General features: G+C 45.4%; 1 protein-coding gene across 1 annotated transcript; it reads left to right on the top strand.

Annotated features, from left to right (window-relative positions):
• Window positions 1–93,679: 93,679 nt before the first annotated feature.
• CAPN8 (calpain 8) lies at window positions 93,680–288,134 on the top strand. Its single transcript, XM_085612992.1, has 21 exons — window positions 93,680–94,030; window positions 128,740–128,809; window positions 155,691–155,809; window positions 160,116–160,249; window positions 162,513–162,681; window positions 166,408–166,491; window positions 190,761–190,946; window positions 198,986–199,071; window positions 201,755–201,829; window positions 205,832–205,992; window positions 206,684–206,859; window positions 214,024–214,235; window positions 219,809–219,845; window positions 224,842–224,907; window positions 231,488–231,545; window positions 242,905–242,969; window positions 249,696–249,764; window positions 257,326–257,404; window positions 260,487–260,603; window positions 277,141–277,199; window positions 287,531–288,134. The coding sequence occupies exons 1-21, from the start codon at window positions 93,794–93,796 to the stop codon at window positions 287,552–287,554; spliced, it is 2,283 nt and encodes a 760-aa protein (XP_085469118.1). The 5' UTR covers window positions 93,680–93,793; the 3' UTR covers window positions 287,555–288,134.
• The last annotated feature ends 224 nt before the right edge of the window (window positions 288,135–288,358 follow it).

Genomic DNA, 288,358 nt, shown 5'->3' with positions numbered 1-288,358 from the left:
ATCCATCCACTTATGCATCAATCTGGATACAAGCGCACACCTAGACTCAAGACACATTCATTCACACACCACAGGCATACACATATATCACATACACAAAGTGACCGTTAATCCACCCATACACACTGTAAGAAATTGAGTTATTAGCTGAGGGAGGTAAGTACCCTCCCCAAGTAATAATCACAATCCTTGTCAGGGTGAACCACTAAGGTCACTAAACAAACCTGAGCTCTACTCACTGGTAGCTACGGGACAGAGAAAACAGGTTTAACTTAGAGGCGATGTGTTAGGTATTTATGCAGTTCTAAAACAGTAATAAAGACAAAATGCAAAACAATACAAATCCCAAACTGAAATAGAAAAGTAGAGTGAAATTTAAGAAACAAAATGACACCAAAATAACAAACATCCAAAAGAGGGAACAGGAGATAAGCATTTTTATGTTTTAAGTAAAAATAGCACCAAAAAGCTGGAAGTGCCAATGGTAGTCAATGGGAGAGGTAGAACAAGACCTAAGCACAATTTGACTCTGACCGTGATGAAGCGTAGGTAGGATACACCAACCAGGTTCATGCTGGGCAAAATAATATACCTTCTAACTTGAATCATTTAAGTCCCAAGCAGTGCTTAATTTGTAAAATATTAAGTGCAGGTGCTCACATTTTTATTGGAAGCCACACCCACTTCCCCTGGCTCCACCTACTCAATCCACTGGCTCAACCTACTTCTCAATGTGCTCCGTCCACACCCACATCTGGCACTGCAATGCAATACCTGATCTGAATTTCAGCCAGCAAGCCTTCCCCAAGTAAGGTTTTGATAGGAGCCCCACTTCCTCGAGAACAGAGAGAGTCTTGAAATAAAGTTAAATCAAAAAGTGCATTTGAAGTACAATTTTGGCATACATTTTGTAATAGTAATGCACTGAAAGGGAATACATGAAATATTCCAGTACTCTATGTGCCGATTTGGGGAGATGAGAATACTGGGTTATATCCTGGTCCCTCTATCATAGCAGTCAGCCTGAACCTGTGCATTTCCCCGTTCTTGCACAACTAGATGACCACGGGTGGCGTGTTAGGCCTCCCTTAAATCTTTCAAATTGCTCATCTCCCGTTCTAATAATGTGAGTTTTGTCCTTTTGGTGTCAAATAGTGTATTACACGTTATTCTTTTTCTAAATTGGTGTGGAATATTTCTTGTGTTGTGTTTTCAAATATTAATATTTGTGTGCTGCATAAATGCTTAACACATTGCCTGTAATTTAAGCCTGCATGCTTTTGTGCCAAGCTATCAGAGGGCACAATTAAATTAGTACGTTTTAAGGTTAACCCTGACAGGGATTGTGACTGTTGTTTCTAAAGGGCTCCCAGCCTCACCCCTCAATCAACAACCCAATTTCGCACCACAGTCCTTTGACTTTCATCTTGTGCATACACTGCACCACGATTTGGGTGTGACTGTGGTCAGTCTCACCAGGGAAAGCAAAACACCCTCTTTTACAATGCAGAGAAAAACATCAGATCGAGGAGAATGGACAGGATAGAAGGAAGGTACTGGTGAGAAGAGAGGGGCAAATGAGAGGGAGGGGATAAAAGAAATCAATACTGAGAACAAAGCAGGCAGGGGGAGTGAGAAAGCAGGTGTCGCTGAGGAGAGTGGGGGCAAAAGTAGCAAAAGGGATGAGAGCAAAAGGTTTGTAGGCAAGAGGTTTGGGAGAAAGAGGGAGAGCAATGCCTGCTGAGCAAAGAATGTTCAGGCAGGAAGGGAATGGAGAGAGTGAGGTCAAGCTCTGCTGGGGAGAGACGGAGTAGAGTGTGGAAGGCTGAGAGAGCAGGCATTGCTGGGGAGGGATTGGAGATCAGTCAGGGCCTGACTCTCACACTGGGGCAGGCATTGCACCTTCCCTGCCCTCCCCCTTCTCATCCTGAGCTATCAAAAGAGGGAGTCACCAACGTATTGAATATTAAACAGGTTTTTCCTGGTTTCATTGTCTTTTCTGTGTCAAAATGTGTAATTGGCCACACCTTAAATTTACATCATGACAACATTTATTTGTGCTCCCAGCCATTTGAGAAAATAGTTTCCATTGGACTATAGCATCGCCTCTCTAATCAGCTACCCTGCCCTTCCTCGTCCACATGTTTCCTGCTGCCCTTTGTCTTCCTCGGCTCCTTCTGTCTCAGAAGTATTTGTGGAAGTGACTGTTTGTCTGTATTGGCGGACAGATTGGCACACAAATGCGAGTGTTACCCTTAGACACCATTTAACATCATCACACCAATTGCCTTTTCAGCAATCATCAGTCGGCGGGGAGCCTGCAGATCAAATCGCTGCAGGACAGCCGGTGAATGTTAAAGTTCACAAAGCAAAGCCCACTCACACCTTGTAGCTCGAGGTAAAGTGGGCTTTTTGTGTGCTGAATATGTTACACACGTCCTCTAGGCACAAGGTTGTATTCCATGCATATACGTAGTGTATGAACCTAGGTATCAAATAGCAGTGAGATGTGCATGTACTGCTTATCAGCAAACAGTTTTGAAGTCGTGTTTGTGCACCCCTCGTTTTATTTGCTTGCTTTTTGACATATAGGGACTTCGTAGCAAAGCCTCTGATGCACAACAAAATGATTTGAATATACACCAAATCATTCGTTTTCGCATTAAAGAGGCCTCTTGGCACAAAAAGAGCACGTTATTTTCTGGAGAGGAGAAAAGAAATGCAAGAAAATAAAATGGAAGTTAAAGGCATGTATGGAAATTTTTATTAATGATTATTTTGCTTGACACTGTTCTATTTTCTTCTGCATTTTATCTAATGTTTTGTATGTGCAAACATAAATTAAAATATTGCTATTGGGGAAGTGAGCAGCGAGGGCACGCTCGGAGAGAGGAGACAGGCAGTGAAAAAACTGGAATCTCTCAACCATACTAGAATAATCTTCAGATGACACTCACCTTAAACGCAATAGGAGAGGGGGACCCCAAGAGAGCAATAAAGAACCGGTATATGCGGGGTAAATAGCAAAAATACTCAGAAGAGAAACCAAGACCGGTTCAATAGGTATGTATTAGGGCCTAATAAATAGGTACCTGATAGAATACAAGGCTGAACTGGAAAGGAATGGACAAATAATAAAGAAAACACTCAAAAAAGATTATAGGTAGAAAGATAGACCTTTTGTATTTATTTACTTTTTTGTTGAAGAACTCATTTTCAATTTTATACAAATGTTTTTTATATCAAGAATGTACATATGTAAATTTTATACAAACAATCAAAACCCATCAATAAATATATATTAATCAAAAACATGGTTAATGCCCCACATAAAACTCAAAATCATCCAAACATACACTCAATCGAAACCACATTCATTGCATCAAATCAAATTGGGGGTGAGAGCAAATTATCCTTGGGTATTCAAATGGATGAATTGGTAGTATCTCATCAAGAAGAGGCCAGATGGTACTCGGAAAGAGAGAAGGTCATCAAATCAAGAGCCAACGCTCGTTTCGGTATAGGACCCACACGGGGGCCCCACCTGCATCAGGGCGTAGACCAGGGATAATAGGGGGCAAGAACAAGATCTAGAAAATCAAATAGACATATATAAAACAATACAATCAAGTAAATTAAGCAAACAATATAGTATGTTGACATAATTTCATATTCAAAGACAAAATTAATATCTTTAAGTCCAAAACGATTCCAGTTATTCACAGATAGCTTATGAATCAAAAACTCGATAAATATGGCCCAACGGGTCCAGCAGTAGCTATAAAGAGCAAATCACCCCTAGTGTGTAAGTGTAGCATGATAAGAAACGGTGAATCCAACCACCAAGGTCGAAGGAATAGAGTTAGGCAGAAAGGAAAAGGAAAGACTGATGTGTTATCAAAATTCATGTTACAACAAAGGTGGTTAAAAAAGAAAACACCGAACCCAATATTGTAGGTTCTCAAGTGCATGGAAAGTATATTACGCCCGTCAGATGAAAAAAGCAACAACCAATGGTAATACATACTAAAAGCTAAGTCCTTGGAAGGCCGAGGATATTCAACCGCCGAACCTATATGACAACGCAGTTCGGTGTTCCGTGGGAGCGTCCAGTCAAGCTCAACAATAAGGGAAATTCCTTTCTTTTAGTAGGAAGGTGGACGTGAGGTATATGCTCAAGTCATGAGCACCCGAAATCTAGGAAAGGCAATAAGTATCCTTAATATTATATGTGGTTAACAATCTGCCGGTGTCTCCTTGGACATAATATTCTGCCAGAACCTAACTAAGTATGGCAAAAAAACGACAAAAGTGATCTATATATACTTAATAAACAACCTACTTGGATCAATGATGGTTCCCTCTAGGCGCGAGCCAAGAATGCTTCAATAGAGATCTTGTGGGATTAGGCGCATAGAAATACAAGGTTTAGCACTGGCAAATGGGTAACCAGCTATCCGATATCAGGAAGGTTGCTGGCACGCATACACGGAGTTTCTATAAAGAAAAAAACAACAAAAAAAAAACAAGCAAGGATAAATTAGGTGCAGCTCATGGGACTAACTAGGGACGGCCTAGCACAATCCAATACCTTTACATGCAGTTCTAAGACCGGTATGGAGATTACACGGACACAAAATAATTACAAATCCCGGTCGGGACTGCCACGTATAGGGCGCCGTATTTAAACAGTCCGCCGCTGATAGAGACCGTAAGCGGGCACAACGGGAGTTATATTAGCACCAATCAGCTTAGGTAAGCAAGCGTACTCATTAAAAGCTGCCGTGGAGCAACTACTAGTTAATAAAGAGTGTGGAGACGGGCAAGAAGGATAGAGGCTACGTTTGTGTAAGAGGATGTTAACAAATTAACGTCTGCTAAATACAGAACTCACACAGAATACTTACTGCCTCATGCAAGGTCCAGATCCCACATAAGTCGATATCGCAGGGACGGCAAAGGAACGGCGTAGCAGTAACCTTCGCTAGAAGCTTAGGGAAACCCGCCCTCCTCTAATACCTGTCATCAATTGGCCACCGACCAATGAGGTCATGGGTGGGAGTGAAGAGACTAAACATAGAAAGAGGATTGGGGTGAGTAAAGCTCTACACGCTATTCAAAAACATGGCGCCATCTTAGAATCATAGATATGGAATGAAAGAATAATGATGCTACACAATCAGTGCTAAGCCAAATAGGTATAGCAGTCTTCCGTAATGGCTAATAGAAATAATAAAGGGGTGCTATCTCTGTCTAAGACCACGACAAGAAAAGAACTAGAGTTACAAAATGGGCATCAATACTCCCTCCTGATAACCATAGTATTGAAAACATCGTCCAAATTGTTCCGATTGCACCGAAAGCTAACCTAGGCTTAAGGGGCATGGGGATGGTTGCAAAATAGAAATGGGAACGGTGGATACTCAACGAACCCAAAGAGATGAAGATAAGTCCCAAGGGAATAATAAAGATAAGAATTAACGAAAGCCACCACAAAAAGGAATGGAGATTTTTAAAAAAAATAGTGCGACAGGTCCGGGGTCAGACCAAAAATATACTAAATTTGTAGATGAATCAATGAATGGACCAAGTTCATCCTCCATGAGAGAGAATAGGTTCATATATAATAATAAAAGGTGAAAGATTGGGTCACAAACAGAGCGATTATATAATGGCATCCTCCCATAAGATAATTTCATTTAGGCCATGCTGAACAGAGTCCAGATAAAAAATCCAGAATGTTTCCCTTTTCTTTCTGATAGAGGTGGGATTTCTTCTAGGGGTAGAATGTATCTTTTCCAAGATAGTCCATTTCAGGTCGGTGTCCTTGTGATTCATGCTCAGCCAGTGGTTAACTAGAGGGGCGGATGTTTTACCAATGCGAATGTTAGACCTATGTTCGCAAATTCGCAGTCTTATTTCCCGACTCGTTTCACCGATATAGGGAAGATCACAAGGACACATGATAATGTAAACCACATTGGAAGACCTGCAATTGGTCATTCCGTGAAGGGTAATCGTCCGGTTGTTGGCCAGAATACTATTGCCAACAAATGCATGAGAACATGCTTGGCAAGTGGCACAACGATGGTTACCCTCCACTGGTTTAAGTCCGACAATTGCAGTTTGGATAGGTTCTGCTTTCTCCATAATTTTACCTCTAATCAAGCAGTTTTTTAGGTTCTTGTTCCGCTTGAAAGCAAAAAGAGGTTTGGGGATACTGCTACCATCATTGCCGATATTTAGCAGGTACCAAAGGGAATTGATGGTCTGTCTGACCCTGTGGTTAATATTGGAATGCTTGGTGACATATACCAATTTATCCACAGGGTCGGGTTCCCTTCGCTCAAACATGGCTTCCCTGTTAAAGTATCGTGCTCTTTTGAAAGAGTCTTTGATGAGTTTATGTGGATAACCACGTTTCAGGAATTTGGATTTAAGGATGTCAGCTTGAACGAGGAAGTCTTTCAAATGTGAGCAATTTCTACGGAGCCGTAGAAATTGACTAAATGGGATGCTGTCCCTCTGACTCCTCGGATGATAACTGCCATACAGGAGAAGAGTGTTCCGGGCAGTGGGCTTGGTGTATAAGGACACACTAATTTTATTGTCATGATGTTCGACCCACACGTCTAGAAATTCAACCTTCAAATTGCTTTAATGGACCGTAAATTTGAGGTTGATGTCTGCGGCATTTAGCCAGGCTACAAATTCTCCCAGAGAGCTATGGTCACCGCTCCAGATGAAAAATATATCATCTATGAAGCGTGACCATGCTCGAACGTTCTCATAGAAAGGTGCCATGTTGTTATAGATGTTAAACTGTTCAAATTTGCCCATATAGAGGCACGCTATGCTGGGAGCACAGGACGCCCCCATGCTGACGCCCTGTATTTGATGGAAGAAGTCACCATTAAATTCAAAGTAGTTGTCATTTAAGACAATCTCAAGACACTGAATGATAAATGAAGAGTTAGTGATTCGGTTGTCATTGGTTAGGACTTCTTGAACAGCCGCTAATGCTCCCTCCTGCGGTATATTCGTGTATAAGGCTTCCATATCTAAAGTGACCAAAAGGTCCCTGTCTGGATCAAAGGGGATGTTTTCGATCTTGGAGATAAAGTGGCCCATATCTCTCACATACGACTCCAAATCACTCACCAAGGGTTTCAAAAAACAATCCACATATTTTGCTAGGGGTTCAAGGGCCGAGCCAATCGTAGAAACAATGGGCCGCAGAGGCGGGTCCAAGATGTTCTTGTGTGTCTTGGGTACCCCGTAAATAATAGGTATACGGGTATAGCTAGGTGTTAGATATTCTGCCTCTTTGGTACAAATAAATTCCCGATCTATGGCGTTTTTGACCAGGGACAAAATGCGAGTTTTGAGGTTAGTCTCTGGATTACCTCTAATCCGTTTATAATGTCTGGTAGAAGATAGCAACACATTCATTTTCTCAATGTAGTTGGCGGTATTGAACAAAACAATACCACCGCCCTTGTCGCATGGCTTGATTGTGAGAGATTTATTATTTTGAAGCGATGTGAGAGCCTTATATTCCGCAGGAGGTAAGTTGTTGATTGGTTTGGGCACATGTTTGATGATTTTCAAAATCTTGGAAGTAACTGCTTTCTCAAAAATCCCTACCTCTGGACCAACTAAATCAAGTCCAGGAGTGAAGTCTGAAGGGGGTTTTAATCCCGACAGGTTGTTTTCAACATCAGGGGATGGTCTATTCGAAAAGAATTTCTTCAATCTAATTTTCCTGAAAAAGGAGTGTAAATCCTTTAGGAACTCAAATTTATTGAAGGTAGTGGTAGGAACAAACGTGAGACCCCTGGATAGAAGGCTCAAGGATTCCTGGTCAACCTCAGATGCCGACAGATTAAACACAGGAATGTCTACTGTGTTTTCCAATACTGGTTGTGCCTGGTTTGTATATACATCTGAGGTTGACCCCGAGCTTGATGGTAGTTCCTCATCCGTGGTGCTCGGGTTCTGGGGCGGAAGTTCCCCCTGCGATTGCCTAAAAAATGATCAGGGGTCATTGGTCTATCAAATTGTTCTTGTCGGGGTTGATAATTGGGGTTGTAATTAGACTCGTAGTCACCAGATCCTTCCCCTTCCGAGTCAGTAGTATCCGAAAATGTTACCACTTTTTTATTGTTCCCCCATCTCATGTTGCTGGCACCAGGGCCACTACCTTCCACCATGTTATAGAAGTTTGACGTAAGATAGGGGTAAGTGCGTTCCTGCGAGAATAGCCTTATATCTTTCTTTAGTTTATCTGTTTTCCTTTTAAGGAGGTAGGTAGAGAAAGAGTCTAGCTCTTGGGCAATTTCATCTATTTTTTTAGTCGCTATTTCAATTGAATTGTCTTTCTTGAGTCTATCCTCAAGGGCCTCTATTTCTTTGGACATGATGGCTAGTACCTCTCTCGCTGTCTCGATGATTAACATCATCAGTCGCGAGAGCATCTGTTAGAAATAAGTGCCCATTTCTCTAAAAATAATCTTATTTCCACAAAAAGACCGGGAACATTGCGAACACGTAACCCGAAGGGTATGGTTCCAGCCTTAAGGTACTCAAGCATGAAATTGGCGTGAGCTTCAGTACGTTTAGATTTTTTCTTAAGGTTAAGTAATTTCGTCCATTCCCCTTCAAGGCCCTTTGACAGCAAGAACTGACCCTCACTGCCAGCTGCAAGACCGATCATACGGGCAAAGTCATCGTCAGAAAACCCGAAGGTTTTAATGCTTTCCATGGTATAAATAGGAAAGTAAGGCTACTAGGCGCCACGTATGGCCCAATAAGCGAACAACAAACAATCAATAATCCCGTAGTCTGCCAGACAAAAGAAAGTATGTAACCAAAGATAAAGCAATTCAGCACCAGTGACAAAGAAAAATCATAAAACACATACAAAAGGGGGGTGAAGAGGATAAGCTACTGCACTCCAAAAAACGCAACCCCCACAGCAGCAAGGCTGTGACGAGAAAACCAATAGGAGAGGGGGACCCCAAGAGAGCAATAAAGAACCGGTATATGCGGGGTAAATAGCAAAAATACTCAGAAGAGAAACCAAGACCGGTTCAATAGGTATGTATTAGGGCCTAATAAATAGGTACCTGAACTCAACACATGCCTGTTTCTCGCTATGACCTTTCAGAATTCCCAACGCCCAGGACGGAACAAACTGTGTGCATCGTTTAAACCCTTATCTCTGCACACTGTGGTTTCACAGTGACTGCAGCTCGTGTATGCTACGCACTTTTGTTTCTCTCAACCACGTCCACGTCCTGAACTTTCTCTGCCTGCCTCCCCCACGCCAGCTCAGCCATGAGCCCGCCCTCAATCACCTATATCCAATGGAGTTTGAAAATGAGGATGTGCCTTGGGGAAAGGCAGACGTGCACTGCTGACATCACTAATGTGATGCAGTCATTGTGCCTGGACCCGGGTGGTTCAGCCCATGCAGACATACACAGACAGGCATCGGGACCGAAGAACAAGAACAGCAGGTAAATTTAATTTAAATTTTTAGTCGACACAACGCCCAGAGAGGGAAAATTCAATAGACCCGGCCCTGCCAAATAAGTTCCGGTGCTGAGCACCGGCAAGCACCGGCACAAATTAAGCACTGGTCCCAAGCCATCCAATAGAATACACTTCTAAAGCCTTCCCAGGACATGAGGAGAGGCACTTAAAGACTCACAGAGTGTGAGGCAAAGTCCAGTCCAAGTCCAGTTGCCACTGATCAACTCGGCAGTTGCAGGAAAGGCCTCTTTAGCTTGTTGTATCCCTGTAATTTGAACAGCAGGCCAGTATTATGAATCTTGGGGTCCATTTGGTACAAGAGGGAGAGAATGGTCCAGTCCTTTAGGCACTACTCAGGTCTCAAACAAGAGTGTTTGTTCTGAAGTGGGCATCTGAAGATGCCATGTTTATACCTGGTACAAGCTAGTAGGTGGGCATGGCCCCTAGGCAAGATCTAACAAACATGGTTAAGGTTCCCTGAGCCAGCCCTATCACTTTGGACATTTTCAAGCTTGTGAATATCTTCAGGTACACTAAACCTGCGCTCTCAGTGCTGGGGGAGTGGAGGGGACAGAGAGTTGACTAGGTAGTCCTAGTGTCTTCCCACATCTAACACTGACATCCAGTTTAAAGCAGGTCTGGTACCCACAAAAACTCAGAGACAGAGGTCTTATAGCACAAAGCTGAGTTTTCTAGCAATCAGCTAGTGCTTCACAAGAAGTATTTTGGATTCCTGTCCTTGTCCTAAGAAGTGCACCCTGTGTAACATATATATATATATATATATATATATATATTATCTACTGGCGGTCGCCAGTAGATAGTTATAGTTAGGACCCTGTTTCCATAGGAAATCCGCAACATTCTATTTGGAATAACTTTGGCGCCGGTCGATGAATCCTCGCGAAATTTTCAAAATAGGTGGGGCGCTACGCTCCGCTCCTACCCTGAAAGTCTCGGGGGGATTCGTCAAGCGGGGGCTGAGAAAAAAGGGGGGTCCCAAAACGCGTTTTTCCCATGCATTTTTCCATAGGACCTTTAGACACAGCTACAGCCCGAACGGCTGAACAGAGTTACTTGAAATTTGGCAGAGAGGTAGTCCTCAGGTCAAGGAAGTGCCTTTTGTAGGTCTGGTGTAAATCTGTTCAGTAGTTCCTGAGAAAATAGCATTTAAATCAATATATATATGTGGGCGGAGCCTAACCACACATCTCATCCTGAGATCTGATTGGCTGTCAGCACTTCATCCAAGAAGTGTTGGCAGCCATCTTGGGACCAATATACATGATAGCACCTCATTAAAAAGCATTGCAGTTAATAGAAGATTTTAAGACTTTAGTTACATTATAAATCATTTGTTGATGGTACCATACTCATTTTAGGAATTGTGGTATGTTCTAAGGTGATTTCACCATGTGAAAAAGCCTTCTGCTGGGATATCATGATTGAGAGAAAAATATTTTCTCATGCTTTTACCACAGAGGTTTGGAAGGTGATCTATAAGCTAAACTGAGAGCTTATTTTCTGTAAATTCACATTATCTTTCTCAGTCATGTGAGAATGAAGTCTGACATTCTCAGTAAAACATGTACATCCAACAAGGGCAGAGACTGTCAGTTGATTCCTTTGTGTTCTACTGCAGCTTTCCAGAGTGTTCCAAAGAACTACTAGAGCGCTAACCGTCCTACTTATGATAAATGTATGGCACACCTGAAGCCATCTTGCTTGGATTAAAGTGGTAACTCTTAAAACATTTAATTTAAAAAGGAACAAAATGAGGTGGTTCATTTTTCCATAAAAAGTATGATTAGTGCTGCATAAAGAAAAATTAGGGCACATTTTGAGTGACTTCTCAAATCCTGGCATGCAGACTGAAACATGCACTTTCAATACCAGCAGCAGTTTTCCCTGGTGAGCAGTAGCTTTACTACAGTGATCTAATGAGCAAAAAGAGTGCTAACATTCTGATTTTATGGCAAATGTGTGACACATTTGAATGCCTTCTTGATGGAATCAAAGTAAAAAACTGAAAGTATTTCCTACTGAGGAGACTGCAGTAAATGAGGAAATTAGGAAACTTCATAACAAATAAGTCTCCCAAGATGGCCACCAGAGACAAAAGAGCCCAAATGTAGCCCAAATATCACCCAGATGTAGCCCAAGTATAGCCCAATGACAGAATGTCCAAGAATGTTCTTAAAAACAACTAGAGCACTTACTGTCTTCATTATGACAAAAGTATGGCACACCTGAAGCCATCTTGATTGGAATAAACTGGTAACACTTAAAACATTTAATTTAAAAAGGAACACAATGAGGGGGTTCATTTTGCCATAGAAATTATGATTAATGCTGAAGAAAGAAAATGAGGGCACATTTTGAGTGACTTCTCAAATCCTCTTCTATTTCATTAAAAAATTCAGACATGCAGACTGAAACATGCACTTTTAATACCAGGAGCAGACTTCCATGGTGAGCAGTAGTTTTACTACAGTGATCTAATGAGCAACTAGAGTGCTAACATTCAGAATTCATGGCAAATGTGTGACATATCTGAATACCTTCATGATGGAATCAAAGTAAAAAACTGAAAGCATTTCCGACTGAGGAGACTGCAGTACATGAGGAAATTAGGAAACTTCATAACAAATAAATCTCCCAAGATGGCCACCTGAGACAAAAGAGCCCAAATGTAGCCCAAAATCACCCAGATATAGCCCAAATATAGCCCAATGACAGAAGTGTGCAAAACACTTATTATTTTGTGTTTTTGCAGTGTTATATAGTGCAGACTTGTCAGGTATTGGAGTGCTTTACATGAGCATTGGTTACATCACACAAGAACAAATTCATTTTGGTTGTAGACATGGGGAGACTAAGTGATTTGACCAGAATCACAGAATGTCGAGCTGAAGCAGAAACTTCAACCTGGTTCCCCAGTTGCAAAGTCTGCAGTTCTGGAAGTAACACCACATCCTCTCCCCTAAGTGCAACCTTTAATCAAGTTGTCAACTAGATAAAAAAACATAAAGATAACAAATAATTTAAAAGTGCTTTGTCGCTATTTGAAAACTCAGAAAATATGTCCTTATTTTAGTCTTTTAGAGCACTAACCATAATTTTGATGCCAATAAGACCCTCTCATATATTTAATTTCTAAAGGATTGCTCTAGGTATTACAGTTTTGATTACATCAAGATGATGTCAGGCGCTCCACACTTTTGTAATAAATATAGAATGTTAGCAATCTAGTTGTTCATTAGGATACTGTTGAGAGGCAGAGGCCAGGGGCACGGACTCTGAAAATTGAAGGCAGGTAGGAGGGTGCAAAGGCAACAATTTAACCACACTGAGCAGGCAGGAAGGGCCGTGGAAGCACAACAGACTATGGAGGGCAGTGGAAAGGGGGGCAGGGGCAACAAACCAACAATACAGGACTTGCAAGAGAGGCTGTTGGAGGGAAGATCTATTACGGGTCAAGGAAGCTAGGGGCGGTCCCCAGAGCCCCGGGAGCCACCACAGAACTGAGCAGGAGAGTGAGTCAGGGACAAAAGGGGCACCTTAATTTGAGCCGGGGTGCCTAGGAACGCTTGCTCCAAAAATGAAGAAAACAGACATATGAGACATGGAATTGGAGGCAGAATACAATGGCAGTTTAATGAGAAGATGCAACTTCAAAGAAACCGCAGAATAGAGACCTAAAGTACAAAATACAGAATCCAGATAATCATACAGCTGTCATGATATTCTCTGTATCTCAATTAATGGACTGACAGAGAGAGAGAGAAAACACATCTATAAATGCATCATGAGAAACAAGTTACACCAAGGAAAATGTTACCTAGGGACACTCACATTTACTCTTAGAGCAAGCATTCCTGCAATTACAATACAACATCTTTTAAATGCAAAAGTAAAGAGAACAATGGTTAAACATAACATGACATTTCATATAGGTAAAATAGAATAAGATACTTCAAGCAAAGCCGAGCAAGACATTTTAAGCAAAGGAAGACAAGAGCTCCCAGTTCTTGGGGAAAACCTGCACAGCCTGTTAACCTACATACAGACGGCGAGGTTGTCCGTCGATATCTGTGGGTGCTCCCTTTTTATATCATTTTGTGGGCTCCTTTGCACGCTACATCTACCTACGTATGCTACCCAAAAGCTTCGTCTGCAGATTTTACCAGACATTTCGTCATTTACCCACTTAATGCTGACAATGGACTGGGTGAAAAGGTCAGTCTCTCAGGCCAATCGCTTATCGTAAGTTCCATAGAGCAAGCAGAAAATAATGGGTATTGTACAGGAATTCAATATATTCATGTATAAAATCTCCTCAGTTCTCCTAACTTGACGCTCTGCGGTTGCCACTTCCTTAAAAGCGGGAAACCTGCCCAGGAAGCAAGTACCAGTCCAGGATGCAGCCTACTGTATGTCGACAGCTTCAGGGGGATGTTGAACTTTGATACCGAGCACGGAGCACTCGGGTAGGGTGGGGGCTACTAGTTTGGAGCAGAAGGCCTCGCAGACCTGCCTTCAGACTGCTATACACTAAAATTGCAGAGCTATGGTCAATTTAACAAAGAGGCCTACATATTGAACAGAAGGGCCTACACAGGGGTTTTATGCTGGCTGAGTGGTAAGGATGTCTCAGGATAATTATATAGCAACACAGGACCCGCTGGTCAATTTAATACGGCCTACAAATGCGGCTGGCAGGGCAAGGACAAGGGTCTCATACTTCAGGTGTGGACAGAACGGGCCAGGGGCCCCCTGTGATACAAAATCTACCCTCCTTCAAGGCTGTGGCAATGTAATAGACCATTGTGGGCAGAAGGAAGAGGCAATGGTAGTACAACCATACATGCCAACAGACCCGATTCAGCCAGGAAACGTCCAATGTTTTTAAGCTCAAATGGGCTTTATTTGATCTGTCTCCTGTCTACAATATCCTCTTTTTCAATGTAACTCAAAGGGGAAAATCAATACCCCAGTTTTTTTTCAAAATCTCCCTCTTACCAAGTTCAAAATGTTCGCAAGTATGGTACATTGGATCATGGAAGGAAATGGGATAGGGACATGGACTTGGATAACAGAGGACAGGAGGGACATGGAGAGGTGCACCAAACTGACCCTGCAGGGCAGGCATCAGGGTTTGCAGCAGCACAATACACCACACAGGGCATGCAGGACGGGAGTGCAGCACAACAATCCATAGAAAGCAAGAGGGAGGGGACAGGACCATGCACATGGACAACAGAGAACGGAGGGGCAAGAGGCAATGGTAGCTAGCTGACCATAATGGACAGACAGGAGAGAAGGCTGCAGCATAACAGACCATAAAGGGCAGGAGGGACGGATCAGGGGCATTACAATGGAACAGACAAGCCAGGAGGGAGGGAGTAGGGGTCTGCACATGTAAACAGAGGGCTGGGGGCAAGGGGGCAGGGCAGGAGCAGCAAGATGGCCATGGAGGTCAGGCAGGATGGGCACTAGAAGCAAGACACAACATGAAGAGCAACAGTGAGACTGTGATGGCATACACACAGACCATGGAGGGAAGGTGGGAGGGGGTCAGGGGCAGCTAACTGACCACACAGGGAAGGTGGGAGGGGCCATGGCAGCACAGAAGACCATGCATGGCAAGTGGGAGGGTTAGTGGCAGCACAATGGCTATGATGGGCAAGAAGGAGGGTGCAGGGGCATGCACAAAGGACGATGGAGGATAGAAGGGAGGGTCAGGACCTGTGCACAGACAAGAAAGTTCAGGGGAAGGGGCCTCACAACAGACCACACGGGGCAGGCAGGAGGAGCAGTTGCAGCACAACAGACCAGGGAGGGCAGAAGGGTGTGGCAGTACAATGGACCATGTAGGACAGGAGGAAGAGGATAGAGGCATGGCATGTGGACAGGCAGGGTGGAGGTGGCAGGGACAGGTTACAGTCATCTGACAATGCTAGGCAGGTGGGAGGGGAGTGGCAGCTCAACAGAACACTCAGAGTAGATAGGAGTGGCAGGTCCATGGGACATGGTGGGCAAAAAGGATGGAGCAGGGGCATGCACAAAGACATCGGAGGGCAGGGGGAAGGAGAATAGGGGCAGCAAGCTAAGCACAGAGTTTAAGCAGGAGGTCAATGATGGGGCATAGAATTGGGCAATGGAGGGCAGGAGGAGTGGACTGGTACATCATACTAAATTGAGGGCAGTGGCAGCACATCAGACCATGCATGGCAGGAGGGAGGAGGCTAGTCCATGGATTCACACAACAGAGGATAGGGAGGAGGGGGATGGGGCAGCAAGCTAACTGTTCAGAGAAGGCGGGTATTAGAAACTTTATTGTTTTTAAAACATTTTGTCTGTGCAAACTACTTAAAATTGAACAAGTATGCAGCATAATCTCACTTTTATTCAGGAAGAAGAAGACGTTAGTGACTGTGACTCCGGGCTCACTTGGCAAAAACACCCCCTGACCCTCCACCCCCTATCGCAAAATGTAATGCCCGTGAAAAGGGTAGGTGAACACAGTGTTATATAGAACATAGTCCTGAGAGCACGATTGAAAATGAAAACTAGATATAGTGTATGGTATAAACTATGCACCAAAAAGTGTGATATAAGATGAACCAGGCGTGAAATATAATATGCAATACATTGTGCGCAATGACAGATTCATTGGAGAGCGCGAGATAGCACAGGCACTAGCGTGTGCTATGCGATATGCACAGGGCAGTGTTGTGTAACCTAACTAGTCTCTAAAGTTGTAATATAAAATATGTGCTGGGGAGTGTAACGTTGCATATGCACTGTGACAAAGATATGGATCCCAAATTGTAATATGTATGGCATAGCACTGTGCGTTATAACATAGGCATCGAGGAAGGCACGTTAGATGGGGCAATATAACCCGTGCGAAGACAAGTGTGGCATGACATTTTCACGGGGTGGTGTTACAGTGCACATGGGCTAGAGAGTGTCATAGCATATGCACTAGCTAGTGGAATACAATACAGAGGTGTGTGGCACTCGGCAGGCAATGGTGGGTGTAACACAGCATTGGGCTCTGTCAGGAGCGCGCTGTGACTCGCAAGTGATGTTCGTCCCCTTTCCAGAGAGTAAAATAAAAAGTATTACACATCCGGCAGTGGATGTGTGTTTTATTAACTGTGAGGGGGGTTTCTTGCATAGTTTTGGTCGATTTTTTGTCGAATCCCCTTTGAATGGCTTGGTGTGCATGTGTATTAAATGTGCCCGTCAATAGCTACCCATGTTTGTATAAATAAACGACAAGGGTGTCTACCGGGATTAGGCACGGTAGAGCATCAGACATGTCAGAGCTTCACTAGTGGTGTAAATACATTCCACGTGGATTAATTGCATGCATAGTCGCCTTTTAATGAATATCACGCAAATCGTCATGGTGATAGGTACGTATGGTTTGTCCAGCATGTCCTAGGTGTGTCTATAAATATATATTTTTTAAAAATAATAAAAAACAGTGGCCGGCCCTGGGGATTGGGGTCAAAAAAATATAATTAGGAGACAGGCCCTGGGGGATGGGGTCATCAGGGCCAATAAATTAGAATAAGAAGGGGAACCACACAGCCCCCCTTCTTAAAAAAATAAAATAAATAAAAGACTGGCATCGTGCCGGAGGCCATGCCCCCTCCATGCAGCACTCTGCAAACGCGCCCCCAACAGGCATCTCCAGTATGCGCCAGGGAGCTGCGCTGCAGACAGGTGTTCTGAGGCCAAGCCCCTTTTTACACCTCTCTGCAACGCAGCTCTGTGGCGCTTACTGGAGGTTGATATCTGGGATACATATTTTTCTCATTTTCTACATTTTTAACATTTTAATTTCAATGGAATACAAACCCGATTAGGGGATATGCAACTTTTTCTCCTGTTTCTGTTTACAGGATTCCTCCTGACGAAGGGTTTTTACCCGAAATGCATAGAGGATATCCATCAGTACCTTTGTTGACTCAACATGCCATAATTTGTCATATGGAATAATGAATTTCAACTTTTCAACCATGAATAAATGAACTTTGGTTTAACTAAAACGAATTTTGGTAACTTCGTTACCCCACAATGCTGTGCGCATAGAGGGACACCACCCTAGCAGGGATAGTGCAACTCTCGTTATTTCTTCGACCTTGGTTCAGGGGTCGCTCCTCTAGCAGCACGCCGCTACTCGAGTAAACTCAATACACATCAGAGATTAAAAGGGAGTGCGCGATATTTCAACACTTGGCTTACTGGAGGTACCTAGTGGTCTAGTGTGACCCTAGGGACCCTTAGGATTCAAGGGGACTTAATCTCTCAACTTAGAACAGCCACAGGGCGCGTTTACACAGTGGTGAAGGGAGGGGACGGGGCCTGAGGTGACGTGTGCAAACACGCACCATGGCACGTTTTAAATTGGGGATATAATTTCCCTTCAATACTGAGGGCCCCTGGGGGCTAACTAGCCCACCAAGTGCTTCCAGTAAGCGCCACTGAGCTGCATTGCAGAGAGGTGGTCCAGGCCGTGCCACTTTTTACACCTCTCTGCAACGCAGCTCTGTGGCACTTACTGGAGGTACCTAGTGGGCTAGTTGGACCCTAGGGACCCTCAGGACTCAAATGAACTTAATCTCCCAACTAAAAACGGACACAGGGCGTGTTTACACAATGGTGAAAGGAGGGGACGGGGCCTGAGTTAACGTGTGCAAAAACGCCCTGTGGCCTGTTTTAAGAGGTAGTTTTAATCCCCATGCCCTATTATATACTAGGGGCTTATAGAGGAGGTAAGGCTAATCACAGGGGGACCCCAACGCATAATGTTCCCTAGTGTATGTAGGTGTTTTCACTGTATTCTAAGTGTCTTTTAACATAGCACTGGCTCTAGGACTGGTTAGTCAGACTCAGTTACCACCAGTATCCGTCTGAAAAAGTTGAGGGTACAGGATGATTTTGCAACAAGGCTTCTTTCTGCTCTTCTTTTTGTTCTTTCTGCACGTTATCCTTCTTCCTGCACTTATCTTCGTATTTGAGGACTTCTGTTGCTTCTTTCTGCACTTCTTTTGTTTCTTTCTGTGCATTTTTTCTTCTTTCTTCACATGTCCTATCTCTGTAGGCATAGTTAGAAATTAGCATTTAAAAAACCTTTGAAATTAACAGAAAAAACCATAGGTTTCAGGCACGTTATAGTTAGGAATTAGCATTTAAAAAACCTCAGAAATTCACTGAAAAAACCATAGGTTTCAGGGGTGTTATAGTTAGCTGGACTTTTCACTTGTACAAAACCATTGAAATTCCCCCGTTATAGTTAGTTCAGCTAACTATAACTCGCGCGCCCGCAATGCACTGCTGATGACGTCACATATTACATCACTCATGACATGGTCAGTGACATCACTCATGACATCACTGATGACATCTCAAATGACATCACTGATGACATCACTGATGACATCATCCTTGTGATAGAGTGGCAGACCTCCTCTCACCCTAATATAACCTTTGATACACACATTCAAAAATAGAGACTAAAATTTTCAAAACAATGGACATACCAATACCAGTTACAACAACCTCTTCAGTCATTCTAAGATCCACATACACATCCACTCATTCACCAACAGTCCTATACAGTCACTCATACATGTACTCACTCATCATATGTACTCATACACCTATACATCCTGTTACACAATGCCACTCATCCATAGAGTTACTCACACACATAGTCACTCATGCTAATAAAGAATCAAACATACATTTACTTGCATATACAGTTATACACACACCACCACACTTACTTCTACGGAAACTTACACATACTTAGTCTTTTAAACAATCACTTATAGAAACACATACTTATTCATACAGGAACTCTTTCAATCTCTCACTCTCACATATACTCACATATATACACCAATAGTCACATATACTAGTTTAAAACATATGTAGTTACTCATAAAGACACTATGGAGACATTCATTCACTCACTAACACACCCATACACACACTCATCCACCCATACAGTCCTGCACACATGCTGTGTTCAACACATACAAACAGGGAGTCACTCATTCATGCACCTATGCACTACGTAATACCCCCCACCGAACCATGCAGACACTCAGACTGATACTCAAAAAACCAACTAATAACCTATATAGACACCCATGTAGCTACTCACCAACCCATGCAGCCACTTATACACAAAGTGAGAGACTGATACAGATATTTACATATTTAAACATTACTCACTAAGCCATGTATTCACTATGATACACTTAATCAGTCAGTTACACAATCAATTTTTCAAAAACAAATCATCCATTTAGACACTTATATACCCATTTATTCTTCCATCGACCTTGAGATATACATATATAAAACATATTTAATTTTCAGAATAACACACATTCACTGGATGATGTCATCAGTGATGTCATCAGTGATGTCATTTGAGATGTCATCAGTGATGTCATGAGTGATGTCACTGACCATGTCATGAGTGATGTAATATGTGACGTCATCAGCAGTGCATTGCGGGCGCGCGAGTTATAGTTAGCTGAACTAACTATAACGGGGGAATTTCAATGGTTTTGTACAAGTGAAAAGTCCAGCTAACTATAACACCCCTGAAACCTATGGTTTTTTCAGTGAATATATATATATAACTGCTTCAAAGGAAAAGTTCCATAAAACGGGCACTATTTTAAACAGGAATGTCCCGCTACCACCAGATTAATTTCACAGTTTATCACTTGCCTTTTAAGTTGATAGCCTCATAGCATGACGTGCGCAGGAAAAATCCCTCTTGTAGACCCTGGCTGCTGCAAAGTTCACTCTCTCAGTTTGAGGCGGGCCTCAATCCGTGGCCCTTCCGTCACAACTCCGGTCGTGTCCAATATTGCAGCCGGTGGGCACTCCTTTCATCCAAAATCCAAACGCCAGTCTGACAAACAGGAGCGCCTCAACCTCATGGGTCGGGGCCTGTCTGAGGTGTGTCAGACACCTTTAATATTCCAAAAGAAACCACGTACTTCTTCAGCGACGTAGAAACAGGCCACTCCATTCAAGCTTTTGAAGTTTCTTTATTTTCGGCAAACAGATAGGCATTACGCGTTTCGACCCACCAGTATACAGTGGCATATGATTAAGACTCTTGAGAGTCGAAACGCGTAATGCCTATCTGTTTGCCGAAAATAAAGAAACTTCAAAAGCTTGAATGGAGTGGCCTGTTTCTACGTCGCTGAAGAAGTACGTGGTTTCTTTTGGAATATTAAAGGTGTCTGACACACCTCAGACAGGCCCCGACCCGTGAGGTTGAGGCGCTCCTGTTTGTCAGAATGGCGTTTGGAATATATATATATATATATATATATATATATATATATTATCTACTGGCGGTCGCCAGTAGATAGTTATAGTTAGGACCGTGTTTCCATAGGAAATCTGAAAATTCTATTTTGAATAACTTTGGCGCCGGTTGACGGATCCTCGCGAAATTTTCAAAACTAATGGGGCGCTCCGCTCAGCTCCTACCCTGGAAGTCTCGGGGTGATTAATCAAGCGGGGGCTGAGAAAAAAGGGGAGTCCCAAAACGCGTTTTCCCCATGCATTTTCCCATAGGACCTTTAGTCGAAGGTACAGCCCGAACGGCTGAACAGAATTACTTGAAATTTGGCAAAGAAGTAGTCCTCAGGTCAGGGATGTGCCTTTTGCATATATGGTGTCAATCTGTTCAGTAGTTCCTGAGAAAATCGCAGTTAAAAGCACATAAATATCTATAGCCGCGCACCGTGCCGCGCGCGAGCGTAATTCTGATTGGTGGATTCATGTCAGTCAACATTCGAATCGGTAGAAATCAGGAAGTGTTGGCCGCCATTTTGTGTGTGACAGTAAAAAAGAAAGGTGGAGAACGTGAAAAGGGGGCAGGTTACAGAGTTCCTGACCCCCTAGCTTTTGTCAGGGGGTCCCTGAAGGACCATGAAGGGTGAAAAAATGTTTTTATTTTTTTTTAAATCGCGGGGTGCGCGCACGGCGGGAAAAAAATCATTAAAAAAATAGAATTAAAAATCAAATTGTTTAGATGTTAGGTGGCTCTAAAAAGAGCCGTTGCGTTAAATGAGGAACAGAGGAACAAAAAAATGACAACAATTATAGGGTGCCGCACGTGTGCTGCTGTATCTTGCTCTCTATTAGGGGAATGCTGGTGTCCCCATAAGAGAGAAGAGCATTGCACGCATTGCACCGTATATGCACCCTCTTAAACAGAGGGTGTATATCCAGAGGAACAGAAGCAGGTGAAGCTGCCGCTGCAGATGAAGTGCTCGGCTGAGCTGCCGATGATGTGCTCGGCTGAGCTGCAGCGAATGTGCTCGGCTGTGCTGCTGGAGGGTTTTCTCTAACAGCTTGAGCATAAGCCACGGGATGCACATCTCTAACATGCCTGATCATAGTGAAGATACTAAAAGAGTATTCCTTTTTAGGATCTCCTCTTGATAAGACACCATTACAAATAGTGCAGGTGACTTTTGGAGCATTCACCTTCTTCTGCCCCTCTGGAAAAGTGAAAAATTGCCATATAAAAGAGTTTTTCTGTTTCCTCTGTCTCTGTGGCACAAGGGTTTCCTGCTCACTCCCAGAAGATGACTGCTGCTCTGCCATTCTCAAATACTGGAGTACTGGAAAAGCTGCTCAGCTCCTTCTCCCAGGGAATCAGAAGTAATAATGAGGCGAGTGGGTGTGGTGTTGGAAGTTTCTGGAACTGAAACTACTATAAACCAATGAAAAGTGTTGTTTCTAAATCACATGACCTGAAACTACTATAAACCAATGAAAAGTGTTGTTTCTAAATCACATGACTTGCCATGCGCGCACCGTGCGTGCACGGTGCGCGCACGGAGCACGCACGCATGCGCGTACGGAACACGCGTGCATGCGCGTACGCGCACGGAGCACGCACAACGTATGCATGCGCACATGGAGCACGTACGCATGCGCACACGGAGCATGTACGCATGCGTGCACCGTGCACGCACCATGCGCGCACAGTCAAAAACACTTAATAAAAAAATTAAAAAAACATTAAAAGTGTTTATAAGTTTATAGAAGATATTAACTATGCTGTTCAACTCTATCCAAATTAAAAAAAACAAAAAACTGAGCCATTCCATATTACAGGATAAAGTTAATCTATAACTATATATATAGGTAGCTTATTGTAAAATAAATATTTGAAAAATATAATAATACATTCATAAATTAGCATTTAAAAAACCTTGCAAATTCACTTAAAAAACCATAGGTTTCACACACGTTATAGTTAGCAATTAGCATTTAAAAAACCTTGCAAATTCACTAAAAAAACCATAGGTTTCACACACGTTATAGTTAGGAATTAGCATTTAAAAAACCTTGCAAATTCACTGAAAAAACCATAGGTTTCACACACGTTATAGTTAGGAATTAGCATTTAAAAAACCTTGCAAATTCACTGAAAAAACCCATAGGTTTCACACGTTATAGTTAGCTGGACATTTCACTCGTAAAAAACCAATGAAATTCCCCTGTTATAGTTAGTTCAGCTAACTATAACTCGCGCGACCGCAATCCACTTCTGATGACGTCACATATTACATCACTCATGACATGGTCAGTGACATCAATCATGACATCACTGATGACATCTCAAATGACATCACTGATGACATCACTGATGACATCATCCTTGTGTAAGAGTGGCAGACCTCCTCTTATCCTAATATAAACTTTGATACACACATTGAAAAATACAAACTAAAGTTTTGAAAACTATAGAGATACCAATACCACTTAGAACAACCTATTCAGTAATTCCAAAATCTACATACGCATCCACTCATTCATCAACACTTCTATATAGTCACTCATACATGTACTCAGTCATCATATGTACTCATGCACCTATACATTCTGTTACACACTTACACTCATACATAGAGTTACTCACACACATACTCACACATGCAAATAAACATCCATTTACTTGCATATACAGCTATACAAACACCACTACACTTACTTCTACAGAAACGTACACATACTTACTCTCTTAAACAATCACTTATAGAAACACATGCTTATTTATACAGGAACTCTTCCAATCTCTCACTCTCATATATCCTCACTTAAATACATCAATACTCACATATACTAGTTTAAAACATATGGACTTACTCATAAGACACCATTGAGACAGTCATTCACTCTCTTACTCACCCATACACACACTCATCCACCCATACTGTCCTGCTCACATACTGTCTTCAAAACATATACAAACAGTGAGTCACTCATTCATGCATCTATACGCTAAGTAACATCCCTAACTGAACCATACAGACACTCATACTGATACTCTAAAAACGAACTAATAACCCATATACACACTCATGTAGCTACTCACCAACCCATGCAGCCACTTATACACAAAGTGAGACACTGATACAGATATTTAAATATTTAAACATTACTCACTAATACTTGTATTCACTAAGATACTTTTAATAAGTCAGTTATACAATTAATTTTACAAAAAACCCCATCCATTTAGACACTTATTTACCCATTTATTCTTCCATTAACCTTTAGATATACATATTTAAAAATATTTATTTTTCAAAATGACACATATTCACTGGATGATGTCATCAGTGATGTCATTTGAGATGTCATGAGTGATGTCACTGACCATGTCATGAGTGATGTAATATGTGACGTCATCAGCAGTGGATTGCGGTCGCGCGAGTTATAGTTAGCTGAACTAACTATAACGGGGGAATTTCATTGTTTTTTTACGAGTGAAATGTCCAGCTAACTATAACATGTGTGAAACCTATGGTTTTTTCAGTGAATTTGCAAGGGTTTTTAAATGCTAATTCCTAACTATAACGTGTGTGAAACCTATGGTTTTTTCAGTGAATATATATATATATATATATATATATATATATATATATATATATATATATATATATATATATATTCACAGAAAAAACCATAGGTTTCAGGCACGTCATAGTTAGGAATTAGCATTTAAAAAACCTCAGAAATTCACTGAAAAAACCATAGGTTTCAGGGGTGTTATAGTTAGCTGGACTTTTCACTTGTACAAAACCATTGAAATTCCCCCGTTATAGTTAGTTCAGCTAACTATAACTCGCGCGCCCGCAATGCACTGCTGATGACGTCACATATTACATCACTCATGACATGGTCAGTGACATCACTCATGACATCACTGATGACATCTCAAATGACATCACTGATGACATCACTGATGACATCATCCAGTGAATGTGTGTTTTTCTGAAAATTAAATATGTTTTATATATGTATATCTCAAGGTCGATGGAAGAATAAATGGGTATATAAGTGTCTAAATGGATGATTTGTTTTTGAAAAATGGATTGTGTAACTGACTGATTAAGTGTATCATAGTGAATACATGGCTTAGTGAGTAATGTTTAAATATGTAAATATCTGTATCAGTCTCTCACTTTGTGTATAAGTGGCTGCATGGGTTGGTGAGTAGCTACATGGGTGTCTATATAGGTTATTAGTTGGTTTTTTGAGTATCAGTCTGAGTGTCTGCATGGTTCGGTGGGGGGTATTACGTAGTGCATAGGTGCATGAATGAGTGACTCCCTGTTTGTATGTGTTGAACACAGCATGTGTGCAGGACTGTATGGGTGGATGAGTGTGTGTATGGGTGTGTTAGTGAGTGAATGAATGTCTCAATAGTGTCTTTATGAGTAACTACATATGTTTTAAACTAGTATATGTGACTATTGGTGTATATATGTGAGTATATGTGAGAGTGAGAGATTGAAAGAGTTCCTGTATGAATAAGTATGTGTTTCTATAAGTGATTGTTTAAAAGACTAAGTATGTGTAAGTTTCCGTAGAAGTAAGTGTGGTGGTGTGTGTATAACTGTATATGCAAGTAAATGTATGTTTGATTCTTTATTAGCATGAGTGACTATGTGTGTGAGTAACTCTATGGATGAGTGGCATTGTGTAACAGGATGTATAGGTGTATGAGTACATATGATGAGTGAGTACATGTATGAGTGACTGTATAGGACTGTTGGTGAATGAGTGGATGTGTATGTGGATCTTAGAATGACTGAAGAGGTTGTTGTAACTGGTATTGGTATGTCCATTGTTTTGAAAATTTTAGTCTCTATTTCTGAATGTGTGTATCAAAGGTTATATTAGGGTGAGAGGAGGTCTGCCACTCTATCACAAGGATGATGTCATCAGTGATGTCATCAGTGATGTCATTTGAGATGTCATCAGTGATGTCATGAGTGATGTCACTGACCATGTCATGAGTGATGTAATATGTGACGTCATCAGCAGTGCATTGCGGGCGCGCGAGTTATAGTTAGCTGAACTAACTATAACGGGGGAATTTCAATGGTTTTGTACAAGTGTGGAAATATGGATTTTTCTGGTCAGTTATGTCCCCTATCTTGGACCCCAACGGTTCTATGTGCATATTACAAGTACATGTATGTTTCCTCCAGTTCCAGTTATGAAGACGCAAACACATGTGCGTCCACCGTCAACATGTCCACTGTCAGATCCGCCATGAATAGGCCGGATATTCCATTCCTAAGTATGAAAAGCCACCGGCTTCATATGGTTCACCTATGCCATTTTACAGTCCAGGCAAGTAGGCCCTGATTCTGTCGTCAAACTCTTCTTGCCTTCTGCCTCTGAAAACTCCAGTCTGAGCCTGCAACCGTGACCATGAACTTTGCCTCATTCTCTGCGCGGCTCACGAAGCCTGACATCAGCTTGCTGCCTGCCAAGAACTGTATTTCACCTTCGAAATTATCTGCTCCGTTCCCTGCCCGATGCATTCCTGTCTAGTAGTTTAAGTAAACATTCTTCCAGCTACCGAGCAAAGGCTCGGCTTCTCTGTCCTCATGCAAGTAATTCATAGCCCTGTTACCATGGAAGGTTTCTGCCCCTTGCATCTCATATAGACACTTAGACACTTAGACGCTTGTGCACGCACACACAGTCAGTATAGAATAGATTTTGTCCAAGAGACTTCCCTTTGTGGATAACATAGTTCTTTAAACATGGGATGTTAGATATGATTTGGGATTAGGTTGACTTGACCCTCCAGACTTCTTGTCTCCACATGTAGAGCTAAATGTCAAGTCCCCTTCACCCCCTAGTTGCACGTCAATCACACGTCATGCTGCTGCGCGCGCATCTATGCCAAGTATTATCTTATAGATCCACCTATATATGACATCATAACCAATTATGTTCCTTTTTACTCCTTATTACACCCATTTTCGGTTACGCATATGAATCGTCATTTTCCTTATCAATTGTTACGCCTACTGCATTCGCTTCATTGTAATGTATGTACTATAAAAGTCATTTCTTGTCAATAAAGTATGTACTTCACTTCCTGAACCTCCGTGGTGATGGAACTTGGAGCAACCGATTATAATCGTTCATTGGAATAAAGCCCATTCCGAACCTCTAATACCACGGATTCTGCCTCTCATTTTACTGAGCTATTTTATTATGTTTCCGTATCAAATTAAGTCCCGGTAATGAATTTTATTTACCACATGAATGGCGCCCGAACAGGGACACTTTCTCATCTCACGCGCCGGCGGTGAGTTGCAGGCCCGGTCTCCTGCCACAGCTGGACGGACAATAACGCGTACCAGCAGGATTTCCTGTATCTCCCTCCGGTCAAGCGGGGGCGACTGAGGCTGCGATCAACACCCAGACGAGGCGGTGAGAAGTGCGAAGTATCCCGACCAGAGCCTAGCTGAGAGAGCAAGATCCGAGGTATACAGAGGCCCACCAGTTTCCGAAGTCCCAAGTCGAGTCCAGTCTCCGCAGTGTTCGAGTCGAGTCCAGTCCGGTTCAAGTTCAGTCCAGTTTCCGAGGCCTTCCGTTTCCGAGCTACCCGGTGAGTACCATTACTGGGGAGGCTTTCTGACGTGCACATAGTTTGTGCCGGTCAAGACGGGTTTGGGTACACAAATCCGGTCTGCACTGTTTTAGCAGTGTATATGTACTGTTTAGCAGTATATCAAGTATTCCGAAGTATCTAGTTATTGTCAAAGAATTATGCTTGGTGATTAGTTATGCAGACGATCATCATTGTTGGTTATTTTAAAGGTTAAAAAAAATGTTTAATGTTTAATGTTTAATGTGTTAAACGTCCTGCATATTGTGGTATGAATGGTTGTTCATTATTGTGCTTTTGTACTAAGTGTGTTCAAGATTAAGTATCAGATCAGTTCTCAATATGCCGCTCTTTTCGAAACTAAGACAGATCACTACAAGAAAAGGGGTACTCGAAGAAGCCGTTCCTATTCCTCCTAGGGACACTCCAGGGTACTTCATGTATCATAAACATGGCTTAGACGCTATATTATTTCTTGATTTATGGGTAGACTACACCAAGGAATTACCAGAAAGTCAGAGGTGGCCCACAGCGGGAACCTGGGATGCAGAGTGCATCATGAAAGTAGAAGAAGAGTTATGGAAAAGGAAAGTCAGACAGTCACAGAAAGATGCCGTTGAGTTATGGCGTAAAGAATCTCATAGACGTACAGAAAAAGCACGTAGACAGGAGGAGAAGAGTAAAGAGAATTCCAATAAAGTTCGAGAAAATCTATTAATTGAGGAAGGTATCCGAGTGAAATCAGAACAAGTAGACAGACAAAGAAATGCCCTTATGAATGGTATGTATCCCCTTCTGGCCGAAGGATTACCTAAAGCTACTCCAGAAACACCGAAAGACTTGCCGCCCCCATTATTCCCAATAAAGGTACATCCTAAGGGGCATCCTAGAACCGCAGAAGATGTTTTTCTTTCCTCATATTTAGATGACGCAGCTCCCGAGTATGCTAATTCCGCCCTACATAGACCGCCTATCAGGGAGGTTCAACGCCAAGACCCAGTACCCGTATCCCTACAGCAACAGATCGTGTCACAAGTTCCGACAAGCACATCTGTTTCTACATCTGTTCCTACAGCTGCTTCTATAGCTGTGTCCACACCTATAGTTGCTGTGTCACGTTCAACGAATCCTTTCACACCCGACACCCCAGATGGGGCTACGGGAGGTGCTAGTAACATTTTTTCTACGCCACCCAGAATAAATAAACTTACTTTTCAAGAGTCAGCACATTCACGTACACCCAAACTCATAAATGCCCGCACGCTTAAGGAACTTCTTGTAGATTGTAGATATGACCCTGTGCCCGGCAAAGAGGACGAAATGACCCTGGCATCATTACGTATCAGACGAGCCGCGGTGTATCTAGGGAAGTTACCAGGAATGACTGCGCATCTAGATAATATATATCATTTTGTTCAAACAGGGCGAGATTCTGAATGTATTAACAGAGCTATGGAATATCAGAAAGTGGAGATACAGGGGGAACTGTTACGTTTCCTCATAAATTGTGTGATCAGAAATGAAGACCGACCGGGGGTAGACCCGGAAGCAATGCAAATTCTTACCAGATGGAGCCAGAATATATCAGAAGGTAGACATGATAAACAAAATTGTATAATAGCCATGTGCCGAAAGATCCGTAAAGAAATAGAACGCCTACACGAAGAAAGATTAGAGGTAGACGAGTTCGAACAAAACGAGGAGGAAGGGTCAGGACTGCCCGCAGGACAGTCAGACACCATAGCCTATGTAGGTAAAGGAAGATCTTGTAATAGTAATAGATGTCCTATTGACCCGATACGTCCGATATGTCCAGATAATAACAGGAATTTCCAAATACCTATAATTAACATCAGGTCTAACGAGCATTCGTTCCAAGCCGCCGACAAACTACTCCGAGAACGAAGGGGTTATCATTTCCTCGATTCTATGGATGAACAAGATTTAGCTAGGGCAGCTGTCCATTGGGTGGACAGTCCCGGAAAATATAGTGATGATACAGTAGCACGCGCATTTTTGAATCTCACCCCAGATGAACAGCGGTTAGCTGGGATTTATATGATTCAACAACTCATTATACTATATCAGAGTCAGCATTCGGACCCTGGTCCCTTACCTGACATATTGACTGAATTGCTTATGAATAGATGGAGAGGTTCAGGTACTAAATTAATTAAAGAAATTCTAGAATCAAGAAAGCAGTATATTCTTTTTGTATGTTCAGACCGTGTCTCATTGCCCATCAAGGAAAGAACCACGTATTACATGGATAGACAGAATCCCTTACGAGAAGTGCACCCAATAAAGGGCGAGGACAACGAGTTTAAGCGCGTATTTGTATATACGCCCATATCAAAAATAGAATTGTTAGAAATGAAGAAAGTGGTACCCAGTCATGACAAAGATCCAGCGGGTTTTCACCGAGAAATTAAAGACATGTTACTCATGGGAGAGTATACCTATCCCGACATTATGACAATATTAAAGGTATTAATGCCTGCTGGCATTTATGAGAAACTCAGGGAAAAAGAGTGGGAGGTAGGAGACCAAAAGATAGAATGGTCAGTATTAGAAGCAGAAGAAAAGGCCCGAACTGCAGGAGCAGGACTTGGGGATAAAACTAAAGCACTACCAGGTTTATTAGTACAGGTACTGCCACGTTTATTAACTACGAAAAAGGAAGATTGGGGTACAATTTCAGCCTGTAAACAGAAGCAAGATGAAGACACTAGTGATTACTATGCCCGATTTGAAAAATGTTTTGGTATAAATAGTGGCATAAAAGCAAGTAGCGAATCATACCCACATCTGTTTGTAACAAAATTAGTAGAAAATGCCCTGCCCCAAGTAAAGAATAGAGTATTAAAATTCGAGAGTACCTGGCAAGGTAACACTCCATCACAAATGTTACAAATGTTACAGTACCATCACAATAGAATTAGAGAGGAACAAGAACATGAACACAGACGCATGAAAGACACGAAAATGAAAATGTTAGTTTCTCAGACAGTCCCAGCTGAAGGACATAAAAAGGGTATGACACATTCCGGTGATTCAGCCGGACCTGTAAAAGGGACATGCAATTATTGTAAAAAGCCAGGTCATTACGTACACGATTGTCCAGTTTTGAAACATAATATCGCCATAGGTAAAACACAAGAAAGATCACGGCCACCTAGACAGGACCAGAATGAACAAGGAGCTCCGCAGCATGCACAGTCCATGCCAGCTTCACAACAGTCTATACAGTTTGTGCCAGCTGCACCAGCGCTGCCCGTTGCTGCCACACAAACCACGACACGACAACTGTACCAGACCGCACAGTATGACTATCCTGATTACCAACGATACGCATGAACCAGCCTAGAGAGGGAAGTTGACTTACCCCTTATCGAGATCCCTGTAGATCAAGAAGGACCTTATGTACATAGTGAATTGTTAGGCCAAGACAGAAAATTTTTACTCGATACAGGGGCAAGTCGAACGACCATAAAACGTAGTGAAGTTCCAGGGGCACCCCTCTCAGGCTCTCAGAATATCTCCCTTGGTTTTTCAGGAAAACCTATTGTTAATGAAGTGTCACAACCTCTCCCACTTACGATAGGACCTTTGACCCGAACTACAGATTTATTGCTTACTAAATCATGTCCAGAAAATCTGTTAGGAATAAAAACACTGAAAGCTCTAGGAGCCATAATATGTTGTTCTCCGGAAGGAGTAAGATTGTTTTTACGTGATTTTAAAGGTCACTATGTATCTAGAGACATGGATCCCCGACTGCAGACTTTACCTACACATCTATGGGCACAAGGCCCTACTGATGTTGGTTGCATGAATATTACACCATATCGAGTCACATTAAAGGCAGGAGTGGTACTACCACGAATGCGACAATACAAGTTACCACCAGATGCTGTAGTGGCTTTGCTGCAAATCATTGACGAGCTCATTGCCCAAGGAGTGGTTGTGGAAACAGACTCCAATGTATGTAATTCACCAATAATTCCGATTCTTAAACGAACAGATCCAAAGGCCCTGCCAGTATATCGATTGGTTATTGATCTGCGCGAATTAAACAAGTGCGTTGTGCCACAATTCCCTGTGGTCCCTGATATCTCGTCATTATTGACAGCCATTGATTCCGAAGCAACATTCTTTACTGTAATTGATCTTAAAAACGCTTTTTTCAGCGTCCCAATAGATCCGGAAAGCCAATATTTGTTCGGATTTAGTTTAAATGGACGTAGCTTTAAATTCTCACGCGCACCTCAAGGATTTACAGAAAGCCCCAGCATCTATAGCCAAGCACTGAAACGAGAACTTGACAGTATCCACATGCCAGTTAACACTGCCTTGCTTCAATATGTCGATGATCTGTTGATCACCGCTAGAAGCGAACCCGAATGTGAGAAAGCATCACTGACAGTTTTACAATTTCTAGCTGAAAAGGGACACAAGGTGTCCCCTTCTAAGCTGCAATTCTGTGTCCAGCGAGTTATTTATCTTGGACACTCGCTGTCCAAGGAGGGAAGGCAGCTTACACCCGACCGCATTCAGTTAATAGCTAACATGCAAATACCCAAGACACAAAAGGAGGTGCGGGCTTTCATAGGCCTCACTTCATACTGTAGACAGTGGATCCCTCAATATGCATTTCTAGCAAAATCGCTCATTCAGTTGACAACACAGGAGGCAGCCACATCGACTGTTCTCCCTTGGACTCAGGAACATACACAAGCTTTTGAAAGCCTAAAGAAAGCTTTATGTCAAGCACCTGTTTTAGCAATGCCATGTTACAGAAAACAGTTTACACTCTTTGTTACAGAGCGCGAAGGTACTGCCTTGTCAGTACTCACACAGGAACAAGCAGGAGCACACAAACCATGTGCTTATTTTTCTAGTACATTAGATCCAGTAGCTCAGGCTCTTCCTGCGTGCCTGAAATCAGTGGCAGCGACAGCTTTAGCAATACGACAAAGCGATGCCATAGTGTTAGGACATCCATTGACAGTTCAAGTACCACATGCGGTAGAGGTTCTTGTAAATAGAACGCAAACACAACACTTGACTATAGCGCGACTTACAGGGTACGAACTTACATTGTTCCAGCCACATATAGAAATCAGACGCTGTAACACATTGAATCCTGCCACACTTTTGCCAGTAATCGGAACAGACCCACTAGCCCATGACTGTATTGAAGTTATTACTATAACGACGAAACCCAGACAAGACTTAACCGATGTCCCATTGTCAGATCCAGACCTGACATTGTATGTAGATGGTTCATGTATGAGAACAAATACAGGAGAGTTAGTGGCTGCTTACGCAGTCACAACAGATACTGAAGTCATTGAAACAAATCATATAAATACTTTGTCAGCTCAAGCCGCAGAGCTCATCGCTCTGACACAAGCCTGTATTCAAGCCACAAGTAAAAAAGTCAACATATACACTGATTCACGTTATGCATTCGGAGTTGTACATGACTTCGGTGTGCTGTGGCGAGAGAGAGGTTATTTAACTTCCCACGGTGCCCACATTCAGCACGGACCCCTCATTCATGCCTTATTAGACGCAATACATCTACCGACTGCAATATCAATTATGAAATGTAAAGCTCATACGAAAGTCACTGATATCATTTCTCAAGGCAATGATCTAGCCGACAGAACAGCTAAACAGACTGCTCAAACACAAACATCCGACATGACAAAGATAATAGTCCCAACGCCGACACATTGTATGACAGTTAAAGATCCTACTTTTGACGTAATTGACATACAGACACATGCTACACCAGATGAAATAAAGAAATGGACCGAATTAGGAGGGATCCAAACGAATCAAGGATGGATTATGAAGGAAAAGTCTGTGTGGTTCCTTCCTGATTCAATGGTCCAAGTTATAATTAACACTATACATAGTCCAGCACATCTAGGAGAAAAAGCTATGCTAGATAGCATTCAACACATTTGGTTCAATAAACATTTACGAGCAGCAGCCAAACAAAAGGTCCGTACCTGTATGATCTGTTGCCAGTTCAACCCAGGAAAAAGCGTTCCCGTAGAACAGGGTGGATTTCATCCTCCTGATCACCCTTTTGAAGTCCTCCAGATGGATTATATCCAGATGGAACGATGTCGAGGATTCAAATATGTTCTCGTAGTTGTGTGTGCTCTTTCCCGTTGGACGGAGGCATACCCGGTTTCAGATTACACTGCCCCGACTACTGCCAAACAGTTGGTTCGAGAATTCTTCCCACGATACGGTTTACCACGTGTTGTTCACTCAGATAACGGCCAGCCGTTCTCATCCGAATTAATGAAACATGTTTCACTTTTGTTAGGTTATCAGTGGAAATTCCACTGTGTCCGACACCCTGAGGCAGCAGGTCTCGTAGAAAGACATAATCAGACCCTGAAAATTAGATTGTCCAAAATATGCAGAGAGAAAGGTGTCGACTGGGTAGTAGCACTACCAGTTGCACTCTTTTTCACAAGAATGGTAGCACACTCTCGAACAGGGCTATCCCCGTATGAAGTGATCTTCGGCAGACCACCAAATATGTGGGGGACGCCTATGCCACGAAAAATAACTGATATTGACTGTAATATGCTGACAGATTACTTGGCTTCCTTGATGTCTGCACTACAATCTTGTCGTTCACAGGTAGCTGCAGCCTTTCCCGACAACACTGAGGTGAAACCCCATGACGTAGTTCCGGGGGACCTTGTGCTTGTGAGAAATTTCGACCGAAAGACTCAGCTGGAGCCCAGGTGGAAGACACCCCAGCTGGTCCTGCTGACCACAAGGACAGCCGTGAAGATCGAGGGCAGGAAAGGATGGGTGCATTCAAGTCATATCAAGAAATTTCATGGACTTCCTTCAGATGTGAATAGCCCACCTCGTGTGTCTTCACCCATTGACTCAAAACTACCTTTGGCTGAGACCAACAGCAAGGAACTCTATAAACTAAAACTAAGGCCTAGACCGTCGGACGATTTGATTGTTTAAGTCCTCTCCTAGGTGAAGCGGTTGAATCTGTCTCCGACATGTATCGCCTAGACCTGAATCATGGACAGTCGCGAAAAATGATGAAACGACAGGCGTATTGTAAATCACTGCGTAGCCATTGCATAGTGACATTATTAATCTTGTTTTTCTTAAGTCTTTTAATAATTACTGCAAGTATATTGTTGCACATATATTACCCTATTGCCAGAAATGTTTACAATGTTACTGCTGAACATTCTTTTAGTGACTTACCCCCGCATGAATTGTCTTATAGACTTGCGCTGCGCAATAACACTTTCATTAGTATGTTACATCATTCCCACCAGACTAGTAATGCTACTAATTGTTGGGTGTGTGGCCGGCTCCCTCCCTATCAGAATTATGAAGGAGTCCTGCCTTTCTTTCCACATCCGTTTACACATAATGGCTCCTGTGGAGCATGGTTCAGCTTAATCAATTCCATAGACTCAGATACAGCCGTTTACCAAGACCAGTGGGTATGGGGAAATCTGAACCTAGTTTTATTCAAAGTCTGTTACCCTGACAAGGAGGGTCGCCCCAAAGGAACAGGAACTGATCTAGAAAATGAAGTATATGGATTAGGTAACTTTACTCCTAATCTCATGGTTCTAAATGTCGAATCCGAAGTTGAACTAGTTTTACCAACCATGTCAGTATTCCCAGCGAAAGGTGAATTGTGTGTAAGAAAAGTTGGTTCCATACATATGGGCCATAGTAAATGCACTACTACAGTAGAATTCAGTGATCAAGGCAAATCTTCATTTAGAGCTTATCGCCACTCCTACTTTATATGTGGTCAGACTGCATATATGCGTCTACCTCTAGATTGGGATGGTACCTGCTACATTGCATTTCTTTTGCCACCTGTTTTCCTAGCTCCTCCTGATTATTATAGAAATATTCATTTAGTACACAACAGAGAGCGGAGAGATCTCCCAATTGTCGATTACACTGAAACAGCATGGGAAAAATACACAGATTTCAATAAAGGCATCTTTCCCTATATAGGTACTGTTACTAATAGTAAGCTGATACGTAGATTAACTAGAACCCTTGAAGTGGTAGTGAATGAAACTATTTCCGCCTTAGGCAATTTAACAGAAGAGCAGTCTGCTATGCGGATTGTTGTGCTTCAAAATCGTCTTGTCCTTGACGTCATCCTGGCTGATAGGGGCGGAGCTTGTAGGGTCATCGGATCAAGCTGCTGCGTATTCATACCAGAAAATTCGCCATCTGTATATAAAGCTATAACTCGCCTTCATAAGATTGTAAGCCAGATACACCAGAACCCAGGCACTTGGACTTGGTCCGGTTGGTTTTGGACTGTGATATCAGCCTGGGGATGGAGAGTTCTATCTTTCCTAGGTATTGGCCTTCTCATACTATTCAGTTGCTGTCTATGTCTACAATGTGGACCAGCGATCTGTGGTCTGTGTGCCACATCATGTATTCCACCACCAAGAATTCATTCGTCACGAAAGAAGAAAGAAGAACAAATGATGTTATATGAACAGATCAATGGATTGATGAAGATTGATATCTCTTGACGGGCAAGTAGGGGACAAGGAGGGAATGTGGAAATATGGATTTTTCTGGTCAGTTATGTCCCCTATCTTGGACCCCAACGGTTCTATGTGCATATTACAAGTACATGTATGTTTCCTCCAGTTCCAGTTATGAAGACGCAAACACATGTGCGTCCACCGTCAACATGTCCTCTGTCAGATCCGCCATGAATAGGCCGGATATTCCATTCCTAAGTATGAAAAGCCACCGGCTTCATATGGTTCACCTATGCCATTTTACAGTCCAGGCAAGTAGGCCCTGATTCTGTCGTCAAACTCTTCTTGCCTTCTGCCTCTGAAAACTCCAGTCTGAGCCTGCAACCGTGACCATGAACTTTGCCTCATTCTCTGCGCGGCTCACGAAGCCTGACATCAGCTTGCTGCCTGCCAAGAACTGTATTTCACCTTCGAAATTATCTGCTCCGTTCCCTGCCCGATGCATTCCTGTCTAGTAGTTTAAGTAAACATTCTTCCAGCTACCGAGCAAAGGCTCGGCTTCTCTGTCCTCATGCAAGTAATTCATAGCCCTGTTACCATGGAAGGTTTCTGCCCCTTGCATCTCATATAGACACTTAGACACTTAGACGCTTGTGCACGCACACACAGTCAGTATAGAATAGATTTTGTCCAAGAGACTTCCCTTTGTGGATAACATAGTTCTTTAAACATGGGATGTTAGATATGATTTGGGATTAGGTTGACTTGACCCTCCAGACTTCTTGTCTCCACATGTAGAGCTAAATGTCAAGTCCCCTTCACCCCCTAGTTGCACGTCAATCACACGTCATGCTGCTGCGCGCGCATCTATGCCAAGTATTATCTTATAGATCCACCTATATATGACATCATAACCAATTATGTTCCTTTTTACTCCTTATTACACCCATTTTCGGTTACGCATATGAATCGTCATTTTCCTTATCAATTGTTACGCCTACTGCATTCGCTTCATTGTAATGTATGTACTATAAAAGTCATTTCTTGTCAATAAAGTATGTACTTCACTTCCTGAACCTCCGTGGTGATGGAACTTGGAGCAACCGATTATAATCGTTCATTGGAATAAAGCCCATTCCGAACCTCTAATACCACGGATTCTGCCTCTCATTTTACTGAGCTATTTTATTATGTTTCCGTATCAAATTAAGTCCCGGTAATGAATTTTATTTACCACACAAGTGAAAAGTCCAGCTAACTATAACACCCCTGAAACCTATGGTTTTTTCAGTGAATTTCTGAGGTTTTTTAAATGCTAATTCCTAACTATGACGTGCCTGAAACCTATGGTTTTTTCTGTGAATTTCAAAGGTTTTTTAAATGCTAATTTCTAACTATGCCTACAGAGATAGGACATGTGAAGAAAGAAGAAAAAATGCACAGAAAGAAACAAAAGAAGTGCAGAAAGAAGCAACAGAAGTCCTCAAATACGAAGATAAGTGCAGGAAGAAGGATAACGTGCAGAAAGAACAAAAAGAAGAGCAGAAAGAAGCCTTGTTGCAAAATCATCCTGTACCCTCAACTTTTTCAGACGGATACTGGTGGTAACTGAGTCTGACTAACCAGTCCTAGAGCCAGTGCTATGTTAAAAGACACTTAGAATACAGTGAAAACACCTACATACACTAGGGAACATTATGCGTTGGGGTCCCCCTGTGATTAGCATGACCTCCTCTGTAAGCCCCTAGTATATAATAGGGCATGGGGATTAAAACTACCTCTTAAAACAGGCCACAGGGCGTTTTTGTACACGTTAACTCAGGCCCCGTCCCCTCCCTTCACCACTGTGTAAACACGCCCTGTGTCCAATTTTAGTTGGGAGATTAAGTTCATTTGAATCCTGAGGGTCCCTAGGGTCCAACTAGCCAACTAGGTACCTCCAGTAAGTGCCACAGAGCTGCGTTGCAGAGAGGTGTAAAAAGTGGCACGGCCTGGACCACCTCTCTGCAATGCAGCTCAGTGGCGCTTACTGGAAGCACTTGGTGGGCTAGTTAGCCCCCAGGGGCCCTCAGTATTGAAGGGAAATTATATCCCCAATTTAAAACGTGCCATAGTGCGTGTTTGCACACGTCACCTCAGGCCCCGTCCCGTCCCTTCACCACTGTGTAAACGTGCCCTGTGGCTGTTCTAAGTTGAGAGATTAAGTCCCCTTGAATCCTAAGGGTCCCTAGGGTCAAACTAGACCACTAGGTACCTCCAGTAAGCGCCACAGAGCTGCGTTGCAGAGTGGTGTAAATAGGGGCTTGGCCTCAGAACACCTGTCTGCAGCGCAGCTCCCTGGCGCATACTGGAGATGCCTATTGGGGGCGCGTTTGCAGAGTGCTGCACGGAGGGGGTATGGCCTCCGGCACAACGCCAGTCTTTTATTTATTTTAATTTTTTAAGAAGGGGGCTGTGTGGTTCCCCTTCTTATTCTAATTTATAGGCCCTGATGACCCCATCCCCCAGGGCCTGTCTCCTAATTATATTTTTTTGACCCCAATCCCCAGGGCCGGCCACTGTTTTTTATTATTTTTAAAAAATATATATTTATAGACACACCTAGGACATGATGGACAAACCGTACGTACCTATCACCATGACGATTTGTGTGATATTCATTAAAAGGCGACTATGCATGCAATGAATCCCCGTGGAATGTATTTACACCACTAGTAAAGCTCTGACATGTCTGATGCCCTACCGTGCCTAATGCCGGTAGACACCCTTGTCGTTTATTTATACAAACATGGGTAGCTATTGATGGGCACATTTAATACACATGCACACCAAGCCATTCAAAGAGGATTCGACAAAAATTCGACCAAAACTATGTAAGAAACCCCCCTCACGGTTAATAAAACACACATCCACTGCCGGATGTGTAATACTTTTTATTTTACTCTCTGGAAAGGGGATGAACATCACTTGAGAGTCACAGCGCGCTCCTGACAGAGCCCAATGCTGTGTTACACCCACCATTGCCTGCCGAGTGCCACACACCTCTGTGTTGTATTCCACTAGCTAGTGCATATGCTATGACACTCTCTAGCCCATGTGCACTGTAACACCACCCCGTGAATATGTCATGCCACACTTGTCTTCGCACGGGTTATATTGCCCCATCTAACGTGCCTTCCTCGATGCCTATGTTATAACGCACAGTGCTATGTCATACATATTATAATCTGGGATCCATATCTTTGTCACAGTGCATATGCAACGTTACACTCCCCAGCACATATTTTATATTACAACTTTAGAGACTAGTTAGGTTACACAACACTGCCCTGTGCATATTACGCTCCAAGGCGCATATCGCATAGCACGCGCTAGTGCCTGTGCTATCTCGCGCTCTCCAATGAATCTGTCATTGCGCACAATGTATTGCATATTATATTTCACGCCCGGTTCATCTTATATCACACTTTTTGGTGCATAGTTTATACCATACACTATATCTAGTTTTCATTTTCAATCGTGCTCTCAGGACTATGTTCTATATAACACTGTGTTCACCTACCCTTTTCACGGGCATTACATTTTGCGATAGGGGGTGGAGGGTCAGGGGGTGTTTCTGCCAAGTGAGCCCGGAGTCACAGTCACAAACGTCCTCTTCTTCCTGAATAAAAGTGAGATTATGCTGCATACTTGTTCATATTTTAAGTAGTTCGCACAGACACAATGTTTTAAAACCAATAAAGTTCCTAATACCCGCCTTCTCTGAACAGTTAGCTTGCTGCCCCATCCCCCTCCTCCCTATCCTCTGTTGTGTGAATCCATGAACTAGCCTCCTCCCTCCTGCCATGCATGGTCTGATGTGCTGCCACTGCCCTCAATTTAGTATGATGTACCAGTCCACTCCTCCTGCCCTCCATTGCCCAATTCTATGCCCCATCATTGACCTCCTGCTTAAACTCTGTGCTTAGCTTGCTGCCCCTATTCTCCTTCCCCCTGCCCTCCGATGTCTTTGTGCATGCCCCTGCTCCATCCTTTTTGCCCACCATGTTCCATGGACCTGCCACTCCTATCTACTCTGAGTGTTCTGTTGAGCTGCCACTCCCCTCCCACCTGCCTAGCATTGTCAGATGACTGTAACCTGTCCCTGCCACCTCCACCCTGCCTGTCCACATGCCATGCCCCTATCCTCTTCCTCCTGTCCTACATGGTCCATTGCACTGCCACACCCTTCTGCCCTCCCTGGTCTGTTGTGCTGCAACTGCTCCTCCTGCCTGCCCCGTGTGGTCTGTTGTGAGGTCCCTTCCCCTGAACTTTCTTGTCTGTGCACAGGTCCTGACCCTCCCTTCTATCCTCCATCGTCTTTTGTGCATGCCCCTGCACCCTCCTTCTTGCCCATCATAGCCATTGTGCTGCCACTAACCCTCCCACTTGCCATGCATGGTCTTCTGTGCTGCCATGGCCCCTCCCACCTTCCCTGGGTGGTCAGTTAGCTGCCCCTGACCCCCTCCCACCTTCCCTCCATGGTCTGTGTGAATGCCATCACAGTCTCACTGTTGCTCTTCATGGTGTGTCTTGCTTCTAGTGCCCATCCTGCCTGACCTCCATGGCTATCTTGCTGCTCCTGCCCTGCCCCCTTGCCCCCAGCCCTCTGTTTACATGTGCAGACCCCTACTCCCTCCCTCCTGGCTTGTCTGTTCCATTGTAATGCCCCTGATCCGTCCCTCCTGCCCTTTATGTTCTGTTATGCTGCAGCTTTCTCTCCTGTCTGTCCATTATGGTCAGCTAGCTACCATTGCCTCTTGCCCCTCTGTTCTCTGTTCTCTGTTGTCCATGTGCACGGTCCTGTCCCCTCCCTCTTGCTTTCTATGGATTGTTGTGCTGCACTCCCGTCCTGCATGCCCTGTGTGGTGTATTGTGCTGCTGCAAACCCTGATGCCTGCCCTGCAGGATCAGTTTGGTGCACCTCTCCATGTCCCTCCTGTCCTCTGTTATCCAAGTCCATGTCCCTATCCCATTTCCTTCCATGATCCAATGTACCATACTTGCAAACATTTTGAACTTGGTAAGAGGGAGATTTTGAAAAAAATCTGGGGTATTGATTTTCCCCTTTGAGTTACATTGAAAAAGAGGATATTGTAGACAGGAGACAGTCAAATAAAGCCCATTTGAGCTTAAAAACATTGGACGTTTCCTGGCTGAATCGGGTCTGTTGGCATGTATGGTTGTACTACCATTGCCTCTTCCTTCTGCCCACAATGGTCTATTACATTGCCACAGCCTTGAAGGAGGGTAGATTTTGTATCACAGGGGGCCCCTGGCCCGTTCTGTCCACACCTGAAGTATGAGACCCTTGTCCTTGCCCTGCCAGCCGCATTTGTAGGCCGTATTAAATTGACCAGCGGGTCCTGTGTTGCTATATAATTATCCTGAGACATCCTTACCACTCAGCCAGCATAAAACCCCTGTGTAGGCCCTTCTGTTCAATATGTAGGCCTCTTTGTTAAATTGACCATAGCTCTGCAATTTTAGTGTATAGCAGTCTGAAGGCAGGTCAGCGAGGCCTTCTGCTCCAAACTAGTAGCCCCCACCCTAACCGAGTGCTCCGTGCTCGGTATCAAAGTTCAACATCCCCCTGAAGCTGTCGATATACAGTAGGCTGCATCCTGGACTGGTACTTGCTTCCTAGGCAGGTTTCCCGCTTTTAAGGAAGTGGCAACCGCAGAGCGTCAAGTTAGGAGAACTGAGAAGATTTTATACATGAATATATTGAATTCCCGTACAATACCCATTATTTTCTGCTTGCTCTATGGAACTTACGATAAGCGATTGGCCTGAGGGACTGACCTTTTCACCCAGTCCATTGTCAGCATTAAGTGGGTAAATGACGAAATGTCTGGTAAAATCTGCAGACGAAGCTTTTGGGTAGCATACGTAGGTAGATGTAGCGTGCAAAGGAGCCCACAAAATGATATAAAAAGGGAGCACCCACAGATATCGAGGGACTACCTCGCCGTCTGTATGTAGGTTAACAGGCTGTGCAGGTTTTCCCCAAGAGCTGGGAGCTCTTGTCTTCCTCTGCTTAAAATGTCTTGCTCTGCTTTGCTTGAAGTATCTTATTCTATTTTACCTATATGAAATGTCATGTTATGTTTAACCATTGTTCTCTTTACTTTTGCATTTAAAAGATTTTGTATTGTAATTGCAGGAATGCTTGCTCTAAGAGTAAACGTGAGTGTTCCTAGGTAACATTTTCCTTGGTGTAACTTGTTTCTCATGATGCATTTATAGATGTGTTTTCTCTCTCTCTCTGTCAGTACATTAATTGAGATACAGAGAATATCATGACAGCTGTATGATTATCTGGATTCTGTATTTTGTACTTTATGTCTCTATTCTGCGGTTTCTTTGAAGTTGCATCTTCTCATTAAACTGCCATTGTATTCTGCCTCCAATTCCATGTCTCATATGTCTGTTTTCTTCATTTTTGGAACAAGCGTTCCTAGGCACCCCGGCTCAAATTAAGGTGCCCCTTTTGTCCCTGACTCACTCTCCTGCTCAGTTCTGTGGTGGCTCCCGGGGCTCTGGGGACCGCCCCTAGCTTCCTTGACCCGTAATAGATCTTCCCTCCAACAGCCTCTCTTGCAAGTCCTGTATTGTTGGTTTGTTGCCCCTGCCCCCCTTTCCACTGCCCTCCATAGTCTGTTGTGCTTCCACGGCCCTTCCTGCCTGCTCAGTGTGGTTAAATTGTTGCCTTTGCACCCTCCTACCTGCCTTCAATTTTCAGAGTCCGTGCCCCTGGCCTCTGCCTCTCAACAGTATCCTAATGAACAACTGGATTGCTAACATTCTATATTTATTACAAAAGTGTGGAACGCCTGACATCATCTTGATGTAATCAAAACTGTAATACCTAGAGCATTTCATTTAGAAATTACATATATGAGAAGGTCTTATTGGCATCAAAATTATGGTTAGTGCTCTAAAAGACTAAAATAAGGACATATTTTCTGAGTTTTCAAATAGCGACAAAGCACTTTTAAATTATTTGTTATCTTTATGTTTTTTTATCCAGTTGACCACTTGATTAAATGTTGCACTTAGGGGAGAGGATGTGGTGTTACTTCCAGAACTGCAGACTTTGCAACTGGGGAACCAGGTTGATGTTTCTGCTTCAGCTCGACATTCTGTGATTCTGGTCAAATCACTTAGTTTCCCCATGTCTACAACCAAAATGAATTTGTTCTTGTGTGATGTAACCAATGCTCATGTAAAGCACTCCAATACCTGACAAGTCTGCACTATATAACACTGCAAAAACACAAAATAATAAGTGTTTTGCACACTTCTGTCATTGGGCTATATTTGGGCTACATCTGGGTGATTTTGGGCTACATTTTGGCTCTTTTGTCTCCGGTGGCCATCTTGGGAGATTTATTTGTTATGAAGTTTCCTAATTTCCTCATGTACTGCAGTCTCCTCAGTAGGAAATGCTTTCAGTTTTTTACTTTGATTCCATCATGAAGGTATTCAGATATGTCACACATTTGCCATACATTCTGAATGTTAGCACTCTAGTTGCTCATTAGATCACTGTAGTAAAACTACTGTTCACCATGGAAGACTGCTCCTGGTATTAAATGTGCATGTTTCAGTCTGCATGTCAGAATTTTTTAATGAAATAGAAGAGGATTTGAGAAGTCACTCAAAATGTGCCCTCATTTTCTTTCTTCAGCATTAATCATAATTTCTATGGCAAAATGAACCCCCTCATTGTGTTCCTTTTTAAATTAAATGTTTTAAGTGTTACCAGTTTATTCCAATCAAGATGGCTTCAGGTGTGCCATACTTTTGTCATAATGAAGACAGTAAGAGCTCTAGTTGTTTTTAAGAACATTCTGGGACATTCTGTCATTGGGCTATACTTGGGCTACATCTGGGTGATATTTGGGCTACATTTGGGCTCTTTTGTCTCTGGTGGCCATCTTGGGAGACTTCTTTGTTATGAAGTTTCCTAATTTCCTCATTTACTGCAGTCTCCTCAGTAGGAAATACTTTCAGTTTTTTACTTTGATTCCATCAAGAAGGCATTCAGATGTGTCACACATTTGCCATAAATTCAGAATGTTAGCACTCTTTTTGCTCATTAGATCACTGTAGTAAAGCTACTGCTCACCAGGGAAAACTGCTGCTGGTATTGAAAATGCATGTTTCAGTCTGCATGTCAGAATTTTTTAATGAAATAGAAGAGGATTTGAGAAGTCACTCAAAATGTGCCCTAATTTTTCTTTCTGCAGCACTAATCATACTTTTTATGGAAAAATGAACCCCCTCATTTTGTTCCTTTTTAAATTAAATGTTTTAAGAGTTACCACTTTAATCCAAGCAAGATGGCTTCAGGTGTGCCATACGTTTATCATAAGTAGGGCTGTTAGCGCTCTAGTAGTTCTTTGGAACACTCTGGGAAGCTGCAGTAGAACACAAAGGAATCAACTGACAGTCTCTGCCCTTGTTGGATGTACATGTTTTACTGAGAATGTCAGACTTCATTCTCACATGACTGAGAAAGATAATGTGAATTTACAGAAAATAAGCTCTCAGTTTAGCTTATAGATCACCTTCCAAACCTCTGTGGTAAAAGCATGAGTAAATATTTTTCTCTCAATCATGATATCCCAGCAGAAGGCTTTTTCACATGGTGAAATCACCTTAGAACATACCACAATTCCTAAAATGAGTATGGTACCATCAACAAATGATTTATAATGTAACTAAAGTCTTAAAACCTTCTATTAACTGCAATGCTTTTTAATGAGGTGCTATCATGTATATTGGTCCCAAGATGGCTGCCAACACTTCTTGGATGAAGTGCTGACAGCCAATCAGATCTCAGGACGAGATGTGTGGTTAGGCTCCGCCCACATATATATATGCTTTTAAATGCTATTTTCTCAGGGAATACTGAACAGATTTACACCAGACCTGCAAAAGGCACTTCCTTGACCTTATGGCTACCTCTTTGCCAAATTTCAAGGAATTCTGTTCAGCCGTTCGGGCTGTAGCTGTGTCTAAAGGTCCTATGGAAAAATGCATGGGAAAAACGCGTTTTGGGACCCCCCTTTTATCTCAGCCCCCGCTTGACTAATCACCCCGAGACTTTCAGGGTAGGAGCGGAGCGCAGCGCCCCACCTATTTTGAAAATTTTGCGAGGATTCGTCGACCGGCGCCAAAGTTATTCAAAATAGAATGTTGCGGTTTTCCTATGGAAACAGGGTCCTAACTATAACTACCTACTGGCGACCGCCAGTAGGTAATATATATATATATATATATATATATATATATATATATATATATATATATATATATATATATATATATATATATAAAAATCTTAGCTGTTTTGAAACTCCAGCAGGATTTTACACTGTAATGTCAAAAAGAGACTCACTGTGATTGTATCCTACCTGGCTTGGGGTCAAAGGAAAGGACACTGTAGGCTTCTTTGAAGTTAATCAATTTCCTGGGTCTAGCCCACATACCATCCTGCAAAACTTCTACTCACACCCAAGCCTTTTGTCCCTCTCTCCTGGGAGCTACTTCATGCCTAATTAAAGCAGCTTTCAGGCCTCCAGAGGCTTTAGGTAGGGAAAAGGTAATTTTCTGAAAATACATTTTCTTTAATGGTTATATAAAAAAATCGTTTTAACATTACCTTGGATTTGAAACAAATATTAAAAATAGTATTTGAAATATGTTCCTAGTGGCTTACAATCCAAAGTTAGTACTATGAAATGTAATAATGTAACCCAGTGTTTTCGTATGGAATAGCCAGCCTTGCACTTTTGGGGCTTAGGCACTCTAACAACATGTTTAACATGTCCTACTTTTAAATGTGATACACCCTGCCTTATGGACAAAAAGGACTACTGAAGGGTGACTTATAAATATTAAAAAGGACGTTTTTGATGTCTCGAAAGGGGTTATTTAGACAGGTTACAATCGAAGTTTTAAAACTGCAACTGGTAGGACTGCAGTTCTGTTTGCATTGTCACTGGGGTGGTTGGCACAGTGGGTGCTGTAGTCCATAGGTGGCATTTAATTTACAGGTTATATATATCAAGAAGGAGAGACTAGGAGTGCATAAAGGTCCAGCATACACACTCTGATTAGCTAATCATTACCACAGGGATATGCAGTTCCTAGTAAATCCAAATGTGTCTGTTTAGGTCGGTTAAGTTTCCACCGAGTCTGCAGGGAGCATTACACCCGAGGAACAAATGCCCCCACACAGCTAGATAGGTGTCATATGCATCATTGGGCTTTTGCTCCACTTAGGGCAATGGCTGCAATGCCCGACCGGCACCCTCAATGGGGCTCTTTACCAGAGATCTTTTTACAAGCCGTATGGTGAAGTGTGGGTGTGTGGGTAAAATAGTAGATTGGTGTATTTGGCATAAATATGTGAACGAGTGGGGAAAATAGGACAGGGTGTACTCTACAGATATATTTAATGATTGAGTTCTCCTGTCTATGTTAAAATATGTGGTGCTACCTACTCGAAATGATTATCTAAGGTAGCTGAAGGTCGACATGTTTCAAGCCTAATTTAGTCATCTGAATGATCAGTGGATTTTCTTCAGAACCATAAAAACCTAATCTTCACAGTGATTGGGGTTTCGATATAGGAGTTTTTTTGTGTTACTCCCAGCCACCTATACTTCTCTATGTATCAATGTAAGTAAACCAATTTTTGAGAAGACCTGTAGTACAGACAAAATTATGACATCATCAATTTCACTATTATCAAAAAATGAACAGTTTGAAACACCAAAGCATGCTGACACGTTCATGCTAACTCTCTCATGTGTCGCTTGAGTTAAAAAGTGCAATTCATCAGCACCACATGGAGCATAAAACATATATCATGAAATTCCAACACACTCTGTTGATCAGTGAGGAAACTTACCCACTGAGGGTATTAATCAGGACCCCTCGAGTATTTTGCCTGGTGACATGCTAATTAGCGTGTTGTAAAATATCAAAATACATGATCAGTTGACCCATGTTAATGATTTAGCAAGCAGTTAAATTACACCGACGCTCTCTTTTGGAACAATTGGGCGGCTATGCCGTACTTACGAACTTCTGTATGTCAGCACACTGGAAAACCTACTCACGCCGGCAGCCTCAAGAGTGCCATATGTGGTGGAACTCCAATATTTAAACTGTCTTCCATCAGCGTTAATTGGAAGTAGGTGTGTCTCATTCAGTTGATGCCCATTTGCAACCACTAGAGCGGAACACTTGGGTTGGGCATTCGGTTTGTTTTCGATTTCTAATGGGAGAGGAATATTCTCTCCCATATATGTGTAAACGTGGCGGCCGTTTTAACAGGGGGGCATGAATCTGTGAAGTCAATGTGGACTGACATCGTCAGTCAAGTCAATATTGGTTTTAATAGTTGCACTGACATAAAAACACTCCTATTTTAATGACATGGTGTGTTTTTTTCAGTAGATATTCAAAGAATATTTTTCCTTTGAACAATTGTTTTTTCTGTGAATGAGAATGGTAATGTAGACATACATGTGTCGCTCACTAACTGTGATCTAAGTTATATTTTGTGCCAAAGAATGTAATCATTGAGACTGATAATGTTTGATGAAAGCCGAAATATTAATTGTTGTTCCCTTCTAAAAAGGGCATGCTGGTTCATGTTTGGGTATGATTCTAGTACAGCCCATCGTATATCCACTGCAGTGTGTCCCTCAGTGAGGAAATGTGTGCTCATTTTTTTTATTGGATTTCTTGTAGCGTATAGTGCTGCAATGTTCGTTTATTCTCAATTTTATAGGGCTAGTGGTCATCCCTATGCATTGTTTATCACAGGGACAAGTGATCAAGTAGACACAGTTCTTTGTGTTGCAATTGGTGTGTGATGTTTGTTTCCACATCCAATTAGTCTTTCAAGGCATCTCCTAGAGCTTTCTGTGAAAGTACAAGCGACACATGATCCACTTGGGAATGTCCTTTTACTGGGGGTAGATCCCATAATAATCTCTGGTCTGACCCCTTATGGTCTCGTGGGTGTGTGTGTATTAGCATTTCCTTCAGATTGGCAGTTCGTTGAAATGCAAACCTAGGTGGTGGGAAGGATAGTTGGCCAGTTTGTAAGATTTTCAATTGTTTCTTGATTATTTAGCGTATCTTATTTGTCTGGGGTGTGTAAGTGGTGACACATGTTAGAGTCTTGTCTTGTTGTCTAGTGTGTGGCTCTAGGAATGTCTCTCTGTTACAGTTCCTAGCCTGTTTAAGTGCAGTTTTTACACATTGAATCCGGTATTGCTTTGATTCCAAGTCTACGGCCAGCTTTTGTGCCTGTAGATCAAAATCCTTTAATCTGTTGCAATTGCGTTGCAGGCGCAGAAACTGTCCGTTTGGCATGATGTCACGCAGGGATTTTGGGTGGTGGCAATTATAAAGAAGAAGGCTATTCTTGTCTGTCGGTTTTTTGGGCCCCTGTGGTCATAATTTGACTAACAGGCCCTGGGAACACTTTGTATTGTGTACTTATGTACTAAGGACTTATAGGTACGTCAAATATACCAGTTATTGGTATACCAATTTCATCTTGTTGAAAGGGGGAGCACAGGCACTTTACAATGTTTAGCAATGGTAAAGTGCCCAGAGTCCTACAGCCAGCAAAAACAGTCTCACCAAAATTCTAGGGGTGCACCACAGAAATTATGGTAGTTTCCAACACACACAAACGCATCACCCATCCTTGCACAATTATCCATCAATCCACAGACATTTTCCTTTTGCAAGCATTCTCCATTCACATTCTACAGTAATGTACTCATTCATTTCATCACATAAATTCAACATTTGTCAAAACATAAATTCATGAGCCATCTAGCTTGTCCACTATCTCACACCACCATGCACTTCTCCACACAATTAGTATTGTATGGAAATAGCTATTCACCCCTTTACACATAGGATAACATGACATAATACATGTATTTGTAATTGCATGTTTATCCTATGGGGCATTCATGCACTCAAATAACAGATGTTTATATGGAACCATCCATACCAAACCATTTTACTTGCTCAGCCATCCATTCACTTACGGTCCACACTACTACACTGAAACATTCGCGCCAAATTGCTAGGGTGTTTGAAATGCTTCAACAGACTGAGCTGTACCTGTTATGTGAGAGAATAAGCTTCACTGACACTTCTTGAGGTTACCTGTTCTGTGACGGTACAGAGCTTGTACTGCTACTGTAGTGTTAGGGAGAGAAGCTTCTACTGCTCTTGCTGTGCTGTGGCAGGAGGGAAGCTTGCACTTCTGCCCATGCTTTACAAGTTCCATGAGGCATGGAAGCCTGCACTGCTGATGCTTATTGTGTGAGGAATGTTGTAATGTACTGTGATGATGAAAATGTTGTTTACTGATGCACATGGCACAAGGGGAAACTTGAACTTTAATGCCTGGCTGTGACTGTTTTGTGGTTGATGCTTGCACTGCTGATAGTGTGCTGCACCTTTTCTGTGGGGGCGGGAAGCTTGAAAGGAAGCTTCCCATTGCATATTTCAGAAGCATTAATCATATCCACTTTGTGTCTGTGTCTTGCTGCCATGGTGGTGCATGTGGCTGTGGTCTCTAATCGGGATTGTGAGCATCCAGTGGGTGGCTTGTCTTCTTTGAAGATGTACAGGAAGGGATGCCAACTTTCAGTCTGACTAAACCCCAGTGTGTTCTTTTTATTTAACATAGCAATCCTGCCTCTATTTGCATCAAATTATTTAGTAATAGTCTAGACAGGTATAAAATATGTTTCAAGTATTTTTTAAGGTATGGAAATCCTCCTTTTCTGTGCAGTCATCCCAAATTATTTGCCTTTTGCTGCACCCTATATGTTTGCTGGTTTTAGAACTTTGTGCTCTTTACACCTGCTAACCACTAGTACATTTACTGTAGTCACCCTTTAACCATGAAATTATTTGCCTTTTGCTGCACCCTATATGTTTGCTGGTTTTAGAACTTTGTGCTCTTTACACCTGCTAACCACTAGTAAAATTACCATGGTTAAATTGTCTTATTCCTGATTGGAACCAGGCTATGTTAAGGAGACCAACGCTGCACTGGAGAAAACAGAGTTTTCTTATACAACCCTCACCCACCAAGGTTATCCCTGGGTGGCATGCTTCACCATCGGGTCCATCCTGTTACGCTATGGAGCGGGGTATGGTGCGACCTACGGACTACGCCGGAGCACTTTAGAAGACTATAAAATGATTAAGGAGATGATGTTAAAAAGTGTGGGGGGGTTCTATACTGGAGTATATCTTAAAAATTCCTAGCTAGTAGATGTATCCTATTTTATTCTGGCCACTAGTCAGTATGATTAAAAACAAGGGGGATAGGTGAGGAGGATTTTATGTGCCTGCTTTCCTTAAAGATAACATGTTTCAGGCCATACCCCTATTGGCTTTTCATAAGGACCTAGGGAAACTAAGTCCCTGGAACCACTCCTGCATTATTACACTGAACGCACACTCATTTGCATGCCAAAGAAAATTGTGCATATGCATTTATCTGAAGGGGACTCTGCTATTGACCTCTGCCTAACAACCTGTGAGTCTCAAAGTCCGTCTCCTGGTGCCCTGGGGAGCTTTTGAACTGTGCTCTTGTAGTTGATTGGGACTTAAAAGACTAAATCAGAAGGTAAAATATTTAATTTGGATGAACATAGTTGAAGTATCTGGATCGCAGATAGCCTCCAATTGCGCCTTGGTCTATTGTGGCCATAGGCTACCATTTGTGCATTGTCCTTCTTGGCATTATATCTACTTAAAACTTTAAAAATTCATATCTCCAGTTTCACTTATTGGATTTTTGTCATTTTGGTGTAATTGTGATAATTAAATTGTACTAAATCTTTCTAATTCAATATGGGCTTTTTAGTGTTTTGCATTTTGACTTTATTACTGTTTTGGTATTACATAAACATTTTACACATTGCCCAAAGCTACGTCTGTCTGTTCTGTGTCATAGCTACCAGTGGGTTGAGCTATTGTTAATTTAGTGACTTTGAGGGTTCATCATGACAAGGAATGAGATTATTCCTTGAGGTGGGTAGACACCCACCTCAAATAATAATCCAAATTCTTACCATTTTCTTCTTTTAGTTGCTCCTTTATGCTGATATTTAAAGGGAAAAAATAATGGATTTTGATTATTTTCGTGATATTTTAAAATCTGACTTGGCATGAAAATTCTGGCCATATCCATTGCTTAATTTGAGCCGGTGGTTACCGGCACTCGTTTTTGGGGACTAACACTTATTTTACCACACCAGACATTGAGCGAGACCAAGAGCGGGAAAACCAAATACTGGGGAAAGGAGGGAGAAGAGAAAAACGGAAAAACCATAACAAAAGGAGAATGCAGGAGTGAGATAAAGGGCAGGGAATGTCTGATAGTGGATTAAAGAAGCATGAGGTGGATTCAAGACAACCCAGCCTTGGTATTCGGTGCACCGATGTTTAATATGTCGGGCTTCGGGCTTCTGAGCAGAGTTTTGGGAGCCAGCCCTTATTCTTTCACAAATTAGGCACTAGCCAGACCACTGGTCATTGATTTAATCCTTTTGAAATGGCTTGGATGGTTAATATTGTACATTGCATGCAACATTAGCGCTCACATTTGTAGACTAAGTAAGATAGCCTAGTGGGTTAATGCTTTTGCTACAGATATCTCCTTGTATCCTTTCTCTCCCACTTACTCCCTTCCTTGTGCATCCACATAAAGGGTCCTCATCGTCTTATAGTGGTGCGGGGTGTTGACATGGGCTTGTTTTCTCCCATCCTCTACCTGTCTCTGCCTGGTTCGATCTACCCGTTCTATTGTTATCTCCCTTCAGGTTGTTGCATCATGGTGTCCTGTTAATTCCGGTCAGTCTGTAGGCCACCAACCAGCCACAAGCTATCCGAATGATTCAGTGCTTCCATGATTAGTAGCGCATCCAGTGCAAGCCACATTTACACATCACCCCGCAACAAGAGTACACATTAGACGCAATTCCAGCCACCATCGCATTCACAATACAGATCAAAGCCATACTGTTGTCTAAGTGTTTGTTTCTTCAGCAATATCCTTTCAAGCTATAGTGATAAATGATATCCTGTCATCAATCTACATATCTTTTGTGAAAAAGTTAGATTTCACCTACTACATCCACAAACTCTTGGCATCAAATCCACATGATTAACAAAGGTAGCTCAAAATCTTTAAAGCCGAACAATGGACAATTGTGCACCCCAGTAGCAGAAACAAATTCTTTATCTTTACATTTGTGCTACCATTTCAATGTTTTCTAATAAAAAAAGAGAAAAAGTGGGCTCACTGGTTCCTTGCTGTGTAGTTCACCATGATGTACAAGGCTTTTATGGCCAGGGTAGTTTCAAACTTTCTCTTCCTGGAGTTTTAAGTGCCCTATACCATTAAACTGAAAGCTAATGTTCCATCCCTGTTGGTTACCTCTGTCCAGTGGCCCCAGTCCACCCTACCCTTTTTAGTTGGGCACACCTCGTTGCTTTCAGACAATAAGATATATTATGTGCTCACAAAAGAGCCCTACTGTGAAATACTATATTCATCTTATCCTGTTAATTAAGATTCACTTACTGATATGTTTAATACATTTTTTATGGTAAGAGGTGTTTTTATTTACAAAAACGTTAACTACACTGTTACTATCTCTGCAAAATAAAAGAACAAAAAAGTGATGGGTGAAATGTTTGAACAAATCTCAACCTCTGGCCTCTGGACAGGACAATGTCTTCTTGCATTGGGGTAGTCTCCATCTAGAGTAGTATAATGGGCAAAAGGGTGGACTAAAATGTGGTCTAAGTAATTACCAGTGGCATAAATAAATGTAAGCATTCTACTCATATTTTATTTTTCTCTAAGTGAGAGGTCCCACGTGCGATACGTATCTCCAGACATGAGCCCAGAGCTCACGTAGTGGATCACTGATGAGGTTAAAACTGGTTTGGGTTTGCTTGTGCTCCCATCCAGAGGGGCCTTGGCCTTGCATTGTAGGATGGGAAGACAACATACTACTTAGGGAGCACAGCCCTGGCTCAAGGCACTAGCATCATCACAAATATCCAATGGTAATCCAAGTGCTTGACGTAAAGTGCAACCTTCAAACTTTTTAAAGTAAAAGTTGTCTCCAGGATTCGGAGCTGGCATTCCATAAATAATAATTGGACCATTTTTGGCAAAGTAAACTTTCTAAAATGGTGCAAATGACTTCCCCCCCCCCCCCATAATAACTTAAAACGCAAATGGTCCATCAGGGCTGCCTTGCCACGAACAGCAGTTTGAATTAGGTGTTCACAAAAACTTTACATATTACTAAATACCACACCCAAATATTTTAGAATCAACTATCTAATTGTTTTGCACTACACATGGTCCATTTAATTAATGGTTTCCTAACCAATCCCAATTTGAGTAATTTGTATTTTCTTTATGTTAACTACCAATCTGTTCTTTGAACAACATAAATAAACAGCATCCTGTTTACTCTGAGGACAATCACAGTTTGGTGTAATATTACCTGGTCATCTGTGTACAAAAGTGTGTTTACTGTCATCTCATACATTTATCTTAAGGTAATCAAAAAGCCTCAGTGAGATCATAAATAGAGAGAGAAAAATAAATGCCCTATTTTGAACAGAAATCCTTGCTAGTATGGACCCCTTCTAACAGAGATAACATTCCATTCTGTATTCTTTGGTAGCCAGCTTAGACCAGAAAAGTCCACGGTCCATCACATCGAAGGCCAATTTAAATTAAATAAAAGATATATCACTTTCAATGGTGTAAAATATTGGAGTATTAATTCAGGGGGGTGAGAACCGATCTCAAACAATATTCATAATCCTTGTCGGGAAGAACTATTAAAATCACTAAATAAACCAGTGCGTAATTTTGTTGTCGATTGGCACAAAGCAGTCAGGCTTAACTTAGAGCCAAAGTATAGATTACTTATGGAGTAATAAATCAATAATAAAGTGAAAACAAGATAGAAGAAAAAGCCCAAACCAATTTAGAAAACCAGAGTATGTTTTAATATATAAAATGACACCAAAACAACAAAAATTCAATAAGTAGAACCGGAGATATGAATTAACGTTTGCATACATTTTGCATTAAAAATGGTGCCAAAAAGCACACCATGCCAACGGTGGATATCTGGTCATGCTGGATTGGGTTAAAGACAAAAGTTAAGGCCAACCGTGATGGAGCTTGGGTCACATACAGGGACCAGACTCCTTCAGGCGTTATGTAGATTTTTTATGGAGATAAAAGTGGCTACTGAGGAGTCATCTGTGGGGCATACTGCAAGCTGGATCCAGAGTGGGGCTTGACGACAGCAGGTTGCTGGATACGGGGGGTCGTGTTGTGGTCATCAACAAAGGCAGGAAAGCTCCAAGTGGGCAAAGTTTGAAATCTGTTCCCAGGAAAGCCTCAACATTGATGGGTTGCTGTTCGACATCATTTCCTATGAAGTCCTCTGCGTTTGGACATAGAACTTGTTCTGGATGTCAGATCTCCTTTTGCGGATCAAATCAGGAAGTTGAGGTTAACTGACAAATCCACAGCTGAGGCTTTGACAGCGATCATGGTCTCTGTCGGTTCTCCCGGCAGAAAGTTGCTAAAACGCTTCTAAGTTCCAGCTTTTGCAGTGTGGAAAGAAGGGGTACGCTCTAACACCAGCCAAGGGTCCCTGGACCAGGCATGCTCCTCTTGGGGGTTCGGACTCACTACAACAGAAGCCAGCAGAAGGGTCCAGGGCAGGACCAGTTGGAACTGGTCAGATGGGCAGTTGGAGGGAGAGAGGCCTCTGGAAGCTTGCTGTGTCCCTGTAGCTTAAACAAGAGGTCAGCCAGGAGTCACTTCTGGGGTCCTGGGTTCTAGACAAGCTGGCCTAGTCTTATTTCAGTTTTCAGACAGTAGGGCAGTCCTTCTGTTTTTTCACAGGACCAAGATTGCTCTGAGGAGAGGTCTGTGGGGTCAACATTTATGCCTAGTGCCAGAATGTGGGTGAAAGGCAAGCCACCCAGATGGGTTCAGGTCAATTGCTCTACCCGCACTGGGTTTGGCGCCAACTTGACTAATGAGAAAAAGGAGAGGCAGACCTGGGTGTGAGCTCATTTGTCAGTGGCAAAGTAGGCATAACCTGAAGTTCAGGAAGGGGCTGTGAATAGCCCACGTGCCATCCTGTCAAGAGAAGAGTCCCACTTGCCACACCCAGGGCCCTTTGTCCACCACCTGGGAGGAATACACATCCCACCACATGGAAGCAAGCTATCAGGTGCCAGGCATAGCTGAACACTGGCAGGAAAGCTGTTTGTCTTTAGGCAGGAAAATGGTGACTTTCTAAAAGTGTCATTTCCAAAATAGTAATTGAAAATCCGACGTGGCTGGGTTTTAAATTACTATCAAAGTCAGTCCTTGAATCATATTTCTTGATGCTTCCAAACTAAAATTAAGCATTATAACTTGTTGTAGTGAAACAATGGAACACTTTGAGGGGGGGAGGGTTCACTGCCAGGACATATAAACATGAAGCATACCTGTCCTACTTTTTACATAGGCCTGACAAAAGGTTTGTTTTGCCAGGTTAAGATGGCAATTTAAAATTGCCCACCCGGGCTGCAGGGGTAGCTCTGGAGTCATGCTTACAGTGCTACTTTACTGGATGGCACCAATGAGTGGTGCAGGTGATAGCGGAAAAGATAAGGATGGTTTGGTGCTACAGCAACTTAGAGCAACTCAAAACTACACCAAGTTCACTCAGGGGGACCGCTGTCTCGAACTGAGGCTGACATCACAAATTTGATAATATTGCAATGACAGTGAAGCAGCGTTTCCCCACAACAACAACAGAAACGAATATGTTGTAAACTATGAAGGTTTATTAGCAAACGAGTCAAATTTCAGTCTTAGTCAAGCCTACTAATCCTTTGAATATTGCATCTTAAAAGGCTACATATGCAAATCAAAGCAAATCTTGTTTCCATAAAGGAAACCCCCTAATGCCAAGCTAAGGATGTGGACTGGTCAGCAAACTGAAAAGCAGCCGGTGTCAGCGCTTTTAGTATCGAAAGGAGAAGAACCAGATAAAGGTTCGAATCATAATGAGAAGGAGTATACTTGCTCTCAAGAGTATCTCTAAGAGCAGGAAAATAAGCAGCATTAAGGACGTCCGCAGGCAAAGGTGGCAGGGGCAAGGGGTCTATCTAACTAACAAGCTTCACACCGTTAGAACATCAGTTTGGTCCAGCTGATACATTTTGCACATTCCCATCAAGTAAGAACCAATAAAAACGACATTTTATCATGCCTAAAACAAAAACAGTGTTATGCACGACAAACAGAAATACAGCATCTTATTTCAACATCATGTTGAGGACATATGCCTACTTATGTCAGCCTTAAGTTGACTATAATAGCACAAAAGCATATAAATCACCACTGTCTCTAAATCTAAGTATACAATAACATGTGGACACACATATATACAGTGATTAAATACATTATAGGTAAATATATTAAGTCAAAAATAAATGAAGGGGACTTTGCGTAATTACAGGCTACTAGTAGCATTTAATTTACAGGCCTTGAATAAATGTAGTGCCATATAGTAGCGATTTCTAAGTAAATGAAATGTGCCAATTTGGTATGTAGCATTTTTAACAGGTTTAAAAGGTAGAACACAAGCATTTTACCACTGGTTAGCAGGAGTAAAGCGGACAGAGTCCTATGGCCAACAAAAAAAGGGATCAGCAACAGAGGGCAAACATCTGGAGCAACCCTGCAAAAGTGCTAATTTCCAACATAGCCAAAAGCTAGGGTAGATTAATCGATACCTTGAAGGGCTACCAACATCAGCGACAGGACATGGGCAATTTACCTCCTATGCAGTGCCACTTGTCTGTTCTATGTCCTTCTGAGCCTAATTGTACCCCTCTGCCACCATCCTCCTGAGTCACTGCACTGGCCCATGAGCAACCTTTCTCATCTGCAGTCCCCATCTGGGAGGCTCCAGACCTTATCTTGATCACAGATGCATCTCAGTAGGCAGACAGTACCACCATAGCCAACAAGCTGGTGTGACCCATTCCGCCCCTTGGATCAGACTTCTGTTCCCAATTCAAGGAAAACTATGCCTATAAGGACAACAACCAACAGAGTTCACTGGCAGGTTTCAGTGTCAAGAGCCACCCACTGCCACATTAATGCCCCAAGCGGCGATCTTGGAGAGGCCTCACTTCCAACCTTGAGGCGAGCAAGGAATCAACCATTTCTTTTGAATGTTACAACAGCATGCCACACTCCCCCCAGGAGGGTGGGGAGTGCTGGGTCCCTCCTTTTGAGGTCATGTATGTCACCTATATCGAGCCACTGATAAGTCAGCGGCCAGTCTTGATATCCACAACGCTGTAAACCAGTGATGGCTAGTGACATTTCAAAGTGGTGGGGCGTAAATGTTTGTGATGACTGTCAAGTGGCGAGCGGGCGTAGTGAGAGACCCTGACCGTCAGAAGGGGGGTTTGTAGGGGTTTCTTTCCCTGAGAAGGTTAATAAAGAAATTGTGAAAGTGTAGTTATGACATCAATAAAGAGATTTCACATGATAGTGACGTAGGTAGCTGCTTATTCAGTATAAGCACATAGCTGTTGCCTTGTCTGACATGGCTGCCCATCTCTCTCAGTCCTGGCTCATCTTGAGCCCCTGCTTCTGTGCTCCCTCCTGCCAGCCCTTACTGTTTTTGTGCTCTCCCTTTTCCCCACCTAGTTCCCAGCTAGTCAACCCCTTGTGCTTTCTGAGCTACCTCGATTCTAGCACATTGCTTGTGTGCTCTCTCCCCTCCGCATGCTCTCTTCCCTACTCTGGACTGTACGAGAAGTCCCCTCTGCTATCTTTTGACATCTTTGCATTGCTCGTGTGCTTCCTCTCCTCCCCTTGCTCTCCTTCTCTGGACCATCAGCCTCCTGTGGTATCCTTCGACTCCACTGCTTTAGTCCTGCACTCCTTTCCCCCTGTGCTCTCTCCTTCACTGCACTCGCAGCCTCGTGTGCATCCCAAATCTCAGATCCAGACCATTACGGTAAGTCAATTCTCCAGATCATTCTAAAATACTTTATTCAAAACAAACATACAAAAATCAATCAATCAATCAATCAATCAATCAAAGGGACATGCAAAGAACTATCCAGAGAACTGTCAATCCGACAACCCTGCAGAACCATTCCTACAGTAACATGGCTGTTCCGTATTATGCCTAAAATTCCCTGTTCACAACTCCCTTACTCCACACAGGCATTTGATTTCAGGAGTTTATCTTCACAATTTTGTGAATTTATTTGTAAAGGTTTAGAAGCTTCATGAAGCTTGTGAATTTAAAAGATGGGAGCAAAGATACATCAAAATGATTTTCACAGTACAAATTCAAAAACACACCACGTATTTCTGCTGGTATAATAAAAACTTTGACCATCCATTTGCACGTCATCTCTTCTTATTTCACAAGTAGCCTTCCAGGGAACCATCAAATCAAACATCATGAACATAAGCCCAGCCACTATTGCTACAGGTATATAACTTCTCCAAACAATAGTTAATCTAATGCTAGTAAACTTTTTCTGCAGGAAGTTAACTTCTCCCTATTACTAGTAAAATACACAGTTCACAGCAACCTGGCACCAGTCCTCTTATCTCAGCATGAACTGCCGCCCAAAGGGCCATTAATTCAGATGTTGTAAAATTCAATACAATCAATTTAATTCAGTTCACGAAAACATGTCCTTAGCTGTGTTTCTCGGTTTAGTCATTAAGTACGGAATATAGGACCTCGCCCTTCACTTTTGAGCGATCATGAGTTGACTGTTACATCCTTACAGGAACTGCAACAATAATGCAATGCTTACCAGAAGAGGCAGGGAGTGAAGCAACTTCTGGTAAACTCAGACCCTACCTCACCTTGAGCTGAGAGCAGGAGTCAATGATGTTCACCTGCCCCTGTACCCACGCTAACACTGGCTTTCCACTGACCATCTACCAAGCCTTCAAACTAACTCAGACAGGGCATGAGCACCATGCAAGGAATTTCGAAGAAGATTGTTATAGCCTAAGGATTCATTTTCACAACCACTTAGCTGTGTTTGGATGAAGTCGTTCCAAAGTGTCTTTACCCTTCTTGGGTTAGTAAAATATGAGGAAGATTAGTCTCAAATTTGGCCACTCAGAGGGTCGCTTGGGAGCGGGCGATGGGCCGATGGACTGACGCTGGAAACACAAGGCTTCACCTACCTGGGCATCTTTGTATCACATAGCCAAATACTCTCCTGGTGGAAAAACCTGGGAGTAACGACTGCCAAAGTTAAAGCGGAGATCGAGACATGGGTTTCTCCCCCATCTTACTTTATGGAAGGTCGGCCATCTTCAAGATGGTCTCATTACCGAAATTACTATACCAACTACAATCTCACCCTTACCCGATTCCAATGTTCTGGTTTCATCAAATGAATGCAGCCCTGGACCAATATATGTGGGGGGGGTCACATCTAGAGTCGCCCTACGCACATGTATGCAATCTACATACAGTGGCGGCATAGCCACCGCAGACATACACTGCTATTATGCAGCTGCACAATTACAGATCCTGAACGAATGGGGGTATGGTACTAGAGACAAACCCGCATATAAGATCGAAAGGTGGATTATGGGGGAACCATCCCTATACCCACTCCTTTATAGCAGATCAGACCCTAAAGACCTCCCCCCGCAACACAGGTAGTGATCATGACTTGGTGGCAGACTCTTCGTCGCATCGGTTGTTGAGGGCGTTTAAGATGTGAGACCCCGCTGTGGCAAAATTGCCTATTTCCGCAGGTCGCGGACCTCCAGGGGTTCAGAGGCTGGGATCGCATCGGAGTTTCAACCTTAGGAGATGTCATGAAGGGCAACACCCTGAAATCCTTTCAGGACCTTCAAAAAGAGTTCTCCATGCCCCACTTCCAGTTTTACAAATACTTACAACTACAACATGCTCTACATTCTTACACCAATGACTTAACTGCCCTGCCCAAGTTTAGCCCACTAGAAGGCAAACCCCTGATGGGGGACTTAGGGATGTCCAAAATGTATCAAACCTTAGTGACGAACAGCCCTACTACCCTGGCAACCCTATGAGCCACCTGGGAGACAGATATAGGCCCCTTAGATGATGACGACTGGTCTGAGGCCCTCCAATCACCACGTGAAGCTGCAATATCCACTTGCCTCCGTTACATTCAATTTAAGTACCAGCATAGGGTGTACTATACTCGATAAGACTATGGAGGGCAGGGCTGATTACCTCCACTCAGTGCCTTTGGTGTCACTTAGAGGAAGGCACTTTCCTACACACAACCTGGTCGTGTCCAACTCTCGATCGTTTTTGGCCGGGGTGCTTCAAAGCCTGTCTGCAGTGCCAGCGTGGGATATTCCCAGAGCTCCCAAATTTACGCTTTTACGTTGCACGGACGAAATCGGGGGCAACCATTATAAAAGACATTTGTTATTCTTGGGCCTTTTCTTGCAAAGCGGGATATAGCCAAACATTGGAAGGCAAGCACCCCACCTCGTGTATCGACATGGAAGAAAGGCATGGGTTACGTTATGGAGTTAAAACGACCTGTATTCATAGCCCGGGGATGCCCAAAGAAGCACACCAAAATATGGAAGAGGTGAGCCACATACAGGAACATTCCCCTGGAGACACATAATACAGAGGACGGTGAAGTAATGAACGAAGTTATTGCATTTTAGCAGGGACGGAGAGTTTATATCAACACTACACCCACACAGTAGAGATGCGAGTAACCAAGACTATAATGTATGAAATCAGGCATAGAGTTAAGAGTTAGGTTTTCTTTGACGCATGTGTTTCTGTCCTATGTTTGTAATCCTACGGTACATGAAACGATGTAGACTGTAATTCTCCTCATATAGCTATTTGGTGATATGTATGTCTTTCATCGCTTGGAAATATTGTTTTGATCTTGACAAATTTAATAAACAAAATTCTAAAAAAATTAAATATGAGGAAGATTGAGCTGATCAACGCATGTTGTTTAGAGCATTCAGGGGCTTGGTACAGTCATGGCATTGTCCGAGCACAGGACATCTTAGTCTACCATACTGCTGCCTCCCCAGGATCTTCATCGCTTGGAAATATTGTTTTGTTCTTGACATAATCAATAAAAATTGGTGTAAAAAAAAAAAAAGAAATATGAGGCAGATTGAGCTCATGTTGTTTAGAGCACCATCGTGAGCACGTGGGAGGATTCAAAATGCGCCATGTACAGGCAAGCCAGGCTTGGCGCGAAAGTGCTGCCCATGGATGTTCCGTGTATTTGATGGTACACTTGGTTTTAATATTGGAAGAAATTACTCTTGAGGGCTATGTCAGCGCACTCCATGATGATGTTTACGGGTATGGGCGAGGATGTTGTAGACGGCCGCAGGTTTTCGTCAATAACCCTGATGGTAGCATCCTGGGGGATGTTTGTGTAAGGTGCCTCTACATCCAATGTGACAAGTAGAGTGATCTCATGTGGATTAGGGATATTGTCAATAAGGCAGAGTGATTCTTTTGTGTCCTTAAGGAATGATGGGGTACTCTGGACCAAGGGTTGTAAAAAATGATCATAGTATTGGCTGAGGGGTTCTAGCAAGGAGTTAATGCTGGACACAATTGGTCTGCCTGGTGGTGGTTGTACATTTTTATGGATCTTTGGAAGGGTGTAGAAATAAGGGGTAGTAGGTATTGTTTTTACCAAAAAATCTGCTTCATTCCTTGAGATCCAGCTATTAGTAAATGCTTCATTGAACGCAATCTTTATTCTGTTGGTCAGGGATTCAGTGGGGTCTGTGTCCAGTTTCTTGTAGTATTTGGTGCCGTTCTTTTAAGATAATAACAAGGGGCAGTATGTCCTTTTCTTGGTGCCCTCACACACCCCGAAGGATGTCAAGGTTCATCATTGGGCGGTGCTCCTCGTCGGGCCGGCGCTGCAATGCCCTACGGGTCCCCCGCAGGGTCACTTTTTCTGAGATCTTTTGAGTGATCTAGCCTTATGGGTGTGTGCAGGTCTGAACAGATAAGTGCAGAATTAATAGATGGCTAGAGAGGAGTAAAAGTAGGTTTAATAGGAAGAAACCACTCTGTCATCATTAAAAAAAAACAAAAGGTTGTGTGCTACTCAAGGTGATGATGGCCCTCAGCAGCTAGAAGATTGTAATATCCGTTTAGGACATGAATAGGGTCAACATGTTTCGCGCAGTATGGTGGTCTGAGGAGGAGATCCTATGCGCTTCTTCAGGACCAGAAAGAGAGTGAAGTGAGTGCCAGTGCAGTGTGGTGGCTTAGTAAAATGTCATAGTCCCACTCATTGGAGTTGTAGAACGATTTTTATCTAGAACGACAACGGAACAAGAAGAGAAAACATACAGTCAACGTAAAGAAACCCAATTATGGGGCATTATCTCTGTGTGGAGCGGAGGTCCCCAAATGGTCGACCATAAGCTCACAGTGCAGCTAACTACTCATCTCACCCAGTCATGCAGTAACTGGGTGACAGGTGTGGACTGGTATAAAAAAGTTGTGCTAGACGAACCAACACATAGGTAAATCTCAATTAATATTGTAAGTCGGTATTGGTATCATAGAACACTTAATGCGGAATAATGCAGGACATAACTCTTAGAGCGATGCATAGTAGGTAAAGTGAGCACGTAATAGTGCAGAAAAGGCCATCTGGGGCTTGTGATAGTATTGAGGGTGAAATAACGTATATGGATAACCATTGCTGGCAAGACCTCAGGCCACACTGTACTGACTGAAGGTTGTATGTAGTTGCTGCTTACCTATTCAATATGAGTGCAATGTCCCATAAGGTTCGACTGAGGGTATGCCATCGCAATCTGTGCAGAGAAGTCAGCATTAGTCAGGGCATACAAACCGAGGTGTTACTAGAGCAAGCGGGCGCAGGAGGGAAGCGGTTACATTGGTTTTAGCAGGTGCTTGAACCTACCCGACCTCTCGCCGCCTTGGAGGGTATTCAGTGCGCTCCTTCCGTATTTGTGCTGGGCACCCAGTGAGGCAGGATGGGCGTTTCGGAGCGCACGCTGATCGTGATGATGTGGTCACATGTGTGTGGATGTAAGGGTTCGAATTGAAAGCCCCATCTTGAAATGGAGTAAATTTTTTGATGTTACTATGGGAAAGAGGCGGTTCAATGCCAGTGAGAACTGCTGTGTAGTGTTTCATGACCTTTGCTGAGTTATCAAGTAGTGTATGTGATTAAAAGGGTAAATGTGAAAAATAAAAGTAGTATGAAAATGTGCAGGGAAGATGATAGTATGCATGAGGCCATAGGGGCATAAAGAGATATTTACTAGTTCACTGCCAAAACCGGGGACATTATTCTCATGTGGCTGGTGGAGGTGAAGGCGTTGCAGTTTCCACACGGGTAATGACCCTTGACAGAGAGAAGGTCCCATTGGGTGGTCTGGTTAGTTAGTTTTTTTGTTGGAGGTCTGGTATGGACCAGCATGTCTTTGAAATTTTGTGTTTTCTTGAAGGCAAACCTGGGACGTTCTAAATGCAGGTCCCCTGTATTGACAATATTCCAATGCTTGAGAATAATTTCCTTTACTTGATTGGAAGTAGGGGTGAATGTTGTGACACAGGTCATGATGTCTTCTGGTGTTTTCGTGTTGAATTCCAGGAGCGCTTCGCAGTAGTTAATACGAGCTCTCTTCCTCGCGTTTCTAATGACCTTTTTGGGGTAGCTCTTTGTCTGGAGATTGTTGCTGAGAGTATCTGCTTGTACCTCGTAATCACTAATGTTGCTACAGTTCCTTCTCAGTCTCAAAAATTGTCCGTATGGTAGATTCTCACAGAGTGCTTTGGGATGGTGACTGTTGAAGGGATGAAGGCTGTTGCAGTCCGTTGGTTTTTTGTATGTTTTGGTTTTGAGATTACCTTGATCCAGGGAGTTGAGGAGGTCCAGGAAGGGAAGCTCCTTTTTGGATTTTGAAATGGTGAACTTTAGGTAGGGATCCTTGGTGTTGATTGAGAGGTGGAATTTGTTGCATCTTTCCTCTGTGCCTGCCCAAAAAATCAGGATGTCATCAATGTAGCGTTTCCATTGTAAAATCTCTGTAAGGTATGGATTTGTGTCAGCGAGCACGTGGGAGGATTCAAAATGCGCCATGTACAGGCAAGCCAGGGTGGGTGCGAAAGTGCTGCCCATGGATGTTCTGTGTATTTGATGGTACACTTGGTTTTTATATTGGAAGAAATGATTCTTGAGGGCTATGTCAGCGCACTCCATGATGACTCGTGGTTGTCTCTCGAAATCGTCCCCAACCGGCCCCACCGCTCTTACCTGCAGCGGCCGCGGCTGGCCAGGGCTCCATGTATTTTGCAAGGGAGACCCTTGAGTTTGCTACACCTCTACCAAATACTGCACTCCCTCTAGCCTGGCCTGCATGGCTGTGCTCCTGAGAGGGGGCTGACACCTCCACACTGTCCAAAAAATATACGGCTTGCATGCCTACTTTAAATCTGAACGCATTTAAAAAGTAAAAAATAAGCATATAGTGATATCACAAATGCTAAGCAACTATGGTTACCTCTCGCAGCAGTGAGCATCTACTGATAACCCCGTCAACAATATATGGAGTTCTTAAAGACTTGAAAACAGTCACCAATAGAATACACAACAGAAACCAAACACTGATATCACTTGCAGGTGAACATCGGTCTCATGATAAAGACAAAAAAAAAACCTTGAAAAGAGATATACAGAATATAAATGTACAGACGTTGAGCAAGTGACTGCAAAATCCTTGCTTGTTGATGCCAATCATGAGAAGCTAAATTAGGGTGACCAGAATTTTAGAAGAAAAAAACGGGACAGGAGGTCAGACATGAAAGTATGACTAAAGCCTTTAGTCTCAGTTTTATATCTGGCCTGTCTGGTTTTCTTCACAGCCTTGTAAATATGTGTGTGCTGCCAGGCAGAAACCAATAAAATACTTCAATTATTTAAGACCATAGATGTGCAAGTGAAAGGAGAGCATATGTTTCGGTTCTGATTTGCTGGTTGACCTGACCTTTGTCCCAAAAACCGGGGCATTTTATTTAAAATTAACAAAAGTATCGGAACACCGGGGAGGTCCTCTAAAAACCAGGACTGTCTGGGGAAATCTGGGATGTCTGGTCACCCTAGGCTAAATACATTGGAAGCGGACCGCACTGTAAAACAATAATTAACATTGGTAACAAGATGGCATCAGCTAAAGCAAGGTGGGATGGTAATGGTAACACGGCTCCTGGATACCCTCACAGGTGACAAGAAACGATCTACAAATCGACTGACTGATTGATTGAACAAAAATTCAAACAGTTTCTCAATCACACTTTCTTGCCTTTTACTGAATTCCCAGCTTCCTGTACGAGTTGATACCCTAGTTATCTTTCAGACCCGTCCCTTCATTGTAGGCATTTATTTCTAAAACCACCCAGCCTGCCCGACTTCACTTCAGCCGAAATGACCTTTATTTGCCCTTGCCTCCCCCATCATTATTTGCTACTATCTCCCTGTGTGACATCACCACTAATGAGCTCCTATTGCATGCGCTCCCGTCATTTCTCTGTCAGTTCTTCTGTGGCTATATTGTTTTGCATGCTGCCTTCCACCTGCCCCTCTCTCACACTTCACCTTCTCCTCCACCGCAAAACCATCATCATGTCCACCTGAACAGCCATACAGCCAGAACAGCGGGGGCTCTTCCGCAATGGTGGAGGAGCGTCGCTCCGCTGGCTCTGAGTCAGCAGCTGAAAAATAAAACAATATTTTATTATTGTTTAATTTTTCAGCGGCTGGCTGAGCCACTGTGTGCAGGATGGGGCAGGCCGGGCCATGGGAGGGAAGATGAATGGAGTGGTTTGTGCACTGCTAAGTGCGCATGTCTGTTTGGCCACCTTCTTAGGCCAGCCAAACAGACATGCGCAGTTAGGTTTCCCCAACCCAGTTGTATTGCACAGCTGGGTTGGAGAAACAGCACAGACTCCCTGTGCCTGAGCCCGGCCAATCCCCGAGCTGCTCTCATGCTTGCTAACAGCATGAGAGCAACATGGGGATTGCACAGATCATCTCTGATGCTGTACCTGTGTCTGATGGGACCTGGGAGCAGAGGAACACTGGGGTGTGAGGTGTCCGGCAGCTTCAGGTAAGTCTTACTTCTTTTATTACGAACCCCTTCCCGCTCTCCTCCACCCACCCCACCACTTTTTGTTTGTGTCGGTCGCCACTGAGCCCAAACAGTAGCGTAACAAAACTTGAGGGGCCCCCTGCAAGTTACATGGAGGAGCCCCCCCAATGCTCTGAACCCATTCAAGCCTGCCGCATGGGCACAGTGTCGGAGGGGGCTCCCTGGAACTCAGGCCCCCCACACCGGGGGGCTGCGGGGGCTATAGCTACGCCATGGGCCTGAATGCTGGCCTAGGCAGTTCATCTGTCGACAGGCTATGGCCTTCGACTCAAGGACGGCGACCTGTGCAGTTCTTGCCTCCAGTTGCGCTCCCTGGGAACCTTCTACAGCCTCTCCTGGTCTGTTATAAATCAGGCGCCCTCTTTCTTCCCTCTCCAATCCATGGATCCTCAGATTGAACACCATGGGGCACAAGTAGCCTGGACCCCATCTGTCCTCTCCACCTCCACATGGCAGCTGTTCCTGCTGCCTGTCTACCCCTGTTGCCTTGCCAAAGGACACACAGTACCAATTTTGCTTCAAATAACCTATAATCCTATCTCAGGACTGGGCACACCCTCCTGAGAATGTGCACTCTCTTCACTCCTCTGTTCCTTCCACTCTGACATGGTTTCCCTGAGGTGTCTGACAAATGTTCTTTTTACCCGGCCTATTGTGCTATCCCCCAGGATGGCTTTGCTCCTCACACCTGCTTGTCCTCTCCTCTCTTTAATTGGCTGAGTAGGAAATCTACCTTTTCTGCTTGGTCACCTCAGATTTTTGCTTTTTGCTGCACCCTATATTTGAGCTGGCTTTAGAACCCTGTGCACTTAATCCCTGCTAACCAGTAGTAAGATGCCTGTGCTCCCAGTTTAAACATGGTGGAATAGGCATACTCCTAACTCCATATTTACTTACCTATAAGTTCCTCGCATATGCTACAAAGTGTACCCAGCGTTACAACAAACAAATGATGGACGGAATGCTGACAATGCAGACATTCTCCCCCAGTCAAGAGATCTGGGTTAAATCCATCGTTCTTTTGCCCACTACGCCACCCCAGTTCAGACATGGCCATATGCAAATCAGTCTTGACCCTGTGCCTCATGGGAACAGTCCAGCCCGAACTGCCAAGCCATGTCTTCCCTGGACCGGAATCAAGCATCCTAGGACCGGTTTCTGGCTATCAGCCGTCATCAGCCAGGATAGCTTGACTCCATTGGCGTTGTGAGCACGGGTCCCACGTCTGGGAATACCCATCCCACTTAGGGCGAAAAGCGTTACAACAAACAAATGATGGACGGAATGCTGAAAATGCAGACATTCTCCCCCAGTCAAGAGATCTGGGTTAAATCCATCGTTCTTTTGCCCACTACGCCACCCCAGTTCAGACACGGCCATATGCAAATCAGTCTCGACCCTGTGCCTCATGGGAACAGTCCAGCCCAAACTGCCAAGCCATGTCTTCCCTGGACCGGAATCAAGCATCCTAGGACCGGTTTCTGGCTATCAGCCGTCATCAGCCAGGATAGCTTGACTCCAGTTTGTTGTAAAACAAAGTGTACCCAGGGCCTGGAAGTTAAATGGCACAAGTGGACAGCAGCAACTATTGTACCATCCACTCCAGTAGCAGTGCAAACACAGCTTCAGACCTACCATTGATGCCTGACTGTAGTAGTGCAAAAACTGCAATTCGATCTGTCAAATATACCCTCTTGACAGGTTAAAAAAAAAAACTCCCTTTGAAATCTTAATAGTCACTCCTATCGCCTAGGTGAAAAAGATCCCTCTAATTCATCTCTAATTTTATATGTTACCTCAAACGCTCTTTACATGGAAAGACTCTGAGCTAGGGCGACGAGATGTCCTAGATTTCCCCAGACAGTCCTAGTTTTCAAAAGGACTGTCCCAGTGTCTCAACACTTTTCCTAATTTTAAATACATGTCCTGGTTTTTGTGACATAGGCAGTAGCGACTGGTACCAAAATGGCGTGTGGGGGCGGTGGGGGGAGGGAATCAAAAATAAATTTAACAAAGACACTTACCTGGATGAGGCTGGCTGCCGCCTTTTCTCCGTTCTCACTGTCCTCTTCTTGGCTTCTGTGCAACCAGGAAGCACCCAGACTCCCCTGAGCAAATCACAACGCTGCAATGCAGCATTGTGATTGGTCTGAGCGCCGTGGTTCGACGCTCAGACAGGTAATGGGACCCTGGGCCGGTTCTCCACCCAGGCTGTAATGCAGCCTGGATGGGGAACATGAAAAGTGCGCAGGACATTTTGGCTGGCAGGAGACGGTCGGACAAATTGTCAGGCGCACTAAGAAGTTAATACCACTCCTCCCACAGCCTCTAAACAGCCCAGCCCCGCCCCCAATGAACTGAGCCAGTACTTTTAAATAAAATAATGATTTTAAGCATTCAGTGAGAAGTGGGACAGTGCTCCTCTGCCTTAGCGGAGGAGCCACCACTGGAAAGGCCAAGTCACCATGTAAAGCAGAATATAAGCGCATGTTTGTTTCCATGGGCCCCAGGCCGAAGTAAGTTATCTATTTCTTTCGTGCAGTGCAGGAGGTCAGTTGCATGCTCACAGCAGAGGGGAGACAGTGGGGACTCAGAGGGGAGGTCATACCATAGCTAATGTTAGTACTCTTGTAAATATATTCATATTCACTAATTTATTTATTTCATCTACAAGGCTAAGCATAAACCGGGACACATGTCAGGCGTAGAAGTGAGACTAAAGGCTTAGTCCTACTTTTATGTCTGGTCTGTCCCGGTTTTTGCTTCACGAAACCTGGTCACCCTCAGGTGCGTAACACAGGCCCCCGCAGCCCCCGCGGTGCGGGGGCCCCGAGCTGCAGGGGGCCCCTTCAGCAAAGTACTCTCGTCCGAGAGCTCGAGCAGGGGGCTGCGAGGAGGGTAGAGCGGGTGGACACGTCCTGAATTAGCCGGGTGGAGAGGACGAGAGGCATAGACAGATGGGGGGGAAGCCTTTGAGGGGGAGAAAAGGATGGGAAAGTCTGAGAGGGGAGAGGAGGTGATGGTGAAAGAGACTGACTGGGGAGGGTGATCAGTGAACTGCCGCTGCCCGCGTCCCAAGCAGTGGGACATCAGCAGGGCAGCATGTTAGTGGCCGCCCGTCGGAGCCTTCCCCCTTGCTGCCTCGCGCGCGAGGCTACGCCCACTAAGGTATGACCCCCTATAGTTGTGAGCTGGAGGCGGGCCATTGGGGGCGGGGGGCGCGGCTTGCCCCCCCTACTTAGGAGGCCCTCTCGCCCAGTTCCTCCTCTGTTTCCTGCGCGCCGCTCCAGCCTGGACACGCGATTTCTCCCGACCGCCACACCTCGGTACCTGTTGTTGCCGCTACCTTCGATTCCCCCCCCCCCCCACCTTCGGCGACGTCGTGCTTCCGAAGTCCATACATCCGATCGGTGAGGGAGCGCCCGCGAGTATAGGGCTAGGACCGGAGGCGAAGGCGCTAAGGGACGCGCATAGCTGTACTATCGGAGCATCGCCATGGAGAATATCGGGACACCGGGTCCATTGTTCTCCCAAGAAACGTCGGTCGAGGAGACGCAGTCGAGCGCACCACAGGAATGGGTCTGGGCAGACTTTATGGCGTTTGCCCGAGAGAAGGGCACGGCGTGGGCCCAAGGTTTTCTGGAGGGCCGCAGGGTGGAGGATTCGGGCGTTGTCGTAACCCCCCCCCCCTCTGAGGGCGCCCCAAGCTTATCCGGGTCAGAGCCCTGGAGGTCCACCAGGGTGCGCAAGCCCACATCAAAAGACATGCCGGAGGCCCAGCCGGCCAGGAAACGGCAGGCGACCGCAACACGTTCCGGCCTCCCGGCGGTCGCAACAACACCGGTACACGATTCTGCCACAGGACTAACTGACTTGGCCCAGATGGGCAAAGCCATGGACCAGATGCTTGGCCTCATGTCTGTTTTCCAGAGCCGCCTCGATGCGCTGGCCGCACCGCCACAGGTGCCCCCAGCCCCGGCCCCCGCACCTGCTCAGGCGCCCGTCCTACAAGTCTGGGCTGGGCAGAGCACAACCGTTGAACGACGCAATGGTGAGCTGGGGGGAGCGTTGGGGTTGTCAACACCAGGGGAGGCTGGCCCCTCCACAAGCATGGCGGCAAGCACCCCCCCGGCCGGCGCACCGGCGCCCCCTCCACCCGCACAGGCGATTACCACACCCTCCATCCCTGCTGCTGCGGAGCCTGCGCCCGTCTTAGCAACAGTTGTGGCGGCGTCTGGAGGGGTGGGTGTAACCCAGGTCCCGAAGCCCCTCGTTACCCAAGCACCGCTGGCATCGGGCCGCTGCTCCCTGGCGTGGTTGGTGCCGCAGGCCGCAAAAGAAGGGATCTGGAGGAGGGAGTATATAGACATCCTGACATTACTTATGCATGGGTCTGCTGGGGTGGACACGAGAAAGATGGGGCGCAAGGAAGAGGAGAGGGTCAGGTACCAGCGGTGGCCGGACAAGACGATCGAAAACTGGACATCTGCATTCAATATATTGGCAGCGGTTATAGTGCAGAAATCCCCCGACCAGAGTGAGGCTCTAATGCAGTACGCCAGCACTATACAAGAGGAGGCGAGGCTCTCGGGGGGGTTAGGGTGGTTCTACTATGACCAGGATTTCAGGAAAAGAATGGCCATATGCCCAGACCTGGGGTGGGACCAGAAAGAAATTCAGCTCTGGGTGGAACACATGTGCCGCCCCACCAGGGAGAAGAAGGACCAGGTATATAAAGGGCAGGGTGAGGCATCTGATAAAAAGAAAGACCAATTCCCCAAGCGCCCATTTAAGCAGCCTTTTCGGGGTGGCAGGGGGCGGGGGCAGCGGCAGGGCAAGAGATTCAATTCTGGGACGTGCCGCCTGTACAATGGGGGCAATTGCACCTGGGGGAGGTCATGTAAGTTTGCACACAGCTGCAGCAAGTGCGGCGCGCAGCACCCCGCCACTTCGTGCTCCTCCAGCCAGAGCGCACCGCAGCCCACAGCAGCGACCAGGACTGACGCCCGACTCTGAGACCACACATGGGCCCCCCCCCTCGTCAGCATCCCTCCCTCCCACACCAGTCACGCCCCCCGCATTTCAGGGTGCACCACAGAGCGCCATGGCCCCTGTCAAAGGCCCTTCACCCATCATCCTGGGAAATATCCTTCCACTCATTAGGCGGTATCCACTGCTCCGGGACAGACCGCTCCTGGCGGGGGGGTTCATCGATGGGTTTAGGATTCCCTACAATGGGCCTCTGGAGTCCAGAGATGCGAAGAACCTTAAATCCGCTAGGGATATGCCCGGGGTGGTGGACCAAAAGGTGGGGAAAGAGTTGTTAGCAGGTAGGGTAGCGGGTCCTTTTAGCGGCCCGCCCTTGGACAACTTTTTAGTGTCACCACTGGGGGTGGTGCCGAAAAAACAACCGGGCACCTACCGTTTGATCCACCACTTGTCTTACCCTGAAGGAAATTCGGTGAACCACTGGCTGGACGAGGGTATTTGTTCTGTGGTGTACTGCTCCCTGGACATGGCCATTGACATGGTCAGGAGAGTGGGGCAGGGGGCGTGGCTTGCGAAGGCGGACATTGAATCCGCATTCCGCCTGCTGCCGGTTCATCCAGCCAGTCAACATCTGTTAGGCTTCAAGTGGGCGGGGCAGTTCTTTTATGATCGCTGCATGCCGATGGGCTGTGCCGTCTCCTGCGCCTACTTCGAAGCCTTCAGTTCGTTCCTTCAGTGGGCCTTGGGGGAACTACACGGGATCACGCACGTGACCCACTATCTGGATGACTTCCTATTTTTTGGTGCGAGTGGGTCAGATGAGTGTGCAGTGGGCTTGAGTCGGTTTGAGGAGCTGGCAGAGTTTCTGGGTGTTCCCCTTGCCCCAGGTAAGACCGAGGGCCCTGCGCAGGTGCTGACCTTTCTCGGGGTGGAGTTGGACACGGTAAAGGGCGAGTCGAGGCTCCCCGCCGAGAAGGTACTGGGCTTGTTACAGGACATCCAGGCGCTGCTGGGCAAGGACAAAGCGACCCTCGGGGCTGTCCAGAGCTTGATTGGCAAATTGAATTTTGCAGCGAGAGTGATCCCAGCAGGCAGAGTGTTTTCAAGGAGACTGGCGGGGGCCACGGCAAAGGTGACCCTGAAGCAGCACTTTGTAAGACTGACCGCGGGCTTGAAGGCTGACCTGGCCATGTGGGCGGAATTCCTCAGGGACTTTAACGGGACGGTGATTTGGAGGGCCCCATGGATAGCCAGTCAGGAGCTCTGCTTGTTTTCAGATGCGTCTGGAAGGGAAGGTTTTGGTGTTTCTGGGGGAAGAATGGTGCGCGATGCGATGGCCCAATGCATGGCGTAAGAAGAAGGTGACGCAGAATGTGGCAGTGTTGGAGCTCTTCCCAATTGTGGTAGCACTGCACCTCTGGCGGGCGGCACTGAGCAACAGGAAGGTTGTCTTCTGGTCAGACAACATGGCGGTGGTGCACGCCATCAACGGCCTGACTGCCTCGTGCCCGCTAGTCCTGAGCCTGCTGAGGGAGTTAGTCAGGGAGGGCCTGCGCAGCAACGTCGAGTGTAGGGAATGTGGCAGCTGACGCTCTTTCTCGCTTTCAGTGGCTCCGGTTCCGGGAGGCCTGGCCGCGGGCAAGGGCGGAGATGACACCATTCCCGGACCACCTCTGGCGCTTGCTTCAGTGGGAGAAAGACTGAGGAAGATGGGGGAGAGGTCCCTGGCGCCGGCGACGCGGCGGAAATACGACTCGCAGCTAGCGACTTTCAGAGCTGTAGGGGAGGCACTGGGTGCCTCAGCCTTAGGGGCGGAGGATCAAGTGGAGGCCTTTGTGGTGTGGGCCAAGGAGACCGGCAGATCGCACTCCTGGATTAGCGGTCACTTGGCAGCGGTGCGCCACGATGCCAGGCTAGATGGTAGGGGCGACCCCGCTGGATCATCCAAGATCAGGGCGGCCCTGAAGGGTTGGGCCAGGGAGGAGGTTAGACAACCAGACACCAGGGCACCCATTGAATTCAGAGACCTCCAACTCCTCCTAGACGTGTTACCCCTGGTGACTTTCTCACCGTTTGAGGCCAGCTTGTTTTCTACGGCCTTCTGCCTGGCATTCTTTGGCGCTTTCAGGGTCAGCGAGCTAGTGGCAAAATCTAAGGAAGACCTGTCTGATTGCGCGCTGGGGATTGCGGATGTGACCCTCCACACAGCACTGGAGCTACGTATTCGCAGATCTAAAACAGACCAGGTGGGGAAGGGGAAGACGGTGGTGTTACAGACCCTAGGGGATAACAGGTACTGCCCGGTTCACTTGGTCAGGGAATACCTTGCTCTGCGTCCAGTATCTCCTGGTCCCTTTCTGGTTCATGCGGACGGATCCCCCCTTACCAAATTTCAGTTCGAGCGTCTACTGGGAGCTTCGCTGGCTAGAGCCGGTCTAGCGGGGTGCGGGCGCAGGTTCTCCTCGCACTCCTTTAGGATTGGTGCTGCTACTTCTGCGGCCAAAGCCGGCCTGGGCCCGGAAGGAGTAAAAGGGGTAGGCCGCTGGGAATCGGACTGTTTCGAGAAGTATGTCCGTCCGTAATGTTGTGGTGCAACCCGGAGCTTTGTTCCCGCTCTTGGTTTTTTGGTCCATTGTCATGAACGCATCGTTTTTGTGTGTGTAATAAAGATACGATTACCTAAAAGCCGTTTCATCGCTTTATTGACAGGTCCCCGGGTCTGGTTGGTAGGCCATTCCTACATCACGAGGATGGAACGCTGGGCAGCACACAGGAACTGGTCGCAGAACTTTGCTACTACACAGCTTGTGTGGTTGGGTTCCCCGGGCATGAAATGGAGTGAAGCTCGCGGCACAATTGAGCAGCGCCTGGCTGTTGTAGGGGTCCAGCCCTCTGTTATCATCTTGCACTTAGGGGGTAATGACCTGGTTGCCAGGGGGAGGAGGGCTCTGCTACTGTCAATGCAAACCGACTTACAGGCCATTAGCCAAGCCGTGGGGTCATGCGAGGTCTGGTGGTCTGAAATCGTCCCCCGTAGGGTTTGGAGAGGGGCTAGGTCCCCGGCGGCGGTAGAGCGGTCCCGTAGGAGGCTTAATAGGTCCATGCAGAAATTCATGGAGCGCAGGGGCATGGGCTTCATTAGACATGCTTTGATCCAAGAGAAGGTTGAGGGGTATTATGAGGCTGACGGGGTGCACCTGTCCAGGGTAGGGATGGACATGTTCCTGCTTGACGTACAAGAGGCACTGGCTAGCAAGGGACATCAGTAACACTTGTTAGGAGAGGGGGGCTCTGGCAGCGACGGTAGCCTCCCCAGAGCTGTGGCGGAGTTACAGGGCGATCTGGATGCAGACGGGTACAGTAAGGGTACCCCTGCGACAGGCGGTACAGTAAGGGTACCCCTGTCCGGCACAGTAAGGGTGCCCGAGCCAAGGTCCAGGAGCCGAAGGGGGTTCTGGGAAGACCGCGACGGCGCCCCGTTAGTCCTTCGGGCGGTTGGGGGGCCTGACCAACCGGGGGTGTGCCACAACACGCTCCGCCCCTGTCGGAAGGGGCAGGAGTAGGAGACAGATCACGTGACCCAGTGGATGATCTGTAAATAATTATGTGCCACACTGCCGGGCATCGACCCACCGTGTGTGCGGGCTCACCAGGCGGGCGGAGCAGCAAGGGGCTGCCTGCCCTGGATCGCCCGTAAGATAACCCAATTTTATTATCATACTGTGTTGTATGAAATAAACCTGCAGCAGTTCTTCACCCACAAATAAAGTGTCAGTGTAATCTTTGGGTGATGTCTGTGTATGCGTGTTGACTGAAGCGGATGACGGTGTGGTCACTATGCCGCTGCCCGCGTCCCAAGCAGTGGGACATCAGCAGGGCAGCATGTTAGTGGCCGCCCGTCGGAGCCTTCCCCCTTGCTGCCTCGCGCGCGAGGCTACGCCCACTAAGGTATGACCCCCTATAGTTGTGAGCTGGAGGCGGGCCATTGGGGGCGGGGGGCGCGGCTTGCCCCCCCTACTTAGGAGGCCCTCTCGCCCAGTTCCTCCTCTGTTTCCTGCGCGCCGCTCCAGCCTGGACACGCGATTTCCCACCCTTTCCACTTACCCCACGTGTCAGGCGCAGCGCGTCATTGGAATGTTTTAATGTTTTCTTTTGCGTTGCAGGCGGAGTTACAGGGCGATTTGGATGCAGACGGGTACAGTAAGGGTACCCCTGCGACAGGCGGTACAGTAAGGGTACCCCTGTCCGGCACAGTAAGGGTGCCCGAGCCAAGGTCCAGGAGCCGAAGGGGGTTCTGGGAAGACCGCGACGGCGCCCCGTTAGTCCTTCGGGCGGTTGGGGGGCCTGACCAACCGGGGGTGTGCCACAACACGCTCCGCCCCTGTCGGAAGGGGCGGGAGTAGGAGACAGATCACGTGACCCAGTGGATGATCTGTAAATAATTATGTGCCACACTGCCGGGCATCGACCCACCGTGTGTGCGGGCTCACCAGGCGGGCGGAGCAGCAAGGGGCTGCCTGCCCTGGATCGCCCGTAAGATAACCCAATTTTATTATCATACTGTGTTGTATGAAATAAACCTGCAGCAGTTCTTCACCCACAAATAAAGTGTCAGTGTAATCTTTGGGTGACGTCTGTGTATGCGTGTTGACTGAAGCGGATGACGGTGTGGTCACTATGAAGGCAGGTAAGAGAGGTCCCGAAGAGCATGAAGGAGTTGATTGACGTAGAACGAGAAGGTGAGGAGAGAGAGGTGGAGAGGAGACAGCAACGCAGAGAGAGAGAGGGAGTGGTCGCCCATTACAGAAGTCACTGTAATTGTATTTATATAGCGCTTACTACCCATAATGAGGCGCCGAAGAAGGAGATCGGGGGAGAGAGAATAAAAATCGATACTTAGGAAAGATGTGCCGAGAAAGTGAAAAGAGTGTTGTAGAAAGGACAGAGAGAGAAATAAAGGTCGAGAACCGAGAGCGGATAAAGGAGACACAGATAGAAGAGATGGCACTGATGAGAGAGTGTACAGGACGAAGAAAGAGATGGGGGAATAAGACTACAGATAGAGGGAATTACATAAAAGACTGCAGGAGCGAGGGCACTGAAGAATTGGGACGGGGAGAGAACAAGGAGAAGTGAGGGACTCAGAAAGAGAGACGGAGAGGGATGGATGGAGACAAACAGGGAGTGTGAGACGAAGAGATCGAGAAAAAGATGAGTGAGTACAGGGTGGGTGGAGGGGACAGACTAGAGGGAGTGATGAACAGAGAGAGGCAGCAACAGAGAAAGAGAATGATGGGGACAGGAGTGGACATAAGTGATGGAGAAGAGACCTTTGTGTGGCTGAGAACAGAAGGAAAGAGTGCGAGAGATAAAGATAAAAGGGGAAGGAAACGACAAAGCAAGAAACAGGGAAGAGAGTGAGTGAGTGAGTGAGTGAGTGAGTGAGTGAGTGAGTGAGTGAGTGAGTGAGTGATAAAAAGGAAGTGATGGAGAGACTCGAAGGAGATGATCTGATGGAGACACACAGGGAGGAGAGTGAGTGATAAAGGGTGAGCGATGAGAGAGACAAGGAGGATAATATATGATGGAGACACAGGGAGGAGAGTGTTAAAGAGAGACAACGACAATATTGTCTGATGGAAACACTCACAGAGGAGAGTGAGTGATAGGTAATAATTGATGGAGAGAGACAGCGAGGAAATTTTGTGATGGAGACACACAGGAGAGTGAGTGATAGAGAGGAAATGATGGAGAGACTCGAAGAGCATCATCTAATGGAGACTCATAGAGAGGAGAGTGAATGATAGAGAATGAGTGATGAGAGAGACAAAAAGGAGATTGTCTGATGGTGTCACGCAGGGAGGAGAGTGAGTGAAGAGAGTGAGTGATAGAGAGGAAGTGATGGAGACAGACACAGAGGAGATTGTCTGATGGTGTCACGCAGGGAGGAGCGTGAGTGATAGAACAACAGAGTGATGGAGGGAGAGAGACAATGTGGCTCTTGTATGATGGAGACATACAGGGAGGAGAGTGAGTGATAGAGAATGAGTGATGAGCTAGACAAAGAGGATATTATATGATGGAGACACAGGGTGGAGACTGAGTGAAGAGAGGGAGTTGTGAATAGAGATAAGGGCAATATTATATGATGGAGACACACACAGAGGAGAGTGAGTGATAGAGAATGAGTGATGAGAGAGACAAAGTGGATATTATATGATGGAGACACAGGGAAGTGAGTGAAGAGAGTGAGTGATAGAGAGGAAGAGTTGGAGATACACACAGATGAGATTGTCTGATGAAGACATGCAGTGAGGAGAGTGAGTGATAGAACAACAGAGTGAAGGAGGGAGAGAGACAGGTTATCGTGTGATTGAGACACACAGGGAGGAGAGTGAGTGATAGAGAGTGATGAATAGAGACAACAACAATATTATATGATTGAGACGCACACAGAGGAGAGTGAGTGTTAGAGATTGAGTGATGGATAGAGACAGGATATTGTGTGATGGAGACACAAACAGACGAGAGGGAGTGATGGGGCGAAGTGATGGAAATACACACAGATGAGATTGTCTGATGGAGACACGCAGGGAGGAGAGTGAGTGATAGAGCAACAGAGTGAAGGAGGGAGAGAGACAGGTTATTATGTGATTGAGACACACAGGGAGGAGAGTGAGTGATAGAGATTGAGTGATGAGGGAGACAAAGAGGATATTATATGATTGAGACACAGGGGGAGAGGGAGTGATGAATAGAGACAACAACAATATTATATGATTGAGACGCACACAGAGGAGAGTGAGTGTTAGAGATTGAGTGATGGAGAGAGACAGGATATTGTGTGATGGAGACACAAACAGACGAGAGGGAGTGATGGGGCTAAGTGATGGAAATACACACAGATGAGATTGTCTGATGGAGACACACAGGGAGGAGAATGAGTGCTAGAGATTGAGTGATGGAGAGAGACAGGATATTGTGTGATGGAGACACAAACAGACGAGAGGGAGTGATGGGGCGAAGTGTTGGAGATACACACAGATGAGATTGTCTGATGGAGACACGCAGGGAGGAGAGTGAGTGATAGAGCAACAGAGTGAAGGAGGGGGAGAGAGACAGGTTATTGTGTGATTGAGACACACAGGGAGGAGAGTGAGTGATAGAGAATGAGTGATGGGGGAGACAAAGAGGATATTATATGATTGAGACGCAGGGGGAGAGGGAGTGATGAATAGAGACAACAACAATATTATATGATTGAGACGCACACAGAGGAGAGTGAGTGATAGAGAATGAGTGATGGAGAGAGACAGGATATTGTGTGATGGAGACACAAACAGACGAGAGGGAGTGATAGAGAGGAAGTGATGGAGAGAGACTCGAAGGGCATAATCTGTCACCTGAACCCACAGACCACAGCCCTTGAAGAAGCACCAACAGCCTCGAAGCAGACCTGCGGACAGTGGAGTGGGCAGACCTTTTGCCTACCACTCTCCCCCCCCCCCCCCAAGACATGCACCCTGTGGAAGTCCTACATGAAGAGGTCAACCGGAGGGGCCCCTTCCACGTATCCTGCAGGGGGAGGCCCTCAAGTTTCGTTACGCCACTGGTCACCCTACTCTGAGCCTTAATTGATCTTTATGCCCCCAGTTAAATATACTGCAGCATCTCCATGAGAGGAGGTGCTGCTTGTCTGTAGAGGATCGTTGTTATCTCTGTGTGCTAATCCCTCCTTTTATCTGAGTGGTCCCGCCGGACTGTGGCTGATACTGGCCAGAGACATCCTTGCACACAGGGGCTGCTCCACAATAGCAGATGCGGAGTTTATCAGAACAACCCGACTGTGTCTACAACTGGTTAAACAGGCAGCCCAGAAGACCCCGCTTCAGTTACTGTTTATTGACCATATTCTTGCCACAAGATGGCGTCCCCGAGAGACGATCATTTCACCTCGCCCCTCTCTCAGATCCAGATCCAACCCGCCACACATACGACAGGCACATGCCATGAACTGCTTAGCTGCAGCAGCACTAAGAATTCTTGGTTAGGCCCGAGCGTATATTGAGGAAAAACTATACTACATGTCCCATCATGCTTTGTGTTGCTGGCTGCAAAAACGGACCTTAAGCTACGGAGCAAGTTGATATCTCTGCGGAGTTTTCTGTCGAAGTACAACGTGTGGGTGTCAAAGAGGGACTGGGGAGAGCCACGGTGCCGCTGCTTGAACGCAGCCTCTGTACCCGGGCCGCCACTCCGCCAGGCGCCTTGAATACTACTGCAAGGCCCGGCCCCAGTGCCAGACTTTAAAGATGATGACGGCGAAGTGTGAGGAAGAGAGTTAGGCTGGAGAAGGACACAGCTACTGGGCAAGAAGGGAGTGAGGGCGGGTGGGGGGGGGGGGGGGGTGAGTGAACAGGGACCCTAACACAGGGAACAAAGTTTCAGGCGGGGCTGGAGCCTGGACACAAGGGGAGAATGCGAAGAGAGATAAGAACAGGGCCGGCTTAGACCCTGTGTAGGCCCCTAGGCAGTCGAAATTTCGTGGCCCCCTCCAATTATCTCCTAATAGTCTAATACCCAATGCACCGGATTTTTTTTTTACAAATTTACAGCTGCCAGAAGATGAGCTTTTAAGAGACAACTGTTATGTGAATCTGATGTCTCTGGTTTATGTATTTTAAGATGTCAATGGGTACATTACATTAATATGGTATTTTCTTCATAGAGTCTTTAGTGTAAAGTTTTTGTTTTTTTGAGTCGATTCATTTTTTCTGTGGTTTGGAAACTATTTAAGAAAGCTTGATTGTAATCCGGAACTGGATTAGAACATAGACCAAAGGATCAGGAGCCAGTGGGAGGAGAGACAGAGGCGGAGCCAGGACCCGGGGAGGGTGCGCCTTGACGCCTCTAGGCAAAGTTCACGCTCTATAACGCTAATATTAATTAATTCATTCATTAATTCATTCATTCTTGGAGGCTCGAGAGAGAAAACGGGGCAGGAAAAGAATGAGTATGCACCTGAGGGAGTCATAAAAGAGGGGGAGGGTATGAGATGGGTGCGAGACGGAGTCAAGGCACTATAGGGTGTGAGGAGACACACTAGGAGGGGCAAGGTGGGTGGAGACATACAAAGGGCCGGGGGAGAAACGAGTGACGACGGAAGGAACCTTCAGGGATGGTGCGGGGAGGGCTGGAGGAGCAGAGGAAACGTGCTCAGCAGTTCCTCCTTCAGGTGCTCATCAAAGCAGGTTGAAGTACGAAGGGAAGTGAAGTGTGCTAGAGTCTTATGCATTCATTACAGATTCATCACTTTTAGGGAAACAACAACCCCATCGGGGTATGGCAGAAGAAAATATGGTTAAAATATATGACTTTTGTAAGTATGTATTCTATACTTGTATCACCCTAATTATGCCATCTTTAATTTTTTTATAATCGTGTTTATATATGTAGCTTTGTAATATGTACATTTCATCCCGAGTACCTAATGTAACTTACTTCGTTCTATTTTACAGCGCTCTGACAATCTTTGGGTAATGTTGGCACTATATAAAAGTGCATTAAATAAAATAAATAAATATATTTTCCTTAAGAGAACAGCCAGTTTCTCTTGAGAATTATATCAGACCTGGGGAGAGCCCACCGCCCGCATTCCCTCAGACAGCGGCCCGGGCGAAACTACATTTGGAGCCCGTCCTAATCATCCTTCTCTACTCCTTTCCTGCCTGCCCCCTCCCACAGGTGATCCTCGTGGGGGGGGGGGGGTGCATTTCATCTCACAGGTCACGTTCTGGCTGAATACCTCACACCGTGATCACAAATACACGTGTCCCCTCACCTCAATCATATCTATTCAGTTGCTAAACTGGAGGTGAGAGTCCCTGGGATGGGGCCGATGGAGAAGGAGAGGGGAGTGGCAGAGAGGTAATCAAGGAAGGCTATGAAAAAGAAAGCATGATTTACATACAGCATCAAAGCAATGTACTGAACTGCCGGTCCGGAATAAAACATTCCAGGCAGCTCAGGAGGTCAGGTACCTGTGCGCCCCTCAAACTGTAGGCACCCTAGGCCTGGCTCGCCCATGCCAAAAGTCAACTCTGGGGGAGCCTTACCTTCAAGAATGACACTGTGCGTTACGCACGTACATGTGGCATCTAGCATGTCTTCCCTATCTTTGGGTGTACGATGCACTACTATGATGTGCAATTCTACTGCCATATTATTGGCTGTATATTCATTCTATTTTGGGATCTGTATGTGCTTTCATTTGAATTTTAAAAGAGTTGTTCAGAATCCAATGGGCTCTGATGTACTATGGAAGTTCTGTCTGATGTTGTTCAATAAATACTTCAAGATTATGTCGTTTTTAGGTCTCGCCTGAGCCATCACACATTCGCTGCTCTGCGAGACACTTTGTAAGGGGGCTTCAAAATCTGACCACACGCTTGTGGTTTGTTTTTGGTCAGAGGCTATTGGCCTTTGCGTGCATCTTCCTAAGAAAGACAGCACGCAATTGGGCAAAGGCGGGTGCATGTCCCGCTTTTGCTCCGCCCACGGCCTATTGCTTGCGGTTACCCGCACAGACACCATCTGTTTTGAATTATTGTGCCCAGACGCGTGCGCGATAATTCAAAACAGATGTCTTGCTGTGGCGCGCGCGTGCACACCACTCGCGGGCTTATTCTTGCCATCCTCCCCTCCCTTATTGTGCCTTTCACCTACTCCTCCCCGTTCACCAGTTGTGCCTTTTTGCACCACTTGCGGGCTTGTTTTGAGAATCTGGTCACCCTACTTGAATGCTGGTAAATGTGCAACAACTTTAACTTTGTTGATTTTGACTCCCGAGTTATGCCTCATTCATTCCTCTTACATTTGTTGCTATGGGATACCGGGATGCGCACACTATCCTTTCTTCTGCCGAAGCTTTCTGGTTTTCATAGTTCTTCATGCACAGCTGTAATGTTATATCCTGACGAGAATTAATAAGTACAGGCAGGATTCTATCCACCCTTTGTATAATACATGGAAACAAATATTTTCAAGGAAGATGTTTTTGTGCACATGGCGAAGTATGAATAAAGTCATTAAAAGGTTACTAAGTGCGATGATTCTTGTCAGATTAGGTGTTTTGTTGATGCCAGTACACCGAGCTTCTGATTGGAAAACGTGAATATAAAAGGCGGTGAAATGGTGCGTGGCTGCAGCTTCTGTTTGTAGGCTGAACCGGGCAGGGTCAATGGCCCGGGTGCAGACAGGCTGAGGGAGGAGTAGGGAAGGCTCGAGCATAAGTAACTCTCAACATTTGTTTTCGGATGCCCAGCCATTCATTGAGAGTTCTGCAGGATTTCATTAAAGCAAGCACCGGCGACGCCTAAGACTTCTTCAAAACTTAGCCTTGAAATCTCAGTGACAAAGCGTGCTTCCCTGTTTTCTTTATTTTCGAAAATGGAAATGAAAAAAAAAGCTTAGTGAGAGCCGACGAGGATATGCTCAGACATGCCTGGGCTTTTTCGGTTCGCCCTAGCGTCAGCAGGCAACGGGCGTGCAAGAATGCACACAGCTGAGCCCGTGCAGGGTCTGCAGTCACTCTCCTCAGAGGCAGGCGGCTGAGGGCAGGCAGCTCGGACATGCCCTGCAAAGTCTGTGCTCAATCTGTGCGGTGACCCAACGGCCTACTGCGGCACGATGCAAGCCCGGTCTTGTGCCAGGATAGCCTACTCTCTGCCCCCTCCCCTTGTCCTACGCAGATAGTTACTCCAGGCTGCCTGTCTCCTGTACGCAACATGAACATCAGCCGCAGCCGTGGAGGTATCATACCTAAAGGCGGATGGTATGTATCCATACAAAATGTATTTATCTAATGCGTCTGTAGGTGCCAACACGTGACTCTTTCGGTCACTTCAAGGCGCTACAGAAAACAATCCAAAGCATCAACAAAAGTTGATCTGCAAGACGGGCAACAAACATAAAGGAACGTACTTTTAAAGTTTATCCTTATAAAGTGTATAATAATGAACAGTGCTGTCCTAAGAGCGAGTCACTAAGTGCGTCGAAGATTTCACTTAATGACATGCTGATACTCACCTTTATATCTGTGCCGAAATCTGAGAATGCTATAGTCAGTTGACCCCAGTGTCACTCCCTCTCCGTGCCCCTCTACCCTGCAACAAAAACAAGCATTGGCATAGCCAATAGGTCTCGCCTTTGGGACTTTATAAGTGTTTAGCCATGCAATAGTTGATGTTGTTGCACCAATGATATTGTGCTGCATAATTAAACACTTATAAGGTCCCAAAGGCGAAACCTATTGGCTATGCCAATGCTTATTTCAAATGTATTTGGATACTACAAAATTGGTGACAAGTTTGGCAACAGTTTCTGGGTTTCCTGACAGATATTTATCAGGCACTTTGTTCCTTTTCTTAATGAAGGCAAAAGGCACACAAATGATGGATGGAATGCTGAACAAATCAAACATTCACCCTCAGTCAAGAGATCCGGGTTAAATGCATTGTTCTTTTGCTCAAAGCAAACACAAAGAGATGATGGACGGAGAGCTGAAACCTTTCAGCCACTCACCCCCAGTCACAGATCTGGGTTGAATCCATCACTGTTCTTTAGCTCACTTCGCCACCCCAGTTCAGACCCAGCCATATGCAAATTAGTCTAGACCCTATTCCTCATGGCAACAGTCCATGCCGAACTGCCAAGCCAGGTCTTGCCTGTACCAGATTTGCATATGGCCGGGTCTAAACTGGGGTGGCATGGTGAGCAAAAGAACGGTGGATTTTGGGGGTGAATGTATGATTTATTCAGCATTCCGTCCATCTTATGTTTGCATAGCACTTTTTGCCCTAAGTGGCCTGAGTATGCCTGGACGTGGGTCCCTTGCTCACTGTGCCACTGGATTCAAGCTAGCCTGGCTGATGAGGGCTAATACCCCGTAACCGGTCCCAAGATGCTTGTTTGCGGTCCAGGGAGGACCTGGCTTGGCACTTTGGGCTTGACTGTTCCCATGAGGAGCAGGGTCAAGACGGATTTGCATATGGCTGGGTCTAAACCGGGGTGGCATGGTGAGCAAAAAACAATGGATTTAACCCAGATCTCTTGACTGGGGTAAATGTATGATTTATTCAGCATTCCGTCCATCATTTGTTTGCGTAACACTTTTTGTGGGTCCCTTGGTCACTGTCCACTGGATTCAAGCTAGCCTGGCTGATGAGAGGTAATACCCTGAAACTTGTCCCAGGATGCTTTTTTTCTGGTCCAGGGAAGACCTGGCTTGCAAGTTCGGGCTGGACTGCTCCCATGAGGGATTTGCATATGGCTGGGTCTAAACTGGGGTAGCATGGTGAGCAAAAGAATGGATTTAACTCTAGAATTAACGGAGGTGTGGGGAGCTGCAATAAATTCATTTGATCAACTCTAAATTGTTATATGAGTGGGCAACAGCATTTTACCACAAGTGGGATTCCACTACGCATTCTACCACAAGTGGGATTCCACTACCCCCCCGGGGGTCGATATATTTGACCGGTGGGGACACAGCTGACAATAGGGACATAGCTGAGGCCTTTAAACACAGATTCATGAATGGGGGCCATTGATGATCCATAAAGTTGCTGTGACAAGCTCCATCTGGGCTCGGAGGAGTGGATTCATGTACTTGGATTTCAAACCTCAAAAAAAGGCTGTTGTTAGTCTGCTATGTCCTGAAGAAGACCCTATCTGATGCATCTACAGACGCACATTTCTACGGGGTCGAAACGTCGACGTGATAATGCCTCATGTACAGGCGCACTATAGCTAAATATTTTAAAAAATAGTGCAAGCTGTAGTGGATGACTGGAAAGGGACAGGGAATGTATGTTATTGGTTTGTTTGTGTTTGAAATTGAAAGGTCACTCATTTGTCACCACAGTCACCCATTGAATTGTCTTTGTACTGTTTATGTTTTCTTTTGTCTGGCAGCCTGTATTTATTTACTGTACAAAACTGTGGAAAATCTTTTTCTAAAAAAAGCTTAAACAAAAACAAAGAAATTATAAATGTATACTTCTGATAATTTATTGCAGGTGTGGTACAATCAGAATTGTGTATAATTTGAAATTATTTGTGAAGGAATGGTTTGGTTCTAATAAGCACTTCGAGGTGCTTACCTAACTGAACCACTTGTAGCTTTCTAATTCAATACCCAGGTTCCGAGGGAAACAGGGTGACCCCATTGATATTAATGGTACAAAGGGTAGAAGGCAGCAGGGCAGCACAGAAGAAAATCAGTGTTTCCAGCGCAGCGTCCAGCAGGTTGGCAGTCCTTTTAACCGCACAACAATCCTTTCTCCTGGCAGAGTTCTTCAGCGGTACAGTAGTGTACTGAAGTTGTAGGATAAGAAGTCCAGTTCTTATACCCAGTTAACAGAGATACTTTGACGGCGGACTGCTGTTTCCGCACCACACATTAGTTTAATTTATATCGAATGTCCTTGCGCAACATGCCCTGGAATCAGCTGTCAATTGATGCCTCTGTAAGTCAGATCATAAGCAGTAGAGGGGTTGGGCATGCGCCAAGTGAAGAAGTCTAAGGAATCCGTACTTAGTTTTAAAGTAAGTCTTTATGTGCAATTAGTTAATTCACTCAAAATTGGTGATTTTACGGTCAGCCAACGCGTTTCGTTCTCAAGGAGCGAACTTCGTCAGGGCTCAATGGATGTGTGACTAGACCTCTTGCTCAGAACATGAATAGGTGATCCATCTCATCGTGGCAGGAGGACCGCTCATTCAAGAATTACTTCTAAGGCCGACCGAGGCCCTGTGATACCCTTGGTGTCTCCAGAGTTACTGCCTGGAAAACCAACTGGACTGATGGATCTCTTATTCATGTTCTGAGCAAGAGGTCTAGTCGGAACTAGGCTGCACTGCTTCCACTGTATCTTAGGAGTGGCAATAATTTTTAATAAACCTTATTTCACCTTAAGGACACACATCCATTGAGCCCTGACGAAGTTCTCACCTTGAGAACGAGACGCATTGGCTGACCGTAAAATCTCCAATTTCGAGTAAATTAACTGATTGCAAATAAAGACTTAATTGAAAACTAAGTACTGATTCCTTGGATTTCTTCACTTGGTGCATGCCCAACCCCTCTACAGTTCTTATACCCAGTGGTGCCTTTGAAGTGGGGATGACTTTAAAGAAGGACTTTGAAGTGCACTGAGGTCTTCCCTCCCAGCTCTGGCTCCAGACTCACTCTACGGGGAAATGCAGCACTTTGTGTGGAGAAAGGACACAGCCTATTAAGGTGTAAGTGTCAGCTCCTCCCTCCCATCCTGTCAAGGATGACCCATCAGGATGTGGATGGCCCATCACTCACAACTATGTTCCCTTGGTGTGTGGTTGTCTAGAGGGAATGCACAAGGTCCAGCTGTCACCCAGCCCAGACATTTAGAGAGACAGGCTGCAGGTACACGATTAAGAGCAGAAAAATGCCATCTTTCTAAAAGTAGCATTTTTAAAAGGCTAATGATAAATCCAACTTTACCAGTAAAGGGGATTTATCACTACCATTCCAATGATATGAAACCTGACAGAGCTACTCCTTCTTAATCGGGAATTGCAGCTTATGAGTGTAATAAGAGATTCCTAATGGTAATACATGAGAGTGGTAGGCTTCACAGTATCAAAAACGAATTTGGGAGTTTTTCACTACAGACACCTGACAAAACGGTGTAAAAATAAAATGATTCTTACATGCACTATAAGATGTTCCACAATCACAGGCATATTTTACCCTTTTTGAAGCAAGTGTGTGACGAGCTTGGACTATGTGGATAAGTACACTGTACCAAAAGAGTGGCTAGTTATAATAAAAACATAAATACACTAAACACAAATTATACACTAAACACAATTTATAATTGATCACTGAAGTGTCAGCTGATCTCAACATAAGTGGTGCGCGCCCCAGGGCTTTAAGTGGAATGAAAAAAATGGGGGTCCTCTCAAAGGGGCGTGGTCAATGTAATTAAGGGTGTGGCTTAAAAAACGTCAGCTAAAAATATGTGCTTAGCATAGTGTGCAAAAGACACACAAGTGATGGACGGAATGCAGAACAAATCAAAACATTCACCCCCAGTCAAGAGATCTGGGTTAAATCCATCATTCTTTTGCTCACCATGCCACCCCAGTTGAGACCTGGCCATATGCAAATCAGTCTTGACCCTGTGCCTCATGGGAAGGAAACAGTCCAGTCCGAACTGCCAAGCTAGGTCCTCCCTGGACTGGAAACAAGCATCCTAGGACCAGTTTCGGGGTTTCACCCCTCTTCAGCCACGATAGCTTGATTCCAGTGGCACAGTGAGCCCAGGACCCACGTCTGGGCATACCTGGTGCACTTAGGGTGAGAAAGCAAAAGACACACAATTGATGGACGGAATGCAGAACAAATCAAAACATTCACCCCCAGTCAAGAGATCTGGGTTAAATCCATCATTCTTTTGCTCACCATGCCACCTCAGTTAAGACCTGGCCATATGCAAATCAGTCTTGACCCTGGTCCTCATCGGAACAGTCCAGCCCGAACTGCCAAGCCAGGTCCTCCCTGGACCGGGATCAAGCATCCTAGGACCGGTTTCGGGGTTTCACCCCTCTTCATCCAGGATAGCTTGATTCCAGTGGCACAGTGAGCCCAGGACCCACGTCTGGGCATACCTGGCGCACTTAGGGCGAGAAAGCAAAAGACACACAATTGATGGACGGAATGCAGAACAAATCAAAACATTCACCCCCAGTCAAGAGATCTGGGTTAAATCCACCATTCTTTTGCTCACCATGCCACCCCAGTTGAGACCTGGCCATATGCAAATCAGTCTTGACCCTGTGCCTCATGGGAACAGTCCACCCCGAACTGCCAAGCCAGGTCCTCCCTGGACCGGAAACATGCATCCTAGGACCGGTTTCGGGGTTTCACCCCTCTTCAGCCAGGATAGCTTGTTTCCGGTGGCACAGTGAGCCCAGGACCCACGTCTGGGCATACCTGGCGCACTTAAGGCGAGAAAGCAAAAGACACACAATTGATGGACGGAATGCAGAACAAATCAAAACATTCACCCCCAGTCAAGAGATCTGGGTTAAATCCACCATTCTTTTGCTCACCATGCCACCCCAGTTGAGACCTGGCCATATGCAAATCAGTCTTGACCCTGTGCCTCATGGGAACAGTCCACCCCGAACTGCCAAGCCAGGTCCTCCCTGGACCGGAAACAAGCATCCTAGGACCGGTTTCGGGGTTTCACCCCTCTTCAGCCAGGATAGCTTGTTTCCGGTGGCACAGTGAGCCCAGGACCCACGTCTGGGCATACCTGGCGCACTTAAGGCGAGAAAGCAAAAGACACACAATTGATGGACGGAATGCAGAACAAATCAAAACATTCACCCCCAGTCAAGAGATCTGGGTTAAATCCATCATTCTTTTGCTCACCGTGCCACCCCAGTTGAGACCTGGCCATATGCAAATCAGTCTTGACCCTGTGCCTCATGGGAACAGTCCAGCCCGAACTGCCAAGCCAGGTCCTCCCTGGACCGGAAACAAGCATCCTAGGACCGGTTTCGGGGTTTCACCCCTCTTCAGCCAAAATAGCTTGATTCTAGTGGCACAGTGAGCCCAGGACCCACGTCTGGGCATACCTGGCGCACTTAGGGCGAGAAAGCAAAAGACACACAATTGATGGACGGAATGCAGAACAAATCAAAACATTCACCCCCAGTCAAGATATCTGGGTTAAATCTATCATTCTTTAGCTCCCCATGCCACCCCAGTTGAGACCTGGCCATATGCAAATCAGTCTTGACCCTGTGCCTCATGGGAATAGTCCAGCCCTGACTGCCAAGCCAGGTCCTCCCTGGACCAGAAACAAGCATCCTAGGACTGGTTTCGGGGTTTCACTCCTCTTCATACAGGATAGCTTGATTCCAGTGGCACAGTGAGCCCAGGACCCACGTCTGGGCATACCTGGCTCTTAGGGCGAGAAAGCAAAAGACACACAATTGATGGACAGAATGCAGAACAAATCAAAACATTCACCCCCAGTCAAGAGATCTGGGTTAAATCCATCTTTATTTTGCTCACCATGCCACCCCAGTTGAGACCTGGCCATACGCAAATCAGTCTTGACCCTGTGCCTCATGATGTCCGCTTTTCTTGTTGTTTACAAACCACGCCACACACTGCTGCACGCCTCACACTGCTGCACGCCACACACTGCTGCACGCCGCACACTGCTGCACGCCACACACTGCTGCACGACGCACACTACCGCACGCCACACACTGCTGCGCACACTGCTGCATTACACACTGCTGCACGCCGCACTCTGCTGCACGCCGCACACTGCTGCACGCCGCACACTGCTGCACACCTCACACTGCTACACGAAACACTGCTGCACGCCTCACACTGCTGCACGCCTCACACTGATGCACGCCACACACTGCTGCACGCCACACACTGCTGCACACCTCACACTGCTGCACGCCTCACCACACACTGCTGCACGCCTCACACTGCTGCACGCCTCACACTGCTGCATGCCGCACACTGCTGCACGCCTCACACTGCTGCGCACACTGCTGCATTACACACTGCTGCATTACACACTGCTGCATGCCTCACACTGCTGCACGCCTCACACTGCTGCATGCCGCACACTGCTGCACGCCGCACACTGCTGCACGCCACACACTGCTGCACGCCACACACTGCTGCATGCTGCTGCACGCCACACACTGCTGCATGCCACTCACTGTTGCACGCAGCACACTGCTGCACGCTGCACACTGCTGCACGCCTCACCACACACTGCTGCACGCCTCACACTGCTGCACGCCTCACACTGCTGCATGCCGCACACTGCTGCACGCCTCACACTGCTGCGCACACTGCTGCATTACACACTGCTGCATTACACACTGCTGCATGCCTCACACTGCTGCACGCCTCACACTGCTGCATGCCGCACACTGCTGCACGCCGCACACTGCTGCACGCCACACACTGCTGCACGCCACACACTGCTGCATGCTGCTGCACGCCACACACTGCTGCATGCCACTCACTGCTGCACGCAGCACACTGCTGCACGCTGCACACTGCTGCATGCCGCACACTGCTACACGAAACACTGCTGCACGCCACATACTGCTGCACGCCACACACTGCTGCATGCCACACACTGCTGCACGCCGCACACTGCTGCACGCCACACACAGCTGCACGCCGCACAATGCTGCACGCCTCAAACTGCTGCACACCGCACACTGCTGCACGCTGCACACTGCTGCACGCCTCACACTGCTGCACGTCGCACACTGCTGCACGGGGTACACTGCTGCACACCGCACACTGCTGCACGCCACGCACTGCTGCACGCCACACACTGCTGCATGCTGCTGCACGCCACACACTGCTGCACGCCACACACTGCTGCACACCACACACTGCTGCACGCCACACACTGCTGCACACCGCACAATGCTGCACGCCACACACTGCTGCACGCCGCACAATGCTGCACGCCACACACTGCTGCACGCCGCTCACTGCTGCATTACACACTGCTGCATGCCTCACACTGCTGCACGCCTCACACTGCTGCATGCCGCACACTGCTGCACGCCGCACACTGCTGCACGCCACACACTGCTGCACGCCACACACTGCTGCATGCTGCTGCACGCCACACACTGCTGCATGCCACTCACTGCTGCACGCAGCACACTGCTGCACGCTGCACACTGCTGCACGCCTCACCACACACTGCTGCACGCCTCACACTGCTGCACGCCTCACACTGCTGCATGCCGCACACTGCTGCACGCCTCACACTGCTGCGCACACTGCTGCATTACACACTGCTGCATTACACACTGCTGCATGCCTCACACTGCTGCACGCCTCACACTGCTGCATGCCGCACACTGCTGCACGCCGCACACTGCTGCACGCCACACACTGCTGCACGCCACACACTGCTGCATGCTGCTGCACGCCACACACTGCTGCATGCCACTCACTGCTGCACGCAGCACACTGCTGCACGCTGCACACTGCTGCATGCCGCACACTGCTACACGAAACACTGCTGCACGCCACATACTGCTGCACGCCACACACTGCTGCATGCCACACACTGCTGCACGCCGCACACTGCTGCACGCCACACACAGCTGCACGCCGCACAATGCTGCACGCCTCAAACTGCTGCACACCGCACACTGCCGCACGCTGCACACTGCTGCACGCCTCACACTGCTGCACGTCGCACACTGCTGCACGGGGTACACTGCTGCACACCGCACACTGCTGCACGCCACGCACTGCTGCACGCCACACACTGCTGCATGCTGCTGCACGCCACACACTGCTGCACGCCACACACTGCTGCACACCACACACTGCTGCACGCCACACACTGCTGCACACCGCACAATGCTGCACGCCACACACTGCTGCATGCCGCACAATGCTGCACGCCACACACTGCTGCACGCCGCACACTGCTGCACACCACACACTGCTGCACGCCTCACACTGCTGCATGCCGCACACTACTGCATGCCGCACATTGCTGCACGCCGCACACTGCTGCATGCCACACACTGCTGCACGCCACACACTGCTGCACGCCACACACTGCTGCATGCTGCTGCATGCCACACACTGCTGCACGCCACACACTGCTGCACGCCACACACTGCTGCACGCAGCACACTGCTGCACGCCACACACTGCTGCACGCCGCACACTGCTACACGAAACACTGCTGCACGCCACACACTGCTGCACGCCACACACTGGTGCACGCCACACACTGCTGCACGCCACACACTGCTGCACGCCACACACTGCTGCACACCGCACAATGCTACACGAAACACTGCTGCACGCCACACACTGCTGCACGGCACACACTGCTGCATGCCGCACACTGCTGCACGCCACACACTGCTGCACACTGCTGCATTACTCACTGCTGCATGCTGCACGACACTGCTGCATGCCGCACACTGCTGCATGCCGCACACTGCTGCACGCCGCACACTGCTGCACGCCGCACACTGCTGCATGCCTCACACTGCTGCACGAAACACTGCTGCACGAAACACTACTGCACGCCGCACACTGCTGCACGCCGCACACTGCTGCACGCCACACACTGCTGCACGCCGCACACTGCTGCACGCCTCACACTGCTGCACGCCGCACACTGCTGCACGCCGCACACTGCTGCTCGCCGCACACTGCTGCACTCCACACACTGCTTTTATGCGAGTTCATGCTACTGACATTGTAAATGACAATGCCTTTTATTTGTTTTAAAACCAAAACATAAATAAAAGGCATTGTAATTTTACAATGCCAATAGCTCAAACTCTTATAAATGCGAGACCTATTGCATTGCAAATGCTTGTTAGTTGTGTAAGATAAATAAGTAACAACTTTGGCTTCTAAGTATAGAATATTGTAAATGCTTCAGTTTTGAAATGAAGAGACACTGTGAAAAAACTAAAACAAGTCTCCTTGAAGGTACCTCAAAAGCAGTGAATGGTTTCGCTTTCTGTGAAACTGTGTACATTGAGAGCGTAACAAATCCATAGAGCGCTTTCTGTCATCCAGCCTGCGTTTAACGCCTTTGTAGGGCGATGTCCCGACACAAGAGACAGGGAGGGTGAGCGACAGTCTGGACTCCAGTGATGGGTGTACATTGTCGCTGGTTGTGTCAGTCGCAGAAGCGAAGGGCACCTGCTACAGATAAAAATATTGATTCCTCGATGACACTTAATGTAACTTAAGGTGGCGCACTTTGAATACTGTCAGATTTCTTGGCACTTTAGGGGCAGAGTATGTGTGAACTGAATCACTGCCTTGTGGTGTAGTATAGATGGCGTCACTCGCGCAAAAATGTAAGTGGGTGCATGTAGTTTTCCTTGGAGCCCCAGCTGTTATCTGCTGGGACTCCAGTGGTGAACTGGTGAAAACCTGAGATTGCCACAGAGCTGCTCAGGTGCAGCTGAGCCATAGTCCCGTGTGTACATATTTACACAAGTACCACAATGCCGGTGAGTCACCCCCCTCCCCGGAGCACCAGAAGTGAGACCTCAGAGGCGTGTCAGCGCCACCTGGCCCCGCGCTTATAAACTCCGGTCTCGCATTCTGGGGCCGGTTCACAGCTGTCCTCCCTCACAGCCACCAGCTCTCCACACTCACAGCCACCAGCCCTCCCCCTCACAGCCACCAGCCCTCCTCCCTCACAGCCCACCATGGCCGGCGCAGCGGCGGCAGTGGCCAAGCAGAGGGCCGTGGCCGAAGGCCTGGGCACCAACGAGAACGCCATCAAATACCTGAACCAGGACTTCGAGGCGCTGAGGAGCCAGTGCTTGCAGTCCGGGGTACTGTTTAAGGATGAAGAGTTCCCTGCCTGCCCTTCGACGGTGGGCTACCAGGAGCTGGGCCCGCGCTCGCCCAAGACACAGGGCATTGCCTGGAAACGGCCACCGGTAAGACGCGTACAGCTATGGTATTGTTATGTTATTATATGGTGTGTCTGTTCACATACTGCTTTCCATGCCCATTGCACGGTCTAACGCGCTCTTTGGGTCGTCCAATTGTATTATCTACATAGCGCTCTATGATGACCCTAGTGAAGCACTCCGATTTGCATCGGGCTTCTGGGCGCACTTCGAAGTGCATGGCTGGAAAGATGTTTGTGTTTGGCCTATATGAGACATAGGTGCAATGAGGCTTTAAACAACGCGATGGAAGCAGAGCACAGATAAGTATGGACTGTAGAGGAAAGTGTGAGAACAGACCCCGTGGCACAATCTGGTACCTAGGGTGGGCGGTCTCAGATGCAGAACCTGCAGTGTGCATCATTTGGGCCCCCCAGGGTGTTTGCAATCCACGAAGGAGCATCGAGGGGTGTGCAGAACCCACGGAATTTGCTTTTTTATGTGTTGCAATTCTTTATAGAAAAAGATTGTGCATCGCGGGCCACGCAATTTGCTTTTGTGCAATCAGACATTTCGGGAAAATGACACGTAATTACGTGACATTCAATTCTGTAATTTACCGCTGAATGTTGTTGTTAAATGAGTCCACGTATCTAATTGTAATGCAAGGACGCATCTGACGGTAAAGAAATAGCGCACCTTAAGGCACATCGAGCAACAACTGCTCGTGTTCCGGCCGTTTGAGGCAGCCCAGAGCGTTCACAGTAACATTTTATACTGTAAACGGTGCGTAATTACGCACTATGCGACAATACAGGGTGTGCGGTTCGCCAGCCCCCGTGGACGGAACATACTGCTAAACCCAGAGGCCACAAAATTAGACCTGGGGGGGGTGCGGAGGGGGGAGGGGAGATCGTGGACAATAAGTCATCAAGTGACCATGGAACCTCCTCCCAGCAGCACACCGGGTGGACACAAAAGCGGTAGATGGATTGAGAAAGTCTGAGAAAGAAAGAGATGGACAATATATATTTATATATTATTTACGCAAAGACAAAGGCCACTCCTGTGTTTCAAGGAAAGGCAGTAGTAAGGTGGGATGGGTGCAGCCTTATTCTGCCATAAAAAGCCATGTTTATGTATTTGAAATGATGTTACCCCCAGAAATCACAAAAGTTGGTTTAAGGACAGTGGGCTGCTGTGACTTAGGTGCTGTCCACCTACAGCAGAGTAGAAACCTTGGACAAAGTAGGTTCGACACTAGCTTCAAAATGAAGCCTCTGCCCTTCCACCCCCTGGCAAAGAAAGCAGCCTTCTTTGAGAGTAAAATGAGGGCGGTGTGATTTCTATACCTGCCAGTGGCGTCAGGTGTAGACACATTATGGCTGTATCTGCCAAAACCTGCACTTTAATGGTTGGGTGTCTGTGTGTGTGTGTATATATATATATATATATATATATATATATATATATATATATATATATTCACTGAAAAAACCATAGGTTTCACACATGTTATAGTTACGAATTAGCATTTAAAAAACCTTGCAAATTCACTTAAAAAACCATAGGTTTCACACATGTTATAGTTAGCTGGACATTTCACTCGTAAAAAAACAATGAAATTCTCCCTTTATAGTTAGTGCAGGCAACTATAACTCACGCGACCGCAATCCTCTGCTGATGACGTCAGATATTACATCACTGTATTTAGACACTTATTTACCCATGTCTTCTTCCATTAATCTTTAGCTATACATATATTACAAATATTTATTTTCCAGAAAGACACATATGTCATCAGTGATGTAATATCTGACGTCATCAGCAGAGGATTGCGGTCGTGTGAGTTATAGTTGCCTGCACTAACTATAACCTGTCCTGCAGGCTTGGTGAACAAGCCTGCAGGACAGGCGAAACGCGTCCAGCAGCTGACGATTAAAATTGTGTTATCGAGCAAGACATGGCGTCGTCATCTTTTCACTGGGGTGATTTGAACTATCGGAGATATTAACGGATTTTGCCTGGTTTATCCGTACGGACGACACGCCCTTCGTTCAGGAGCAGCGGCAGTTGGAGCTAGGCATCCATAAATGTGCTTGTGTATATATATATATATATATATATATATATATATATACTTTGATGCACTGCTGGTTCATATACGTTATATACGTTACTACTGGTGCTTCTAGTGATTGTACTTTACTGGCGATGCTCCTGATTTATATACTTTACTGCTGTACTTCCAGTGCTTGCGTATTACTGCTTCCAGTCCATACACTTTACTGCTAGTGCTTTCAATTCATACACCACTTTCAATTCATATACTTTGCTGCTGTTTCCAATGCTTGTGCATTACTGCGAGTGCTTACAGTCCACATACTTTACTGCTAGTTCTTTCAATTCATTTACTTTACTGTTGTGTTTCCAAAGCTTGTGCATTAATACTAGTGCTTCTAGTCCATATACTTTACTGCTTTCAATTCATATACTTTACTGCTGTGTTTCCAATACTTGCGCATTACTGCTAGTGCTTTCAATTCATATACTGCTTGTGCTTTCAATTCATATACTTTACTGCTGACTTTCCTATGCTTGTGCATTGCTGCTAGTGGCTCCAGTACACATACTTTACTGCTAGTGCTGTCAATTCATATACTGGTAGTGCTTTCAATTAACATATTTTACTGCTGTGTTTCCAATGCTTGTGCATTACTGCTAGTGCTTCCAATCCATACACTTTACTGCTTCCAATCCATATACTTTACTGCTAATGCTTTCAATCCATATCCTGTTAGTGCTTTCAATTATTATACTTTACTGGTGGTGCCTCCAGTGGTTGCACTGTCCTGCTAATGCTTCAAATTCATATGCTTTACTACGGGGTCTGCCACTTTTTATACTTTTTTGCCATTCATTTACTACTGGTGATTCCAATTCCAGTACTTTCTTGCTGGTGCTTCCAATGCTAGTATTGTACTGCTAGTTCTTTAAATTCATGTACTTTACTGATCATGCCATCAACGCTTATACCTTTTGGCTAGTGCTTTCAATTCATATACTTTACAGTTGCTGTTTCCAATTCATATTCTTGACTGCTAGTGCTTCCAATCCATATACTTTCCTGTTGGTGTTTCTAGTGCTTGTACTTTACTGCTGGCGATTTCACGTCATACATTTTACTACTGGTGATTCCAGTGCTTGTACTTTACTACTGGTGCTTCCATTTCACATACTTTACTGCTGCTGCTTGCAGTTCATATACTTTACTGCTGGTGCTTTCAAGTCATACATTTTACTGCTGGTGCTTGCAGGTCATGTACTTTACTGCTGGTGCTTCTATAGCTTTTACTTTATCGCTTCCAAATCGAGTGCTTTGCTGCTGATTTTTCCAATTTATATACTTTACTGCTGGTGCTTCCAAGGCCTGTACTTTACTGCTAGTGCTTCCAATTCATATACATTACTGCTTGTGCTTGTCATGCTTGTACTCCCTCCAATTCTTATACTTACTGATCTTGCTGCCAATGTTGATATTTTATTGCGAGTGTTTCCAACTCATATTCTGCTGGTGCTTCCAACTGGCATCCTTGATTGCAAGTGCTTCCAAACACATCTTTTACTGACAGTGTTTCCAATATAGATTTTGTACTGCTGGCGCTTACAATGTATATCTACTGCCAATGCGTGCACCTTACTACTAGGAAGCAGTTTCTCCACAGGGAAAATGTTTTAAATGTTGAAATAATAAATGAATTGGCTTCCCCCAGATCTCCACCAGGCCACGTTCGTGGTCATCCCAAAACCGGGCAAGCCCCAGAAAAGTGCGGCGCCAATCGCCCAATTTCACTCCTTAATGTGGAGACCAAATATTGGCTTCTATACTGGCCACACGGCTACTGGCGATCATCACGTCCCTAGTCCACAAGGATCATTTGGGTTTCATGCCTAGGCGCTCCACACGCCTCAACCTTCGTAGGATAGCATAACTGGCTGGACACGACCAAAGGGAGTGAGGTCCCCCATATGCTCCTATCACTTGATGCCAAAAAGGCATTTGACACGGTACACTGGCCTTTTCTACAGAGGGTCCTCATACAATTTGGTTTTGGACATAACTTTCGGACATGGATCGATCTCTAATACACAAATCCCAGAGCTAGAGTATGAGTCAACGGAGTCAAATCAGCTGAATTCCCCATTCAGCGAGGGACTCAACAGGGTTGCCCGCTTTCCCCCTTACTTTTTTGCGCTTGTCTTGGAACCGCTGGCGTGCCTGATTAGAACGCTCCCAGACTTAACAGGGTTCCAGGACCTTTGAGGCCAGCTGCTGGATGAGTGCATCTCGCTCTACGCAGACGATATCTTCTTATATATAACTAACCCAGGCAAGACACTCCCCATTATTTTTAAAATAGTTGAAGATTACTGTGCGCAGGCGGGGAATAAGATTAATTGGTGGAAATCGACCATATACCCACTAGGGGGCCACATGGACACGCGGTCCATTCCCATACATCTCCCTATTGCAGAGGAAGGCTTCAAATACCTAGGACTCTATATCTCTGAGAATGTGACAACCTGTCTAGCCCACAATATTCACCGCGTCCTGGCGGACTTCCGGGACGACATGACTATATGGAGGCATCTCACCCTGACATTGCTTTAAAATGATTACACTACCCAAGTTATTGTACATGTTCCAGAACACGTATTGCAAAATACCAGAAGCTATCTTTAGAGCGATAAGCACCGAACTGCTAACCTCGCTTTGGGATGGAGGTCACCCTCGAGTGGCCAGTATAATGGGGAATCTCACTGCTAGATGTGCGAGCATACTATAGAGCGGCACACCTCGTAGTTATCAACTAATGGGGACATGGTCTTCAAGACCACCCACCTATGCCCTAGAAAGGCTCCAATTTTCCAAAAGCCCACACTTTCACTATATATATGGGGGCCACGGGGTCAGAAGTTTGTTGCCAGCAATCCACAGGGCGATTGAGGCTTGGAGGGAAGCTGAACGCGTAATGAGCTGTGTGCCTTCCCTATGGGAAGGCACACAGCTACCTGAACTTGCAAAGTTAAAGGGAATTAAAGGATGGGATGCCATTGGGATTACCACTTTAGGAGACATAACGAGACAGGGCGCCGATTTGCAAAGGGAATATAGCCTGACGGACACGTAGCACTATAAATATATTCAACTATGACATGCCTGGCAGGCGCGCAGACACAACATCACTGATCTCCCGGAATAAGCCCCGTTGGAAGGGCGACTGCTCCAGGAAGAGATACCAGAGAAAGCAGTCTCCTGCACATAAAAAACCTTAATGAACAATGCACCCAATAACTTACTAACACTTCAGGATAAGTGGGAGGACCTCGTGGGCGCATTAGAAGACATTGATTGGGAGACGGCACTAATGCACCTGAAGGAGGTGGCAATTAAGTTAGGCTACGATTGGTCCAATATACAATTCTTCATAGGGTATACTATGACAGGGCAAAATTGCACGCGATGGGCAGGGCGGAGACGCCAGAGTGTCTGCGCTGCAAAACGGAGCGCGGTACTTTCAACCACACTTTATGAGACTGCCTGCAAATCTGTGGCTACTGGACACAGATCCTGCAAGAACTAAATAATATACTCCATATATCCATCCTGTTAGACCCTAAATACATTCTGTTAGGCATACACACGGATGTTGATATTACAAGATATCAACTCCTGCTCTGTAACCCAGGCTTTGTAGTAGCAAAACATGACGTAGCTAAATATTGGGAGAGACAAGAAATTCTCACCCTGAAAGAGTGGCGCACTGGCACAGATATGTACATGGGAGCTGAAAAGACGGTACACAAAGCACGGGGATGTCGACGAAAGTTTAGAAAAATCTGGCAGCCATTGCTGAGTTACTACCATTTAGAGATGGAAGAGGAAGATACTGTAGTATAGCAAGCCATATGAATCACTATGGGGAGCGGGGCACGTCACTCTAGACACCAACTTCGCAGAGGGGCTTAGGAGCTATGCACTATGGTGGGTAGACGACACCAAGGGGCGTAGGAAGGATAATCATACTACCGTTTGCTGTCTACCATTGCTTCTTGTAAATCGTTTTGGTTGTAATCAATGGAATCTGACTGAAAAACATCTGCTGAGTTGTTTTATTGTTTTATTTAAAAAATAATAAAAATATTTTTAAGAAATAATAAATGAATTAAAAAACATAACAGTTCAATTGCACAAACGCAAATACATTTTCACACTTTGCCTGTAAGAGCACATGTTGTTCAATTATCCCCACAGAAATGCCTTCTCATTGATGTCACTGGGAATTCATATATTCTTCCAGCTCAATTACTGGAGTGCTCTTGGAGACCTGAACAGTTGCAAATGCCACTTAGTCCCAGAGATATGGCATCAGTACATGTGCATAGCTGGGCAGCACACTGACAAGCAGGGTGGCTTCGCAGAACATTGACAAGCAGGGTGACATGGATTCGCAGAACATTGACAAGCAGGGTGGCATGGCTTGACAGCCCATTGACATTCAGAGTGGCATGACTTGGTAGAACATTGACAAGCAGGGTGGCATGGCTTAACAGCACGTTGACAAGCAGGGTGGCATGACTTGGCAGAACATTGACAAGCAGGGTGGCATGACTTGGCAGAACATTGACAAGCAGGGTGGCATGACTTGGCAGAACATTGACAAGCAGGGTGGCATGACTTGGCAGAACATTGACAAGCAGGGTGGAATGACTTGGCAGAACATTGACAAGCAGGGTGGCATGACTTGGCAGAACATTGACAAGCAGGGTGGCATGACTTGGCAGAACATTGACAAGCAGGGTGGCATGGCTTAACAGCACATTGGAGATTTGTCTCATTGAGAATCATGCCAGTAAGGAGTTGAACTTGGCTTTTTCCAGGCTAAAGGACATAAGGTCCGTTCGTCAGTGTATTCTCTCAGTGGTTTGTTGAGGTAATTAGTTAGCACCGTGATATCCCCTTGGAGATAAGTGTTGTGCTTTAGAAATAAAATAAATAAATAAATAAATCACATCCATTAATCACTATCATTAGAAGTGTTTTGACCTTTTTCTATGAGGGCACAGCAAACCCCGCAGAGCGCTATCCTTTTCTGAGAGTCTGAGGAAATATCTCTCTACAGGGGATGGCAAATCCCATGCACTTTTAGATTGTAAAAGAGCCACTGCAGCGGATGCTCGGCCTCCAAAGCGCTGCTTAGGACAGAATCCAGCTGATTCCATCCTGCTTCTCACCTATGCAGCTGTGCGAGATGAAAGTCCAGTGCAGCTGACTGATGCATCAGAGTCCCAGAAGGCAGCTCCTTAGGTTTGTCCCAGCAGCAGCTCCTTAGGTGTGTCCCAGTATCAGCTCCACGGGTGAGCCCCAGCAGCAGCTCTACAAATGGGTCCCAGCAGGCAGCTCCATAGTTGTGTCCCAGCAGCAGCTCTACAGATGGGTCCCAGCTGGCACCTCCTTAGGTTTGTCCCAGCAGCAGCTCCTTAGGTGTGTCCCAGTATCAGCTCCACGGGTGAGCCCCAGCAGCAGCTCTACAAATGGGTCCCAGCAGGCAGCTCCATAGTTGTGTCCCAGCAGCAGCTCTACAGATGGGTCCCAGCTGGCACCTCCATAGGTTTGTCCCAGCAGCAGCTCCTTAGGTGTGTCCCAGTATCAGCTCCACGGGTGAGCCCCAGCAGCAGCTCTACAAATGGGTCCCAGCAGGCAGCTCCATAGTTGTGTCCCAGCAGCAGCTCTACAGATGGGTCCCAGCTGGCACCTCCATAGGTTTGTCCCAGCAGCAGCTCCTTAGGTGTGTCCCAGTATCAGCTCCACGGGTGAGCCCCAGCAGCAGCTCTACAAATGGGTCCCAGCAGGCAGCTCCATAGGAGTGTCCCAGCAGCAGCTCCTTAGGTGTGTCCCAGCAGCAGCTTCTCCGGTGTGCCCCAGCAGCAGCTCTACATATGGGTCCCAGCAGGCAGCTCCATAGTTGTGTCCCAGCAGCAGCTCTACAGATGGGTCCCAGCGGGCAGCTCCATAGGTGTGTCCCAGCAGCAGCTCTACAGATGGGTCTCAGCGGGCAGCTCCATAGGTGTGTCCCAGCAGCAGCTCTACAGATGGGTCCCAGCAGGCAACTCCATAGTGTGTCCCAGCAGTAGCACCATGGGTGTGCCCCAGCAGCAGCTTTACAGATGGGTCCCAGCAGGCAGCTCCAGAGGTGTGTCCCAGAAGCAGCTCCATAGGTGTTCCCCAGCAGCAGCTCTACAAATGGGTCCCAGCATGCAGCTCCATAGGTGTGTCCTAGCAGCAGATCTACAGATGGGACCCAGCAGCAGCTCCATAGGTGTGTCCCTGCAGTAGCTCTACAGAGGGGTCCTAGTAGGCAGCTGAATAGGTGTGTCCCAGCAGCAGCTCCTTAGGTGTGTTCCAGAAGCGGCTCCACTGGTGTGCCCCAGCAGCAGCTCTACAGATGAGTCCGAGCAGGCAGTTCCATAGGTGTGTCCCAGCAGCAACTCCTTAGGTGTATCCCAGCAGCAGCTCCAAGGGTGTTCCCCAGCAGCAGTTCTACAGATGGGTGCCAGCAGGTAGCTCCATAGGAGTGTCTCAGCAGGCAGCTCTATGGGTGTGTCCTAGCAGGCAGCTCCACAGGTGTGTCCTAGCTGGAAGCTTCACTAGTCTGTCCTATCAGGCAGCTCCATGGGTGTGCCCCAGCAGCAGCTCTACAGATGGGTCCCAGCAGGCAGCTCCGTAGGTGTGTCCCAGCAGCAGCTCTACAGATGGGTCCCAGCAGTCAGCTCCATAGGTGTGTCCCAGCATCAGCTCCACGGTGTGCCCAGCCACAGCTCTACAGATCGATCCCAGCAGGCAGCTCCATAGCTGTGTCCCAGCAGCAGCTCTACAGATGGGTCCCAGTGGGCAGCTCCATAGGTGTGTCCCAGCAGCAGCTCTACAGATGGGTCCCAGTAGGCAGCTCCATAGTGTGTCCCAGCAGCAGCTCCTTAGGTGTGTCCCTGCAGCAGCTCCTTGGGTGTGCCCCAGCAGCAGCTCTACAGATGGGTCCCAGTAGCAGCTCCATAGGTGTGTCCTAGCAGCAGCTCCTTAGGTGTTTCCCAGCAGCAGCTCCATGGGTGTGCCCCAGCAGCAGCTCTACAGATGGGTCCCAGCAGGCAGCTCCATAGGTGTGTCCTAGCAGGCAGCTCCACATGTATGTCCTAGCACGCAGCTTCACAGGTGTGTCCTAGCAGGCTGCTCCAAGGGGGAGGCCCAGCAGGCAGCTCCACAGGTGTGTCCTAGCAGGCAGCTACACAGTGGTATCCCAGCAGGCATATACACAGGAGTATCCCAGCAGGCACCTCCACAGGTTTGTCCCAGCAGCCAAATCCACTGATGTATCCTAGTAAATAGCTCCACAGATGAACTCCAGCAGGTAGCGTCCCAGGTGTGCCCCAGCAGGTAGCTCCTTAGGTGTGTCCCAGCAGGTAGCTCCTTAGGTGTGTCCCAGCATGCAGCTCCACAGGTGTGTCCCAGCAGGAAGCTCCATAGATTTGTCCCAGCAGCCAGCTCTACTGGTGTGTCCTAGCAGGCAGCTCCATAGGTGTGTGCTAGCAGGCCGCTCCACAGGTGTGTCCTAACAGGCAGCTCCAAGGGGAGGCCCAGCGGGCAGCTCCACAGGTGTGTCCTAGCAGGCAGATACACAGGAGTATCCCAGCAGGCACCTTCACAGGGGTGTCCCAGCAGCCAACTCCACTGATGTATCCTATCAAAAGCTCCACAGATGTGCCCCAGCAGGTACCTCCCCAGGTTGGCCCCAGCAGGTAGCTGCCCAGGTGTGCCCCAGCAGGTAGGTAGCACCTTAGGTGTGTCCAAGCTGGCAGCTCCACAGGTGTGTCCCAGCAGCAGCTCTACAGATGGGTCCCAGCAGGCAGCTCCATAGGAGTGTCCTAGCAGGGAGGTCCATGGGTGTGCCCCAGCAGCAGCTCTCCAGATGGGTCCCATCAGGCAACGCCATAGCTGTATCCCAGCAGCAGCTCTACAGATGAGTCCTAGCATGCAGCTCCATAGGAGTGTCCCAGCAGGCTGCTCCATAGGAGTGTCCCATCAGGCAGCTCCATGGTTTATCCTAGCAGGCAGCTCCACAGGTGTGTCCTAGCAGACAGCTCCACAGGTGCATCCTAGCAGGCAGATCCACAGGTGTGTCCTATCAGGCAGCTCAATGGGTGTGCCCCAGCAGCAGCTGTACAGATGGGTCCCAGTAGGCAGCTCCACAGCTGTGTCCCAGCAGCAGCTCTACAGATGGGTCACAGCAGCAGCTCCTTGGGTGTGTCCCAACAGCAGCTCCACGGGTGTGCCCCAGCAGCAGCTTTACAGATGGGTCCCAGCAGGCAGCTCTATAGGTGGGTCCTAGCAGCAGCTCCTTAGGTGTGCCCCAGCAGCAGCTCTACAGATGGGTCCCAGCAGGCAGCTGAATAGGTGTGTCACAGCAGCAGCTCCTTAGGTGTTTTCCAGCAGCGGCTCCACTGGTGTGCCTAGCAGCAGCTCTATAGATGGGTCCGAGCAGGCAGTTCCATAGGTGTGTCCCAGCAGCAGCTCCTTAGGTGTGTCCCAGCAGAAGCTCCATGAGTGTGCCCCAGCAGCAGCTCTACAGATGGGACCCAGCAGGCAGCTCCATGGGTGTGTCCCAGCAGGCAGCTCCATGGGTGTGTCCTAGCAGGCAGCTCCACAGGTGTGTCATAGCAGGCAGCTCCACAGGTGCATCCTAGCAGGCAGCTCCACAGGTGTGTCCTATCAGGCAGCTCCATGGGTGTGTCCCAGCAGCAGCTCTACAGATGGGTCCCAGCAGGCAGCTCCATAGGTGTGTCCCAGCAGCAGCTCTACAGATGGGTCCCAGCAGGAAGCTTCATAGGTGTGTCCCAGCAGCAGCTCTTTAGGTGTGTACCAGCAGCAGCTCCACGGTGTGGCCCAGCTGCAACTCTACAGATGGGTCCCAACAGGTAGCTCCATAGGTGTGTCCCAGCAGCAGCTCTACAGATGGGTCCCAGCAGGCAGCTCCATAGGTGTGTCCCAGCAGCAGCTCTACAAATGGGTCCCAGCAGGCAGCTCCATAGTGTGTCCCAGCAGCAGCTCCTTAGGTGAGTCCCAGCAGCAGCTTCACGCAGCAGCTCTACCGATGGTTCTCAGCAGGCAGCTCCATAGGTGTGTCCCAGCAGCAGCTCCTTAGGTCTGTCCCAGTAGCAGCTCCATGGGTGTGCCCCAGCAGCAGCTGTACAGATGGGTCTCAGCAGGCAGCTCAACAGGTGTGTCCTAGCAGCCAGCTCCATGGGTGTGCCCCAGTAGCAGCTCCGTAGGTGTATCCTAGCAGGCAGCTGCATAGGTGTGTCCTAGCAGGCAACTCCACAGGTGTGTCCTAGCAGACAGTTTCACAGTTGTGTTCTAGCAGGCAGCTCCACGAGTGTGTCCTAGCAGGCAGCTCCAAGGGGGAGGCCCAGCAGGCAGCTCCACAGGTGTGTCCTAGCAGGCAGCTACACAGGGGTATCCCATCAGGCATCTACACAGGAGTATCCCAGCAGGCACCTCCACAGGTTTGTCCCAGCACCCAACTCCACATATCTATCCCATCAGGCATCTACACAGGAGTATCCCAGCATGCACCTCCACAGGTTTGTCCCAGCACCCAACTCCACATATGTATCCTAGCAAATAGCTCCACAGATGAACTCCAGCAGGTAGCTTCCCAGGTGTGCTCCAGCAGGTTGCTCCTTAGGTGTGTCCCAGCATGCAGCTCCACAGGTGTGTCCCAGCAGGAAGCTCCATAGATGTGTCCCAGCAGCCAGCTCTACTGGTGTGGGTGGAATGTTCTAAAAGCTTCATAATCATTCTGGTGTGTCCTAGCAGCAGCTCTACAGATGGGTCACAGCAGCAGCTCCTTGGGTGTGTCCCAACAGCAGCTCCACGGGTGTGCCCCAGCAGCAGCTCTACAGATGGGTCCCAGCAGGCAGCTCTATAGGTGTGTCCTAGCAGCAGCTCCTTAGGTGTGCCCCAGCAGCAGCTCTACAGATGGGTCCCAGCAGGCAGCTGAATAGGTGTGTCACAGCAGCAGCTCCTTAGGTGTTTTCCAGCAGCGGCTCCACTGGTGTGCCCTAGCAGCAGCTCTATAGATGGGTCCGAGCAGGCAGTTCCATAGGTGTGTCCCAGCAGCAGCTCCTTAGGTGTGTCCCAGCAGAAGCTCCATGGGTGTGCCCCAGCAGCAGCTCTACAGATGGGACCCAGCAGGCCGCTCCATAGGAGTGTCCCAGCAGGCAGCTCCATGGGTGTGTCCTAGCAGGCAGCTCCACAGGTGTGTCATAGCAGGCAGCTCCACAGGTGCATCCTATCAGGCAGCTCCACAGGTGTGTCCTATCAGGCAGCTCCATGGGTGTGTCCCAGCAGCAGCTCTACAGATGGGTCCCTGCAGGAAGCTTCATAGGTGTGTCCCAGCAGCAGCTCTTTAGGTGTGTACCAGCAGCAGCTCCACGGTGTGGCCCAGCTGCAACTCTACAGATGGGTCCCAACAGGTAGCTCCATAGGTGTGTCCCAGCAGCAGCTCTACAGATGGGTCCCAGCAGGCAGCTCCATAGTGTGTCCCAGCAGCAGCTCCTTAGGTGAGTCCCAGCAGCAGCTTCACGCAGCAGCTCTACAGATGGTTCTCAGCAGGCAGCTCCATAGGTGTGTCCCAGCAGTAGCTCCTTAGGTCTGTCCCAGTAGCAGCTCCATGGGTGTGTCCCAGCAGCAGCTCTACAAATGGGTCCCAGCAGGCAGCTCCATAGTGTGTCCCAGCAGCAGCTCCTTAGGTGAGTCCCAGCAGCAGCTTCACGCAGCAGCTCTACAGATGGTTCTCAGCAGGCAGCTCCATAGGTGTGTCCCAGCAGCAGCTCCTTAGGTCTGTCCCAGTAGCTGCTCCATGGGTGTGCCCCAGCAGCAGCTGTACAGATGGGTCTCAGCAGGCAGCTCAACAGGTGTGTCCTAGCAGCCAGCTCCATGGGTGTGCCCCAGTAGCAGCTCCGTAGGTGTATCCTAGCAGGCAGCTGCATAGGTGTGTCCTAGCAGGCAACTCCACAGGTGTGTCCTAGCAGACAGTTTCACAGTTGTGTTCTAGTAGGCAGCTCCACGAGTGTGTCCTAGCAGGCAGCTCCAAGGGGGAGGCCCAGCAGGCAGCTCCACAGGTGTGTCCTAGCAGGCAGCCAAACAGGGGTATCCCTTCAGGCATCTACACAGGAGTATCCCAGCAGGCACCTCCACAGGTTTGTCCCAGCACCCAACTCCACATATGTATCCTAGCAAATAGCTCCACAAATGAACTCCAGCAGGTAGCTTCCCAGGTGTGCTCCAGCAGGTTGCTCCTTAGGTGTGTCCCAGCATGCAGCTTCACAGGTGTGTCCCAGCAGGAAGCTCCATAGATGTGTCCCAGCAGCCAGCTCTACTGGTGTGGGTGGAATGTTCTAATAGCTTTATAATCATTCTGGTGTGTCCTAGCAGCAGCTCCTTAGGTGTTTCCCAGCAGCAGCTTCATGGGTGTGCCCCAGCAGCAGCTCTACAGATGGGTCCCAGCAGGCAGCTCCATAGGTGTGTCCTAGCAGGCAGCTCCACAGGTGTGTTCTAGCAGGCAGCTCCAAGGGGGAGGCCCAGCAGGCAGCTCCACAGGTGTGTCCTAGCAAGCAGATGCATAGGTTAGAATGTTATAATGTAAATGGGGAGAAAAAGATCAATATTGGATTGTTGGATCGGAAAGCCTTATTGGCTCTTTGCCACACTATTGTCTTCCATGAAGTGCCCAACATTTTAATGTTCTAATCAAAAGTAGAAACAAAATGTCTACGTTCATATATTTCTCTCATTGAAGTTTCTGCCACACTATCATGCCCTTATCCCTATAAATATCAGGACTGGGCGTAGAATAGCAATCTATTCGGTCCTGCAACAGACGAGAAGTGTGTTTAGATGCATTTTGGTATTTGGAATGTTGTATGGACATATTTTTGCATGGCTTGTATTTTCTAGTTTTTACCTGTGCTTTCTTCATCTATGTCTTTACATGGAACCCTCATATGGGTGGATTAATGGTATTTGTGTGTCCACGCGAGGGTTGGTTCTGCCATCTGAGGCCTCAACTTGTCAATTCTCAGTGACCTGAGATCAATGTGTGATGCTTCTGCTCAAAGCCTGCACCTGATGGGCAGGTCACCGGACTCATGTAGGATGCAGGTGAGGTGTGGCATGCTGCCAGCGCCTGCAGCTCTGTGCCACTCTACTGCTAGTGTTGCACCGCTGTGAGAGGGCCTGAGTCTGGACTGTTGGTGAAACCTGAGATACAGCCCTGCTGTCTCAAAGCTAGAACCTGTAAGATCTATGTCACACAGGGATAGGCCGCCTGTGTGATGCCCAACACTGCATATTATGTGCCTCCTGTAGGATAGCTCAGCTGTCTAAAGGTCTGTTTGTGTCCTGCCACCTGAGAATCCTGCGTCAGCATCTATCTTCTATAGTTTGAACATTTTCGGTGGGGGGCAGGTAATCTCTCTCGCCCTCCTCCGCTTACATTTTATCTCAATAATAAATGTCTGATATTATACCCAACCGGTCACCCCAGGTCCCTGTGTCTACTTCCTTAAATACCCAGGATTTTCCCTGGAAAGCATTTTAGCTTGCCTTTTTACACGGGACTTAAGGGAATTAATTGTTAGTTTCAATATTAGACTGATGGTGGCTGTCGCTGGGCATCCCTCCAGACTGAGGGGTGACAGGCGCCTGGGAAACAGGTCTCACAGGCAGCAGCTGACACATTCATGACTAAAGCTGCCGTAGAAACATCGGTGGCAGCTGTTGGAGTTTGTACTTTACACTTAAATCTGGGGTAAAGGTAGGGTTTGAGTTAAAACCAGTGAACGTGATTTCTCTTTCTTCTATTCGCTGCTAGACAAACATTTTCTCCAGGTTTCTCCAGGTGCCTCGCCCAGCTGCACGTATCTCTTCTTCCGGATCCAATTGTTCCTTATGCTTTTTTTTTAGCTTCACACAAACTGTGATGGCTGTGTAATATTGGGTGTGTTTTGTTTCTTGGTTTTGTTCGTTTTTGGTTTTTTACTTTTTTTACCAAGTAGTATATACAGAGACTATTCAATCATATGAGTATAAAAAGCCCGTAGAAATACAACATGCTAGAAATTCATACAGTGAAAGCTATTTTGAACAGATGAACTAAAAGTGCTCAATGGGAAAGAAACGTGGTTTTACGTTGATCCAAACAATGCTGTGTGCAGCCCCTTCCATGAGTCTTATGGCCAGAGGTTTCTTCTGCCCAGGACTCGAACCAGAACTGTTCAGGTGAATCCCGGGCAGGTGCCAGGCTTCCATGCCACAGTGTTCATTATATGTTTAGAAACAACATTCTTACCGGCTTTCTCTAGTGCCAGACGGGCACCTGGAATATGTCCTATCCAAGTCAAGAAATGGAAACCAACCCTTCCTGCATGGGGGTTGGGTAGGGGATCTCCAGCAAGCACATTTTGAAAGCAATGGCAATGCCAATAGGCCTGCCTTGCATTTTTAGTCCTGACCAAAACATTTAAAATGCCTGAAACAGTGAAAAAACAAAAATGTTATGTATCTAATGAATCTATGGGTTCAAGAATGTAATGTGTGCTTATTTAGTGTACTTTTCAGAAGTGAAATTGTCACTCCTGCCTCTCAATGTGTGCACTCTATAGGAGGCGGCATGATATATCAAACAGTCAATAGCATGAAGTTAGAGTAAATACTCCTCTGGGCAGAACCGAAACCCACACAGTATATTTTAAAGAATTGGTCAAAACGAGTCAAGCTAAGCAGCGCTGTTTGGATAGACCTAAAAATGGGGTGCATAGTTATGGATCTGCCGCATTTGCCGCATAATCCATAATATGCTGCATAATTTGCAGATTTTAACAAAATGATCAGTTACTAACTAAAACAGTTCAAAGGTTAGTAAAACACTGCAACACGTGTTGCCTCTCAGTGGAAGGCCCTTTGTAAAAGTTGATTGGCCACCTTTCTGTTGCTTATTGCTATGCTAGGGTGTGAAACTGGTACTAATGAGTTGTCAGCTATGAATAGACATGTGTAAGGATGACAAAATAATGACGTTTTTCTATCAGAAAATGTGCCGCATTACGCCGCACAATTTTCTTTTTCTTGCCGCATATTTTAGTCAGCCCTGCCGCATAATTTGGCCGACTCTTGCTGCCAATTTCAGTGGCCCTGGCCATAACCCAGTGCCCACTGGCCCTGGCCCGCTCAGGATTTCCAGGAGCTCCTGTTTTATTTGCAGGGCTCACAGAGCCCACGCTGGGCGGACTCCATTCCTTGTCCGGACTGGGATGGGCGGGGATGGAGTCAGATACCTTATCTGCGGGGTGGGAGGAGGCCGCCAGCACACACAGGGCGTGGACTGTAACTCTGCGCTGTGCTGAGCACAGTGTTTGCTTTACGCAGGGGGGCATTGGCAGAACCAGAAATAGCTCCTGGCACTGGACATCCATGGCATCCAGTGCTGCAGACCTCTTCTATGTCCATGAACAGCACGTGGTTACCCATCATTTCCTCGTGGTCGTCCAGGGATGACTGTGCGCCCGAGCCCGACTCACAAAGTCATCTCAGTCTGTAAGCCTGACTTCCAGAAACAGAGAGCTTCTTAACGAGTGCAACATTGCATTTGCAGTTCACAAAAGTTGTTTTTACCCTCCTATGAGGATTTACTGAAGACGTTTGTGTGTGAGTACATCTTGTACTGTGGCAGGAGAGCGGACATTCCATCGCAGGAATGCCATGGACATTTTTACACACCAAGCTTTTGGAGAAATCCTCAAACCTCGCCGAGCGATTCCTCCCCTTGAAAAGGTCGGAGATTCCCTCCCAGTAGGACACTGTGATGCTGTTAAACTTCCTGCTGCAGATTCATGGCGCTGTCTGCGAATCAGTCACTGTCGTGCACGTGTGTGGAATCTGTCATTGAATCAAGTCAGTTTCCAGATTTATGCCATGCCACTGACACCCGTCTGCTTCTGAACGTACGCAATAGTGTTCCTTAAGGTTCGAAAACGTGGTAGGAGTCAGACGTGTCAACATACAGCAATAAAGGATCAACCGGAAAACCAACACAGCACAGCTGTACCATGCGTTTGGTAATCCGTGTGTTCACAAGAGCAATACCCACCAGCACTTACCACAACATACCCCATAATATAACCCATTAACACAGAACGCCAAACATGCCAGCAGTACAGCCAAAATAGGCAATGAACTGGATATTATGGCACCCACCAGCTACAACGATCTGCCTTCCACACATGTATATCTGACGGGCAATGATCGTACATATGAACCAAATGGAAACGCCACGGACTGGCAACCACAAATCATTAAAGCTGACACATTCGCCTAACAGAGTTAAAACATATTGTAACTTGCTCCACTGATAGAACATCTCCACTAGGTGTGAGCAGAGTTTGAAGGTTTTGTTCTCAAGAACTTCAGGTTTGTCTTGCAAAAGCTGCAGTTACACACGAGTTGGCTAGTTTTTTTAAGCAAGTGTAATTTGTGTTGAGTCACTCACAAGGAAAAGCTAAGCAGAATACACACCTGCACACAACATTCTGTTGTGCAGATCACCTGCAATGAAAAAGCTAAGCAAGGTATGCACTTGAATACAAAATGCTTTCACGTTACCTGCCCAATGCGGTTACAAGGCACTCATGTCAAAATGCTAGTCAAGGTGTGCACTCACATCCAACTTGTAAGTTATGGAACCCTCTATCATTAGTGAGAGAAAACTAGACAGGTCATCAGGCATGGAAAAAGCAGGCAATTCCACATAGTACTCTCTTAATCAATACAAGATGAACCAGGCTCTGGTCTCCAATTGACACCTCAAAACCAGTTGGAAAGTCATCTCCGGACTACCAAAAGCACTGCAGGGCCATCCTAATGTCAGACTGTGTGCTGTACAAATGCTGATAGTATTAAAGCAGTTAGCAATCATGGGAGAGGCTGTATGGGTGAGTGAGTGGGTGTGTAAGTGGCTGTAAATGGTGAATGAGAGGGTATATGAGTGGCTGTATGGGTGAGTGAGCGGGTCTGTGAGTGGCTGTAAATGGTGAATGAGAGAGTGCATGAGTGGCTGTATGGGTGAGTGAGCGGGTGCATGAGTGTATGGGTGAGTGTGAGGGTACTTGAGTGGCTGTATGGGTGTATGAATGGGTGTGTAAGTGGGTGTATGGGTGTGTGAGTGGGTGTGTGAGTCACTGTATGGGTGAGTGAGTGGGTGTGTGAGCACCTATATGGGTGAGTGAGTGTGAGAGACACTCTATGGGTGATTGTGTGGTTGTCTCAATGACTATTTAGGTGACTGAGTACATGTGTTAGTATCTGTATGAGTAAGTGAGTGGGTGTGTGAAGATCTGTATGGGTGAGTGACTGGTTGAGTGAGTGCCTGTACAAGTGCGTGAGTGGGTGTTTGAGTGTCTCTATACATGAGTGTAGGTGCATGAGTATTTGTATGGGCTTGTGAAATGGCATGTGATTGGCCAAGTGCGTGTGTGAGTGGGTGTATGAGATGCTGCATGAGGGTATGAGTGGGTGTGTAAGTAGTTTTGTGGATGATGTCATGAGTGATGTCACTGACCATGTCATGAGTGATGTAATAGGTGAGGTCATAAGCAGTGCATTGTGCGGGCGTAAGTTATAGTTAGCTCGGGTAATTATAACTGCTGAATTTCTATGGTTTTGTACAAGTAAAATCTGAGCGTACCTATAACATCCGTGTAACCTTTTTTTTTCCAGTGAATTTCTCAGGTTTTTTTTTTTTTTAAACCGTTTATTACAGAATCAAAAAAATATACAAAGATGGGCCTACAACCTTCAGGCCGGCCGCTAGCAAACAGAAGGAGCATGTAATACAGACAATAGAACGCACGCTGCGGCAAAAGGGAATTCACAGGAGTTGAAAGAGACGTTGGCAGCCACACCATCCGGACCCCACACGACGGTTTCGTTTTTATATAAATAACAACAAAAAAACAAGTCCACAAGGCAACCCACAGTCGGAAACAACAGCATGTGCTCCCCTAGGGGGGGGACCCCACTGGTTCATAGGAATATCGAGGGGGGGAATAGGTCAGGACGGGGACTAAGTAAACTCATTGCCCAGAACCGGGAAGACAAACAGGCTAAGGAGACGGGGCCGGTGACGGATCAGGCAGTAGCGGCGGGGTACAGATTCCCCCACGGTAAGCGTTCCAGGGGCCCCATACTTTCACCCATGTCCCAGGCTTACCTCTCGCAACATACACCACCTTTTCCCGAAACATACATCAATCCATGTTGTCCTTCCACGCCGAGACAGTCGGCGACCTCTGGGAGCCCCACAGTTGCGCAATGTCACGTTTGGCCACCATATATCCCAGAGTCGCCCACCACGTCTGCGGCACTGAGTAGTCGGTTGGCTCCCATACATTCAAAAGACATCTCCTCGCCTCAGGCAACAGCGGCACATGCGTAACTACCTGCAAAACCTCATGCACACCACGCCAGAATCGCACCACCTCCGGGCATTCCCACAGAATATGGAGAAAGGTCCCCAAAGAACCACACCCACGCTTACACAACCCGTCCACAGCATAGCCCATACGCATCAGCCTCGGCCCCGTAACATAGACCCTATGGAGTATCTTGAGCTGGACGAAGCGAAGGCGGGCCGGTATGGCCACCTCTTTCGGGGAGGCCACCGCAGACACCCAGTCCTCGTCATCCAGCTCCAATCCATCAGCCCCCCACGCCTCACGAAGGCTGGTCAGCAGTCCCGAACGGTCATTGATGAGCTTTTTGTAAATTAATGAAATCGTGCCGTCCGGGACATGCCCATCTAGCACTCTATCCTCCAGAGGGGAGTACTCCGGGATGGAGGCAACGTCCGGAAATACGGAGCACAACGCATGACGGATCTGCATATAACGAAAGTACTCCCTGTCCTGCAGCTGGAATTCTGTCTGCAGCACATCGAACGTTTTGAATCCCCCCCTCGTCCAGAGATCGCCCACCCTGCTGATGCCTATCATGTCCCACTTCTCAAAGCCCTTCGAGGTCCACAGGGAGCCCAGCCGCTCAGATGCGTATAGTGGCGTCGCCCGGGTCAAGCGATCCTTCCACCCCATCGCCACGTTAGCCGTATGCCACACCCGTACCATGACCCTCGTGGGGCCCGTCAGCCGCGCGTCATGCGAGCTAGAATAAAGCGCCCGATTATAGTCACCGCCCGGCAGTAACATTTTATCCATCTCAAAGGCCGGGTTTAGGGCGGGCCCGTAAAGGCCGTGATTGATCGCAGCCAGCTGGGAGGCCCAGTAATATCGCTTGATATCTGGGAGGGCAACCCCCCCGTCGTACCACGGGAGCGTCAGCTTCGCCAGGGCGATACGCGGCCTACACTCCCAGAACAGTCGGCGCTGCAAACTCTCCACCTCGCGAAAATAGCGCGCCGGGACAACGTCCATTGTATTCTGCAAAGCATACAGGAAACGTGGCAGCGACATCATCTTAAACAATGCCGCCCGGCCGAGCGGCGAGAGCGGCAAGCGCTTCCAACGCGCGACGTCCTCCTTCAGGCGCTGGAGGGGGGGAAGCAAGTTCTGGCTATATCGGGCCCCCGCGTCCAGGGTAATGAAGACACCCAGGTACCTAAATCCCCGCGGGGCGATCTGGATAGGACAACCCCGCGGAAGGATAGGGTCCTCCCCAGAGAGGACATACACACACGATTTAGCCCAGTTGATGACCAGGCCGGAGTTGAGGCCAAATGAGTGCAATACATCAACCAGTACTATCAGTGATTTACGTGGGGAAGCCAGGTACAGAAGAATATCATCAGCGTAAAGAGATACGCGGTCCTCATACTCGGGGGTCCATCGGAGACCACGAATAGAAGGTTCCCACCGCAGCCACTCCGCCAGGGGCTCCAGGGCAAGTGCGAAGAGGAGCGGTGATAATGGGCAGCCCTGCCGCGTGCCCCTGCCCAGCTCAAACGGAGCCGACACTCTACCGTTCACAACCACCTGCGCCAGCGGTCCCGAGTACAACAATTTCACCCAACCGATGAATCCCGGGCCAAACCCAAACTTCGCCAGTGTCGCCCAAATATATGGCCACTCAAGTGTGTCAAACGCCATAGTGGCGTCCAGGGATGCCAAAATTGCCGGTTCCCGTATAAACGGGACACGCGCGAGCACCCGATGCAAGCGCCGCAGGTTAAGCGCAGTGTTGCGATGGGGGATAAAGCCGGACTGATCCTGGTGAATCAAATCGCACACCACGCCAACCAGCCGATTGGCCAACACCTTGGCGAGAATTTTGGGCTCCGCATTCAGCAGCGAAATAGGCCGGTAGGACGTGACCCGGTCCCGCGGCCTCCCCTCCTTGTGAATGACCACGATAGTAGCCAGACGCTGGTCTAGCGGGAGGGAACCCGCCGAACGGGCCGCGAGGAACATTGCACGGAGATGCGGCGCCAGCGTATCCGGTCGCAGCTTGTACAATTCGATGGGAAGACCATTAGGACCCATGGCCTTGCCGGAAGCGACCGAGCGTATGGCGAGAGCAATTTCTTCAGAGGTTGGGGCGGCGTCCAACGACACTCTGTCCTCCTCCGAAAGGGAAGGCAGCGCGATATCCCTAAGCATGGCATGGGAATCCTCTTCCGAGCGGGAGGACACCGGGGAATACACCCCACGGAAATATTCTGCAAAGCAATCGACTATTTCTTCCGGTTCCGTGACACACACACCATCCAGTTTCTCAATCGACGGGACAACTCGACTCGCCCTCTCCTTTTTATCCAGCCACGCAATCAATTTCCCAGCCTTATCACCCACATCACACAGTCTCCCCTGTTGCTCTCTACTGAGGCCCCTGGCCGCCTCCGTGACGAGGGCCTTATAGGCCGCCTGCTTGAGTCGGAGGACATGTAATTTGTCATCCGTCACCCCACATTCGAGGTCGCCCTCCAACTCAGTTATTTCAGTTTCAACACGGATCACCTCCTCCCGCTCGCGCCTCCGGGAATGGGAAATAAGGGACAGGGCATCCCCCCCGAATCACCGTCTTAAATGCCTCCCATAGCGAGACCGCAGATGACACCGACCCCACATTATCATCAAAATATCGCTTAAGGGACTTAACCAACTCTGCGCGAATGGTGGGGTCACGCAGGTACCAGGGATTAATCGGGGCCACCCTACCCTCTCCCCTCGGGAGAATATCGAAGTGCAATAAGAGCGGGGAGTGGTCTGAAATACCCCGCGCCAAATGGCGCACCTCCCCGATCCTCCCCGCATGCGCCGCCGGCACCAGGACATAGTCTAGTCTTGATAGACTGCCATGGGCCCCGGAATGAAAGGTGTACTGTTTCTGCATAGGATGTTTCAAACGCCAACAATCCACCAGCCCCAAGGCATCCAATAGGCCAGACAACCACGCTTGGGCACGGGGGAGATCCCTAGGGGGGTGACGGTCCTCAATTCCAGAAACCACAGCGTTAAAATCCCCCCCAACCACCAGAATCCCCTCCGGAAGGCCAAGGAGGAGGCGCCCCAAATCCGCAAAGGTGGTCGTCTGCAACCCTGGCGGGACATAGACAGAAACAAAAATAATCACTCTGCCCTCCATTCTACCCACCAGAACCGTGTAACGTCCCCTGTCATCATGGAGCACCTCATCGACTTCCAATGGGAGCGAGGTTTTAGCCATGATGCCCACACCCCTGGAACCAGACGTGAAGCCCGAATGGGCCAGAAGGCGGTAGCCCCGCCGGTTCATAGCACGAAAGGAGTTGCCAATGAGGTGCTTCTCCTGCAGAAAAACTATGTCAGGTGAAATTCGTTTCAGGAACTGCAGGACCACACCTCGTTTTATCCTGTCCCCCAGTCCATTAACGTTCCAGGACAAAAGACTCAGTCCCCTACCCCCCATCATAAACGAAAGCATTCACTCGTCCCCCCGAGAGCACTTTGAGAATAGCACGACAATACTTTTGCCTTGTGGTACAAATGACCAACACCCCACCCCAACCCAACCGCCCCAACAAAACTCCCCCCTCCCTGCACCCCTGCATGAGCCCAAACAGCCCCCCCAACTTGCAGTGTGCCTGTCGCCCCTATATAGTTGAAACTAGGTAAACCCCCTAGAGGAGGAAAGAGTACCCCTTCGAGACCCCGCACCACCTACAAAGGAGGGAGAACGAGTACAAAAAACGAGAGACCCTAAGCTTGGCCGAAAGCGGCAGCATCTTCGTCCAGAGTGAGTCCCAGTATCAGCACCTCAGTCCCGGTCCAGTGGGCCTTCTCCTCCTGCAGCCCCCCCCCGCCATCCCGATCCCGACCCCCAGACAAAGTGTCCAGCCAGTCCCCGGCCGCTTCAGGACGGTCAAAAAAGTGAGTGCGACCATCCACCTCCACCCGCAGCCTGGCCGGGAAGAGCATGGCGTATTTTAAGTTCATGTCCCGAAGCCGCCGCTTGACGCCCAAGAAGGTCAGTCTCTGCTTCTGGACCGCTTGGGTGAAGTCAGGATAAAAGTTCACCTCCATGTTCTCCAACTTAATCGGCCCTTGCAGTCTGGAGGCTTGCAGAATTGCATCCCTGTCCCGAAAATTAAAGATACGGGCAATAAGAGGCCGCGGAGGGGCTCCGACCTTCGGCCTTCCCCCGGGAACTCTATGAGCCCTCTCCACCGCAAAAAATTTACTCAGTCCCCGAGGCTGGAGATGGGTAGTGATCAGGTCCTCCACAAAAAGATCCGCCGCCGACTCCTCCCGTCCCTCAGGTACTCCGATGATGCGGATATTATTCCTCCGGGCCCGGCTCTCGGAATCCTCCAGGCGCCGATCCATGAGCGCACTCGCCTGACGAAGCCGGTGTACCTCCGTCTGAAGGGCCGCCACCTCAGTCGTGAGGCCCGACGCGGTGTGGGCCAAAGAATCGACCCGGTCGTTGGTCTTCGAGAGATCAGCTCTCACCAGGTTGACATCAACGAGGACCGCGTCGATTTTATACGCTAACGTGTCGAACCGCTGGCCCACCGAGGCCTTCATCTCAGCAATGGCGCCCATGACGTCTTGCAGAGTCAGATCTGTGGGCAAATCCGGGGCATCCGGGGGGCACTCAGAGGACTTGAGCGGTCCACCGGGAGATCCCTTCGGGAGGGTGTAGCGGTCCATGATGTTGGCCTGATGTGCGGCACCACGCCGGGTCGACTTGGCCTTCAACCGATCTCCATCTTGTTTAGTGGCCATCGTCGCGGGTCTCACACCCTCACCAGCAACGCAGTAAAAAGCGAGCAATCAAGGCCACGAGCTCCGGGGGGCCACCCCAGGACGGCGGAGCGGGCCACAGCAGGCAGGCAGGCAGGGTCTCCCAGCGAGGCCACCCCAACACCAAGAGCGCCGCGATCCCACTTGCAAAGACAGCAAGGGGGCGCGAAAGTGAAAGTGAAAGTGCGGGGTACGCGACTCGCCAGGCCCAGCCCGCCGTTGTTGTTCACTTTGCCACCGGGTCGCCCCCAAACGCGAATCCGGGGTTAGGAGAGAAGTAGGCCGCTAACTTCAATCGGTGCTCACTCCGGCACCCGAGGTCCGATTCAAAAACGGGAAATGGGTACCACCTCGGCTCAGGCTCACCGACACAGTTCCCTCAACCGATGCAGGATGAAGTCAGGATAAACGTAGGAGGTTGCGGAGGTCCTCGGGAGCCTCGCACCTACGCGGCCATCTTGGTTGCGCGCTAGGCTCCTCCTCATTTCTCAGGTTTTTTAAATAATATTTCCTAATTATAATGTCCCTGTAAGCTTTGTTTTTATCAGTGAATTTCTAAAGTGTTTTCAATTATATTTCCTAACTATAACCTCCCTGTAACCTTAGGTTTTTCCAGTGAATTTTTACTGTTTTTTAATGTTATTTCCTAACTGTAACCTATAGCCCTTGAGAGTGAGTGAATGCATGAGTACCTCAGTGGGTGTGTGCGTGAGTGCATGAGTGTCTCACTGGGTGTGTGAGTAGGTACATGTGTCTGAGCGGGGCTGTGAGTGGGTGTGTGAGTGTCTGAGTGGATGTGTGAGTGTCTCAGTTCTGTGAGTGGGTGCATGAGTGCCTGAGTGGGTTCTACTCACTTTCTGCTTGCTTTCTGCATTTTTTTTTCCTGCTTACTTATGACCTTTATTTTGCCTCTTTCAAATGCTGACCTTTTTTTTCCTCCTCCTGCCAGACTTCGGTGGAGCTCATGGAGTTTCACTCCGTGGAATTCCACGGAGTACCCAAAATACTATGCCAAATTCCACGGAGATCCGTGAGAGGGCAGAGTATTGCTTAGCCACCCCTAATTAAGTCCCTTTGGATGCTGGGAGTAGTTAGAGGCCAAGAATCCCTCCTGTTACCACCAGTAAGTTCCCCACCGTGGCCCCTTTCTCAACCAGTTTGCAAACACACCTCCTGGCGCACTACTGGTTGGGAGATGAAGTTCTCTTGGCTACTGAGGGTCCTTGGGGACCAAGAACTCCTATTGTTGCCACCAGGAAGTCCCCCAAAGCAGGATTGCTGAGACCTCGTTAGAGGCCCCACTCCTTTTATAAACCAATCTGCAAACGTGCCTCCTTGCGCACTTCTGGTTGGGGTATGAAGTCCCCTTGGCTGCAGAGGGTCCTTGGGGTCCAAGAACTCCTATTGCTGCCACCAGTAAGTCCCCCACAACAGGATAGCTGAGACCTCGTTGGAGGCACTGCCCCCTTTCTCAACCAGTCTGCAAATACGCCTCCTGGTACACTACTGGTTGGAGGAGGAAGTCCCCTTGGCTGCTGAGAGTCAGTGGGGGCCAAGAACCGCCATTGTTGCCATCAGGAAGTCCCCCACAGCGGGATTCCTGAGACCTCATCGATGCCCCACCCCTTTCTCAACTACTCTGCAAATGTGCCTCCTGGCACACTACTGGTTGGGGGATGAAGTCCCCTCGGCTGCTGAGGGTGGTTACTCACCTTTATTTTGCCTCTTTCTGCTAGTTTCTTAACTCTATTTTGCTTCTTTCTGCCCATTTCTGATCTTTATTTTGCCTATTTCTGCTCATTTCTGAGCTCTATTTTGCCTTTTCCTGCTCATTTCTGGACTTTATTTTGCCTCTTTCTGCTCACTTCTGCCTTTTACTTTGCCTCTTTCTCCTTGTTTCTGATCTCTATTTTGACTCTTTCTGCTCGTTGCTGACCTTTATTTTGCCTCTTTCTGCTAGTTTCTGATCTCTACTTAGCATTTCTCCTCATCTATAGCCTCTATTTTTCCTCTTTTTGCTCGTTGCTGACCTTTAGTTTGTCTCTTTCTGCTCATTTCCGGCCTTTATAATTAGCCTCTTTCTGCTTGTCTATGACCTCTATTTTGCCTCTTTCTGCTCCTTTCTGACCATTATTTTTCTTCTTTCTGCTCGTTACTGATCTCTATTTTGCCTCTTTCTGCTTGTTGCTGGCCTTTTTTTGCTCTTCTGCTTGTTTCTGATCTCTATTGTACTTCTTGTTTCTGATCTCTATTGTACTTCTCTCTGCCCTTTGCTGGCCTTTATTTTGCCTCTTTCTGCTTGTTTCTGACCTCTATTTTACCTCTTTCACTTGTTTTTGACCTTTATTTTGCTTCTTTCTGCTCATTGCCGACCTCTATTTTCCCTCTTTCTGCTAGTTTCTGACCTCTATTGTGCCTCTTTGTGCTCATTGCTAGCCTTTACTTTCCCTCTTTCTGCTCGTTTCTGACCTCTATTTTGCCTCTTTTTGCTTGTTTCTGACCTCTTTTCTGCTTGTTTCTGCTTGTTTCTGACCTTTATTCTGCCTCTTTTTGCTAGTTTCTATCCTTTATTTTGCTCTTTCTGCTCATTGCTGCCCTTTATTTTGCCTCTTTCTGCTGACTTTTATTCTCCCTCTTTCTGCTCGTTTCTGACCTTTATTCGACCGCTTTATGCTTGTTTCTCACCATTATCTTGCCTCTTTCTGCTCTTTGCTGATCTTTATTTTGCCTCTCTCTGCAAGTTTCTGACCTTTATTCTGCCTCTTTCTGCTCTTCTCCAGGAGTGCGTGGGAGCCTTAAGGCCTCCGTGATCTCAGCTGGCTCCCTGCCTCCTGCAGGAGCTCCATTGCTCTCACAGACAGGAAGCTGCTTAATATGCAGCTCCCTGTCTGTGAGAGCATTCCTTTTGTCTGTTTCCCTGGCAGCAGGATAAGTATTTCATATGTTTGAAGCATTTTTTTAACGGTATATCTGTGGCCACCGCAGAACCGCAGTACTCCCGAGTTGCATAGCGATGGCAAGCCATTAGTTGATTGGTTAATGGCTGCCTTTACAAAAGTTAAATGTCTCTATATTCCAGCCTCCTCAGTCCTTAATTGAATCACTCCCCTTCAGGAGATTTACAAAAGTTAAAGGTAGTCATGTGTCCTAGAGTCTCCCTGTGTTCTGCGTTTTACGTTGTAATGTAGGTAATTATTAGGTATGGTATTTTTCCAATACCTATTACCACTTTATTACAGTGGTTATAGGAAGGGGAAACAATTTATATGTTTATATATTTTTTTAATAATTTACGGAGTACCGCAGTACTACTGAGGTACCCAAAAAAGAGAATAAAAAAAAAAAAAAAAATGTATAGTTTAGAAAAACACTATAAGACACCATATTTTGTAAATATAGTGTGCTAAAGTGTATTTTCCAATTTTCACATGTTTAAATATGCTCAAAAAGGTTGTAGAGTAGCACGTTAACTAATGAAATCTACTGTGCTACTTAAAATAAAACGTTGTTGCCTATACAATGCTACAATAATATAGAGAAATTTAGAAATAACATTGGTAACCTTAGAAATTAGTTATGTGGTACACTGGTAGTACAGCGCACCTCCCTCTTTATACAAATAATAAAATAAATGTATAAATATTTTGCAAAACCTATTGCCTTTTAATAAAGTGTTAATAGGTAGGGCAAACCTACCAAATCAATTACTTACCTAGATCCAAAGGTGTAACGCAGAACACAGTAAAAGCGTACCTAAAAACAATATGCCTCCCTTCGACTTTTGTAAAGGCAGTCATTAGACAATCAGCTAATGACTTGGCATCACTATGTACCATGGTATACAGCAAAATACACCCATATTTTACAAACATACCGTGCAACTAATATCAGAACCTTTAAATAAATGATAAGTTATAAAACAGTTACACTACTTACCTGCACAACCCAAAATAAGCATCTGTGCACCATAATATCTAATCCAGCCAAGTTTTAACCAAATCCACGTGAGGGATTTTGTAATACACACATTGAAATAAATTAAGCAACATGCATTAAATTTAACCAACTTTTAGAACTCCCACAACATTTACATAATATAGTATACAAAATATGGTTAAAAACATTTCCATCTTTGTCCTTTAACACTATATTGCTTGTAATTTACGCACTCAACTTTTCTCCACTCCACTGTCTGTTTACTTTACGTCACTGCACTGTACGGAATTTACAGTATGCTACTCCATTTTACAACACTACAGGATACGCTACTACATTCTACACTAATCCACTGTATGTTTCTCCATTCTACTTGACCCATCTGGACTGCACACCATTGCAATGTACAACCCCTATTATACTTTTCAGCATTGAATTCAATTGCACTTTAGTGTATGCTATTTTACTGGATGCCCGTAAACTGTAGAGCTCACAACTCAACACTATTTCACTGTACTCTATTCCAATTCATGCTATTCTACTACATTCATTTCGACTATGGCCCACTTGATGGTATACAACTGGAGTGTACGCTACTCCAGTCTCTATTACTACACTCTACGCCACTGCATTGTACTGAAATACACTATATGCCACTGCACTATACCACAATCAACTGTATGCTATAGTGTTGTACAAGAATACATTCTGCGCCACTCCGCTAAACCACACTTCATTGAACGTTACTAAACTGTACGCTTGTATAATTAACCCAATTGATTTGGACTGCAAACTACTGTACTCTACTCACTGTGTAGCACTCCATTTTAGATCTAAACAGTTAACATCACTAAACTCAATTTTATTACAGTAAACACTACTAAATTCTATGGTATGTCATTCTATCTCATTGTAGTTTATACTACTCCACTCTACGCTATTGCACTGTACTGTATTGCACTCTACCCCACAGTAACCTACAGTATACCGCTCTGCATCACTGCACTATATGGCACTCCAATATACTCCATTCCATTTTACACAATTTGACTTTACAATTCTACACTGTACCACTCTCCACTTTACGTAAGCCGGCTGTGCACCACTAAACTTTACCCCATTCTACTCTATAGCACTCCAGTATACCTCACTCCAGTGTACACTATTTCAATTTACACCACTCTACTGTACCACACTCCTCTGTATGCCACTCTACTGTATACTATTTCAGTACACGATATTCCAATATAGGCCTCAAATCTATACACCACTTGTGGAGTGGAGGAGTGTGGCTCAATAGTTAGAGCGGCAGACCCTGAAACAGAGTTCTGGCCAGGGACCAGGGTTCGATTCCCGCCTCGGCGGGGCTTGGGCTCAATTTCCTCGGACCTGTCTATTCTCGCCTCGGTGCCGATTCTAATCACGGGCCTCACGCTGCAACGCTGGGCAATAGCTTGCTTACCCTCCACACCGGCCCCAACAGTGCTAAGGATGCCTGGCTTCACCCTGGGGGTGCCCAGGAGTGGACACTTCACAGGGAAAGCCAGGAGGGGTTCCACAGCGGTATGAGTATCAGCGGCAGGAAACCGCAAAGGCGACACCGCAAGGTGGCCGTCTGGTGACAGTGCGCTCTATAAGTACCTTGACATTTACATTTACAACACTTCAAGGTGTAGCACTGCACTCTATGCCACTACATTATATGAGAATACTGTGTACAATATTTACAGGATGTCAATCCACTTTACCACACTCCACGTCATGCTATACTACTGCCTACTATTGCACTGTACAGCACTACACTCTATGCCACTCCAATAAATGCCACTCTATTGTATCCGACTTCCCTTTACGCCACTCCACTGTATTCAACTCTACTCTCTGCCACTCTGCTGTATGGCATTTCACTATACAGTACTCCAGCATACCTCATTCCACTTTACTCCACTTCACTATGCCACAATATACTGTACCACCACAGTACACTTTACAACAGTATCAGTCCTCGATATTGTTCCACACTCCACTTAATAACACTCTGCTCCACTAAACTAAAGTGGACAAATATTGCATTACGATCTGACCGCATTACCCCCGAGACCGACCAACAGCTTCCGATGGCCTCAAAGAGCCCATCGGTCAGTTTGGATAACATTCCCCACAATGGGGGAGGTGCCTTCTCAAGCACTGCCGCGTAATTGTTACTAACATTATAAAAACCATTGAAATTCACACAAAAACATCAGTTATAATTAGGGAATCTTTCTTTAGGTTTGATTAAAAAAAAAAAAAAAGCTCCACAGACATTAGAAAATTCTACAGTTATAATTATCTTTTAATTGTATTATTTATGCACCACTTAGGCATTTATTTGTAACGTATTTATGTCAAACACACCTTACACTACACAACCATAACAAATTCATAACTTATACTTATCTATTGAAATTATCATTTATGCTCCGCTTTCATATTACTGTAAGTCATACTCATCACTCGCAATCATACTTACTTACGCACTACCTTTCTATTAATATTACTCATGCACTTCCGCACGCAGTCATGACACGTCACTCACGGGCTACATTAACTAAAACTCGCCACTCTACAGCTTGCAAGAGATAAGGTAGCAATGCACCATATCTATCAAGATATGGTGCATTTCTGCTCTCTGCCTGTGCTGGCGTACAAACTGCTGCCTAGCGCAAATGCATGCATTCTTGCACCAGGATTGTTTTTGTGTAGGAAGGTGTGCCTTCCTGCACACAATCCTCTGAGGCTTTTTCCTCTTTCTACGTGTGCTGCAGAATGCAGCACATGTAGAAAGAGGTAAAAACTAGGAGAAACAGATATTTCGCCTCATTATACCTCCCCTGGTAAATCTCAAAATAGGTTTTGCATTGCGCTGCGCCCCATTGCGTGGTGCAAAGGAGACACAAAACCCTTGATAAACATGCCCCTTACGCTCCAAGGAACGACTTAATACTGCCGCTCAAACACTAGTTATTTGAATAATAGAGGCATTCAATGCCATACTTGGGATTACCCGCCTAGCTAAGAGACTGCAGATGGTACAAAATGCAGCAGCAAGATTAATTAGACGAGTACCGTATCGGCACATCTGTCCGCATATAAGACAACTCCATTGGCTACCGGTAGTGAAAAGGATTGAGTTCAAGGCCTTGACCATGGCCTTTCGGGCGCTGCATGGCAGAAGTCCTAGCTACCTTAAACATTGGTTATGCCTCTACCAACAAAACCAATCAATGAGGTCTAGCTCGCAGAACGCATATGGGGGCAGATCCTTCACGGTGGTGACCGCCAGGCTGTGGTATTCCCTGACTACCAATATGCGCCTGATCCAATCTGAACTTGAGTTCAGAAAGACCTTGAAGACTTGACTCTTTAGCCAAAGCTAGAATCTTGGCTAGTCACCTCTCCTGCTTGCCCTCTAGAGCGCCGGGACACCTCTGTTTGAGGTAGCTGTTTAGGCTCTATAAATGCTGATATTATTATTATTATTACTCCAAGGCCTCTAAGCCTATGCCATGCTACCACTTAAAGCGAATGCTAAACTCCACAGCTTGACTCCTCACAAACAAAAACAGCATCCCTACATTGAACCGTCTTCACTGGCTTTCAATAGAGGCTCGAATCAAATTCTAACTCTGTTGCCTCACCTTTGACGCCCTACACACAGGCAGACCCAGCTACCTCCCTGAAAGCTGAAAACCACAGGCCACTCCAAAAACCTCTGCTGCATAGAATCCCTCTTGTTAGAGCCACCGAAATTCAGAACATCTTAAGCTCAAAGGCAATCATTTTCTGGTTACCCTCCTGCATTCGGAACTCCCTCCCAAGCCAATTAAAATGGCCCCAGACATTCCCTCCTATAGGAAACAATCCTCAATAATTTCTTATTCACAAGATACCAGTTTGAAGAGACACCAGACTGTTTAAACCCTCCAGCATGTCCCCCACAGGACCCTGGCTGTTACTGAACGATTTCCTCTTTGTTAAGGGCTTTGCTGAAGGACACTGCACTTATAAGCTATTTGCCAATACCTTTCTCCATACCACCAGTCAGGGCTTTAAGTGGGCCGGGTCTCACCAGGTCTGAGCACCTGCAGTTTTTTAAAGGGGGCCTCAAAACGGGTCTCTATCGGGCTCTGTTTTGTGCCCTGGCACAGGCGGTCCGTTTTTTTTCCCCGGAGTACAGTGACAGCAGCACATCGATATGCGCGTGCTCACTTCTCACTAGTGGAGAAGTTACAGCATGACGTCATGCCAGGTGAGCGTTGTAGGGGAAGGGAAATCCTTTAAAGAGAGTAATTTTCTCTTTGGAATTCCCTTCTCTTTTTGAAACTAAGGAGCAGCGACATTGTTGTGGTGTCACCAGGGCTTTAAGTTTCAGAATTATTTACAAGCCATAGTTGCTGCTTATTTATCTTATGCAACTAACAACCATTGACAAAGCCAGTAGTCCTGACTTGTTGTAGGTATGATGTTACTTATTGTATCATATACCTGGATGCAATGACAGAAACAGCAAAATACTAGTCGGGCGGCACACTATGCTAGGCACAGATTTCTAGTTTACGTGTTTTCCAGCCACACCCTTGTTTACATTGGCTATGCTCCTTTCAGAGACACTCCAGTCTTTTCATCCCACTTAATGCCCTGCCACCACGTCATTACTTTACCCCTCAACCCCTTCATTCTTTTCATACCGATTTTGCTAAATGTTCCTTGTAAGCATATTATCTCAAAAGCAGGTTTATGTTTTCCTTCAGCGCTATAATACCGCTATAGAAAAACAATGTAATTAAATAAATAGAAAATATAAATACGAGCTGTAATGCTAGAATGGGGTTTTCTTTCTGTCTCCTTTTAAGTGATGAAATATGACAAACTCACCTGAGCACTGCCCATCTCGTGCAATTACAAAAACACTTTGGGGGAAATTTACCTAAAAAGTCAAGCAGCGCAGCCCACCCGCGAGGCTGCGCTGCTTGACTTTTTAGGAGAAGCAGCGCACCATATCTTCAGAGATATGGCTCTCTCCTCCCCTTTCCTTTGCACCAGCGCTAATTTCAGCTGCCGTGCGTCATGCACACACCATAGCGCCATAGCGCTAGGGTGTGTACATTAGTCTAGCATAGGTTTTGTGCAGGAAAGACACCATTCCTGTTCAAAATATGATGCCCAGACATGATGCAAAGCTTTTCTCACTTTGCATGCATGCTGCACAGTGCAGCACGCATGCAAAGTTGGAAAGGGAAGGTGAAATACGAGCATTACTCCTTCCTTGCGCCTGCTTGAAAAGGGCGCAGTTTTCTCACGCTAAACTCAATCTACTTTATTTAGTAAATTGGGTTTAGTGTGAGAAACCTTGGGTGGTTGCATGGGAACGCCCATGCTCCCCCCTTGGTATTCCCCCATGGCGTAAAGTAATGCGCTGGAAAGTTAACTGGGGAAAAAAAGATTTTGCGCAATTTGCGTTACTTTTGTGATGCACGGCGCAAAATCTCAGTGAATCTCCCCCTTTTAGACTTAAATGTTCTTCTTCTAACAGAGCTTACCGAGGTCATTGTCACAGTCAGGGGCATAGCTTCCATTGGTGCAGCAGGTGCAGTGACACCGGGCCCAGAGGCACGACTGGCCCACCGAATCCTGAATATTGCTGCATTTTACAATTCACGCAGCCTGCAGCGAGAGGGCCCATTTCCTTCCTCACACTCGGGCATGACAGACTGGCTACATCATTGGTCACAGTGACTGTATACACCCACAGAGGGAGAGCAAGAAGGCAGCTTTGCAAAGCTCAGGGCTGAAGGATGAAACAGTTCAGTTACTGCATTTTTGCTTTTGCAGGGAAGGGTCTACCCCCAGGTTCATTTTCAGGGGTTTCTTCAGAATAAACATTGTTTGACTATAGGTGCAAGGTTCATGAGTAGGTTTGGAGAGGTGGAGCATGGAGACCCTTTCTAGACAAATTAAGGGGCATATTATCAAGCACGGTGTTAAAATTATCGCCGTGCTTGATAATATGACACCAGAACATGGGCTTCTATGGGAATTCTCTGCGGCATATTATCAAGCCCATTATCGCCGCTTTAGCGGCAGTTTTCTGCCGCTAAAGTGGCGATAATTTTAACGCCGTTTGTTGATAATATGCCCCTAGAACATTTCACCAAAACCTGCTACTGAAAGCAGTGTACTCACTGCGAGCTATAAATAAAACATACTAAAAGTTGAAAGAACCTGTTCCTTGTGCAATAGATAGCAAGTTCAGAATATGCATGTTCGTTGCCTCCTGGTGCAGATTCGCAAGGACAGATAAAATAAAATGTTTATCAAATCCGAATAGACCCCTCACGTCAGTCATTAAATATGGTTTTTGCCCATTTTATTTTCAGGAGATCTGTGCCAGTCCACAGTTTATTGTGGGAGGAGCCACTCGCACTGACATTCGGCAGGGGGCGCTGGGTAAGTAGTACACATGTTTATATTTGGGCAAATTCTGTTTATCAAGATTCCTGCAATTTTTTGTTTGAAATTCTGCCTCGGGTGAATCCCAGAAATTTGATGAAGCTTCATGACATCAGGGACGCCTCCATTTTCTCTGATATGTGTTTGTAGATATTATGTTGAAAGAGTGAATGAAACATGTGTGCACAACGTCCCTTGGCAAATTTGATAAGATATTGTATGGGAAGTACCAGGAGACCTCCCTTGCTCTGCGCTGTTTGCTGTGATTGGCTATTCAGGGATGTGCTCCTAAGGTAGGCGGATCCGCTCGTTGCCTGGTTCTCTATGGGCACACTGGAATGGACCGTGTTATTCGGTAGCCATGGTGATGCTGCCCTTGTTGTGTACCGCATATCTGAGGATGCCTCGGGTTGAGGTGCTACAGGGCAGTTTCTGAAACATCTGTTATCAATCTCCGCTTGCACAAATATTGGCTTATCCAGCAGGCAGTCCCGGCTCCTGTTTGTCATACGCCTTCTTCTCCCTGTGAGTGAAACTGCGGATATTCCTATGTTCCTATTCAGCAAAGTTAGCTAGTCCCAATTATTATCATGCCGTTTGCACACACAGTTTCCTGTACCTCATCAATCTATGCCCACTCATTCTACTGCGGTTCTAGGGCTGCCTTCTGAACAGCCGTGGTCCATGCAGGTAACAGCGGTCGGGCGGTGGGGCCATGTAAGGGGGGATTACGAGGGACGATGCAGAGGGAAAATTAAATAAATAAATAATTTTCCCTCTGCATCGTCCCTCGGAATCCCCCTTTACACGGCCCCATCACCCCACCACTGTTACCTGCACGGACCGCTTTTGCTTCTGAACTATTATTACTTTTAAAGGGGCAGCCAGCTGTTGATAAAAACAGACCCCGCCTTATCCTGAACCTCTAACAGTCACCAACATTGGCCACTCTAGAATGCTCGTTTGGTTGATGATGTCTGCTGAGGCTCTGACATCTATCGTGGAGCCATTAACCAGATGGAACCTTCAACCCACTGCATTGGTAATCCGTTAGGCGGCGTTGGTGCCCTGCGCTAACCTCCCGGCTTTCCTGATCATACAGCTGGAGAGGTCCGCTCAGTCACTCGAATGTCCAGATTGTTGACCCTAAGACACTACAATTTGGATCCTCTAATTCTCCAAGATTACATATTGTCCTCAAATGACCCTTTGCTGTTTCCTGCCGATAGATCTCTTTCTTCTAAATTGGTTTCACTGGCGCACATCCTAGGCTCTTAGGTCTGAGCCTAGTAGCAGTCTTGACAAATGCTGGTTCTTTCTGCTCAGCTTTATACTCATCACAATAAATAATCAGCATAACTAAGCACTGCAAATCTCTGCCTAAACTTTAGTGCATTTCCTCTTGTTTTAGGATTCATCAGTCCATGTAGTATGCCTTGGAAATTTCTGCAAGTCGTAGATTTTAAGGTATCCACCTGGTCCCCTAAGTTTAGTCTGGTATCTTGTGTACACGAGTAAGGCACATATATGTGCATTTCACTTTTTTAGGTCTTGGGAGATATATTGGTAACTTACATTGGGCTGAGATCTTCCCATTGCATACCATTAGTTGACCTCACTGTCAATTTGCTTTCTTCTGTGGGCTTTCTTTCCTCTTCTTGTGTTTGCCTCTCCTCTGCAGCATGGCCTCATTACTGTGTCCTTACACTGCTCCCTTTCATTTTCTTTAAGCACTCCACAAGAATGCATGTGTTTTTCAGCTGTCTCTATAGTGGTCTTCTCCTCCTATCTCCCCACTGATCTCTCTTGCCTGTCTAGCTCTTCCCCACCCACTCCATGATGCTCTCACCCTCATGTGCTTCCCCCGCTCGCGGTGCTGACTCGCTGTGTGCTTCTTCCCCCTCCCAGCTCCACATGGCTCTCTCTTTCTGTCGCCCGTCTGCTTTTCTCACTCACCCTCCCCTTTGCTCTCCCTCTCATGTGCTTGCTGCGCCCTGCTCCCTCCCTGCTGCACCCCTCCTCACCTGCACTCTCCATGTTGCTTCTGGCCCCTGTGTTGATTCAGGGCCACCGGTCCTTGTGTTACTTTGACACCCCAAATCAGTGTTGTTCTCCCCACTCACTTTGCCCCCTTTGTTGCTTCCATGCCTCCACATCCTTGTTGCTTCCCTTCACCAATATTCCCCAAAATACTTTGGTGCTTTTGTGATTTTTTTCTTTTTCTTTTTAAATCCAAGTTGGATTGGCAAATAAAAAAAAGCTGCCATGTCATTTTGTAGGTGCAGGCATACGTGGTGAACATCTATGAAATGACACAATAGGCTTCTTATTATTATTTAGCCATGCTGCACAGCATCAGGAATGTTGTACATCATGGCTAAATGGAATCGGAAAAGCCAATAGGTCCCAAAAGCTAGATCTATTGAATTTGCTAATGCTTGTTTTCTTTTCTGTCCTCCACCTATGGAGAACCTCCTTCTGCTACCTGCCCTAGTGGCGCACTTACAACACATATATTTAGGACTAAGGACGTGCTCACAAAGCTGTGACTTTGAACGTTTTCTCAACATTGCCAAAGGCCACTTCTGTGGGAACACTCAGTTTAGCTCCCTTTGCTGTAATCTATCCGCATAATTCAGAATAAAAAAATGTTTTATCCGTTTTCATATAGAACACTACAACAAACGCATAGAGGAATTACTAGTGCACGCATGTACGTAAATTAGGGGGTTGCCAGGGGTCGCACCTGCGACTGTCTGCTTGTCCTTGTGACTCCTGGCACTGCCTTTGCAACATCTGGCGCCAGAGGTTGAAACATCAGAACAAAGAACACAGGGGTGTCTCCTGTTATTGGCATCAGACTTCAACTTCCTGCTCGTTTTTATTACATTAATAACGAATAATAGTCTATCATTCACTATTAGTGTAATAAAAACTGGAATGGAACATTCAGTAGCATCTTAGGTAAGTAGAAAACAGGCTTTTAATGTATGTTGTGTGCGCGCATGTGGGGGAGAATGAGTGTGTGAGAGTATGTATTTGCATGAGCCCAAACGTTTGTATGTGGGATAATGTGTGCATGAGTGAAAGTGTGTGGGTGAGAAAGAATAAGAGAGTCAGAGAATGAGTGAGTGCAAACCATTGAGTCAGGGTAAGGGTAGGCACAAGACACTGAGTGAAAATGAATGAAAGAGCAAGAGTGAGTGTGAGTGATGAGAATGAGTGTGAATAAGTGAATGCAGTTAAGCATGAGTGAGAAGATGTTGTTATGCTTGCAAGTCTGCTGTTTGACTTGGCATGCTTCTTGGCTTATAGAGGCCCTCATGGCAAAATGCTGGCACTGGCGTCCTGGCAGCAATACTTAGATCTGGGATACCCAAAGCAAAATGCTGGCACTGGCGTCCTGGCAGCAATACTTAGATCTGGGATACCCAAAGCAAAATGCTGGCACTGGCGTCCTGGCAGCAATACTTAGATCTGGGATACCCAAAGCAAAATGCTGGCACTCTGGATGTAAATCTTGGAATGGGCCCCCCGGGGAAAATGCTGGTGCGGGCATACAAGAGGAAATTCTTGGCATAGGTGGCAGAATGCTGGGACATTGGAGGAAATTGTTGGCATAAGGGAGGACAACCGCAGCATATGTTAAGGGGGCATCCATGATAAAATGCTGCCCTCGAAATACTATATGCAATTCTTTGACATGAAGGTGACCCATAGTACATGGATGGAAGTACTGACCAACATCTGGCACATGCAATGGAGGTATTTTTTGACATGTGAGGGCACACATTGGATATTTTAAAAACAAAATGGAGTTGACTCATGAGGACTGTGAGGTTTCAGCAGCTTGTCACCCCAGTTCACTTGTTACTACAATTCACGTAATTCTTCCCTCGACATATCATGTCACTACCTTACTATAGATGCTCTCTAAATTAGACATTTGTTTGTGTTGTCCTGTGATGTTAAACATGCAGTTATTATGGAACTTCAGCTATGTTCATTATTGTGATGTCATCAGGGTTAAGGCCATGTGACGTCACTGTCTTGGACGATTCGGTCAAAAATCATATGACATCACTTCCTATGATGTCATTAAGGTGAAATGGAATATGATGTAACTTCTGCTACCCCTGGTATTTTTGTGAATCGACATCCTTGAGTGCACCCTATGGTACATACATCAGGTCGAATACAATAAAAGTGTGACTTTCCCACCCTCAATATACAATTTTAGGAAAACAGCGCTTACAATGTATCTGATACAACTTGTTTTGCTTCTGCAACCAGCAGGTTGATGGCGTCCTGGGTGTTTTCTTCTTCCTCCGTCTCAAATGAAAGGACACCATATGTCGCGGGGTCGCACCTGCCCAGTTCCAGCTCTCTCTGCTTGTAGCATCATCTTTGAGCCAGCCCTCATTCTTGGGTGGGTGGCCTTCATCAAGCAATACAAAAACCTTTTTTCGCTAATAATAGCAATATTGCCTCGAGTCTGCTCTGAGGCTTTGGGATCTGTTTAAGGTGTCCTAGCAGCACAGTGAACAGCATCCAGGCTACTCTGATCCCACCAATATCCCCAACAGACAGTCGGTGCTACCTCCTGGTGGAACCAACATGCCACATAATGAGATTCTGCAGTATAGCAGCAGCGTCCCATATTTGAAACCAAAGTCCCCCCCCCCATCATCATAAGGCAGTTTGAGCATCTTCCATCTTAGCCTTGGTTACATACACCCGCCCCCCCCCCCCCCACTGATCTAGTCAGGGATGTATTTAGGCAAAGAAAGAAAGCCCTTCCCAGAGGTATTGGGATATTATAAAATAGGTAAAAAAATCTAGGCCTGCATTTTCATTAGGGCTATTCTGTCCACCATGAACAAAGCTAGTGTAATCCATAGTTCAATCTGTTCATTTAATCGTAAAATAATGGGTCTATAAATGTCTTGAATCACCTGTCTCCTATCTCTGTTTAACATAATTCCCAGTTATTAAACACAGACATCGCACCACTGCAGGGGGATCTGATCGTCGGGTTAACTGCTCCTTCAGTTAGTGGGACCATTTTTGGACTTTGACCAAATGATGTGTATGTATGCCCGATATTTCTCTGTAGCGCAGTATTTTAGTTATAATTAGTTCAAGATGTGCCTGCGGGTCCTTCACAATTCTTTATATCATCAGTTTATGATGATAATAGTATATGCTTATTAGGAAATGTAAGACCCCTATGGGAATATTTGGTTTGCAGCATGGTCATGAATGGCTCCATGCAAACAGCAAATAGGAGAGGCAACAGTCGCGGGTCCCTGCTATTTCGAAACAGTTCAGACATAGAGCCATTAATGCAAATGGTACCAACAGGACTGGGGTACAATTATGTCATAGGGCCCAGTATGGTGATGTGTGTGCCGATCCTTCACAGCACTGCGAACAAGAAAGGCCATTCAAGTGAATCAAATGCTCTCTCTGCATCTAAAAGAACCAAGATAGCGTTCATTTCAGGTCTTATTTGATGCATAGCTGCAAAGAGGGTTCCTAGATTATTGAATGTGGCCCCTCCTGGTATGAGACAGAATGCTCCGGCAGGAGTGAACCTATTGGCTAGAATATGTGAGAGTATTCTTTCATCAAGGTTTGAGAGAGATAACGGTCTATAAGACCGGCAGTCCAGCACAGCCTTACCAGATTTCAAGATGGCAGATATAACAACCTCCCTAGTGGTCGGAGGCAATTCTCCGATTCAAACTCTTCATGATATGTCAACCAGTCGTGGAGCCAGTATTGCCTTTAAAGTTTTATAGAACTCTGCAGTGAGTCCATTGGTCCCAGGGGCTTTGCATCCAGCTAAGCCCTCAGTAGCAAGTATTACCTCTTGGGAGTCAATGGGTTCAAGTATTCTCTAGCACCACCGTCAATCCTCGTAAGGGCAATATCATCAAGATACTGCTGAATGCTAAGATCATTAGCCGTCGTTCTGCTTGCGTATACGTTTGTATAATAGGACTGAAACTCCCGGACAATAGCAGCAGTTCGCCCTACCTTTCCCCAGTGTCAAGTTTCAGGGAGTGAATAGTGTTATCCGAATGTCCTTTCTGTATTAGCCATGAAAGGTTGTGGCTAAGCCTATCGCCCTCATGATAATTTCATGGCTTAGTGTTTTTGAGGGTATGTTGAGTTTCTCTGTCCACTGGCTCTTGATACATTTGCCTAGCACTGTTCAGCCCACTCAATGTCTGCTGGTTGTGATATGGAATGCTCATATTGTTTTTCCAGTTGTGACAGAGTAGTCTCTGCCTTCTCCAGTTACGTCCATTTTGACTTAAATGACAACATATTTGCCTATTGTGAACCCCCTGATCTACACCTTAAATGCTTCCCACACCATGGCAAAGTGCATGACTGAACTGTATTGTTCTTAAAGAATTTGATTATGGCTGCATGGATTTCCCCTCTAAAAGCTGTATCTCTAAAAGCACCATTAAGAAAGCACCAATGTCCTTGTGACTCTGTTACATAAGGAAGTTTAATTGTGAGAGTGACCAGAGAATGATCACAAAGTTTTTGCGGGAGATGTGCGACATCCACAGTCTAAGGCAGGACCTCAGTAGAGGACAACCAGAAATCAAGTCTTTCTGCATTAGTGCATGGAATTAGAAGTCAAAAAATTCCCCAGATCCGTGTTTTGTGATTTAGAATTTACATGTTAGAATAGTTCATTCTAGTAACAACAACAAAAGAGTTTTATGGCTTGAGGCATTAAGCTATCCTGGTTGTGCAGCCCACACAGCTTTGTTCTCACCCTTGCATCCTGTCAGTTCTTCATGTATGCATTGATTCTCAGCCAGAGTGCGGAACGTATAACCAAAAGAAAATACAATTTAAATACATATCAAGAATTAAGCAATCTCAAAGAGCTAGGAGCGAGGACCAACAAAGGGTGGGTCAGCAGCCTTCAGGGAGTCCCCACTTAGCTGAAAGCCTATGAATATTTGTGACATATGAGAGTCTGTGGCACCCTGCTCACATTCTACCTGGTAGGGACAGCATTGTGCTTTACACCACTGCTGTAAGTTAAAGGCAGAGACAGAACAGAGTAAAGGCAGATGCCCCGCTTGAGGATTTCGACTTCCATTTCAGAGAAGGTATAATCTTTGACCAGGGCGAACTTGCTTGGTGTTTTGGACCTATTCTCCAATTCGGTCAGCCTGAAATCAAGCCTGGGTTCTAGTCAACTGCGAACACTGACTAATGATTGGCGCTTTACATTTTCTGGGCGCTTTTTGCTTTAAATCTTTAAAAGTTCTTATCTCCAGTTCTCCTTATTAGTTGTTTGCATTTTAGTGTCACTTTACTCCTTAAATTATTCTCAAATATTTGCAATTGATTGTGGGGTTTTTATTCTGTTGTGTTTTGGCTTTTTGACTGTTTTGTTAATGCTAAATACTAGACACACTTCCCTAAGGTAAGGCTGTCTCCTCTGTGCCATAGCAGCCCAGGTTGAAATTATGAAACCCAAGTTATACCCTGACAAGTTTGTGGTCTTATTCCGTGTGCTGTACTGACAGGGCCGGACTGGCCATAGCAGGCCCCGGGCGTTTCCCCGATGGGCCGCCAGGGTGAGGTTGGTTTTGTGCCGCCGGGAGACCAGTTTTGTTACCAGGCGCCAGCAATATTGGCCCCCTGTAACACAATCGGCCAAAACCTGCCCTAGCAAACAGCATCGCCGCACCCTCCTTCCCTCCAGGGGGGCTGGCCGAGCAGTTTGCCATGTCCGATTTCGGTACCAAGTCCGTCCCTGTGTACTGACATCCACCTCCATTAATAATCCACTGTCTTACAATGGCAAAAGGAGGAGAGATGGAGAGAAAAAGAGAGAAAGAGAACAAGAGAGCGGGAGAAAGCAAGAGAGAGAGAGATGGAAGGATCATCTGAAATTCTGTGCTCAAGCACTGGTCGTTGTTTGGTGAATCCAAGAACAGGTTTCAGCACTGACCCATCTTTATACTGGTCTCATCCCACTCACCTCGGTATACAGATCGTTGTGCTTGCAGAAGTGTCACCTCAACATCTGCTGCCTTGTGGGTGGGTAAACCTGGAACTGTCCTTTCAGCACCCTGCTCAAAAGCTGATTGGTGTCTGCTTCACAAGAAGATGCTTGAGGCACGCTCGGACAAGCTCTTGCAAAAGGCATGGGTTGCATGGAAAGACAATCATTTTGTTCCCAAACACCAGCTTGGAAGAGTCTGAAAATACACAGATGTTGTTATCAAAGCAAACCTGGAGCATAAACTAATTTCCAACACACAAAAGCTTGTGGTTTTCATGTAAACACTATATTGCATCATGAAACACAAGCTTATAATTTTTTGTAAATTCATCTTTGGTGCCAAGTATGGACAGGTGTTACTGCCTCATGTGGACATATTCAGCATTTCATGCCCATTTAGCTTCATTACAGTGGTGTAATTCAAAATGATGCCCCCACCCCCAGCAGAATGAGGGGTCCTAAGACTCCCATATCTCACATATATTAATTGACCTTGGGCTGAATGGGACTTCCTGATGGTTTGGGGCTCCCTGAGGGCCTGGGCCCCCACTCCCGCACCGCATGGGCTGCAGGGGCCTGTGTTACGCCCCTACTTCATTAAATAACAAGGATATTCGTGATATTACAGAGATGTATTGAATTGTGGCAGCCGGGGATGGTCGGTTACAATTGAGTCAATATTGCCCGCAGCATGTCAAGTATAGTCAATGTTATGCCACCAGTTCCTTCACCATGCCAACGAGGCATACAATAAGGCCGGAATATACCAGGACCCAACTTATGCCTGGGGTGCGCACAGTCATGAAATAGATGCTTGAAATATGCCAGTGATGGCCACCCTTATGTGAGAGGCCTGCCCCATCATAACAGAGTTGCATTAAATATGGCAATGTAAGAATGTACAATCACTCACACTTTACAAGCCAAATATGCCTTTATATTTATATATCTTATTTATTTATGTGTTTTATAGAGCGTGAACTTGACCCGTTAGGGTATCAGAGCGCTTTACAGGAGAGCAAAGCAATATACAGACAGGCTTAGAATCAACCAGTAACAGATCGAGTAGTAGAGGGGCAGGGTGCCGGGTACATAAGGGAGAGAAGAGCACGTATTTACAGTTTACATAATCAATTATTCAAGACGAGATAACATATTTACAGATTACGTTTACAATTATTCAAGACAGGCCCCAAGTTTCTGATGGTGACTAGGTAGTCCAAAGGTAGGCAATGGACGGCCATTGATCAGGGCCATAGTGGTGGTTGAGGCAAAAGTTTAACGAGAAATTTACCCATAAGGAAGGTTTTGGCATCCTTTTTGAAGCGAGCCAGTTTCAGTCCCAGGGTTGTATCCCATAATGCTAGAGATGGCCACGATATGCCGAGAGTATACCAGGGCCAACATTGTACTAGCATGAGAAGAGGCTGACTTTGCTATATTATGGGACCTGTAACAATATGATGTTTTTAAAAAACAGTTGTGCCAGAGAGGCTAAATTGCATGTGCCTTCAGTAGAAGGGAGTTGCCAAACTTATCCTCTGGTTTATAGGAATGCAGTCGGCATATTTACCAATCAAGTGAAAGAGGCCCATTCGTATAATTGTGCATTAGAAAAGTTTACACTGACTTTATTCAGTGATCTGCCAGAACCACCGCGGTTGAATTTCATAGCATTGCTGCTGACTTATGTCGGACATTATGTTGTGGACAGTCTTGGTGTCATCGGACCCAAGCCTGTGGATCTATGCCGAGGGATCTGACATTTAGCGGCTGTGATGAAGGGCGCATGTTGGAAATATTGTAGCAAAGAAACATTGCCGTCTTGGGGTAAAATGGCAGCCTACTTGGGTGCAATTTGGATGGAGGTCTGATGCATTTGCCATTCCCACATATTTTAATTGGTGCACCCATGGCTCTTGCTTATTGAAAGCTTATTGTTGAAAGATTTAATAGATAGTTGTTTGATGAAATGGTTATTTAAAATTTGGAACACATGGACACTACCATTGGGATTGTAATCATGAACACTATACGTAGAAATGGCTGCCAAAATCCTTGTATTTCATCAATGACTGTGTAGTCCTCTTTCACTGCCACATAGTAGCCTCCAATGAGGGCACTGCAAGGAATATTTAAAAAGACGCAGTTGTTCTCGCCGCCTTTGCTAGCATTGAGAAAGGCAATCAGTTGAAATGCGTCTGCTGGAAATAAATACCTACAATGGAGAACCCAGGCGAGTGCTCCGTGCTGGTTGTAATGTTCTGCGTGAGGCCACCTTCATGAAAATGGAGGCACCCATCACACAAGAGTTCAGGAGTCCTAAGGTGGCAATTGTGTCAACGATTAATATATTATATGGTCCTGTGGAAGGCAAGCGCCAAAACTGATCGACTGTCCTTGTAAAATTGCACTAATGGGATAGCCCTGCAGTGCTGCTGGTTCTTACTGCATCAAGCAAAAACAGTAGAAAAACCATATATATATATATATATATATATATATATATATATATATATATATATATATATATATATATATATATATATATATATATATATAGTATAACATAATTAATAAAAGTATTTATTGCACATTATATTATTTCTTTATATTTTAATTGCATTACTATGGTTATATACATTTAATGTAATTACTATAAATATTACATTTACATTATTTGCATTTTTAAAATTTATTTGGGGCCTGATTAAGATGTCGGGCAGACTTGTGTCTGCCCGACACCGTCCCGACTGGCTAATCACAATGCGACCGAACACTGTTCCGGCGCATACTCGTGTTATGGCTATAAACCGGCCGTAATACAAGCCCGCATTGAGAAATGGGAGGTGCTGTTGATCCCTGCATCCCGTGGCACAGGTGCCTGCCACAAGGTGTAAGGATCAACTGGGGGCACCATAGTTGCCCCCTCGGCCCCCAACCGGAGGCCGCGCACCTAAGTGGGCCCTGCTGGCGGCCCCCAAACATGCTTTCCGACATGGTTTCCATGTCAGACAGGCTGGCATGGAAGCCATGTCGGAAACCATGCATCGTAATCCGAAGGGCGGGAAGGCCTACCCTTTGGGATTACGAGCTGGCTCCGACCGGCCGCGGGCTCTATGAGCCCATTCTAAGCTAGCTGGAACGCCAAAGGAAACAGAGAGTCATGCTGTCGGAATACAGGACAGTTGGTAGTGTGGACGTATTATGGTCCCTGACATGTTAAACAATTTGGAACCTTTAAGCCAAAACTGATGGTGTTTGGATTTATTACTACACATGTGATAGCTCATATTGGAATTCGTGAGACAGGATTACAATGAAGAGTGTTTTTTCTATATACTTGAAAGAAAAATTGATTTTGGAGCCTTGAAAAAGCCCTGCGGGCGAAACACGCGTCAGCTGTGTATGTGATTTTGGAATAAAAAACTCAATCATTGACATCGTGACACGGAACTGGATCATCATTTGTAATTTTCTGTGTTATTTGACACAGCTAAATGGACACAATTCTATTAAGTGGAATATCGCTATATGAGTCAAGAATACATATTGTATGACTTTTTTCTGGTGTGCTACTGTGCTTATTAGATTAAGCCAGCTGGAATGACCTGCCGGTTTACTTTCCGACCGCAAGCATCATAATGTGGCTGTCAGAAAGTAAGCTGAGCGGCCCATTACGATGCGGCAAGGACAGTCGGAGCCTTTAAGGGACGCATCATAATCGGCCACGTTAATGTATTATTACAAAAATATATATGTATATAAATCCATCATAATAAATGTACTATATTAATACAATTATTATAATGTAAAATACATATTTTTATTAATCGTGTTACTCCCTTTCTATGTACATATACATATATATATGTGTGTGTGTGTGAATACATATATATGTGTGTGTGTGTGTGAATATATATATATATATATTTCGGCCGAAAATAAAAAAAATAAAAAAAGCGCGGGCTCCCGCGCTGAATATTCTATTTTGCCCCCTGGGGGCCAAATCCCGGGGGCATAATTTTGAAAAAAAAAGTGTGTGGGGGTCACAATCCCCCCCACACTGCCCCGGGGACCGCCACCCCCCGGAGCTCCAAGATTGAATATGCGGGGGGGCTCATGGTTCCCCCGCAGCCCCGGGGACCGCCACCCCCGGGGGCTTCATTATAAATGGGTGGGGGGGGCTCAAAAGCCCCCCCAAGCCCCGGGGACTTCCACCCCCCAGGGCTTTAAGTTAATGTAAGTGGGGTGCTCATGGCCCCCCCGCAGCCCCAGGGACCGCCACCCCCCGGGGCTTTTTTGTTTTAAAATTTAAAAAAACCTGTGTGGGGGGGCTCGAGCCCCCCACACGCCCCGGGGACCGCCACCTCCCCGGGGCACTAAATTTTTAAAATAAGGGGTCAGTTACGGACCCCCAAGCCCCGGGGACCACCACCCTCGGGGCTTTAATTTAAGTGGGAGGGGGGCCACGCAGCCCCCCCCTTGGAGCCAATGATGGCCCTGGGGACCGCCACCCCCCAGGGCCGGCTCCTGCAGTGTTCCGGGGTGCCCACCCCCGGGACACTGCTGTTTGCAATGACAGGGCGGGGGCCTCGCGGCTTCTGCCCTGTCATTGCAAACTGCTTTGCTTCATTGAAGCGAGAGCAGGGAAACCTGCTCTCGCTTCAATGAAGCAAAGACGATTGCTTTTCCACATGGGGAGCAGCATGTTAGCTGCTCCCCATGTGGAAAAGCAATGCCGGCTCCCGCAGAAAGCGGGAGCCGGCTGGGACCGTGGGGGGATTGGGATCCCCCACGGTCCCCAACGAGATGGCCAGGCCCCGGGGGATGGGGTCCCCGGGGCCAGTAGTGGCCCGGGAGGGGGGCGGGGCCTGAGGTGATATGTGATATGATAGAGTGTTGTAAAAAGGGGCATGGCCTCTGAACATGTCAGGGTCTCATTAGAACATCCATGATGATGGAACAGGGGTTGGTTCAACCCGTGAGTAACAGGGAGGGTGGGATGTACCCTCATGACACTTTCTTATTCTTCGTGCCGGAATGCACCAAGGTGAGTTTTGCCCCAGGTGGATCGAATCGCCAGGGTCACCCATAGACCCAGTTTTTTAATCTAGGGCCAATATCAGGAAGAAATGACCCATCTGGTTAGACACTGCTGATTATAGTCAGTACCTGCATCCGGAAGCAGGTCCAGGGCTTTGTAGATAAACACAAACAGCGCGGTAACAGTGGCCTTCATTCCCATTAGGCTAGCGATGAGCATTGGCACCCAGCACATCTAGAATGTCTCTTTCAGCAGTTAGCGTGTAGAGCATGTCTCTGATGAATGTTAGCAAAACTGGTAAGTTGTATTGAAAGCATGTCTAGCATGTCTTTATTTACAGTTAGCATGTCTAGCATGTCTTTCTTTACAGTTAGCACGTCTAGCATGTCTTTATATACAGTTAGCATGTCTAGCATGTCTTTCTTTACAGTTAGCATGTCTAGCAGGTCTTTCTTTCTAGTTAGCATGTCTAGCATGTCTTTATTTACAGTTAGCATGTCTAGCATGTCTTTGTTTATAGTTAGAATATCTAGCATGTCTTATTTACAGTTAGCCACAGTTAGCAATGTATTCATTTACAGTTAGCATGTCCAGCATGTATTTATTTACAGTTAGCATGTCCAGCATGTATTTATTTACAGTTAGCATGTCTATCATGTCTTTATTTACAATTGGCATGTCTTTATTTACATTTAGCATGTCTTCATTTACAGTTAGCGTGTCTAGCATGTCTTTCTTTATAGTTAGCATGTCTAGCATGTCTTTATTTACAATTAGCATGTCTTTGTTTATAGTTTGACTGTCTAGCATGTCTTATTAACAGTGAGCATGTCTAGCATGTATTTATTTACAGTTACCATGTCTAACATGTATTTATTCACAGTTAGCATGTCTATCATGTCTTTATTTACAATTAGCATGTCTTTATTTACATTTAGCATGTCTTTCTTTACAATTAGCATGTCTAGCATGTCTTTCTTCATAGTTAGCATGTCTAGCATGTCTTTATTTACATCTAGCATGTCTTTGTTATTGTTAGAATGTCTAGCATGTCTTATTTACAGTTAGCATGTCTAGCATGTATTTCTTTATAGTTAGCATCTCTAGCATGTCTTTATTTACAGTTAGCATGTCTAGCATGTCTTTGTTTTTAGTTAGAATCTCTAGCATGTCTTATTTACAGTTAGCATGTCTATTTACAGTTAGCATGTCTAGCATTTCTTATTTACAGTTAGCATGTCTAGCATGTCTTTATTTACAATTAGCATGTCCAGCATGTGTTATTTACAGTTAGCATGTCTAGCATGTCCTTGTTTATAGTCAGCATGTCTAGCATGCCTTTCCTTATAGTTAGCATGTCTTTATTTACAGTTAGCATGTCTAGCATGGTCGTGTTTGCAGTTAGTGTGTCTTTATTTAGAGTTAGCATGTCTATCATGTCTTTATTTACAGTTAGCATGTCTTTATTTACATTTAGATGTCTTTATTTACAGTTAGCATGTCTAGCATGTCTTTCTTTATAGTTAGCATCTCTAGCATGTCTTTATTTACAGTTAGCATGTCTAGCATGTCCTTGTTTATAGTCAGTATGTCTAGCATGTCTTTCCTTATAGTTAGCATGTCTTTATTTACAGTTAGCATGTCTAGCATGGTCGTGTTTGCAGTTAGCGTGTCTTTATTTAGAGTTAGCATGTCTATCATGTCTTCATTTACAGTTAGCATGTCTAGCATGTCTTTGTTTACAGTTAGAGTATGTAGCGTATCAGGCGCCCAACACCCATTGGGCTCACCGGGCTTCTGCTTACCACCCCCACCCCCCCCCCCCCCGTCGTGTGTGTGAGCCCGGGCTGAGACAGCTTCGCGGGCTGGCGACCGTCTATCTGCAGCCGCACCCGAGTACTTTACAGGTCTTTAAAGGCCATTTACTTGTTAATGAGGCTTGTGTTGTGTTTTCACCACTTCTTAGAGCCACTCTGCCTATGGCTGGAAGAATAAGCCCCCCCCCCCGCCCGAAATCATTTTCAGCCCCCGAAATTTGGCTCTAGTTGCCCGCCTGTAGCGTATCCCTATTGGCTGGTGGCATGTCTGACCTGGTGGTGCCTCCTCTTGTGACAGGTCATAGCAGAAATTGGAGTCCACAGGTGGGGTTCAATCTGTCCCTTCCCTTGGTACTGGTAAAATAGCATGAACCTGGCTTGACCCGGCAGTGGTTTCACCGTGATCCGGAGGCACATTATTCACATTCTAAAAACACTCTGAGGCTCAATGCAGATTTCAGGTAATTTGCAAACGGCGAGCCTGAAAGATACCGAAGCGCAGAGCGCCTCGCTCCCTCTGAATATACACAAAGAGCGCATTTTGAATGTGCCGAGCTGTATGGGAAAGGAACTCGGGCTTGGATTAGGCACAGACTTCATCATGCAAATGCAATCACAGCGTGTAAAGGGCGCCGCTCACCCTTTGTTGAATTAAGGAGTGACGCTGATAATGGTCAGCAAACATTATTTACTTCCATGAATGTTCAAAGAGCTCAGCTACACCTGAGATTGGCAGGTGTTTCAGACGCCCAATTTCTCCGCAAAACGATTTGTAATTTTGTCCAGCTTTTCAGATGACTCCGCGGAATTTAGGGCTCACTGGAAATAAAAAAAATGTAATTCAGCAACATTTAAAGTCTGAGATTTGCTCACACAACACTTGAGAAATGTACAGTATGTTAGCCTGATGGATGAACATGTTCAGTGCAAAACGTGGTCAGCCTTAAAATGTTTCTAAGTAAAACAAAATAGAGATCACAGATCAAAAAATTCAAATGTATTCACATCGGGAGTTGAATAATTTCTGATCTTGGGGAGGGTTAGCTAATTGGTGCCGTGCCATGAGGTTGGCACAGCCAGTCCGGGTTTTACAGTGAACAGGTCTTAGAACACTGGGGCTTGTAGGCCAAAACTTTTAATGGAAAAGGAGGGACTACAGGTCCCAGCATCCAAAATGTTGTTACCTAAAACACCGACCTGCTAAAGATCACCCGCATAAGGTGGGCTAATAGACAACTGTGCTGTGGGGGCCTTGGTCGTCTACTTAGTGAAGAAGTACATTGCATCATTTATAGATTTACATTCCACTTTTTTTCGTACCTACACCCCATAGCTTTCAAGTAGATTCTGAGAAAGTCACCGGAAGGGGCAGAGTGGTAAAATAAAAAGAGTCACTACTCTCTAACATCACTTTCTGTTTTTTCTTTGTTCTCTTTTAGGTTACTACTTTCTTATAGCTTTGAAGTCTGCTCAGGTACCTTCATTTCTCACATATCATAAGCTTGTTTAAGTACTCTGGAGATCGTTCAGCATGGCAGTTAGGAGAGCGATTTGTAAGCCTGGGCGTAGTTCGCTTAGTTCCGCTACACGGAACTCCTCAAAGTGCAAACAAAACTCCGCCGCACTACGCGAAGCTCCGTGAGCAGCGGAATGTGTTGGATAAATGCCAGTTCGCCATGATTTTCAGTGCCAGGTGCTTGTCCGCATTGTGCAATCATTGCGAACGGCACCATGCAAAGCGCAAATGGGTGCTGCTTCCTTTCTGCCACTCGAGTAGATTTTTACTCAAGCAGCAGCTTTTCGCAATGCGAACGGACGTTTCTCAACGCGAGCGGTCACGAGCATATGCGACCACTCGCAATGAGAAATCTCGGCGGGAGGTGAATTTTCCACGCTCGCCAACTTGATGTTGACGATCGCAAACGAGGAAAAATCTCAACGGGAGGTGGATTTTCCTCGCTCGTGCTCACTAACTTGACGTTGACGAACGTGAGCAAGGAAAAAAATTCTGCTCCGCAACACGAAATTGAGTTTTTTAGAACTCTGCGTGCTTCGGGTAACTTGTAGTGCAGAAAATTCTGCAAACTCAGCGAGTGGAGCCGAGTTCACTGCCCAGACCTAGCGATTTGAGGAGAGTGGCGGAGCAAGAGCCCGCAATGCTCTCTACTTGCTCTCTCACTCTGAAGCACATTTCATTGTGTTTCTCATAGAGAGGTCTGGAGGTGCCAAGACCCGCAACCGTTTCTTCCTATGGTGACCAGATTTTCAGAAGGAAAACCCGGGACAGACACAGACATAGACATATGACTAAATGTCCTATTAAGACATAGGAGGTCTCAGTGTTTCCTGTGTGTGTGTGAGTGCGTGCGTGCGTGTGTGTGTGTGTGGTTGTGTATTATGTAGCCAACAAATTCCTCAGGAACTTTTTTTCAGTCACCTGCACTTGATCAGTATTTGCTTGCAATCAGTACTCACAGCCAAAAGTAGCCATCGGAATACATTTGCCCTGATATATATCTAACAGAGGTTTTGGAGGCCTCTGCCCAAGATGGCTGTCAAAATCATGTAGCCCAGAAATGGCCCGTTGTAAAATCCCCTATTTTTTTAATTAAAGGTTACCATCCAAGATCAAAATTAAGTAACAACCCCAAGTAGGAAAAGATTGTCACCATGGTTAGGGACTGACCCTAATTATTACTTTCCTCCGTTCCGTCGTATGTCCGAGTTTACTAGCCCCCCCTACCCTGCCCCTCCCCACCGCCCCGCAGCACGCCATATGCGAGCCGGCACTGTACATGTTTTTGTGTTCTTGGGACCCATCACCATAAAATATGATTTTTTAATAAATTTGTAGATGAATCAAAGTTATCCGTAAAAGCAATAAAATAATCTAAAAATCGTTGAAGTCTCCTGGCTGTATGAGAAATTGAAACCGGGTCATCGGCATATAAAAACACTGGAATCGCTCCCCCACCAACTCTAGAAACATAAAGGACATTATTTGGAAGCACCCCCTCCAGACGATTAACGTACGCAATGAATTAGAATGGCGCGAGGATGCAGCCCTGGTGAACACGTTTTTTAATTAAAAGACTGAATGCATTCCCTATTAGAACCTTATCTAACCACCCCATCAGGCCATTGTGGAGGTCTCTCATAAAGGTGATAAGTGCCTGATCAACCCCCATGGACCTCTGCTTACCTCAGAGCTTGTTTCTATTAACTTTATCGAAGGCTGAGCTGAGCTCCACAATAAGCCAAATGTACCGAGCCCCCTATGGCCCGAGTGTATTTGGAATCAAAAGATATACATTTAAGTTCTTCTCTACCATGCCTCTTTTGGGCCTAAACCCATATTGTACATCAGACAGGATATAATTGGCCCAGCTGGTCAGTCTCTCCAGGATGACTCTCTCTTTGATCTTAACTTCAACATCAACTAGAGTGATTGGCCTGTAACTGGCAGAGTCTGCTCTATCTCCTTTTTCATATACAGGCACTATTACCGATCATTTCCAATCTTCTTGGAGAGGGCCTCTGATGGCTGGATTTATATGGAGAGTAATGATAGGTGCCCATAAGTCCACTAGCGACTTCAACAAATCACCCGGACCCCATTAGCTCCAGTTGCCTTGCCCATTGGCAAAGATAAAATTGCCTCTTTCACTTCCTCCCAATGGATTATAAACGTGTCAACCATGGGGTTTGGATAAGGCGAGAGCTCAGGCCACAGGCAGTCATGATGGCTGAAAAAGGGTTCACCCATGCTTGAGCAGGCCTGATCAGAAAGTTGATCTTCTTAAAAAAGGAGTGATTCTGGCCCCCTCAAAACTTAGTGCTATCCTTCAATGTACTGGATATCACCAAGTAATTTCACAATTCATTATTTAGCTGCTGTTTCCTACTTGTGAGTGAAGTTCTGTAGGCTGATCTACCCCTTTTGACCTCTGACCTATCTTGTGGTATACTTTTTAATGACATCAGGAGCTCCTTCTTAGTCCTAGGGCAATTCTTGTCAAACCATGTACAGGGCTTGGGGGGACTTGCCACTCTTGACTTGGTGAGGGCTAGATTTATATTTTCACATAGAATCAGAGGCTATAAGAATATGGGTATCCAAGGCCTCATCTAAATAGGCCCTGAAATACTCCAGAAACGTCTGTACAATATCAGTGTTAAAGACCTCAGGGATGACATTAGCTCATTTGAGTCTCCGTCCCTTATCTTTGGTCGTAACTAAGGTTTTGTAAAGGGCGCTTATGCCCAATTTCTTTTTTCCCCATAAAAACAGTAACGATCAGAGGGTTGTGATCACTATAGGGTTCCATACTGCTGAAAAACTTAGCAAAGTGGGAAAAAATACCTGGGACACAAAGATGTAATCAATAATAGATCCCGATCCAAGAGCCTTGAAAGTTGGTGCACCCTCCGCTCGCTCAACGGATCTTTTACAAAGCAAATTGACTACGTTAAAGTTTGCAGCCAGGTCATTTAGGATCTCCCCTTGAGCAGTATGCTTGACATGGACATGGTCAGAGGGATCATATAGGTAACAGTCCCTACAATGGTGAAGGTTAAAGTCCCCTGATAGAATCAACACAACGTGATGTGAGGGGCAGAAAAGATAGAAAGCATCTAGAAACGTTTCTAGTTCGATCAGAACATCTACATTCTCTTTCCCATGAATAGCATTGTAAATGTTGATACAGAGAATACTATAATGGTGATCAAAAACAGCAGGGCTCCAGGAAAAAAGAAGAATTAGAGGGAATCACTTTGGGGTTATAACTAACTTGACAAGCATCACAAGCCCCCTGCTTGCTCGACCACTTATTTTATTTATTTATTTTTATTTTATTTTTATTTTTATTTAGGGCGTTTTATATAGCGCTAGCTAGACCCGGAGGTATCAGAGCGCTTTACATAAGGAAACAGCGTGTTACTAGGTAACTGAAAAATTCACATTAATTACAGAAAAATTACAAATTCAAAACAGGAGTTATTGGCAGGATGAGTGTCAGGATTCAAAAAGAACAGGGGGAGCTGGGAGTCCATTGGAAGGAGACGGCGGCGGAGAGAAAGGCGATACATATGTCCGAAGTGCGGCTGGGTAGGTGACGCCAAAACGGTGTGTTTGAAGATGGAATGCCCTTCACACTAAAAGATACATATTCATCTAAATGTAGTTCCCATTTTGAATCCCAGGTTTCCTGCAGGTTGATAAGGTCACTGCATTTGAGAAAATTGATCAGCTCAGGGTTCCCTGATTTTCCCTGTACCTCGACATATCCCAATTCAAGACTTTCAGCACCCAGGAAGTCATACTTGAGCTAACCAGAGAGATATTAACAATTCCTGTTCCCAGTCAGTCTTGCTCATTCAACGCACTCAGGCTCATATCGATTGCTCAAATAGTTTGACTGTCTCTGTGCCTGAGGAATAGTGGGAACAAACACCTGCCTTGGACCTGAGTTAGTCTCCCTCTCCATAGGATGTTTGTAGAAAAAAAGTGGAAGCACTATAATTCTACCACGGTAGGGAATATTAAACAAGGACTCCCTCACAAAAGAACCTATTTTATGGGGATTAGCAATTTTACAAAAAAACTAAGTGGGGGAGTGAAGAGGTAGAGAAATGAACTAAGGCGGACTCATCCTCCTCAAAACTTCATAAATTAACCAAAAAGAATCCACCTCAGCTACCTTAAATAAATGTATCCTTCCTAGAGCAAAATACCTCTTAATTTGAGATAAAGGTGTGTGCCATAATGATGTATAGGGAGACACAGTGTGTTTTTAAAATAACCCTCACCTACCAAAAGGACCCTTGGTGGCATGCTTCATCGTTGGGTTCTTCCCGCCCCGCTGCGGGACGGGGCGTGCTACAACCTATGGAGACGCGGGAGCACTTAAGAGTGAGATCACTACGTGTCGTGCTAATGTCAGAGTGGAAGGGTCAGGAAAGGGACAAAGTGGTGCAGTTTAAAATATACTTGGCTATGTGGAGAAACTACTATTTAATACCTTCCCTAGCTGGTAGCGTTAAAAGAGGGGAATGGAGGTAATATGCTTCTATGGGCTACCACCTCACTAGTGAACATGTTTCAAAGCCATCCCCTTGGCTTTTTCATCAGGACCAAGTTAAGATCCCTTAACTACTCTTACGAAAATGGAATCACAATGTGACCTACTGTACAATGTAAGCAGGAGTCATGCGTAATTATAACATGTAATACTGTACCCAATAGGTATTGTTTCTTAATGATTATATAAATAATGTCATGCTATAGCCCCATGAGCTCTTCACGGGAGGAGCGCCTGTAGTCAAACAGTCTTCAAGGCTGCTCACTCATGTTATAATTACGCATGACTCTTGCTTACATTGTACAGGAGGTCACATTGTGATTCCATTTTCACATAAACTTACATTAAAAACAAGGGCTGAAGAGTTTTATTGTCACTGCAAAGTGGAGCCAGCACAGATAAGAACATTCGAGTAGGTAAGGAAGTCTGGAGAATTAGAGCAGCGTATTAGAACTTCCCACCGGCCAACGAAGTGAGAGCGTCCCCCTTTAATCCAACAAACAATCAAAATGAAAGACCGGGGGGGGGGGGGGGCGGCTGGCCCTGTCCTGCCTCTACCTGATGTTGACGGGTGCAGGACAGCCTGGGCTTTGCCAACACGCATCCCATACAGTGGAACAGCATTGGGGCAAGATCAAGACGTGGCCAGGTGCAGGGTGGTACGGGACTCGTAGTCCCCAGCAGCTTTCATTAGCTCCCCCCGGCGATGCCAGAACGTCCCCAATCTTTGATTAAAGATTTTTATACACTCTCAACATACATCCAAGAAGGAGAGGATTGCCCCAAGCATTGAGGTCCAAGCTATGTAGCTGTTGATAACCTTAAAGCATCTGCAATGGTTCCAGAAGGAGTGGTAGCTGCTCGTTACCACCTTCACTTGCGCTGAAGTCTTGGTGCCGAATATTTCTCCTCTGTCACATCATCATAGTGCATCCATACCTGGACAATCTCTGGCTCATTATCCTTACTATTCCCAGGTGAAGAGGGATATATAGGTGGTGATCCAAACTCTTGAAGATTAGTTATCTGGTGAACTCAGAGAAGTCTCATAGGCCCCCACTCAGAGTCCTAAGTACTTCGGGCGTGGTTCAGAACTAATCTGGGAAAGGTATTTCTTCCACCAGCCTGAAGAAGGTAATGGAAGAAACACTTGACCATGTTGATTTCAAAGGCTTCTGTTAAGGTACCAGTGAGAGAATGAATTCTGGTCCAAGGGGATATGGTAATCAAAGAAACATTAGGTGTTTTTATTTTCCTAGGAGATAATCTGGGATTCTCACTCCTTCATTCCTTTTTGTGATTTCTTGTAGACAATCAAGGTGTTCATCAGATATTGGGCAAGGATTTACTTGGGCAAAGAGGTCTCTTACATTCTACAAAATTGGCTTCTGACTTGGCGACTCTCATCCCAATGACTCAGAACATTGGAGATTAATTGCCCTGATGGCTAATTCCTTCTATTCTGAACAGGGGACTTGGTTTACTCTCCATCCCAGATATGAGAATCCTGACATGGGTTACCAGCATTATGGGTTGGGAGACAGTACCAGGGGTATAGCAACCTAGGGGATATGGACCCACCAAAAAAAGCTTATGTTCTCCAACTGGGAAAAACACTAATGGCTGTGTGGAAAGTTGTCCAGGTGTACTCAGATCAGGGGAGGTGATTGGATAGTCTGCTCAAACAGTGTAGTGGGGAAGGCTTATTTGAACCAAAAATATAGCACAGGACCACACATTTATATCACTTGACTCATGAAATTTGCTATTGGGTAGAAGATAAAATATCTCTCAGGGCAGTGCATGAACAGGGAAATTACAGTGCCTTAGCTGCAGATCATCTGAATCAAGCGTTCCCTTGCTCTTAGCATTTTGTCCTCAATTCCCTAGTTTTTTAAGATTAGTCTCAAGTTGGGGATGCTAAAGATAGACCATATTTGCAGACAGATTCAGTGCCCAGTTACCCCAATTTATTTCGAGGTTTTGAAGAGGGTCTTTCCTCTCCAGTTTCCTTATCTATTCAGGCTTCCAGGTGAGATTTTATGAAGCGGTCATACGTCCATCCCTGGGCCTCTTTTGACAGAACATGACAGAAATCCCATCTACCGTTTAACACATGCCATAAGGCATGTAATAAAGTGGAGAAGATATTCATCAAATTTGTGATGGAGTAACCCATCCCCCACACTCTAAATCAGGCATTTTAAAGACTAAAGCCAAGAATGTTTTTTCTTCTTGGCATCTTCTGTTGATTTTATCTAGTTTACAGAACCCACCTTTTGAACTGGGGCGGTTTCATAAATGTTCAAAGGCTTAAATGTTTTATTTTTGATTGCGATTACGATACCTACAAGAATTAGTACATCTGGCCCCTAATTCTCTAAGCGCTGGTCACAATTTGCGACCAGTATTTTTTATGACCATTGTGGAAACTTGTAAACCGACCTATGCACTAACAGGTCAATTCGCAAATGGGTCTCAATTCGACCTACCTCATGAATATTAATGAGTCAGGTTGCAAATTGCGACCCACTTGGAATGGCAGCCATCACCAGCATGGTGGCCTGCTTGGGCCAGCAAAACACCATGCCTGTGATTGTTTTTAAATAAAGCAATTTTTTAAAATACAACCTGTTTTCCTTAGAGGAAAACGGGATGCGTTTAAAAAAAATGAACAGTGTAAGTTTCATTTTTGAGGAGTAGGCGTGGTCCATTGGACCACTGCCTACTCTGAAAAAATGTTTTTCTCATCATTCACAAAGAGGAAGGGATCCTTAGGGGACCTCTTCCAGTTTGCGAATGTCTTACCACCTCCTTTGAGGTGGTGGTAGAGGATTAATGTTTTGCGACAGTTGTATGACGTTACTACGCATTCCGTTGCAACGCATGCCTTTACCACGCATGCGTTACAACTTGAATGCCTTCTCCACGCATATCCTTTACCACGAAAATGCCTTTAACACGCACATTTTTACATCGATTTTCGTTGTTAAACTATGCATGTTAATGGCATTTTCATTTTAAAGGCTATCTTCTATCACTACTAATTAACCTTTAAAATTAACCCTTATAATTTACCCCTGTGCAACACCACCCCCTCATTCCCCCTTACCTCTCTACGTTCCCTTCACTCCAAGCACTTCCTATTTGCGTTTCACGTCGTAAAGAGGAAGAGAAAGTGTCTTTCCGTTTCCTCTTATGACGCCGATTGCCTCCTCATCTTTTTTATTCAGTTTCTGAAAACGACAGAATTCAGGTGCGTTTCTTTTTTTTGGGGGGGGGGAGACCCCTCAAGCTCCGTTTTTTGTAACCCACGTTTTTTTTGTGTGGGGGGGTGACCCCCTCCACCCCCACAGCCCACCCTTTTTTTTTTTTTACCTTTAGCACACATGCCTTTACTACGTATCTCGTAGTAAAGGTATGTGTGGTAAAGGCTATTCGTTGTAACCACGCATGCGTTGTAATGCATGCGTGGTTATTGTTATGCGTGGAAACGGCCCGTTGTAGTGGCGGTTTCCCTTTTGCGACTAGAATTCTGTCACAAAACATGAATTCATACCAAAGTGATGCGGTATTTGTAAGGGACGCCCTAAACACACCCTTTCCAAATATTGAATCGGTATTGGGTTGTAAACCCAAGCTGCGATTTGGTGACTTGTTACAGAATCGCAATTTGTGGTTTGTAGAAAAGAAAATGCATTTTTGCTATCGCAAATGGCCCAATTTTGTGAATCAGGCCATTTGCGACTGCAAAAATGCTTTGTACATAAGGCTCTCTGTTCTTTGCTGCAATCAATATCTGAATATAGCTGGGACAGACTTTGGGTCCTCATTTTCTTCCAAAAACTGATTCAGCATTTGAGAGAGAAGAGATTGGTTTCCCTTCTTGGGTGCCAACCTCCTCTTCAGGTTCTGACTCACTGTTATGTCTTTTAGATGTTGTAAGGACCCGCGGCTGGCGCCATAAACAAAGGGTGGTGGGGCAGTAGGGGTCGCGCGGGTGATGTCATCATTGGGCTAGACATTTCTAATAGAAATACAATACTAAAAACAAATCTGCTTTTCCTGCTGGCCGACTCCAGAGTTGCGTCTCGTTGTGCCGCCTCTCCTCTTCCTGCCTAGTCCCAGCAGCCCCTGGGACAGACTCCCTGTCCAATCCCCAGCGCAGGCATTGGTTTGACCGGGCAGGGAAGACACCCAGCGCAGACCAGGGTGTCTGAGGGGTTTCTCCAGCCCGGCTGCTCAATGCAGTTGGTCTGGAGAAAACCTAAGTGTGCATTTGTGTGTGGTTGGCCGGAGACGGACGGCCAAACACACATGAGCACCTAGGGAGTGGAGTGCACGTAGCACTCCTCCTCCCCCTTCCATGCCTCGGCCCCGCCCCTCCCAACAGCGCTGGCTAAGAGCCGGCAAATGCGAAATAAAATGATGCAAGAACATCATTTTTTTTTACATATGCTGGCTCCGAGCCAGGCAGTGGGGCGACACTCCTCCGCCATTGCGGAGGAGCCGCGACAGGTGCCAACAGCGCTAGAGCCAGCCCTGTCAAAAGATATAGTTCACTGCACTTGGATGTGACACTAATCACCATGGCATGCACAGCAGCAGAACACCACAGCAAAGCCGAATGAGTCACAGGTCTACATAGGGCAGATCGCGTAGAGCATAGAATATTGATACCTTTGCTCACACCTGAACAGTACATGGCTGTTCAATGGGCTTTCCGCTGGTGGTCGATGCAGGGGTCTCGCTTTGATCTGGCACAGTTGAAGGCATTGCTCTCCTCAATCCTGTGCTAATTTGAAGCCTGTAGAGGGTGCAAGTTTTATGGTCTCTCTGGAGGAGCTCTGTGTGCTTTTTGCGTTCAAAGTCACTGGAAGGAGGAGGGTGTAAAAAGAAACATGTTGCAAACCAGCGGTGTACGGCTTACCCTTTGGTATCCATAGTACTTCCCTACTACCCTTGGTCTCAGGGGTTATAATGGCAGAACCCCTGTGCGCTTAGCTGTATTTTCCACTCATTGAGGGACAACTATGATGTTGCTGGTGGTGAAATTATATGCATATCAGCTACTCCTGAGTTTTGGTGAATCCACATTCATGTGCTGTAGCACATCTTGCTATTTTTATCACTGTCTTGAGCAGTGAATCTAGAGATAGACTAGTCAAATAGATTCAATTTAGGTAATTTTTGCTTAAACAATAACCTAAAAATCCATTCAGTTTCTGCTTTACTTTACTGTGTTAAGGTAAAAAATTATAAAATTCCCTGCACACCTCAGTGATAGATACAATAGTCTTACCAGTGCCACAGTCATCTTTAAACGTAATTCTTTCTTTTTTGATTTATTTTGATCATCCTAAATACATCAAATGCATTGTTTTAAATATTAATATACACCTTAACATTTTTGTGGTCTATGATGAAACCCTTCTTTAGAAATGTGTTCTATCCCTGCATAAATGTACAAAACAACATTGTGGAACATTAATGTTTATATAATGATGATTAGAAAACTGAATAGGGAGACAAAGTCAGTAATTGAAGGTTCTATGTCACCTCCTCATTATGAGCACAATTTATTCCTTCCTGAATATTTATCTACAACTGCAGAGTCCAATATAGATCCCAGAGAGCCAAATGTATACTAGGATAATTACTATGTAAATGAGTTTCATTTAGATTCATTGCATGTAAATTTGTCTTAAGAGGGTCTCCTGAAAATACTGCATAGGTCTGTCCCTATATTGTAGAACCTTCTGCTACAATGTAGATTTTAATTTGATGCACATTGACCATTGGATACTATAGGGACAAAGCACAGAATGTTTATTCTCTCCAAGTCAGTAAATTGTTAACCTCTTGTGTTTGTGCTCCGCAGGTGATTGCTGGTTCATGGCAGCCATTGCATCTCTCACCCTGGACCAGGATATACTCTCACGCGTGGTTCCTGAGAACCAGAGCTTCCAGAGGAATTATGCTGGGATATTCCACTTCCAGGTATAGATTAGCACAAAGAGCATAATTTGTAGAATGCACACGTGCACATGGACAGTTCCTTGCACGTAAAGACCTTAAGACCCAACTCATAAAACGTCCTGGATTAGCCCAGCATAGAAATCCAAGTCAAAGGTTTTCTTGTTCATGGGATAACCATGTGACTGAAGAATTTGCTGATGTCATGAGACACTTTTATTTCAGATGTTCACATCGAGCACAGAGGATAAGTATTTATTCTATCTTGGGAATTAGTGTCCAGCTTTGTTCCGGAAGGGCCGTATCTATTCCACATTTTCAGGATAACCACTTACTATTCAAATGATTCCTATTGGGAGTCATTGTATGTAAATTGATTTTGTGTCTCTCCTAAAACTTTGATTTGAATCCAACTCTTCTGCAATTACGTTGGAAACCAATAATCTAGAATAGTTCTAAAAGATCCTAAATTTGCTTATTGCGGAAAAAAAGGGAAAAAAAGGAATTCTTCTGGTGTAATAACAACTACTTAGGTTGCAAAGGCCATTAGATGAATAATTAAAATAAGAAAGACATAATGAGTCAACTCACTTTGCAGGATATTATAAGTCTTTTCTATCTCTGGTGGGCAATGCAGCTCCTAGGGAAAGTAGTAAATATGTCTCAGTTGTTGATCAACATGAGCCCTGCTTGGTGCTATCAAAATAATGAGACTATAGTCAGGATAGTTGTGGTGCTTTCAGGCTCCGGCAAGTAGTTAATTCCTGCAATGAAACAGAAAGGTATCCACATATAAAGAAGAAAAATACCCATCACCAGCGGCATCACACTCTCTCACTTCAAGGTCCGTGTCCCTCCCTTGACCATGCATGATGTCAACTCATGTAACTGTGCACAACGAATGTGAGTACAAGTAGAAATGGACTGTTTCATCAATGTGGGTCTGTGACTCATGAGATGTTATGGCAAGAGCTTCCTACTATGGAACTGGGGAACCATGTGTGAGACTTGGCGTCGGCTCAGCATCCAATGATTCTCGGGCAAATCACTTGGGCCCTAGTTACGATGGCGGTCAGATGAGCATCCGACTGCCATCGCTGCGGGATGAAGACTACCCAACATGTAGTCGGCGGCTCCACTCGCCATATTACAATCCGATCACTGTGGAGGCGGTCAGAAACATGCAGTTTACTATTGCGGCTTGTGCTGTGGTCCGGAAAAGGGCCTCAGCACAAGCAGCAATAGTAAAATGCATGTCTAAAAATATCCATGCACCGTGTGCCAGGCACCATGTGGTGCCTGGCACACGGTGCATTGATGTTTGGGGGCACCAAATTAGTCCCTCTCGTCCCATAGTGGAGGCCCACGGGTGACGGGGGCCCTGCTAGGGGCCCCCAAAGTCACTTTCCGGCAGCCTTTTCATGGCAGTCGGACTGCCATGGAAAGGCTGTCAGAAACTGACATCCTAATCCCTATGGCGGTGCCTCTGCGACCACCACCTCCATTGTAGGGATTAGACTCCGACTGCTACCCCGATAGGCTTCTTGAGCTATTGGAGGCAGCAGTCTTTCCCCCCACCCAAATTGCTCCGATGGCCCGACATTCTAATAAGGCCCCAAATCTCCCCATGCCTCGAAAAAATGAATGTGCGTTTGTGTAAAGTAACTTTCCTCTTGTAAGCACTCCAACACCATCAGGTTGAGTTCACTCTATATAAAACTGCAAAAAAACTCATCTATGAGCAACCAGCATCTAAGAAAGGGCCTTCTGTATAAATGAGACATAGCAAATACAGACAAGTTCCTGTAAGTCATCTAAATGATGGCAACTGGTAATTTCAACTGGTTCACAATTATTCTCTCAGTTCTAAAAGGGATTGCTTCCATTACTAGCCATGAACAATCCGTGGATCGCAGACAGAATGAGGCATTTATTGAAAAATTGCTAATATTGAAATCTGGATATATGGTTTTGTAATACTCGAATTGTCATTGGTATGTCGTCTTTGGTAGATGTTCCATTGCATTTGGAGGTATTCGGTGCCAGATGTTTCCTTGCAAGCAAGGAATGGTCAATGGCAGTTGCTGCATAATCACTAAAATGTGAACTTTGCAAGATGTTTCACTACCTTTTGGAGGTGATCTTTGGGAGAACATATTTTACCATTGTGAAGTAGTTTATAGTAGATGTTTCTTATCCATTGAAAAGTGGTCTTTAGTAGATATTTTCTAACTATTGAGAATTGTTCTTTGGCGGACGTTGTTTGCCATTGAGAGGTGTTTTCTTTGCAATGTTTTTAGCCACTGGGAAGTGATTTTTGGTAGATGTTTCATTGAATTTATCCATGGTCGAGTCACATTAGAGGCTGTCTTTTTTAGATGTGCTCTTGCTATTAGGAGTAGTGTTTGCTGGATGTTACTCTCAATCAGGTCTAATCTTTAGTAGATATTGTGTTGTAATTAACGTATATTGAGTGGCAGGCATATTTGCTTTGTGAAGTGATCTTTGCTAATGTAACATTGTCTTTGGTAGATTTGTCATTGGATTTTAAGGGTGGTCTTTTGGAGATGTTTTGCCAATATGAAGTGGTGTTTGGTTGAAATTTTCTATTCATTGGATTGGGTTTTTTGGCAGAAGTTTTAATCATTGGGGAGGTTGTCTTTGGTAGAAGTTCTCCATGCAGTGAGATTTGCTTGTTCGTACAAGTTTCATATCCATTGAGAGGTGAACTTTGATAGATCCTTTGGTGCATTCGGTGGCGACACTGCCAGATGTTTCTTTGACATTGAGAGATGCTGTTCGGTAGAGGAGGTTGTCCTACCATTGAGAGGTAATGGGGGTTTAGATGTTTGCTTATCTGTATTGGAGGTCTTTCACATATGCTTACTTGTATTTGAGTGGTTTACTTTGGTAGATATTCCCTTGTCATTGACAGTTGATTTTTTTAATTAGGGGGTCCAATTTCCTTGATTATTTCTTGCATTGAGTAGTGGATTTAAACAGTTGGGAGCATATTTACAAAAAAAATGTTGAAGCACGGAGCTGTGCCAAATTTGGCAGCACGATGCTCTGACATTTTGAAAACTCAGGTATGTGCTTTGTTCACAAGAATATGGTGCACCACTGTGTTTCCCCTAGTTAAGGCGCAAAGAAAACGCCCAGCGCCATTGCAGGCACACTGTCGCCATGTTGCAAGGGTGCCTGCGCTAAGGGGTCATTGTTTATGTGCAGGAAGGGACACCTTCAATCCATAATGGCAATTGGCTCTTTCTATGTGTGCTGCAGTATGCAGCACCCATGGAATGAGCAAAAAACGAGGAGAAATTATAAATCTTGCCATTCCAAGGCCTTGTATTCCATGGCAGTAGTTTTTGGCCTCAGTATTGTAAATCTGGGGCAGCGTCAAAAAGCAATGGGTGTTGCGGTGGAACGCCCACTGCAACACCCATTATATGCCCCTTTGCCACGGAGGACTGCACAGTGGCGGCTTCTCCGCTAAGGCGGAGGAACGTCGCCCCACTGCTCACAAGCAATGTAAAAGAAAAAAGAAAATGATAATAACTGAAGTTATTATCATTTTATTTGTAGTTTCATCAGGTTAGGGAAGGGCAGTGGTTGGCTTCCCTGACGTCAGGGAGGAGGACTGGTTGCTGCACTCTAAAGTGGGGATGGCGCTTTGGCCGGCCCTCTTGGGCCGGCCAAAATGTCATGCGCACTTTGCATGTTTTCCACCCAGGCTGCGTACAGCCTGGGTGAAGAACATTCTCAGGCTCCCATTCCATGTCTGAGTTCTGAACCACGGTGCTCAGACCAATCACAATGCTAAATTGTAGCATTGTGATTGGCTATGGGGACCTGGGTGCTTCCTGGAAGACGAGCGGAGGAGAAACGACATGGGAGAGATGGTGGAGAGACGCGGTGATCAGGTAAGGGAAATATGTTATTTTTTACCCTAGCCACCCCAGTACCGTAACGGCCGCCATTGGGACTGTGGCGGAAAAGGGCGTATTTACCATGTGGCATTAAGCCACGCTAAGTAGCTTAGCGCCACCTTGCAAATATGGAAAATGCTGCTACGCCACGGAGCGTCAAACAAAGTGAGCTCTAGTGGCAGTAGGGGCTTGTAAATATGCCCCATGGGTTTTTGCCACTGAGAGGTGATCTTTTATAACGGTTTCCTTTCTATTGGGACTGGGTGTCTAAAAGACTCATGCTTGAAGTTGAGAGGTGGTCATTGGTAAATGTGTCCTTGTCTTTGGAAATGTTTATTGGAAGATGTTTCTCTGAATACTGACACATGTAAATAACCAGGTTGCCTTACCTCTTTCAGTTCTGGCAGTATGGAGAGTGGGTAGACGTTGTCATTGATGATCGACTTCCCACTAAAAATGGGGAACTACTATTTGTACATTCGGCAGAAGGAAATGAATTCTGGAGTGCTCTGTTGGAGAAAGCCTATGCAAAGTAAGTATCATTTAAGATAAAAAAGAAAAACTGAAAATAAACACAACAAGGGATTACAGTGTTTCTGATACTCCCAAGAAGTGAAAGTCACACTGTAATATTGCACTTCTGGCTTCTGACCTTTGACTGAAGTACATTTGAAATGGTCTGCCTTTGAGAATTTCCTAGCATATTGGGGCATAAGTGATGAAGTTTGACTGTTCAATACCAAACCATATATAATACAGTCTCTATGAGTATAAAAGGCGCTGGGCTTCCAATATACTGTTGGTCCAGCGAACCAAGGTTCAACATGATACCGTGCACTGCATAGGAGTCCACAGAGTAGAAAATACATAGTAATGGGGCACTTTGTCTTGGACGATTCACTCAATAAGAAAGACATCCTGCCTGATTTAGGGCTAAAAATGTAGATTTAAAATCTGGTGAAGGAAACCTTGCTGTATTACTAAAATTCTGTCATGTCAACAGTGTTTTTTCCCATCACATCAAGTGTCTGTCTTTACCATGCCAATGGTAAATGTTAGATTTTCTGCTACCACATGTGGACACTGGAAGTCTATGTCCAGAGAAGATTTTCACTGCCTGCATCTTCCTGACATGCTTGGTGTTGTTACCTGGATCTTAGGGTCATGCTGTGTGCTCTTCCATGAACAATCGCTCTCATTACCATACAGTGTTGCATGGTCTCAACCCCACCACACATGCTGGTGGAATGGTTGCCTTATCCTACTTGGCCACTTCACCATCATTTCTTTTGGCGAGGACACTGCAGCATGATGGACCTGATGGTGGAGGCAGCTGATGCTCCACCAGTGGACGGTCTGTCACTATTCACCTTCATTAAGGTGGTGGTGCAGGCAGGAATTCTGTTCTTCTATGGCAGGATTCCTGCTACCACCCTCCTGACAAATAGGCTCCATATTGTTAATCATGAACTAAGAGTGGAGGCCTGTAAGACACAAATCAAACAGGTTCAAACTATTACGTTGCATTTCCTTTGACTCCATCAGGTTACAACATCCTGAAAAGCCAGGAAAACACACATAGGAGACTTATTGGAGCAGGTGTTCGCCTCTTCCAGGTGGACTTTGAGTCTGATTGGTAAAGAGCAGACCTGAGAGAGAAGGCATTATTCATATGTGAGTGATTGCTCAGCAGCGCATACATATCAGTGCATGACATTCACATTACCAATAGGGTGCACTGTCCACTCTGCACAGCAGCCCACCCTCAGGCGCATGCACAGTGTGACCTATTACAGCGAGAGTGCAGACATTCATTAGCACCTGCACCCAAAACAGGCTATTAGTGAAAGACGGACCGGCTGCTTGAAACCAGCTGATATTTATTATTGCATATGGGGCGCCAATGGAGATGTTAACGGTGTATTATTTATTTGAATTCTGGAAATAATTTAGCCCTCGGATACTACCAGTGTGTGCAGTGCAGGAACAGGTTACCTTGGCTCAAAAGTAGTGGATTGATTCTCTTACCTGACATTATGTCAAGTCTAGCTTCCTCAATGGAATTCACATTATCAGGTTCCTAGATAGCTCCTGGTTAGATTATGCAAATTCATTGCACCTGAGCGTTTCTAAGGAGCTTATCCTCAAACTACAAATACCTCAAAATGCTGGGGTCAAATAGGCAATGCAAATAACATTAGGGGATAATGTGTCAGAGGACAAAATAAAGGTAAACAGCCATTTCAACGATTTTTTTACTTCGCGATACCATTATAACGCATGCATTACCACGCATGCATTGTACATCGCGAAGTTATTACTATGCATTTTTTTAGAACGCATGGTCATTTATCACGCAGCTGCTCTGGCGAAACATCAGATTGAATTTAGGTGCCTTTCAATTCTCTCTCAGTACTCTCACGGGTGAGCTGCTGACTAACTACATCATCTAGCACTTGTTTACTTCTGTTCTATACATTTTAGTTATGGAGGCCACTGTGAGTGGTTTTGATGAAATGTAGATAAAAAGATGAAGTAACAACTGAAAATGTTTATATTTAAAGAGTGAGAACACCTGTGTGCTAGGCAGAGCATGGGGGTATTGGGGTTGGGTAGGTTTATGCTGACATGAACTAGATATGGGTTAACAGGTGTGAGAGTTGGTAATGAAGGAACAGTAGGGAGGACTCTCATCTATGTCAGATTTACCAAATAAAAAAGCTGCCCAATTTAGGATATATTTGTGATAAAGCATAAGGAGATTAAGGATCCATGGTGTTTCTGTTTTCCCACAGGTTGAATGGATCCTACGAAGCATTGTCGGGAGGCTCAACAGCTGAGGGGTTCGAGGATCTGACAGGAGGAATCTCAGAATTCTATGATTTAAAGAAAGCTCCAACTAATCTGTTTCAGATCCTACAGAAAGCCCTGAAAGCAGAGTCTTTAATTGGCTGTTCTATTGATGTGAGTCACTGCCCCTTCAATGCCCTTTCATAATCAATGATTGAATCAAAGTGATATGTTCCATGATGTTTGTGTTTTATTATAACTAGAGCTCCCAATCTAAACATGGACTCAGTTTGGTCTCAAATAGTTCCTTTTGGAAGGTGTCTTACTGGTTCCCTTGTATCCACCTGCGCTAAAGATTTGGCCACTTTGATAGATCATTCTTTTCTGAGCTCTCCTTTTCAGCCCCATACACTTGAGAGGGCTGTGCAACATTACGCCACTCTCCAAAAAGGCATCAAGCAATACTATACTGTGAGTATTTAATAAATGTCACTGTTGTACTATTATCTGCCTGGATACTCCACTGACTAACGTTGCTCCAACAACAACAAACCTGTGACTGATGATCACTGAAACACAGATGACCAAATGTAAATCTTACTGACAAAGAAAAAGATATTCTCAAAGCCAATATAACTGACTTGTGATACTGTGAGGCAGGCCTATTGGCTTAGCCAATGATTCCCCGCGCTCAGCCCCAGATGAACAAAGTGCATGCACACACATTGGCAAACTTCTTGGGATCATTTTTTAAAAGCTTAAGAGACACCATTCCAAGATGACTGTCAATCATGTGTATGCATGGTGGCCATCTTGGAACTGTTTTTGAAAGCATTCCAAAATTGCTACTGTACGTGCGCGAATGCATGTGAGCACACATTCAGCAACAATATTGGAATGTTTTTATTTCTTTTGTTTTAAGAAGTATCAATCTAATGTGGCTGCTGTTCTTGCCCATGCAAGGCAGCCATCTTGGAATGGCTTTCCTTGAGCACATTAAAAAACATTTCAATTGGCCGCTCTGTATGCTCACATGGGCATGTGTGTATAAACATTGGTGGCCATCTTGGAATGGTTTGAAAACTATTAAAAGATGACCACCCTACGGTACAGTAAGGGCCTGCGTATGGAGAGTAAAGATCCGAGGGACAAATAGGTGCTGGTGTGGCTAATTTTTAAATAAAGAGAGTGGGTGGCAATACAAGAGAAGGGGGCTATGGAGAACAAGAAGAGACAGAGAGGGGGAAAGAAAATGGTTTTGTTGCTTCTAAAGAGAATGTAGCATACTGGCATGAGCTATGAAAATAAAAGAGTAACAGATTTGTGTAATGTAATCACTCATCTCTTTTACATTTTAGATCTTGCATACAAACAACTTTTAGCTGTCTCGTGTAGAAAGGCCCCTTGCGTACCATGCTAACACCTTGCAGTGGGCTTTGAACCAACCCACTACTTACCGTCTTTTTTGTCAATCTCATTTGCTTGGTTCCTATTCAATTCCTTTCCCTCCTCTATTTGTGTTTGTCCCCAACCACTGCCCTCTTCCACAATATAGCTTCTTTATCATCCTTATGATTGGATGACTTGTATACTTCCTCTGCTTATATTCAGGGAATTACTCTTTTAATTTCTGCACTCCATTTGAATGCATGTGCGTTCTCGATCTCTCCCACATGTGCTGCTTTCCCGTACAAATCCACATCAACCCCACTTTCAGTGTTGCTCCTGCCCCCCCCAACTTGTCCGTTGCTTTCTCCTCTCCACCAGGTTTGATTTTTATTTACTAATACACCCCCCCCACATTTCTTGTTGCCCTCCCTCTCCCCGTTGCTCCCATGTGTGACTGCACCCCCTAGCTACTGCCACTCAGCAGCATCTCCCAACTTTCCCTGATGCTTTCCCCATGCACCCAACCCCTGCACAAACTTTCCTTTTTTCTAACTCCACTTTTTTCTAGGAGTGGGAGGAACCCACAGAGTATCACTCTGTGGAATTCCGCGTGATTACATGAAAACTCCGCGAGATTCCACGGAGTTCTGTGAGCCGGAGGAATCAGCACCTCACGCTGATTTCATGCACTGGGAGCTTGTTCCGTGCTGCAAAATCTGTGCAAAATCTGCTTTTTTGCTGCCCCTAGAGTATATTCCTACTTGAGCGTCAGCTTTCTCACTACGAACGGTTGCGACTGCCTACTTTGACAAAATCTCGCTAGAGGACTCCATTTCTTGCTCGCACTCGCCAACATACCGTTGGCAAGCTGCATGCGAGAAAAAACTCAACCACGTGGCGGTTGATGGAGTTTTGCCGGAACTCCGCGTTACAAGTGTAATGCAGAAGGGGCAAACTCCACAAACTCTGCCTGCGGAGAGGAATTTATCACCCACCCCTACTTTTTTCCCATTTTTTGGAGGGCCTGGCAGCAGCAATCTACTTTTGGGCATCTCTTTTTTAAAAGGTGCTTTCATGCAAAAATAACCTGATTTTTTAAATGTTTCAAGATTGATATCTACCTACCTGCATTGGCAAATAAAAGTAATGGCTGCATCATAATGCATACATATCATCCTGCCCTTTTTCACTCCAGAGCATCGCCAAAAGCATTTTATTCCACTTTGTGCCAACGGCGAACAGCAGTGGCAAAAGCACTGAAATTATTTACAGAGCCATCAGATCTGCATTAGCAGCCAAAAGGCTAGAACTATTGACTGTGTCAGTGCTTGTTTCTTCATGAGTTTTTCCAGATTTGGCTTGAGGCTTATTAAGGTGAACTGCCTGGTATGGTTTTAACATTGCATCCCATATTTAGGATAATAATCTGTAGCATGCAAGTTGACTTATGCCAATACAATCATTCACATGCCTTCATTGTCAACAGTACATGCCTTAGAGCTTGCACAAGGTCTCCATGTTAGTGGGTTGATGCTTGGTAAATGACAAGTTGTGGTCTCTGGAGTACCTCTCCTGGAGATGGCTCCAGTGATTAGGAACAAAGCCCACCATCCTCTCAAAAAGAGGCATTTTGAATGTATATGCCCCAAGGAATACCTTTTGAGCCATGTAGAAAGAAAACAAGAACTGAGTGACGAATCACCAAAAGAAAGAATGACAAATACATAGAGCTATGATAGAGCAGAAATAACAGGGGTGATTAACCCCTTCAGTGCCACGCCCTTTCCCCGCCCTGTGCCGGCCGTTGCATTAGCGGGCGGGGTTCATGACGAGATAGTCTCGTCATGGGCACAGCGCAACCGCGCTCCATGACGAGACCATCTCGTCATGGGCACTGAAGCGGTTAAGGAACAGAAGTAAATGAGATACATGAAACACTCTGGGGATTAAACACAAAGTAAGAACAAAAGGCAGGCACAGAACCTGTCAGTGGCAGTGATTTAGTGTCCACTACAGAGAACTGACAACAAGAGGCTATAAACTCTAGTAAGTATGGCACAAAGGAGTATGTGCTAGAAGACTTGCCACTATGGTGACTGCCTAAAGATTTACCAACCATTGCAGGGTATGTGTCATCTGATTTCGGGATGCCCTTCAGCAAACCCTGGGAATTGTCCTCCTCATTCCATTCTGTCACTTTGTTGTACATCTTGAGCAACAACAAAATAGTTCCCTTCACTGTTGCAGTCAACATGTCCTACTTAAGTACAGCAACAACATTATACATAAGAAAGCGCACAAGTAGACTGATAGAAAATGTAAAATGTGTCTCAAAACCAGATTCATGGTAAATATTAAATGTACCCCACATTTCTCCATGTGCCTTTTGGTCGTTCCCTTATATAGTAATGTTTATGATTTGATTAAAATGTGTATATGCCTTGATCTCTAATTGTGATATATATATATAATCCTGATAGGGTGTGTCAATTCTCTGTTCCTTCTCTGCAGATCACCAATGCGTATGAAACTGAAGCAGTGACGAGTCAGAAGCTGGTGAAGGGGCACGCGTACTCTCTCACAGGAGCCGAAGAGGTAAGGCTGCCGCCTCCAGCAGCAATACGTTGATCCTTGGTGTTGCTCTCTGTCAATCACTCGCTTCATGTGTCAACGTTTTGAGTATTAAGTTAGGCACTTAAACTGGCCACACAAAATGATACAGAAATTAAGCTGCTCATCTAAAGGAATCCTTCAAAAAGTTATGTGACAGGACTACTAAACAGCAACAAGGGATCTTTGAGCTTGGGTACCTCAGAAGTGCTTTGAGGTGTCTAAAAAATAGACATATTACAAAATGTCTCAGGAAAGAGTATAAGGTGGTAAACAATTGAACACCTTTCACTCCATGATTAGCTTTGACGCTGGACTTTCCACCCATAACCTAACTTGTCTAGTTTGCATTTACCAGTCTAAGTATTTATCCCCTGTGTCTGGCCTGTGGCCTGTTGGCCTGAGGTTGATGGCCTCTTGGCTGGTTAGCCATGGGCCTTCCCATTCAAACACCCATAGATTTTGGCACATTCCCAGATTTACTAAGATTTGCAAATCTGGGAATGCGTCAAAATGCTACGTCTTCCCATGTGAGGCATAACGAGGAGAAATATATTTATTTCTCATTTTTATTTCCTCTTTCCTCATTGAGCTGCATTCTGTAGCACACATAGAAAGAGGAAAATGCCTCAAAAGATTGCTTTTGTCTAGGAAGGTGTTCCTGCACAAAAACAATCCTGCCTATAACGTAGGTACCGTTGTCTTATGGTGCAAGGGTTCCTGTGTTGGCGCAAGGCAGCACATAATGCACCAGAGCAAAGCGAGAGCAGAAATTATCCACATCTTTGTAAATATGGAGCATTTCTGCTCTCTCCCTTTCACGCAACACAGGGCAGCAACTTTGCTTGCTGCCTGTGTTGCATAAAAATATAGTAATTGTGCCCTCCAACGCCCAAATGTAAGGAAGCATATTTAGTCCTGAGTGAAAATATCTTTAGAGCAGTAAGAGCTTGAGGTTTTTTATAAATATTGCCAAGGATTTAGTGATGCGATAGGCAGGTGGGAGGGAGTTCCCAATTCTGGTTTCACTGCCTAAGAATGATTGAGCCTTTATTACGTTCACTCAATCAATCAATCAATCAATCAATCAATCAGTCAGGGATTTGTAAGCGTGCTACTCACCCATGAGGGTCTCAAGGCGCTGAGGGGGGTTCCGCAGATCTGTTCAGCCGAAGAGCCAGGTCTTGAGGGTCTTCCTGAAGGTCTGGGAGGGGGCGCGTCTGATGTCTGCTGGTAGCTCGTTCCAGGTCTTGGCTGCAATGTGAGAGAAGGATCTTCCACCTGCTCTGGCTCTGTGGATGAACGGAATTTCGGCCAGTACGAGGTTGGAAGATCGGAGGTTTCTTTTGGGTACGTGGAAGTTGATTCTGTCGTTGAGGTATTTGGGTCCGTTGTTGTGTAGGCATTTGGAGGCGTGAGTGATGATTTTGAAAGTGACTCTTTTCTCCACGGGGAGCCAGTGGAGACTTCGTAGGTGTTGGCTGATGTGTTTGTGTCGGGGATGTCGAGGACGAGTCTTGTGGCGGTGTTCTGTATTGCCTGGAGTTTTCGGAGTAAGGACTTGTTGATGCCGGCGTAGAGTGCGTTTCCATAGTCCAGTCTGCTGGTGATGAGTGTGTGGGTGACTGTCTTCCTTGACTCAAGGGGGATCCACTTGAAGATCTTGCAGAGGATGCGGAGGGTGTTGAAGCAGCTGGAGGTGATGGCGTTGACCTGTTGGTTCATGGTGAGTTATGAGTTGAATACAATGCCGAGGTTCTTGGCGTGGTCTGAGGGGGTAGGTGGGCTTCCGAGGGTGGTCGGCCACCAGGTGCTGTCCCATGCAGAAGGGTGGTACCGAGGACGAGGACTTCTATCTTCTCGGTGTTGAGCTCCAGGCAGCTGTTGGTCATCCAGACTGCGACGCCTTGCATTCCTTTCTGGAAGTTGAGTTTGGCAGTGGTGGGGTCTTTGGTGAGGGAGAGGATGATCTGGGTGTCGTCGGCGTAGGATACGATGTTGAGGCCGTGTTGTCGGACGATGGCTGCGAGAGGGGCCAAGTAGATGTTGAAGAGGGTGGGGCTCAGTGATGAACCCTGTGGGACTCCGCAGGTGATTTTCTTGGGGGCAGAGAGGAGAGGAAGGGTGGGAGTCTGATCCTTTGGCTTCTTCCGGTGAGGATTGATCGGATCCAGTCCAGGGCTGTTCCTTTTATGCCTGCGTCATGTAATCTGGCGACTAGTGTGCAGTGGGAGACGGTGTTGAAGGCCACTGATAGGTCGAGTAGTATGAGGGCTGCTGAGTGGCCTTGGTCCAGGAGGGTGCGGATCTCGTCTGTGGCGGCGAGTAGGGCGGTCTCTGTGCTGTGGTTGCTTCGGAATTCAGATTGGGACGGGTCGAGGACGGCGTTCTCTTCAATAATTTGTGTCAATTTCCTGTTGACTGTTTCCTCTGCAACTTTGGCTGCGAAGGGGAGGAGCGAGATGGGCCGATAGTTCTTGAAGTTGGTGGGGTCAGCTGTGGGCATCTTGAGCAGGGGTCTGACTTCTGTGCATTTCCAGTCGTCTGGGAAGGTGCCTGTTTTGAAGGTGGTGTTGATGGTGTGTTGTAGTTCGGGTGCGATGGCAGCGTGGCTCTGTGGTAGATGTGAGGGGGGCAGGGGTCGGTGGGAGCCCCCAAGCGGATGCTTTTCATGGTCAAGGCGGTGTCTTTGGCCGTGATCGGTGTCCAGTTGGAGATGGTGGGCTGGCTGGTGTTTCTGGGGGGCGGTGGGCTGTCTGTGGCGCCTGGTGGATGGTCGATGAAGTTATCTTAGAGGTTTTTGATCTTGAGGTGGAAATAGGTTCCAAGATTGTCACAGAGGTCTTGGGATGGGGTGATGTCTGTGGCTTTGCTGTGTGGTTTGGTGAATTCTTGAATGACACTGAAAAGTTCCTTGGAGTTGGTGGAGTTGGCCAGGATTTTGTTGTGGATGAAGTTCCTCTTGGTGGCTCTGATCTGGGTGTGGCAGTCCGTCATGGCATCCTTGTAGGTGGTGTGGTTTTTGGTTGTCTTGGTGTTTCTCCAGTTCTTCTTCAGGCGTCTGCAGGTGTGCCTGGCTTCTTGGAGAGCAGTGGTGAACCAGGCGGCTTTCCTGGGGCGTTGTCTGACGGGGTTACGTAGCGGGGCGAGCTCGTCTGCGCAGTTGGAGATCCAGGTGTGGAGTTCTCTGGCTGCGTTGTTTGCATTGGGTGCCCATGTGTGGGTGAGGGTGGAGTTAAGTGGCTTGTTGGTAACTGTGGAAATTTAGCGTGCAAACTGAACATCATCTGCGCCATCTTGCCTCTCCCCAGCGCCACGCACAGCGAATGCACGGCCGCCATTTTAGGCACCCCACTCTCTCTCCCCGCTCACCCTCGACCGCCAGCGCTTTCCCCTGGCGCTGCAAGCATCCCCCGCGCGCCGGCCACCCCCGCTCTCTCATACAGGCCATAAACCCTCTCCCTCTGCGCGACCCTGCTACGGAACCACTTCCAACCGACAACCCATACATGGTCATGCCTCTCCTTTGATAAACCCCCTTCCTCTGCGCCCCATTGTCTGAACTGGTCCCAGGCCATCACCTAGCCCTGCGGATGCAGTTTACTGCCCCTACTGTAAGGGAAACACCCCACATCAAAGGGATTACAGTAGATCAAAGCCCCTACCCCCTGAGACCCGGCCAGTTGCACACACCCCGGGAATTAGCGGAATTCCCTGCTGCGCGATAGCCATCTCCCACTGCGGGTAGGGTGGGAACTTCTACTGTATCTATGTGTGGGATCGGATCTGAACCGGGGCTCCAGGGGATATTCCCCCGTACTTCAAAAGAATCTCAAGAATGTACTATGTGTAATAAAGCAATAAACCAGTGTATAAGAGACCAGGTCTCAGAGATGCAGTTAGAGCACCTCGTGACGATACCTTGCTGTCTGATCTGATGTGTTCTGCTCCGACGGAATAAAACCTTGTTTCCTGCCTTCCAGTCTCCGGCGCCTGCCTCTTTTATTGGTAAATTATCGAGTGGTATGAGAGGCGATTATCGCCGGGCAAATACTTGGAAGGTTATCGACTGAAACTGCCACTACCATTTAACAATTGGCGTCCCAAACGTGGGGCCCATCAGCGACACGTGGATCCAGTGGGAGAGGTCCCGACGACAGAGTGAACGACTGCAACGATCGGGAGAGCTCCTGCCCAATAGACCCTCGTCTGGCAGCCGATCATCCGAACTTCACTGGTTCCGAGCAGACCTCTCTCGAGTGATCTACGGTCCTGACTGGGAACCATCAGGAGTGCCGCGGCAAATACGGAGAATAGAGGACGATCGGGCGCTGGAGGCGGAAGACGAGAAACTGTCCATGCGGTCCGGGTAAGGTCGTGAAACACGACAAAAGTGCGAAATAATTGATTGATTGTTTGAATACTAGTATTGCTCATTGATTGTTCTTTTTGAGATATTCGCTGTCTACAAACGGGGAGGAGTAGAAATACTCTCTCTCTCTCCCTTTGCAGATAGTGAAGGGTAGGTAACGCAGACTTTTGTCCCCATTGAAACCCGTCGTGCCTATCTTTATCTCCCCATTGATTGATTGTCCGAACATTGATTGTTTTGAAGAATAGTGCTTTTTGAGATATTCTCTGTTTGCAAATAACGTAGAATAGGAATATTCTGTCTAGTCTTTGCAAATAGTGAAGGGTAGGTAACGCAGACTTTTGTCCCCATTGAAACCCGTCGTGCCTATCTTTATCTCCCCATTGATTGATTGATTGATTGTCCGAACACTAGTTGTTCGATATTGGTTCTTTGGAGGTATTCTCTGCTTACAAATAACGAGGAATAGAGATATTCTGTCTAGTCTTTGCAAGCAGTGAAAAGATAGGTAGTGCTGACTTTTGTCCCCGTTGAAACCCGTCATGCCTATCTTCTCCCCACTGATTGGTAGTTGGTTCTGCCCGGACCGCTTATTAGAGGTGAACCACCCGGCTCCACTGGAAGGCACCCCTAATAAGGACATGTTCACTAAATATGGACTAGTCGCCGTGGCTTATAGCAAGCTGTGGCATAAATATACCAAGAAGGAGCCCGAAAGTCAGTGGCCACTGATGGGATCCTTCGACGACCGCAAGATAGAAGCGCTAGAAGTAGCTCTGCGTAGCAATAAGACGACGCCTACTATGCTTGACAGTATTGGCATGTGGCGCAAAGAAGCGACGCAACGGAAAAAGAGGGAAGAAGTAAAAACAGAAAAGGAATTACGAAAGGCAGCTCACCTTGCCGCTAAAAAGTTAGAAGAAGACATAAAGGAGAGAAGGGAAACTAAACTAAGACAGGAGCCCGAAACCTCAGGCCAGTACGCTGTTAGGACCCCTTCTTTGCTCTACCCTGTGTTGTCCTCCAAGCAGCAAACGAATGACGAATTACTGTTAGGTCCCCCGACCATTTACATGCCCCCTCCGTATGCACCCTCCCAATCAGTAATGCAACACCCACAACCCCCGAACACGAACGAAAGCAGTACAGGGGCCTCGGCCCTCACGGCCTCCGCGCCGGCTGAGCCTCTTGTACTGAACCCAACGTCGGCTATAACGCTAGATGACCATGAGATGAGAAAGAACGATTCCACCAGAATGAATCGATTAACTAAAGATGAACGAGCAGGAATTGACAAGATAGTAGGGACGCTGGTGGAGCGAAAAGAAAGTGAGGAGTATATAACGGACGTGTATAAATCGTATGCCGACAACCGCAGACGACACTTTGTCGTACGGCTCTGTTATCACGCCCTGAATGCATATGAGGATAGGTACCACGATAAAGGTCCCGAAGGCTTAGCGGCCCTATATAGAAAGGTAGACATCGGAGAAGAAAGAGAGGGCGATGTAGCGAACCTCTTCACTCGTACACTCGAGGTCTACCGACACCTTAAAGAACATGGACAAACAACCAAAACAGAAACCCCCATAGCAACTAAACCCCAGGGAGGAAGGGCCGATGCCATGATGCCCATTAAAGAAGCTGCCCCCTACTGGGTCCCCCCACGGGGTCAAGGAACACACGACGACATCAACCACCAAGATGCGAAGGGAAGGGTTGTATATAACTGGGTCTACCAGCCGTGGGACCGGCAAGATATTTTGACCTTTAGAAAGACCCTACCCGACTTGAGAAAGAACCCGACTGCCTTCTACACTGAATTAGGTACAGCCTTAGGCTCAACGATAATGACGTTAGCAGATATCGACTTGTTCTTTGGGCTATGTCTGCCGGCTGATGTGTGGAAACAAATCCGGAAAGTTGACCACGCTGAGCCGTTCGGATATACCTGGGTACAACTCGATACCATAGATAAACAGCGAGAACCGGGACAGAAACCCCCGAAAGCCATCCTAGAGCTCCCAGATAAGATTGTACAAAAGCTGAAGACTCTAATCCCTGAAAGAAAGGTAGACTGGTCGATAGTGACGGCTTGCCGCCAGAAACCCCAGGAAGACGTGTCTGAATACTTCTCCCGATTCGAGACTGTGTTTTCCGACTACAGTGGCCAAGACATGACCACCGCAACCGGACACCACCTCTTTGTCCAGAATTATGTAAAGGGTCTGTCGCCAGAAGTTTCCCAGAAACTACAGACCAGCGAGAGTAGTTGGGCAGCCTCCAAACCCGCAGCAATTCTCCAGATGGCCCAATACTACGAAAACCAGAAAAACGAGAACGATAGGGCGTCAGAGAAGAAGAAAAAGGAATTAAAGGAGAGGGTGATGATAGCACAATTGCAAGGGGTGACAATAGGAAGGGAACCCCCGAAGGAGAACTACCAACCAACCGCCCCTAGAAAGCTACCCCCTAGAGACCATGCACCTACACCCTACAACGGACGGAGGGACTTAGATGGAAATCAATGTGCGTTCTGTAGAGGGTTCGGACACTGGAAATCCCAGTGCCCGGTCCTTCTGGAAATGAACAAGAATAGGGGCCCCAGAGACGCAACATATGACCCCAGAAATAGAGAACAGGGACGAGGGCACACGAACAACACCATCAACGACAGGCCAGGCAGACCAAACACCTTTGATCGCCCCCGACAAAACCAGTGTCAGCAGTCCGACTATGAAAGCACTCATGACTTCGCATAGGACCGCCAGGGGCAAGGGAGGGATCCAGTCGAACTCCGTGTTGACCAGCAAGGTCCTTACGTCACCGCTAAGGTCTTGGGCACAAAATCTCCATTCCTGGTAGATACTGGGGCGACACGTAGTGCGTTATCTAAACGACTGATTCCTAGGGCACCCTTGTCTGGCTCACACGTAACCTCAATAGGCTTTGACGGAACGCCCTCCACTAACCCCTTATCAGCACCAATCCCCTTTGACTTGGAAGATAACACCACTGACACGACCTTTCTGCTCTCCTCCAACACCCCCGATGCTATTATGGGACTTGATTTGCTAAAACATTTTCGAGCCACTATCAGATGCTCCCCAGACGGAGTTCGAGTCATCCTACACGATAACCCAGATCTGTTCAGACCCTGTCACACTCGGCGTATGCTCTCTATAACCGATGCTGATATGTCCCTGCTCGACACATTACCTTCACATCTATGGGCTAAAACCGACTCAGATGTAGGGCGCATGGTGATCGACCCGGTACACATAACCGTCCGACCGGACGCAGTGCTCCCAAAGCTTCCTCAGTATCGGATATCCCCCGAAGGCGAGAAGGCATTGGTGGAAATCATCGAGTCCCTGGTTGAGGCAGGAGTGGTAGAAGAAGTAGTGAGTAATGTTTGCAACAGCCCTATCCTACCCATTGTAAAGAAGCAAGGCGAGGGGGATGAGAAAGCCTACCGTTTCATTGTTGACTTGCGAGAGGTTAACAAAGTAGTCATACCCCAGTACCCCGTAGTCTCAGACATCACCACCATCCTCACCCTGATTCCATCCACCGCCACCATCTTTACTGTTATTGACCTCAAGAACGCATTCTTTTCCATCCCCATCCACCCAGACAGCCGCTACCTGTTCGGCTTCACCTTAAAAGCCCGTTCGTACAGATTCTGTAGGGCACCCCAAGGCTACACTGAGAGTCCCAGTATTTACAGCCAAGCCCTCAAGAGGCAACTAGATGCAGTCCAACTACCCGATGGAGTGGCATTGATACAGTACGTCGATGACATTCTTTTGGCGGCCGACACCACCCCTCTTGCCGTCACGGCCACCATTCACCTCCTCCGCTTCCTTGCGGAGAACGGTCACAAGGTCTCCAGAAAGAAATTGCAATTCTGCCAGCCCCAAGTAACGTATCTAGGCCACCTACTATCCAAAGATGGGAGGAAACTTACCCCTGACCGAATTCAAACCATCCTAGAAACCCCTGTTCCCAAAACTCAGAAGCAAGTGCGGTCCCTAGTGGGCCTCACCTCCTTTTGTCGTCAGTGGTTGCCAAATTTCAGTCTTATCGTAAAACCTCTGCTTTCCCTGCTGGCTAAAGATACCCCCTTCCCCCTCCCCTGGACACCCGAATGCCAATCCTCCTTCAAGGAATTACGAGACGCCCTCTGCTCAGCCCCAGTCCTAGGAACCCCAGACTACACTAAACCTTTCTCCCTTTACACCCACGAAAGGGAGGGATGCGCATTGTCTGTCCTAACCCAGTCCATAGGCCCTAAACAACGCCCTTGTGCCTACTTCTCTGCCACTCTCGACCCCGTAGCCAGAGCCTTGCCCGCCTGCCTTCGAGCAGTAGCCGCCGCTGCTGTCTCTATCCGACAAAGTGAGGGGATCGTGCTCTCGAACCCCCTCACTGTATTGGTGCCCCATGCTGTTGATACCCTCCTGAACCAAACCAAAACTCAACACCTGACTAGCGCACGACTGACTGGGTACGAACTGACTCTGCTTGCACCCCACATCACATTGAAACGATGCACCACTCTGAATCCAGCCACTCTACTACCTCTCCCTGACACTGACCCCAATGCGTCCCCTATACATGACTGTGTAACCCTCACCGACGAACAGACCAAGAGTAGGGTTGACCTCCGGGATACTGCCTTCCCGAACCCTGACGGAGAACTGTGGGTGGATGGCTCATGTATCAAGCTCCCCGATGGCACCACCTCAGCTGCCTATGCAGTCACCACGGCCCGAACCGTTGTTGAGACAGCCCGCATCACCCAGCGATCCGCACAGGCGGCTGAACTAATTGCCCTCACACGAGCCTGCATCCTGGCAGCAGGGACAACCGCAAACATTTACACAGACAGTCAGTATGCCTTCGGGGTAGTTCACCACTTTGGGCTCTTATGGAAAGAGAGGGGATTCTTGACCTCGCATGGCACACCCATCCTGCATGGAGATCTAGTCTCTGCCCTGACCGAAGCAGTCCTCCTCCCCACACGGCTGGCTGTGATCAAATGCCAGGCACACAAGAAGGTGACAGACATTGTAGGACAGGGAAATGCACTAGCTGACATTACTGCCCGAACCACAGCCGAGAATAGGTCCACGACCCGCATGTACGTGACCAGGTCACAAACTGAGAATTGGAAGGATGCTAGGGAAACGATTAGGGATATCCAATTAGCCAGCACACCACACGAATTAACTGAATGGGCCCGGGTAGGATTGAAGGACGATGACGGTTGTTGGCGAACTAAAGACTCGAACAAATGGTTGCTACCCGACTCATACTTGATCCCCATGCTGACCATGGCACACTCCCCCGCACACATAGGGTCTGCCCCCATGATCGAACTCATCTCCAAAGTCTGGCACAACGACAGAATACCAGACTCAGCCAAACGACTGGTCCAACAATGCCTAGTATGCCTCCAACACAACCCTGGGAAAGGAACTGCTGTGCCCCGGGGAGGGTTTGGGGTCCCCAATCACCCCTTTGAAGTCCTACAAATGGACTACGTCCAGCTAGAAAGGTGCCGAGGTTTAAAGTATGTGCTTGTCGTTGTGTGTGCCTTCAGCAAGTGGGTGGAAGCCTACCCAACCCACGACAACACCGCTATGACTACTGCAAAAGTACTACTGAAGGAATTCTTCCCCCGATACGGCCTTTGTCGAATTTTGTGGAGCGACAATGGCCCCCACTTCGTAGCCGAAGTTATCCAACTCATCTTAAAAGGGTTGGGTGTAAAACAGAAGTTCCACGCGGTCTTCCATCCCCAATCTGCAGGCTTGGTTGAGCGACACAATGCCACATTGAAGCTTAAGATAGCAAAAATAGTCGCCACCACAGGGCTAAGATGGCCAGACGCTCTCCCGCTAGCATTGCTATCAATGCGTTCCACCCCCACCAAACACCACTTAACCCCCTACGAGGTCGTCTTCGGGCGGCCCATGAACCTTTGGACTGCACCAAAACCATCGTCCATCCACGACGTCCCGGACGTCCTCATGTCTGACTATTTGTATAACCTAACTAAGACGTTGTCTGTTATCCATCAGCAGGTGCTGCACGCCATTCCCGATGTTTCCAGGGGCCCGGGACACGACATCCAACCCGGCGACTTCGTCTTAGTGCGTAACTTCCAACGCACCAAGAGTCTGGAGCCCCGGTGGACGGGTCCCCTGCAAGTCCTGATCACCACCCGAACAGCTCTTCGAGTGGAGGGGAAACGCAATTGGCTGCATGCACACCACTGCAAGAAGGTATCACCGACCCTGACAACCACGGACAGCATCACCGCCCAAGAAGAACTCCTGGACAAAGATCGACCATCCCTGAGCCGCTGCCCAGATACAGAGACACTCGAGTTAGTAAGATATCCTGATCCCACTGTGCCATCCAAAGAAGGGTATAACTTGCGACGAAAGGAGAGAACTTCGGCTAAGCCGACCACAAGCTAAGTGAAAATCTCAAAGCGGTAGCCTAGTCACCCCAAAGGCCACCAGGAGAGAAACCAAACAAAGTCTGTGGTTCTGCCCGCTACCGAGTCTCTTGAAGGTGATGGAAGCGCCCAACATGAAGATGATGGAAGCAACCGGACGTCCGAAGATCCACTACAGAAACCCAAAGACTGACCGAATGCACAGCTTAAAGACTATTGCACTTTTCATTACCCTTCTCTTTTGCCTTCTCCTCATGGTCGCCTTCTGGATCATGGAGGAGAGCACACCCGCTCATAAGACATTACTGGCCACCGTTCAACCTACCACCACGAAAGAACATCATCTGATCTCGCTTTCACCCCAACTCCGAGAAAGGCGTAAGGAGTTCTGGAATAACTCCTTTGTACAGTTGCTCCACCAACACAATCTTGCTACCAACGCCACTAATTGCTGGATCTGTGGACTGCTACCACATGCCACTGGACACTCTATCCCTTTCATCCCTTCACCTTTTTCTGTCCATGGCTCCTGCCTCGCCTGGCTAATCCTCCTGCAAGAAAGCTACAAGGACAATGCCACTTCCGGCAGAACCATGTCACACTTCTACCATGGGTTCTGGCTGAACAAAACTGGAAGAACTTCTGCCCTCTTCTGCCCTCTGAGATCGAACACTTCCTTTCACATGGACATCCCTGCCAAAGAACGAGTTGAAATGCAAGTGTTCAACAATCCAGCCAGACCCACCTTCTCTTACCTCCGGAAACGAACGGCCGCCACCCTAACAGTGGCCCTGTCCGTCATCAACATCACTGGGTCTGTATGCCTCGAAGGCCTGGGGGCACAGCTGGTGGGCCACAGCTCCTGCCTCATCACCCGAACATTGGACTCAGTTGACCCACCCTCCTTTGTTGCCTCCCCGAATATGTACTTCATCTGCGGTACTAAGGCCTACACCTGGCTTCCGAAAGGTTGGGGAGGCACCTGCTACATCGCCTTTGTCCTTCCTCCGACGTATGTGGCTCCAGCAAACCATCACCGACAGAAACGGGCCAAAGACATTGTTCAGGCCGACTCCACCGGAGCACAGTTCATGGACGCAGTCAAAGGCCTTGTTCCTCTCTGGGGTCCAATGGCAAACAGCCGTGCCATCCGCCACTTAACCCAGGCAGTCGAAACGGCAATGAACATTACAGCTGGCGCCCTCGCCAACAACACCGCTGAGCTTCAGGCCGTCCGCCTGGTGGCTCTCCAGAACCGCCTTGTTCTAGACGTGGTTCTAGCAGATCGTGGAGGAGCATGCCGCATCATTGGGTCCAGCTGTTGTACCTACGTACCGGATAACTCACCCTCAGTCTACAAAGCAATTGAACACCTCCACAGACTGTCCGCAGAGGTCCATCAAGAACAAGAAGAATGGTCGCTGGGGAGTTGGTTTTGGGACACTATTAAAGGTTGGGGATGGAGGCTGTTTTCATTTATCCTGATACCAATTGTGACACTATGTGGATGTTGCTTGGGGATTCAGTGTCTGCCACCTTTATGTTCGTTTTTTATGAACTGCATCTGCCCTAAGACTTTGGACTTTGAAACCGAGCGGATGAAAGCTCTGAACGAGGTGGAGGTACGGGGTATTATGGGGATAGATCCAAACTAGGCAAGCTGGCGAGATATGTTAAAAGGGAGGACTGTGGAAATTTAGCGTGCAAACTGAACATCATCTGCGCCATCTTGCCTCTCCCCAGCGCCACGCACAGCGAATGCACGGCCGCCATTTTAGGCACCCCACTCTCTCTCCCCGCTCACCCTCGACCGCCAGCGCTTTCCCCTGGCGCTGCAAGCATCCCCCGCGCGCCGGCCACCCCCGCTCTCTCATACAGGCCATAAACCCTCTCCCTCTGCGCGACCCTGCTACGGAACCACTTCCAACCGACAACCCATACATGGTCATGCCTCTCCTTTGATAAACCCCCTTCCTCTGCGCCCCATTGTCTGAACTGGTCCCAGGCCATCACCTAGCCCTGCGGATGCAGTTTACTGCCCCTACTGTAAGGGAAACACCCCACATCAAAGGGATTACAGTAGATCAAAGCCCCTACCCCCTGAGACCCGGCCAGTTGCACACACCCCGGGAATTAGCGGAATTCCCTGCTGCGCGATAGCCATCTCCCACTGCGGGTAGGGTGGGAACTTCTACTGTATCTATGTGTGGGATCGGATCTGAACCGGGGCTCCAGGGGATATTCCCCCGTACTTCAAAAGAATCTCAAGAATGTACTATGTGTAATAAAGCAATAAACCAGTGTATAAGAGACCAGGTCTCAGAGATGCAGTTAGAGCACCTCGTGACGATACCTTGCTGTCTGATCTGATGTGTTCTGCTCCGACGGAATAAAACCTTGTTTCCTGCCTTCCAGTCTCCGGCGCCTGCCTCTTTTATTGGTAAATTATCGAGTGATATGAGAGGCGATTATCGCCGGGCAAATACTTGGAAGGTTATCGACTGAAACTGCCACTACCATTTAACAGTAACCTTGCTCCAGTTCCTTCATGGTGGGCGTGGAACTAGTTTGGGTGCCTTGGGTTTGTTGATGGCGAAGTGTATGCAGTGGTGGTTGGTCCATGGTGGCAGCGTTGTGTGGCTGAATTGGACTCTGTTTCCTGCAGCGAAGATGGGGTCGAGGGTGTGTCCTGCTCTGCGGGTCAGTGTGTTGACGAGTTGTTTAAGTCCGATGCTGGCGAAGTTGTCACGAAGGATAGTGGAGTTGGGGTCGTTGGGGTTGTCGAGGTGGAAGTTCAGGTCTCCAATGAGTATGTAGTTTGTTGTCTTTCCTGCATGTGGGAGTTTCTAGTTGAGGCGTTCCCATTGGCAATCTGGCAGGATCAGTTTGTTCGATATCGAGGAGTGGCTGTATGGATAACCTTCTGAGTGACACACAATGCTATAAAAATTGATCTAGCTTCATTGGAGACCCATTGAAGCATAGGCGAAATTGAGGTTTTATGATCAAATTTGCTACTTCAAGTGGTAGAACAATCTGCTACATGTAGCACAGCTTTAAGAGAAGCCAAGTAAGATTTGGGAACTCCGGTCAGAAGAGAGTTGATGTAGTCAATTCTGGACAGCACTATGGGCTGAACTATGTATGGTCTGTTTATCTTTGGTAGGAATAAAGTGACGGATGCCTCATACAAGTCTCACCTGGAACTGTGCACTCTTGGCCACGGAGTTGATTTCAGATTGAAGAAAGAGCCTTTTTTAAAGAATCACACATAGAAAATGAGTGCTATCAATGAGAGTGGGTTTGCAGTGAAGTATAATAAAAGAATCACTCCAGTGCACTGACGTGAGAGGGTGAAATGAAAAGGAACTCTGATTTAGAGGGATTTCGCTTCAGATAGTTGACAGTCATCCAGAGTTATAAGTTTTTCAGTGTAAGTTAATGGAGCCAGGCATCGGTTGGCGATAAGAGCTAGGGGTAAAGCTGAGTGCCATCAATAAAAGATTCCGGAGTTCTTGAGCAAAAGCTCTACGGTTGTAAGAAAAGTTTGAAAAGAGTTGGAGCTAAAACTGAACCATGAGGAACGCCCTGCGACAAGGAGCTTTGAGATACAGCTGGCAGGTTTCACCTGTTCGGATTGACTGGTCAGATAGGAAAAGAACCGACTGAGGTCCACGCCCTCAAAGACCATATGTTATCCGTGAATGTTCATAAGACTATCATAGTTAAAAGTATCAAAGGCGGGGAATAAATCCAGTAGAACAGGAAGGCAACCAGTGCTGGACTGGCAGTAGCGGGCACTGGGTGTTTTCCCCGTGGACCGCAAGGGTGGGGCCGGTTTTGGACCGGTGGGGGCCGTTTTTGGTACTGGGGGCCGGTTTTGCAGCAGTGTTGCAATATTGTCCGCCTGTTCCAAAATCAGCATAAGTGTTTCACACCAGCACTCCTAACCCTCCCTCCCCACGCCCCATGGCGGCCGGTCAGACTTAATTGCCAGGGCCGGTTTGCGTTCCCAGTCCGGCCCTGAAGGCAACAGCGCCCAGCAGCTCTTGTCTCCTTGTACATAACGCGTCCTCTACCACCCAGTAGCTCAGCAACACAACATTTGGAAAGAATTTTAAAAAGGAAATATGTTCTGGGTTTCCACAAGAATGTTACCAGTTGTTGATGATTCTAATTATGATAAGTAAGGAGTAAGGTGGCTTGAGCATTTTGCCCATGTATATCATTTCCTTTAATCATTCTGTTTTTACAGAGGATGAATTGTTTTGTCGTGTTTTCCTCATTGTTATGGTTTTACTAACCACAATATAAAATACTTTCAGATTTCAGATATAAACGAAAAATAAGGCAATCTCCCCAAAAGAGTGCTATTTTTCTCTAATTGTGGCATTAAAAAGTCAGAGGAAAAGCTAAAATGGCAGTTTTGTCATTTGCATGTTTGATTTGTTTTCCTACTGGCTTAATCAAAGTATTAAATAAAAGCTACCCTTTACTCCCAGATTGTTTCCACAAAGTGTGATGTAAAAACATGCGAGTGCCACCTTGTTCTAGGCTCTAGGCACGAATCCAAAATGTTTAGAGTTGACAAGATTCATTGATAGATATTTCACAGCACTAAAATTAGAAATATGCATTTATCAGTCAGCTTTACAAAGTATTCCACATCACCTTAAAGCAACAACGGATCATTAAGTAATCCACCACAGGGTATCTGTCAAGGAGCATTTAAACAGATTGATTCTAGACACCAACATTCTTCATTCACTATCAGTGTCTGTGTTATTAGAGTGTTCACCCAGCAACAATGGACATAACTTCACCTGCTACAACATGCATGCCCACTGACCCCCAGATGACGTCACAGGAAGTGACATTCTATGAACTTTGACCTTGGTGGCATAACAGGAAGTTATGGAATGTGATCACTAAACTTAAAAAAAATCTGCTATTTGTGATAATGAAAAAAGATACTGAAGTAGATGAAAGTGCATTTTAGATCTCATCCATATTGTGATTAGCCTCCTGCCAGGATATGTCAGTGGCCCAATCGTGAAAAGCCGGTAACAGAGGCATCACAGACCAGGGGAAAAGAGATTGTAGGCCTGCTTTAGTCATCATATTCCTAAACAGATTCAGATAACCAGTTACATACAGCCTCAAATGCTCAGGCATAACTTCATTTGGTTTACACACAAAAAGAGGTAGGAATGTAAACTTCTCACTTATTAAGTTTAAGTGGCATGTGCTACGTGTGGAAAAACTGCCCTCACCCACAAATTGGCCAGGTGGCAAGCTTTGTAAAGCACAGGATTTTACTTTTCATGTTTTAAGCCACATCCTTAATTGAGCTGCCTGCGCCTTTTGGAAAGAATTCCTCATTAAATTATTTTCCAGAGGCCCTTTTAGAGGCCCCTTTACCTTCTTCATCCCACTTAAAACATTGGAGGACTGGGATGATGACCACAGTGAGATGATCAAAGCCCAGCATTGGAGCTTTGTACCTCCATTGGTTTACCTCTATTTAAATCCCTTGTCTATATCAGAAATATGAGACATGTGTTCTGCAAGGCAGTGGTTTTATCTGGCTCTGTCAGGTGCTAACAACATCCAGCTAAAGGTTCCTTCACCAGTTTCAAGTCAGGTCTTCAGAGGCCTCCACAATGCACCAGCCTTTCGTTTAGGCTGTGCCTGGACTGTCGCCCTTCAGTCACTGGAGTGTGACAGCTTGCTATGGGGCCAGTGTCGTGGTGGTCCCATGCCTATCTGAGAATCCCAGATAAAGCAGGTGAACTTCACTGAGAGTTCATTACCAATCCAATGATTAGTTCTTCGAGCACTTCATTTTGTGTCATACTGATCTGATAAATCGGGGTACATGGTTAATGCAATTGCTGGAGTCACAGTTGTATTTGTGACCTTGGAACTGGAATGTACATGAGAATAACATGTTACACATCATTTTGAGATGGCACACTGCTATTCTTTCTGTTATGAGTTTCTCTTACAACCAGCAGTGACCTTGTCAAAGTGTCATATCAAAGACAGCATGTTTGTTGGTATATAATCTTATATTACCAGGATATGACACCTAAGTGCACATAAGACAGCCTCCAATCACTGTGCAGTATTAGGATTCCTGATGAGATTTGGTAACGGTGCTTCCCCATCACAAAGATGTATTGTACTTTGTTGCTCAGCAGGGAGATGCACATGCCGTTCAGAGCCACGAGCCCCTTTTTACACATCAGCATGTGCATGAGGAGAGCAGCTCCAAACGCAGCAGCATCAAGGTCATTTACGCACATCCATCCACCTACGTATCAATTGGGACACAAGTGCACACTCACACACGACACTTTCCTGCACTCACCACAGGTGTACACATATAGCGCATTTACAAAGTGATCTTTATTCTAACCATACACACAAACTGTCCATCATCCATCAATCTGTCCATCACTGTGATTCCTTAACAGCGATTATTAAGGAATCGCTATTTAGGGATCGCAATTCCTTATGCATGTAGGAATTGCTAAATAAATTGCGATTCCTACACAGTCCCTATTTCACATTCGCAAATTGTTATTCGATAATCGGGAATGCCTTCCCATTCAAATGAATGGGAAACCATTCGCCCAGAAGGTCGCCCCATTCGCCCCTTGGGGCATGAGTGTCCACCACATGGCACTTAGAAAAATTCAATTTTTTTCATTTTTCTAAGGAATTGCATATTACCATGTACTTGAAGTTGATGGTAATTTGCGATTCCTTAATGCAAAGTTGCATTCTGAGATTGCTTTTTGCATTACATTTAGGGAATCGCACATTGCGATTCCCTAACAGCTTTCACAAAATAGGTAATTTCAAATTTTGCGATTACCTATTTTGTGAATGACTTTGGGCTTGATGAATCCCAAATGGCTAATTACCGGTCGCAAAGAGGCCGATTCTGAGAATCGGCCCGTTTGCGACTGGTAATTAGCTTGATGCATGTGCCCCCATGTATCTAAATTGCCATTTACCCATCCACACATAACATAACATGACTTGATATATGTATTTGTAGGCCCTTGTTAATCTCATGGTGCATCTTGGCATAGAAATTACAGATGTTTATACTCCACCATCCATACTAAACTGTTTTATGTGCTCAATCATCCATGCACTTACCAGTCAACACAACTACACTGAAACGTGGACATCAAATAGGAAAAGGTCTTTGCACTGCTGCTACAGACTGTGCTTTACCTGTAATGTGAGAGGGGAGGCTTCACTGATACTTCTAGAGTTTATCTGTTTTGTGACAGTAGGAAGATTGTACTACTGCTATATTGTCAAGGAGGGAAGCTTCCACTGCTATTACTAAGCCGTGCCTGTTCCATGAAGGAGGGAAGCTTGCCCTTCTGCCCATGCTGTACCTGTTTGATGAGGAATGGAAGCCTGCACTGCTGATGCCCAGCTGCACCTGTACCTGTAGTGTGAAGGGATTCTGTGAAGATGGGAATCTTGTCAACTGGTGCTCATGGTGCACCTGTTCTGTGAGAGAGGGAATCTTGCACCGCTAATGCCCGCCTGTGCTTGTTTTGTGACGCTTGCACTGCTGCACCTATTCTGGGAGGGATTGAAACTTGTACGGAAGATACCCCCTTCATGTTTCACAAGGACTAATCACACCTACTATTGTGTAGCTGTCTGTTGCTGCCATAGTTGTGTATGTGGCTGCAAGCTCTAACCATGATTGTGAGCATCCAGTCTTCTTTGAAGTCTTACAGGAAGGGTCACAACCTTTCAGTTTTTGAAAATGCCTTTATATTTGTTTTCTTTAACATAAGAATTGTGCCTTTAATTTCAGTAACATATTTAGGGGTAGCCCAGACCACTCTAAAATAGGATTGATGTATTTCATAGGGGAAAATACTAGATTGTGACGATGTTCTTGGTTGTAATGGAAATACTAGCCAGACCCAGGGTCACGGTTTCAGTCCTCTTGAAATAGCGTGGATGATCAATGTACCTGCACCGGAGCACTGCATGCAATGTTACATCTCACATTTGTAGTCTAAGTAAGATAGCCTAGAGGGCTAATGCTGGTGTTACACGTATCTTTGTGCAATCTTTGCCTCCACTTTCTCCCTTCCGGTTGCATCCACATAAACGCTCCTCATCGTCTGCTGTACAAGGGTGGATGTGATGTGAGATGTTGGTTTGTACTTGGTGTCTCCCACCCTCCTCGTGCCACATACCTTCCTATTGTTATCTCCCTTCAAGTCATTTCATGGTGATGTCTTGTCAATGTCAGAGGGTCAGGCAACAGCTCCAGGGCCATCAATCAGCTACAAGCTGTTCAGATGTTTCAGTGCTTGCCAGATCAGTGGTGAATCCAGCGCAAGCCACAGTACACATGACCCTGTGACAACAGTATGCGTTAGACATAGTTCTTGACACCAGAAAGTTCACAATAGAGATCATAGCCGTACTGTAGTCTAAGTGATAGTCCCCTCAGTGGTACATCCTTTCAAGTTAAAGTTACACTGACAAATGATGTCCTATCATCAATCTACATATCGTTTTTAAAACAGTTAGATTCAACCCGATACATCGACAAACACTGACAATGGCTTCAAAGTCACAAAATGAGGAAATGTAGCTCAAAACCTAACCATTGAAGCCGAGTAATGGACGACTGTGCATCCTGGTAGAACAAAACAAATCACAATGTTCTTTAGCACATGAACACATGCACATAATCTTCATATCTTTGAGTTTGTGCTACCTTTGCTATATTTTCTATTAAAAGGGAGAAAGAAAGAGGGATGCCTGTTCCTGGCTGTGTAGATCATCTCAGTGTACGTGGGTTTTATGGTTTTAACGTCTTCTCCACAACAACCTACTGGAGCTAAGAGCAATTCGTCTAGCTTTACAGGCTTTCCTTCCGAGGATTCGGAAATCCACTGTCCTGGTCCGTACAGACAACACGACAGCCATGCATTACGTGAACAAGCAGGGTGGAACAAGGTCTCCTCTGCTGTCCAAGGAGGCACAAGAGATTTGGGAGTGGGTTATCCGTCACCAAATTTCACTTTCGGCGGAACACCTTCCAGGTGCCCTCAACAAGACAGCGGATACACTAAGTCATCTCAACTCTGTGAGTCACGAGTGGGAATTGGATCAGCGCACTCTGGAGAGAGTTTTCAATCTTTGGGGCAGACCCTCCATAGACATGTTTGCCACTCCAGAGAACAGGAAATGCCAGTCCTATGCAAGCAGGGAACACCATCAGGGATCATTGGGGAATGCGCTTTCGATGGCCTGGTCAGGCGCCTTTGTTTACGCCTTTCCTCCAATTCCTCTAATCCCACGACTACTCAGGAAGCTCAAAGCAGAAACCTGCAGAATGATTCTAGTGGCACGGGCGTGGCCCTGCCAGTTTTGGTTTACAGAGCTTCTCCTGCTCTCCCAGGATCATCCAATTCACCTGCGTCCAATTCCTTCTCTATTGATAATGTCCCAGGGCCAAGTGGTACATCCGGACCCGAGCTCTCTGCAGTTGACAGTGTGGCTCCTGAGCACAAAGAATTTCAGGGCTTGAATATCACACAAGAATGTAGAGAGGTGCTAGCTCAGGCCCGCGCACCAAGTACGAATAAGACCTATCTTTCAAAATGGAAACATTTCTACCTATGGTGCCGCCAACAGGACATTCGCCCTTTTTCTTCTGCTCCTCATCAGATTTTGCCATACATCTGGTCTCTGGCCAAGTCAGGTCTCGCACATTCTTCTATCAAGGTTCACCTGGCGGCGATCTCTAGGTTCAGACGAACATCTTCAGGCCCTTCTCTTTGGTCTGCGAGAATTGTAAAACAATTTTTAAAAGGACTTTTTAGGTTTTCCCTCCAGTTCGAACTCCTCCACCCGTGTGGCAGCTCAACTTGGTCCTTGCTCAACTCATGAGGCCTCTGTTTAAGCCAATTCATAGGGCGGATCTTAAATTTCTCTCATGGAAGGTGGCCCTCCTCCTTGCTTTAACATCAGCCAGGAGAGTTGGTGAACTTCAGGCTCTCACGATTAAGGATCGTTATTCTGAGGACAAAAATCCAAAATTCATCCCGAAGGTTACTTCGGATTTTCATTTGAATGAACCAGTAATTTTGAAGTCTTTTTTTCCTTGACCGACAACTCCAGCGGAGAGGTCTCTTCATTTTCTAGATGTTCCAAGATGTTTAAAATTGTACATTCAATGCACCAAGGACTTCAGGAGATCTACTCAGCTCTTTGTCGCTTTCAGTGCACCTCGCAAAGGTTCTCCCCTTTCAAAACAAGGCGTTGCTCGATGGATTGCCAGCGCCATCCATTACTGTCACCAAGCGGCTGGTAAGCCCCTAGAAGGGCGAGTCCGGGCGCACTCGACAAGATCAGTTTCGTCTTCAGTTGCTCTGTTCGCTGGAGTACCGATCAAAGACATTTGCAGGGTAGCTACATGGAGCAGTGCCCATACCTTCACGACACATTACTGCTTGGAATCTTCCACGCGGAGCGATGCTGCAGTGGGACAGGCTGTTCTACGGAATCTCTTCAGTGAGCGGTGAGCTTTCCCTTCTAACCCTCCTTCCTGTTATTGGTTCGCACATTTTGTATCTGATGATGTTTACTGACTGGTGTTTGGTAATTTTTATTTCTCATGCTGATATACATGCAAGGTGATACAATGTATTTCCACACAAAATGTGCTTCCTTTTTGTCCTAACTGCTAGCTATTCTGATACAAGCTATGGGAATCTATGAAAGTTCCAATACTAGAGTAAGAAAACAAGTTACTTACCTTTAACTTTGGTTCTCCAGTATTGGTAACTTTCATAGATTCCCATGCGCCCACGCTCCTCCCCTGGGAAAGCTCAGCCTTCAGCATATTCTGTTATATTGTTCCACAACGGCTCCGAAAATCTGAGGCTCTGAATTCTCTCAGAAGGGTTCGATGGGGTGAGGCTAATCTGATTGGTTGTTGTATTGTTTTGGTCTCTTTTACAAAAAGAGGTGGAGATGCTACAAAATGAGGTGAGGCCTAAGCCTTTCTTTCTCTTTTGTACATACTGCTATGGTATTTTTAATTTACTGAGGCTCCCATTCCGACGACGGGTAATGATACAAGCTATGGGAATCTATGAAAGTTACCAATACTGGAGAACCAAAGTTACAGGTAAGTAACTTGTTTTCTTAAGGTTTCTGCCTGGTGTGTGGTACTCAAGGCCTGTTTAACCCCAGGCTGCTGATAATCAGTAAGTATTGTTCCACAATTACAACTGATAAGACTTTACTACCCTGAAATGTAGACCGTTTTCTGTTACCCATTGGATCAGGGGGAAGGACCCCCGTGGCTTTCAGCAACTCTGTGCCTCACTCTGTCCATCCCTGCAAAGCACCTCACCATAAGCTGGCATGACCTTGGGGTGACCTTGTGGAGCCCTGTTCAGGCTTTGTTTGTGGCGCCAACCTGCTTGTGAGAGACATGCTCTGGACCCTCCTCAAAAGGCTGTAATAAAAAAGAGAAATGGTCCCGTGTATACGATGACTGCATCAGGAGGTTTTGTCTTCTTTAACATCCTACGCTGTTGCAACTTGATGATAGGTTTCAGCCCTTAGGAGCCCTCAAGACTCCCCACTGGTGAATTTTGAGCTCCATTAAAACGACTAAGTTGTAAGTTAATGTTGCTCACCAGGTCAAAACTCCAAGCTTTGACTTATGTGAGCCTACTCCTCGGACTACGGAGCCGCTAAAATAACCCACAAAAACCCTAATTAATTCATATCACTTTACTGCTATTACCGATTGAGAATAACGTGGGTTTCCTTAGATATAAATATAAACTGTAGCTTCAATTGAAATATTTTCCCTGTTGCATCTATCGCCTTGGTCCAAACTTTCATGTTGCTTACACAGCAAGTTCTTCCTTGTTGTGTACTTTGCAGCACACTTGGAAAGAGCAAAACAAAGGATAAATTAATAATTGCTCCTCGTATTGCCATTCTAAGACCAGGTATTCTCTGGCGTTAGTTTTTGGTGCTGCCTCAACCTTGTAAATCTGCAGCAGTGTCAAAAAGCAATGGGTGTTGCGGTGGAATGCCCACTGCAACACCCCTTGCACGCCTCTTTGCAGCAGAGGAGTGGTGCGGAAAGAGGCATATTTACAAGGTGCATTAAGACTTTTAGTGGCTTAGCGCCACCTGCTAAATATGGGGAATGGCGCAGTACCACTGGAGCATCAAAACATGTTATGCTCCGTTGGCGTTAGGGGCTTGTAAATATGCTCCATAGTGCCACTCACTTCATACCCAAGTTAATTTGCTATGTCATAATCTGTTGGTACACTGAAATAGTGACTTCAAAAACAATTACGCAGCCGTTCGTTATAATCATACATAACTGAAATGTAATACATCCAGTGGGTCAATACAGATATCACAAAACAAGAGGGTGCTAAAAACATGTGTGCACGAATTGTGCGGTGTGGAGATGCATAGGACATGAATAACATTGATAACATGTGAGAGAGCACACATGTCTAGGAGCTCAGTGGACCAATGCATCCGCTGTGTTTGACCCCATGGTCATGGATTTGAATCCCAGTAGGTCCACTCAGCCGTTTATCCTTTTGTATAGAAAGAAATGAGTACCACTGTGTGGGGATAATAATCATCTGCTATTGCAGCGTGAAGATACCTTTCAGGGTCAATGTGCTCAAAAATGCACATTATATATAAAAACAAGTTTTGGTTGTTTTCTATCCAAATTGTCAGAACAAAGAGGATATCCAATCTATGTTTCTGCTCATTTATCTAGTGATTAAGTATACTCCAAAACTAAAATATGTCAACGTTTCGCACCTTATAAATCAGTTTGGGGGGTCTTCATCAGGCGTATGTGTGACAATTTAGTGAAGCGACCATATAAGGGTGTCCTTAAGCTAATAAATATCAGTCACTATAGGATATATTGAATACTGTAAAATGACCAATATATGAATGAAGTTCTCGCCATTCAACGGAGAACATGCATCCACCGAAGAGAGTTTTCAGACTGATAGCTCAGCATGTTTGTTTTTTCTATTTTTACAATTTTTCAAAAGAAAACATATACCATAACTCCTTGTTTGCCATTGGTCTGTCTACGTTTTAACAATTTAAATGCAAGGATGAAAGGTTTACTTGCAATCTAAGTAAATGTTACACCGGAGCATGTTCACCTGTACAGGCCCTCAATATTTGCCTTATGAAAGCATGCCATCATCTTGATCAGAACCTGATGTCTCCTTTTCATGATATCACCACTTGTTTCAGATCTTCTGATGACAAACCAGGGCGAATCTCTCTGTCCTCCTCGTTCTTGTATTTCTTTCTTTTGTCTTTCTCCAGACTCTCATCTTTCCCTCTGTCAACTGGGCCTCCCAGCCTCTCACTTCCCAGTCCCCACCTGAACCACGCTCCATGTCCTTTCTGTGCTGCTGCTTGTCTGGAGCTAAATTTAGAGAATCTGTCAGCAGCGAGGCCTCTGCTCCTGGAGGCAAAAGAGAAAACCAGGACCCAACGCAAAACCCAGTGGTAAGCAGGGACTTTGCATCCTGTGCTTGAAACGTGGAAAAGACCAGAGTCCTAGTTGAGTGGGCCAGGCAAGCATCAGCCACATGCGCAGTAGTAGTTGTTGAGTCAAACAATGCTTCCTGACACATCGAAATACAGTACACAAAAGGGTTCACAGTAGCAACAGTTCAAAGAAAATGAAGTCAGTGCATTCTCTATTTCTCATAGATATTACTGCAACATATGCAGTTTATTAAGCAGCGCATCATATGATTATTGCAAACATCATCAATCTTAATGACAACACATCATATAGTTTTTGCTGAGGGTGCAGTTTGAAACTGATGAATCCCCAGGCAGGAAAAAAGGGGATCTCAAAAAATAATAGATTAAATCATAGTGAATAAAATACAACCTTGTATATAATGGAACTTATCCCTTGCAGTGAGGCGATTTTGGATTTTGCTGCAATTAGGGATGCTTCCTTCAAATCCCCTTAAGGCGAAATGGTACGGAACCTCTGTTGAATGTAATCTCTGTCAAAACGTTATTCAAGATTTGATCACCATCTCTTTGTCTGCCCGGCACTCCAAATACCACAGCGAGATTGGCTGAGGCCAATTTACCTACAGTTGTCTGTACGAACCACCCTGGAAACGCAGAAGCACTTCATAGTCCCCCAGATGAAATGTTTAGATATAGAATTTGTATTGATTGTAATTGTCTTAGTTCCTTAAGTATTTATCATATTATAATGCACTTTTAGGTCTTTGATCGTGTTTATGAGTTTGCTCAGTGTCTTCTTAAATATAAGATTATGTGTATGTTTTATGTGGACCTCTTCGGAGTTCCATATCATAAATAAATACATTTGAACTTGAATCCCCAGGCAGGAAGTAGCTCAATGGCAAAAGCAAAATGGTGCAGAGGCATATCCACAAAGTGTTGCAGCTCAACCCAGGTGTTGCTGCGTGGACTTCCTAACAGGTGCAGTTGCATTTTGTAGGTAAAGCTTAGTGTAACTTTGATGGGGAAGGTCTGAATGTGTTTGCCAGCACAATGAAGAGGTTTTCAATGATTCATAAATATAAAAAGAGTTGCAGTGTTTAACAATCTCAAAACAGAGTGCAGGTGCCTGTAGGCTGTTTAGTGTGAACCCAGCTCCCTTTGTTCAATCTTTCTGAGCATCAGCTCCCTCTGGACTAAGGCTAAGCGCAACGCTTAGATTTCTTACAGTGTGTCTCGCCAGCAGGTACGCTTTCATAAGAACCCGTTCTTCTCAGGCTCTGCACCCACAACTCTTGGAGCAAGTTCCTCTCCAGACAGTGCCATCTTAGGAGAGCACTCTCCTGGTGTTCTTTTGGTGGACAGACTGGGATCTGAATTGAAGGCAGATAGAAGATCTTCCTTCTTCTTTGGCTTCAAGTAGCTTCTCGCCTTTCGTCAGTTGATCATCAGTTTATTAAAGGGTAGATCTAGCTTGGCACTTGTGGTGGTCCTTAAACAAGTCCCAACTAAATTCAATCTCGTCTCATTTCCACATCACAATGTTTTTCCTCTTCAGGAAAAGTAGTTTGTGGTACAGAAAAAAACCAGATCAACTTTGTCTACAAACCTATCATGGTAGTATCTTCACTCAGCCATAAGGGGAGATCTCATCTGTACTCACAGCTTCAAAGTTTATCACCCTTATCTGCAAAAGTAAAACCCTCCCTTCATGTTTCTAGTCTCAACACGCCTGGTACATATCTCAGCACTCTCATTCAATCTTGAATTCTTGATTTCCTATTCTTCTTTCTGGTCTATTTTCCAAAGTCTGGTGGTGGTTTTCCTGCCTTCTCCCATGTGCCCTCCCCCATCCACATTGATTTAATTTAAATACCTGTACTAATCATCTCTCCCTCCAACATATACACAGCTGCACTAAGGAACCTACGGAATCATGCTTCTTGCATGCCATATTACATATTTGGAACGTGTAACTAAATTCATTCTAAGTTTATAAATTGTTGTATACTTCCCTCGCGAGTATACTTGAAACTTACAGACAAATGAGCATCAAAATATCAAATCAAATCAAAATCTTTATTCGGTCCAATTAAGAATAGACCATAAAAGTACATCAAATACAGTACAAATTCATCATGCATAAAAATGTAAACTATTAAATGAATGTTAAAATTATATAAAGAAGCTGAAGCTGGAGCATGCTTTTAAAACGTCATGAGTCAGCGAATAACCAGGTTAATGGGCATTCGAGGATACGGTTCATATTCATGTATTCGAGGCGCCCAAACAGTCATGACTCATTCGATCCAAGCCAGAAAAGGAGGAACAAAAACCTAATAAAAGGGGCCGCTATGTGCCCCTCTTGGCTCAAAAGTTGATCGCCTCTGCCCTCAGTTAAAAATAAGTTCAATATGCGTCATCTCTACCTGGGCATAGGATGACATTGAGAGTTAATCTCCTCTAATACATACTAGCATATGTTTAGTCATCTATGGGCCAATAGCGGAAGAGGTGTGGCGCAGTGGCCAGGGCGACCGACGCCGGATGCTGGGGATCACGGTTTGATTCCAGGCACCGGCGGCAGGTCAGCCCAGCACCATGCGACTCTGGGCAATAGCTCGCTTAATCTTCCTGACGGCCCCCAGTGCCGGGATGCCCACGGGTAGCTGTGCGCTTTACAAATACTGGATTTACATTTACAATAACATACATCTAGCAGATAAATACATATAATGAGAATAAAACATACAGTAAAACAATACAATAAAACACTGTACAAATTAACCTATCATGCTTTTTGTAGCCTGGATCACTGCTTTCAGGAAGGCACATACACAAAAGCAGGTTTCAGGTGAGCCAAGGTGCTGTACTTGGAGCAAAGCTACTCTGCACTGCTGGATCCCTAATTTGCGCTGCAGGGGCCAGGGCCGGACTGGGAAGCAAACCAGCCCTGGCAATTAAGTCGGACCGGGCGCAGGGTGAGGGTTGGGGGATGTTGCTGGTGGGATACACTGCGGCTGCTTTTAGTACGGGGACGATATTGCAGCACTGCTGCAAAACAGCGTCCCTGTACCAAAAATGGCCCCCACCGGCCCAAAACTGGCCCCCACCATTCTGGCCCCCCGGGAAAATGCCCGGTGCCCGGTCCGGCCAGTCCGGCCGTGGCAGGGGGATTAAAAGGTGCAAATTGCAAAAGAGCATAAAATGCAAAAGTGACTGCACAGATTGATTACCACAGGGGCAGGAAGATACCATGTTTCTCTCCGGGTCTTGAAAGCTTTTGAGACCCAGAGACCAATATATTGAGCCAGCCCTAAAACGAAAAAGGAGCGCTCGCTCCTGCAGTGTGAGATCTAAAGATAAATACATAGGGAGTTCGCCTATGGCTAATGATCTGTAATAATCAAGTACAGATGGTTTTGCTAACTCGTTTTACGTTCTTAAATCTTCACAGTGCTCAAGAAATATTGCTTTGACCTCTGTTTTGTCACCTTTAGTTAAAGTACTAGTTTCAGTCATGAAAGAAGAAAGACCCAGGTTTGCAAAAGTATCCCGGAGATATCTCAGCCATGGGATGTGAAAGGCTGAGACAATCAAGGCTGAGACAATCAAGGATGATACCCCTACATAGATTTGCAGGAGGGTTCGTCCACAAACTAACCCATAATAAAAGGGGTGCCTATAGGACCTTATTGGACAAAAAGCCCTGTTTTAATTCCAAGTGGATGACATAACTAGAGGTAGCGGGAGGTAGGGTTAACATCCGATGGAGAACTCGGTTTTCCTCAGCCTGCAGAGAGCTACATTTATTAAAACCCCACACTACAGCACCATAGGTGGCATCGCTGATGCACTGAGAGTGCTGGTAATAGAGTCCCACTGACACCGGGTCTAATGAGGTTAAAAACTGTCCCCTCAGTTCGACTGAGTTTAAGGCTGGCATGGGTGAGCCAAGGGTTCCAAGAGCCTGAGGAACTAAAAGTCAAACCTAGATAAGGGAAGTGTTTTGCACTCGTTCGTGCTTGGCCCTTCATTGTGATTTTATGAAGCCTTGTTTTACCAGGTCCACTGGACATAACGTGTGATTTCGTGTAATTCGTTTTTAAATCAAGACCTTGCATAAAGGAAGCGAAACGATCGACCTGTTGTCTCATTGTGGTAAGGGTAAGAGTTAGAAGAACTGCGTCGTCAGTGTATAATAAGGCGGGCACTGAAGTGCCAGCTATGCTAGGGGTATCTGCTTGAGCAGAAATTAGATAAGCTGCTAAACCATTCATATAAATGATAAAAAGCATGGGGGCCAATATGCACCCCTGCCAGACTCCGCTCTTCAACATATCACTAATTTGTTAATGGGGAAGTTTGGTTGACCATCTTTGTATCAGAAACATTCCCAAATATAAATAGCATCCTGGGTTGCATTTAACACAAGCTCTTAATGGTTAATAGGGCCATGCTTTGCTGTGCCACAAGAGTCAAACAGTACCTGGCTTGTGAGGCCTAAGAACAGTGAAACCATCTGGGGTTGCTTGTGTTTCCAACTGGAGCGGACCTCTCCTCGCAGTTCAGGATGGAATGATTCCATTGGTTTATACCATCTGCAAGCATTTCTCCTATCACTTTTACTGTGTTTGATGTAACTCCCCGTAAGTGGCCAAGAGTGTGCCCAGATGTGGATTCATTGCTTGTTGTGGCACAGGAGGCAAGTTATACCTCACTGATGAGGCGTAATAGGTCCAAAACCAGTCTGGAGTGTTAGTGTTCCACTCAGGAGGGAGCTTCACCTGACAATTCATTTTGGACTGTTCCCATAAGGAGCTGGGAAGTACTGATTTGGTGGGCCTCTTTCTAGAGTAACGCGGTGGGTGTAATACGATGGGTTGGAATGCTTTCCAAAGCGATTTCCAGTGGTTTGGATTATTTGCCAGCATTACCCCCGTCACTATTTGTGTGTTTGAATAGATGTCTATAAACCATAATCTATCTACTGAAACTGTCATGTTGCATGCATTGCAGTCGTTGTGCATTAGCAAACAATTCAGTATCATTGTGTGAAACAACATGGCGACTGCCTGGCTTCCTGGCGGTTCCTGTTACTGTTTGTGCCTTTGAGAACAACCTGACCCGCTTCTCTATCAGTCTCTCTGATGGGCCGGAGAATTCTTTTCACTTCAGAGACAGCCTGGCCCAGCAGCTTGACCACAATGAAATCTTTTTCAGATGTGAGAAATTAAACATTCAACACAACCTTTGATAGCGTAGTAGAGAAGTTGTCTTTTCTGTGCGCTTCTAGTGTCTGAACAATTCGTTCTGTTGGGCCATAAATTCACAGTGAGCTGCTGTTCTCAAATAGGTAGGCGCCTTTGATGAAATTATATTTATATTGCCTCACTCAAAGTGAGTGACTTCCACATGGGTAAGCTACACACCAATCCCTTTAGGCGAATTTAGAGTTTGGACGATAGAGTACTGTCCATAAAACCCCGTCTACCTGCTTTATTATGAGTCCAGCAAACTGTCATCTCTTCAACAACAGTGGACTCTGATGGCCCGACAGGGTAGGGGAGTTGGAGTAAGGACATCAGAATGTCAGCTCTATTTAGAGTGCACGGTCAGATGTTTTTTTTCTGTCGATCATGAGCTGAAAAAGAAAATCACCCCCACACCCTGAGAGCAAACTATCAAGTTGAGGGGTCATTAGTTTTTTGTTTTTCAATTACAAACTCTCGCTTTGGGAGTCAGTTTTTGTATAACAAAAAAGTTTGGTGCGCCTCCGCCTGAAAGACAGGAGCCATGCAACAAATTGGCAGTGCCTTCAGGGGAACTGCCGTGACAATGGTTTCTCTGAAGGAACAGAGTTTACCACTGGGCCAGTGTTGGTCTCTAGATCTGAAAAGTGGTAGTCCATCATGGTGGTGGACATGAAGTTCTCTGTTACTCTGATGGGCAATGGCCACCATCCAATCTATAAATCAGGCCAATATTATGTACATTAATTTGTTTCAGTCCCCCGTGTATGTCTGTCCTTTTTACTGTGACTGCCATGTCTGTGCAGTCAACAGAAGCTGAGGTAGAATAAACTCCAAAAGAGATGTTGTCATTTCTTGCAGATGTGACATTGTAGCATATACTCATAGCAACTCAAAGGTCAAAGTTGGTGGTTGAATCTGAAGACAGAGTCCCAGTGACTTGATGATATCAGGTAAAGATTATGATTGAGTCCCATTTTTTGGGGTTATGCAATCCATCCTTGAATTTGAAGGTGTTATTCTTCTAGAATATTCACGTGGGCTCTTGATCCTAAAAGCCTACTGAATGAGTTTGGCTGGAGACAAGTATTCAGGAGACAATTGTAATAAATGCATCATAACTCTCCCTGCAATCGTTCACATGCACAGAGAATCTATGAAAGAGTTGAATGCAGGAGAACCAGTGTTACAGGTCAGTAACTTTTCTTTCTCACAGCATAAAAGTTAGACCATCTGGCTAGTTGGATCAACAGCTCAAAGCCACTAATTGGATAAAACCCTTTGAGGTGATTGATGCAGAAGGTGACATCTTATAATATTTGCATTGCCTCAAACAATGACTGTGTAAGTAAATGTCTTAGTTTTATTGGCAGACGATTCCTTCTTCTTGATCAACTTGAACTACATAAACACATAGTGTAACCAGATACAATGAAACACAAGGGCCGCCAGACCAATCAACTACTTCCCGCAAGCTCTTCACTCACATGCCTTACCTGGTCACCCACTTTACTGCTGAGGTGTGTATACATTTGCAAGGAGGTTCCTGCTCCCTAAGCTTAGACACATACTGAATTGAAATCTCTTAGATGTTTATAGCTCTGAATTTTCCACGTAGTGTTATTATCATTTTTTATTTTATTTTATCCACTGTTCAAAATGTAGTGGGGCGCCGCTCCTCCGCCTTAGTGGAGGAGCCGCCGCTAATGTCAAGTACATTTTATTACTTATGGTCTCATCCTTCCAATTTAAAAAACCCATAGATATTAAAACACATACAGTATAAAATTAGAAAAAACTGTTTAGAAACAACAAACAATCTGACTTCGCCTTGTTGTTTTCGGTGATTTGTTCTGAACAACCTGTTCTATTTTTGCTTCTGCTTGTGCCTGGTGTAGCATTCTGTGTAGTTTAAGACACATTCTTAGATTTGTAAACTATGTTGATGTTTCCGCGTTGATAAATGACTACTTGTGCTAGCATTAAACCATAGGAGGGAAGTCTGTCCTCAATACATTGAGCCTGGTACGTAATCTAGCTGTGCTGCGGGTATTATTGGCTGAGCAGGAATAGATGGAAAAATAGAAAAGTCTCCTAGAACTTCAAAGCACACACGGTGAGACCTCAAACTATGATAAAAAGTGGGTACTGGCTTTAGAGCAGGAATATTAAAATGTAAAATGGGAACGTTGTTCCTGTCTTGCTCTATGGTACTCCTGGCTCTGCACTCTTCATCCCTGGTCCAAGGACGTGGCAGGAACTGAAAGTACACAGATCTCTAAGACTTTGTAATTTCCATTCCTAGACCTGCTACGTTGGGGTGAGTAGAACAATATTTCACCCCTGTGGTAACAGGGGTAAAAGGGCGCATGATGCCACGTCCCCCACTCTTAGGATTCCGGTCAATCGATGTCCATGAATATCAAGCAGAAGGCAAGAGGTTGTCCAATTCACTTTTCAAACCACCTTATTATTATTGATTTAAGACATTTTATGAAAAAAATCTTATAAAGACAGAGTTTGACATTTGATTGTGCTGGGAATTTGCAGCAACAGTGCTTGGAGCAAGCATTAGGAACTTAACAATTTACAATTACTGGATTTCAAGAACCTGGAGATTCCTTTTAAAATCTCCGGTTACGGACCTTTTGAAATTTAGGATCAATTATTCGGTTAAATGCATGCCTCTGCAATGAAACTATCTTGCTGCAACATCTCTATAGTTAATTTGTTAGCCCAATTATAATCCAATATATTGATGTTCATGGAGTAAAGAGTTTCATTACTTTTGGCTTTGAATAGGTGAATTTTCGAGGCAGGCCTGTGCAAATTGTTCGGGTTAGAAATCCATGGGGTGAAGTCGAATGGACTGGAGCCTGGAGTGATGAGTAAGTTGCTTGCGTAACACCGCCCGCTTTTTGCATTATTTTACTGTCTTGTATGATTCTTTCCATTTACCACATTTGCCCCTTTACTTTTTCTTTTTCTAACGTGTACCATTGGCTCTCTCTTTCATATGCGGCTCCCTTTCAGATACGTCATTCTTTCATGCCTTTTTCTATCCACACCTGTTTCTCTTATGGTTCTCTTTTTCATATCTGTTTCTCTTTTATATGTCTAGCTACCTTTCTCTATTTTGTCTCATTTGCATGTTCTTTCTCTCATACTGGTCTCTCTCTTACATTCATCTTTCTGTCCATTGTATTAAGTCAACAGCAAATGCCACCACAGTAGTCTTGGCGTCCAGACAGCCTCTTGTTTTATTACTTCCTTTCTCTTGAAGTAGGCTTGCATGTTCCCTAGAACTGTATTATCGTTAATGTTTGAGACCAGAGAGTGGAATATTCTTCTGAGACACTCTGGTTACCAAAATCACAGGTTTCCAATACTCTACTGTCATACCTCTTCCCAGTTCCCTTACATTACAGACTCATAATGCTTTTTCTATGGGTACTTGTTTCCTACTCGCGCCTTAGGTCTGACTAACCCGTGTGCTGCTCAGAAAGAGTTACAGTAAAATGTTTTGTGAATCGGCCCCTCTCTTTACTGGCACTTCAAAATTCAATGATGTTCAAAATATTTAACAAAAAAAACTTTACATTGGCAAAATTATTTCTCCAGATGACCTTGAATTAAAACTCCCTATTCAGTCAGACAGCATGCAAACTCCTTCTGCAGTGGATGAATACATACTCCAGATTTGGCGAATGTACTGAAAATATATGTAGTAATGCATTCCTGTGGGACATCATACTGAAGCCACTGCCATTGGATTACAATGTAGTCCTTTGGAGCAGGATTTGTACACACTGTAAGTGATGGTTGCAAGACATGATGGTGAGAAGCTGCACAGATGTCTGGAGCGCTGTGTTAAAGAGTTAGCACTTCTGGCAGAAGGGTGTTGTAGATAACCCCTATGCAAGTGCACAAATGCACCTCCACACCCTGCCTCCACCTCATCTTGTAGCTCTACTTTGACTGCTCGAGCTTCTAAGGGTCGGATGCCACTGGTTCAGGCAACGCTACCAGCTGAACAGACCTATCATCAGCCACGTGTCCCTGCAATAGGAACTTCTTCTGTTAACCAGCATTTGCTTCTCACTCTGGATGACGTAACATTCGATCTCATGCATCTGCGCTTTTTCATTTCATTGTAAAAAAAATGACAAAGAAAACTAAACTCGCAAAATGAAACCCAACAAACTATTTCTTTAAAATTAATTGGCAAAACTCTACCCTAATTTGAAAGAAAGCACAAACTGTAAATGAACTAAAACCTATAACATTAAACGCCCAACAAATAACTAACAATATAAAACAAAAAGACATGTACCAGGTTTTCTTTCCCAATTCCATCCCTCTCCTCTCCCCTTTCTCTCCTCTCCCTCTAATCTCATCTCATCTCCTCTCCTTTCCTCGTTTTGAATGCTCCTGTGAGTCTCGCCTCCCGCTGCAGGCATCTTTTTGAATATATTCAGGGATACTGCAGGGCTACCATGTCACCCACAATGATTTATGCTGTAACCTGGCTCCCGATCCTGTTCGAATCTCAAACAAGAGACTGCCCCTCTAATTTGCTTGTGAATTCCCAATATTTCTATGACATCTGGCCAATCCAGTTGCCTTACAGTGTTTTCTGATTGTGCCAAAGTCCTCGCGGAATATGCTCTTGTGCAGAGGCGGCTAGTGGGGAACGGGTGTGGCGGGGCGGGAGGAGGGGAACAAAATATACATTTTAAAAATCCACTTACCTTCTTACGGCCGCCGTCTCTCCTCAGCTTTGCTTCCTGATGAATCCCGGAAGCAGGAAGCACACAGGCTCCCCTAAGCCAATCACAATGCTGCAATGCAGCTCTGTTATTGGTCTGAGCACCATGGTTTGACGCTCAGAGAGGGACCAGGATCCTGTGCATGCTCCCCACCAGGCTGTAATGCACAGCCTGGTGGGGAGCATGCACAGGACATGCAAGTGCAAAGTGCACATGATTGTTTGGCCGGCCCAAGATGGCTGGCCAAACAGCCAAGCGCATTTACAGTGCACCCATCACTCCTCTCCCTGTGACACCAGCCCAGCCCCGCCCTAACCCAGCCCCATAGCTCCGAAAAATAAAATGATAACAATGTTATTATTATTTTATTTGTCCTTATTCCTGCTCTGAGAGCAGTGGGTTGACACTCCTCCGCCTTAGTGGAGGAGCCTCCTTCGCTCTTGTGTCAGACAGTCCTGTGTGTAGTGACCAGGATTCGGGCTTCCCTTGAAGGTGTCTATTCATTTTACAAAACATACAGCACTCCAGCCCCTATGACCCCAGCTCCACCCTGCCCTAACACAGCCCGTATCTCCGAAAAATAAAAGAATAATAACAATGTTATTATCATTTTATGTTTCCTGCTCTGACAGCAGTGGGGCGACGCTCCTCCGCCTTAGCGAAGGAGCCTCTACTGCTCATGTGTCAGACTGTCCTGTATGTAGTGACCAGGATTCTGCTTCTCTTGAAGGTGTCTGTTCATTAAAAGACATGCAGTGCATGGGACAGGATCAATAAGGTTTGCTTTGTGTCTTTCCTCCAGGGCTCCAGAATGGAATTACGTGGATCCAAAAGTCAAGCAAGAGCTGGATAAGCAGTCCAACGATGGGGAGTTTTGGTGAGGATTTGGGATGCTCCTGCTGCGGTGGTGGTTCGGTTGGACTGAAATGTAGAGATAATTGGGATGTAGTTTGTTAAAAAATGTGTGTGGCCCGAGCCATGATAATTTGGTTTCACTGGGCACTAGTGTGTTACAAATATTTAGTAACCCAAAAGATCAGGTAACTATATAAATTGGTTTTTAGGTAGGACTAATTATTGAAAATATGTGCCATCAATATGTTCTTGATAAATAAGGGACACCCCACAATATCGAAAGATGGTATTTATGGGCCTTGGCTTCAGCAGACAATGTATTGTTTTATTATTGGGGTTTTAGATCGCGACTGAAACACTAAACGGGCAAATTCACAAACGTGTTCATGAGTATGTACTCTTACCTGCCTTTCAGTCCACCCGTAGCATATTTGAGGCAAATGCTTGGAGGTGGAATGGTCTGGTTTCCGGTCCAGGGAGGACATGGCCAGGCAGTTCGGGCTGGACTGTTCCCATGAGGCACAGGGTGAAGACTGATTTGCATATGGCGGGGTCCAAACAGGGGTGGCATGGTGAGCAAAAGAACAATGGATTAAACCCAGATCTCTTTACTGGGGTTGAGTGGTTGAAAAGTTTCACACTCCATCCTTCATCTTGTGTTTGCTATGTCTCAAAGGCTTAAATCATGAATTATAAGACAGTGAGGAGGAGACCGATATATTGCTCAAATAAGACGGCTCCTGATTTTATGAGAGTATTTCAGTCTCTTTTATGTACTATTACATTTCTTTGTGAATTCGCCCCAAAACATCTAAAATGTAAATAAAATAGGAATATTCAGAGACTATTGTTATACAATTACTGGAAATAGAGTGGACTGTGCGCTATTTACACTTTTTTAAACAGGTAGTTTGACGTTTTGAGGCTGGTTCACAAGGGCACGTAAAAGTATGCAACGAGTACTCTTGTAGTATTGCTTTCGCTACTCATAAATGCTTTTGTGGATTCACCCTTCGGTGTTTCGCTGGCTCAAATAATCAAGGATAGATTGTGCATTTGGACTGACCTTAATTAATGGTCAGGCCTTTTCCTCATAGACTATTGCAGCCCAGATTAGCCACATTGCTGGCTCACATAGGCACTACAGACAAGAAATTGCTAAAAAATTATCTATGTAATGTTCTCCACAATTCTATGTATATTGAGGAGGAAATTTATATTAGAGGCACTCCTTCAGATTTAGCTTTGTATCCAAGATGCAGGACACAATGTAATATTTAATGGAATCCCCAGCTGTAGCATAAAATACAGTTTCTAGTTGTGAGGTTTCTTTCGAACCAATTGAATAAAATGCATAATTGCAATTTGATTCATGAACCAAAACTCAGATGTACAAAGCCATTTTTTAGTTCGAGCCTAGCGCAGCGTGCATGCGCTACTCTAGGAAATTGGCCTCTTGGAATCACTTCAGCTTTTCTACAAGCTTGTGCGTGTTGTGCTCACATGCACACGCTATTGACCTTTGCGTCTGGCTTTAGCACGCAATTGGCCAAAGGGGTGTGGATGTCCCAGCTTTTCGGGAAATGTTTACTCCCAGAGCGTTTTGCTCTCGGGAACCTTCAGCGGCACGCAGGGGCCATCTGTTTTGGGTCAGGTTTCCTTGCTGCTTTCATTAGAAGACGTGTCCCCTCCACCCCGGGCAAGGGACACACCCCACCTCCACAAGAGTGCGCTTTCACGGACGCGCTTGTTATTCTTTAACTGCTCTCAGCTTAACTCTGCATAAAATAAATCGTGTCAGAACTTTAAAATGCTTCAGGCGGAACTCAAAGAAGAAAATAATATTCTTTTGAAAGGCCGCTTCTCTTTTGAATGAGCGGCAGATTAGATCTCTGTCTCTTGTGGCAGGCGATTGTGTAGAGACACTGGGCGCTGGTGCAAGGTAGATTGCACGCACAGCCTAAAGGGAACATAGGTTGCAACCTTGATTGCAGTTCCACTGTTCCACTGTTCCCCGCTTGTGAGGTGTATTTATACAGCAGTACTCAATTTCCCCTGCCTTTAGAAAGTTGCATGGCTATGGCTCACGCCACCGGCTTCAATTCTTGACTGACTGACATAATTTTACTGACAGAAAAACATTTCTGCTTTTCTGGTTTACACGCAGAGAGCTCCCGGTGCTTTTATTGCTGGGTTGGGGCTCGGTATCTGCCAATAATATTTTGGCAGTCCCCATACCCCCACCACCGCCAATCTTCACCCCTAAACCGGACTACTTACACCTGTAACTCGGGGCATGCAGTTGGATCTCTGTCTCATTCTACTGACAAATATAACATTATGCCAACAAGTGTCACCCCATCGTATAGTTTGCTGCCCGTCTTCTCATGGGCTTCAGCGCCTCGCAACGTGATATGGAATGCTATGTAAATATTACAATGTAGTACAATACGCTGTAGATCTCTAGTACCCCCGTCCATGCTTTGGGATTCGTTAACTGTAGTGGAGGCTGCCTCAAGATGGCTAAGTGAGCTAAGCTCTGCCCCTGGGACCCGCAGATTATAGGTCAATCTGGAATGCAAGCAAGGCTAGCAGCCTTCCATCCAGAGTTAAAAAGCCATGCTGATGATGAGATCAGAGCCCTCTGCATGGCAGTGCCCACCTCCAAGCATTGTTGCTGACCCAAACCGACCCATCAGAATCCTGCCCTGGCACTTGTTTGGAATGAGCTAGAATGTTAGACAGGATCCTGCGGCTAGGTGTAACCAAATAAAGCTGCCAACCATATAAGTTGGCATCAGTCCGTGCCAGTCCTGAGGGGACACACTGATAGTAGAGGATGAGGCAGCTGGGACTGGCAGGTCAGAGCATTACTCGGTGTGGGCACCTGACATCATTAGTAATCATGGCAGTATGCATGTTTGCAAGCAGCCTGGTGGCACTGAGTGAGGTGGCATAGCCAATAGGTCTCGCTTTTGGGACCTTATAAGTATTTAGTTATGCAGCACAATATCCTTGGTGCAACAACATCAACTGGTGCATGGCTAAACACTTATAAAGTCCCAAAGGCGAGACCTATTGGCTTTACCAATGCTTGTTTGAATTGCAAACTCTTCAATACGCAAAAGCTCAAGGGTTGTGACAGCAAAATGGCTTATTTTCTATTTACTAAACCCATTGTGGAAATTGGTAAAGCCTTTCCAACTTGCAAAATGGGTTTTGCAATGCTTTCCAAATTGCTCTTAGGCACCAACGGAATGACCCCTCCAAATTGCGCATCACGTTGGTATGTATCAATGGTTTAACAACATCTGAAAGGAGGTAGTAACTAGTTCACAATGGGGAAATTGTCCTCTGGGGACAGCTTCCCCTTTGTGAATCTTATCAGACGGCCTCAGGGAAAGCAGGCAGTGGTCCAGAAGACCATTGCCAGCTCATCCCAATGTAATGTCGAATGAGTAACATTTCTGTTTTAAAAGCAGCACCGGTTCCTTTAACAATCAATGGCTGCTTTAAAAAGAAAGTGTCCCATCTGGGAATGCAAGCTCTGGGATGGTGGTCTGCTTGCCGGCCACCATTCCTAATTTTGTATCTAATCACAGTAGTTCACAAAAAACAGCCGACCAAATTATTACATATTAGACAGCTTGTTCTGTAATCTCTGTAACTGGAGATTTTGTGATGAAAGTTATTTGTACATAGATTGTATCTCAGAATCAGAGACATGAAGCAAAAAGTCAATGTGCAATTTGCAACCGCTATTTTTGGATCTGTCTCGGCCCCGAATGCAGTCGCCAGCATTTTTAGATTTACCCTCATATCCTTCCCTACAATTAACTAAAAAACACATCTGCTGAGAAGTTCAGGTAAAAACTCTACACACCAGGGTGATGTTCCTGTTCCTAAACAGTGTCACTGGGGAACCTGAATGTACAACTAGCGAAGCTGATCCACAGGGTCCCGGATACTGGAGCAGAGTCCTTTACCTAGAAGATTGATGTGCTTTGTCTTTGGTTGCTCTCAGGATGGCCTACACAGATTTCTTGCGGCAGTACAGCCGGCTGGAGATCTGTAACCTCACCCCGGACACTCTCAGCAGCGATGAACTCCACAAGTGGAGCACCACCATATTCAATGGAAGCTGGCGACGGGGGACCACGGCTGGTGGCTGTCAAAACTATCCAGGTAAAAACCAGACACTGCAAGGCGACAAGATAGACTTGACATCCATAATTGAATCAAGGAGCCACAATGAGGGTGGGTTATAGGTTGTATCTCATCTCTACATGCCAAAGTGTGCAGGTTTGAAACACAAAATGTAATTTCAAGCAATCACTGATTGTGAAAGCAAGAACTTTCCTGTAATTAATTTTTGTTTACAAATGTGAGCCAAAATGTTAACATATTTTAAGAGATAGCTTGTTTTATCATAGTACTTCCAGGTTAAATGAAGCCTGATTGTTCCAATCAGGTCATAGATGGAGAAGCCCCACTACAGGAGAAGTTTATTTTCTACCTTCACAAATCACTTGGAGGACCCTCTACAGTGCTCTGCTGCTTTGGACTTGGTTCACACTATAACATAACATATTGTAAATGCCTTCAAGCATTAATTTCATCACGTCACGATTATTACAGTCAATTCCATACAGATCTTTTAGATGGAAGTGATGAAAGTGCAGAATTATATGCCAGTCATTGGAAAACACCTTATTGCTTGCAAGAGGAACCAAAGCAGTGACAAGGGAATATATTGAAACCTACGCTTCCTTACGCCTTGCTTTACCACAATAAAATCCTCTGTAGCTCCAATGGGGGATTTAGCTGCTACTGTCAATATTTTCAGTATATCTTTGTAAAAAATTGTGTTTTCCAGCTACATACTGGACCAACCCACAGTTTAAGATTAAACTCAATGAGCCAGACGATGACCATGAGGGGGGCAGCCACGAGCCGTGCTGCACAGTGGTGGTGGGCCTGATGCAGAAGAACCGCAGGAAGCAGAAGAAGATTGGAGAAGATTTGCTCACTATTGGCTACTCGTTGTATCGGGTGAGTACGTTTTGATTATTTTCAGGTTAGCTGTTTTGTTTGTGAGGTTTGCCTGCTCTGTGGTGCCTGTTCTCTCTGTGGTGCCTGTTCTCTCTGTGGTGCCTGTTCTCTCTGTGTGCCTGTTCTCTCTGTGTGCCTGTTCTCTCTGTGGTGCCTGTTCTCTATGGCTCATGAGTGAAATACATTCAGAACACACCTCTTTTAGACCACTCAAGGAGTTTCCCAATATCATGTTGCATAATATGTCCAAGAGTAGGTTCATTACAATATGGAGGATGGTCTGTTAGGGAGGTTCTTTTGAAAATATTGTTATTTACTTAATCCTGGATGTATCATCGTCCACTCACTCATGGGTATAGCTATCATTACTGCAGCAGGTGCAGTAGCCCCATAGCGCATGGATGTGGGGACCACTTTAACCAATTATTGTTGTATTTTAGTGCCCAAAACAAGCACAGGTGAGTCCATTTTCTTTGCATTCATCAGTGCCCATGACAGCCTTGACACGCCAATTAGACCCATCTACAGTGACGCTTGCAATTGCTCCATTTCTCAGATTGCTACCATTAATATACCTTTTATGATAATACTTTATCTTGAGACCAACTAACTTTCGATTGACTTTTGGCTCTTATTTTTACATAGCCTTTTGCCATGTAGTTCAAAGCTCTATCTCGCAATCAGTACCTGGCTTCTGCTTTTTGAAACTCCACAAATGAATAAATATGCTTCCTGTCTTCTTGTGAAAGATTTCTGTAGTCAGGATTTTTTCACAGGACTAGAATAACTCCCCAGTCATGTGCAACTGCTCTAGATCTGTGGCGAGTGGTGAGATCGCCCAAGCTCTCCTTAGTTTCAAATGTCAGCAAAAGATGGAGCTAAGCATTGGGTGATCCTCTTTGCAAGAAAAGGACGTGTTCTACTGAATTTCCAAATTTTAGGCATGGATATTAAACAAAATTCTAAACAGGATCCGGAGAAGAGGCCAAATGTACTCCATTGATAGGAAATGCACAATTTATGCCCATTATGAGACTGGCTGAGAATTTGGAAAACATTCCACGCATCACCTTTGTGTATGCCAAGACGTGGGTCCTTTGCTTGTTGTTTCACAGGCTTCAAGCTATGAAGACACCTAAGAACGCCAAAACCTTAAAACTGGTTGGAGCTGCTTCTGCTTCCATTCAGGTGGGGTTGGCTTGGCAAATTGGACTGGAATTTTTCCTATTGGAGCAGGACCACGCCTGATTTGTATGCCTGGTCCGAACTGTGGGTGATAAACAATGGACTGGAATACGGCACTGAGCTTGCCAGTGGCTCAGACCTTTGCAAGCATTGCACCTATCAGATGTGAGTTTTCCTCAGCATCACATACTGTTCATTACCTCAGGACAAGAGAGTATTATGCCTGGAACACCAGCAAATGGATTGTTGTGTAAAAGGAGGACTTTAGTTTTGATCCTGGAAATGATTTAGTCACGTTACCCAAATAGCTGCTGTCCAGCTGCTAGCAACATGCCTTCAGAATGACATTCAGAACAAAAAGCAAGCCAGTGTCACTTCATTTTCCATCTCCAGATAGACCTAGGAGCACACTTTTAGAGAACTCAAATTTAGTTCATGAATTTGCATTTCCTTCATTAATTATCTGGCTGCTTTTACAGTCAGGTCATAAAGTGCTGCAGCAGCCATGATACATCAACTAAAGCCTACAGGATGCAGTGCGTGGGTTGGTGCAAGTATTTATATGGCCACCCATGAAGGCATCAGCATACAAGGACTGGGAAGGAAGATGATTCAAGACTGGATACATACTTGGAGGGGAGGGAAGGTAGCCTTTTAATTGGCCATGGAACTAGTGTGATGGTGTAGTTTATCAGTTAATTAGAAGCTCTTTGCAGAGATATGTCTTCAGATATTATCTGACCAACAGGAAAGATGAGGCGTGGCTGATATGTCGGGGTATGTTTTCCATATTCCGGGCCAGTAGATGGAAAGGCTTGTTTCTTTGTCTTTTCCTATTTTTCAAATTTTTCATCTCTAATCTGGTGCTGTCCTTGATTTTTGTGAACCACAATAAGCAACAAATGATGGATCAAATGCTTGCCACACTAGACAGAGACCCACCTATGCATATCAGATGCAGTTCTGCTTCTAAATGCCAGGACGGTCACCTTCAGACGGGGACACAAGCAACCCCAGGCCGGTTTCAGCCCACTTAGGCCTTGTCACTAAGGTATAGCTTGAGTCCTGTTGCACGGTGAGTAAGGGATCTATTTCTGAAGTGGCATGGTGGGCAACAAAAATGATGGACTGATACATGGCCCAGAGTAATTGGCAGTGGTTGACATTAAATCCAGCTTTCCACCCCTCACTTTTTTCCTTTCCTCAGTGCAACACCTTAAGTGTGATGGGTATGCCCTGATGAAGGTCATCACTTTTTGTTTTCCTTGATTTTTGTGAGGCGTCCCTGCTGCAGTACAGTGTTGTTTGTTACTGCTTTAAATATGATGGTGCACGTCTTGAGTATGATACTGGTTCAAGTGGAGCCATGTGTAAGCCTTTCAGGGTGGGAAGTGTATGCTTGAATTTCTAGAACTCTTAGCTATGGTGTGCAGCAATCCATTTGGGAGTCCTGTGAGCCGGGTTTTGGTGATGTGCAGATGTGAGAGGACCAAGATGTGTATGGTGGTTTTGAAATATGATACGGGGAAAGTACATCATACAGCAATCGTGTATTAAAGACAGTGTCTAATTTCCTTATTACAGTGGAGCTGTGACACTTCTAGTCACCTTTAATAAAGAAATGACTTAGCTGCTCAACTGTAATAAGTTATTACCCGTGAGTTCTGTTGTCACAATTCTTACTGCAAGAGCCAGCAGTTAAAGTAAAAGGCAGGTACGTACCATTATTACAACTGCAGTTTAAACAAGGTGTACAGTAACTAGCTTTTCCTTCTTCTGATATGTTCTTCCAAAAATTAAAAGTGATCAGTGAAAAGGAGATATTTATTGCAACGCGTTTCGCTTTTTTCCATGGGAATAGGTCATTATTGGAAAACCAGAATGTATGCATGTTTCTACAAAATGTGAACCACAGAATGTTTTCATCCGATTTGTATTAAACTGATTGTAGTATATATTTTAAAAGAATTACTAACTGCTTTTTGGTGTGTGTAATTTCGTAGTACAGATTTTGATTGTATACTTCATGTCTGCAGTGAACATGAAAGAGCAAGACACCAAGTATAGCGGGAAAGGTGATGGTGTGACCATGTATTATAAGCAATAAAATACCTTCTGCCTTCAAGTTCTATGGTCTCAAATAGTAATTTGGCCTTGTTCCTCTATATAGTCACGGAACTCCTCAGTGACTTTATCCCACACAATACATCTCTATTTTCACTTATGTTACCAGGTTTGGGGTAGTGTTTACTACTATAAGATCCAGAAACAATTAAAAGAATAGGTAGAGGGTTTTTTGTTTACAGTAACAAAAAGAAAGTAGTCATTATTTTGCACCTCAAGCTTTGACAGTGAGAAAAATTACTGCCTGCTAGAAATCTGACACCATGTGCTAGAAATGTTTTAACCTCTGACTCAGTAACAAGATTCATGCATAAGAAACTAGGCCCAGGTATACACACTCTCTTTCATTTAAATTGTACACCTCATGCTCATGTCAAAAGAGAATTACTTTATTTAAAATTCCTAATGTTTTTACACTGCTGTATGTTCTCTTACAGATCCCAAAAGAGGTATGTCCTGTTTGATGCCAGTGGAGTCAGCAGTTGGGGGAAACCAGCAATCTTTGGTTGTGAGCACATTTGTTTCTCAGGAGCTGTAAAAAAACAACCGCTAATTGGTGTTTTTATATTAAATCAGGCCCAAGGCCTAACTATCCATTTTGCCAACTAATCCCTGTGAAGTGTTAGCTGCATGTATTTATGATTTTATTGCGCCCCTTTGCCAAGACTTCAACCACCTTTCAGCTGTAGTGTAACTAGAAACTAAGGGCCTGATTACGAGGTTGGCGGTCTTCCTGCAGGCCACCATCTGAGCCCCGCAGAAAAACCACTAAACCCACCATGTTACGGGTTTGATCTTGGCGGACGGTCACTGCTGCGGGCGGTCCCACGGCAGTGAAGCTCTAAGTCTGAAAGGAAAGCCTTAGAAAGGCACTGTAGTGGGACCGCCACAGCACACCCCTGCATGGGAAGAAATGCACCATGACATGCATTTCTACCCGTGCAGGAACAGGGGGTGCAGAAACACAGGGAGGACATTATGTGCCCCCCTGCATGCACCCCCTTGCACAGAGGCAACAGGGGAGCCTGTATGGGCCCACTGAGTTGCCTCTACACCAGCTTTTCCATGGCAGGCTCTCCACAAAGAATCAACAATGAAACAAGCCTGTTTGTTGTTAGTCCTGCAGCAGTAGTGCACATGTGTGCAAGCAGCAATTGCTGTGACCACTGCATTAGGGGTAAGGAGATGTAATGTGCACAGGTCAGAAATCTGAACATGTAGAGAGGAGGGAGACATCCAAACCAGGAACACTTAAGATTACCGAAGACTGTATTTACTGTGCCACGTGATACTCCTCCTCCCAACCACTCACTGTGGAGTCACCTCTTGGTCAGTCGGTGATTGCTGGCCCAATCATGCTCTTTGTTTGTTCATGTGGTGACACCCTGGTTGTCGGTATCCGATAAAGCACCCAGTCACAAACCAGTTTTTACGCTCCTGACCCATGGCCTACTTTACCATGGTGAATGTACTGCTGTACGCCCTCAGTGAAGCACTCACTTTCTTTACACCACCACCTCCATGACTCAGGTGTGGGAAGTGATAACATGTATAATAAACATATTTTAAATTGGAATCACTGTTGATTTTTGGTGCCTGCAATATTGACTTGGTGTCAATGGGCGCAGTGACACCAGAGAGGCATGGCTGGGAGTTTCTCCTAATGACCCTGCAAATATGACCTTATTTATTTGAGATTACAGACCAGGGAAGTCTTTGACATTCTTTTATGGAATTAAAGACTTGATAAAATGCGTCCTTGACATCTTTACATTTTGCACCTACTGTTTTCAGCATAGAGTTCTGTTCTTAGCTATATTTGATTTTTTTGGAGGCATTTAAAAAGTGTGATCTTTGACCCCAAAAAGAAGGGGAGCACTGGGAGTAGCAATAGGGTATGTAGCCAGCAAGTGAGTATACTGAGACTTGCAGGTGTTTTTACATTGTGAATTGATGACAATAAGTGCAGACAGCAAGGATCATAAAGACAGCATCACAGTTGGGTAAGACATGGGCAGATTGAAAGCAGTCTGTGATGGTAGGAAGATTGTGAGAGGTGGGATCTGATAATTTTCCTAAACAATACCAGTGAATAATCAAATCTGATTTGGTCCATAACCATAAAAAAACATATTTTCTTTTGAGGCTAGGGGCGCGCAAAGATTTTGCTAAAACTTATTCTTGCATTACTCTAAATTTTCAAGTGGCCTAATTACAGAGGTAATCTTATACATGAGTAAATCTACACGTGTAAATTTGCCCTTCTACCTTATACTAAATTTATTATTTTGGGCTATTCACCATTTATGGGTGTAAATGTACTACAACGTGTATACTTACATGTCTCCACACAGAGCCTAATTAATGGTATATTTCCCATTGTTAAAGTATAGGAAAAAAGTTACAAAGTTTATTAAACTTACATTTTTTTACTGCAATAAAATATTGTTAAATATTCATGTTAATTGTTTGTATATATGTATTTTGAATGTAGAACAAAATTAAAAAGAGAGTACAATATTAACCTAATTTTGAATTAAATATTCAATTAAACATAATAAATTAAATTCAAATAATTTTTAAAGATTTATTTAAATAACACCTAAAGTAAAATGTTTATATTTATTTATTGCATAGTACAAAATTACTAAAAACGATATATAGAATTCAATTAAATTCATATTTTTTTTAAATTAATTAAAGTTGCATTTATTTTCAAATTAAAAAAGGTTATTAAAATGGTTATAATAAAAGTATAATTATTGTTTATTTAAACATACATATTTGAACATTTAATTAAATTTTTATATTTTTAATACGTGGAACAAGATTGCATTATATTTGACATTATTTTCTGTGGGGTGGATATCCATTATTTTCTATGGGTGTGTGTTCAGTACCAGTGGCTGGCCACATGTATTGCTGGACGTACTCAAGGTCTGAGCTGGAGTATATTTACTATTTTTTTGGGTCATTGTTGGCTGTAGTAACTTTAGAAGTGCAGGTTGTAAATAGGAACGGTCTTTTGTGTGTATGCATTCCCTCTGTAAACCCCTTCTTAGCCCTCCCTTGACCTCCCAAACCCCTCCGACTTAGTAGTAAGCATTCTCCATTTTCCAGCCACTCCCCCATCCCTCTCACATTTACTACTAAAATGGGGAATATGTGTGCAGAGAACCAGAGAACTCTGTTGTCAGGGCGAGGATCTCTGCACATAAAAGATTGGAGAGGCAGAGGTGGAGACCTCTTCACGTAGCTTTGTGAACAGCATTTTGTAGGGAGTGAGTAGTACTGTTGCAGTGCTACTAAACATGATACAAAACGCAGTTTGTGAAAAGTTCCCCAAGAGTAAGCCAGGAGTACATCGGGAGTACTTCTTGCTTACTCCAGAAATTCATCAGTAAACAAGGAGTACTACAAAAGTTGTGAATCGTGTTGAAAGTAGTCAGGTTTACGTATGTGGCATGCTTCATAGTAAACACAGCTTACTTGGAAGTGGATGGAGTTGGAGAACAGACTGAAAAAAGAGTCTCATCTGCAAAAAAAAGAAAGAAGAGAAAAGGGTGCAAGGTAGTATGAAAGGGTGACAGGATGAAGGGGTGAATGGATGAAAGGATGGAAGAATATACAGATAGAGAAGAAGAAAGGGTGAAGGAGTGAATTGATGGAAGGATGGAATAATATACAGCTAGAGAAGAATGAAAGGGTGAATGGATGACAGGACAGATAGATGGGTGCAGTGTGGCAGTGACTTAGCACAGGATCCAGCATAGGTCCAGTCATTGACCTTTTACTCCTTTAGTTTAAATATTATATGTTGTGAAGGATTTATATATTTTTTGTCCCTCAAAACAGTTTGAAAATCACACAGAGGTTCATTTAAACCGCGACTTCTTCATGAGGAATCAGGCGGCGGCCCGGTCCGATACCTACATCAACCTGAGGGAGGTCTCCAAGCGCCTCAAGCTGCCCGTGGGGCAGTACCTCCTCGTGCCATCCACTTTTGAGCCCTTTAAAGATGGAGACTTCTGTCTACGAGTCTTCACGGAGAAACAGGCCAAAGCAATGTAAGTCGTCGGCAGCATCTGGGAGCAGATGCACCACTCAGTTTATTGGCCATCTCTCAAAAATGGATCCTTTGAGGCTCTCATCTCATTTCCTTTGTATTTTGTCATCACTTCAATCTTCTAGGCAGTTATACCAATGATGAATACTGAATTGCATATTGGGGTTATGGTGGAATATCATTTGCTTAATTTGTTTAGGTACTTAAGATGCATGAGTAGTGCAAACTGAATCAGCTCTAGGAGCAAGTAGGACAAGACCAGCAGCTGGAAAGGAGGAGCTGGCATTAAGTTCAGGACAGAAGGAGCTATTCAAGGCTGTGCTTTATGCCAGTTTAGAGAGGTTGCCATCAGAAGCACATGTATATGAGTAGATGGGACCAGGTTGCTTTTGGGGAGAGCTCTGAGAACTTGAAAGGGTACTGACTAGGTGCATCTCTTTCATCTGTTGTGTGAAGACACCACAAATACATGCAGATGTTTTCAAACTAGCTTATCACACAAAACACCCAGTGCTTCTGGGGTGCAAGATCCCAGACCACACTCAGGTACCAGACTCCACTGTTCTTGACCTTTTGCAATCGCCCTAGAGACTGACGTCATTCATTGATGGGAGATTTTCTCACCATTTGGGCACTATTAACATTTTAGAACAAACGGAATGCCCTATCTAAAACTTGAGCCAGAGGTAGCCATCTTTCTGTGCAGTTGTATCTAAAATAACTCACGACCTGTATAGGTGAGGTAAAGTTGGCTTAAAACCAATTAAATCATGTCCGGGTGCAGACAGAACAATCATTCGAGCTGTTCATTGAGATGACATCAATTGCTTGACTTTAACAACGTGAGTAGGGTATTCCATCACCAGTGAACTTGAATTTGGTTGCACATGGAACTTCCAGGGTGTTTGTGGTGTTTAGCTGTATATACACAAATGCATTTTGTAGAACGTAAGGTAGAGCTCCTGTGGTTTTCTTTTACATACTCTTATATGCCTAAAACAGGAATAACAAGCATTTACAATGCAATGGTCTCGGCATTGGTAAAGTTAGAGCTATTGGCATTGCTCATGACATTATTTTTGTTTATGTTTTTGTTTTTAAAACATTTAAAGAAACGGGATTGTCATGAGCAATACCAATAGCTCTAACTTTACCAATGCCGAGACCATTGCATTGTAAATGCTTGTTAAATCTCGGATCGAGACTGCGCAAGCGCAGCCTTCGAGCCGAGACCTAAAAAGTGCCTAACTCGCTGAGTTACCTTGCCTTGTACCTCGCCCCCCAAATGCCGTGAGATAGTATACCAGCAACGTGAAACGATTTACAGAGAATAAAATGAATTGAATGAACAAACGTCCAGGCACGGCGAAGGCGCAGCCCGGAAGTGGAGCACGGGAGCTGACTGGGCTCTACCAAGAGATGCGAGAGGGGGCGTCGTGGGGGCTGGGAGACAGCATGGTAGTGTAAATGGTGTATTAAAAGAGGCAACGCCGAACCGTCCACACAAAAATTAATAGAACCTCAACCAGGACCTTTTATCTATTCCTGAACTATGGTGAAACGAAACCTCAGTAGTCAATGGTAGAAAGTTACAGGTAAAGTCGAGTGGCTACTTCAAATAAAGGTCAGTCGTCTTGAGTAGTAACCGAGTCTCACCGTCTAATACGGCGCACTACATTTGGATATTGGATGGAGAGCTTACTTTGTGCCTTTTATTTCTGTGTATCTGGTTCGCCTCTTGAGTCTGTCTGTCCATCTACTTGTCCATCTGAATCCCTCTGTATCTATGTGCATTACCCTGTCTGTCTATGTGCCCATCCTCCTGACTCATTTTCTTTACCTCTACCCATCCTTCTGTTTATATATATTTATGTGCTTCCATGATCATCTCTCGTCGCTTTCACTTTCCATTTCATGTGCGTGGTTCTTTTTTTCCCTGGACTAATGCTCCTCTCCCTACGTTTCGTTGTTTCTGCCTCATATTTTGAGCCTTGCAAACTTTTCTTGGTCTATTTTTCCTTTTCTCTACATTTCGTGTTTTTTTCTGCCTGTCCCTTTCGGTCTCTTTACTTATTTTATCTTTGCTTTAAATTCTATCTTTCCCGCTCTGCCTCTGTTTTGACTCGTTATAATTCTCCTTCCCTATTTCACATCTTGCTGCACACGACGCTCCAAGCCACGCTGCGCCACTCGCTTCACACCCCGGGATTGTTACAGTCATCCCTCATCCGCGTTCCCTGCGCCCACAGTCCCTTCAACCGTCTGTGTCTCGCCCTTGATCCGCACCACATCTTAAACACTGAAACGTTGTAAACACACATTAAGCGGCTTCTCTGGGGAAAAATTACACGGAGGTTTGGACTCTTTTTGAAAGAGTTCTGAACAAGCTTACAACTTTTCGCGAGCAGAAGGCTGCTGGGATGGGGGGGGATCTCGCCTGGATCAGGTTTCTGAACCTTACAAAGGCTGACTCTTAAAAATGCCATTAAAACAATTAGTGCCCCACGGAAGCCTAAGCACGCTGCTTTCAACAAGCGATTACCTTTGTCAGGTCTGTTAAAAACAAGCATTATCAAGCACACCACCGCCTTTCTCCGAGGCAGAGCAGAAATGCCTCGGAGAAACGCAGCGTCCTTTTTGGATTCGGGGGCGTGTTTTGCTGTTATCTCCTCCTTGAGACTTCTTGCAAAAAACACGCCCCCCGATCCGAAAAGGACGGGGCTTAATCGGAATGACTGACCTCTTCTCCAATGGCTGGCCAGCATTCAAGAGGCCAGCCAATGGAGAACAGGGGAGAAGAGGGGCGGGTTCAAGCCCCTCTTCTCCAAGTCATTAAATCTCGGAGCTAGACTGCGCAAGCGCAGCCTTCGCAGCCGAGACCTAAAAATTGAATATTCTGGAACATTCAGATACAGTTAGTGCAAATAGAGTGGACAATACACTCTTTGTACTTTTACTAATAGGGAGTTGGTGGTTATGGGGCCAATTCACAAAAGCATGCAAGAGTACATAAAAGAGGATCCCTGCAGTACTCCCACTCGTACTCATAAATGCTCTTGTGAATTGGCCTCATGATCTCCCTCAAAGTAGATCTGCCTTTACACCAGTAAAGCAGATTGACACTTCCCCAACTGCTTTAAAGCCCTCAGGGCTGGTCTCTTGCTGACCTAGTGCTGCTTCGAAGCATGCGATCACCCACACTTCCTCCCTCCCCTGTCAAGCCTGGTGCTCCCTCAGCAGAGCAGTGCCTTTTTAACAAATTAAAAATATTGCTTGAAGTTAGTTGTGCATCACGCCTACTGTTTTGTGGAAGGAAAGGGCTGCCTCACAGTAGCACGTGCGAAAGCGGATATTATACGGGATTTGAACCTGGGCTGCAGTGGCACCCTGCCCACACTGTTAGTGTCATACCTGTCTGTCCTTGTATTATGGTTGTATGACACAACCACGCTTTAATTCCCCACACGTTCCTTAACAACGCCGGCAGAACAACGAATGCGTCTGAACCACGCATTCTATTTACAATGCAAGTTCTTACAATGACTTGCTTTAGGGGGGCGCTGGACCTTGGAATAGTATAATTTACTATTCCAACTCCAATCCCCGTAACAGTAAGGAAAGTTTTGGACTTTAAAGTCCAACACCGCTTTACCTAACACATGTCGTTGTAACGACTTACGTTGTAATTGGAATGGGTGGTTCAGGCGCATTCGTTGTTCTGCCTGCGTTGCAAAGGCAACAGGTTTTTCGGCAGTCGTGGTATTTGTTGATTCATAAACACTGGTGCTCTGCCGTTGCTCTTAGCTTCTCATCTCAATGGAGTGAGGCCACATCAGCTGATTTAGCATAAGGAAGAGATGAAGGTTTGCAGAATTAAAAAGAAGATGGCTCTGGAGCATCGTACCCTAGGTGTAGGAGCTCAGTGTGCCGGCATAGTGTTGCGCGGTATGATGTTAGTGAGCTAGAGACTGACTATCTAGAATGATGTTGCAAGCTCTCTGTACGCGATTACACATAATTGGTCCCTGAAAACAATGATGGACCCTTTCACAGTAGAAGCTCCTGGAACAAACATGAGTACTTAGCATGAAGGAGGCAGGCAGCACTGACATGTGCCTATATATTTGAACCCTGCTGAAGTTACCCATGACAGCACGTGTAGAGCCAGACCCAGGCACTGCAATGAAACATGCGCAGCACTTTACTTTGTATAGAAAGAATGAGGCCTCTGCGTCTGATTGAAGTGGAGGTGACACAGTGGAAACCAACTCTCTCTGGGCAACGGTTAATCCGCTGCTAGCAGCTGCAGTAGACTTGTAGCCACAGTTAATCCACTGCTTGCAACTATGATAAACTTTTAGCCGCGGTTAATCCGCTGCTGGCAGCCATGATAAACTTTTTGTAACCATTAATCTTCTGCTTGCAGTCATGATTAACTTTTAACAACTGTTAATCGGCTGCTAGCAGCCATTATACATTTTTATCAATGATCATTCAGCTGCTAGCAGCCATGACAGACTTTAAGCAATGGTCATTCCACTGCTGGCAGCCACGACAAACTTTTAGCAATGGTCATTCTGCTGCTGGCAGCCATGACAATCTTTTAGCAATGGTCATTCTGCTGCTGGCAGCCATGACAGACTTTAAGCAATGGTCATTCTGCTGCTGGCAGCCACGACAAACTTTTAGCAATGGTCATTCTGCTGCTGGCAGCCACGACAAACTTTTAGCAATGGTCATTCTGCTGCTGGCAGCCATGACAATCTTTTAGCAATGGTCATTCCGCTGCTGACAGCCACGACAAACTTTTAGCAATGGTCATTCTGCTGCTGGCAGCCATGCCAGTCTTTTAGTAATGGTCATTCTGCTGCTGGCAGCCATGACAATCTTTTAGCAATGGTCATTCTGCTGCTGGCAGCCATGACAATCTTTTAGCAATGGTCATTCTGCTGCTGGCAGCCATGACAGTCTTTTAGTAATGGTCATTCTGCTGCTGGCAGCCATGACAGACTTTTAGTAATGGTTATTCTGCTGCTGGCAGCCATGACAGTCTTTTAGTAATGGTCATTCTGCTGCTGGCAGCCATGACAGACTTTTAGTAATGGTCATTCTGCTGCTGGCAGCCATGACAATCTTTTAGCAATGGTCATTCTGCTGCTGGCAGCCATGACAGTCTTTTAGTAATGGTCATTCTGCTGCTGGCAGCCATGACAATCTTTTAGTAATGGTCATTCCGCTGTTGGCAGCCACGACAGACTTTTAGTAATGGTTATTCTGCTGCTGGCAGCCATGACAAACTTTTAGTAATGGTCATTCCGCTGCTGGCAGCCATGACAAACTTTTAGTAATGGTCACAACTCCAGCGACCACAGACAAGACACGGCAATAGCAGTAAAGCTGGTGAGAACGGTTGTACTGAACTACAGATCACTTGAGAACCACAAGGACCACTAGAGGGCCTCCGAATAATGTCACAGTGTTGTCACTTTATATGAAATTTCCATTATTTGAAATATAAACTGTGTAAACCTTCTTTACCAGATGATAATATTTTCTTTTAATTTTGTCTTTCAGGGAAATTGGTGATGTAGTCAAAGCCAAACCATATGAGGTAAGCAAAAAATGGCTAAAACCAGCTGACCTTGCATAAGCACAACATACCCACGGCCTCTAGCTGGCATCACATATGGCAGACAATCTATAAGAGCATCGCCACAGAAGGTTCTCCTCTTAGGTAGTGAGCGCTTCTGCTTACTCTAGTTCCTTCTGCTGTTGTAACGTCAAGGTACGCTCTTGTGTGAACTAGCCAGGTCCCTGGGAGTCATACGGGCAAACAGAATTCCCCCAATAATGGGAATCAAGAATGGTCATTCATCAAATGATGAGATATCATCAGTGGCGGCTTGCATGTCCAGACAGTGGTGAACGAGGGGCACATAACAAAATAAAAAATAAAAGGCACTTACCTTTTCTATGAGCGCGACATACTCCTCGATCCTTCTCTTCTCGAGGCAGGCAGCAGACAGGTTCAATACTCCAAAGCCAATCCTAACGCTGTTCTCATGCAACATGACAGCAGTGCTAAGATTGGTGGGAGCGGCCTTTATCAGCGCTTACAAGAGCACTGGAGGCCTTTGGTTTCTCTAACCCAGCTGACTTAAGACAAGTGGGTTAGAGAGGTTTAAAATGCGCATGCCTGGCTGGCCGTCGCAAGACGGGCGGCCAAAGAGACATGCGCTTTTTAAAATCGAGAGCACAAAGCTCCCTGCTGCCACTCAGCAGCAATGGCCCTGTCCTGAAGCTCACTTCGGGACTGTTCAGTTGTTGAAAAATAAAATGGTAATAAATAAACTTTATCAGCATTTTATTTTTCAGCTCTGGCCCGAGGGTTTTGTTTGTGGGGTGGCGCTCCTCCGCTCAAACGGAGGACCCGCCTCTGAATATCATGCGCTCAATGACCCCAGTGACATCACTGGTTTTGCTCCTTATCCCTCCCATAGCCACTCAGAAGTTTCTTATCTTCAGATGAAGGGCTAGTGAAATAGAAACTAAAGAAAGTTCACAGGGTTTTAGAAGCCCTGTTTCCTGTCTGTTCCTGTGACTGCTGCCTTCATGGCTCCTGAGACCAGTGATGGCTACAGCAGTGCCCAGAGGGACCGAAGATGCTACCTCTAGCTATCTCCAGCTGATGTCCATGTGTGGCATGATCGCTACGGAAACATGTGAAAATGAAGACTAAAGAAACTGAGACTGCAACAACAGAACCACACAAATATCCATTTCCAATATCTCTACCATACATACATATCTTCCTACAAAATACTAAAAGCGATTAAACATAGTATCCAGTTCTTGTAAAAAAAAATTACTTGGGCTGTAACTGGAATAATAAGTGATCCAAGAGCTCCAAGGTATGGGGAGCAAGCTGAGCTGAATTTAGAAATCTGAACCAGGTTAAAACTATTCCTGGGATGTATTCATATCTTGTATGCATTTTGGCCGTAGGTGTTAATAAGTTTATATTGTTGTAATCTATTGTTTTCAGTATATATTTCACATAGAATTGCCTTCTACTGCCTGAAAATAACTAAATTGCAGTCAGAATTGAGGTAAAATATGAAGATTATCTTAAATTGCCCCTCATGGTCTGAGTCCAGTGGTCTGCTGTGGGTCTACGCCCACGTGAGCTCATGCATAGAAAACCGTGGATTGGTTACAGCCTAAAAAATCGTCATGGTCAAGCAGAGCTATATCTCTAAATTCATTACATTTCAAAGGCCCTAAGTATGTTATAGAAACTTAATGTAGCGCAGCGAATCACCCCTGCAGGGGTATCTCGGCGCTGAAATGAAGTCCCAGAGGAGAGAGGAAAAAAGAAATATGGTCAAAGGAGCCAGGTTTTAAGTAGCTTTTTGAAACAGACAAATCCAGAGCAGACGCGAATATGCAATGGAAGCCTGTTCCAATGAAAAGGGCCCAGGAATGAGGAGGATCGACCGCGACGTCTGACTGTACGAATGCGACGTGGGCAGAGCAAGAATTGATCCCTGGATCTCACATTTCTGGTGGGCCGATAGCTTGAGAGCTTGTTTTGAAGATATCCCGGCCCTTTACCTGAAAGAGATCTATGTACCAGGCACAGAAGCCTGAAAACTGCTTGCTTCCTAATAGGAAGCCAATGCAGTGATCTAAGAGTAGGTTCAGAAGAGGTGCGAGGTGGAAGCTTGAGGACAAGACGGGCTGTGGTGTTCTGAACTACTTGTAGTCTAGACAGGAGCAAGTCATTAGCCACTGCCATTAGGGCATTTCCATAATCTAGGCGGCTAACCACAAGTGCCAGCGTGAGAGTCTTACTTGTTTGGAGAGGCAGCCATTAAAATACTCTTCTCAACATGCCCATTATCCAAAAACAGGTGCTGCATGTAGATTTCACCTGCTCTCTCATTGAGAGGCTGTCGTCAATTAAAAAGTCTAGGTTTTTTAACATCCTTTTGGGTTGAGGAGGAGTGCTTAATTCAGGTGGCAACCAATCATTCGTCCACTAGTCATGAGCATTACCAAACAGTAGGTACGTTTGGGCTATATTAAATATATTTGACAACTAGCATCAAACATGTCAATAATTAAATAGGCAGAACATAGGGACTTCATGTCCAATGGTCATCACTCTTAATGGGCCCCACAATTTCCCCTCGGACTTTGAGACCTGCTTAGAGAAATTCGCCTCTTGGATGGAACATTCCTGCCTTCGTCTCAACGGAGGTAAAACCGAACTCATGTTGCTAGGGAACCATTCCAATACGGACCTTGGCCAGATCTGGCCAAAGTGCCTTGGTCCTCTCCAACCCCCAAAACCAAGATAAAGAGCTTGGGTGTTTGGTTGGACAATGCCCTCAAATTTGACCACCAAGCAGTGAAGGTGACAGGGGCCTGTTTTGGGATACGCAGATCCCTTCGGAAAATTCTCCCCCTGTTGCCATTGATTGCCAAACGCACATTAGTCCAAGCCTTAGTTCTATCACGCCTGGATTATTGTAACTCCCTTTACCTAGGAGCTCCAAAGGCGACATTGAGGAAACTCCAGGTTGCTCAGAATTGTGCTGCCAGGATGCTTCTGGGTATCCCTAGGTCACAATCAGCCAAGCCAGCTCTAAAAGCTTTACACTGGCTACCTAGCTTGGAAAGTACAACATTTAAGGCCTTGTGTCTTGCCCATAAGACTGTATGGGGAATTGGTCCGGAAATCAACAAATCCCTCATCATTCCCTATCGGCGAGGGAGGGAGGTTCAATCTCTTAATCTTAAATTGCTAGCTGTCCCCAAAATCAGAAGGACAAGAGCGGGAGGCAGATCGTTTGTGTATAATGTGGCAAAACTGTGGAACTCCTTGCCTTTACACATTCGCTCTAAAGACAGTATCCTGCCTTTTCGTAAACTCTTGAAGACCTGTCTCTTCCCACAAACAACCCCATACATTTCTACTGGTCGTCTGCCTGATTGCTAGCACTGGGATGCCTGAGGGTAGCTATGCGCTGTACAAATGCTTAATAATAATAATAATAATAATAATTGACAACATACATAAGCTGCTGAGAAGTGTCCCTCTGACTCTAAGAGCACCCAATTCTCATAGCTGTTTGTGATGCTAAAATGCAGCATTTATGCTGGTCCTGCCCAAGAGAAATTTGGCCATTAGGGTGAAATTTATGAGGGAGCAAATCTACTCCTAGCAGAGGCTCTGGAGGCGTTCCTGAGTGCATCAACCTGTCAAAACTGGTCAATATCTTATTCAGGGAGTCCAGTATGGCAATGTCTTAGTCATCAAGCCTGTGGTAGCAATGTCTTTTTCACTGAGTCCAGAGTGGCAATATCTTAGTCTTCAAGCCTAGTGCAGCAATGTCTTATTCACAGAGTCCAAAGTGGCAATGTCTTAATCACTAAGCCTATAGTGCCAATATCTTATTCATGGTGTCCAGAGTGGCAATGTCTTAGTCATCAAGCCTAGGGTGGCAGTGTCTCATTCACAGAGTCTAGAGTGGCCATGTCTTATTCATGGAGTTATTATTATTATTATTATTATTATTATTATTTGTAGAGCGCGCGGCTACCTCCAACGGAGGTTTCCCAGCGCTAGCAGCACGAGCAAAGATGTAGCCAGGAAACTAAAAAATGCTTAAGTCAGGTTAAACAACCACGTTTTCAGGGCTTTCCTGAAAGTATGTTCCGAATTGGACTTCCATAGATGTTCGGGCATAGAATTCCATAACACGGTTGTTCTTACCGAAAAAGGCCCGACCACCAATCGTAGCTTTCCTGAAGTGCGGAGTTACCAGTAGCTCCTGATGATTTGACCGCAGCGCCCTAGTTTTTTGGTATTTCCGGAGTCTTTGCTTGAGGTACAGTGGACCAGAACCTCTAGTTGCTCTGTAGGCCAGGGTCAACGCCTTGAACTCTATGCGTCTCTTAACCGGCAGCCAGTGTAGGCTCCGGAGGTGGGGGGAGATGTGGTGGCACGTTCCTAATGAGCGTTGCTGCCGCATTTTGTATAGTCTGCAATTTTCTAATTAGATAATCTGGCATACCCAGATATAGGCTTGTTGCATAGTCCAGTTGTGAAATGACTAATGCATGGACCAATGACTTTCTGCAGTCCATCGGCATTAGATTCAAAAATCTTCTCAAGGCTTTCAACTTCCAGAAACATGTGGAAGAAACCTGGCAAATCTGAGATTTGCCTGATAGGTTAGAATCAAACTTAAATCCCAGATTCCTAGCTGAGGTTGCCGGCAGAGGAGGGGGATTCAGTTCTGAGGGCCACCAGAGTTCTGACCTGGGGGGAGATGATTGATTTTAAAAAAGTACCTCCGTTTCAGAGTTCAGAGTGGCAATGTATTATCCAGCACACCTAGGGTGCCAACTTCTTATTCTCTGGGCTGTGGTTGTGCATTTATACTCTGCATCACTTTCATGGTGACAGCTGACTGACAAGTCACTAGGCTGCCTCACTTGTTTCATGAAACGCTTGGACTGCTTTTACGCCTGCTGCTGGTGCATACTACTGGTATCCTTTGAGGATGCCCCAAACTAACACTGTTTTTCTTCCACAGCCTCACGAATCTGACACCATCGATGACAAAGAGTTCAAGAGTCTGTTCCAAAAGTTGGTGGGACAGGTAAGTGGTTCAGGAGAGAAGAAGGGTCAGTAAGAAACATTTGTATTTAGAGGAGCTTCAGTGGAGTGGAATATTACCACCAGCAGTGTGTTTTCATACTGCCTACAATGGGAGGACATTTACGGGCTTTGTGTGGGAAACAATAAAAAGAAGAAAATAATGGTGTGATTTCTCCCGTAACCAAATTTGCTAATGTCGGAACTCAATAATTTGGAGAAAGCACAAATACCCAAAACTAATGTGTTCTATTTTATTATCCTTTCATTTCACTGCAGATTTGTTGACATTTCACAGTGAGGCAAACACCGACACTCTCGATGCCGTGTCTGCCCCTCGGTGATTGCTCTTTTTGGTTTCTCTTTTAACAGGGGTACCCCTGCCCCCATCCCCACCCTGCCCATGGGTATCTCTCCACCTCCAACTGAAGTGCTGTTTTATAAGGCTCTGCAGGGCTGGTGACAAAATGTTAATTGGCCAAGAATGAAGCACAAAGTCTGCATACCCACACAGCAAGCAACATTTCACTTGCTGGCTTTGTCAATTTGCATGATGAAAGCAATCCAACACTCATTACGATGACAGTCAGATGACAGTATCTAGATAGAGACCACCCGACATGTAGTCGGCAGCTCCACCTGCCTTATTACGATCCGAAATCTGTGAAGGGTGTCAGAAACATGCCTTTTAGCTCTTGCCTGAGCCAGCGCATGTGCTGCTCTGCGAGACATTTAGTAGGTGGGATTTCAAAGTGCTGCCACAGGCTTTGGTGGCCTAAAGCTTGCGTGCACGTGAGCGTGCACGCGTGCAGCCGCCATCTGTCATTCCTCCGTTGATCACTTCTCCCCCTCCCCCACCACAGATTGCTTAACTTGCAGCGCTTGATCGCGATCACTTTCCCGGGCCGCACGGCTGTGTTACTTTCGCGAGCCGCTCGGCCAATGCTTGTTACCATTGACGACAGCGTGCAGGTCGTGAATGCACATATGCGGCTGGGTCTTCACTTCCAGTGCAGCAGCAGGGCGATCCTTTTCTGGCGCAAGGTGAGGAATACTTTCTTTGTGGGCATGGTTTATGGCGGGTCATGTCTTTCTAGCCAATCACAGAGCTTACTGGGAAGTGCAGTCCCGCGAGACCCGCCTAGTGCTGCCAGTTGATTCGCTTGGGTTGGAGTGTAGGCGTTTCGCCCCAGCTGATCAGGGCCTCCTAGGCTGTAGTCTTCGCTCACAATACCGGCACTGCTCCTACGTGTGCTCCGCTGGAGACAAGCGCCATCACCCGGCTTCCTCTCAATGCTCCTGAGCCGCCGGTTATCTGAGACCTAACTGGGCGCATGAGAAGGGACCTCTAAAAAGTTTGGACATCGGCTGCCAGGTTAGATGACATTTCCCGCTTGCCCAGCGAACGTAGGACAATGGCGGGAAGTCAGGGCCACTTACTTGGCTTGCGCAAAGTGCACTCGGGGCTCCCTCGCGCGAGATCAGAAACGTGTAAGAGCGGTAGCTTTTGGAATGCTAGACGTGATGCATTGCTCTGCTTGATGAGTACATTTCCCTTGGCAGCCCCCCTTCCCACACCGAGCGCCAGGCCTGAGCGAATATATCACTATTTAGATGACCACCTGGCACGATAGCAAGTTCTAGGCATTGTACAAATTCAGGGCAAAAAGACCGCTGCGAGACCTGCAAGTCACAAAAGGTTTATGTGCATTGGTTTGTATCACATTTAACAGTATTTGGTTTGTATCACATTTAACAGTATTGATCAAGCATTAACATATAGATGGGTTTAAAGATGAGAAAATTAATTCGCAGAATCTGACAACGGGCATCAGGGACAGTTGTCACAATTCTACCCCAGGACCTTGAATGATATTGCCAAAATCGTCTCTCTGTTGTGAAACGTAAACTTAAAGTTCATAGATAGTGGTGCAGCTAGTTTGATATTTTTGTCAGAAGGTGTGGATATTATTACAGCTGGTAGTTTTAAGAAGGTTTGTTTTCATAAGTAAAAGCTGACAAGAAGCACATGGAAGCTGCTTGCAGAAATCTCCTGGCGCTATTCCAGACTTCACTAACTTGGCCCCCAATTTAATGGCGCAACTAACTACTGTCCCTGATGGCGCAGGCCTGATGTGTGTTCATATAAGCTAAGTTTGTCCCACGGCTAAACCTCTACCTGGATTATACAATAAATGTGTTTCCTAAACATAGTAGTTTATAAGATGAAGTGAAGCCTCTTTAAAGTCTATTTTGGCTTAATTGATTCTTCACAAGTAAACTGGATTCTAAAATATCTTATTAGGTTAAGGCACCTGCAGCAGAAATCTTTGTGTACCAGGCAAGTTCCAGCATATAACAGCAGGACGATAACTCTGGTAGTTAAAGCACTTGCTGAAGAAATCTTTATGCAGCCTAGGCACGGGTCTGACTCATAATAAAATAGCACAGAAGTTTGATGTGCCTGCTGCACAGGGCAGTGTGTAAAATGCAGGTCACAAAAACTGTACCCCTGACTCTTTATAGTTGGATGACCCCTTCAACCTTCTTTTTTTTTTAAGAAATGCTTATTGCTCAATAATAGTTGAAAGGCGGAAAGTAAGAGGCTTTACTTGATAAAAGAATATCAAACCTCTCTGGAGTACAGGGCCTTTCTTATTATTGTGACTGTGAGTACTGAGATCATGTGTGAGGTGCTAAGCTCCAAACGAGGCTACATGAGCAGAGGAAAGTCCCCTCCCTGTGTGGCTCCTGTTGACACCATAGGTGAGAGTGCTTGATGATTGTGTGTTTGATGAGGCCAGGCGCTAGAGACTGGGTTTCTGGGTCGGCCTGGTGCTGTGGAAGACTGTGAATTAGTTTCCAGCTCAACTTTTCATCTGCCTCCTAAAAAAAATTCAATATGTTCTGCCCAAGTTCCAGCCATCCATGCGTCACTTCTCATGGTCACTTCTATTGCATCATAGACTATAGCGAGCCATATCACCACACCAGCGCCTATGGCCAACTCTCTGCCAAACTCCTCATGTTCACCACTGTCGCGTTCTAGAGCAGAGTGAGCCGCATGACCATGCTAGCACCCTTACCAGCTTACCAAATCCTCATGTTCATCTCTGTGGCATCCTAGACAGCAGCGAGCAATATGACCATGCTAGCACTTATCACCAGCTCACTTACTAACTCCTCGTGTTCATCTGTGTCGCATTCTAGAGCACAGTGAGTCGAATGACCATGCTAGCACTTATGACCAGCTTACCAACTCCTCATGTTCACCTCTGTGGCATCCTAGACTGCAGCAAGCCGGATGACCATGCTAGCACCCTTACCAGCTTACTAAATCCTCATGTTCATCTCTGTGGCATCCTAGACTGCCGCGAGCCATATGACCATGCTAGCACTTATCACCAGCTCAGTTAGTAACTCCTCATGTTCATCTGTGTCACATTCTAGAACACAGTGAGCCGTATGACCATGCTAGCACCCTTGACCAGTTTACTAAATCCTCATGGCATCCTAGACTGCAGCGAGCCGTATGACCATGCAAGCACTTATCACCAGCTCCCTTACTACATCTGTGTTGCATTCTAGAGCACAGTGAGTCATATGACCATGCTAGCACTTATGACCAGCTTACTAAATCCTCATGTTCACCTCTGTGGCATCCTAGACTGCAGCGAGCCATATCACTATGCTAGCACTTATCACCAGCTCACTTACTAAATCCTCATGTTCACCTCTGTGGCATCCTAGACTGCAGCAAGCCGTATGACCATGATAACACTTATAACAGCTCACTTACTAACGCCTCATGGTCATCTGTGTCGCATTCTAGAGCACAGTGAGCCGAGTGACCATGCTAGCACTTATCACCAGCTCACTTAGTAACTCCTCATGTTCACCACTGTCGTGTCCTAGGGCAGAGTGAGCTGTATGACCATGCTACCACCCTTACCAGCTTACGAAATCCTCAAATTCACCTCTGTTACATCCTAGACTGCAGCGAGCCGTATGACCATGATAACACTTATAACAGCTCACTTACTAACGCCTCATGGTCATCTGTGTCGCATTCTAGAGCACAGTGAGCCGAGTGACCATGCTAGCACTTATCACCAGCTCACTTAGTAACTCCTCATGTTCACCACTGTCGTGTCCTAGGGCAGAGTGAGCTGTATGACCATGCTACCACCCTTACCAGCTTACGAAATCCTCAAATTCACCTCTGTTACATCCTAGACTGCAGCGAGCCGTATGACCATGATAACACTTATAACAGCTCACTTACTAACGCCTCATGGTCATCTGTGTCGCATTCTAGAGCACAGTGAGCCGAGTGACCATGCTAGCACTTATCACCAGCTCACTTAGTAACGCCTCATGTTCACCACTGTTGCATTCTAGAGCACAGTGAGCCGTATGATCACGCTAGCGCCTATGGTTCACTCACAGACTAACTCATAGTAAGCAAAAGAAACTTTCCCTCCAGGGTTAAGTTTGCCTTCCTCAAATCTACTATTCAGAGTGAAAAGGGGAATGAGGCAACATTTTTTGGAGAACCTTACCATCTCCCTGTGGTTATGATTCCAAAAAAGGTAAAAAGCATAATCTGGAGACTTACCAGGGTCTGGTTCGGTGACCCTGCACAGACATTCTAATAAGGTTGCAAAGGAGTCCTCCCCACGAACATTTCGTGGCACGCGTCATGGCCGGACCCTCTCACCCAGGATGATGATACATCTGGGTGTCAGGCCTTAATTTGTTCAAACTGGTGCATGCGCACACTCATGCAAACTTACTTACATAGAAGGACACATTGATCATCCCTAGTAGGGTGAAAATAGGCCCAACAGGGTGCGCGTTGGGACCGGCTCTGTAGTCACCCTTGCATCATGAGTCCTGGTCCGCTTTCTGACCTGAAATGTCTTCCGCCGCCCTGATCCACAGGCTTCAAGGAGCTGTAAAGGGGTACATCAGGTACACAGTAAGCCTGGACGTCAAGATCTCACTTCTACGACTCACTTCCTGTACCCGTGTAAACGCTAACACACTTTCGAAGCACCTATTATGTCTGGTCTTCTGTGTTTAAATTATGGCTGCAGTTCAAGAGCCAGGGTAGTATGCGTGTGTGAATTATAAGCATGTATGGAGACCCGGCACAGGGCGGGACCAGACCACAGCTGCAGTCCATACATGCAGCAATAAATGGGGTCAGAACCGATGTGATGACGTCAGTCCCCAAGCCCTTCTAAGCTATCATAAAATACATTTTAGTACAGTTTACCTTTGATCAATGTTTATTTAGAGCCACGAATTTCTTGTGCTTTTCAGTGATATAGATACGGCTATCCCTAAATTGTCTTCTTGCCTTCTGGATTGCAGTGCGCGAAGTGATGTAGTGTGCTAAATGAGTGTAAACACGATAACTTGTATTTAAAAAAAACTCACACCGGGATTTTGTTCCTGGCTATAATGGAAGCTGGCAAGAGCTGCGTGGTTGTAAACATGTCACACGTCCACCGACCACGCCTGTTCAACTCTTCAAGCAGGGCACTACATGTCTGGGCGCCGCGCTGGCCTCTCGTCTAAACATCTTTACAGATGGAGAGCTAAAGATGCCAACTGTGGAACATCACTGTGTTATATGGAGACGTCGTAAAACGTCAGGTCAAAGGCCAAACGACCTGTCACTCTTGCAGCCTCCAGCTTTTTAAAGACTCAGCAAACAGCCGAAGCAAGCTCGGTTACCCACCGGATCCTGGAGGGCGCGATAGAGGCAGGCGAGCTCGCCTCGCGCCGGTGAGAAATGCGGCTCTACTGCTCAGCAAGTTTTGCACCAGTCCCCAACCGAGATCTGCACTAATAAATCCAAGGAGATCCCGCAAACTAACGTCCTGGTTTTTCACCCCAAGGACAACGACCCTCTTTCCTATTCCACAGTATGTACACGAGTGGAGAAACACAAATTGACCACTCCCGCCCCCTTGGGCTAAATGGGGGATTCTTGTACGGTTGAGGGCTCCTGGAAGCATGCTGGGCAGTTGCCCGGGGGCCCCAGGAGCATAGGGGCCCATGCAGACCAAAAAAGAGCAAAGGGGGCCATGCAGACCAGAAAAGAGCATATGGGTGGGACCCATGCAGACCAGAAACGAGCATTAGGGGCTCCATGCAGACCAGAAATTAACAGAAATTTTCAGTTGATTAATTTTATTCCTTTGAGTGGCTGTGTAGGCAGGGCCCAGTGCACTGCTTTGTCCAGGGGCCTATAACGCTGTTAAGACAGCCCTGCCTGGAAGGGTACGGGCCCCCTGCACCGCAGAAGCTTCAGGGGCCAATGTTAAGCCAAAGCATTCTCAAGACTTCCACTAATCTCTTTCTCCCCTTCTTTATCCAGTACATTTTGTGTACCATGGGAGATAGCTCTGCTGTTCATTGTCTTCCCTCCTCTACCCAGTAACTCTTTTTTTACCCCTTTTCAATAGTTGTTTCTGAAAACACGAAGCTACTTTTCCATATTTTTAATTCGCGCTCCTGTAATCTCCCTTTGGTTCTCACGTCATCCTGAATGTTGTGTTTTCTTTTCACAGGACAATGAGATGACGGCATCAGAGCTCCAGACTGTCCTGAACAGAATTGTATCAAAACGTGAGTTTATTGGGCATTCTTCACAGGAGAGACTGATTGATGGGCTGAGATTTGAGAGAGGTCTTTCAAGACATATTGAGACACGGCCTGAACTTGAGTAGGACTGACTATACATGTGAGACAGTGCACACTCAGTCATTCAGGGAGCAGGGATGTGTGAGTGCCTTACCTCATACAATCACTGTGCAGTGGACCGGGGCATATGGAGAAGTGGATCTTGGGGTGTCTTTCTGAAAAAACCTGAACCATTGAAGCTGGTAGGATGATAATATCACGGCTCACATCATCAGTGATATTGTTCTAGTAAATATCGACGCCGACAATATTGTGGCGTACTAATATTGAGGACAGAATTTCCAAGGACGAAATATCGAACGGTAAGTGCTCATAGGAAAGTATAGATTTACTATTCATAACTTCACATCTATAGACCTTGAAGATATATGCACCACCGTAGGGACAAGTATGTGGAGTTAGGTAAGGAAAATCTAGACTAAGGGCCTGATTTAGATCTTGGCGGTTGGGTTACTCCGTTACAACGGTGACGAATATCCTGTCCGCCGAAATATAAATCCCATTATATACTACGGGATTTATATTTCAGCAGACGGGATATCAGTCACTGTTGTGACGGATATCCCGTCCGCCAAGATCTAAATCAGAGGGAGGGGCACTTCCCCCTCTCCCTCTGCCCCTTCTCAACCCTAGTTTCTCAGGTCTTTGGTGGTTTGAACAACCAAAACCCTGCTATCTCCGCAATACTGTCCTGTTGGCTTGGTCTGCACTCACCAAAGTTTGCTGCGAGTGTGTGCTGCTTTGCTGTTAAAGGATCCTGTTTGTAAAGACGCGCCTCACACTGACATCAGTCCACCTTACCTTTAAAGGGAAATTTGCAACATGTATTTATTTAATTATTTATTTGAGAGGTAGCATCAGTTCCTGGTGCTGACTTGTGGAGGTTCCTCATCAATTCCAGCTGAGTTAATGACAGTGTCCTAACTAAATGACCCTATGGCTTCTTTAGTGTACAACTAGCACTGGCAAAGAGACAATGCTTGGCAGTTTTAAAGTGACCTGAGTGCAGTGATGAATTTAGGTACAGTGGTGGGGCGGCAGCGTGACCTTAGCTGTGGATTGTTAGTGAATTGCTGTGGGGTGATATTGTGGGGCTGTGAGGGGGGGGGCAGTATGTTTGTGATGGTGGAATATTTCATGAATTGGCATTGGCTGATACAAGCCAATATTTAGATTTGCTCTGTTCTCCACTGTGATGTAATAAATGCAAGAAGAATTCCCGTTGATGCATCTGTTGCAGTAGTGGACATTCTTACTTACATTCCTACACATGCATCTGTTGCCTTGCTATTACCTCCTTGCATTCCTTGCATGCATCTGATCCAGTGGTGGACATTCTCACATTCCTACACATGCATCTGTTGCGTGGTTATCACCTCCTTGCATTCCTTGCATGCATCTGATCCAGTGGTGGACATTCTCACATTCCTACACATGCATCTGTTGCCTTGCTATTACCTCCTTGCATTCCTTGCATGCATCTGATCCAGTGGTGGACATTCTCACATTCCTACACATGCATCTGTTGCATTGTTATCACCTCCTTGCATTCCTTGCATGCATCTGATCCAGTGGTGGACATTCTCACATTCCTACACATGCATCTGTTGCGTTGTTATTACCTCCTTGCATTCCTTGCATGCATCTGATCCAGTGGTGGACATTCTCACATTCCTACACATGCATCTGTTGCCTTGCTATTACCTCCTTGCATTCCTTGCATGCATCTGATCCAGTGGTGGACATTCTCACATTCCTACACATGCATCTGTTGCGTTGTTATCACCTCCTTGCATTCCTTGCATGCATCTGATCCAGTGGTGGACATTCTCACATTCCTACACATGCATCTGTTGCGTTGTTATTACCTCCTTGCATTCCTTGCATGCATCTGATCCAGTGGTGGACATTCTCACATTCCTACACATGCATCTGTTGCGTTGTTATTACCTCTCTTGCATTCCCTGCATGCATCTGATCCAGTGGTGTACATTCTCACATTCCTACACATGCATCTGTTGCGTTGTTATCACCTCCTTGCATTCCTTGCATGCATCTGATTCAGTGGTGGACATTCCCACATTCCTACACATGCATCCGTTGCCTTGCTAGTACCTCCTTGCATTCCCTGCATGCATCTGATCCAGTGGTGTTAGCTTCCTCGACATCTGATGCATCTGTCACAGTTGTCACCTTCTTACGTCCCTTGCTAATGCCTTGGTTGCAGTCACGTCACCTTCTTACATTCATGCTTATGCGTCTGTTGCAGCAATGCCGCTATACTGCATTTCTCGCTGATGCACCTATTGCAATGGTAGACATTCTTACATTCCTACACATGTATCAGTTGCCTTGCTACTATCTCCTTGCATTCCCTGCATGCATCTGATCCAGTGGTGTTAGCTTCCTCGACATCTGATGCATCTGTCACAGTTGTGTCACCTTCTTACGTCCCTTGCTAATGCCTTGGTGGCAGTCACGTCACCTTCTTACGTTCATGCTTATGCGTCTGTTGCAGCAATGCGCTATACTGCATTTCTCGCTGATGCACCTATTGCAATGGTAGACATTCTTACATTCCTACACATGCATCCGTTACCTTGCTAGTACCTCCTTGCATTCCCTGCATGCATCTGATCCAGTGGTGTTAGCTTCCTCGACATCTGATGCATCTGTCACAGTTGTGTCACCTTCTTACGTCCCTTGCTAATGCCTTGGTTGCAGTCACGTCACCTTCTTACGTTCATGCTTATGCGTCTGTTGCAGCAATGCGCTATACTGCATTTCTCGCTGATGCACCTATTGCAATGGTAGACATTCTTACATTCCTACACATGCATCCGTTGCCTTGCTAGTACCTCCTTGCATTCCCTGCATGCATCTGATCCAGTGGTGTTAGCTTCCTCGACATCTGATGCATCTGTCACAGTTGTGTCACCTTCTTACGTCCCTTGCTAATGCCTTGGTTGCAGTCACATCACCTTCTTACGTTCATGCTTATGCGTCTGTTGCAGCAATGCCGCTATACTGCATTTCTCGCTGATGCACCTATTGCAATGGTAGACATTCTTACATTCCTACACATGCATCTGTTGCCTTGCTAGTACCTCCTTGCATGCATCTGATCCAGTGGTGTTAGCTTCCTCGACATCTGATGCATCTGTCACAGTTGTGTCACCTTCTTACGTCCCTTGCTAATGCCTTGGTGGCAGTCACGTCACCTTCTTACGTTCATGCTTATGCGTCTGTTGCAGCAATGCACTATACTGCATTTCTCGCTGATGCACCTATTGCAATGGTAGACATTCTTACATTCCTACACATGTATCAGTTGCCTTGCTAGTACCTCCTTGCATTCCCTGCATGCATCTGATCCAGTGGTGTTAGCTTCCTCGACATCTGATGCATCTGTCACAGTTGTGTCACCTTCTTACGTCCCTTGCTAATGCCTTGGTGGCAGTCACGTCACCTTCTTACGTTCATGCTTATGCGTCTGTTGCAGCAATGCGCTATACTGCATTTCTCGCTGATGCACCTATTGCAATGGTAGACATTCTTACATTCCTACACATGCATCCGTTACCTTGCTAGTACCTCCTTGCATTCCCTGCATGCATCTGATCCAGTGGTGTTAGCTTCCTCGACATCTGATGCATCTGTCACAGTTGTGTCACCTTCTTACGTCCCTTGCTAATGCCTTGGTTGCAGTCACGTCACCTTCTTACGTTCATGCTTATGCGTCTGTTGCAGCAATGCGCTATACTGCATTTCTCGCTGATGCACCTATTGCAATGGTAGACATTCTTACATTCCTACACATGCATCCGTTGCCTTGCTAGTACCTCCTTGCATTCCCTGCATGCATCTGATCCAGTGGTGTTAGCTTCCTCGACATCTGATGCATCTGTCACAGTTGTGTCACCTTCTTACGTCCCTTGCTAATGCCTTGGTTGCAGTCACGTCACCTTCTTACGTTCATGCTTATGCGTCTGTTGCAGCAATGCGCTATACTGCATTTCTCGCTGATGCACCTATTGCAATGGTAGACATTCTTACATTCCTACACATGCATCTGTTGCCTTGCTAGTACCTCCTTGCATTCCCTGCATGCATCTGATCCAGTGGTGTTAGCTTCCTCGACATCTGATGCATCTGTCACAGTTGTGTCACCTTCTTACGTCCCTTGCTAATGCCTTAGTTGCAGTCACGTCACCTTTTTACGTTCATGCTTATGCGTCTGTTGCAGCAATGCCGCTATACTGCATTTCTCGCTGATGCACCTATTGCAATGGTAGACATTCTTACATTCCTACACATGCATCCGTTGCCTTGCTAGTACCTCCTTGCATTCCCTGCATGCATCTGATCCAGTGGTGTTAGCTTCCTCGACATCTGATGCATCTGTCACAGTTGTGTCACCTTCTTACGTCCCTTGCTAATGCCTTGGTTGCAGTCACGTCACCTTCTTACGTTCATGCTTATGCGTCTGTTGCAGCAATGCGCTATACTGCATTTCTCGCTGATGCACCTATTGCAATGGTAGACATTCTTACATTCCTACACATGCATCTGTTGCCTTGCTAGTACCTCCTTGCATTCCCTGCATGCATCTGATCCAGTGGTGTTAGCTTCCTCGACATCTGATGCATCTGTCACAGTTGTGTCACCTTCTTACGTCCCTTGCTAATGCCTTAGTTGCAGTCACGTCACCTTTTTACGTTCATGCTTATGCGTCTGTTGCAGCAATGCCGCTATACTGCATTTCTCGCTGATGCACCTATTGCAATGGTAGACATTCTTACATTCCTACACATGCATCCGTTGCCTTGCTAGTACCTCCTTGCATTCCCTGCATGCATCTGATCCAGTGGTGTTAGCTTCCTCGACATCTGATGCATCTGTCACAGTTGTGTCACCTTCTTACGTCCCTTGCTAATGCCTTGGTTGCAGTCACGTCACCTTCTTACGTTCATGCTTATGCGTCTGTTGCAGCAATGCGCTATACTGCATTTCTCGCTGATGCACCTATTGCAATGGTAGACATTCTTACATTCCTACACATGCATCCGTTGCATTGCTAGTACCTCCTTGCATTCCCTGCATGCATCTGATCCAGTGGTGTTAGCTTCCTCGACATCTGATGCATCTGTCACAGTTGTGTCACCTTCTTACGTCCCTTGCTAATGCCTGGGTTGCAGTCACGTCAACTTCTTACGTTCATGCTTATGCGTCTGTTGCAGCAATGCGCTATACTGCATTTCTCGCTGATGTACCTGTTGCAGTGGTGTGAAATCCCCACATTTCTGAAGATGCATCTATTGCAGTGGTGTCACATTCTTGAATTCATTGCTGATTATTCCTCTCTCATGTTGTCACCATCTTATACTCCTTACTGATGGCTCAGTTACAGTGATGTCAGTTTCTTACCTGCCTACTGATTAGTCTTTTGCCCTGATGTTAACTTCTTACGTTTCTTGCTGATGCAGCCATATCACCTCATACATTCATGCTGAAACATCTCAGTTGTGATAGGTTCTTCTCACACTCGTTGCTGATGACGCTTCTGTTGCAGTGGCGTCAAAATCTGACATTTCTGGCTGACGCAGATATTGCGACAAGTTCACCTTCCTAGATTATTTGCTGATGTATCTTTTGCAGTGTTGTCACTTCCTACATTCATTCCCATGGATCTCTTGGAGTGGTATCAGCTTCTTACATTCATTGCGGATGCAGCTGTTGCAGACATGTCACCTTCTTACATTCATTCTAATGCGTCCATCGCAGTGTCGTCACCGTCCTAAGATACCTCTGATGCATCTGTGCAGCATTGTTATGTCCTTATATTTCTTTTGATTCAGCTGCTGCAGTTGTATCTGCTTTTTACATTCCTTGCTGGTGTTGTTGCAGTCACGTCACCTTCTTACATTCATGCTAATGCATCTGTTGCATTGACGTCACATCAATGCCGGCTTTAGAGCAGTGCGACCAGTGCCATCTCACCGTACGTCAAGTGCAAGGAGGCATCATTAAGGAAATATAGGAGCAGCCTGTAGAATATTTTTGTTGTGTGCAGCATTTTTCGGGGGATAATGACAACAGCATGCTAACTCTGATGATTGATGCATTTGATGGAGAGATCTCTGATGTGTCTAGTGATAGCTTTGGCTCAAGCTAAAGAAGCATAGAGGGTTAATGTCCCTGCTGCATAGCACAAAGTGTAACATGCATATCACAGATTTGTATTTTGTTGTAGATAGCTCAGTAGGTTACTGCTTTGTCGCAGGGATCATTCTGTTAAATGCACTTCATAAGTTATCCTCCTTCTAGTATAGCACAGTGAGCTATGAGCTGGTATCACTGTGCTGCTTGCAAATGACAAGGCAGAGGTTTAGAATCTTTTTGGGTTTTTTCTCAGCCTTTCATCTTTTTAAGGTAGCAAAAAAGGATTCCTGAGAGTAGTAATACATTCTTATTAGTATAGACAACCCCAACTACTATGTCACATTTTATATCCCAAGTTTGTGGGGCAGATTTACTAACACTTTGTGCCTGATTTGCATCAACAAAGTGACACAAATCTGGCTCAATCTGTTGTTTTGGATTTGCTTCCAGCACAAATCTTGAATTGTGTGATAAAGTAGCACTAAAGTAACGTGCAGTAGCACTATGCTCAACTATGTGTCGAGGGGACATACCAGGGATGGTACATGGACATTCCATGCAACGACCCATAGATTTTGAGGCTCATCCTTGGATTGTCTGATATAATAACAAAGTTAAAATATTGTGTGGACAGAATATCGTATAAAAAATATTGTGAACCAAAATATCAAGAAGGTAAGTGCAAATAGGTAAGTATAGGTTTGCTATTCTTAGTGCCACATCTACATACCTTGAAGAGATATATATATTGTTAAGGTACATATACATGGTTATATATAGAAACTCTTTTCTTATCCATAAAAACGCACCATCACAGTATTTTTGTCCTCAATATTCTTGACACAATATTTTGTCCACACGATATTTGAAACTCAATATGGTGTCAAAACACCCTAATCCCTGTCTGTTATAATTGGTAGAAAGCGGTATGCGTCGAAGCAGGCATAACTGTAGCTGAAATCTTTCCAGTACAAAACCAAAAGTTGCCCTTCCAGTACCATGTACACACCTTTGCACCATGGTGCAAGGATGTTTGTGTTAGTGCAAGGCAGTTTAAGGTATGCTATTATTAGGGGAAAGAGTAACAACACCATGTCTTAGTGGTGGAGATGTCGCTATAGTGTTGTCTCCTTTTCACTGACCATAGAGCAGCAACGTTGGTGACTGTGTCATGTTACATGGAAGTTTAGTAAATCTGCCCCTTTATTTCAGATGAAGCACTCCTAACATATAATGCCTACCATTGTGGGTGTCATGTGACTCCTAGACATTGAGGCCCTCATTGTCTTTTTTAGCCTTTCCTATACATTGGTTTATATAGTCATTCATTGTGTCTGTATAATATGTGTGTGATGTAAAGCGCTTTGACACCCTACATCAACATGAGTAGTGCTATAAAAGAAAAATATGTGTCAGGATGGCTAAGGATAGATGCACCTTTAAACATTTTCTTTTTAGAGTTTTATATAGAGTGAACTCGACTCGAAAATATCCGGTATCAGAGCGCTCCACATGGGCACCAGTTGCGTTACAGATGGACACATTCATTTTTGTTAGACACTGGGTGATTAAATGATTTGCCCAGAATCACAGGGTGTTGAGCATCCCTGCCGAGGCTCGAACTCAGTTCCGCAGCTTCGATGTCGACCACTCTAGCCGCCAGGCTAACTCAGTGAGGCTATCAGTGGAGGATGTAACCAGGGCCGGGGGGGGGGGGGAGAGTGATGCTAACAAAGATTGTCACCCTGGGTGCCACCAACACTAAAGCCATCCCTTTGTCACATTCATCCATTCTTTGCAGATGCAACTGTTTCAGAGGGGAAACAACCTTTACAACACAGTCATTACTTCGTACTACATTTACAACGCAACATCCTTTACAACGCATGTCACTACAACGCAGCCATTACATTGCATGTCACTAAAACGCATGACACTACAACGCATGTCACTACAACGCAGGCATTACATCGCATGTCATTACAATGCATACCAATACAACGCATAGTACCCCTACACTATCCAACACTTATTCTACTGTTGCTCCCTTGGGGTTAGAATAGTAATTTTTACCCCTACACTATCCAACACTTACCCTACTGTTGCACCCCCTGGAGTTAGAATAGTAATTTTTACCCCTTCACTATCCAACATTTACCCTACTGTTGCACCCCCTGGAGTTAAAATAGTAATTTATACCCCTACACTAGCCAACACTTACCTTAAATACAATGTAATGGTATGCATTGTAATGGTATGCGTTCTAAAGGTATAATGCGATGTAATGGAATGCGTTGTAAATGTAGTTTAAAAAAATGTGTTGTAGTGGCATGCAATGTAAATGTATGCATTGTAAAGGATGTTGCGATGTAAAAACTGCATTGTAAAGGCATGCGTTGTAAATGTATGCATTGTAACATCATACATTCATTGCAGAGGTGCCACCTTCCTACATTTCTGATACTGCATCTTTTGTGGTGGTGTCAAATATTTACATTCCTTGCTGATCCATCTGTTGAAGTGGTGTTATTTTCCCAATTCCTTGCTGATGCACTATTAGAGCGGTGTTCCTTCTTACACTCCTTGCGGATGCATCTTTTGTAGTGGTGTCACCCTCTTATAATTCTTCTGATGCATCTGTTGCAGTGATGTCAACTTCTTCTTACATTTCTTGCTGTTGCAGTTGCCATCAAATCACCTTCTTAGATTTGTGTTTATGCATCTGTAGCCATAGAGTCGTCATCTTACATTCTTTGCTGATGCATCTGTTGCATTCCTGCTGGTGTTAAGTGTTGCTATAGTGTTCAATTCAGACTTTCCTTGCTGATGCATCTATATAGTGGAGTCACCTTCTTACATTCCTTGCTGATGCATCTATGTAGTGGAGTCACCTTTTTACATTCCTTGCTGATGCATCTGTTGCAAGGCCGTCACCTTCTTACATTCATTGCTGATGCATCTATGTAGTGGAGTCACCTTCTTACATTCCTTGCTGATGCATCGGTTGCAAGGCCGTCACCTTCTTACATTCCTTGCTGATGCATCTATGTAGTGGAGACACCTTCTTACATTCCTTGCTGATGCATCTGTTGCAAGGTCGTCACCTTCTTACATTCCTTGCTGATGCATCTGTTGCAAGGCCGTCACCTTCTTACATTCCTTGCTGATGCATCTATGTAGTGGAGTCACCTTCTTACATTCCTTGCTGATGCATCTGTTGCAAGGCCTTCACCTTCTTACATTAATTGCTGATGCATCTATGTAGTGGAGTCACCTTCTTACATTCCTTGCTGATGCATCTGTTGCAAGGCCTTCACCTTCTTACATTCATTGCTGATGCATCTATGTAGTGGAGTCACCTTCTTACATTCCTTGCTGATGCATCTGTTGCAAGGCCGTCACCTTCTTACATTCATTGCTGATGCATCTATGTAGTGGAGTCACCTTCTTACATTCCTTGCTGATGCATCTGTTGCAAGGTCGTCACCTTCTTACATTCCTTGCTGATGCATCTATGTAGTGGAGACACCTTCTTACATTCCTTGCTGATGCATCTGTTGCAAGGCCGTCACCTTCTTACATTCCGTGCTGATGCATCTATGTAGTGGAGTCACCTTCTTACATTCCTTGCTGATGCATCTATGTAGTGGAGTCACCTTCTTACATTCCTTGCTGATGCATCTGTTGCAAGGTCGTCACCTTCTTACATTCCTTGCTGATGCATCTATGTAGTGGAGACACCTTCTTACATTCCTTGCTGATGCATCTGTTGCAAGGTCGTCACCATCCTACATTCCTTGCTGATGCATCTGTTGCAAGGTCGTCACCTTCTTACATTCCTTGCTGATGCATCTGTTGCAAGGTCGTCTTCCTTGCTGATGCATCTGTTGCAAGGTCGTCACCTTCTTACATTCCTTGCTGATGCAGCTGTTGTAGTCATGTTAGCAACTTGCATTTATGCTAAAGCATCTGTGGTGGTGCGGTCACCTTCCTTCATTACAGCTGATGCATCTTTAGCAGTGTTGTCACATTTTTAGAAATTAGGGGTGGGTGGTAAACTTCTCTCCTCCGGTGGAGTTCACTGAGTTTTGCCCACTCCGCACTCTGCTTCGATAGCGGAGTTCGGCAAAACCTCTGTCAACCGCTTGGCACAGTTTACCGGCATCCACCCCTATTAGAAATCCAAATTTGTCTGGACCACAACAAACATGTTATACACAATATGCCTCAGTGTAAACAATATCACATTTATTCAAACTGTTTCTTTATAAAAAACAATACATGAAATACAAATATGTGTATACAGTCTTAATATGATGGGATACAGCCAAATAAATGGTGCAATTAGTGCGAAACACGATTGGAGCAGCAGTACATAAAGATTCTCCTGTAAATATATGCTGTGTTCTGAATATAATGGTTCTGTGATATAAATTGAGCTTGATATTAACAGCACAGTATGGTACAATCATGTATGATGCTCAAGAGAGATACAGCCAAGACGTGCTTCGTCAAAATGGACTTCTTCAGGGCTAATAAAGTTCTCAACGTCAATTAAATAAAAGTTCCATTGGTGCAAAAGCCAAACGTTCCATTTACCAATTTCAACAAAAGCAGCGGTTCTAAGACACATAACAAATGCGTAAAGAAACAATCCAGGTCCTTAATCAGTCAATTGTGAACTAGATGCTACTCCAAATGTGTCCACAATACTAAGTTTAGCTGTGATTACGTGCTCTTAGTGTGTCGGATTCCACACATATATACCCCGTGTTGAATAATCTATTGTAGAAGTGTTGCCTTCTTACATTCTGTGATGATGCTTCAAGTATAGTGCTGCTACCACACTACTTTCCTGCTGATGCATCTGTTGTGGTGGTTTTACCTTCTTACATTTCTCCGATGCATGTCAATCTTGCATCCCTTAGAGGTGCATTTGTTAAAGGATAGTCACTTTAGATCTTTCACGTGTAAATATTGAACAACTTGAAGTGAAATGGTGACTCTACAGGTCCAGGGAATGCAAAGGTAACCAGCCATCTGAAGAGGACGTCTTCTACAGAAACTGTTTGCTTCTAGCCTCATTAATTGTACCTGATCGAATGTGAATTTCTCTTTCTAGGACCAGATATCAAAACAGATGGGTTCACGCTGGCTTGCTGCAGGGAAATGATCAGCCTGTTGGATGTATCCTTCAAATGTTGCTTTATCTTACAATATAGTCTTACCTGGACAGCCTTTAACAACTGAATAATCAAGGACCACGGGCTTCTCTAGTTCTAGTCCAGATGTTTAATCAAAAGAATGCAACAAAGTGGGTGTGTCCACAAGGAGGCAAAAATGTGTACATTGGACTATTTGCTCCCACCCAGGTGAGGGCACCCGCTATCTGCTGCCAGGGTGAAGAAGTCCATGCCAGAGCTCAGTGCCACTGGCAGCAGGGGGCGCTGTAGTAAATGGTAGGGGCCGTGGACTCTTATAATGGAATGTGGAACACATCAGTGGGAAAAGCCAGCTGGTAAAGGCAGAGATAATGCAAAAGATTTGCTATGCATTGTATTTGCACTTATATATTACTTCATACCCCAGCTAAGCACAGTAGGGGACAGGTAGCGCACTACCCCATAGGACCATGCTTGGTTCGACGACTGTCGTATTGAAGTGTGGCCTGTGTGAAAGCGTTGTGGTGTTGTGTATGAGTGATGAGAGTGGTGCTCTTATCATGCCTTAGGTCATGAGGCCTACCCATGGAATGTCGGGAAAAGAAGCAAGAGATTTTTGTTCTTTCTATAGGGGGTCTTTATAGGAGCCGCCCAGAAGTGGTGAGGCGCAGCCCAAGTCATGTCCTGGCTGCAGGCAGTTGTGGCTGATGCTCTAGATAATGCCCCTAGAGCAACAGGTGAGCAAACCCCTGACATGTGCTGCAGGCAGTTAAAGATGGTATGTGTTGTCAATATTACAGTCCCTGCGGAAGTGATGAGGAGTACACCACAGGTCTGCACACGAGAGAAGCAAGCACAGATCATGCTGTGAATCACTTCTCTGGCAGCAGAGGGCAACTAGAGGGAAAGCTCTGTAAGGTCCACCCAGGAGGGAGAGGAGAGCCACACATCGCCATGGCTGGTTACAGGCAGCCCGCATAAATGCCACATAGGTCCACTGAACAGCAGCCACATAGCATGCATGAGATGCAGCAAGTCATAGAAAATACTCAAAATTATCTCTTTTAGGAGTGATGAAGTGAACCATCAGGGATGTACAAGAGGACTGCAGGAACAGTAAATCCTCTTTAAAGTTTACCTGGGAGTAATAGATGGGTAATCTGCAGGTGTGCACTCATTACAGGTAGCCAGGATAACAGTATGACCATTGGATGAGCAGGACCACAAACAAAGAATCAAAACGAAAAGACACAGACAAATGTGGTCAGCCAAAAGTTGAGGCTAAAGTTTAATGCTCCGCTGACATGTGTGGATCGATAACATACATGGATGGGCGTTAATGTACATGAATATTGGAAGGATCAGACAGCAGCCGGTTGGGAAGGAGGTGGTTGGAATGCTAGTAGGAATGTACAATCAGATATTTTGGGCCCTCGGGAAGGAAAAATAGATAAAGATAAATTTCAAGTGTCATGGTTGAGGAGACTTGTAAAAACCAAGGGCGGGTGATGAGAGAGTACAGTGGGCTGCCCTGGTAGGATCGGGTGGGCTCTCCGTAGGCCATGGAAGCCCATCAACCTTAGAGCTCTGACTTCAATGGCTGTTTTAACAGTGTAGGGCATTGCTTTTTGCAATCATGACAGGCGGTTGAAGTTTCGGCTAAAACTCATTTTGGAGAAAATCCAAAATAAGAACATCAGTTTCTTCCTACTGACATGTCGGTCACATATACACGAAGATAATGGGGGACTGGAGTGGGTACCACAGGTGCTGAGTCTATTGGCCACCACAGGGCGCGACATGGAGGCAGCTTTGAAACAGGGACATGCAGCCAAAGGAAATAGAGATGCCCAGGGCTTCCTCATAGCATGAGTTAATGAGGGAGATGAGTGAGACACAAGCAGCCATCTGACGTGAAACATCGAAGAGATTGCGAATTTAAGGGGCCGTCCGGTTAATGTCACAATACATCTCAAAACACCAGCTGACATCATCTAAAGAAAGCAAAATTCTAGAAAGACGATTCTGCCTTAAAGGAGACCCTCGATAGGACCTAGGACAAGTGCCCACCAAGACTGCCAGCCCGGTAGTGGTGTTCCTGGTCACCCAGTGGCATAACAATATCCCCTGCAGCCCCTGCGATGTGGGGGTGGGAGGGGCCCCTGGACTGAGAGCTCCTGCCTGGGTCCAGAGCTTGTGGGGACTCCTGGACTGAGAGCTCCTGACTGGGTCCAGAGCGTGTGGGGGCCCTTGGACTGAGAGCTCCTGACTGGGTCCAGTGCGTGTGGGGGCTCCTGGACTGAGAGCTCCTGACTGGGTCCAGAGCATGTGGGGGCTCCTGGACTGAGTGCTCCTGACTGGGTCCAGAGCGTGTGGGGGCCCCTGGACTGAGAGCTCCTGGCTGGGTCCAGAGCGTGGTGGGGCCCCTGGACTGAGAGCAGCTGACTGGGTCCAGAGCGTATGGGGGTCCCTGGACTGAGACCTCCTGGCTGGGTCCAGAGCGTGTGGGGGCCCCTGGACTGGGAGCTCCTGTCTGGGTCCAGAGCACGTGTGGGGGCCCCTGGACTGAGAGCTCCTGACTGAGTCCGGAGTGTAGGGGGGCCCCCTCAAGTTTCATTACGTCACTGTGGGCACCACAGACATCCTGTGCAATGCCATTGACCACGTGTAAATCGGCATACACATACAGGAGTAGATTCATGGAATAACGAATCCTGGGACGTGTGGCCATCCCCAATCCTCTAGATGCATTCTTTTGCAGTTTTTCTTCTGGCCATCGTTCCTAAAGCAGAGGTTATGTATAACAAGCATTTGCAATACAATAGGTCTCGCAATTGCGAGATTTTGAGCCATTGGCATTGTGAATGATAATGCCTGTTATTTATGTGTTTAAAAAAGAACAAATTATAGGCATTGTCATTTACAATACCAATAGGTCAAAGTTGAAAAAATGCAAGATCTATTGCATAGCAAATGCTTGTTTTTACAAGCCCTCCATGCGGCACTTTCACTACGGACGACAATACTAAATACGAGACATACACGCAAATGTGACTTACATTTAGTTGGGTACTCTGGTTCGAGCGAGTAGCGCACCATTTTTAGGGATTAACTGGAGAATGAAATAAAAAAAATTAAAAGTGCAAAGCAGGCAGGTTGCTATACTTTTCTGTAGGCTTAAAATTCAGTACTTTTCGTTGCTCAGAATTCAAATAAAGTTCATAATGAATTCAAAGGTGTCCTCCAATCATCATTATTGCAGCAACATGCTAGCCCGTTTCGCACCATTGTAAAGTGCTCTGTTTTTTTTCTTCCAATAACGCGAGATGTACAACAAGCATTTGCAATGCAATAGGTCTCGCATTTGCGAGATTTGAGCTATTGGCATTGTAAATGACAATGCCTTTCATTTATGTGTTTTGAAAACCTGCAAGCAGTGCGTAAACATGCACTTTGTACTTTGCACGTTTTCTTAACACATACATAAAAGGCATTGTCATTTACAATGCCATATTGCATTGTAAATGCTTTTCGCAATGTTTATTCTATAAACAATCCCTTCTGTGCCTTCCTTCTTAAGCCTTTTCCACCGTTCCTCCCTGAACCTCCCTTCCTGCATTACTTACAGAGTGTAAACGGCAATGTAGGTAAAATAAAGCAAATCAATGCAGCTATGCATACACTTCTTGACGTCTGGATCTTTCACAGAAACAACAGGCTGCACTTTTGAGTGTGACATCGCAAATATCGTCGTGGATAATGGTTCTCACGACTGGCTAGGCTGAGTTAATTAACTTACACAGACTAAAAACATCAACTGAGAAGTGAAGGAGGACAGTGAAGTCTAAGTGAGAAAGGCGTGGACACTGAGGTTAAAAGCACAGAGGGTGGAGACATTAAAACCAAGAGTGGGGCACATGGGGAGGAGGCAGAGGGTAATTAAGGGACCTCTTAAGTCTGAGCACAGGGGTGAACTACAGTCCAAGCTGGGGGTGGGAGTCCCTGAAGTCCAAACACAGAGGAAGGTTGCATATAACTGCAGCAGGAAGAAAAGATTAAAAGCAGTGTCAGGGAAGTTTCATAAGATGGGATAAGGAACACAATAGCATAGGGGTAGAAAAAGCATTACAGAGGGAACCAATTGAAAACAGTCAAGGCATATATAGAGCAGAGGTAGGGGCAGGGAAGCACAGATGGTCAGTCACATACAGGACATGGAGAGGATCTGTAAATTAAATAATAATAACAGAGGTAGAGTTTAGAAAATTACAGCAGGTAAACGTGGGCATTAAAGCCCAGCAGCAGTGGTACGAGGCTAGGATTGTCACTTTTGTGAAGAAAATACCAGTCATACTGCGCATGACACAAGTTGCAGTACTTCACTCACTGACAGCTTCTGAAATTTGTAATGGGGTAAATCCTATATGTAATTCGACTGACTGAGCAAGTGAAGCACGCGTGCCCAAACATCCAAAGTAGGTGAGGGTCAGCTCAAGGGAGTAGGGACACACAGCAAGTAGACGGACATTATAGTGGCTAATGAAGTAGCAAGCGCTGGAGAAAACATCTTACCCGAAGATGACAGCATACCACACCATGATATTGTTTTCGGACGGGGCTCCACTCACCCCGCAGGGGGATCCGCCTGCAGCCTGCGGGGAAAGAATTACACCATACAGCTATTCTCAGACTAGCTAGCGCCAGAATCGTCCTCTGACTCAGCAGAATGACCTGTTCCTGCGCAAAAAGTGTGAGGCTCCCAACCCAGCTTCGGCGAGCGTATGCCATCACTACGCTAGCAGCGTAGGAGCAAGCTAAGAATAGAGACGAGAATACCGTATCCCGGTGCAAATCGACTTCGGTCCTCGCTTTCCCCAGTACCTTCAAAAGTTACCTCTTAAAACAAGATAATAATTGTGCCTGTCTGGATCACAGTATCTAGAGGGCAAGCCCTGTGTCACTCTTGCCTGGGTTACCATGGTGAGTGATTTATTGATTTCAAACAAGACTGAATAGATGAAAGGCAGCCGGATGACAGGCGATCTATCACGCATCAAATCATAGTTGCAATGAAATGGGAAGCTGTTTTTTCGGTGGGTGGGTCTGAGAGACGGAAAATGAACTTTTACACCGCGCCTTTCCGCAAGAAGCTGCCACACTGCCGAGGATAAAAATAAGTTAATAAATAACAACCAGTTGGCTTCAAAGAACAAGCGTGAGGTACAGGCATGGAAAGAGTAAGGAAGGGAAGGAGGGGAACGATAGAGGCATGGAGGAAGGAAAGAAAGTAAAGGAGAGGCATTCATGGAGGGTGGAAGGGAAGCAAGGGAGGGATAGAGTCATGAGGGAGGAAAGGAAGCAAAAGAGAGAAAGAAGACAAAACAAGCAGCCGTGCGGCCGCAAAAGTGAAAGTGATCGCGATCGTGATCAAACATCAAAGCGGCCGTGCGGCCGCGAAAGTGAAAGCAAAGGGTGCGCGCGCCCGGCGCACATGCACTGTATTTGGAGGCCTGAAAGCACTCGTTTGCACTTCCAGAATCCCCAATTACAAAAGCTCTCGCGAGAGCAGCGCTAAAGCGCTGGCTCAGGCGAGACCTAAAAAGCGATGCAGAGAATAAACAACCAAACCAATCAGAGCAATGGTGATAACAAATAGGCACAGGCACCGAAGCCACCTTAATATTGACAGCCATAGCCCTATTTCACTCCAAACTCCTGCAGAACCAAAACTCAAACAAGTTAGTCAACATAGAAGGTCCTGGCTGGGAGAATGATCTTGTTCTCTGGATAAACTAAACCGCAGGATTTCTAGACAGGATGGCGAAGATTCCCCGCGGATTGCATTTAGACTCCTCTCAGCTCTAGATGCCATGTCTCACTCACTATGGGATCGGCATGAGGACTTTAAAATATCGCGAGGTCTTTTTGCGCAAGCAATCCATCTTTAATTTAAATCATAAAGTAAAATAAGTAGCTGAATTAATTAAGAACGTAAATCAAATATGTGCATTGAATGTGATGAATTTGTTAATGTTACGCTTAATGGAATAAACGTTAGCAGTGCCAGAATGATATGTGTATATTAGAAAACATCAAAATACAAAACTATTTTTTTCAATTGTAAATGCTCAGTAAATGTCTAAAACGTAGATGTTCAGTACCTACAACAATTTTACTTGAAATTCAAGGTTTCAGCCCCAGTTCTACGATGCCGCCGAGTTTGTTAAAACAAGCACGGAATTGAAACCAGTGGTGCGCGTGCACCACAGAGGAGCGGGGGGTGAGGGAGCGTGGCAGCAAAGCGAACGCGCGCTAATTATAAACACATGTTTATGATTAAAACCAGATGCCGCTGCTGCGCGTAACAGACACCAATAGGCCATGGGCGGTTACATTTCTAAAGGAAGCTGGGACATGCACCCACCTTGAACCAATTGCATGCTGTCCTTTTTAAAAAGATGCACGCAAAAGCCAATTGCAGCCGACGAAAACAAAAGCACTGCAACGCTAGGCGCGAGACCTAAAAACATCTGAACTAGACGCAGGGATGAGAGAATTCTAGCTGTGTATGACTTGCATGCATTACCTATTGAAGCCCTTCTTGGAGGATCCAGCAAGCAGCACTTACAGAGGAGGTTGGCAGGCCGCCTGGCTTAAATGTATGCTCTAACTCGTGCTTTAAATGAGTCCTTAGGAGCGTTCACTGCCACATTTAGCAAACACGCATTTGAGCCTTAACAACAAACTAAAGGATCGTGGAACAGGAACCCTGGATGTCACAGAATTCAAGGTCCTGTGGCTGAAGATTCAGAAGTATATCGTAAGTACTCTCATGTCAGATTCCAGCATGTCCCGCCTTCTCCATCCTACAACAATCCAGAAATCCAGAAGTTCTGCTCAATCCCGGCCCTTCTCTCTTTCTTGGCCGCAAAAAACAAAGTTACTATTTTCCACCCATGTACCTAATTCTAAAAACAAATCTTAATTCTGCACCGGGACATTTACTCCATCTCAAGGGCACAGATTTATGAATATTTAGAATTCACAAAGGTTTCCAAAGGTGCTCTGGAAAATTGTGACAGTGGTTTCTAGAAGTATGGCTTAAAACGTGTTGTGAATTCCCAATTACATCTACGCAAAGGCAGTCCGTTAGGTGTACTTGTTCATAGCCTAGAACTGTGTAAATGTTATTTTATTAGTGCAATTGCATTTTTTTTTATGGTTTAAATGTTTTTATTGCAGTTTTTACATAAATAGAAGCATGTACCAGCTCTCATACAGGCTAAAACACAAACCCCTACCGGGCCAGTCAGCTTCATGACTCACGTAGGCATCATGCACAGGAGCTGCGCAATACCATGCTATGACCCCGCTTCTTGTACATTCCACACATAACAAACCCTATTCCCCCCCAAAAGGGTAAAACCCCCCCCCTGGACCCTCCCCCACCCCTCCCCGTGCTCCGCGTCGTTCCCAGCCCCCCATTGCGCTGCTAGTGCCCTCCTTCCTCCGAAGGTTCCGCTATGCGCAGCAATCTCAAGTATCTGGGGCAAGTGACTTCCCTAAATTCAACGGCCAAAATCGACAGGAAGGGCCGCCACAACTCTCCAAATTTCTCCCCCTCCCCCTTCATAGACAGCGCTAGTTTTTCCATACCCAAGACGTACCATAGACGATACAACCACCCCGTAAAAGTCGGCCCCTGAGGAGTGCCCCAATGACTGAGAATATTCTGGATAGCAGACCCCAGTGCAATAGCCATCAGTCGACCCCTGCGGGACCGCAGCGGATAAGTCAAGGGGTTGGGTAGACCAAGAAGCACATATGCCGGAAAGCGTGGTATCTCTGTCTCAAAATGCTTGTCAATTTCATCTAACACTTGCTGCCAGTAGGATCTGAGCTGGGCACATTCCCACAAGACATGGGTGAGACTACCCACCCCTCCACAACCCCGCCAGCATCGTGCCTCCCGCCCCTGATCCATCTGGTGCAATCGCTCCGGGGTGTAATACCAGTACGTCACAATCTTAGTGAGAGTTTCCGTGAGCCCCATATGATATGCAGAATGTCTCGCCCTGTAATATACATCCTCCCACTCCTTCTGGCTCAGAGTTCTCCCCAATTCTCGGTCCCATCTATTCCAATTGCATTTTTTTTAAAGAAATTTTCCAATAGCAAAATATTTTTGTTTGTGGAGGAACTGATTATCCCCAACAGTTCTGAGGGAATTTCCCTTCGCAATCCCCGATTGGAAACAAATGTACGCCTGCACCTGACAGTATAAATCTACGACCGTTTCCAAAGTGTGAATGAATGGTGGGGAAGTTGAATATGTGATTACCCACAAATCTGTGAGTCTGTAGTTGTGCCCAAACTATCCAAAGTACTCCTGACATAGAATGCCCAAATCCCACCTGTAGGAGAGGTCTCAATATATACATTTCACTTTATGGGTTAACATAATACATGAGTAATTCCCTTTACAAGTTCAAATTCGCATTTTGTAAATTTCAAAAGTGAATTTTCACTTCTGAACTCATTAAATTACACAAAGAAATGATTTAGTGAATTGGGTCCTACCCTGAGACTTCCCATAGGCTTTGAGTAAAGATCATGTGTCCTAAGCCTTTAGCAATGATTCTTGTCAGCTCCTTGACCATTTTGATGTTAACAATGTTTCTCCTTTAAGTTTATTCATTTTTATTGTGCAACCACAAGCAAAATATAGCAAGGCTTTAAAGGCGCCCATCTTATTTATTTAGGGGAGTATTCTCACAGCTATATCTAGAAGTCGTACATCTGTACTTCATGGATCTCTCTCCAGGAGTACTCGTGGAAGCCTTAGGTCTCCCCAAGCACTCTTGTTGTGCTACACTTACTCCTGCAGGTCACCCGCAGGAGTAAGTATCGCAGAAATTTGCATTAGAACATGAAACTTATTTCTCTTCCCTTCTGTGGCAGGAAACATTTTAATTGTGTTCGAAACATTCTTTCCCAACACTTCCTGGAGTGTTTGGCTGTTTGTTTGGCCGCCCAGTTTGCACAGTAATTTCTGATATTTCTGCCCTTAAAATGTGCACATTGGATGTGAAAACAAATAGGAAAGTTAGTGACTACCATAAAGTTTCACATTTGTGGGTGTACCACATCCTTAGAGATCACCTCCTTGTTTCTCCCGTTGGAACACCCACGTTTCCATCCATACCTTAAAGCTGCTATCCGGGAAAATCACAGTCAATCCAACAAACCCGGCTGCTGCTCCAAGCCCTACACCTCGCACTTCGAAAAGGAAAGTCTTCTCCCGAAATTAAAAGCAATTATTTAATCCCACTTCAGTCCAGTGAAAACCCACCCTAATTTGTTGGGATCACACACAAAAATAAACACATGGAGCTATTTTTTTTATAATGCTTCAAACCAAATAAAGAATTGAAAAACAATCACAAATAAACAACATAGTTTGATTGACTCACGAGGAAACGATGCTGCTCTGTTGTTATTCCTTCCTGGATAATTGTTTCAATAGCCTATTGTAGGAATTTTCTGTTAAAGTTTATTTTTTTCTTGCTGTTTTTCTGTCGCAGTGGTAAGTATTTCTTAAGTGACTCGTTAACTGAGTAATGTGTCTACTGCCTGTAGAATTTCATTAATGTGTTTGATGCCTGATTGGTTTGTTTATTGTCTGCCGAATTGAACAATTTGTCTGTTGCCTGTCCAACTTCAGGAATGTGTTTGCTGCCTGATGAATTTCAATAATTGTTTGCTATCTGACCCATTTCAGTATTGTTTTTTATTGTCTGACGAGTTTATGGAATTTGTCTGTTGCCTGACCAATCACATTCTTTGTTTAGACTAAATAGTGATAAACATTTCTGATCCAGGTTCAGACTTCCAAAGATCCATTCAAGTGTTTCCAGAATATCACACATGGAGCTGTGTCTCTCTGTGTCCATAAGACTGCAAGAAATGTCCTGAAGAAGTCCTCAGCCCCAAGAAGGTCCCTGTGTCTTGTCATCATCTGACACTCATCCTTCAATTTCATTGGATCCGTCTGATCATCTCGTATATGGCTCTCAACCTCTACTTTTGATAAGGCTGGCTCTCAACAGAAGGGTTTGAGGCACAAATTGTTCTGCCTTCTGTGTGTCTTCAGATAATGTGATGTAGTGTGCTGTGTAACATGCTGGAGCTAAGGCGTTTCTGCCAGATTTGGATTCAGCAGTTCTGGTCTCTGGCTCTGCATGAAGTCCACACTGGCAGTGCTGATGGAGTGAGTACCAGGTAGCCCTCTCTGTGGCTCCTAAGCAAAGCGTCTCCTTTTGTTCTTCGAGGTATACAAGCCATCAGGTCACACCACAGAGTAAAATCCAAGATGAAAGTCTCAACATGGCACTTTTACTCCAGCTGCAACTACACATTTGCAGTTAGGATCTGTCAGGAGTCCGCTTTCATGAGGTCTTCAAATAGCGCCCACTTGACATCACACCGAGCATGTGAATTGCTCTGATTTCTGCAGCTCTGAGTCAGGTTAAAGAAAGACCCTCCATGTTGGGCTCCCAGCAGCGCTTACGGGTGGGTAAGCGGATCTGCAGAGGGCAGGTGCCGCCACATCACAGGAAATTGAAAATCAGAGCACAGAGCCCCATAGTTACTATCATTGCACTGCCATTAAGGGCAGCCCATCCTCAGATGCTGGACATTGATGCTAAAACTACCTTTGCATGTCAGGTGAGACAACAGCAGCCTCACTTTCCACTGCAGGCTAAACCCTCATCTTCACCAGTTAATATAATACTTTCCAAGATAATCCTTCCCAAGATAAACATTTCCAAGATAATCCTTCCCAAGATAAACATTTCCAAGATAATGCTTCTGAAGGTTATACTTTCTAAAACAATAGCATCTCAAGTTAGTACTTTTCAAGATAATCCTTCTAACGATTATACTTTTCAAGATAATACCTTCCCAAGATAATGCTCTCTAAGAAAATCTTTCCCAACATTACACTTTCCAAGGAAATACCTTCCCAAGACAATACGCTCCAAGATAATCGTTCTCAAGAATATACTTACTAAAATAAATCCCTTCTCAAGATTATACTTGCTGAGATAATACCTTCCCAAGACAATACTTTCCAAGATAATCTTTACCAAGATTATTCTTTCCAAGACAATACCTTCCCTAAAATAATAATTTCCAGGATTATACTTTCAAAGATAATAACTTCCTAGTATAATGGTTTCCCAATATAATACTTTCCCAAGATAAGACTTTCCAAATATAATACTTCCTCAAGATGAAACTTCCCCAAGGTAATGCTTTACCAATATAATACTTTCAATAGATAATAACTTTCCTGAGATAATACTTTCCCAATATAATACCTTCCCATTAATTTCCAGCTCCCTTCGGCCCACTTCCCTCCACCCTGCCCCGGTACCCAGTCACAGGAGCTGTTACATAATATGTGCACTATATAAAGTTCACATCTTATGGTGCTGCTCAGGTATTGATGCAGCCTAATGATGGGAGAGGCTGATATGGAGAGTAGGCATTCACTAGAGCTGATGGAGTGAATCGGGGTGATCTGGATCATAGGGGGAAGAAAGAAAGCACTGCTGGGGGACGGGGAAGGAAAGCAGCGGGGAGGCCGCAGCTGGACCGTGAGAAAGAATCCAGGCCTCGCATCCTACTGAAGCCTCATATGGGACTGTCATAGAGTGCACGCAAACTCTCTCAGCCTGTGGATTACTGCAAAATGACTAGGCCCCCGAGCTTCATATATCTCACAGATATTCAGTGGTCTTAGACTGAATTTGGGAGCACTGAGGGGTTGGGGCCCATCTAAACGATTGGAACCCCCTTCACCGTAGGCGCTTCAGGCATTGCTCTCAGCCGGCGCAGTTGTGAACCACTCCTGCCGAGTGATGGTGATGAGTTCAGAAATCCGAACCGGGCCTTGCTGTAAAACCGTCAACAGCACAGCGGGAAGTTTCAAACTCAACAAATGGATTATTTACAAACATTCATTTGTTTTCTAATTAGGTAGCAGTGCTTAATTTGAACCTGTGCTTTCCGGTGCTCAGCACTGGCACTTAATTGTCAACACCGGCACTAATGACAGCTGCCACATGGTGGGGCTGTTTGTATAAATTAAAGATGAGCAGAATATCAGTTGTTTATTCATGCATTAAACATTAAACACAACAAATACCTGCAGCCCAAGCTATTCTCATAGCTATGGGGGGCTTGAAACAGTCTGATGTGTCAGACTTGTAGTCCCGTGACGGTTAGTAGTTATGTAGGTATGTCATTGGCAATGTTGGTAGGGCCAATGGGTGGTGGGTGAAAGCTGCGGTTGCCTCTTGACGAGGGCCCTGGCACTTATTTATTTCAACATATTAAGCACTTTTAGGGAGTCTGTATTATTACTGACAAATATTAATGGAAACATACCGTTAAAATGCCATGTATTGGGGTGACCAGGCATGTAAAACAATGCAAACTCTTCTCGCACACGTCGCATCCTCTACTGGCATTCGAAGTTGTTTAGCAGAATCTGGCCCTGTGAGGAAGATACATCTGTTGTGACATACCTAAGTGATCCAACAGAGGGCACTAACTGTCTACTAATGATCCCTCCTTCAGCAATCAAGCAGGCAGTTTGTTCTTTTGCAAGTTGTGAGGACTGTCTTGTTCAAGAACCAATGGCTGTGTGCAAAACAGGACCCAAAATGTACGGTTTACTACAGAATATCTAGAGTATAGTCAAAATATACGCCAGCTAGGGAAAATAATCTATTTTTTCCTTGCAGTCACTTTCAATCCAGCTCCATTCTGTGAGGAACAGGGTTGCCACTTTTGCATAAAGCAAAATCTAGGCCTAGAGCTCCTTAACATTTCCTTTACAGCATCCTGGTTTCTATTTATCCTTTCCAGTAAAGGCGTACACACACCAGCACTTGCATTTTGACAGGCTACTTGTTTTAAAGTCTTTCAGTTTAGTGTCAGAGTTTAAAAGAGTTGCAATCACCCAGTTTAGGCCCTGATTGTGAATTAGGCTCAGTGGCCATTACTGCATTCCAGGGTGAATAGCACATGAATTTACTGACTCATCTGATCACGAGTTAAAAACTGCACGTAATATTTATCACATATGCTAACGTGACGTTTATCACATGCAAAAATAATGCTTATGGTAAATAAAACCGAATTACAAGTATGAGAGTTCATGAGAAACCAGTGGGCAGTTCCACCTTAGGAAACTTCCAGTCAAAAGGTTAAAGCTCCAGAAAGTGGGGGAATGATAGAAAATCTCTAAAAAATAACACACAATACAAAAACTACGAACAACACAACAATTCAAAACAACACAGTAAATCCACTGTTTGACCTGTCAACGACCACAAATGGCGCAGCGATGCAGGATGAGAGCCATGACCCAGAGTAAGGCTGGAACACATAAAGATGAGTGCGCCTGAGATCCCGAGGATGGACGGGCTCGATATGGGCACCAAATACAACATCATTTCACCATGAATGTCTCCCTGGAGCCCATCATGGGGATCCACTGCCATTCCCCCTCCTAAACACGCTAGCAGCGCAAGAATTCTTTGCAACATGCCCCACACAGCGGTCAGTAGGACTGGTGTGTGGTTTTTCTCAGTCAACCATGTGCAAAGTGCTTTGATAAATGAGGGGCGCTTTGCAGAGAGTGGTTGGACAGCCAATACACTTCCCCATGGAACCCCAAGCAGCCATTGCTAGCAAGGCACACCTCTATGCCACAGCGGGATTTCCTGACATCCAAGGCTCAATTGTCTGCACTCATGGACACCGAGAAACAACACTAGTCCTACAGTGGAGACACCTCACCCTCAACATACTGAGCAGACACATCAACCTTCACCATCAAGATTACAATGCAATATGACTGTTGTAGTCCAACCTCAATACATGTCAGCAGTACCATTAGAGAGCTGTTAGCCTCTATTGAAGCACATGCATGGATCAGTGATGACAAATTACATTGGTCACTCTTCAAAATGATGATGATTCTCAACCAAGACAACTTTTTAATAACCACATGTACTTCCTTTACAACTCTCTTGTCTCTTACCTTGGAATTCTCCTACCTTGGGACCTTCTTTCATGTCTTCCACTCCAGAAATGTTGAGGATGGTCATAAGTTTTAATTTCCATGGCTTGAGGTAGAGCTGATGTGGAGACATGTACTTGACCATCTCTGCGTCATCTGCTACCTATTTTATTTTGTCAAAGTGCTCTGAAGTGCCTGTGAAGGGACCTGTTTGAGGCTGTGCACCATAACTAAATAGATCATCAAATAATACATATTGTCTCGTCTACCTTTTCCTCATCAGCACATTTATAAGAAAGCAGACACTGATCGTTCAGGAGAGATAAACGCCCATGAAATGAGGACAGCCCTCAATGACGCCGGTAAGTGCACCCTCTAGTAAATATATGCAGTGTTAGGTGACCAGCCCCTTGCATCGCACCACAAACCAGAAAACATGTTGTTCATGCCCTTAACGAGAATCAAGTTCTGTCTAACTATACTCAAAGGTCCCTGACGTTTTGATATGTCTCTGTAAATAGCTTGTGTTTAATTGTATATATGTCTCAAAGCCAACTTTCAGATGCTTTCTCACATCTACACTACACCTCTTCTTTCTGTAGCCGCCTGACCTGCTAACCTTCTTATATGTTCCGCCTTGAAGCTATGTACTGCACTTCAATTCGAGACGTCTCTGCAGTTGTGCACATAAATAAACAAATGAAGAACTAAAATCTCAGTAAATGTTGTTACACATTTTGGGTGTGTGCTGTGGTGCTAGAGGTCTTCCAATGGCATCCACGAGCGTTTCTGTTATTGTTCATCATTACAAATGTGGCGGCAGATACAGCTATGGTGTCCTCCACCATCAGGCCTCTGGCGCTCTTTCCAATAGAGCAGTGGTTCTTAACCTTCTGACGTCTCTGGAACCCCACTTAATCATTACTGGAACCCGGGGGCACCCACTGAATCATTAATGGAATCCAGGGACCCCCCCCCCCCCACTAACTCGTTACTGGAAGCTAGGGACCCCAGCCCGAGTTTTCAAAAATTTGAATGGCAAAACAATACACACAAAAACAGCAAGAAGCATTCATACAAATAATAAAACACAGATATAAAAATAAATATTTGAATATTAAGGTAGGAGCTTTCCAGAATTCTATCGAGGCCACTCATCGTTCATATTATATTCTGTTTGAGGCACTTGCTCTGCTCCCACGAATGAATCTGGGGCACCAACTTCATTTTTAGCCTCCAATTTCAAATTCCCTCCCATTTTCAGAAAGTTTTAAAATGTTCAACTGTACATTTTGCTTCTTATTTATATACACTTTATTAATCTGTTAAAGTTACTTAATTTTCTAAGCAGTCGCAGACCCCTTGGCTTTGAAGACCCACCGCAGTAGAGTGACAAATATTATCCAATAACAGTGTATTTGAAAGCATGCATGTGTATTTTTATCTGGGTTTTTTCTGTATTCTCCTGTTTGTTTCACACTCTCAAGGACAGCTGCTAGTAAAGAAATTCATCCTGCTCCAAATTACTGTCTATTATTAATATTGAATTACACCTTACACCTCCTAGAGCATGCTCTGTGAAATGTTAGGGCACTCATTTGGGATAAATTGCACAACAATGACCATACATTCCACTGCGAGTATCTTTAATAGTTCCTCAACAACAAAACTGAACACTTTTTCCTAACATTTTGAATTCCAAAGATTTGTAGTTACATTCAAGATGTTTACGATAACATAGATTTTCAAACCATTTTGTGACAGTTCGACCCTTCATCAGAAGAGTAAGCACATAGAGTGTAAAATTAATACATTTCACGTATACAAACTCACGCTGATTATTCTCAAGTCACTATGAAACCTTTTATATTGAGTATAATTCATTCTCTGCTCTTTCAGTGTCTTGCTAGGAGCCTCTTGCGGTGCTCCATGTTACAGGTGGCTTTAAAAGTGTCCCATCACCATCTCTTATGGTCGGGAACCAGTGCTGACTTCCCATAATCAGTCTTCACCTGGGAATGCACCTGTCTGTGTAGAGTGACATAGAAGTGTCAGACATTGGCATGATCTGGTGCTTGGTTGTCTTGTGTGTTCTGCTTCTGGTGGAAGCTTCATAGATGGTGTTGTTATAGTACTTTGCTTTGACTGATGTGATGAGTTGTTTGTGTTGTGTGGAGTGACCTCAGTAGCATAAGGTCATTGGAATTCTCTTGAGAATTAATTTTCTTTCCTAGCAGTGGATGGAGTGTTTGTTGTTGGCAGTCTTAAGAGTGCAAGGGTGCCAAAAGTTTTCGTTTGCACTTGAATGTTTTAGTTAGGATGCGGGTGTTCAGCTTGTTTTCCTCAAAAGCTTTGTGGTTGGTTAGAAGGCTGTTGATGTCTGATTTGGAGATGGCAGGGCAAGAGATGAATTCAAGCTTTAGGTTGGTTGTCAGAGGAGGAATCTTTGATGGATTTGCAGCTCTGTTCTCTTTTGTTGAGCAGGGAAAGGGACATTGTGAAATGGTTGGTCCAGTCCAAGGGTATGAGATTTACATTGGATGGTTAGTAATGTTGAGAAGACACGGTTGCGGATGTGGCCCTTGGCACGGTCGATTGGGAAGTGGTACCACGTTGATTTTGTTGATTAGGTTGAGAAAGGTTTCGATAGTTTAGAAAGGCTCAGTAATCTAATAAATATTGTGTCCAAATCTGCAATTCTATGACAGGCAAACAACAGAGTTACTGGGAAAAATGTAAGTATTCAATGTGTTCAATCAACTTCAAATGTTTACATTTGCTCTGCCATTTTCTGCATGATGTTTTCTCTACGTAATTATCCTCCAACCCACCTATCATCAGATCAACAGTCACAGACCACATAATGGATTCACGACAAATAACTCAAAGAAAACGTATTAACTGAGCGTATAAGCACAGATCAACGACGTTCCTTGTATTTTAATATATCTATAACAATGTGCTCCGATATGACCATAAGGAGAGATGTTAGTGCTACATAAAACACAGTAGAGAATAAAAGAAACACGTGTCGAAAGAAAGGAGGAAAGAAAGAAAGGAAAAATGAAAGAAAGAAAGCAAGAAAGAAAGAGAAGAGAAGAGAGAAAAGAAAGAACAAAAGAAAGAAAGAAAGAAAGAAAGAAAGAAAGAAAGAACTAAACAAAGTCAGAAAGAAAGAAAGAAAGAAAGAAAGAAAAAAAAAGAAAGAAAGAAAAGAAAAAAGAAAGAAAGAAAGCAATATTTCAATAATTCATATTTCACTTCCATAGTAGCTTACTTCCCAACAGTGAGAATCCTGGTCACTTACAAGAGAGCGCGTGTCGCCATCGCCGTGCAAGCTCTTCCTCAATGCAATCAGGTCCCCTTGTATTACGCTGTCATTTCTAAACCTGCCTCAGCACTTATCTATTCATCCTGCTCAGCGGTTTTCTCCTTCCTGCATAGGGTTTGCGCTCAACAACACAGTGCAGCAGATCATCACTCACCGCTACGCCACCGACGACCTGCTCATTGACTTTGATGGATTCGTCGCCTGCATGCTTCGCCTGGAGACATTGTTCAGTAAGTCCTTCTTCACTTTTTCATTTTCAAGGTAAAGGCACTCACTCAATATAAATGGAGAGAAAACAAACACAGGTACTAGAGTGTGATATTTCAGATCTCATAGATGTCTTATTATCACCCTATAATTAATACTCCTTCTACAAGACCCAAAACATTTTATATATACTATGGCTAAGCGGGCATAACAGCCATGTACAAGAGTCATCTGTTTAGCAATCTATGTAGTTGCAGGGTTCTGTGAAAATTTCATAAATTTGCACAGGGTGCAAAGTGTTTTGTTTGCACTTACAAAGGAAAACTGAGACTCTGTGACAACTGATGTCACTCATTTTTTTTTTAATTCAAAGCAGAAAATGGTTATGCATGAGATATACCTCACATAAAGCTATTAATGTTCTTTTCTAGAGTAATGCCTTTGTGTATAAATAAACTCTGCAAAAGGTGCCCTTGCAGAGAAACTTCTGCAAACATTCGCAGTTTCTCATTGAAAAGATATCCAGAGATGAAATTTTCAAATAAATAGTCGCCACAAATTTTCCAATTTGACTGAATTTGATTACACATAAAGTTAAATCCCTAGTGAACGAATATTATCTTGTAATGCAGAAAAATACTGCAATCCGGTGAAGGTGAAATATGAAATTTTGCAGCCTTTGAAAAACTGCGAAAATGGGGAATATCACAAGCGTCACTGGCAAAAAAACGTTGTGCTCCCCTTTCTACTCAGCGGAACTTTACTAAGAAATATTTCTTTGTGCAAATACCAGTATGCCTTATAGCTCAATTTCTCGGTGTGATCCTTCCTAGAGTGAAGGATTGGTCTGTAAGCAGATGTACTCAACTACAGACTTCAGGCTTTAGTGGAGGTCAGAAATGAGGTGCATAAGAAGGAAAAGGTTTAGGGGTTCATACAAGAGCGAATGGGACCCAAACACATCCATAAGCATAACAGCTGGAATGACATGTCACCCAACATGATTGAGGCATTTTCATAAATAAACTCCATTGAAGTCTTCGTTATAGCACTCCATAGCGGGCTATACTGGCCATTTAAGGTCTGCTGCCTTGTTAAAGGCCTGAGCGGAAGGCGAGGGCCTTTAACCAGGGAGCGGGCCTTTAATGGCAAGTATAGCCCAGCTATGGAGGGCTTTAAGGCTATTAAAGCATTCCACCACTAGAGGGCACAATTTTCTAACAAATAAAACAAAGACCTCATGAGCCCGAGGAGATTTAAATCCCCTCAGGCTCTATAAGGGATTTAAATCTCCTTAGGCTCCATGAGGCCTTTGTTCACAGCGACAAATATTGGAATGCTGGAGCTTCAGGATTTTACCAGCCATTAGAAGCCCGGAGCACTCCATTGTTTTCAATGGAGCTCCCAACATTCCAATGTTCTAATATAGTCTTATAGCCCGCCGAAGCGGGCTATACCGGCCATTAAAGGCCCACTCCAGCGTTAAAGGCCAGAGCCGAAGGCTAGGACCTTTAACAAGGGAGCTGGACTTTAATGGCTGGTATAGCCCAGCTACGGAGGTCTATAAGGCTATTAGAACATTCTGCCACTAGAGGGCAGAATGTTCTAACAAATAAAACAAAGGCCTCTCGGAGCACAAGGGTATTTAAAGCCCCTTGGGCTCCGAGAGGCCTTTTTTCAAAGCAGCAGCAGTGAATGTGCTTCTACCGGCCCGTAGAAGCCCAGAGCACTCCATTGTCTGCAATGGAGCGCTCAACATTCTAATGTTCTAATAATGATTAAACTTATGAGACTAATTTATCAGGCTTTACCTTATTACCATGTTTCATTAATCTTAGTTGTCTCACAAAAAAATCAAACACTTGGCGCTGGTGCACCTCACTTGGACCATTTCCAAAAGAACAAACACAATAAACCAGCTCCAAACAATTAGGGTGATGCAGGAGCACAGTTTGTATGATCAAGGGAACCTCAGATCTTCCTGCGGCCGGCAGGCACCTCCATATACCTTACTCCCAGGTTGGCTGCTCTATAAAAACCTTCCATCTTTCCTTCATTAGAGGGGCCATCCAGTGAAGAGAAAAGAGCAGTTCTTTTTACCCAGCACCTTACCGTCACCAACTATCAGTATTCTAGAATGTTCCTTTGTTTGATGATGTCAGCGTGGGTTTTGAAACATATTGTGACACCGTTCTCAGGACGGCCCCTTTGTGCTTTGTGGACTCTCATATACATGTAGTTTTTATTCACCACTGAGCATTGGTTTATTACCCGGCTACATGTTTTTACTGTTAGTAAACTAAAATAAACAATTTTTGTGGAATAAAGAGGGGCGAAAAAGAGGAAAAAGAATAGGCAGCAGAAAGGAGGTGACACTTGTTAGTTGTCTTCATACTAATACATTTTATTAAATCTGGAAGCTTGTCAAATAGGTTAGCAGAATTCCTAAGGCTGCGTAACAACTGATCAATATTTATTGTGATTGTTATTTTATTAATATTTGTGAATAGAAATAGATATTGAGGGTCAGTTCATCTCCTATCAGCTGGCTGTGAAGCATTGCTTGTGGTTTCTGTAGGGCACTTGCCGACGGCTCTCGATGGCTGCACTTAACAAGGCCTCTGTATAACAAACGCCCGTGTAAATAACATACATTATCCCACTCAGCTCCATAATGTGCAAACATGTTAGGATTAGTGTAGTATGTCATGGATACATGGACATGGCATATGAGGTGCCTTCCATTATCATTGGGTATTAACTTCAGAATGTTACTATGTCATTCTTGATGTCATGGTGTTCTATGTTGTGGTTCAGACAGTAACTGCTGTTGCTATCTGGAGACTGCATGGATGGGATCTCTGCAGATTAAACCTACTTCTACTTTCCCACATCTGCTTCTGGAGTCATCTTTCATGAATCTTACACTGGCGTAGTCGGCAGAAGCTAAGAGATCTCAACACAACCTCTTAAAAAGAAAAAAAAAAAGGATTTTTCGTTAAATTTGACAATTTTTTTTTCGAGGTGCAGAGCTCCTGTTTTGCTTCAAGTTTGCTTCAAATTAGAGCTGTCAATGTTGAAGCTGAACTTTCTATTTATTGGACTGAACAGGGAGATGTAGCGTCTTACAGAGGGAGCCTATCAGCGTTTTCTGAGTGGCAAAGGAAAGACTGCAAACGGACTGTTCTGGCGGAAAATCAAGCATTTAAACTAACTGTGGAACAAAGGGTTTGCTGGCTCATCTTGTGTTTCGTGAGTTTGGCGATTATGGAGAAATTTTAAAAGAATTGCTGAACCACCGTTGGATTGTGCATCGGAACCGTTTCATCTTTTGAATCATCACAGCGTCCTTACCTGCATCGCGAGCGGCTCTTTCTTGTTGCCTGGAGAGGAATCGTGCGGAGAACACTGTGAGGTTTCTTCGTCGTTCTGGCCTCTCGTCGTTCTGGCCTCTCCATTGTTTATTTCCTGTGTTCGAGTGAGGCTACGAGGCTACGTGATACACGCATAAGCGTCACCACGTTGTGACGTGTGACGTCATCGCGTGTCAACGTAGAAGCCATTTTGAAGCTTCCTTGGATACTCACGGCTCGAGTTTACACGGCGTTTCCTGGCAACAAGGGAAGCTTTTGTTGCTATACTCTTCTAACTTGTGGTACATGCCTCAGCGATGAAGAAGCTTACGCCGATACGCACGGCTTGAGTTCAAGTGCGTTTCCTGGCATTTTACATATTTTGCCGATACGCACGGCGCTGCTGTTTAAAGTATACACGCTGCGTGCATAAGTTATTTGTTGCTTTAAATGCTTTGCTGCTGTTTAAAGTATACACGCTGCGTGCATAAGTTATTTGTTGCTTTAAATGCTTTTATTAAGAAAAGTAACTTAAGGAACGAAGTTTCTTCAAAATTTCTTTTTGTTTATTTTGATGCTCCAATGTTATAGGATTTGATGCTAGCGAATTCTAAGAGTTGATAAGTTGTTCTGTAATTAATGCTATAACTTATCTTGATGTAGGTTATATGTAATATTCGTGACATATTTTAAAGTCTATTACCTACGTGAAGTATGCAGAACGTCACAGCAGCCCCATTCTTTTTGTCAGAACCTGGTGAGCCCAACTTAAAATGGAAAAAATGGAAGGTAGTGTTTGAACGTTACGCAAGGGTGTGTGGTCCCTCGCTTAGTGCGGAGAGGAGATCTGCTTTGCTCCTACATTGCTTGGGGTCAGAAGGTCAGGATGTGTATGACCATCTTCCCGATTTAACACAAGAGGAGGCGCATGGTCTCAATGATTATGAGATATGCGTAAAAAAACTAGATAAACATTATCTTCCCAAAGTAAGCACCATTCTTGAAAGGTATACCTTTGCGAAAAGAATGCAGGCAGAGGAAGAGACTGTAGAGGGGTATATAACGATGTTGAGAAAACTTGCATCGTCTTGTAAATTTGATGGCACGACGGACGAACGTATACGTGACCAGTTTATGTTTGGTTGCAATATAGAGAAAGTAAGAGAAGAGTTGTGGTTGCGGGATGAACCCACCTTAGAGGAAGTCTTAGTCGTTGCCAAGAGAATTGAACATTCAATTAAATGTGTTGCAGTTTTAAAGAAGGACTCTGTCAATGATTGTAAAGTGCAAGAGGTTAGGAGTAAGATTAAATCTGAAATAAAAGAAAAGGACAAGAATCAGAAAGGGTTTATATCGACAAAAGAGAAGACTAGTCAGAAGTGGGTTAGTAGCAAGTGCTTTAGATGTGGGAAGTTAGGACATTTAGCAAATAATCCTAAGTGTCCGGCCCTTGCATCTGTGTGTTCGAAGTGTAAAAAGAAAGGCCATTTTACTGCTTTGTGTAACAGTAGGAATGCACCAAATGTGAAGGAAGTTCATGTGACGGAAGAAAACTTCGATGAGCTAAATTCCGAGGAATATGAGTGTGGTCAAATTGTTGTACAAGTGGTTACTGGGGAGAAGAAAAGGGATTCTCCGTTTGATGAGATTTTGGTTGATGGAAAAAAAAACCAATGTCTTATTCGATTCGGGGGCGAAAATCACGATTGTGTCCAGTGATTTCTTTATGAACAATTTAAAGAGTAAGGTTAATCTGTTAAAGCCAGATATAAAGCCATTGGCTTATGGTGGCGAGCCTATCAAATTACATGGTTACTTTGTAGGGTTAATTGAATACAAAGGGAGATTAATTTCAGGCAAGATTTATGTGTCTAAAAAAGGGGACAGCATTATAAGCTGGATACACCAAGGTGAACTTGGGGTCTTTCTGGATCCTAACAGCGTCCCTCCTATCCAATTAAAAGAGGATGTACACTCCATTGGAAGGGTGGCACATGTCAATGTGGATTTCAACTTTGTGGATTGTCTTAGGAAAGAGTATCCTAATGTATTTAAAAAAGAATTGGGATGTCTCAAAGGTTACAAGCATAAAATATTACTCAAGAGAGATGCTATTCCCGTATGTTGCAAGGTGAGAAATGTACCTCTTTCGGTGAGAGATGATATGCATGAAGAGATTAAAAAGTTAAAGAAGGGTGGCATCATTGAAGAGGTCGAAGGGACTGAGTGGTTGGCTCCGGTTGTGGCAGCTCGCAAACCTAATGGAGATCTGAGACTCTGCATAGACTTGAGACAACTTAATAAATGTGTGATTATTGACAAATATCCCTTACCTAACATCAATGAGTTAATGTCTCTTTTGGGGGGAGCTAAAGTGTTTAGCACGATTGACCTGACCTCGGCTTATCACCAAATCGAACTGGAGGACTCGTGTAGGGATTACACTGCCTTTATAACGCCGTTTGGCACTTTTAGATTCAAACGAATGCCATTTGGGCTAGTGTCGGCTTCTTCTGTTTTTCAGAGAGTTATGGAGAATCTATTAAAAGGTCTACCTGGTATTTATGTGTATCAAGATGATATCTTAGTTTTTGGGGAGGATTCTGGTCAACATGATGCTCGTTTGAGGTCTGCTTTGAAAAGGTTAGATGAACACAACTTAACTGTAAAAGCAGAAAAGTGCAAGTTTAGGACTAAATCCATTGATTATTTAGGTCATAACATTACGGGTGATGGTGTAAAACCTAAAGAGAACCTGATTAACACGATTCAAGAGATGTCTTCTCCTTCTACTAAAAGTGAACTCATGAAGTTCCTAGGAGTAGTTGAGTATTACTCGAAATTCGTGAGGAACTTTGCTAGTTACACAGTGAACATGAGGCATTTACTTAAGAAAGGTGTGGATTTTCAGTGGACGGAAGACTGTGAGCAGGAATTTGTAGAGATTAAGAGTAAACTTAAGTCTGCTCCTTCGCTTGCAAGTTTTAATCCCAGGATCAAACCTGTTCTTATCACGGATGCAAGTGAGAAGGGTTTAGGTGTGGTTCTGCAACAACAGGGCGAGGGTGGCATGTACACGGTCATGTGTTTGTCACGTAGCCTTAAAGATCCTGAAACAAGGTATTCCGTGGTAGAACGGGAATCACTTGCGGTGTACTGGGCGGTTAAGAAGTTGAAGAAGTTCCTGTGGGGTATTAATTTTGAAGTGAGGACAGATCACAAGCCGCTGGTGGAGATATTCAGCAAAAAGGGGCTAGACTTGATATCTAGCAGAATCACTAGGTGGGTGATAGGATTGCAAGAGTTTAGTTTTGACATAAAGTATATACCAGGTGTGGAAAACAATGTGGCTGATGTATTGTCACGTCTCACGCCTAGGAAAGTTGTGGAAGAGGATGATAGGGAAGATTCAGAAGAATTGGTGTGCGTTGTTGATCAGAGTATCATTAGCGAGGAGAGATGGAGCAGTGAAATGTCTATGGATAGTGTATTGAATGAAGTCATGGATCTAGTTAGGAAGGGCTGGTCCAGTAACAAAATTGGGTCTCTTGATTCCAGGAAGTTTTGGGCGGTACGTAATGAGTTATCAACAGATAATAATCTGTTGTTTAGGGGAACTAGATTGATTCCTCCTTCCAGTCTTAGGAAAGAACTTATAGATTTGGTACATTCTTCTCATACTGGCATTACTAAGTCAAAGGAGCGCTTGAGGATGTCATATTGGTGGCCGGGCATGGACTTGGAGGTGGAACGTGCTATCCGTGATTGTGTAACATGTACATTGAGTGAAAAGTCGAAGTGTACGCGTGTCCAGCCCATGGTGGTAAGGAGACGTCCTTTGAATCCGTGGCAAGATGTTGCCATGGATATCTTGGGTCCCATTCATTCTAATGGATCTCAATCATTTGTGTTGGTGGTGATTGATATGTGTTCACGTTGGCCAGAGATTTTCTTTTTGTCAAGTGTTGACTCAAGTCACATTATTAAATGTTTGAAGAATTTATTCTCAAAAGAGGGCATTCCCAACTCCATTTTAACGGACAATGGGGTGCAATTTGTGTCCAATGACATGAGAAGTTTTTTTTGCTTCCAAGGGTATTTCTCACAAGTTGTGCTCTCTCTATCATCCCGAGACTAACGGGATGGTGGAGAGATTTAATAGGGTAATCAAGGAGACCATTGCGTTGTCAAAATCTATGTCACTAAACTGGAAAGATGAGGTTTTAAAAAAAATAGAGGAGTATAGATTATCTCCTCATTCAACTACGGGTAAAACTCCCTTTTTGTTGTTTCGTGGGAGAATTCCCAATACTAATGTAGAACCAACGTGGGTCAACAATTATGAAATGGATAAAGGTAAAGAAAAGGAGTGTGATAAGAACATGATTCAGACGAGAGAAGAAGGGAAAAGCAATGCAAGAAAGGTTTACTTTGATAAAAAAAATGTGTGAAGATAACTAAGGTCAGTGTGGGTGATTTGGTAATGATTAAGCGTCCTGGGTTGATGGGTAATTCTACTTCCAAGTTCATGAAACCTATGAGGGTTGTGAAGGTTTTTAAAAATGCAATTAAGACTCAGGATCATAGGATTTGGAACTTGAATAGGGTCGTAGTGGTAAAAGGAAGGTTAAATGGGTGTCATGGTGAGGATGTTATAGTTAATCCTGATTCATCAGAAAATTCTAGGCATCGTGTGTCAACCAGGGTTTGCAAGAAACCATCTTATTTACTAGACTATGTGTAAGTAAATAATGTTGATCACTGTAAATGCATATTCTAGGCGTCGTGTGTCAACCAGGGTTTGCAAGAAACCATCTTATTTACTAGACTATGTGTAAGTAAATAATGTTGATTACTGTAGATGCATATTTTGTTTGTTTTATGGTAAAAGGGTTATTTAAATCTGTAATGTGTGTTATTCACTGTTGATGCATATTTTGTTTGATGCTTTGGATTGGTAAATTTTGTGTGACGAGGGGAGGTGTGTAGTATGTCATGGATACATGGACATGGCATATGAGGTGCCTTCCATTATCATTGGGTATTAACTTCAGAATGTTACTATGTCATTCTTGATGTCATGGTGTTCTATGTTGTGGTTCAGACAGTAACTGCTGTTGCTATCTGGAGACTGCATGGATGGGATCTCTGCAGATTAAACCTACTTCTACTTTACCACATCTGCTTCTGGAGTCATCTTTCATGAATCTTACAATTAGTCACTGAAAACATTTAGAGAACGGATTGCATTCGTCCCTCCGCTGCCTATAGAAGCTCACAGGGTTCAAGGCCGTCTGTCTGTCTGGATCCACGTCAGACGCGTGCATTTTACGGCCCCTTGAGTTCTGTCCAGGATTAAGAAGCAGATCTGCTTAACTAGTTCCTTCATAATTTGTAATGGGTTTTCAGTTGCTAGTTGTCGGTATCCCCAGATCATTGATAAGAGGTGATATTGGTGCAACGTTTCATACTGATGCCCATGTTTTTAGTGATCCTGTCTTTGTTAACATGATTCATGAACTTCCTGCTATTTCAAGTAGAATGTGCGGCACATACGTCATTGTCCACGTATGTTTATGTATTCCGCTGGGATTCTAGCTTGTGTTCAGTTACACATTGCTAAAAGTGATCGATCCATCTATTCCTATGCAAAAGATAAAAAATGTGTTTATATCTTCACATAGGTCACGTGTTCTGGTTGAACCAGTCTTAATGCAGCCACAATACATTCCATGCAAATGTGTAATTGAGAAACGTTTTGAGAGTTTGGTGTAGTTTGTGGGAAGGTTCCTGATAGACCAGCTAAAGATCCCAAGACTTGTGCCAGGGTGTGAGGTGGAGGCTGGAAGATTAGGCAAGGATGAAAGGGTTCCAGGCAGGTTATTTGCTTCTTCAGGAAGCAGCAACTATGTGCCTGCCAGAAACGAGAAAGGTACATTGAAGGAGCACCTGTGTTTGGAGAGGTTTACATACCAAGGTAGCACTGACAGCCCATTGGTTGTAGACTCCGTGGATCAGAGAGAGTTAGGTAAGCCTTTGACAAGTAGGATGGCCTAAACATCACTAGACACTGCGGGCATATTTATTAAAGTGTTGCGCCACCCTTGCGTCACGCAGGGTGGCACAAGGCTGATGCTAGCTGGTAAATTGTCTTTATTTGTGACCTAGCAGAAATCTACATTTTCAACAGCATCCAGACGCCCTCAATTTCTTGAGGCACCTCGATGATTTTATGAACAGTATTATGGGACTGAATGTCTCCCAGAATGCTTTGTGTTGACAGTCAGGCAGGTTGGTGCAGGACTTCACTCTTGTCTTTAGGTGTCAGAGCGACTGGTGCAAGTTGGGCCGATATTAAGCGAACGGGCCTCTGATAGAGGCCACTCAGTCTTTCCATAGAAAGAGGAAACTGTGGTTACTGAATTATCTCTCACAGGGTGAACTACAAATAAGGTAGTGGTTGTGGTAGACTTCAAAGTACTGCATAGTAAACAAATGTACGCAATAATGCACACTTCGATATGCTATTTAAAGTAAGATGCAGTATACCTTTCTGGGACATTTACCAATAACTCAGTTTCAGGGATCATGCAGATTTGAGCTATTCCCAAGAATACTTGTGATTACCCAGTTGCTCGTGCACACCAGTATTCACTCCAGCACAGTCCTTAACAGATCTTTATTTTACTCTTAATTTGTACAGGAAGTGTTATCTTTTTTTGACCCTGGCTCTCTAAAGGCATTAATAGTACATGCTGAATTCTGGTTGAAAAGTTAAGGCTTGGTTTAGATTTTAATGTTAAGTTTGCCTTAGCACTTCCAGTGCACACTTAAAAGCAACAGATGAAGAAACTGTGCACTTTACAGATAAGGAACATACGAGCGCTGGTCCACTCTGGAAGAGAAAACGAGTCACTGGACCACAAACTCGTAGGAGCAGTAGCCACACCAGGTAGTTTTTCCAAAGGAGAGGCGGACTCTTCTGCTGGCATCTTTGCGCCTTCTCGACAGGTAGAGGCGAGCAAGTAAATGAGAGAAGAAAAAAGAGCATCACATATCTGTAGATTTAGATGGAGTTTAGGGCGAGTGTTATCAGCTTGGCCATCACACCGCTGCCACTCAGGTTTTTATGTCTGGCTAAAAACAGCTTTAGCAGTCTATAAGGCTTTTTGTTATCAGTTCTTTCAACAAATAGTCCATACTCCTTGATTCCATATTGCGATCATCTAGGATGGTGCTACAATATGGAATCATCATTCTAGGCCAACTAAAGGCAAAATATACAAATTCGTCTATCATCAGACACTTCCCTTAACAAACACCTATAGCTATTGTCTTTACCAATGGTTATTTAAAATTAAACAATCCGCGCCCTTTAGAGTGAAACCATCAAAATCACCATGGTTATGGCACTGATGTCCACCTCCTCGTAAGTCTTCCTCGCAACATGACTAACAAACTGAGCTTCAGCTCCACACCAGAACCCTCCAAAGCAAAAGTTAGCCTCCCATGCCTCCCATCCCTTGCCAATATGGCCGACCCATATACCCCATGACCACTATAAGAGGTGGGCTGGCCCAACCCTTCTGCCTGTTTTTTCGGTTCTGCGCATGATTACTCTCCAGATGCGCCGTCAGGTAAGTGGTTCCTGCTGTAGCAGGTACGTCGGTCTATGATTGGAGGTCCTGCTCTAGCGGACCCTAGGATCTTGGACCTCTTCCCCCCTTCCTTCCCCCGGTGTGTTTGGGCCGGTTGGGCTCTGCTTCAGCGAGCCATGGGTTAACGGGGGGGGGAGGGGCTGGGGTGGCCCGGGACTTGGTTTGGGCCTCCTTGGTTCCCCGGCCGCATCAGCAGGGCACCGCACTATATCGGGGGTCAGCTTCCCCCGTGTCTCCCACTTCCTCTGGGGGGGAGCGTCACGGCGAGGCCTTGATTTAGGGTGGGGGCCGGCGTTCTATGTGTCTTTGCCGCGCCCCCACTCATTTTGCTCTCTGTGCCCGGCGCTTCTGCGCTTGTTCTCACTGATTTGCACCACCCGCCTGCCCATCGAGGCACTGCGGCGGGAAGCGGCGGTGCTGCGCGGCTGTTTTTCCCTGCACTTACCGGCTTGGGGAGGTCGGGCTCCGATCTCTTCGGTGTAAGGCAAGGCTGTTCAATTTGAGTCCGTCCGCTTCCAGGCTCCCACAGCGTACAGGCTCTCTGGCTTTCGCGCGGTCCGGGTGATCATTGTGTGTGGCGTCTGCTTCGCGGGGTCAGGGGCGCGCTCCCGTGCTGGCAGATGTTGCCGGTCTCCTTCGGTGGCTGGTTCGCCCATTTCTGCCTGCATATTGCTCACCTCATCGGCGTTCATTCTTGGCTGTTTTTTACTGTCTGCTGCTTGTCTTTAGGGCTGCACTTTTGCTGTGTTCCTTCTTCTGCCATGGAGCAGGGGGATGCCCCAGTGGGGGCAGGTTCAGCCTCCCAGGCTCCTGCTGAGGCTGTTTCCTTGCAGTCTATTCAGGAGTTGATCCAGGCTGCGTTGGCGGCTGCCTTTGCACAGCGCAAAGGTGGGCAGGGTCCCTCTTCCCCTAAGTGCTCTTGCATGGACCCCCCTCTGGTTTCTAATGGTGAGGGAGAGGAGGAGGAGGATCTCCGGGGGCGCTATGTCCAGGGTCAGGAGTTGCGGGATGTGCTCCAGCACATCAAGCAGAACTTGGCTTTTCCGGCTCCAGCGTCTGAGGAGCTCTCAGAGGACTTCTTCTTGCAGTACCAACGCAAGGAGCTGGAGTCACTGCCTCTTCATTCTTCCGTTAAGAAGGTGATCGAGGTGGAGTGGATGGAGATAGATAAACAAGCCTTCCCAAGGAACCTGGCGAAATGCTACACCATCCAAGACTTTGCCAAGGATTTCCCTCCCTCTGTAAAGGTGGACTCTCTCAATGCAGGGCTGTCCTCGCAGGGTTCCATTATTTCCGAGGACGCCTCACATTCGGACCTGGTTGACAGGCGGGTGTAGGCCTCGGCCAAGCGGGCCTACTCAGTGGCCAATTTTTCCATTCCGGCCTCTGCCTACTTGTCTTACACGGTGCAGTCCTTGTTAAAGGATTTTCAGTCCTTGGTAGAGCTACTGAACCGGGGGCGGCTGTGGTTCCCACCCTGGCTTTGACGGAGCAGCAGACTTGGCTCCTGTCGGACATTTCCTTCGACTCCTTGGGGGCCTCTGCCGCGGCTGGTGGTGCTGCTATTCAGGCCCGGCGGCAGATCTGGTTACGCCACTGGAAGGCGGAGGCTGCCCAGAAGGCATTGCTGATGAAGATCCCCTTCTGAGGGGGTGAAGCTGTTCGGGTCATCTCTAGAGGACATGGTGAAGAAGTGGGCTGAGGACCGGAAGCTGCTGGCTCCCCTCAGGTCTTCCAGACCCGCTTCCCGGGCCCTAAGAGGGCGTTTTCCACCTCGTCCACGGCTAGGGGCGGTGGGCCCTTTCGAGGTAGGGGTCACGGCTGGGGCACCCCTTTCTTCTCCAATTCCCGGTCTCAGCCTGCAGCTTCCACCTATGCGCCCAAGTCCTGACTATCTTCAGGCCCCGTCGGGTGGTTTCCCGGTGGGCGGACGACTCCGCCACTTCCTTCCGGTGTGGGAATACTCTGTCTCGGACCTTTGGGCTCTTCGGATCGTGAGAGGGTCTGTCCATCACCTTCAGCTCCCCTCCTCCGGACGCCTTCCTCTTCGGTCAAATGGGTGGCCTTGCTCGTCGGCATCCAGGACCTACTCCTCAAGGGGGCTATCCGGCCTGTTCCACCATCTCAGAGAGGTTGCGGTGTCTATTCCATCCTGTTCCTTGTTAAGAAAGTTCATGGGGAATTTCAGCCTGTCTTGGACTTGAAGCGGGTGAATTCTTTCATTCCTCACACTAAGTTCAAGATGCTTTCTCTGCAGGAGATTCTGCCGCTGCTGGTCCAGGGGGAGGTGGTTGCTTCGCTGGACCTGTTGGATGCATACCTCCATGTGCCGGTACACCTGGCTTCTCAGCCTTTTCTCCGGTTCTGCGTGGGGGACTGCCACTACCCGTTCCAGGTACTTCCTTTTGGTTTATCATCTGCCTAGAGGGTGTTCACCAAGATTCTGGCACCCTTGGTGGGCATTTTCCACCGGGAGGGGATCAGGGTGTTTCCATACCTGGATGACTGGTCTTTCTCAAAGGGGACGCTGCACGTCAGGAGGGTCTGCGAGGTTCTCTCTATCCACGGATTCCTGATCAACCTGAGGAAGTCCCACCTAACTCCCACCCAGGACTTGGTCTTCATTGGGGGCCATTTGGACATGCTCCTGGGGAAGGGGTTCTTGCCCCTGAAAGGCCGCAACATCTTGTGGCGGGATCTGGGGTCTCTTCTGGGGCTGGAGTCAGCTCCTGTGAGTCTGTGGTTGAGGGTTCAGGGGTTAATGTCTGCCACCATCAAGGTTCTCCACTGGGCCCGCCTCCACCTGTACCCCTTGGTCAATCACCTTCTGTCTCTCTGGGATTTCTGCTCCGGGGACTATGAGGTTTCGGTCCTGGTGTCCCCTCAGATTCGGTCCGACCTGGGCTGGTGGTTGGTGGACTCCCACCTGTCAGAGGGTCTCCCTTTCCTGGTCTCCCCAGTCACGTGGTGGTCACGAACTATGCCAGTCGCCTCGGCTGGGGGGCAACCTTGGGGTCCTGGTCGGTTCAGGGTCGTTGGGGCCCTCTTCTGTCGCACTGCTCCTCCAACTTCCGTGAGATGAAGGCGGTCTTGCTGGCTTGCCGGGAATTTGCTCCCTCTCTCCAGGGTCAACACGTCTTGGTTCGGACAGACAACCAGGTGGTGAGGGGTTACATCAACCACCAGGGGGGTTGCCGGGTGCGTTCCCTGTGGTTGCTGACCTGCGAACTGTTGTCCTGGGCGGAGGGGATGGTTTTGTCTCTCAGGGCGGTTTATCTCCCGGGGTCGGAGAATGTGGCTGCGGACCATCTCAGTCGGGTGTTCCCTCCGTTGTCTGCTCTCTCCCTGACACCTTCGGTCTTTCGGCGTCTGGTGGACCTGTTTGGCCTTCCCCGGGTGGACTTGTTCGTAGAGATGGGCAATGCTCTCCTGCCTTGCTTCTGCGCTCTCCATCCATGTCCGGGGTTTTGAGGGTGGATGCTCTGTCTTTCCCTTGGCCTCGTGGTCTCCTGTATGCCTTTCCCCCCTTTTCTTTGATTCCTCGGGTCCTCTGCAAGGTCCGTCTGGACAGGGCCCTGGTACTCTTGGTGGTTCCCGGTTGGGTTCGCCGCTCCTGGTATCCTCTCCTGTGCGAGCTGGCTGTTCGGGACTGTTGGCCAATTCCGGATCACCCGTTCTCGTTGCAGTGTCCTCCGCTCCCCGGGGCGGTGTTGCGCCAGCTCCATCTGCAGGCTTGGCTGTTGAGCAGGGGACCTTGTTAGCTATGGGGTGTTCTCCGGGGGTGGTTGCCTTGCTGCAGGGTTCTGGGAAGTCTTCGACCTTGCTGTCCTATTCCCGTCACTGGTCCTCCTTTTCCCGGACCCCATGAGGGTTCTGGATTTCCTGGCGGAGGGTTTTTCCCAGGGGTTGGCTCCATCCACTCTGAGGGCACAGTGGGCTGCCCTGCCGGTTTTCCGCAGTCTGGACCTGGATAGGCTGGATTCCTTGGTGGCTCGCTTGCAGCGGAGCTGTTTCCTGCGGCGGCCTCGGGCAGTTTGCCTGGCTCCTCCATGGGATCTTCCTTTGGTCCTGCGGGCCCTGCAGGGTCTCCCCTTTGAGCTACTACAGTCTGTGGATCTTAAATTCCTCACCTTCAAGGTGGTCTTCTTGGTGGCCATTGTCTCTGCTGGCCGGATGGACAAGCTGGGGTCTTCTCTTTGGTCTCCTCCTTTCTTGCGGATTTTGCCTGACCGTCTGGTCCTGCGACATGACCCTCATTTTCTGCCCAAGATTCCCACCTTGGTTAACCGTTCTCGTGAAGTGTCCTTGCCTTCCTTTTCCCCTGAGGTGAATGTCTCCCTGTCCTTGCTGGATGTCTGTTGTGCGGTGGAGGTTTACCTGGACCGCACTTCCTGCTTTTGTCAATGTGACAGTTTGTGACCTTTGATCCGGTGCATTCTGGGTCGCTGGCTGAAGCAGGCTATCCTGCTGGCCTACGAGTCTCTCGGGGGATGTCCAGGGTCGTTCCACCCGAAGTGTTTCTGTGTCATGGGCCTCTGTTAAGGGTGTATCCACTGAAGAGATCTGCAGGGCGGCAACTTGGTCGTCTCCGCACATGTTCATGAAGCACTACCGGGTGGTCCTGGATGGCTCTCCTCCTGGGGGTTTTGCGGGGGCTGTTCTGAGTGCGGAGTCTACCGTCCCTTGATTGGTCCCATGGCTGGGTTGTGTTTTATTCTGTTGTTTCTTTATACGATGGATTAAAGTTGTGTTTGGTTATCATGTTCCACCTTGGTGGTGGTTTCTTGTGTACCATGAAGCCTTTTGGCATGGGTATGTGCTCACTTCGTTAGTTATGTGGTGAGGAAGACTTACGAGGAGGTAATGCCCCGGTTACTTACCGGTAATCTTCATTACTCCGAGTATAGTCTTCCTCGCCACATGAGTTCCCGTCCCTCCCTCCCTGTCTGGCTATCGGCTTCATGTTTGGGCTTGGTAGTTTCAGGCTGAAGGGTTGGGCCGGCCCACCTCTTATAGTTGTGATGGGGTATATGGGTCGGCCATATTGGGAAGGGATGGGAGGCTAACTTTTGCTTTGGAGGGTTCTGGTGTGGAGCTGAAGCTCACTTCGTTAGTCATGTGGCGAGGAAGACTATTCTCGGAGTAATGAAGATTACCGGTAAGTAACCGGGGCATCACTGTCCTTGGGTCACTACCCCTGTTCATCTCTCTCCATGCACACTTGACTGGGCTCTGTTCTGTGTTTGTTTTGAATTAACGGTTTGCACACCATTATTAGTGGCTAAGACACACAATTCCATCAAATAGATGAATGATTACAAATCTTTGCAATGTAACCATAAAACGCATGCTGAACTGTTATACCAACTTATTAAGTGGTCAACAGGGTATTTATTCAATGTTGGCCAGTATTTAATACAGTACGCATGCCCTCTGCCCTAATGTAAGTTACAAAGAGCCGCAATGGCTAGTCACCTATGAAAAGATGGTATGTGTGTGCAGGTGTAAAGTCACATTGTTTCACTCTATGTCTTTTTCCTTTATTTTAGAAATGTTTCAGATGATGGACAAGGACAAGAGTGGAGTCATTAACCTCACTTTGCCAGAGGTAAACTTTATGTGTTGGAGTTAACAAATAACTCACTGTTATATATGTTTTGACACACGGTGACTGAACACAAGTTTGACTTAAGGTTCTAGAGTCACACATCAATTTCCATCCTGAATGATCCCTAGTGGTGGCAAGCATAGACATTATTGTGTTCTACAATGCTATGTGCACAGCGCTGGGGCCGCATGACATCCTCCGGCAATTGTGCTTAGGAGCCTTGTGAAGAATATTCATGAGACAATCAGGACCATGTTGGATTGGGGACAAAACCCTTGTGCAGTGATCACACGCCCATAGAAAGGATAGCGGCTAAAAATATGGCTTCCTCCCAAGACAGGAGCCAGGATATGGCTGAGGATGAGCACCGCTTCAGAAATCTTTGATTTAGGCCTGTTTTGTGTTGTGGCCTTTGGCTATCTTATGCATTCTCCCCACAGTCTTGATGTTCCCTCCTGCTCTGCCAGTGAGTGGGTCATTGGATGGTTGGAATGTTGAGAGAGTTTGGATGAGTGGAAGGCTGGATTGAGAGGGGCTGAGCAGCAGGATGTCGCTCCTGGTGGGGCTTTACATGATTTACCTGTAACCTGATCTATACCTAATAAACCTACTCCTTCCGTAACCTACAAGACTACATCCTGGACTGTAACATTTTGCTTGGGAAAAAGACTAGTGTACCTCTTCAAGGGTGTTGTTTACCAGCACAGGTAGTAAGAGGCTCACTGTCATCTGCTTCCCATGGTACCTTCCATGCTAGCCCAGTTGTAAGTAGCCTTGAGGCTTCGTGCAGCCCCGCCCTATGCTAGGATAATGATCCAATTACATTCCTAAGGCTATGATTTCAACCGCAAGGTTGTCATGAAGTAGTACTTTTTTCCCATTAAAAAAATCCCTATTAAGATAAATAAATGTCCTTCACAGTGTCTTTGTTTGGTACTTTAACTTGAAGTGTCCAACATCAGAGTGATATGGCCCTAAAAATATCTCATAAATGTACCTCATAGAAACATCTCCAATTTTCCTTTGGCAGCCAAAATGTGATGGATGGAAGGGGTTGATTTAATCAAATCCATCTGAACTACTGAGGCTGCGTTCCATTTTTACAAAAAAGGCAATGCTGCACATCCCAAACGTAACCTGCACCCCTTAAGACAGTCTTATTCCTGGGTGTAGTCCAAATATGGTAAATGTTCATACGAAAAACACCATAGATATCCGATCTTGATGTAACAGGATATGTTATGTTTATTCTTTCATAATCATATAAGTATCCAGTTTTCACAGCGCAGCCGACGCGCGTTTCGCCCAACGGGCTTTCTCAAGGCTGCATACATACAAGAAAAAGAAAAGTACAACGTATCTAATTTTCTGTATATACAGAGACATACACAATATTCTCAGCTGTGTTGTGCCGTACATTCTAATGTAAAACAAGTCCATAATTAATCATCAAATTTAAAGGGAGAGAGTTCCCCAAGGGATAGAGAGTGATCCCCTTCCTTGTATAATTAGTAGAGAGATAGATCCCGATAGGTTCCCCAAGTGGATAGAACGTCGAAGTCCAAGAAACCACTGAATCACTAAATGCTACTGTCATAGATTATCAGAATTCGTCATTCATCTTACACCAAGAGGTATAGTGAGTGTTAATGGATGTGCCCGTGTTAAATGCCAATATCCGAACAGTCATTGGTACTCAAGTACTCCAAGTCATGTAATATAAGGTGATGACATCTCACCTTGTACGTTTCACTATTTTGTTCGTATTAGGTGTAAAGGAAATTCCAAAATTATACCTGAAAAGTAGAATTGTAATGTACTGTAACCACTGACAATATAACTCAAATGGTAACCGTCAACACATCTGTTGTGACAGTCTATATTGCTTACCTAGTTCCCACCAAAAGGTTCTGTAATACGTGACCCCAGTAAGGTGCTATCAATGTTTCTCCGTATCTGTAGTCAGTCAAATGTAATCAAGGACCAGGATCCGTCCCCTCTAAATTCAAAGTACAATGAAAACAAAGATTTACTATTGTGTAGTGTCAGGATCATGTCGTGTTCATTACAACGCGCTTCGTATCACTTCAAGTATTTACGTGACACTGCCTGTATCGCAAATGGAAATGTATTGGTGTTCCTTACACCGCGCTTAGTATCACTCCAATTATCTACGTGACACTGCCCATATCGCACTCATCATTTAGTGATGACCACTTAAATACTATATGCGTGAGCAATTGGAGGACTGTATATGCTTGCTGTGATCTAGTGACGGTCATGATTTCATATTGGTTACTGACGGTCAATGTTTTACCGCATCTGTATCTACATATCGAGCCGACAGTTGTATAACTATTTAATTCCCCAAAGTAAATCAACTTATGCATTAAGGTTCAAACGCATATGGCAATGTATTCGTGTTCATTACAACGCGCTTCGTATCACTTCAAGTATTTACGTGACACTGCCTGTATCGCAAACGGAAATGTATTGGTGTTCCTTACACCGCGCTTAGTATCACTCCAATTATCTACGTGACACTGCCCATATCGCACTCACCTCCTTCACGTTATTGCTTCTCCCGCATGTTCATGGGCGTTTGTAAACCAAGTGTCTCCCGCCATTGAGATGTATAAGTAGGAGTTATCGACACAGAAAACGGACTAACACCTGAGGCGACCAGATTCAAAGTAAACGAACTGGCGGCCATATTGAAACAATACAACAGTATATGTAATATATCTAAACTCCGTCCTCTTTTTTACCGTCTCAAATTACTTCGTTATGTTTTGATTGTCAATTCCTGTTCATATACTACATATTCAAGAAGAGACCCGACATCATCACCATAGTGACATTCAGAAAGGCGAGAGAGCATGGTATAACATAATAGATAGTTAAAGTCAGAGATAGACAGGACAGGTAGCAGCAGGTCATATGAGATAGGAATCCTGGCGCCACAGCATGTCACAAACAATATTGTTTTAAAAGCCTGTTACAACATGATTGTAGTTCGCTACAATATTGCACATTCCATTGTTATAGTGATGACAGGTGTCGGTAGGTAATATACCGAACTATGAACTTGTAATTATTATTTATAGTGCATAACACATTGATCTACAGAAATTCAAAAAGTTCCTTATCAATGTTGATCCCATGTTCAACTGCTCTGAGGGAAACAATCCATTTACATTCTTTTTGTCTGAGCATACTAATCCTGTTGCCACCTCTCTGGTGTGGCAGTACTACCTCAAGACCATGAAAAGTTATTCTGATCAATTCAGTGTGGTTATGTGTGGTATTAAAATGTAAGGCTAACGGGTATTGCAAATTATTATTTCTGATTGCTCTTAGGTGTTCCTGTATCCGTTCCTTTAATGGTCGAATGGTGCTGCCTACATAAATTTTTCCACAAATGCAAATAATACAATAAATAACGAATTTCGTATTGCAATTAATAAAGTCGTTGACTGTGTACATTCTATCAGAATTGTATTTGAATGACGTGGTTTTATTCAGCGCAAAAGGGCAAACATTACAGGTACCACATTTAAAAAACCCTTTGGGTTTTGCTGGTAACCATGTCCTTTGACGCGTTTTTGAAATAAAACTGGGGCATAGAGATTGTCTCAAAGTATTACCCCTGGCAAAAGTAATGTTGGGCCTTGGTCCCACCGCCTCCATGATTTTCTCATCATCTGTTAGTAAATGCCAGTGTTTTCTAAGAATTTTGAAGATTTCTACACTCGCATTAGAGTATGGTGTAATAAACCTAATCATTTTTGTGCTTTCTGACCTTCTGTTTGTTTTCATGCGGCCCTTCAACAAATCCGTTCTAGTCATACTGTTTACAGCTTTACGTGCCTTTCGGATATCATGTGTCTTATATCCTCTGGCCCTAAAAGGTTGTTCTACTGTGTTGAGTTCGTTATCCAATATTTGTGTATCACTGCAATTTCTTTTTAAACGGATCATCTCCCCCAAAGGAATTGCTCTAATCTGTGAGGGTGGGTGTGCGCTGGTAGCATGCAGAACTGCATTGCATGCTGTATCTTTTCTGTATGGTCGTGATAGCAGTTTGTCCTTTACCACTACAATTGTAATATCAAGAAAATTAATTTGTGTAGTGCTCTCTGTTTTCGTGAACCTTAAGTTGAAGGAATTGGTATTGAGATACTGGAAAAATTCATCAAGCATTGTTTTTGTACCTGACCAAAACATCAGTATATCGTCTATATACCGACCTAGAAATAGGATATTTTCCGTTAGTGTATTAGGACCCTTCTTCCAAATATGGTGCAGTTCAAAATATCCCATATAGAGATTGGCAAATGAGGGCGAAAATTTCGCCCCCATCGCCACCCCTCTAATTTGACGGTACCAAGTGTCATTGTGCATGAAAATGTTATTTTTTAACACCAATTCTATCAATTCGAGTAGCATGACAGTGTGTTCTAGGAATTGTATGGACCTAGATTCTAGAAAATATTGTGATGCCAGGAGACCCATGTCCATAGGTATACTAGTGTAGAGGGAACACACATCCAGGGTGACAAGATAGTGTCCCTCTACCCAGTCTACATCCGAAATCTTACTTAGGACATCTGTAGTGTCTTTAATAAACGATGGTAGGTTCACTACCAATGGTTGTAAGTATGCATCAATGTATTCAGAGATACGTTCAGTTGGTGATCCGATTCCCGAAATGATTGGCCTACCAGGGGGGAAGGGTTCATTTTTATGGATTTTTGGTAAAACGTATATACACGGTATGGTTGGTGTATCATTGTATAGATATCTGTATTCGATATCTGAGATCAAACATTTGTCCTTCCAAAATCGTAACGTGTTCTGAATGAGTTCTTTAGTGGTGTTAACCGGATTATGGTCTAACAACTGGTATGTCATTTCATCACTCAATTGTCTGTTTATTTCATCCATATAGTCCGATTTATTCATTAGTACAACATTTCCTCCCTTGTCAGCCTCACGGATGACAAGGGAGGAATCATTTTTGAGACTGAGCAATGCCTGTCTTTCCTCCCTCGTAATGTTTGTTGGATAATATTTTCTCTTCATAAGATATTGGTCTTCCAATTTATACAGATCATTGAAAATGTTATGTTGAAATTTATCAATCAGATTGTGCCCTGGCAATTGTGGTGTAAATCTGGATTTGTGTCTCAAACCACTGTCGGAACTAGCAAACGTATCAAAGTCTAGATCCATTGCTACATCTTGTAATGATGGAGTACAATCACTGTCGTCGATAGAAAGTAGTAATTGGACATCGCTAATGTCCCTAATCGATGGTAATTCTTCTAGATGGGTAACATTACCGATTGCACTAGACAGCTGTTGTTTATCCTGAAAGTATTTTAACAATTTGATCTTTCTAACAAACTTGAAACAGCTGACATGTAAAGATGTGAAGTTTGGAACAGCACTGGGACAGAAACTCAAGCCTTTGCTCAATATTTTAATTTCATGTTCATTAAGTACATGATCCGAAAGATTTACAACATTAACAGTATTCAAACCTGTCATATCTTCAACATTAGTCAATTCTTCTGATTGCGTGCATTTGATCTCGTGGTCACCCCTGTTCTTTCTTGACCGCTTGTGCCTGGTTTTTCCCCTTCTTGTCTTTTTTGGCCCATATCTTTCCTGTATGTTTGTTTGTTCCCTTTCCTGTAGCGTTGTAATTCTAAAAAAAAGGGATCGGAAATGGACCCCTCCACCCGTGTTTGTGTATTCAATGATTCACTGCTGGTGGCACTGCTAATACTAGACGTCTCTGGAGTGCTTACTGTATCAGTTTGACGTGGGGGATGTCCAGAGCCACCCGGATTCACCTCCACTCCAATGTTATCGAATTTTTTGGCGAAGGTATACACCCTCCCTTGTTTATAGTCTCTTTCATCCCTCCTGATTTTCTGGGATTTTTTATCCTTTAGGTATAGTTGGTGATTGTATAATACATCCTTGAGTATTGCTAAATTTTTGTCTCTCACCTCAGGTAGATTCAATTCCTGAATTTCCTCTTCCAATTTTGTAATCTCTAAGATAATTTTACTACGTTTTAATTCTGCATCCTTAATTAGGATCTCCATCATTCCAACTGATGAATTGAAAAGTAATTTTTCCCATTCTTTAAGATGGCCCCTGTCCAGGTCCTCAAAGGAGGGGAAAATAAGAATTCGGAGACCCCTGGGTACCTGTCCTTTTTCTATATATTTTCGTAGGATTGTTGAGTCCCACCATCTGGAGAGTTCCTGACGTTTCAATCTCTCTAATCTAATAAATTTTTGTCTCATTCCTTCTTTGGCGGTTGGCCTAGTATTGGCTTGGCCTGGAGTCGTGTCGTTACTAAAAAGGTCTTCTAGCAGAGTATCTCTATTATCCTCAAAATTTGCCATTATCAATTAACAGCGTATCACAACGAACACTGGGTAAATAGTCAGTACCCAATTCTCAACACAATACAAATAAAAGTCACATGTATTCACAAGTTGTAGGCAAAACGAGTGCTAGATCCGCAAAATTTGATATATATATAGACTACACAGTGGATATGCTAAATGGACCTGCACATCGTATAGTTCAAGCCGTAATGCAATCAATTGTTATTAGCAGTTGTATTGGGTGCTAGCATGACGCCACATACTCATCCACCAAGAGTAATAGTCATCTCAAAGAATACCAAATTCCCAAGATGTTAAACTTTTACAAAAAAGGCAATGCTGCACATCCCAAACGTAACCTGCACCCCTTAAGACAGTCTTATTCCTGGGTGTAGTCCAAATATGGTAAATGTTCATACGAAAAACACCATAGATATCCGATCTTGATGTAACAGGATATGTTATGTTTATTCTTTCATAATCATATAAGTATCCAGTTTTCACAGCGCAGCCGACGCGCGTTTCGCCCAACGGGCTTTCTCAAGGCTGCATACATACAAGAAAAAGAAAAGAACAACGTATCTAATTTTCTGTATATACAGAGACATACACAATATTCTCAGCTGTGTTGTGCCGTACATTCTAATGTAAAACAAATCCATAATTAATCATCAAATTTAAAGGGAGAGAGTTCCCCAAGGGATAGAGAGTGATCCCCTTCCTTGTATAATTAGTAGAGAGATAGATCCCGATAGGTTCCCCAAGTGGATAGAACGTCGAAGTCCAAGAAACCACTGAATCACTAAATGCTACTGTCATAGATTATCAGAATTCGTCATTCATCTTACACCGAGAGGTATAGTGAGTGTTAATGGATGTGCCCGTGTTAAATGCCAATATCCGAACAGTCATTGGTACTCAAGTACTCCAAGTCATGTAATATAAGGTGATGACATCTCACCTTGTACGTTTCACTATTTTGTTCGTATTAGGTGTAAAGGAAATTCCAAAATTATACCTGAAAAGTAGAATTGTAATGTACTGTAACCACTGACAATATAACTCAAATGGTAACCGTCAACACATCTGTTGTGACAGTCTATATTGCTTACCTAGTTCCCACCAAAAGGTTCTGTAATACGTGACCCCAGTAAGGTGCTATCAATGTTTCTCCGTATCTGTAGTCAGTCAAATGTAATCAAGGACCAGGATCCGTCCCCTCTAAATTCAAAGTACAATGAAAACAAAGATTTACTATTGTGTAGTGTCAGGATCATGTCGTGTTCATTACAACGCGCTTCGTATCACTTCAAGTATTTACGTGACACTGCCTGTATCGCAAACGGAAATGTATTGGTGTTCCTTACACCACGCTTAGTATCACTCCAATTATCTACGTGACACTGCCCATATCGCACTCATCATTTAGTGATGACCACTTAAATACTATATGCGTGAGCAATTGGAGGACTGTAGATGCTTGCTGTGATCTAGTGACGGTCATGATTTCATATTGGTTACTGACGGTCAATGTTTTACCGCATCTGTATCTACATATCGAGCCGACAGTTGTATAACTATTTAATTCCCCAAAGTAAATCAACTTATGCATTAAGGTTCAAACGCATATGGCAATGTATTCGTGTTCATTACAACGCGCTTCGTATCACTTCAAGTATTTACGTGACACTGCCTGTATCGCAAACGGAAATGTATTGGTGTTCCTTACACCGCGCTTAGTATCACTCCAATTATCTACGTGACACTGCCCATATCGCACTCACCTCCTTCACGTTATTGCTTCTCCCGCATGTTCCTGGGCGTTTGTAAACCAAGTGTCTCCCGCCATTGAGATGTATAAGTAGGAGTTATCGACACAGAAAACGGACTAACACCTGAGGCGACCAGATTCAAAGTAAACGAACTGGCGGCCATATTGAAACAATACAACAGTATATGTAATATATCTAAACTCCGTCCTCTTTTTTACCGTCTCAAATTACTTCGTTATGTTTTGATTGTCAATTCCTGTTCATATACTACATATTCAAGAAGAGACCCGACATCATCACCATAGTGACATTCAGAAAGGCGAGAGAGCATGGTATAACATAATAGATAGTTAAAGTCAGAGATAGACAGGACAGGTAGCAGCAGGTCATATGAGATAGGAATCCTGGCGCCACAGCATGTCACAAACAATGTTGTTTTAAAAGCCTGTTACAACATGATTGTAGTTCGCTACAATATTGCACATTCCATTGTTATAGTGATGACAGGTGTCGGTAGGTAATATACCGAACTATGAACTTGTAATTATTATTTATAGTGCATAACACATTGATCTACAGAAATTCAAAAAGTTCCTTATCAATGTTGATCCCATGTTCAACTGCTCTGAGGGAAACAATCCATTTACATTCTTTTTGTCTGAGCATACTAATCCTGTTGCCACCTCTCTGGTGTGGCAGTACTACCTCAAGACCATGAAAAGTTATTCTGATCAATTCAGTGTGGTTATGTGTGGTATTAAAATGTAAGGCTAACGGGTATTGCAAATTATTATTTCTGATTGCTCTTAGGTGTTCCTGTATCCGTTCCTTTAATGGTCGAATGGTGCTGCCTACATAAATTTTTCCACAAATGCAAATAATACAATAAATAACGAATTTCGTATTGCAATTAATAAAGTCGTTGACTGTGTACATTCTATCAGAATTGTATTTGAATGACGTGGTTTTATTCAGCGCAAAAGGGCAAACATTACAGGTACCACATTTAAAAAACCCTTTGGGTTTTGCTGGTAACCATGTCCTTTGACGCGTTTTTGAAATAAAACTGGGGCATAGAGATTGTCTCAAAGTATTACCCCTGGCAAAAGTAATGTTGGGCCTTGGTCCCACCGCCTCCATGATTTTCTCATCATCTGTTAGTAAATGCCAGTGTTTTCTAAGAATTTTGAAGATTTCTACACTCGCATTAGGCTGCGTTCCATAACCAGCTTTTTGTTAAATTTAATTTGTGTCATTACCGAAGAGGACCAATCAGACGCAAACCAATCTCGGTCCTGCTTGCATAGGAATTGCCCAGCCCAAACTGCTAGGCCACGTTGCATGCGAGTCGGTACACAACTATCCCCAGGCTGCCTCTGGTTTCGGCCTTGTTGGGTTTAATCAGTGAATTACAGACTGAGTTCTTGTTCCCCACTTTCTTACCTGGTGTCTTGTCACTCCCAGACATGCTACATGGCTGTCTGGTGTACCCCCTTATTTGCCCACTCCCTAGCCTCTTCTTGCCCTCTCTTATTCTATAATCACTCTTTTCACACCCTACTTCCTGTCTATGCTTCACAGCCCCTCCTTTCCTTCTCCTCTCAATTCTCACTTAGTCATGCCCAACTTGGCTCACTCTCTACCAATGTGGGTCGCCACATCAGTGCCCTGATCTGTGGCTCATGATGTGACAGTATCCCAACCCTGGAACATGTTCACGCGAGGTGGCATTTCATAATGGCACCATGCCTTACAAATACAGTGTTTTTTAATCACCTCATTTATTAATTTTCATGGGTCCTTCCTGATCAACTCAACACCAGTCATGGAGACGTCACAATATTACCAAGAACATTCACATGGGATTAGATCTTTGAGGCTGTAATATTTACAACTTATCAAATGAAACTAAGTGAACTTTACTAATGATTTGAAAAAATAAGAAGCATATATCTTTTGATTAAAACGTCAAAATTACAGCAAAAAGATCTGCAGTTCAACATACATTTCTCTTGCCATTATCCTCTTTAAGGACATGAACTTGTGAAAAACAGCTTCAGAAGTACGTGTCGACCATTTTATCGTTTGCAAAAGTGTACCTTTTTTTAAAAAAAAAGTCTAACTACTTTTCATTTCTTTTGTATTCTAGTGGCTGTGCTGTACGTTGGTTTGAACACGAGAAGTTCAGAATTTAACATCAATAAATCTGTATATTTTTCATTAATATTTGTTCAATCGGATTTGTAAAATCTGGTGCTTTATGATTTAAAGGTACATGCCTACCTGGGCATGCAAAGTGCTTTGTGTTACATAAATCGTGCAGCATTTGTGGTTATAAAATATCAGGGATTTTGATAGCAATGTTTTTGAGAATCATTTAATAAACACATCTCTAATTTATTCAAAGTGAAAAGACGGGCCTCTAAAAAATGTCACTCACAATATTTTACACAGTCACATAAGGAAATCATTATTTTTTTCTGTGTTTCATTACATGTCTATATTTTCACAATTAATGAGTTGTTTACAAAACTTGAACCTTAATGCTTGGCCCATGTGGGTCTGTGCGGGCAGAGTTATCAATTAAATTGTGATTCAGGTGTTTAACTAAGCTGTTACCTGCTTTTTCTTGAACAGAGGCCAGAGATGAAACGTTTAGTCATGGTTGAAATAAGTGTGTGTTTATTAAGACCATGCAATGTGGATTTACTGCCAGAGATATTTAAAATAAAATTATAACGGTCAACATTTTCAAGCTTCTTGGTTCTGACTTTCTTTCTGTCATGATCTCCTCCTCCTTCCTTGGGCCCGCCCTACCCAGCGCCTGGAAACCCTCACGGGTGATTAGCTGCGCTCTACAAATGCACATAACATAACACATTTGTATTTGTGCTTCCTTGATTTAATTCCATTTCATCCAGAAACCCTGTACATGTAACACGCGCCAAAAACAGACATAGATTGGCGGGGTAGATTA

Source organism: Triturus cristatus, chromosome 6, assembly GCF_964204655.1.
Source record: "Triturus cristatus chromosome 6, aTriCri1.1, whole genome shotgun sequence".
In the NCBI taxonomy this organism is placed as follows: domain Eukaryota; kingdom Metazoa; phylum Chordata; class Amphibia; order Caudata; family Salamandridae; genus Triturus; species Triturus cristatus.
The sequence above is the reverse complement of the archived record's forward strand: the minus strand, read 5'-3'. Positions and strand labels throughout refer to the sequence as shown.

Bases quoted from the DNA above. Each gene is read 5' to 3' on its own strand.
- CAPN8 (XM_085612992.1), top strand. From the start codon at position 93,794: ATGGCCGGCGCAGCGGCGGCAGTGGCCAAGCAGAGGGCCGTGGCCGAA. The intron at 128,810-155,690 runs GTAAGTAGTACA...TGTGCTCCGCAG, and splicing joins CATTCGGCAGGGGGCGCTGG to GTGATTGCTGGTTCATGGCA. The intron at 224,908-231,487 runs GTAAGTGGTTCA...TTCTTTTCACAG, and splicing joins TCCAAAAGTTGGTGGGACAG to GACAATGAGATGACGGCATC.